The sequence below is a fragment of the Balaenoptera musculus genome, chromosome 1, assembly GCF_009873245.2.
Source record: "Balaenoptera musculus isolate JJ_BM4_2016_0621 chromosome 1, mBalMus1.pri.v3, whole genome shotgun sequence".
Lineage (NCBI taxonomy): Eukaryota > Metazoa > Chordata > Mammalia > Artiodactyla > Balaenopteridae > Balaenoptera > Balaenoptera musculus.
Window position 1 is genome coordinate 54,818,682 of NC_045785.1, and position 288,358 is coordinate 55,107,039.

Consider the following 288,358-nt stretch of genomic DNA (forward strand, 5'->3'; position numbering starts at 1 on the left):
ATCATTTGGGTTTTCAGAGAATGTAAGAGGTGGCTGTTGGGCTCATTTTATCACGCAGCAGATCTTTTCAGAGCACAGCTATGTGGCAGACATCGTTCCAGGCCCCATGCGCTGTTGAACGAGACCAAGGCTCTCATGTGCTGACATTCTTGTGGGAAAGACAGACAAGAAATAGGTAGAAGAAATATTAAAAGATCATTTAAAAATAAAAAAGATCATATCAGTGAATGTGAAGGGACGTGAAAATATAACAGGGTGATGGAGGGAACTGAAGAGAACACTTCTCTGAGGAAAGGACAACTTTGAAGGGAGGCCTGGCTGGCAAGGCAAGTGCCATCTGAAGATCGGAGTGATCCAGGCGAAGGGAATGTGATCCAGGATCTCTCCGGAAGTGACTGAAGGTGATCCTCTGGGCTCTGTCCTAGGGCTTTATTTCACATACTATCTTTGGAGATGCTAGGACTTTCTGGTAAATTTAATGATGTTTATTGTTCGCTTGTTTGATAAGGGCTCTTGGCTGTATTCTCATCATCCTTTCCATGATGAGTGGTGATCTCCCCCAACTAAATTCATAGCTTTGATGAAATTTCTGCCTGGGAGGGGGCCTTAGCTATTTTGCGTGTGAAATTTTTTTTAAAGACACAACCCACATATCTACCCACCCCTGTTATATAAGCTTCAAGCTCCACAAAACCTAGATCTGTCCCTGGCAACATGGAGTACAAAGGTGCTGAAGTAGGGAGGAACTCGTTAGGACCTAAAGGAAAAAAGAAAATTGGTGTGGAGAGCTAGAACCAAGGTGGAGTGTGGTACTAGATTCATTCATTCAACATTAATTCATTGGGTAACAGACACTGACAACCAAAAAAGAAAAAAGAAAAAGAAAAAGAAATTGAGTCCCTGTCTTAATGGAGTTTCCATTCTAGTGGAAAGGAACAGAAAATAAAGAAATACATATAAAATGTGCCAGTGGTGAAAAATAGCCAGCCAAGGGGGAAACAGAGTGTGTGTGCGGGGGTGAGGGGAGGTTGGAGGGTTTGCTGTTTTATCAGGGGTAAGGAAGGAAGGCCTCTCTCACAGTTCCCATTTGAACTGAGATCTAGAGGAAGTAAGAGAGTGGGCCATATGGGGGAAGAATATTCTAGGTAGTGGAACAGCAAATACAAAGACCCCAAAGTAGGAACATGCTTGGTCTTTTTGGGGAAGGTCCTAGAGATAGAGGAGAGCAGGGCTAGGTAATGGAGGCCCTTGGTAAGGAATCTGGATTTCATTCTAAGAGCAGTGGGCAGCCTTTGGACGGCCAGTGCTTCAGGAGTCTAGGGAAGGAGAGAACATTGGGTATCAGAGGTCTCAGAGCTGACTTCAAAGTGGGCCTGTAAGGATCCAATAGGATAGGCAGAGCTTAGCATAAAGAGAAGACCTAGCAGGAGCCCCAGCAGGAGCCCAGGCGAGGAGCTGTAAAAGGAGCCCTTTTTGTGGGCCAGGTGACAGGTGAGCACTGATTGGAGCTGGAGTTCTACTCTGGGAGAGTGCTAGGGACGAGGTAGGACAGGCAAGATTTGCCTGAATCATGGAGAGCCTTGCAACCAGGCCAAGGAATTTGATGTTCATAATGTGGATTCCTGGATGCCACAAGTAGTACAGTGATGACTCCAAAGTTTCTGTCTAGGAATGTTTTGGGGATGGCTCCCTGGTCAGAGATAGGAGTGATGGAGAGGGGCTGAGGGTGTGTCTTAGAGCTAGCAAGCAAAAGTTTTTACCTAGATTGCATGTTTACTTGAGGGTGACTTTGGGGTAGGGCTGGTGGTAAAGATTTGTGGTCTTGCCCTAAAGCTACATCGTGTAGCAACCACACTGTTCTTACTTGGATGACTTTCTATTTGGGGCTCTTAAGGGGTGGGGGACAATGAAAAGTAGGGGGCTTAACCCTTGTCTCTGTCTTAGGAGAATGAAAATTACATGATGAAAGCTGTGACTTAGGAAGTTTGACAAGAGTGAGTGTGGAGAGGCATTCATTCATCCATCCATTCGACAGTTATTTATTGATTGCTCTAATGGGCCAAGTGGCAGAATGGAACTTGGATATCCCTGAATTCAAATCCTATTTCTAACACTTACTAGCTGTGTGACCTTGGACAGCTTTTATTTAATCTCCTAGAACCTCAGTTTCCTTATCATTAAAATAACAATAACAATATCTACCTTAGCAGTTGTTGTGATTAGAGATAATGTGTATCCACTGCCCACCCCAGAGCCTGGCACCTAGTATTATGTGTTCAACAAATGGTAACTCCTACTGGTTTGCAGTAGATGGGGGACACTGGAGGCAGGAAGCAGTTACTATGGCAGCAGAGATTTGCCACAAGGGCCTTCATTAGGGTGAGGGTGGGGACTGTAGAGCAGAGGATAGTTTTGAGAGGCTTTGAAGACCACCTTAAATAGAACTTGTGACCGGAAGGACAGGGTGCATTCAAAGATAACGTGAAGGTTTTCAGCACCCCCAACAGACACACACACACATGGGAAGAAAGTGGACTGGGTAAGAAGTCACAGTTTAGGTTGAATCTGTGGTAGTAGCCAAGTAGAGATAGTCTCTAAATTTGGGGAGTTACAGTGGATTTCAGGAGTGAGACCTGAGCTAAGCAAATGCATTTAGTATAATCATTGCTGTGACAAAGTACTAGTCAGGATATAAATTGGGTTGCTATAACAGAGACCCCAAGGAACAGTGGCTTGTGTAAGAGAGAAGTCAGAGCAGAAGTCATTCGGGGCTTTCCAGTCTCTTATCTTGTTACTCCATCTTTACTAATGTGTAGTCTTCATTCTTATGGTGCAAGATGGCTTATCTGCATGCCTGCATTCCATCCAGAAGGACGGAGAAATGAGGGTAAAAGTGGGCATACCCACTTCTCACATTTCATTGGCCAAACTTTGTCATAGAGTCACACCTAGCTGCAAAGGAGTCTGGGAGATGCAGCCTTCTTCTGGGAAACCAGATTCCTAGCTACCATTCTATTATTTTGGAAGAGGTGTTCAGGGTGGCTAGCGATCTCTGCCAAAGCAGTATTAAATAAAGACCTGAGGATGGGTGAGATCATGGAGAAAAAGGGTGAGAGGGGAGTTAGGAGTTGGACTTCAGGAAGACTCTCTGTTATGGCAATGGGAGGGCTTAAGAAGTTAACAAAAAACCGTAGAGGTTAGACCAGCAGGCAAAGGTGACTGGTGTCAGTTGAGGGATGGGACAATGGACAGCTGTGTCAGATCCTGCAGGGTCCAAGGGAATCGGATTGGTGATTAGTAACTCAGTAGGGAAGGTTCTCAGTGGTGAGGGGTGAGGGCAAGTAGACGCCAGCCTCCACAGGGGTAAGGCTTGGACGAGTGGGGGCAGTGGGTGTGCGTCCCCCTGGAGAGGTTTGGCAGGCAGCTAGAAGGACCTCGGAAGAAGGTGGAACCCCAGGGGCCAGCCAGGTTAAGTGAAATGAAGTTCGCATGTCTGAAAGAGTTTACAGATATCCTTTTACTTTTTTTTTTTTTTGGAATTGAGAAGTGGCCTTTTAAAGAAAGAAAAAATTCTCTTAACTGAAAAGGACTGATCCTTTTAGGGAGTTTGCTAATGTAGGCATACATTTTTTTCTTTGGCAGTTCTTTTTTTTTTTTTCCTCGCATCTCCCTCAGATAATCTTATCTCAGTTTTGAGTCAGAAATCTTATTTATAGCTTTTCTAAAGAGAGTTATTTCAACGAGGGCAGATTCTTTACCCTTTGGACTTATTTTCTTTTTAAAAACAGATAAGTTATCCCTCCTTTTTCTCGAGAGAGACAGTTAAATTATTAATTGAGAAACAATGATTGTGAGCTAAAAGGGGGCGTAAATCAAAGGAGGAGGAATAAATTCAGCTGACTTCCTGTTTTTGTGTTTCTTTTTCTTTTTTTGGAGGGAAACTAAAAATGCCAAAATTCCATCTTTCCCTCAGGACTAGAAGAGAGCTTCACACAGCTTACATCCTTAACAGACCTGGAATAAACTGGGGAATGGTGTGGTCTTCTCATGCTCCTTCCTCCACCTCTACCTCCCTTCCCTCTGCCGTATCTGATTTAGAGGAACAGCTTGGCGTTCAAGAAGACTCTGAGATAAGCTGGTCGTACATACTTCTAATAGCTATAGTAATTGTAGTTCCTCTTGCCTGCATGCTACTATGTGCATTACAGTGTGCTGTGGGCTTACATACTTTCTCACGGCAGCCTCACTTCTTGCTGTTATCTCAAGTTCAACAATAAGGAAACTGTGGCTCAGAGGCTCTCTCAGCTAGAAAGGCAGCTGAGCCTGGTCTTGAAGCCCATCTGAGTCCTAGGCCTGTGTGCTTTGGTCATTGAGTACTTGTGCTGTAAAAGAAGGCATAGGGGCAGCTCCAGCGGTCCCAGTATTCTTGTGAAATGCTCTGCTGTCCTGGCCCCATGGGCACCGTGGCTCCTGATGATGGTTTTAGGACTGGTGATGCCAGCCATCCTGGGGCATGTGTGGTGTAGAGCTTGGATGAGATGATATCTGAAGCCTCTTTGAGCTTTAGCATACTCTGGACCTTAGGAAGAGGAGCTGTCACCGATATTCTGAAGGCATGAAGAGGGTATCTAGACCAAGGCGCAGAATGAGTCCCTGTCTCTGGGTAAGTTCTTTCTGCATCACTCTGGCGGGATGGCTGGTCCTCCAGTTTGATCACTGCCAGCATCACAAAGGCAAAGTTCATTCCTAAAGCGGCCAGGGGATCACTGATCAACAGAGCATAACTCTCAGGAAGCCGAAGAGGAAAGTGGATGTAAACAGGGGCCCCAAGAACAAAGAGTCCCAGATTTTTACCCAGAGTCCCTGAATCTAATTCACAGGGTTGTTGAAGAGTAGATGAATCAATACAGGTGAAGTGCTTAACGTGGTGCTTAACACATTAGTAAGGATTCAGTAACATTGGCTGCTATTTATGATTAGATGGGCCCAAGGCAATGGCCCAAATTCCACCCCAGTTCCCTTAACTCCCACCAATTCAGTGTATCTGAGGGGTCCTGTATCATTATCAAGTATTTACTGTATGAATCGCTCATCAACATCCTGACACTTTGTGGAAAAAGCTGTGGAACCCACTCCACTGAGAAATACTTTTAAAACTAATTTCAAACATTTAAAAATTAATAGAAGGCTGTAGTGAAAGAATTCAAACCTGACTGAAAAGTATAAAGCTAAGAAGTAAGGCTTCCTCCCACTCTCCCCCAAATTCCCAGTCCCGTTTCTTAAAGGTCAAAATGGTTACCATTTTCTTGGCTCTCCTTCCAGAACTTTAAAAAATGCATATGCAAATGTAATGCAGTTGAAAACACCGCCTCTGAGATGTGCTAGAAAATGTAATGTCTTTTTTATTAATTAGCTAGTCTTGCTCCGCCTTGCCTCCTTCCTGGAGGGGGAAATAGACTTGGATTCAAGCCCTGGCTTCTTCACATTCTCTGCTTTGGGTTTGGCTGGGCCAGTTGTGGGCTGGTGTTTATTGACGAAGTCTGTGGCTGGTGAACTTGTAGGCAGTTCTCTTGGTGGAACCGTGGTCCAGATTATAAATCACGACACACGTCTACTGTCGCCTGTCTACTGTCACGACTGCTTCTTGCAACATCTTCCTGAGTGTCAAGGACAGCTTGGAGTGCCCTCCTGCAGCTCAGGTGTGCCAGTGTTACTGTGCTGTCGCAATTTCAGGTCACGACAGAGCCTCTGGGTGTGGTCGTCCCCCTGCCCTCCAAGAGTTCCTGGCGGGAAGTGTAGTGCCTGCTCTGAGCGGCTTTTGCTTTCCCCCTAAAGGGCAGAGCTCTGTCGTCCTTCACCTTGGTGGAATTTCAGTCCAGTGTGGAGGATGAGAACCCATGATGCCAACAAGCATCTTCTTTCTCCTTCTCATACTTCCCCAAAGGCAGCAGGGTGGGTGGGGCTCCTCTTACTTCCTCTTCTCCTCGTGCCCTACTCTTCCCATCACCTGAGGTCAGAGTAGTGGAATGGCTGCTGGGAAGGAAATGGAAAGCATATTCTCAGAACATTGTATCCACGGCATAAGTCAGTTTGTCTGTCAGTCATTCTGGCCACTCATTCATTCATTTAACTTTACGAAGTGTTTTGCAACTTGCTTTTTCACTGATCAATAGCCCTTGATAATCTTTCCATTGCAGAACTTACAAGAGTATCTACCTCATCCCTTCTAATTCTGTTGTATGGCTCTATCAAGATTTCTTTACTCATTTTCTTATTGATTGAATAGATTATTTACGATTGCGTAACTATGTCTGAAAAACACTTCACGCTCTCTGCTCACATTTTCTTTCCTCTTCCTTTGCAAATTCCTTTACTTGTCACCTAGTACATAAGCAACATTCTGCCGGTCAAGAGCTTCTCTTTCCTTGTGAGTCCTTCCTCCAGCTGCTAGCTGCTGCCCATTCTTCCTTTATAGTACTTGTTATCCTTTGCTTGACTATTTTGACAACAGAAACATGGGATTGTGGTTTCAGGGGAAGGAGCGGCAGCAATGTCATATGGGTGTCCAAATCCCCAGGTGCATATTTTTTCAGTTAATGCATATTCTGTGTCCCAAGTAAGAGAAGCACATTTTCAGAAAGGATAAACATTTCTTCTTCTTTGCCCAGAGAAAAGGGAGGAGAGTAGAATTATGTGGCTGATCAGTTAGGATAAACCTGAGTATAGTAGCTTTTACAATTTGAAGTGTTATTCTCTTATATAGAAAAGGTCTGAAAGTAGGTGGTGATCCAAGGCTCATATGGTGGCTCCATGAAGTTATCAGGACTTTCTGCTCCATCTATGTATGTTACACCCACAGCATGTAGTTTCTATCCTCAGGTTCACAAGATGGCTGCTGGAGCTTCCTGCATCACATCATGTTCCAGGCAGGGAAAAGTAGAAGGTAAAGGACAAATGAGGCATGTGTCAGTTGTCTACCTTTGTAGGAGCTTCCTTTACATCCCACATAACACTTATATTTATATCTCATTGGCCAAAATTTGTCATATGGCTATACCTAGCCGCACTGGGGTTCTGTTAGTAAGGAACAAGGAAAGAGTTGATACTGGATAGGCAGCTTGCTGTCTCTGTCTCATGTGGTTTGATCCATGGCTTGGATTTCTCATTTCACCAAGTGCTGACACATGGAATAGTAGTTGCTGCTCACAGCAGAGATGTGAAGTAGCTTAAGTTTATTTCTTTGCTCTTTCCTGTCATCTGAGTTTCTGCCTTGTTCCTCCTAAGGATCTCATCATAAACTGTTCCTTCCTGAATGAGCAGGGAACTCTGGTGAAGCATATCACACGTTCAAAATTTCTTTTCCCCAACCTTCCCTTCAAAACTTACATGTTCTGTGTCTCCTCTTTGCTGGGCACAATTAGGCAGCGGGTTTACTAACTGAAACAATATGAGCTAAGGAGCTAGGAATCAGTAGTTGAACATTCCAATTCCAGTTCCCAATGCCCTCCTTACATTTCCAAATTCTTACCCTCCGATGGTGCTGAATCCCCTTCCTTGTATCCTTTAATGAGTCCGGACATTTGCACAACAGCCTCTTCTGCCTGAAGTGTCCTCCTCATCCCTGTATCCCTTCTCCAGCCCCGTCCCTAGCATATACTGCTCATTTTAAACGACCCAATTCAAACATCACTCCTGCAAGAAGCCTTTTCTAATTCCTTGGCGTCAATATCCTCCTGTCTGAGCTCACAGAGTCCCTCAAGTGCCCCGCTGTCAGAGTTTATCACACTGAGTCATCAGTGTTAATGTATGGGGTGCCTCCCCCCACCAAATGCTGAGCTCCTTGAGGGCAGGGCAGTGAATTTACCACTCACCTCTTATGTCTAGAAGGATCCTTTTTACTGTTTGTCGAATGAATGAATGACAACGTTCAGTGCTTTGATCCAGAGAGAGAGTAAGTATGAATTTCCTTGATGGAGAGATCTTTTGTTGATGGGAGATCGTCACACAACCATATCATGATGGTGGCATTTTCCTGCTTCATCAAAGCACAAAGCATGCCTGGAATTGCTGCAATATTAAACTTCTTAATGGTGTCTCTGTGGTCAAGATTGTCAGGGGAGAAGGTCTTAGTTTGTGCAGCTGAAAGGATTCGTGAAACTCCATCAGCCACTTGAATAAAATGCTGGGCTTTCTATAATGGTTTATTTTTGAATAGGAATAGGTCTGTAGCACTAATCCTGTTTGAATCCTGGGGCTCTGTTTAGCAGAAAGATGAGCTGGAGACCTCAAGTTACATTTGTTGTTAAAGTTTGACCAGACACTTGGTGTAAGTGTTTGTCGTGCTTGACTTTGCTTAAGTAATTAACATTCCTGTCAAGGCTCCTTAAAGGGGCTTGTGTTAGAGAGCCCCTCAAAAGACTGGTTTAAACCTTTGAACTTCTAGCCTTTCCGTTTATTGCCAATTACTGATATGCTTACGTTTCATTTTTCTAAAAAATACAAAAAAGGATTAGATCTTCTAGGAGAAATGTTTATTATTAGGAGAATCAAGCTTGGAAAGTGGGGCAATTTCAAAATGAAGGGGCTAGCCTAAAAGTGGTATTAGAGAATGTGTTTGGGGAAAAAAGTCTAAAAATACTTTTTTAAGTTAGGAAAAGAGAAGAATGAATGTGAATGTGACAACAGCTTTCAAATATTTTAGTGACTGTCTGGAGGCAAAGCCATTTGATGCACCAGAGGGCCGAGTTAGCATTTAATTACCTCCCTCTTTTCTTTCTTCCCTTTCATCTTTCTTCCTCTCTCCTTTTCCTTTCTTCCTTTACTTTCCTTCCTCCCTCCCTCCTTCCTTCAATCCTTCCCTCCTTTTCTTCATTCCTTTCTTTCCTTTTAAAAAATTGACGTTACAGTCTGAATTCAATTCCTATTAGGTGCCTTTAAGATTCTAAGGTCTGTGAGAGTAGGAGATGGATCTCACTTGTTAATAGAGGTCCTCTTGAATGAATGAAGGAAGGAATGGCTGCTCAAGTGTGCCAAGCACTGGGAATACTCAAATGAAAGACATAAAGGAGAAGGGAAAGGTAACACAGTTCACTTCAACGTAGAGACATAAGCACGGGGAGATGTGCACACAGGGGCTGCTAAGGGAGCAGGAGAGCGCGGCATCCACTCCTAGCTGTGGAAGGAGGAAGGAGATGGGGGCAGAAAAGCCTCCTAGAGTTGGTGATGACCTAACTGTGTCTTGAATCATGGTCAAGTGACATTCAGATACGTGCGTGGAGAGAGTGCCTTAGGTAGGACCAAGCAGGAGGAAAGACGTGGAGGTGAGAGTATCGTGACATAGGCTGTGATCCCAAACTATCTCTGTGCTGTCTGTGGGCAGGTCCAGGGCAGGGGTGGTGGGTCATGGTGCTTGGAGAGGTCAGTGGGGCCACACGATATATGGCAAGTGAAAGAATGCAGGTTCTGTCTGGATGTGATGGGACACGTGACGGATTTAAAGCAGGAAGCTCAAGGGTGTCTTTGAGGAGAAAAAGAAAATTCAGAGGTTGTTCATTAGACCAGAATAAGATGGTTCAATAAAACCAGGTGAAGACCCAAACTTGGATATGGTAGAGGATGGAGGGAGGGGATGGATTTGAGAAATCTTGGGACTTGTTGCCTAATCACATTGGTTGACTGGTTAGATAATAGTGCCTTGCATACTAGACAGTGAGTTTCTTAATAATAGGTGCCACGTATTATCTTTATACCCTTAATACCTAGATCAGTATCTGGTTACCTAGTAAAGTTTAAATTTCAATAATGTTTGTGTAATGAATGCTTTAATTAATTAATTATCTAATTATAGTAACCTACATACTGTATGTGTCAAAGAGTGCTAATTGCCTCCCAGTATCTTTTCCTCTTTTAGAAAAAGAACTCTGATTTGTAACTGCATACGTTGCCTCCCAGATAAAAAAATCTACATTTCCCAGTTGCCTTTACAGCTAGGTGTGGTCATGTGACTAATTTCTAGCCAATGAGATCCAAGTGTAAGTGCTACTTGGAACTTAAAGGAAGACTTCTAAGAGGAGGAAGCACCCTTGATTCCTTCCCTTCCACTATCTGCTTTTTCCGTCCAGTTATCTAGAATGCAGATTCAGTGCCTGGAGTACCAGTATCCATCCTTCTAAGGATGGTAGAGCAATAAGATGGATGGAATCTGGGTCCCTTCTGTAAAAACTGACATTACAGTCTGAATTCAGTTTTTCATTTCACCCATTCTTTATCAAATATTTGAGTTTTATTAGATGTTCAGTGCTATGCCAGGAGCACGGGGAATAAAATAATTAAATCACACTTCTTGTCCCATAAGGAACTTACAGTTGATCTTTGAGGGTTCTGAAGGAAACATTTCCTTCCTTTCCTAATTTCTGAGGTGAAGTAAATCAACTTGTGGATTTCATCAGTTTGTGTGAAATTAGTTGTGCTAATTCACAGAAAGCTTGGACCCTCAGCAGTGGGGCACTTTTGATTGTTCACCCATGCAGTGTCAGTAACACATGGTGGTCTGATTTCGGTTGTGATTCCTGGTTTCTGGATGTGTGGTCGTGCACTTCACCTCCTGAGTCTGAGCACCTGGATGTATGGGCTAGAGGCATGACCTGAAGCTCTTTTTAAAACAGGGTGAGTTTCTCAGCTGGGCATGAAGAGGCTTACAGTTGAAAACCTAGGGAACGGGTTTATTAAGGGTTCCCTTAGGGGTTAACTTTGTGTTCAAATTTCCCTATGGTCTTTCTGCCCCCATAGGTACCAGGAAATCGAAAGTTATCTGGTATTAATTGCTACCATTTATTGAGCACTTTTTAGTATGCATGCACTTTATGTACCATCAGTTATCTCATTCTAACAACTCCATGAAGAAGAATCCTTCTCTATATTTTACAGGTAAAGAAGCTGAGGTTTGGAGAAGTTAAGAAAGCCTGGGTCTATATGTGTCCAGAGCTCCCCACTGCCCTCTCCCGCCTCCCTTGGTGACTTTAGATGTGTACACTTACACTCTTTCCTTCGTGAAGCTGGACAGAAAGGCTTAGACCACCTGGTTTCTCAGCACTTGCTCATGGAAAGAGTGGCTCTACTGGCTGCTGATTAGCATAAATAGTGTTGTCATTGGAAACTTCAATAACAGTGTTTCTCCACATAACATTTTCCCAGACATTTCATTTGTTCAGGAAAACACCCAATGTGTTAAACCTATCTGAGCAAACTGACCACAGCTTGTAATATTTTCTTTAAAAGAAGAAAAACTGAACCCTGAGCTTCCAAAAACCCATCAGGGCAATGCGAGGACTCTTTCCCCAGGGGCTTGCACAATTGTAAGTCACAGCTGCTGAGAATCACAAGTGTTTCGAGAGATTATTCTATACTAATGTGCTGTTGTTGCCTCATTCAGTATAATCCCAGTGTTAGTCTGTTCAGGTGGCTATAACAAAATACCATAACCTGGGTGTCTGGGGACTGAAAGTCCAAGATCAAGGCACTGACAGGTTCGGGAGGGCCTCCTTTCTGATTCACAGGTGACCGTCTTTTCGCTGTAACTTCTCATTGCAGAAGGGGCTAGCTAGCTCCCTGGGGTCTCCTTTATAAGGGCACTGATTCCAATCATGAGGACTCCACCTTCATGACCTAATCGCCCCCAAAGACCCCCCCCCCCAATACCATCACATTGGACATTAGGTTTTACCATAGGAATTTGGTGGGGGACACAAATATCCAGTCCACAGCACAGAGAGTTCTAAGCTCTTATTATATCATTTGCATATTAAGAGGATAGGTCCTTTTTGGAGACTTGGGTTTCAAATTAGTTGACAAAATACTAAATTAAGCTTGAGGTGCTCCTAAACGAAGCATGGGAGGCAGTGGTCGCCCCAGTGAATACCACAGACAGACCTGGACTCTAATTCCATCTTCCTTATTAACCAGCTCTGTGACCTTGGGCAAGTCGCTAAACTTCTCAGCCTCAGTTTATTCCTCTTTAAAGTGGGGACATGACCATTACTGACAGTAACCCCCCACAGGATTGCTAGGGGGGACTAGATCCTCTATTGTCAGTAAAGCTTGAGTGCAGTGCCTGACACAGGATAAACGCTGGATACCTGCCACCCACAACCAGTTACCATTCTGATCCTCATGCTCTGTCACGTAATGTCTCAGATGTGGTAAAAGCCAGTTAGCTTCTTTGGAAGTTGCCAAACAAGTAAATAACCATAAAGCACACTGGAGACGCTGCTCTGTTGGGTCAGTTACTCAGAACTGTCAACGTGCCAGCTGGAATCCCCTTCAATGAACGTCAGCTGTGCATGTCAAGATATGCTTCCTGGGTCTCATGCGTGTAGCTTCCTCATGGATTGCAGGACACACCCGAGCACAGCGTGTTGACAGAGTCACTTGGCTGTTCATGAGAACAGTCCGTTCTAGCCTGAAGTCTTTGAGTTTTGCACAGGGACAAACAGATGCCTAGGCTTGTAAAATTTCTTGCTGGGTAACCTCGTATGGAGGTGTGATCTATCTGAAGACTTCAAAAACTTACCTAGTCTGAGGTGAGCTAAGGAAAGGCTGAACGAGTCTCTGTTGGTGTCCTGCCCAAGCCCCATACCCTCTCACCTTGCACTCTTCCCTGTAAGTGACACTTCCTGCCCATCTCAACCAAGCAGTCTTGATTAAGAGCCTCTTTTTTTCTTTTTTGTAATTAGTTACTTTTTCTAATTACTTTCCTGCCTCTGAAAACCTCTCAGTAATTGAGAACTTAGTATTGTTTCAGGTTAGTCAAATTTTAGTTTCCACTTTGACTGAGGGAACTGGCATTACATGTTGTGAGGCTAATCTCCTTAACTGGAGCATGAACAAGCATTGAACCAGTTGGTCTAAAAGCTTCTTACTTCAGATCAATTCCTGGGCCAGTTGATAGCAACCTTCCAGGAGGCCTTCACACCTTGTTTTTCAGTGACCTTGTTTTCCCACTTACCTGCTTACATTCCACTTTGATTTGGTGCTGCCTTATCAGAAGGGATTCTCTAAGCTCTGTGGGATTTAATGTATTTGGCCTCATCAGGTTTGGGATTTTCTCAAATGAGTTCTTAAGGGGACTTGCTATGATTTAGTAGAGGCTCAGCCTAAACGAATTACAGCTGACCCTTGAACAAGGGTTTGAGCTGTGTGGGTCCACTTTGACGCTGACCTTTGTCAGTATTAAATAGTACAGTACTACATGATCCATGGTTGGTTGAATCCGAGGATGTGGAACCTTAGATACAGAGAAACTGTGAACATAGAGGGCTTGGCTGACTATAAATTATAAGTGGATTTTCGACTGTTTGGAATGTCGGTGCCCCTAACACCCACATAGTTCAACAGTCAACTGTATTATAAGTGAAGGGCTTAGAATAGTGCTTGGCACATAGTAACTATTCAATAAACAAAGCAATTGTGGAGGTGGTTGTTATTAGTCTAATATTTTATAAAACCTGGTGGATATAATTATTTATGTCCTGTCTCCAATTTTTGGAATAAGTGTAAGTTTCGATTCCTTCTTAAGAAATAACATCATTAGAACCCAAGTTGAGAAAAACAATTCCTGCATAAAATGGAAGATAACGTAGTAAAGATACTACCCTACAGGGGAAAATAAACACAGTTCCCTTTAATAACTCCTCCCGTTAGTTCTCCTCTTTCTATCTTCTACCATCTTTATCGACCCTGCTGTAGTCACCTCTGTATTTCCACACTTAGTACAGTACCTGGCATGTGCAAGAAGTTCAGTAAGCATTGAAGTGACCTAAAGCCACCTGCCCTCATGCTAATTCTGTCATTTACTATTTTATTTGTGTGACTTTATTACTGAAGTGGATGATGAAATCAGCCTTTCTCTCTGGTCCTCAGCTTCCTCACTCACACAATGCGAGAGGGAGTTTAGTTCTGGTCCCTCCTGACCCTAACACGTCATGATACTCTGTGGCATTTGGGTTCCTGTGGCTGGTGGTGTGCTGTGACACGTTATGAGTGAACATTCATGTGAAGGTGAGGTCGTTTTACACGTTTTTTAACACAAGTTTTTTTTTTTTGTTTTTTTTTTTTAATCCTGGAAAATGAATTAGGCCAAAGTCTGTTTAGGAAGCTCCTCTTACAACTGACGCATAATTCCTTATTACATTTTGTACTCTTTAGGCCTTTAGAAATTGGTAAGGGTATATGTGTGTATGACTGCATGAGTATATGTCTATGTATAATATACTTCTGCATCTGTTAATAATTTACAGGTAGATGGTAAGAAGTTTTTCTGTCAAAGAAGGTTATATGATAATTACATTGTATTTGACCTAGTAATTCATTTTTAGGAATCTGTTCTAGAGAAATGGCCTAGAATGTAGATAATTTATGGACAAAGTTATTAATAACAAACTTACAGTACTGAAAAGGCAAATACAAAATAAATGCTTAGCAATAAGAGAATAATTTTATAAATTTGGTATATACATAAAATAGAATATTATATTAAGAAGAAATGTACATAGATATTTTATTCAATCTCGGCTATTTAAAACAGTGTATAGAAAAGGAGTGGAAATAACCCCTAATGACAATAATGATTATTTCTGGATAGTAGGATTATGAAATATTTTTATTCTCTCATTAACATTTCTCTTTCTGGTTTTTTTTTTTTTTTAGCAATGCCTATTATTTTTCTTATGAGAAATCTAAAATATAGAAACCTATCCAAATGTCTAAATATCTAGATACTTATATATTTATTTAGGTATTGAAATATTTACATATTTAGATAAACCTTATTTAAATGTTTATATATTTAGATAAACTTCTAAATATAGAACCTTATCTAAAATATGCATATTTCTGTAATGAACACTAAAAATATCAGTGCCAGTTTCTTTGCTGTGTGGGAAATACCATAACAGAAAAGAGTGAGATGAACCAAACTATCCCACCCTCAAGTTTATTGTACACATCCACTAGTTCTCTAAAAGGTCCTGACTGTAGCATCCGGTGAACTGCCTGGCTGGGATCAATGTCCATTGCACAGGCAGAAAGAGAAGGTCCCCTGTAAACCGTTCTGCCAGTGACCATGACAGCATAGCCATCAAGTCTGCAGGAATTCACTCACAAAGTTCAGTGTTTACAGAAGGTGGTGCAGACCCAGGAAATAATAAAATGAATGAATAATTTCCCATTAAGTGTTTTGTGACAAGGAGTATTAAACAAGAGCGTCCTTGGAATCCTAGAATTATAGAGCTATCGGGGAATCTTCCATATCACTTTTCTCTTTACTCCAGATTCTGGACTCTCTCAGCACACAGTGGGAGAAATCCTGTTTGGAGTCATCCCAACTACTGTGGCTCTCTGGTTGTGTGAACTTAGACAATCTACTCATTCATTCAAGAAATATTTACTGAGCTGTTGCTTTGCGCCAGGCTCCGTGCCTGGTGCCGGGAATAAAATACTGAACAAGATGGAGAACCTGCCCTTATGAAGTTTAATGCCCTCAGGGGTGGAGGAAGATACAGACAAGCTATTTCACTTCTTTGGCAACTCCTGCTTTCTTTACGTTTCCATTAAATTCTGCTGCTTCTCATGGTTTGGTACCAGGTTTGGTCTTCTCTCACATTCCATGGTCTCACTTGAGAGTTTCATCCTCTCCCACCATTCTAGACAATACCTGTTGAGTGATGGCTTCCCATCTGTATTTCCAGTCTGGGTTGCTCTTCTGAGCTACAGACTCAGAGCCGATTGTTAGCTCCCATGGGGAGTCTAAGAGCCATCTAAAACTCAGCTTATCCAAGACTGAGTTTGGTGTCATCTTCTCCCCCCATCCCCACCCAGCCAGCTTCTCTCCTGTGTTTCCTCTCTCTCCATGAAGAGTCCTCTTGCCCACCCAGTATCCGAGCCAGAAATCTCTCTTCCTCCATTTCCTTTCCTGCTCTTCAGTCCACAGCTATTGAACCACCCAATTCTGTTGGTTACCCCTCCTATGGAAACATTGTTCATTTCGGTCCCTTTCTCTTTACCCTAATCCCTGCTACTTTTCCTCAGGTTTTCCAGCCCCCAGTCACTTCTTCACATTCCAGACAATTAATCTTTCTTTGTGTAACTCTGATTACATCATTCAGATGTAATCATCATTCAGGTGCATGGCACCTCCTTCGTGGCTCCCCCCTGCCCTTAGCATACATAATGAAATCTAGTCTCTTTGCCATGGCCCTGCTGACTTCTCCAGTCTCATTGCCTGCCCCCTTTTTCCTTAAATCTTAAAGCGTCAGCCACCCCTTCCCTCACTTGTCTGGACCACTCCATTTTATTCCTTAGATCTTGTGTCAGATATTACTTCCTCCAGGAAATCTTCCCCAAATTCCCAAGTGTGGGTTGGGCACTCCTGCTGCCTGTTCCCATAGCCCCCCATCCATTGCTCCCCTTCATGGCTGTTAGGACATTGCCTGGTTCCTCTCTTACCAGAAGACTATGGGCTCTGTGAGGGCAGGGACCCTTACCTTTTGTGTTTCTAGAATCTAGTGCAATAATAGGTAATGGTAGGTACTTAATAAATTGATTAAAAATAAGTAATTTTTTATTTCTTCAGATCACATTAATATGGGCGTAAAGAGAAGATCAGAATAATAATGATAACAGAACGATTGTTTTGTTCTCTTGGTCCTTCCTTGGCTCAAACCCTGGTTGTTAACTCTTTCTTCCCTTAAGAGGTACTCCAATCTCTTTGGCAAACTGACCCCGGCTGGTCCACTCCATGAGCTCATAGGCCCTGCCTGGGGGTGACTAAACTCTAAGCTCAGCCACACTTAAAACTGGAATAAAACTAGCCATATATGGAGCTGCTTTGTTAGATTCTGATCAGAAAGAGGGGAATGCCGAAATAAGAACAATAGCTAACCTTGGTTGAGAGCGTCTTATATGCCGGACACCATTCTAACTGCTTTTATGAATTATTTTGATCTTCTCAACAACTCTATGAGGTAAATACGATTATTTCCATTGAACAGATGAGAAAACTGAGGTCTAGAGAAGTTAAGTAACCTGCCTCAGGGCACAGAGCAGAGAGTGATGGAACCAGCTCGACCAATATGATTCCAGGGCCCTCACTCTTAGCCACTGCACTTACTGCTTCCCTAGCTGAGGTCTAAAGGACTTTAGTTCTGACCTTCTGTGTCTGTGGGCAATAAGGCATTCACTATTAGGGGTCTTCTTCTCTCTCAAGCACTATCCGTTGTTGCCCTTGGATGCAGACAATCCAGATGGAGTCAGTCCTTCTCTCAAAGCCCTCTGTGACTCCTTCCTTGCTTCCTGCATAGATGTTCATATTCTTCATGAGAGGCAGAGTAGCATACTGGTAAAGGAGTATACTCTGGGCCCAAACCACAGCTCTGTCATCTATTAGGTACATGACCTTGGACAAATTATTTAACCCTTCTATGCCTTACTTTCCTCATCTATAAAATGAGGATAATTATAATCTTGCATAACCTATAGGCTGTTGTAAAGATTAAGGGAGTTAATATATGTAATGCACTTAGAAAAGGGCTTGGCACATAATAAGCAATACATTTGCATTAGCATTTTCATAATTGAAATAATCTTGTTAATATTTACTCCAACAGGTAGTAAGATGCTTTGATTATTAAGTACCAGGGTAGTTCTACTACCATTCAAGATGTAGAAACCTACCAGTTCTTTCAACTCATTTTGGGCTTTAAAAATATATATCACCCAGCAAGATAAAAATAAATCATCTGCAAAGCCTCACATGAAAGGTTTTCATAAATCTTGTAAAAGTTGGGCCAAGTTTAAAGTTCACTGCTTAGATTGATTTAAAGCCCTTCATTGTGAACATTTTAATGGCAGTGCTTATAAAAGGAGGATCTGGAACGGCCTGACTAGCGGTGCATGTGTGCGTGTGTGTGTGCATGTGTGCATGTGTGTGTACATGTGTGTGTGGGGGGGTCACTGGAATCATGACCTTTTATCTACCTGATGGGTGTGAGTAAGAGGAGTTAACTCAGACGCAAGGAGAGTCTGCAGATGATAAAACCTTATTCTCAGTCATGCTCACGCCCACAATTGGTGGGTAGTAGACTGTGTGACATCGGGTTCGCGGTCCTTTGCATGGCATGCGTGGGCTACCCTCAATGTCCTGATCAAACCCACCTTTCTACTCTGTACCCTTCCACTCTTACCCTTTTTTCTGCCTAAAATTTTCTCACTCATCTCTCAGTAAGACCTGATCCTGTGTGTATCTCAAGGCCCAGATTAAAACTCATTTCCTTCCTGGAGCTTTTTCTGAGCCCCTCAACCTACTGTATACGTTTCCTTCTTTGCCCTATGCTTCCCTCTCTGTTGCATACTTTCACCTTCTAACTTTGGTGTACTTACAGGGAATTTCCCTTTAGCCTGGGCTCTCAAATACATTCTTTCATTTAACCCTTCAAACAACCTTGTGAGGTCTAATATCCTTACTTTCCTGATGAGGAACCCAAGGCTCAGAGAGGTTAAGTGATTTGCCCAAAGACACAAGCCAAGTCAGACCAACTCTGGTGCTCTTTTTTCTGCCCCAGACTCCCTCTTTGAAGTCCTGTGCATGTCTTGCTCACTTTGTATCATCCCCTGAGATGCCTAGCACAGCTTTAGGCTCAATAAATTTCTTCATTCATCAACTCATGTTTATTGAACCTATGAGGTATTAGTTAGGTCTTGGGCCCTGGCATTTTACAAACATAGAGGTTTGGGAAAGGAAAGAAGATAATGTGGTAGTGACATCTGTATTTCACTCAGTAAAGTGGGTTTCATGTGGTTTACCAACTCCAGTGCCAACAGGGCAGGTAGGTGATTGGGTGAAGAAGGTTGGATATAATCCATTGAAGAATGACGTGGACATCACAACTGGATATCAGTACTTTGTCTAATGGAAATGGTCACTATGTAACTCTAGCCAATTGTTGACACGTTGGATTATGGACCTAGTGTTATGAGATTTTCCATTTTTTCAGAAAAACCAGAAATCCAGACTTGTACAATTTCCTTTTATTCAATGTTGGCAGCTAATTAATTTTTTTTAAAGACTGAAGATCTAAACAACACATAGCTGGTTGTTACCACTTTCTGCCTTGAAATGCTGAGTATTGAGCTAACCGTGCAGCCGACAGTGCCCGCATTCGTGGTCAGGGAGCCCGTGCTGAGGATGGGCGGGGTCTCTCCTCTTCTCCTGGTCTCACTCACCTGCTGGCCCACCTGGCTTTGCCGCAATCACTCCACCTCCTTGCCCCCTGCCCTCTTGGCCTGTCCCAGGGTGACGGCGGTCCTGTCTCCTCTGCAGAGATCCCCAGCACTGGATCTTGCTCTCTAATTTAGCTCCTTGTCTTTATTGTGATGAATGAGGCTGAGCAGATGACAAGCAGAGATCACTGGGCAGAAGATCAAACGCTCCCCCTGGGCTGCTCGGGGCATATTTATGACTTCACTGCTTTGGGATATTCCACCCATGAAAATGTGAGGCCTGAAGAGAGTGAACTTCTACCCCCCCAGATACCTCTACTCTGTCCCAGTGGGAAAAGAGAGATTCGCACAGGGGCTGCCAAAGGAGGACCTCTGAAAACAAAGCTGATGACAACCTGTTTGGGATTTTTTGTGGCTGGAGCACTTCATAGAAATAGGGTCCAAATTAAGGCACCTGTGGAGTCACTTCAGCTTTGTGATCTGGTGACTCCAAAATAATATCAAGGCTTGTTTAAAATGTCTATGGAGGTCGTTATGCTAAGGGACTCCTGCTTCGGTAAATGGTATAGTCCCCAGTATCGTGGCACGGAGTTTCTAGAAATATGACTTAAGCATCAGCAGCAGACGTTCTGGATGTTTGTTTATAAAGTCAGTTCCTGGCCTTCATCTCAGATCCAGAAACAGGGTCTGAGAATATGCATTTTAAAAGGTATCTCTGGGGACTTCCCTGGTGACGCAGTGGTTAAGAATCCGCCTGCCAATGCAGGGGACATGGGTTCGATCCCTGGTCGGGGAAGATCCCACGTGCCGCAGAGCAACTAAGCCCGTGCGCCACAACTACTGAGCTTGCGCTCTAGAGCCCGCGAGCCACAACTACTGAAGCCCACGTGCCTAGAGCCCGTGCTCCACAACAAGAGAAGCCACCGCAATGAGAAGCCCACACACTGCAATGAAGAGTAGCCCCCGCTCGCCGCAACTAGAGAAAGCCTGCGAAGACCCAAAATGCAGCCAAAAATAAATTAAAATTTAAAAAATTAGAAACTTAAAAAAAAGAAAGTATCTCCGGAGATTCTCATGGGAGCGAGGGTTAGGAAGCTTTGACTAATGATGATGACATAAAAATGGCCACAGAGCCCTAAGTGTTCTAAGTGCTATATAGTTATTCCTTACAACATGCCTATGAGGTCCCTGTTTCTCAAAGTGCGAAGTAGTTGGCAGTTTACAGTTGAAATTTCAGATGCCATAAAGATGAATTTTTAAAAATAATTTTTTAAGTTTTATGTTTAACTTATGTATATAACTCATGTATTTAACCCACTAAACTCATGATATCATGGGTACTACATCTTAAGTGAAGGCTAAATTTATTTGAGTAAAAACAGTGTATCAACTAAGGAAATACTAAGTCAGCAATAGTTCTGGTAACAAAATACTGGGAAAGTGGAATATGAATATTTGAAGTTTGTGAAGCACTGAAATGAGTGAAAAAGCTCTGTACTGAGCCAGGAAACTTGGATTTAAATCTAGAATTAAATCCTTACTAGCCGTGTGCCCTTGAGCAAATCCCTTTGCCTCTCTCTCTGAGAATGAGCCTTAGCTTCTTTCTCAGCAAAATGGAAATATTAAAATCAACTTTACTGGGCTATGCTGAAGAGTAAATGAGAAAACGTAAAATAAAAGAGCACATAATAGACGGTCAAGAAATACTGAATATCAGTATTACTTGAATTTTCCTGAAATACTAATTGAATATGTCTTTCGTGTGGACATTACTTGAATCTTCCTAAGAATGTGTTAGATACAGAAACTCTTATTTTCTCATGTCTTTTTCTGAGCCTTTACCACACTTACTAAAACGTTTAAGGGGAAAGCACTGAACTGAGAGTCTAAAGATTTGGGTTCTTGTTTCAGCTCTGCCTCTGGCTACCAGTGTGACCTCCAACAAAGCATTTTGCCTCATTGTACCTCAGTTTTATAATCTATAAAGTGTGTTTGCAGTAGAAGGCTTCCAAAGTTTCTCCCAGCACCAACATTCTATTTGCATCAGAGCTGTTTCTTTATTATCTGCAACAAAAGGAGAACAGTCAAAGCACAGATTAACTGTCATTTTAGCCCAGTAGGTGATTGGCCAGAACTGCTCTCCAGCGGCCTGACTTCCTGGTTTTTTTCTCACATTCCTTTGGAGGGGCTAATGAACATTAAAACCAAATGGCTGGCAGAGGAAGAGGAAAAAAGATGATACTGGAGCAAGGACTCTGGATTCCCCACAAGCTAGAAATATCTCCCAAATGAATAAAAATTGATTATAAGTTTACAGTACTGTATTTTGACAATATTGTACAGCTTGTTAATGAATCATGCTAGCATTTGACTAGTGAGTGACCCATCACTAAATTGTGTCTGTCTGTTTCTTCCTGCCTTAGAAATAGCAATAATGTGGATTTCTAAAGTGGAAGATTAGTCTTTAAAAAGTGAATCAATAATTAGCTGTGATGGCATAATTAGCTGCCTGGGTGAGTTCTCTGAAATGAACTTTTTTTGGGTCAGCTATCTACCAGTTAAGCAGTTACACAGAATTCTTTCTATTTCATGCCTGGAAGTATGAAACAGAAAAATCATGGGATGCTGAAACTGCTGAACACACACGAAGCGGTGCCACAGTGCCCCCACTCTGTGCCAAAGCACATTTCTGAGCATTATGTAATTTCTCCCTGGCTTTGAGATCCCACAGTCCTGTCTGAGGTTGGTGCTGCGTAATCTGCTGAGACAGTATTCCATCAGGCATTTCCTTGGTGGGTGATATCTCGTCTGTCTTACGGACCTGTGAATGGGATTGGGAAAGAGGCTTCCATCATTTCAGCCACATGCAGCATCTTGCCATCTTCCAAAATTCATGCTGAGGATTGCTAAAAAGGATAGCATTTAATTGGCTGAAGCATAAATCACGACTTGCAAGGGTGCATTCATTCATTTGGAAACTATTTTTGATCATCCACTGGGCTAATAGTGCTGTGGAATTTGAAAAAAATATATTTTATATGGTTTCAAGAACAAAGTGTATGGTAGAGGTTTTGCCCTCAAGGAATTAACAGTCCTTTGGAGAGCCAAGACATGCATTCGTAACTTAAACAGCAACACTGTAGGAAAACTAGATACCCCTGCAATGCACTCCTGGTAGAGTTGACAAAAGGTAATGTCATGGAGTGTGAATACTGGTTGGGTGACCTTGTCTAATCCTTTTATGTTCCTGATAAGGAAACTGAAGTGCAGAGAAGTAAAAAATATAGCCCTTAGGAAACAGCCAGGAAAGGATTGAATTGGGGCTTGAATGCAGATCTTCTAATGCCCTCTGACTCTGTTTTCTGCTCTTCTAAGACTGTTTAAGCATGAAATTAGGGATTTCAGAAAGTTGTAGATGCTCAGAGGGGGAGAAGTGGCCCACTTTAAAAATCAAACTTCCAGTATTACTTTAGGAAGTAACAGAGACATACAATTTGATTTTTTTTTTTTTAATTTTATTTGTTTATTTATTTATTTATTTATTTATGGCTGTGTTGTGTCTTCGTTTCTGTGTGAGGGCTTTCTCGAGTTGTGGCAAGCGGGGACCATTCTTCATCGCGGTGCGCTGGCCTCTCACTATTGCGGCCTCTCCTGCTTCGGAGCACAGGCTCCAGACACGCAAGCTCAGCAACTGTGGCTCACGGGCCCAGCCGCTCCGCGGCATGCGGGATCCTCCCAGACCAGGGCTCGAACCCGTGTCCCCTGCATTGGCAGGCAGACTCTCAACCACTGCGCCACCAGGGAAGCCCTACAATTTGATTTAATACAATACACATGTCTCTCTAGTCCAGTGGCAACACCATGCCATTAACTAGGTACACACTACTGTCAAACTGTGGTACTGTAACACCATCATTGACTTTTCACCATTTAGGAGAGAGTTCCAGCCTGAGGAGAATCTAGATCCCTGTTTTCTCAATGTCTTGTTTTTTTTTCCCTTCTTCCTTCCATCAGCTATTTGGCTTTATTCACTAGCACCTTCAAAGGTATGTAAGAAAATGAACCTAGTAAGTTGGCTGTCATTCTGAAGCTCTGGAAGATTGCCTGTCTTCACTGAATTTCCTCAACAGTAAAGGAGACGGTAACAGCATTGACCTCGTAGAATTGTTCTAAGAATCAAATGAGTTCATACGACTCAGAACAGTGTCCAGAACATGGCAGAGGCACTCTCCACTATATTATCATCTCCACCATCATCCCTATGTGACTCTACCTTGCTTGTCCTTGCCTCTGACACATGCTCCCCACAAGCTATACCGTTGTGGTATGCACACTGTACCAAAATGTTCACCTCTTTTGTAGAAGGAAAATATTCATATCTTCTCTTCCCCATCTAAGATCTTAGCAAGAGTGCTTAAGTTCAACCTCCTAAGAAACTGACATTTTTATTGCTGATAATTTCCCTGAACAGATTTTCATACCACTTTGTGTTGGAGTGTGTTAGGAATCATCAACCATTGCCCTCTCATTTACAGATGTTGTAGAAGTTATGTCCATCTGTGGTGGATGTACACCAGGGGTTGTGATCAGCCCAGTAAGATTAGAATTGGGGGATCTTGACTTTAATCCCAAACCACCTCTTTTATTTCTGCATTCAGGGAGGGGAAGAGGAAATACAAGACATGCTTTATAGAGATAGTTGATGTTGGCTTCCTGAAAGAACCACCCTAATGACCTGTTGAAAGCCCAAAGCTGCAGTTATTATTGTGATAAGGGAGAACACTACCTTGAAAGAGGAGAAAGGGAAAAGCTGTGATATTTATGATGTTTGGGGATTTGGGTTAAGATAGTTCTTTGAATGCAGGGACTTAGTCGGATTGTGTAAGGATCAAGATATAATTGTTTAGAATTAGTGAACACAGCTATCAGTGAGAATGTTGGAGAATAAACAGTCGTTTTATGCTATCTATGGAAAAGTTGATCAATTTGATGTTTATTAAATGGGGTTTTCAGGAAGTTGTTTGTAACCTTTATCTTCCTGGCCAAGAATTTCCTGGAATAGTAAAATCAAGTTGATGAAGATTAATGGAACAATAAAGTCATATGGACAAAAAGCTGTGGTGTAGATAATTTTGGTCTCAATGATAATTACACATTTCTTAGGTACCAACAGTGTGCCAGATCATTTATATACTTTTTTGCTGAAAGTTCAGTATGGGCAAGGATGATTTTGTAGATTATTCTGTTGCTAGTTCCCACACATTGTGTCTGGCACATGGTAAACATTCTCTAAATAATTGTAAAATGTTTCAATTTTGTTATAGCATTATGGTTTATAACACCATACAGTTGATATCATTCTATGACCCCGAAATTTTACCTCTGGGTATATAAACCAAAGAAATTCTCATACACTTCTGTAAGGGAACATGTAAAGAGTCTTCATCACAGCACTGTTGGTGGTAGCTGGGAATTGGAGACAATTTGGGTGCACATCTTTATTAGTCAGTGTTCTCCAGAGAAACAGAACCAATTAGACATATATCAATATATATATGAGGAATTAAGAAATTGACTCATGGGATTCTGGAGGCTGACCAGTCTCAGATCTGCAGAATGGGCTGGCAGGCTGGAGACCAGGGAAGAGCTGACGCTGCAATTCAAGGTAGAAGAGGTCAGCCTCAGGGGCACAGGGCTTGGGGAAAATGACCAAACAGCCCAGAAAGGACCAAGGACAAAAGACCAGCATAAATAGGATGCAGCGGTTAGAAGTAGATATGCTGATAATGACATGGATGAATCTGAAAGTACAATGCTGGGTAAAAATGATAAGAAACAGAAAGAGATCTAAAACTCAATTCCAGCTACAAAAATTAAAAATACATACACACAAAATGACAATGCACATTTGCAAGAATGTTTGGGAACAAAAGCATACACATGAAGTCTGTGGGGTGTCTACATATGGTAGGGGAGAGGAATGTGGATTAAAGGGAATAAACAGAAAAATAAATAAAAGAGGGATTTTTCCTGGACCAGTGATGATAATGAACCATGAATGAGGAAAGGGATTAATTAACTCAACCCTTTGCATCAAAAGTCCAAATTTTTTACAAAAAGAAAAAATCTCGTTGGTATTAGTTTCTCTGATATAAGAATGAGGCAGCTAAGGCCTGCGGATTTTGATGAAACAACCCGAGGTTGTGAAGGTGGTGGGAGATCCCTCCAGGAAACGAGAGGCCAGGAACATCCTTGATGCAGACCCTTCTCTTAAGTTACACTGCCATAACCCTACCTTCGTGAGACATTTAATCCATGTAATGCAGTGATTGACCTGTGTGAACTCCTATCGCTGCTGTTCCTTTTTTGGGCTCCTGCCTGGCAACCAGCAAAGAATACTAATACTTCTCCAAATACTAAGCTCCCACTTTCAGAGTTTGAGAACTTACTTTAGAAAAGTACCACCATTGGCCTTATACCTATCATTAACCAAATCTTCTGTAAATGGCATCATTTTCGCCGCAAGGTAATTGTCAGGTTGGGCCTGGGCAGACACAGACCTCAGCTGTTATCTACAAGGTCGCTTTCAATCTCTTGCCCTTTTCCATCTGTCAACAGGCGTCTCACTTGGTTTATGTTAAGCTTAGAAAATGGGGTTTGGGTTTAGCCAGAAGGCATAGATGGCCTCAGCCACCTGGCTCTGGGAGGGAAGGACGTGGGGATGGTCTTAGCCACCCTGGGGCTCTGTGTAAGGGGGCCAACCAGCACTTGCCCCTCAAAGGATGCTTGTTGCAGGGGCCAGGGTGCTATCTGCCCACAAACAAAATCCTCTCCACTGGAGAGCTCCCCAGGCTGGGTTTTCAGGAAAGGGCAATCATGGGCATGGCCCCAGGAAGCTGCAGTGATCACATTAGCAGATTGTGAGAGGAGGACAGACAGGCTTTGGATTCTGGGAGTTATTAGAAGAAAAAATACACACTTGTCTGGATCACTCATGTTGCCAGATCAGAGAAACCTGCATCACTTCGGTGTAATTAATAACAATAACAGCGGAGACAGTAATTATAAAATCAACCACCATCATTTATTTTTTCATCTACTCTATAGGAGGCACGGTGCTCAGGGCTGACATCCATGGTCACGTTTCATTCTCGTGACAATCGTTTTTTACTGACAGGGAGACTGAAGTCAATCAGGTCAAGTAGCCTCCTGAGCCCAGAATGGAGCCAGAAGAGGATTCAGTTCCCACAGGCTCCTCTGTCTCTGCTCCTTCCTCACAGAGGTTCAGCTCCAACCTCAGTAGTCTAGTCTGTCCTGGGATAGGATGGGGTGGGCTAGGGCTGGAAGCCCAGAGAAGGTTAAAGCTTCCCACGTGGGGCTAAGTGAGACCTCCCAGAGGCTAGGATTGACGCTTGCCTTCAAGGCAGGGTTTGATTCTTGGGGTTGTTTTTCCTCTCCCCACCTAGAGAGTGTTCCTTTTTACCTTCTGAAAGGACCACTCTGATAAGAAGGGAGTTCATCCAATGCCACAATCAGGATATAGAACCTGCCAGACAGGGCTGATGCATGGCCGCCTCATGGTGTCTTGAGAGCCTGGGGTCCTGGGATCCTCTGGCTGGGCTGGAAGGCTCAACCTGGTCCCGGCCACTGGGAAAATGGATGGAAGGCAGGGGAGGGTGGGCCTGGCCCAGGGCTTCAGGTTTGCTCTGAGCAAGCAAAGGTCCCTGGCACCAAAGTGAGGGCTCCTGGGCTGTTCCTGGGCTGTCAAAGTGAGCTCATGTTCATTTCCCTTCCTCTGGTCCTCTTCATGGATCACGCGACTGAAGTCACATGCTCCCTTCCTTGGCAACCAGTGCCTGAAAGGGGATAAAAGCCCACTTTGCCCAATTCGTTTTCAGGACTTTGTTCTCGCTGCCTCCTTTTTGGTTTTCTCTTTTTAATGATGTTTTGTCTAGTAACAAATAATACTAAAAATAAAGAATTAAATAATTAATAATAATGATAATAGAATAAGTGGTGACAGGCACTGTTCTAATTGTTTTACACTGACGACCTCATTTGATCCTCTGCATAACCTTGTAAATTATTCTGCCCAATTGGCAGATGAAGAAACTGAAGCTTGGAAAGGTTAGGAAACTAGTTCAAGGTCACACAGCTAGAATATTGAGGAGCAAGGAACAGAATCCTATTCTGTTTTCCTTCAAAGCCCAGGATACTTTCTGCTTGACCACATTGACTACAAAATGGGGCTGGTTATAATAGTAGCCCTGCTTGCTTTGCAAGCCTGCGGTGAGGATCAAATGAGAGAGTAATTGGGAAAGCACTTTGAAAATTGCAAAGCACTGTATAAATATATGGTATTATTCTAATATATCACTGGCCTACAAAAACACTGCTCCAACATTTCATTTAGGAGAAGACACATCAGACCATTATTCAATAAGATAACACCACATGTGATCCTTTTATCATTCTAAGAATGTTTATGAAGTCTACAAAACCAAAGCCATTAAGAAGGTTTTGTTTTCTGGGTAGACTCAGTAAACTTGGAACAAGCTCAAGACATCTTTAAATAGCCAGGAAGTTAGACTGAAGAGACTGCATTAAGTGTCAGAGAATTGAATGTCCTTTCAGACTCTGGGAGTTTAAGATATATGCTATTGATAAATTGGAGTATTCCTAGGAGCTGCTTTCAAGGAGTTAGATGAGAATTCCTTTGGAACTAAAGGGAGCTATGATAATTATACAAAATAATAGCAAAAGTAGTTACAACAAGTGGAGTAGTGGGACATCCAACCAGACTCCCTAGTTAACTTGATATATAACCTGGGCAAATTAATCTGTGCCTTAGTGTTCTTACTGGTAAAATGGGAATAAAAGTAGTACCTACCTTTTAACATTATTGTGATGATTAAATAAGTAATTGAAACAGTGCCTGGCCCATAGTAGGCACTCAGTAAATGTTGTCTCATGCTATTATTGTGATTTATTAAGCTCACAAAATATTTATGAACAACACAAGAAGAGAATGTTAAAGATACTGAATTCAGCTGACTAATGATTAAGAGCCTCCAGTGTGCCAGGCATTATGCTCTATACTTTATATACATTACCTCTTTGATTGTTATAACAACCACAGAAAGAAATTTTACCACCCTCCCCCATCTTACAGATATGGAAACTGAGGTCCAGGGGATACTGTGTGATAGTCTGAATTGCTCTCTAAAATTTCTTTATTCTTTACTACTTCCCAGACTACCAAAGCCTGGTAGCTGGTAGCAAGTCCTCTGCTTGATATTGATGATATTGGTTGATACTGAAACTGGGGAGAAAGACTGGCCAGTGTCCTAATCTCTCTGCCCACACTGCTGAGAAATGGGCAACAAGGGGAAGGAAGACCACTCTACAAGTGATGGCTAAGAAAGTTGAAGTTGGCCTTTCCACACCTTTTCAGGGTTCTGGAGCTATGATTACATTCCCCAGTTAGGACTGTTCTTGAAGCTTCTTTGAACCAGATTTTAAGGTTTTAGAAATATTCAGTAAGGCAGGCATATGGGGCTGGTACCTTGTAGTCCCTCAGGATTTCCAATTGGGCTGATTTAGGATATTATCACATCAGACCACAGGTTTATAACTTCCTTTAGCTCCCCATTGTTGAAAGAGCAAATGTCCTGATTCTTTAATAAAAATGGTAGAGTGGAGTAAGTTAGGCCTTCAAGGTCCAACAGACCCAAGTCTGAATCCTGGCTCTAGCTAGAGACATCAACTAGCTGCATGATTTTGAACTGAGATTAATTTCTCAGAGCCACAGTTTCTTCATTTACTACATAATGCTTCCTTGCCAGGTTATTGTAAAGATCAAATAAGAAACAAAGGGATACAAAGTACCCCACCCCATGTGGCTCACTGTAGGTGATTACTAAATAATAGTTCCCACTCTTTCTTTTAGCAAGGGACACATAAGCCTTTCTAAACAGACCTCAGTCTATGTATTAATATACTCTCTCTCTATGTGCCCTATAGTTCATGAAGACAAAGTTGAAACATGTCATTTTCACATTTGTCACATAAATGAGATCATTTATGTGGAATTGCCTAGCTTAATGCCTGGGCAAGGTGGGTTCTAAATAAGGTGGAATGAATGAGGGTGGCCAAATAGGAGGAAATAGGGGTATTGGGAATGTTTTCTTTCAAGGGGTCCCCAGACTGAACCTCAAACTCAGGGAAGTCTCTAAGGGGGAGAGGGGAATGGGGGGAAGGGAAATGGTCAATGAAAGACAGAGCTGTGGGACCTGTATACTGCTGCCCACTACCCCGCCCACCACAGTATTTGCCCCCCTCTCTCTCCGCGAAGCCAGACCACAGCCCATCACATTTAAAGTCTGCTATTTGTCCATCCTTGAAAGGGTGCTGCATGGCATAGGATTAAATTCAGTGCATAGTGATTGCTTTGTGCAGAGAATTGTCCCCGGCTAATTCTGCATTCGTTACTAGTCCTGTAAATGTCATTAGGGTGTTCAAGTTAGCTGCTCCTGTTGACTTCATGTTGACTTTCTTTGTATCAAATGTAAGCTCCGGAAAGAGTTTCTGTGCAGAGGGCCATTTAAGGCCATGCAGTTGGTTTGGGATTGCCTGGGAATACAGCCTCTCCTGGAATTGCATTTAGGATCCTAACTTAAAGTGTATTTTCATGCTGTTGTTTCTCTTGGTCCATTTCCATGTGTCGGGTAGCTGGAAATGGACAGATACACGATATGAAGTCTCTTTGGTTTCTATAGGAGCACATTTTATATCTGGCATTGTCAGCTCATTAGCTGTTCTAACTAAGTGAATTTTCCAGCTAATCAAAGCATTCCCCATTGAATGCCAAATGCTTTGCTGTTTAGTGGAAATCTTCCTTAATGGATTACCCATACACCTCTGTCTTCGTAAAAAGGGGTACCTTTTCACAATAATGCACGGTCACCATTGTGAGCTATTGGACGGGACAGTGCCACCGTATAGTACAGACCCAGGGTCTGTTGGAGTTTAGACTGATTGCCCAAAGCTGTCCTTGGGTCCCCTCTCTTTCTTCTCAGAGTGCTTTCTAGTTTATCTGTCTCCATCTCCTTTCTTGCTGTCCATTCATTGTGTCCAGTCAACTCTGGACTGGGAAATCTGATAACTAAGCTTGTGAAAAGTGTGTATAAACAGCTTCTGAGGGAAGACCTTTAGAGCTTTCTAAGGAGGAAGAGCTTCAGTGCATAAATCTAGGTTGGCTCTCGAAAACAGAAAGAGTCCTTACTTGGACCATATTTTGTCAGATGTTTGTTTAACCGATCTGCGAAACTTGAATCACAGGGACCCAATCCAAATGTTGCCTGAGACTTCCACGTCACTACCAGCTAAAGTAGTTCCTTTAAGTGGGATTTATAAGAACTTCAAAAAGATTCACTCAGTCATTTCTTGTTTACTGCTAGGCACTGAGTTAAGCACTGGCTATCTAGAAAAACATAGTCCTTGCCTTTGGGATGCTGAGAGTCTAGATGGGGAAAAAGCATAGCAATAGATAAGCTTGGAGAACAGTGTAAAGGAGTGTATGACTAGGTCCTGTATAGCTTAGAGGAGGGAATGGCTTGGAAGGATGAAAGACAAGAGACACTTTGCTCCCTCTCTACCTCCCTCCTTTATTTATGTCTTTCTTTATCTCCCTCACTCTTACATTCAATAAACATTTACTTAGCACCAACTCTATTCCTTGCACTGAGATTACAGTAGTAAATAAGAAAGATATGATCCCTGTTCTAATTTGAATATCGAAGAATGAACTGGGGGAGGGCAGAGAGATGGAAATGAGCATCCCAGTAAAGAGAATCAGGGCATGAAAGGGTGAAGTGTCTTTGGAATGGTGAGCTATAGTTTAGCATGGCTGGAATAATGGGAGGCTAGATTATAAAGGACTTTGCATGCTCTGCTGAGAGCTTTAGACTTCATCTCATGTGAAATAGATGCCCAGTGAAGGTTCTAACCAGGGGGTTCTTAGAAAAGTATGGCCATATGGTGTGTGGATTATGGCATGGAAGATGGACAGTAGCAGAGGAGAACCAAACCCATACCATCTAATAAATTATATATAATTTTGAACTTCACCTTTAGGCCTTAAATTCCGGGTTTTCTGCCTCAATTACCTAGAATCCATCAATGACTTTTCTGTTGTTCCTGCCTTCGCTCTTTTTACCCCTTGAATGCTGTTACACAGACCCAAGTAATCAGAACCTGTCAGAGGTCCGAGAGCCTGCCTGCCTCTGGAAATGGGCTAATAGATGTGTCCACCATGGGTTTGCTGTGGAATGATTTCAGCGGAATTTATTATATAAATAAATGTTATTCTGGTTTTTAACCTACATCGTGAGGACTAAATGAGACAATGAGTGTGAAATTCTCATGTCTGACCCATAAACAGTAACTAAACAGCAGTTGTTTTTAACCATGCTTATTTCACTTTGTCATGCTGGCTGCCAATTTAACACACTTTCAGCTTTTCCCCACTATTCTATTAGCTCTTCAACCATGGGGACTGGGAATGTTAATCTTTGTGTCATACTGACTTTTCATTTATATTTAACCTGTCATACCCTGATTCAGTAATGCAGAGACATACGCCTGCTTTCAGAGAGCAGCAGAAATTCAGTTTTAACTTATCATGGCATTTAAACTGGAAGAAAACCTGAGGGTAGTATTCCTGGAGGTTTTAATGAGAACAACATTCTCTTTGCATTATCAATGTTCCTCAGTCCCCACTTGGCTGGAGCCACTACCTCTGGCTTCAGTTAGCTCTTTACATTCCTCTATTTTTATATAAATTGTGCTATATTAGCATATACTTCACACTGTGACCTAGTGTTTCCCAGATCCTTTAAGCCAGGCTATTTGTACAGTACTCAACGGCAACGGAAGTAAAATCGAAAACTGAGTGCACACTATAGCCCTGCTACATCGCCCACTCTGTCATGCTGAAATGGATCCCTTGTTCTAAGAAGATTTGCAGTGAAATACAGTCTATTTACATTAAGGAGACCCTTGTATATTTAAGGCGTAATTGTTTCAGGGCCTTCATTAATTCTTGAACTGCAAGACCTAGGTTTTCTTTTCTTGTATCTTTTCTACAACAATGGAAGTCAGGGGTTTCCAAAAAAAATAACAAACTGGTCCTCATTAAAATGGAGCTGGAAATGGTTTGCTGGTAATATGCTTTACGAAAATGAGAGAATCTGATTGTAAACCAACTCTAGGACCCAGCTGTCTCAGGGTCCAGGCTGGGAAGCTCCAGGATAAAAAGTAGTCTGTCTTTTGGGGGAAAAATAAAACAGTTTTTTACTTCTGTCATTGATGAAGTGCTTATCTTGTCAGAGAATTTTAGAGTTGGAAGGAATCTCAGAGTTCTCTTAACCCAGCCCCTTCCTGGAATAATAATCCCTTCCTCAGCATCTCTGACATATGAACATCTTGTCTCCACTAGAACACTTCTAGCCATGAACATCTCACTCTTTTTAAAAAATATTGTGGTTAAATATACATAACACAAAATTAGCCATTTTAACCATCCTTAGGTGTACAGTTCAGTGGCGTTAAATGCACTTGTTTGGTGACCATCACCACCCTCCATCTGCAGAACTTTTTCATCTTTCCAAACTCTGTACCCATTAAACAAGAATGCTCCATTCCTTCCACCCCTCAGCCTCTGGCAACCACCATTCTACTTTCTGTCTCCATGAATTTGACTGCTCTAGGTACTTCATGTAATTGGAATCATATAGTATTTGTCCTTTGTGTCTGGTTTGTTTTACTTAGCATAATGACTTCAGAGTTCACCCATGTTGTAGTATGTGTCAGAATTTCCTTCCTTTTTAAGGTTTAATAATATTCCATTGTATATATGTACCACATTTTATTTATCCATTCATCGGAAGATGGGCACTTGAGTTGCATCCACCTTTTAGCTATTGTGAATAATGCTGCTATGAACATGTGTGTACAAATACATGTTTCAGTTCTTTCCTTTTTTCTTTTTTTTATTGTGGTAAAATACACATAAAATTAATCACTAAGTGTACAATTCAGTGACATTAAGTACATTCATAATGTTGTGCAACCATTACCACAATCTATTTCCAGAATATATGTTTAAGTTCTTGCTTTCAATTCTTTTGGGTATATACCCAGAAATAGAATTTCTGGGTCATATGGTAATTCTATGTTCAATTTTTTGAGGAACTGCCGTACCATTTTCCACAACAACTGGACCATTTTACATTCCCACTAACAATGCACAAGGGTTCCAATTTCTCTACATTCTCACCAACAGTTGTTATTTTCTGATTTTTTAACTCCTTTTTAAACAATATAATATAATTGTAAGAGCTTGGACTCTGGCTTTGAAACCTGCCTCAGCCACATACTTGTTGTGTGAGTTTGGACAAATTATTTAATCTCTCTTATTTATTTTTTTATTCAGTCTATTTTTTTGTGAAATATGAATAGTAATGGAGATGTTGATGATAATAATAACCTTATAAAATTATGAGGAGAAAATGAGACAATTCATTTAAAACTTTTTTCAGTGTCTGAAAATAGTAGACTATCAGTGAATGTTTGCTTTTGGGTTTTTGTTGGCAGTTGATTAGTTCATTCTATTTTGGGGCCACTCTGATTGTTAGATTATCTTCTTTATTTTCAGTTAAAACCTGCTTTGGTGTAACTTCTGTAACTTTTATAATGGTTGCCTTCAATCCATTGGTCCTGATTCTGCTCTTTATAGCCTCACAGAATAAATCATATCTTCCTTTATGTATCACTTCTCTGATATTTGAAAACAGCCATCAGTCGTTCACTAGTCTGCTTTGGCCAAGCATTCTGGGTTTCTTCTACTGTTTCTTAAGTGATGTGGTTTCTACATCTCTCATCGAGTGTCTCAACCAATTCTGGACCACAGTTTATCTGGTAGACTAGAGTGACCAGAAATTTCATCACCCCCCATTCTTTTGAGTTTATTCCATAACAGTGATGTCCGTATGGAAGAATGGATCTGTGGATATTGGCGAATCAGTTCAATAGGTTAAGCTACCCCTCATTCCTTCCCAGCGTTTCTTCTTCATTGCTCAGAATGCCTGAGGTCTGTAGCACTTGCTTTTATTCAGTTTAGGATCAGTCTTGCATCGTTTCACATATTACCCATTTGTTTTTCCTCTCCTGGCTGTCAGCTCCTTAAGAGGGAGCAGGTAGTCCCTGCTTCCATATACCTTCTTCATGGTCACACCGGCACACAGAAAGTACTCGGGCTGTACTTTTGAAATAAAATTTAGTTATATTCTTAGATATGGAGCTGTGTCTTCTGACACAGTCACAGGATCCATTGAGGGCATTAACTGAAGTATAGGCCTTTTCCGTTATTAAGCTGAAAACCCAAAGACTTGCTCAGGAAGAGAAGTCTGGGGTGGGAGGATATTTTGGCTGAAACTCCAAGAAGCACTTTGAGCTTGGGTCTTCAAACATGAAAGTCTAGGGAGGGCTTGCTTACCCCACCCCACCGTGTTCTGTAATGCACTGACTCTCCAATGCCAAGCTAAATTGCCGGTTTCCAAATTTGCCCTTGGGAGGATGAATGGAGTGCCTTGGAAATACTGGCGCTGTTTTTGAAAGTTCCCAAGTAGTCGGATATATCCTGCATATTTCTGATTTACAGGCCTAACTCATCTAAATATCTTTTCATATGAGCTCTTTGCCATACAAGAAGACTTTTCAGTTTTATTTCAAACGTTTGTACACTTACAGACAAAATTCTAAACCCCTTTTCAAGAGAAGGGAAATTGTATTTTTACAGAGGATAAAACAGTTGAATGGCATTCTCTCTCAGAAACTCAGCTGTGTGTTTGAAAACCTAATTCCTCATGTATCATCCTCCCAAGCACATGTCATATGTTTATATTTTAAAAAGTTAAAAGCCAGAGTCTCTTCCTTTCTATAAAAACAAAAACAGTGAAGGGGAAGGGAGAACAACTCACTTTCTTGGCATTTTAATAGAGTACCCAGAATATTCCCAACATAAGGCACTATTCTAGTTGAAAGGCATGTAAAAACTATGTGTAAACTAAAAACCCTGGCTTTAGTATAGGACTAGTAGATTCACTTACAATGGACATACATGAGCTTTATGGCATAGGTTTTATAAATTCTACTTTAACCACTCAGAACATTAAAAAAATATTTATCTATAGTTATGGCCATTTTTCAAATATTTGGGGTTGCCAGATTGCTGACATGCAGCTAAATAAGGTCTTACTTTGCAAAGTCAAATCCATGTGGTCACTTCTTAGTTAGCCTGTTTGCCATATATGCACTTGGAATGATGTCATCCATGCCTGGTGATGAGCACCCCAGGACAGGCATTCCACACCTGGCAGTGTATCCGCCAGTCACCAGTGAAGAGCAGGGAGAAATGGCTCTTCTTCATCCTTTTGGTCACCATTTTTTCCCACGTCTAATTTGGGCTGTGTATCCGGTGCAGCAGATTTTACTTACGTTGCTTTGTTTGTGATTTAGTTGCTATATCCATTGAAATCTGCTACCTGAAGAAGTTGGCAGACATCACGAATTAATGCTTTTGAGTTTCTTTAAGGTAAAGAAAGGAAGGCTTAGAAGTGTCTTTACGCATAAAAGGAACATCCTATTGGTAGCTGTTAACATCTAAGCATATTAGGGAAGTCAGTCCACCATCATCAACACGGTTGTCATGAAATGTGATGACCCTTCTCTCCTCTGGATCCCTTTTCTCGCTTGACTAACTCTGCCTCTCACAGTTCCCATTCCAGTGTGGAGAACACGGTATGACAATAGGAAAGGAGAATGTAAAAGATGATGGCCGCTCAGTGTGATCCAATTTCCCTGACCTTGTATTCTAACATTGTAACTTTTATATATATTACATATATCCACAAATATAAAAACACAAGCATTTTTTTCTTTGTATACAAATGATATTTTTCTATATACACAATCAGTACCTTGCTTTTTTAATATAACTTAAGGATATATTTTGGTGATTTCTTTCCAAATCAGTACATACAGAGCTTCTTTATTCTTTTCAACAGGTGCATTATGTTCCATTGCAAATTTTGGATAGGCCATAATTTATTTTACCAGTAACCCGGTAGCTGGACAAGTAGGTTGTTTCCAATCTTTTTCTGTTGTAAACAATACTACATTGAGAATCTTGTGTAAGTAACATTTCATACGTGTTTGAGGACATCTGTAAGATAAATTCCTAAAAGTGGAATTGCTATTGACAGGGTATTTGTATTTAAACTTTTCATAGATGTTGCCATGTTGTACCAATTTACACTCCTACCTCTCAATATAAGGGTCCCTGTTTCTTCATATCCCTCTCAATATAGAGAGATATCAAGCTCTTTTTAAATTCCTAATCTGATTGGAGGGAAATGACATCACATTGACATTTTAATTTGCATATTTTATATTATCAGTGAGCTTAGTATGGTCTCATGTGTTTAAGAACCATGTTTCCTTATTTATAAATTGTCTATTTATTCCCTTTGCCCACTTATCTATTGCATTCTTGTTTTTCTTCCTTGCTTATTTGTAGGAGGTTTTGCTTACTATATTATGGCAGTTAGCCTTTGCCTTTTGAGTTGCAGTAATTTTTTCTTCCCAGTTTCTGCTTTTTTTCCTTGTAGAATTTTTAATGCAATCAAATGTATCATCTTTCTTTTTATGGCTTTTAGATTTTGTGTCAAATTTTGAAAAGCCTTTTTTTACTCCAAGATTGCTAAATAAAATAATCCTGTGTGCTGAGGCTACACTTGCTTGATGGGGACCTTGAGGCAGCAGGTGAGGAAAAACAAGGGCAACAGGAAGGGCTTATGGGGAAGGCCTACAGAAGAGGGAGGCCTTCTGGTGGCTGATGTCACAGCCATGGAACCTCAACTGTGACCTCAAGGGGGAGGCAGTGAAACAGGACCCGTCAGCTTACTTCCTTCTCCCAAGCTGTTCCACCAGCTGCAACAAATTCTCCCAAATACCTTGGTCATCCCTGACTGAAAATGGATGCCCACATTCCATACAGGGGAAGTATACACCTTTTCTGAGCAAAGCAGCTGTTAAGAACATTCTCTTATCAGCCGGAGATCAAGGAGCCCATCGTGGTAGGTGACACACATGAGCGAACAGGCCACCCCATCCATCATGTGCACAGTAGCACTGGTCGTTCCTGTTCATTGCCGGTGATTAGAAAGGCCTCCTGAAATGCTGCTGCTTGTCGGCTCTGGGAGAAGGAAGAACCCTCCCTTTTCACCTAAGAGAGGCTCTTTGGCAAATCCAAAGCATGCTCTTGCATTGTTGTGAAAAGTTCCCATGCCTGCAGCCACAAATACCCAGGCTGTTTAAAGGCTGCAGGTAGAGCTACATTTCAGATGCAGATGTCGACACCTGGGAACCAACTCAAACAGTTTCCATCAGATTTGAAAACCGAAACAGACATGGCAGATCGATGGTGGAAGAGAATAGTCACAAAATTAACTATGTGCAAAATTACTTTTCTTTCTGATAAGAGGATGAAGAAAAAGTATATTGCAAGAGGGAATGACCAAATCACCAACTTTGAATAGCAATCGCTGTAAGTTGAGTCTGTGTTTATGGATGCGTGAATATCATTCCTTCCAGATCATTGTGTAAAAGGATCCTGTACTTTTGCATCTCTTTAATCTGATCAAATGAACTGCGCACACGGGACCCTGTCTGACAGAGGTAGCTCACTCTGGTGGGTGGTTCTCCATCCTGCTTCACAGGAAGGAAAGGAAGCTCCTCCCCCATTTGTCTCTTGCCTTTAGTTTCTCAAACTTATTTCTGAATGCCCAAGCATATTTCAGATTTGGTCAGTTTATTTAGTGGAAAGACTGTGGGCTTTGGAAACGGAAAGACTGGATTCAAATCCTGTCTTTTTCACTCTATGGCATTAGGCTACTTCCTAACCTCATTGAGCCTTAGTGTTCTCATCTGTAAATGGGTATCTGTTACCCACAAATAATGCACATAACACACCACCCCAAAATTTGGTGACCAGAAACAATAAACATTTATTTACCTCATGAGTCAGTGTGTTGTCTGGGTGGTTCTTTGGTCTGGACCAGGCCAAGCTGGTCTCAGCACATTCTGTTAGCCAAAGCAAGTCACAAAGGCCAGACCAGATTCAAGTTGGGGAAGTAGACTGCATCTCTTCATGGGAAAAGCTGCAAAAAGTTGTGGGTACAGGGAGGAATGAATTGTGGCATTTTGCAATCTACCCCACTACCTTATACAAATAAATGTGGTAAAATATGGAGAGTGCAGCTATTATATCACCTATACATTCAGACAACATTTGTTGAGTGCCTACTATGTGTACAATTCAACAGCTGCTGCTGTGTGTAATGTAGAGATAAGTCAGACCTCATCTCCAGCCTTGAGAAGTGTGCAATTTTAGTCAAGGACACTGAAGCAATTGTAGGTCACCTTACAGTTGTAAAGTGTTGTAAGAGAGGAATTGATAAAACACTATGGGATCTCAGAAGAGGGAGAGATTAAACTAAGAGGCTCTGGGAAGGGATTCTGGCCCCAGCTTATGCTCTGCTTAATGTTTCCCTCTATTTAATTTTAATTATTGATCTCCCAGGCTATCAATAATGACATGGTGCAGGAAACTCAGTCCAGACGGGCAAAGCATTTTAAACTGGAGCAATTTGAGGCAAATTAAGTATTTGAAAATTGCCAGCCATCTGGATCCTACACGCCTAGGCTAATATGGCTGGAGCAAAACCATCTTACTATCTTGCAGGATAATAGTAATCCTCCTAAATTTACCTCTCTGATTAAGATAATTTCCACTAACCCAGGCATCCCTCAATCTCATTAACTTAAACACTTGGTTTCCAGGGACAGGCAGAAAATACAAATTATACTTTCAATAGATTTTTTTCTGAAAATAGTTAAAAAAAATGTTTACTCCGCACTCTTTGGAACTTTGAAACGATTGAATTAACAGTGTGCTAGAGGGGATTAGAAAAAAAACAAACCTTAATACTGGAAAAGAGATTTCACCAGCAGTGTAACAGAGAGCCTGTGTGGAGCCAGGTTTGGGTGAGGGAAGACGGTGCTTACGTTCCCCTGGCACTTCATGACACGCCAGGGGACTTTAGGCAAGTCCTCTGGCCGAATCTGGGTTTCTTCAATTCCAAACCAGGGTATGATTATCTCAGGCCTTGATCCTTCACATGTGGAGTCATGAGTTAGTGTCTGTTCTGTGTACAGGCTTTCTTGAAAGGAAAAGTGCTACCTAAATACAAGGTACTTGTATTGCTGTGAGGTGCTTGGAATCTTAATAGCTTTTTCAACTGCATCCAAAGTGGCCTTCTCTTTGTAAATGCTTTAAGTGGCTGAGACTCAAAGCTGAAAAGGGTTTTGTTTCTCCCTCCTTGCAGGGAGTCCTGCCCAGAGTAGGAGGACTACATGTTTTTAGAGGGTGCCCAATTTGCCCATTGGGTGGAGAGTTCCACAAACATAAAATTCCCAGCCATTGAGATCCTATGTAATGGAGATACTGGTGGAGACAAAACTGCCCTGCCCTTTACAGGATGATAGTTTTCCTCCTAAGAGTCTAATTGACTAAATTGTTGGTCAACCAATTAAGAGGACCTTCTAGTTAAACATAAATACTTCGCTTTGAAAGATATTCCAGTGGTATCAATTTTGCCCTTGGTTAATGTTCACTGGGCTGTCTCAATATTGAGATTGCTGACTACTTGGGGATTTTATGACAAAAACAAGAGTTAAGTTTTAGTCTGCCAACTCCCTCTCCCCTAGATTCTTAAATTACATTAAACTTCTCAGTTCATTTAAACCTTTTCGTGTTGTTTGGGTTTTTGGCAGGCATATCATTATATGAGTTTCCCTAAACTAGTGGGTTGTAGAGAACCAGTACTAGGCTAGTTATATAAGACCCACCTCGAGAGATTTGGTAATTTAGGGATAGGGGCTCCAAGAATCTGTATTTGTCCAACATACTCCCCAGCTGGGTTTGGGAATCACTGCATTAAATACCCCTGAAGTTGTATCTATAGTAAGTAAAAAAGTCTTTACCAATGAGTTATAGCTGCTACTTTGCCGGGCACGATACTCATCTTCAAATATTTTTCTAGTAATCCTCATTGCAGTCCTGCAAGCTCATTACTATTGTTCCCATTTTATGGATGAGGAACTGAGGTTTAGAGGTATGAAGTAATTTGTCCGAGGTCATAAGCTAGTATGTGACAGACCCAGGATGTGAACATGTCTGATTCTAAAGTCAGTTTGACCCTTTCATCCCTCTGCTATGCTGCTTCTCATCTAGCTTGTTCCAGGATCGTGTAGGAACCAAGTAGGACACAAAGGAAGCACAAGACATGATCCTTTCCCTCAAGAAGTTTACTATGCAAGCAGAGTGAAAGGAAGAACCCTTACTCACTGATGGCCGAAGAATATGTGGACCATAGCATTGAGTGCAAACTGTAAAGTAGAAAATTAGAGTAATTCTAGTCTTTCTGTCTTTTCAGTAGAAAACGGAATATCACTGAGTTAGCAGATTTATTATATTTTCCTATTGAACTGCAGTTGTTTTGCTGTGATTTAAACATAGCTTGAAGTAGGAAACAGAGGTATCCTATTTGAGGTTCGAACACGAGAAAAATTTTATTGATGTCAGTATTACACTATTTCAAGGAGATGAAATTTGTGCAACAAATATTCTGTTTCATATATTCCATTTTTTCACTGATCTGGCTAGAGCAGAAGTCATTTAGCTCATGCGTAGTATCGTGTTGAATGGACAGTTATTTTCTCTCATTCCAGAGCCAAGTGTAAATTAGAAAGGTAAAAGGAACTTAGAAACTCTTAGACAGGTTACACTAACCCTCCATTCCCAGCAGATATATATGTTGCTAAGGAGATAAAGGCACAAAAGACCCAGTCCTGGTCGAAGAATCGATTTAGGAAGTGTACAGGGCTGGAGCTAAATCACTCAAGCTGGGAGAGACATTTCCTGTTTCTAGTAGAAGACTCATTTTAGTAGCCAAGCTCTGCAGGTAAGGGCAGTTATGTGATTACGGCGAGCGAAGACATACCCACTGTAGAGGTCTCAGTCTTTGTTCACTTTTTGCAGAAATAAATTCTGTTCTATTCAAAAAAAAGAAAATTAGATTATTTGGGCTCCTCATGTCTATCTAAGCATGTGGCTTCCATAAACCACATGAATTTCATCACCAAAATCTTTGGCCAGGACAGGATCTTCCGAGACTGTGCTAAGTCCCTTTACCTCCCCACCTCCCCAGCCTCCACCCCATACACAGCATTTATCATACTGTACTTTAATTCTTTGTTTACTTCTCTGTGTCCCTACCACACAGTGAGTTCCATGAAGTAAGGAATGGTCTTTTGTTCACCAGTATATCCCAGCACCTAGCTAGCACTTAGCTAGTCTGGAACAGAGTAAGTACTTAATAAATATTTGTTGAATGAATGAATGGATGGATGGATGGATGGATGGATGAATTAATGAACAAACAAGTGAATATGATCACATTAAAATCCAGGTGAAAGTAAGGAGTTTTTAAAGAAATCCTTTTCGGCCATCTAGTTTTCCAAACTGTATACTAATACACTATGGCTTTAGGAAGCACCCAGCACACCTTAACTTCCTTCCCACTGTATATAGGACTTAACCAAGACTTCATTTGTTTTACAAGACTCAAGAATAAACTCTCAGCTGTCATGGAACTGCAGCGAGGAAAGCATCTTTTTTGGATCTCGTGTTTCTTTTGAGACTTTGAATTGGTGACTTTGAATTGACCAGGGGCAATTACAGAGTAATAGACCTTTATTGCAAAATGGATTATAGAATATGAAATGAAAGTGTGCATGGGCCAGACAAAGGGGGAAACTAAATGGCAAACCCCAGAACACAAAGACAAATGACGCAGCAGGATGAGTAAGAAGGAAAAATTGCCAGGAGGCACTTTTGAGGGGAAAATCATATAAGAAAGATCAGTCAAGTGGAAACCAGAAGAAAAGAGGGAAGTTTGTTGATGTCATTGGAAATCTGAAGTGTCTGCAACACCCGAAAGGAAATGAAATAAAACCTCTGTAGGGAGCTAAGACCAATTTCTGGTCTTAGCTAAGCATTTAAGCATTTTTCAGCATTTTTCAGCAGGCTTTCTCCTTTTTTTACTCTGTCTTTGCCAACTTATTCTGAAGCCAGAAATAAACTAGTTGTTTTGTTGCACTAAACATCCATGGAGTCTAGTGGCACCATGGGTGAATGAGGGAGCTAGCTTTGGGTCCATTCATTTGAACTTCTCCTTGGGGAAGATCAAGGTTAGAGTCATCTGGAAATTTCTCTTAGGACTTTGCACTGACCCTAAGAAGATCCTGCCTCCCCAGTAATTAGCTGAGGTGTTTCCTTTTCTCTTTAAGGGGGAAAAAAACCCAAAAAAACCAGAAGCCCCTGGATTTTGAAATTACTATTAGTTTCCCTCTTGGAAAAAGCTGCTCCTGTATAGTTGAGTATGACCATTATTGATTTATGTGCACTTCCCTTAGTGTACTGTAGTATTTCTAATACACAGGCCTCCTCTCAGATTGGAGCAGTCTTTCCCACCCTCTGATCCTTTGGGGTTCCCCTCTCCAAACTGGATGTTGTACTCTTCCTCAGTGCTGCCTTGGAACCTTCTGTTTACTTCTGTTGTACCTCTTATCACAGATTTATGTTTAGAGTCAAGGCTTATTTAACATATTTTCTAACTTGTTTGGTTATTGTTGCTTCTTTGCATTATTGCCCCTTCCTTCTAGATCCAGCTTCCTCTTACTGAAATAAAGAATTTATTTAGCACAAAAGGCTATGAGTACGTTTAAAACAGTTTTATTTTTAATACACAGAAAATGGAAACAACCAAATGTCTGAGGTGAATGGTTTCAGTGATAGTACATCTATACTATGGAATACTACTCAGCAGTAAAAAAGAACACGCCATTGATACACACAACAAATTGGGTGGATCTCAAGGGCATTGTATGAGTCCAATTATATCACATTCTTGAAACAACAAAATTATAGAGATGGAGAACAGATTAGTGGTTGCCAGGGATTAGGAACGGTTTGGAGGAGAGGGATGGGTGTGAGTCTAAAGGGGTAGTATGAGGGATATCTTTGTGGTGATGACATAGTTCTTCATCTTGATTGCAGTGATGGTTATGCGAATCTACACCTGTAATGAAATGAGAGAGAACTGTACACATACATTATAACAATGTTGAATTCCAGGTTTTGATACCATAATTACATAAGCTTAATTGGAGAGAAACTGGGTGAAGGGTACGTGCTACCTCTCTGGTCTTTACATACCCTTTTGATTTCTTGTGGGGACCTTTCCCCCACCCTCCCCATGTCCTGGGTGGACTCAAGGGTTCTAGCAGCTTCTCTGGCCTTTGGGGGAAGTATTTCCAGCCCCTTCCCACAGATGGGGGAGCTCTCCCAGGCTCTCGTAAAGGCTTTAGGCAAGAACCCAGATCTCCCTCTGGCCACATGTTGGTTTTCCAGTGAGCATTGCTACTGCAGCCCCCAGCCTGGAGGACCTGTATGTACAGGTATCTTCCACATCAGTTTCTACTTACTGTTCTCTTCCTTTTTGACACCTGAGAATGTCCTTTTCTTTCAGTCTCAGCTATGCATTATATTCTTTTCTTGTGGTATTTTATTCAGTACTCTTGGTGTTTGTAGCCTGATTGGGGCGAGATGGGAGGAATGACTTGTGGGAAGGGGAGACCATTTCTGTCCATTTCTATAGTTGCCCTGGGACACTGTTTATAATTGTGTTCCTGTACTCCTCTCCCACTAGACTGTAAGTTCTCAAAAAATGTTAGCGACCAGGTCAAGCTTTTTCATCTCAGTTTTTATGCATAGAAAGTGCTAATATACATGTGTATTGAATGAATGAATGGGTAAATGAGTGAGTGAATCTCCAGAGTTCCATGGAAAAGAGCCCAACTATGGTGGCTTTTAAGTAAGATAGTTTTCAAGAATATTTCTATTCATTTTAAAGAAGATATGTGTCATTATGGTGCTTTGTGTAGCATAATGCCTTTAAATACAAGAACTGTATATGATCCATAATATTAATTCAACAGATTTAAAGAAGGAAATAATATTTCCAAAGGAAAAAACACATTTAAGTGTGTTTCAAGAAGTTATTTCCTCTCCTCCCTTTGTGTCTCTCACCATCTTTGGGGGGTTTTAGAATTAGGGAACCAAGCATTGATGGGAGAGGAGTGTGGCCTCTGGTACTTGTTCTCGAACAATGTTTTGCTGAACTTAGGGTTCACTGGGGTCCTCTGGGGCTGAAGGGGGCTTAAGCTGGAGAGCAAGTGGGTACGTCTTTTGGCATTGCCTCCCTCCCACCCCCATTTTGGCACAATAGGAGACGCTGGCTCTGCTGTCAGACCTCCTGAGTTTGACCATAATTCCCATCCCCACCCTAACAAGCTCAGTAAGCAAGTGCCTTAATATCTCTGCCTCAGGCTGTCCAATCTTAGAATGGAGTTAATAATGGTACCTACCTTATGGAATTGTTGAGAAGATCTCTGAGTGTTATCCTCTCAGACATTGAGAAAACTTGTACAACTTTTGTGGTTTTTTTTTTTTTTTTTTTGCAATTCTCTCTCTATAAAAATATGAATAATACCACAAATTTTGGTATATTTTAAATTTCTCTTCAACAAATTAGTGGCTTTGTCACATGAACAGTAATTGTGCTACTTACAAAGTCATTATAGGTTTTATAAAAAGATATCATTTCATAGTGCGGTGTAGGTGGTGTGATTGGGTATTTGAACAGTTTAGGGTTGCAGGACTGTGCCGTCTTCTTTCTTGGTGATTGTACTGAAAACTTATTTTGAAGATTATATCAGACATCCAAATCTGAGGTCACTGAGGATTAGGTCGTCGTAGACACTGAGCTTAGTAATTCTCCACTCCTGATTATCCCACAGGGGGTAAGGGAGGCTCTAACTTCCCTCTCCTCAGTAAATAAACTGAGTCCCCAGAGTGGAGGGGCCCCCTCATTCAGGACCCTAGATGTGGGGTGATTGTGAACCCAGGGCCAGAGCAATGCCCAGGCTGACTAACCCCCTGGCGCTGTTGGGGAATGTGGCCTGCCTGCCCTTCTAAGGAGAGAAGGCTCTGACTTTCCCAAACAGGTGCCTTTGGGAAGGTGACGTACCTGGCTATGGGCTTCTCCTCCACTGAGGTGCTGGGGAGAGGAAGGAACCAAGGCTGAGATCCTTGTGTCTAAAGTAACGCTGCCTACCAGAGGACTTGAAGCCATTGCCTCCTCGCCTCCTTCCCACCCTCTTTCCCCAGATGATCACGAGCAGAAACCTTCTTTTACCACAGAAGAAAGTGTGCCCCTTTTGTGTGACTGACGCCAGCTGTTTGGATATTCCCTGTGCGTCTCTCTGAACTCAGCTTCTAAGGAGACATATCATCTCTTACGGGCACAGACAGAGGAAGATTAAGGGCAATGAGAAGGCAGCATGCATTTATTTCTTTTCTTTTAAATTTATTTTATTGAAGCATGCATTTATTTCTAAGCCATCTCTAAGGTCTGGCTCTGTCTTAGGACTGTGATTTTGGCCAAGTTACTTGACTGCTGTGGGCCTCACTTTCTTCATCTGTCAGATGAGGAGACTGTACCAGATAAGAGGCTTAAAATTTTTTTGTTTAAAGCGTCGGTGCATTTTTCCACAACACCTGAATATGGAACACAGAGAAATGTAGAGTTGTTCTTGTTGAAGGAGGAGCTATAGCCTGGGCCCCTTGTTCTCTGTACCCCCAGATCCTCCAAGGTCCCCTATAAGGACACCTCCAGAAATCCTTAGGCTTGAGTCATGAGCTACCTGAACTTGTAAGAAATTAAAATACTGCATATAACATCACATGACACTTCTACTTTATATCTAAGGAGAGAAGGATCCACATACGATTGCCACATTAAAACATGCACCCCTTTTTAAAAAGTTATAAATTTGTTAACTCTGGGGGGAAAACACCCCACAGTGGTTATTAAAGTTTGACTCACAAGCAGCAAAAAAACCCACTAACAAACAACATAGTTCGCTAAATAAGTCCTGGGCCTCTAAGGCCCACTCAGATATAACACTGCAGGACTCAGTGTCACTGGTCATGAAGGGCATTGGGACAGCCACTTGTCCCTCACACTTGGCCTTTGTGACCACTGGGCTGGCCACCAGTCTCGTGAGAATGCTGGTTTGTGCCTGTGTAACCTCAGCTTGTTACTGGATCAGAATACAGGATGTGGCATGGCCGGGGGCTTCTTGGAAGAGCTTCTGCATCCTGTGAACATGGGGTTGTTCCCTGCCAACTGCTGAGATAAACCAGTGATCCTCGTGGAGAGCACAGGCTTTTATCAATGAGGAGGATTCAAGACTTATTTTTTTTCCCCCCTCCCTCCAAGTAACACTCCTACTGTTCAGGCTTAAATACCAAAACCTTATGTTTGCAGAATCAGTGCCAAAAAGTCACTCATCAGTGAAACTGCAAAGATAATAGCTCCTATTGATCAACTTGGGAGAAGAATGTCTTGCCCTCCTGCAGAGGTCAGGAAAGATAAGGGCTGGAGTTTTCTCAAACACGCTGGATTTGCTTAAATTGGATAAAACCACATAAAAACACTGATGTTCTAAGAGAACTGGTGACCAATTCAGGAAAACCTCACAAAATGAAAAGATTGGCTTGGATTAGTAAGGCATGCAAAACAGGGTCTTTCTAAAAGCACAGCAAATGCGTCATTTCAAACCTAGACAGTGACATAGCTGCTAACTGGAGTACGTCCACACGGCCCATCTGCCTTGCTAGACAGAAGGGGAGGCATGAAAGATCTTGAGTATCCACTCTATGCTGGGCACCCTTTTGGTGCAGGACCCTTTTGGTCCATAATGTGATTTAGTCCTTACCACATTCCTGTGAGATGGCTTTTATTGTCCCCATTTTACAGATGAGAAAATAGTGGTCAAAAGATGTTAAGTAACTTGGTCCTGATCACAAAATTAGTAAGTGGCAGAAATTAGTATCTTAATGGAGGTGTGTATTTCCATTAAATATTCTACTGTCTCCCAATTGGCACATACAAATTTGCCATTACCACAGTAAATTTTACACACAGAGAGGCTGCTAGTCTGGTATTAAATATCTCATCCTTTTGCCGCGGTGAAGAAAATAAGGGAGGAGCTGAATCCATTAGTGGAGATCCTGTAGGGTCAAGACTGGCGGTCGCATCTCTCTAAAGCTGCTGCTGACCCTAGAATCAAGGGCGCTCAAATTGAGATGTGCTCAATTTTTCTTGCTTAAAATTCAGCCTGCTTTTCGGGAGGTGAGGGGGGAACCTTATTAAACATCATTTTTGTGAGGGACTACATTCAACTACTAACATTAAACTTTTCACATTAAATAATCAGCCTTTCTTTAAAAAAAATGTGGCCTCAGAAGACAATATTTTTCAGGGAGATTATTCATATTTTAAAATATTTTATCTGTTTTTATTATCATTTTATCTGAAAAGCTGAACATGTGGTTATCTCGAGGAATAGATCTGGAGTCTGAGAACAAAATTCCTCAGAATCATCACAATCACTTAATGAGCTTGTGAATTGAAATTATCTTCGCTGTAGCCTAAGAACCCAGTGGTAATTAGTGTCCAGGGACACATGGGGAACAATTTCAACTGTTAGCAGTGCCAAGAATCCATTCATTTGTCATCAGTCTCAAATTATATTCAATCAGCAATTCAAATTCAGGCTAGAAAAACCAAGTGACATTTAGCTAACTTTCTATAAAATTAACACTGTAAAGTGAAACCTATGTTTCTGGCAATTTAACCGTGAGCAGCAGTAAGATGAAGCTATGAAAATATTGAATGTAAATGCTGTCAAAATCTGTCTTAATCCCACCACTTCCCCACTCTTTGCTTCCTTGCCTGAACTGCTGCCGTGGCTGCCATGCTTCTATTCCCAAGCTCCCCGAAGTCTGAGTGCTGGAGTGCTTGATGAGCCTTTTTATAAGGGGAACCACAGCAGTCCAAAATACTGCCGACAAGGGGCCTTTATTCAAAGAGCCAAAGTGGGTGGCAGCAGGATGGGGGTCAGCGTGGAGTTGCAGTTGGAATCACACATGGAGGGCTCCAAAATGTAGACAATTAGCACTTCCTGGTGAAATCACCTGCATGAAATACCCATTCCTAGGACAAGTGGTTGATAACAGAAGTGCTGTCTTCCACTGTGGTTTTGTGCTAACCGTTTTTCTTACCTGGGCAGATTTTCCTTTTTGGCTTCATATTTTGGAATTCTCTGTGCTGTAAGATCCCTGCCATACTGCCCATCTGACTTCAGTTCCCCTTGAAAGAATCTATGCTGTTGTTGGCTCAGGATGTAGCAGGTGACTGGGGCTGTTTGGGGTGGGAAGGGTATGTGTGGTTTGTGTACTTTCTTTCTCACCTGCTTTCTTTTCCCACCTGAACAGGGGAAGGGACAAGCCAAGGAGGCCTGCACAAACCAAACAACCTTTTGTCTCTGCTGTACGTGGCAGTTTGATTGGAGACCCAGTAGACAAGCTAGAAGTGGCCTCTGCAAGTTCTTAGTGGGTAAACATCCCGTCCTTGGCAAAGCTCACCGATGACGGGTTGTGGCTTCTATGGCCATGCGGCAGACGGTCCCCATCAGTAAATAAGGAAATGTAGAGAGTGTGCTTATCTAGGTGAAAAGGTGAAGCCAGAGAGAGGTAAGGTGAAAAACAAGTCAGGTTTCACAGACTTGAGGACTGGGCAGCATGGGCTGCCAGGAGGTATGTGCGTGGTGGAGTCAAGCAGACCTGGATGTGAATCCAGTTCTTCCACTTACTAAAGTTTATCTTGCATTCTGACACAGGTCCATTTTCAGTGACTACCTAGAGTACTGTGTTGAAAAGGCTGTAAGGCAGACCCCAGGTTTAATAAGCAAAAAGGGCCATAATTGACTAATGATGTCTGAAGGAAGGGGAAGTGACAGCATGGGTGCCACGGATCTAACAACCCAGGCTCTGGGCTCGCTGAGATCCTGCCTAGCACTATAGTTCTGTAATGCAGTGAGTGTGTATGTGTGCGTGCGTGTGTGTATGTGTGTAACCTAACAATTGGTTAGTGCAATCCTATTAGAATGTGCTAGTAGGATGGTGTCATGGGTTAAATTTTCAAAAACAAAAACATCATTTGTATATTACAGTATATCACTGAAGAGTTTTAAAATTTTAATAGTGTATCATGTCCCTTAGACTACTGATTTGCACGTTTGCTTTAATTTATAGTGGTTTTGAAAATTATCTTTGAATTTGGGTTACCACGAATGACTCTCCATATTCAAACACTTAGCTTTCATTTGTCTTGACTTAAGGTTTCAATACAGAGAAATCGATTTCTCTATTAATAGAAATGCTATCAATTCACAAACACAAATGAAGCCAGCAGCAGGAACAATGCTGTTCTCATGTTTCATGGGAAGACTATTGACTATATTAATCTAAGACTTGTCTTCTAACAAGAAAAGGAAGAGTTTGTGTTTGATGGTATTTGGTCATTTATGTAGGTTTGGTTTTTCATCAATGAAATATTTGTATTTTAATTTTCAAGCCTGTGCTTTAAAGAAAAAAAACTTTGAATCTGGTGTCCAGTGTGTTTGTCTGGATAGCCTCTATAATGCAGGCACCTCTGCCTGGTAAGGAGAGCAGTCATTCAAGTTTAATAAGCTATGGGACTGCGTAGTTTGTCTTGGAAGGCAGGGCCTTTGGAAATCTCCTTTAATGCTTCTAACAGCCCGTAAGTTACTATATTTAATATTGCCCTTGTCTTTTTCCCCTCCCTTCTTTGTCTTTTCAGAAACAGAGTTGTCAGTCACTGCTGACTTAGTGCCTACCTCATCATGGAACATTTCAAGTGAGCTCGACAGAGGTACACAGTGGGGACATGGAGGGGTGGAGGTGGAGGAGGGGAGGCATGGAATGCCAGGTTTACTCCTGGCATGGCTCTCTTTGAAATCAACTGCTTTTTAGATCACTAGAAGGAGGCGGGGGCCAAAATAAATTCCCTGCTTACTGTGATCATTTAACATTTAATTACTTGGAATTCTATTATTTCTGGAAAGGTTTGTTGTTTTTTTTTTTTTTTTCCTCTTTCTCTCTCTCTTTCCTTTCCCTTCTTCCCCTAAAATGTTCCACATGGTAAAAATGCTTCAAGATGTGAAAAAGGGTAGTTTCTGACCTTCCTGACACTGCATCTAGTGGATCTTATTTAGAGGATTTGATTCTGCCTGAGCCAGGACTGATCAGAGCTGTTTGCTGGGTGACCTTTTACAGTGAGTATTTGATGTGCTTGCAGGGTTCAGGGCAGAGTATTTGGAATGTTTGTAATTGCCTGTGTGTACAGATGGCAGCTTCCTGTGTGCACGTGGAGAACAGGTTCCTGCTCTGAGGCTGTTGTAGTATTAATTAAGTCCTGCTGTATGCTAAGCACTGGCTACTCTATAGAGATCCTGTGTCCTGGAAGATAAATCAGGACACATTCAGAATCCCTGAAATTGGCTCATCCTACCCTTCAGGCTTATTTCTCTTTAGTCCCCTTTATGCCCTTTTATGCATCTCCAGCCCGATTTCTATTTCATCTTATATGTCCTGTGCTTTTTTGCTTCTCTACTTTTGTCTAAGCTGTTCTTTCCATCTGAATTGCCCTTCCTTCCTTGCCAGTCCCCATTCTCTCCCCTCTACAGGGCAACAAATTACTTCTCCTTTAAGTCTGAGCATATAGTCTATATTAGCCACAGTCTTATCTAATCCCTCCGCAGGAATTGGCCTTTCTGTATTTGGAACCCCCATAGTCTTTTTCTCTGTTATTCTCTTAGCATTTTCTATGTTATATCATGGTGATTTACATACTTGTCTATCTCGCCCTTAAACCTGGAAGTTCCTTGTAGGTAGAATATCTATTTTGTTCTTTTTTCTTTTTTTTTCCTGTCTCTATTAAAAAATCTAGTAGAGACTCTCATTCATAGGAAATCCTCAATAAATATGTGTGGAATGACAGATGAGTCACACTGTAGTCATATAGATGGATGGGCCACATCCACATATATGTATACAGATACATTCAACAATCTTACTGAGTTTCTACTTTAGTTCAGGCATGATTTTAGGTTCTGGGATTATAGTGATAAAAGGAGCTCAAAAATCATTGTCAAAAATTGCCTTTTATGATCAGCTGTCTTTTGTCTGCTCATGTATTCACTGGGAGTTAGAGTTCCTCTCTGAGGAACGAGAATGTTACTTTACAAAACAGTAATGGGCAAATTTACTTTGCTGGTTAGGCTCTTTAGGCATTTTAGGGTGGCAGGATGAGGTGAGATGTCTTTTCACCTTAAATCAAAGGACATTTAGGATCATTTTTTATTGTCAAATTTGAGCTGGACATTCTTTTTCTAATTAAGGATTAAAACAGGGACTGCATGTTATGCCTCTCCATCTCCAGCACCAAGCACAATGCTTAGGAGGCAGTAGTTTTTCAACAAATATTTGTGGATTTTTTTTTTAATGGAAAAGCAGAAATAAAGCATACTAAATGTTAACTCAGTGCCTACTCTGTGCCATGCAGTGTGCCAGGGGCTTTCAAGTAGGTGAACTTACTTGGCAAGCTCCTTATGGCACCAACAGAAAAAATTATATCATTGCACACTACCTTTTACTGATCAAGTTCCAGTTACAGCTCTAGAAGGACATCAGTATGTGCTAAAAAGGCAGCAGAGCCACCAGTCAACTACCTAGCATGCCAGACTTTGAATTTCTAGCAGACCAGCACTATAATTAGCAGCTGTTGCCCTTCAAGAAAGTAGTGTCAAGTAGTAGAACCTACTGGCCAAAGGGTGGAACTAAGGCAGTCCCCAAACTCCTTTGATTGTTTAGCATGGCCTTCCAGAGAGCATGGATGGCTTTCCAGGGGTTCTTGGTGTCTTCTTTCTCTAGAAGATAATTAGTATGTGGTCTTTACTTCCCATTTAGAATGAAAGTGAAAGCTGATTGATTCATTTATTCACTCATTTTGATCAATTCTTTATTGCTTCCGACTCTGATCTGGGCACAGTCTGAAGACTCAGGATCAAAAGATGAATTAGGGACTTCCCTGGTGGCGCAGTGGTTAAGAATCCACCTGCCAATGCAGGGGACACAGGTTCGAGCCCTGGTCCGGGAAGATCCCACATGCCGCTGAGCAACTAAGCCCATGAGCTACAACTACTGAGCCCACATGCCACAACTACTGAAGCCCACGCGCCTAGAGCCCATGTTCTGCAACAAGAGAAGCCACCGCAATGAGAAGCCCACGTACTGCAACCAAGAGTAGCCCCTGCTCGCCGCAACTAGAGAGAAAGCCCGCATGCAGCAACGAAGACCCAACGCAGCCAAAAAAACAAAACAAAACAAAACAAAAAAAGATGAGTCAGACCAAGGTCTCTGTCCTCCGTGAACTCAGAGCCAAGAGAGAAGGACTGGTATCTAAAGGCATAAGAAAAACTTTCTGGTCAGATTGAGTTGTCAAGGGACATTCCTCCCAATCACAGAGAGATGCTAGTGTAAATACACAAGGGAAAAAAAAAATCCATCACCAGCCTGGTATGCAGAAAGGAGAAATCTCCAGGTGCCCGAATTGAAGAGCATGCAGTGTTCAGTGGGAAGGAATGAAACAAAAGGTCCTCTGAAAACATGGGAAGTATGTATGGTTCTTAGGGGCTGGAGTTTCAGAATCCTATAGGGATGAGAGCTGAGGCCATAGGAAACAAACTCCTTTCCAAGGCTGTCAAGGAATGACAGACCTGGGCATGAAATAAGGAAAATTCTGCCAAGGATCTGGTATGGAAGTCTATCAACCACCCTGGGCCACTGGGATCACCCACAAGAAATCAAAACCCCAACCTGTGCTCTCCATGGGTATGGGGTTGGTATACTTCTCTTATAGTGCACAAGCCACAAACCAAGAAGATAATGTAAAAACTTGGTCTGGAATTGATTAAGCTATGAGATCCTGACAGGGGACAGCCTAAAGCCAAAAATCATTGTCAAAAAACGTCTCAACAGCCCAGTACGTATGGGTCTCCCACCAAAAACAAAATTTAAAAACTCAAAACCACAAAACAACAGAACTCCTGATGTTAAGTAATTTTAAATATTATAGTGTGTTCAAGAGAGCGAAAAAAAGCCACCATTAGTGAGAGTCAGACAAAACCCATGGAGAAGTTCATATCTTAGGAACTAAAAGCAATAGACCGATTTGAGAGAGTAGATATGTTTAAAATGTTTCCTGGTGAAAGAGGAAATAGAAACCATAGGCCAAGTACAGGATAATATGACCAAAAAGCAGACATTTTACAAGAACTAAATAGAAATTCTATAATTGAAAAATAGAGTTATAGAAATTAAAAATTCATCAAGTGGGTTAAACAGTGGCTGCACTCAGCTGAAGAGAGAAATGGCTAACTAGAAGACAGATTGAAGATAGTATGGTAGTTCAGAGAATGGACCCTGGAGCCAAGGTGACTAAGTTTGAATCCTGACTCTGCTACCTGCATGCTGTGTGACTTTGGGCAAGCCACTCCACCTCTCAGTGCTTTGGTCTTCTCATTTGTAAGATGAGATAATAACAGTACCTACCTCACATGGTGGTTGTGAAAATTGATCTGGCTAACAAATCTGATAAACTAATAGTTAAGAAGTAGCAGCTGCTTTTGGTTAATATGGTTATTACTTTGGGCTTGGTAGTTAAAAAAAAAAAATCATTGGTATTTTGGCAGGCTTGTAAAGAAAGTGTATATTAGGGTTGGAATGAATATTGCAGATCCTGTCAGCAGGATCAGCCCATGTCAGCAGCCCATGTCAGCAACCACCCACTCTGGCCTCCCACACATGGCTGTTCACCCACACCAGCACCATATTTAGTTTGGTAAACAAGGTTCTCTATGGTCTTACCCTTGCCAGGTCCTCTCACCTCACCCCTACACTCCGTACTTTGTACTCTTTGTTTCAACAGCCCGCCTCTCTAATTCCTTAAGTATATCCTTTTATTCTATACTTCCAGTCTCTCCGCCTTTGTTCATACAGTTTCTTCTGATTGTATTGTCCTTAACCTTATTCTTCACTTGGCTGACTCCTTTATTTAAGCATCACCTTAACCATTGCCTCACCCCCTTCTCCCCGCCGTGCTTCTAATGGGCATAGTGCTGAATAAGACCACCAGTGTCCCCGTTTTGGTGGACCTTGCGTTCTAGAGGGAGAGACAGATCATTACGAATCCTTTCATCAACCCCATTGACCATGCCATCAACAGTACCCTGAAACATTTAATATGTGGGGTACCATATGACCCCATGTCTGTCTTGCTCAGAATCCTTACCAGACTGTATTGACGTCATCGATTCTGTGCCCGTCTCTTTAAAGTCAGGTCTCTCTTATCCACTGGCAGCTCTTATTGCCCAACCAAGTGCCTGGTGTGTAGTGGAAAACGTGTTAAATGGTAGGGGTTCCAATGCCATCTGTGCCAACTAGTGTGAATTCCTACTAGGTGTGAGGCACTTGCTGAGCATGTGAAGGCATCATTTGCATTCACACCACCGTGGGCAGCAGAACAGATAGGCAGCTGGGGCTCATGAGGGTTAAAGGACTCAGCTGAAGGGCATAGCTGGTGAGTGGCGGTGCCAGGATTCCCACCAAGGCCTCCACACCAAGTCCAGGGATCCATGTCCAACATGGCAGTTGATTGCACTGTCTCCCCTGCATTCATATCCCTCCTCCAGTGGGACAGTTTCCCTCACGTGGAGAAGCAGTAAAATAAAAGTCCGTCACTTGGTATTCTTTAATGCCTTTCTCGTCACCGACCTGCTCTGTTCCACCCATCAATCCCATTCTGGCTCCCCAGCCTCACGCTGGTCCTGGTTTTCTGTTCAATGAGTCCAGTCAGGGGCATTAAACAGTTACCTGTTTATCCTTTCCAACAGGAAATGAAATTTAAAAGAGACAAGGCCACCCGGGAAGAGCCGTTGAAAGCTACTATTGACGGGGCATGGGGGTAATTTCTGAAACAAATGCTTCAGAAGCAAGTGCCTCCTAAAATAAATCGATCTACAGGGGCCCAACCTCAGCTTCCCTGTGGAGGTTTCGGGGTAGGGCATGATGAGGGCCTCTTTCCCCCTCTTCCATTTTCAGTCACATGAGGTCTCAGAGGTTCTCTGTAGAAAGCCAAATGTTTCTTTTGGAGAAAGCACTGGAAATTGCACCCGTAGGTAGCAGAAAGGGAGGGAGCCTACAACTTAAAAAAATACTGAGGCCTCATTCCAACTGCAAACAGTTCTCTGTGCTGACAGACTAGATTTGGGGGTATTTTCGTCCTGCTCTGCTTTTTTAAGAGCTGGATTTCTCTACCAGCTCAGAGCTTTACACATGGTAGGGAAGCGTATAGCAAGGTTCTTAGGAGCATGAACTCTGGAGTTACTATGACTCTAAGCTTCCTTTTGCTCACCTGTGGAGCAGAGGCCTTCATCTCTATCACCTAAGATTGTTTTCCCGGCCAACAAACACATCTGTGGGTTGCATTGGTGCTGTGCCCTAGGACAGCTGCTTGCATGGTCGCAATAGACAGATACGTGCTGGCCTCAACCCCTTAGCTCACCGTCAAGGGTTGTGACCAGGTTTTCTAGTTCAGGAGTGGTTGCTTCCCCTTGTCCCCCCTCTCTGTTACTTGATTTGTCTTTGGTACATAAAGAGTCTATTTAAATAACATTGACTGGTCTATACCTTGGAGCTTGGTTCACAGCTCGTCCTCATGGGACAGCTGAGTCCTTTCTTTGTGCTCCTAATAGTATGTATCAGGAGCAGGGGCAGTGGGTGAAGGGGCAAGAGAGGGATGGTCTAGATCAGGAGACTCGGTACTTGGCAAGCTAAAGAGTAGTCCTCTTGGGACTGGGAGCTGGTTGGAGGCATTTCTGGGGAAATTGCTGGGGGTAGCTTTGTGGTGTTTAAAACAGCCCAAGTTCAGCAGCCTTTGGCCTTATGCAATGTCTTCTTAATATTGATAGCATCGTTTTCTTTAAAGGACTGATATCATACTGCCACTATTAATCGCAAAAGCACTTGGAGCCTCTGTAACCTTATATGGAAAATGGGAGAAGTAGTATCACTCCAAAGCATAAAATAGAGTCTAAAGTCCCACCACAGTCTCTAGAACAGATAGTTGCTCATTTCAGGTAATTCTCTTACCCTCACCCCTTCTTATTCCCAAGGGGAGGGTAGTATGATCCAGTGAATGAGCACTTGACAAAGAACCTAGATTCCAGTCCCAGCTCAAGTCCACAACCAGGTCAGTGACCTGTCATTTAAGCTCTGGGCCTCAGTGTTCTCATCTGTAAAAAGGGAGTTATCAATTCTTGTTCCGTGAGGCTTCAGTGCTGCAGGTCCATTATGGTAGCCACTAGCCACCTGTAGCTGTTGAGTACTTAAAATGTGGCCAGTCCAAAATGAGATTAGTGTGACTGTAAAACCCAAACCAGATTTCAATGGCTTATTCCATTGAAAAAGGACTTAAAATATCTTATTAATAATTTTTATATTGATTATGTGTTAAAAGATAATTTTTCATATATTGAATTAAGTGAAATATATTATTAAAATTCATTTTACTTGACCCTTTTAATGTGGCTACTAAACAATTAAAAATTACACATGTCACTTGCATTATAATTCTATTCAAAGGTACTTCTCTAATGAAACAACAGCTAGAACTTCAGGTAAATCTAACCTGTGTTTCCTACTTGCAACATGAGGACATGTTCTCATATCTATGCGAGGTTTAACATTCTAGGAACTGCTTTTTATTAAAAGAAATTTTTTGAAAACTGATTTCTTGTGTGTGTATGATGCTTAAAAATATATCAAGTACTTTATGTGTAAGGGATAAGCATTATTGATTCTAAGCTGATCATTAACTCTCAGAGAAAGGCAATATTTCAAGTAATCTCCCTCCTGTGGAGAAAAACTTTGTAGGTTAGAAGTCCAAAGCACAGAAGGTTTATACTTTGATAATGGTTACATAAATGACAGCAATGGGACCCTAGAACAAGTCAGGAAACCCCAGCTTCGGGGCAGTAGTTGGGTATATTCAAACAGGGCCCTGATGATCCAGTGTTGCCTCTATCTCTCAGACTTCACCTTGCACTATTCTTTCTTGCTGGCCATGCTCCACCAGCCACACTGGCTTCCTTTATGTTCCTCTAGCAAGCCAAGTGCTTTCCTGACCAAGGGCACTACCCAGAATCCCCTTTCTCTTGCTTTTCCCCTCCTTCAGATCTTGACGTAATTGTCATCTCCTCAGATAAGCTTTTCCTGATCATCCAAAGTTAGTTTCCTTTTCCTTTATAGTGATTTTAAAAAGAAAGAAAAAAATCTGGTCTAGGCCTGGAAGCAGTGAGAAAAATCCCTTCTTGATAAGAAAGCAGGGGAGCTTCTTGCCAGCTCTGCTGTGTCTACTTTATCCCTCAGTAACTCACAACAAGCTTTCAGTCCCTTTACCTGGAACCCAGCATGGAAGCACATGACACGGAAATCATTTCCTCTTCAACCAAGCTGCTCTCTCTAGGACTCTTGTTAATCCTCTTTACTTGACAAGTCCATTCACTTTAGGGAAGGGAACCGCCAAGATGAGAACTATGCAATTTTGTCATAAAGTGGAGGGGAAACGAACCTTTATGGTCAATTTTGATCCTTCAAAGCCTGCTCCAAGGGGAGGAGCTGGCCACTGGGCACCACCCCTGGGGCAGAGAGGGTCAGCCTCCCCACTCAGTACCCCATCCAGCCCATCATTCCAGCTCTAGCGCCAGCTCTTGGTACCAATCCCTCCCAGCAGCCCTCCCTCCCCTCCCCTGTGTGCTGCTGTCAGTGGGGCCTTCAGCGTAGAGGCCTGGGGCCCAAGGCTGTTCTGCAAATGGCCAAGCTTAGCTGAGCGAGGATCACAGAGCTCCCCCTTCCCGGCAAGCTCCACCCGGTTGAGACAGAGGAGCAATCGAAGAAGCTTGGAAATGTTTACGCTCCTGTTTTTACCATTTAGAATCAGGATAGAGATTTATCTACCTCCCATCATGGGTCTCAGATTCCTTACTCCCTTGGTACCATCTTCAGTAATTCCTGGCAAAGACAAGGCACAATCTTGGACTCATAAATAATCAGGAAGCAGCAGAAAGGGCGTTTCTCAATGCTCCCAGGCAAGCTTTGTCCTTGCCTGGTATCTTAGTTTGGATTTAAACCTGCCTGCCGAGAGGACCTCCCTGAGTACCCACTTCAGAAATGGCTTTGGAGTTTGGCCTCAATGTGCTTCTAGAAACTTGTGGACTAAAGTCCTGCTCACAGGGATTATAGGAGGCCTTTGTAGTCCTGGGCCTATGGCTCTGGTCAACCCTTGCTCAAAGACTCCCAGGGACTTTTGGACTTAGAGGCCTCTTGACAAGGGAGGGAGAAGAGATTACACCAAGCGCCCTCTGGCTCCTGCCTCAGCGTCCACCTCTCCGCCCCCTCCACTCTTGCTTGCTGTGCTCGAGAACCAAGTGCTCATTGTTCCCCATCCTATCTCAGGCTGCTGTGCAAACTCTGCTGCTTGCTATGATGAGAGTACCCTCCCACCCTTTTGTCATCCTTAAAGACCCTGTACAGATTCATCACTTGGAAGAAACCTTTCCTGACCCCACCTGCCCCTATAGGAAATCACATCTTACTCTGTGGAGGAAGTGGTTCTGCCTCACCACGCTGCTGGGGGATGCTGCTTTCCGGGTATATTTTCTTTCTCTCTCCCGTTCTTCTCTCTTGCAAGAAATATGCATTAAGCATCTTCTTCATGTCCAGCAAAGCCCTCACGGCTCACCCATTCTAGCAGGAGGGTCAACCTGGAAGGGCACTGTGGAGAGTGCTTTGAGAGCCACGAGAACAGCTTGCCAGGCTGTGAACGTCTTGAGATCAGGAATTAGGTCTTTTTTCTGCATCCCTGTAGCTCTAACTCTAGTACAGGTACTTGAATAAATAAATAGATGAGTGAGTGGTAAAAATCAGAACATCAGAGTTGAAAGGTACTTTAGAGTCGAAGTCCTCTAACACTGCTGGTCTCAGAATCACCTGAAGAGACCCAGGCTCATTGGAGCAGGCTAGACTCTAAGCCTCTGTGTTTTTACTGACTTCCCAGGTGATTCTGATTCTCACCAAAGTTTGAGGACCACTGAAAGAGCAGTAGGTCTTAACCTCAGCTGTGATCGGAATCACCTGTGGAGTTTTAAAAATTACTAATACCTGGGTCTATTCCCCATTCTGCCCTCCCCCCACCAACCACCATTCTCATTTCACTGTTCTTCTATACAATCTGGGGTTTGAGGGATTTAAAAGCTCTCCAGGTGATTCTAATGTGCAGCAAAGTTTGAGAGCCACTGTTACAGAGTTCTAGGCTCATCTACCCTGTAGTCTTACCATGGTGTTCTAACAAGTGATTTATCCAGGTACCGATGGTTGGAACTTTCTCCATTTCTGTCCTTAATTTTCTGAGGTAATATAGAAAAAAGAATGGGGATTGGAGTGAGAAGTCCTTGATTTATATTTGAGTGCTGTGGCTAACTCAGGTTCTCAAAAATTGAGCTTTACTTTTTTGGGGGGCTTTTTGTTTTTCGTTCATCTGCCAGGGTTGTCGTGAATACGAATGTAATGACATAGGTGAGAGGGCTGAGCTAGGTCCCAGCCCTGATTAAATAAATATAGAGATAGATAGATTGATACTGATACTGATTTGACATACTTCTGAAAATGTCTGAATGAGTTAGTGTAACTCCATCACTTTTTTTATACGGCCATGAGGAGTAATACTTTCCTGCCTTATGAAGTAATATCAGCTCTTACCAGTTGCCAAATATTGAGAGCTTTTTAATGTGCCATGAACACATAAAGTGATTTACATGTGTTGTTGTATTTAATCCTCATAACAATTCTAAGAGATAGTACATCAATTTTATGGATGAAAAAACTGAGCCTTAGACAAATGTAATGGGCTGTCGTGTCCTCATCCCCAGATCCTGTGAACTTTATCTTATTTAGAGAAAGGCTGTTTGCAGGTGTAATTAAATGACGGTAAGGATCTTGAGATGAGATCACCCTACATATCCGGGGGGACCCTAACTGTCTACAGGTATCCTTAGAAGATAGTGGCAGAGGGAGATTTCATACAGACCCACAGAGGAGCCAGTGATGTGAAGATGGAGACAGAGACTGGAGTGATGGAGCCACAAGCCCAGCAATGCCAGGGCAGCCCCCAGAGAGTGGAAGAGGCAAGGAACGGATTCTCGCCTAGAGTCCCCAGAGGGAGCAGGGTTCTGCCTGATTTTGGACTGTAGCCTCCAGAATTGGGTCAAAATAAATTTCTGTTGTTTTAAGCCACCGAGTTTGTAGTAATTCGCTACAGCAACACCAGGAAACTAATAAAAGCAGTTGCAACAATTTGCCCAAAGTCACGAAGCTGTGAAACCAGAATTCAAACACATGTCCTTACCCAATATAGTCTATTGCCTCCAAACTGAATTGAAATTTGTAATAAAATATCTTAGATTCATTTACTCAACAAATGTATATGGCATCCTACCGTGGACAAGTCCTCTTCTAGGGTCTGAAGATGTAATAGTGAACAAAACAGAAACAGTCCTGCCTTCAGATACCCTAAATTCAGTGGAAGAGAGAGACTTTAACAATTAATTTTACACATGCACATATACTAAAAATCATTTAATTGCAGCAGTGATAGGTGCTTTAAAGGAGAAGTATGAAAACATAGCTGTATAAAAACAGACAGTTACCCTGGAACCACAGGTTCTCACACCCTCCCTCACTAGGCCCAGCTAATAGACACCTGAGGTAGGGGTCAGCACTGCATTTTTTCTGGCCAGTTTCTTGGGAGGTTACATGTCTACAACTCCATTTTAGCCCTCCTGCACTTTAGGAGAAGTCAGTCTAGAAACAGGGCAAGTCCGTTGCTTGGATTAAGGACCCACAATAGGAGGAAGGCAATAAGGCCTTCAGCAGGCAGTGGGCTCTGCAACCCATTACGAACATCATTCTGAGGCAGTGGAGTGTGGGGAAACTGCTCTTAGACAAGGTTGAAAATTTGTGCATTCCTGTGCCAGGCAAGATTTCCTGTAGGGCCCTGAGAAGCTCACTAATCATCTCCTTAGTTCCAAGTGATATTACTTCAGGGCAGTTCCTGTCAAGGCCCCATGCTTAAATATCTCTTTGCTTGGGTTTATTCCATCAAATGCTTCATTGGCTTTGAAAAAATGCTCTGAGCCTTAGCTGGGTCCAGCAGCTTAGGAAGTTCAACTCACCACATGCCTCAGAGGGCTCCTAGCTTTGACCCCAGTTGCTGCAACTAAAACTAACTTATCTTCTGCAAATGATTTCATTTTTGGGGCCCTAAGTCAGTCCTGATCCACTCCAGTCTTTGGAATATGGTTGTGTAGAATTCCAGCTGACTTGCAAGAATTCTCTCTATCCGTGGCCTTTACTTGTCTTCTGAACTCAGAAAGCTGTGTTTTTCTGGAGATCCTTCCCAGGTCTCTAATCCTTTTCCCATCACTTATACACTTATTCATTCAACAGGTTCTTATAGAGTACCAACTGTGCACCAGGCACTGTGCTAAAGACAGAGCGGTGAAAACACAAAGTTCCTCTCTCACGAACCTCACTTCCTGGTGGTATTAGCAAACCCCTGTGTGGGAAGTACTATTCCAGCTAATCCTTCCTGAATGCCTGTTCTGTTCTAGGCATTGTACGAGACATTTTACTCACAATGCCATCCCATTTAATGTGCCATCAAAACCCTGTGAGGTAGGTACTATTATGCCCATTTTCTAGCCAGGAAAACAAGCTTAGAGACGTAAAGTGACTCAGCTAGTAAATGGCAGAACTAGGATTCACATCCAGATTTTTCTGACTACAAAGTCCATATTCACTGCCTGCTGAAGGCCTTATTGCCTAGTTCTAAACTAATAATCCATGTTTATCGGGAGGAAAGAAAACATTGGATTATAAGTTTATAGAATATCCTTTCTGGAGGAGGATATTTTTAATTACCCTTAGGCGATTTTTCTTATTTGTGTTTTTCCTTTAACTTCCACATTTTCTTCAATAAATATCCTGTACTCTTGTAGTTAGATATAAGTAAAATATGTAAGAAAATAAGGAAACTCCTGTATACCCCCCCAAAGAATTGAAAACAGGTACTCGAACAAATATTTACATGTACTTGCATGTTCTTAGTAGCACTATTTATGATAGCCAGAAGGTGGAAACAGCCCAAATGTCCATTAGTGGATGACTACACTGACAAATTGTGGTGCACACCTACAGTGGAATATTAGTCAGCCATAAGGAGGAATGGAATACTGATACATGCGACAAAGTGGATGAACCTCGAAAATGTTATACTAAGTGAAAGAAGTCAGATACAAAAAGTTCCATATTCCATTCATGTAAAAAAATCCAGGATAGTTCAATGCCTAGAGATAGAAAGTGAATAGGTGATTGCCAGGGGCTGGGGTGAGGGGGAATAAGGAGCAACTGCTTAGTGAGTCTGGGGTTTCTTTTTGGGATGGGGTGCGTATCTTGGAACTAGATAGAAGTGGCGGTTGGGTAACATTGTGAATGTACTAAATGACACTGAATTTTGCAATTCACTTTAAAATGGTTCATTTCACATTATGTGAATTTTACCTAAATAAAAGTAAGAAAACTCAAAATAAATAAAATAGACACATTGATAAGCTTTTATCCTGTTACTCTTCTTTACTGCTAGTGATGTGAGGGCTATAAAAATGGATTTGACACCTCCATGCCAGGACTATTTTTACTTAGTGCCTCAGCCCCTAACCCAAGTAAGAGCCCTGGCCTGCCCACTAACTAAAATAACCTTGGGCCGGTCACTTAACGTCTTAGAACTTCAGTGCTCTCAGCTGTCACACAGAATTAATAATGTCCACTGAGGTCATTATCAGATCCTAATATGATAATGTGGTGCTCTGTAAACTGTCAAGTGACTTGAATATATTTTTCCAGTCTTTATTTTTATATCAAGAACCACTAAGTAATCAGAAATCATCTCCAACTGCTTACCAAGTGTGTGTGTTAAAAGAACCATGAAAGTAAGTGGTGAAATCTTGGTAATGTGTGTATTCAAAGACCATGCTTTTTGTTGTTGCTGACATTGTTGTTTTTTTTATTTGTGGGTGGTTTGTTTTTGCCTTTATAACAAAGTCTATTCTGGTAACAAAGAATGTTTGGGCTGGGGATGGGGAGGAGGATAGGTTGGGATAATGAGATACATGCACCCCAATGTTCATAGCAGCACTATTTACAATAACCAAGACATGGAAGCAACCTAAACGTCCACCAACAGAGGATGTGGTACATATATACCATGGAATATTACTCAGCCATAAAAAAGAATGAAATAATGCCATTCAAAAAAAATGATACAAATGAACTTATATACAAAGCAGAAACAGACTCACAGACATAGAAAACAAATTTATGGTTACCAAAGGGGAAAGGGGTGGGGGAGGGATAAATTAGGAGTTTGGGATTAACATATACACACTGCTATGTATAAAATAGATAATGAACAAGGACCTACTGTATAGCACAAGGAACTATACTCAGTACTTTGTAATAGCCTATAAGGGAAAAGAATCTGAAAAAGAATGTGTGTGTGTGTGTGTGTGTGTGTGTGTGTGTAGCTGAATCACTTTGCTGTACACCTGAAACTAACTCAATATTGTAAATCAACTATACTTCAATTTAAAGAAATCTATCTGCATATTTACAGTCCCTAGCAACAGTGTAGGAGAATGCACCATTCTGCTTATTTCACTAGTACTAAGTATTATCATTTTCTTAGTCATTGTCAATTTTAAAAGCAAAAATGGTATGCCATTTTTATTTTAACTTTCATTTCTTTGATAACTAAGTAAGGCTGAATTTTTTTCTATGTTCAGTGGCCATTTTTTTCTCTGATGAATATTCATTCCTTATTCTCATTCTATTAGTGTATATATCTTTTTTTACTGCTTTGAAATCTGCATTTTTAAAACTAGCTTTGCTTTTAATTTTGCTTATGGAATGTGTATCTTTTCATATAGATAACTTTTAATTTTATGAAATCAATTCTATCAATCCTTTTCCTTTTTGATTTTTTACTTTGGTGTCATGGTTAGGAAAGCCTTCCCTTCCCCAGGATGATAGAAGCACTTATATTTTCTTGAAGATATTATAAGTAAAGACTTCCTTTTCAAAATCTGGATCAAGTTGAGCAGTATTTCCAGCCCTAGAGAGGGCAGCAAATTAATCTAGTGCCAGAGTCAACTATATCTCCACAACCTATATGCAGAGAATCTCCCAGATGAATGACCCTTAGAAGGTAATATAATCCAAACTTCTAGCTGATTCGTGACTCTCTCCTTCTAAAAGCCTCATATGTCATTCTACACTAACCTTCTATATGAACGGTTTCTGTCTGATTAGAAAGCTTTTACATGAACACTTTCTTTAGTGACATTATAGAAGTCTACCCTACTCTTCCTTTTGAGAATCCTAAGGTTAGGATGGTCTTTCTTATGCTGAGCCAATTGGTCTTTGTTTTCACTCTTTCTGCCATGTCTACTCCTTCTCAGAAAGTGGATGAAAGCTGTTCTTGGGACTTTGTAGTATATTGGCCTGTTTCCTGCCCTGGTGTTCAGTAGCTGTATGGTCTTCAGTAAATTACTTAACCTCTTTGAGTCCCAGTTTCATCATCTATAAAATGAGGATTCAAAAATTCCTATTATTACACATTCTAACTTTGAGACAGACAGAGTTAAATGCTGGAGCACTTAACAAGCTTAGCAGCTGTGTGCCGTCATTTCAGACTTGATTATGACTCAAGGTTTTCTTTAGTTCTAAGCTTCTAAGATGTGTATGCAGTGTTTGAAGCAGTGTTTTATAGCCTATGATTAATAAAGAAAGCCAAAATACATCTCCAGATAAATTTGTAAGTACATTGAAAAGAGGCAAGAGTCAGAATCAATGTCATAATATATTAATGCCAATAATCTGTTATGAAACTTATTGTTACATAGATGTCTTCATTAGTTTCAGTATTGCTTTGAACTTTGGAATAAAATGACAGATAGCCTCTGGGAGTCTTTTCTGTTCTTAGATAGAGGACCTGGCATATGGACACCTAGACCTCATGAGGTGATCTTAAGGATTAGGGGAGTTCATACATGACCTGTGGTAGTGCATTATCATTATCATATTATTGACCACAGAATCTTCCCTTTCTTGGGATAAACAGTTACCATTCTTTTCATTATTTTTCCTCCTAACTTGTTTTCTAGATTCTTCCCCCATAAGAGGTAGCCTCCTGGAGTGAGCACACAATACTCCAGGTAGACCTGGACCACATAAGGTGCAGCAGGACCATCTCCTCCTTCTTTTGCATTTTTATTCTTGCAACCAAAATTCTAAGTCTCTGGGTAGCATCATCTTGTTGTTGACTTTTGAAAAACTTGCAGTTAGCTAAATCTCCTGTGAGTTTCTCATAATTTTTGCCATTTACCTGCATCTCTCCTTTCTCATACTTGTATGGTCAGTATTTTACATCCCAGTACTCGCTATAAGCTATTCCTATTATATTTCAACATGTTTAATTTATCATATTATTTGATGCTATCATTTAGCATGCTTTAAACCTTCCAACTTTGTATCTTATTAATTTGGTCCTCATCTAAGACATTGATATGACTGTTGGCAGGGAAAGGATATAGACAGAGCTCCCGTTATGATTATATCTTGTCTTGTTGCCAGTATGGAGAACTGTCTCTCTTACAAATGTATATAATTCAGATCTTGTTTTTGAGAGTCTACAGACCTATTTTAGCATCTTTCTGTTTCTCTGAACTTTTTAAAGTCAGCATTCCTATTTTGTCCCATTAATGCCTTTGAAAAGCATTTGTTGAACTATGTACCAGACACTGTGGCAAGTAGTATGTGCCTGTCTTCAAGATGCTCACAGTCTCATGGGAGAAACAGACTAAAGGGAGAGGGTGTATAATAGAAGAAATGGGGGAGTTGTAGATAAAGATTTATGGAGGTGGTGACATTTGAGCTGGGTATTACACAATATATAGAAGTTTGCATAGCAGAAAGTAGATCAAGGACAACATCTGGCCATGCCCCAAATCCCCTTTCCTTAGACCACATGAATGCCAAAATTGCATGTTCATTTTCTCTCATGGTTCCTGCTGTTCTTCTGCAAACAGTATTTCCTTGTTCAGAATTAGATTTCTATTACTGGCATTCTAGGAGATGCAACTGCTATCCAGGATTGCTAAGAATAGAGAAGATGTACCATCTTTTAGCTAGTGGATACTTTTAAGAAGTATTCAGATCATTGAACATCCTATATCTCTCTAATGTCTTACCTCAGTACCAGTGTTATGATCAGCAATTACTACAATAATATAATAATAATTGCTAACATTTATAAAGTACCTGCCATATGCCAGGCATGTTCAGTGGTACTTACATATATTATCTCTTTCTACCTTTAACAAAGAAGAGTTTTAAGCTCAGAGAGGTTGAGTAACTAGCCTAAGGTCACACAGCTAATAAAGCAGCAAAACTGAGACTGGAACATTGGTTTCTCTGTCTCCAAAGCCTGACCATTTACATTTCCTCATTCTGGTCATTTGGTCAATATACCCATCCACTCTCCCCTTAGGTCTTTACTCATTGATTTTTCTCCTCAGTAGTTGCCCTTTGTATGTCTACTATAGGGCTGCTATAACAAATTCCATAGACTGTGTGGCTTGAACAAAAGAAAGTTATTTCCTCACAGTTCTAGAGGCTGGAAAGTCTAAGAGCAAAGGCCTGGGAGGGATCAGTTCCTGGTGACAGTGCTCCTCTTGGCTTGCAGATGGTAGCCTTCTCACCCTGCCATCAAATGTCAGAGAGAGGGAAAGAGAATGAGAGAGAGGGAGAGGGAGAAGGAGGGAGACAGAGGACAGAGATTCCTCTTCTTATAAGTTCGCCAGTCCTTTTTGATGAAGGCCCCATCCTTAAGACTTCATTTAACCTTAATTACTTCCTAAAAGCCCTATCTCTAAATACAGTCACATTGGGAGTTAAAGCTTCAACGTATGAATTTTAGGAGGACCCAAGTCATTCCATAGCACCCTTCTTTAAACATTTTATACATTTTTAATTCTCCATGCTTTTGTTTATGCTATTCCCCAGCATAAGCTTTCTGCCTTTCAGAATCCTTCTAGTTTTTGAGTATCCAACTCAAATATCACTTGCCATGAAGGCTTCTCTGGTTTTCCCATTAAATTTAGTTGCTTCTTCTTCTACACAATAATAATAATACATTGATTTAGCCCCTGTTTTACCCAGATTATATTATATATTCAGGCTCCTTAAAAGCAGGGACCCTGCCTTAATATGCTCCCAATTGACCTGACATGCTCCCAATTGACCTGCCCCTAATTCTAGTGGTACTCCCTAAAGGTATGACTTAAGTTATTCATCAGTTCTAAGGAATGGCAGAGACAATCAGGTAGGTTTAGGCTGGAGAAGAGAAGACTGCAGGAAGCCTCATGACTGTCTTCAGATGTTGGAGTGATGTCTTACAGTGGAGAGAGGAAATGGTTTTATGTTCCCTGAGAGGTTTGAATTGAGGCTACCGGGTGAAAGTTACAAAGAAGCAGATTTCAGCCTAATACATGGAAGACCTTTTTAGTAATAAATGGAAAGGGGAAGAAAGCTAACATTAACTGATAACCAAGAGCTAAACTGTTGCTCTACACCCATTATTCCTCCTCCCCCACAGCCTTATAAAATAGTTCCCTTCTTTTATACATGATAAAACCAAAGTTCCAATAGGCTAAAGTCCTAGTGTAATTTCATGTAGTTAGTCTATCTCCTTCACCGATTCTTCATGAAGAATCGGTCTCCCTCCCCCTAAAGGTATTGAAGCAGACTGTATGACCATTTTTTTCAGGAATGTTGTATCAGAAATGCTCTGGGGGAATTGATATAATTAATATTTCAGTTTTCTTCCATCTCTGAAATCCTATGACTCAGGAATTCTCAGTCTCTGACATTGGTTTAATGGGAATAGACCCATAAAACCTATCTTGTGTCATACTTTTTTGGAAAAGATACATTATAAAACTCTTACTAAGATTATTACAAATTATCATTTCAGTATTGAATGTGTCATTGGTCCCATTAGTTTATATTTATGAAGCTGTTTGGAGGACACAGCTTTGGAAATATCCATACTAATAAAATTGACTTGATCCAAGCCATTAGTGGCTACAGTTTCAGACAAGGTCTATTCCATCTGAGGAAAAGAGTGATACTATACATAAGTTGTCACCTGACTCTAGAAGTCAGATGGGTGAGGTATTTAGTTTTGCTCTCCTGATTACATTCCATGCTGAAGGTGGGTTCCTGTAGACTGAACCCCTCCATAGTCAGCTTCTGGGGCAGGCAGCCAATGTTCTGAAGCAGCTGCCAGTTTTGCGGGGTGATTCATGTGTGAAAGTGTCTCCTCCATAAGAATTTGGGTCATCTTGTTCTTCTTCCCAGAACCAGGCTCTTATCAGACCAGAAGTGTCTCCTCATACAAACGCATCCAAGTTGGGAAGTTTACAAATGATAAGGATAGTCGTTCACCCCCAATATGTAGCTCTTCTGGTCTATGACATCTTATATTTGGCTACACTGTTTCTGTACTCAACAATATTAGGCCTTAGAATCCTGGCGATGGTGTACATTTTGGTGTAACGTTAGAGATAATTTTTAAATGATCATATATCTCTATCTTCTCAATTCAGATGGTTTAACTCAGTGTTTCTCTTTCCTGTATGAAGTCATCGTCTTGAATTTGAGCAAAGGCTTTTTTCCTGTGTGTTTGTGTGTGTGTGTGTGAGTGTGTGTGTATGTGTATGTATGCATTTTAAATAATATTTTGCATGTGCTATGAAAATCCTCTCTACTCTGTTTTTTTTTTTCCCAACCCCTCCACCTCACCCTGGTCAGAGGAGCAATGCCAACACTGAATGAACTGCCAGGAACATCTAAAAGCAGTTCAATTTTTTGTTGTTTTTTTTTTTTAGTTTTTCTTTGCCCCTGCTTTATTTTCCCAGGAAAAATATCACAGGTATCCTCCTCTTCTTCCACTTTTATTATACAAAATATGGTGTTCCTTGATGGAGGTGGAGAGGGAGAATGATATTTTGTAGTAACTGGCAAGGCAAGAATGTCATCAAAACATTTGAATACGAGGTTGACACTACTTTGGAATCATTTAACCCAGTCAGCCTCAAGTTTAACAGACATGACTCAGAGAGGAGTATGATTCAATCAATATCAAACAGTACTTTTGTGGTGGAAGTGGGACCAGACCCCATTCCCTGGTCCTCATTGCATAGCCTTAAAATATCATAGCTTCCAAGAAGTCTTCCAAAATTGCAATTGAGACCAGACTGAGTCACCAGCCCCATCAGGCTTGAAGGATGCTATCAGGGCAGCGTGTCTTTGTTCCTAAATCACAGTTGGGTTGCAAATCTCAAGGATTTGGAACCCACAAAATGAAATCCTCAATTAACTGCCATTGTTTTCTGCACCCAACATTTAAAGACAAAGATGGAAAAGGTAAGAAAATAGATAAGGGATTTATTGAAAAGGCAATATCCTGTTATGTCTCCACTTATATGAGGGACCTTGAGTAGTCAAACTGATGGCAACAGAAAGTAGAATGGGCGTTGCCAGGGACTGGGAGGAAGGGAGAATGGGGAACTGTTGTATAATGGGTACGAACTCTTAGTTGGGGAATATGAAAAAAGTTCTGTGGGTGGATGGGAGTGATGGTTGCACATACTATGAATGTACTTAATGTCACTGAACTGTACACTTAAAATGGTCAAAATGGTCAATTTTATGTTACATATATTTTAACCACAATTAAAACAACAGCAACAACAACATCCTTGGTACAATCTGGAATCTTTTTTATTATTATTATTTATTTATTTTTATTTATTTTTGACTGTGTTGGGTCTTCGTTTCTGTGCGAGGGCTTTCTGAAGTTGCGGTGAGCGGGGGCCACTCTTCATCGCGGTACGCGGGCCTCTCACTATCACGGCCTCTCTTGTTGCGGAGCACAGGCTCCAGACGCGCAGGCTCAGTAGTTGTGGCTCACGGACCTAGTTGCTCCGTGGCATGTGGGATCTTCCCAGACCAGGGCTTGAACCCGTGTCCCCTGCATTGGCAGGCAGATTCTCAACCACTGCGCCACCAGGGAAGCCCCAATCTAGAATCTTTATACGGTGTGTGTATGCATCCCCAGAAACAGGCTATGATGTCTTAAAGAACAGTAATAACAAATTTATACTATCTTTATTTGCCTTGCATTTTTTGTTTTCAAAGTAATTTTACTTACATAATTAAATTTTATAGTCACCAAAACTATCATGGGAAAAGCATGACAGGTATCCTCATCCTTATTTACAGATGAGTAAACTGAGGCCCAAAGTTGCACAGCTGACAGACATAAGAGTTGGTATTAGAATCCAGGGCTTCTGATGTGTGTTCCTGGACTCATGCAAGATCCAGTGTAAAAAGTTTTAAATTGATACTTTACCTATTATACTTACTAACCCTGGAAAGTAGCTTAATATATTTTAAAAGGATTTTCAACAACTTGGAACACTGAAGTGGTTTGGAGGAGGGTTTTAAGATGAGAATAAATTAACTTCGTCACCCCATTGCCTAAACATTCTGATTAACTGAGGTTTTACTGTATACTAATAATATTGACACTTATATAGACTTTACTATGTACCAGGTACTATTCTAAGTGCTTTAACTATACAAATGCATGGAACAAAGTGTATTATTTATAATTTATAACAGAACTTATTGAGACTAACTTGTGCTGAACACCCTCCCAAGTGCTTTATATACTTTATATTATTTAATCCACAGAGCAATCTGAGGCAGCAGGTATTACTAGAGCCTGGAGGTGTTAAATAATTTGCCCGAGGGCACTTGATAGCAAGTGACACAGGCAGGACTCAAACCCAGGTCTGCCTGCGTCTTTACTGGTACTCAAACCCATGGTGTGGTGTGCATCTTTCCAATTACTGTCATCTCCAAATATTAATTATGTCACTCAGGCATGCTGGGGCAGTGTCTGAGTGGGGATGCTGGTTGGCTCATCGTTTGCTTCTTGAGGGACTTCTCAGTTTCACCCTGAGATTCTGGCTGGAAATTTGATTCAGTTGCTGAAAGTGGAAGAAATACAGCTTTCATGTTCATGCACAATTTGCTTTTTCATTTTCCATTATTATCCTGAGACTTATTGTAAATCACACTTTCCCATCAGTCCTGGAGGTTCTGATTATATTCATGGGTTCCAGCTAAGAGCAAGGGCAGTAAATTACTGCCACTTTGTTTGAAAATTTTTTTAGCCACAGTACATTAGCTGCTTTTGTTTGCTTTTCCACTGGTGGTGTGCACGTTTTTATTTCAGAATTGGTGTCTCTTGAATGTCTCAATTGTGAATAATGTAGCTTGCAAAATGGAAGGATTGGAGAAAAACTATGCAAGAGGGCGTCCTGTTGGCATCTGTAAGATTTTAAAGCATTTATAGCTAAAATGTGTTATCGAGTTCTCTTTTTCTCTCTTTCACACACACACACACACACACATGCGCGCGCGCACGCATACATACACTCATAGACACTCATTCTCTGCCTTCTCCTGTTCTCTCCATTCTACATTTCACCCAAAGCAATTGCGAGGTTATGACCAATACAGTGACTAATATCAGGTAACTACCAAGAAATGCCTTCTTCCAGGCTTCTCTAAATGTTTTTGTTTATATAAGAGATCGATAGATCAGAGGGCCAGGAGACATGTTTTATTGTAAGTTTCTGTTCTAAATTTCCTGATATTTTCAGTAAGGAAAAAAAAAAGAAAGAAAAAAGAGAAGAAAACCTTTTAAAGGCAAAAATGGGGCTAATAAGAACCAGACCTGAAAGTGATTGTCAAAATGTCAAAAATAACTGCTTTTCCTTTTTTCAATAGCATTAATCTTCAGGCACCTACCTTTCCATAGACTCTCTCTAATGGTTTGACTTAATTCTCTTGCTGGGCCATCCACAAATAGAGTGGCTTCTAAAGTGATACTCTAGGTATATTTTAATTTCTTCTTTGATTTCTTGGTTATTTAGCAGCACACTGTTCAGCCTCCATGTATTTGTGTTTTTTATGGTTTTTTTCCTGTAACTGATCTCTAATCTCATAGCATTGTGGTCGGAAAAGATGCTTGATACGATTTCAATTTTCTTAAATTTTCCAAGGCTTGATTTGTAACCCAAGATGTGATCTATTCTGGAGAATGTTCCATGTGCACTTGAGAAGAAAGTGTATTCTTCACTTTCGGGTGGAATGTCCTAAAAATATCAATTAAGTCTATCTGGTTTATTGTTTCATTTAAAGCTTGTGTTTCCTTATTTATTTTCTGTCTAGATGATCTGTCTATTGGTATAAGTGGGGTGTTTCAGTCCCCCACTGTTATTGTATTACTGTCGATTTCTCCTTTTATGGCTGTTAGCATTTGCCTTATGTATTGAGGTGCTCCTATGTTGGGTGCATAAATATTTATAATTGCTATGTTTTCTTCTTTGATTGATCCCTTGATCATTCTGTAGTGTCCTTCCTTATCTCTTGTAATGTTCTTTATTTTAAAGTGTATTTTATCTGATACGAGTATTGCTACTCCAGCTTTTTTGTGATTTCCATTTGCATGGAATATCTTTTTCCATCCCCTCACTTTCAGTCTGTATGTGTCCCTAGGTCTAAAGTGGGTTTCTTGCAGACAGCATATATAAGGGTCTTGTTTTGGTATCCATTCAGCCAGTCTGTGTCTTTTGGTTGTAGCATTTAATCCATTTACATTCAAGGTGATTATCAATATATATGTTCCTATTACCATTTTCTTAATTTGGGTTTGTTTTCGTGTGTCTTTCTCTTCTCTTGTGTTTCCTGCTTAGAGAAGTTCCTTTAGCATTTGTTGTAAAGCTGGTTTGGTGGTGCTGAATTCTCATAGCTTTTGCTTGTCTGTAAAGCTTTTGATTCCTCTGGGAATCTGAATGAGATCCTTGCTGGGTAGAGTAATCTTGGTTGTAGGTTTTTCCCTTTCATCACTTTAAATATATCCCGCCACTCCCTTCTGGCCTGTAGAGTTTCTGCTGAGAAATCAGCTGATAACCTTATGGGGATTCCCTTGCATGTTATTTTTTGCTTTTCCCTTGCTGCTTTTAATATTTTTTCTTTGTATTTAATTTTTGATAGTTTGATTAAAGTGTGTCTTGCTGTGTTTCTCCTTGGATTTATCCTGTATGGGACTCTGTGCTTCCTGGACTTGTTTGACTATTTCCTTCCCCATGTTAGGGACGTTTTCAACTATAATCTCTTCAAATATTTTCTCAGACCTTTTCTCTTTCTCTTCTTCTTCTGGGGCCCCTATAAGTTGAATGTTGGTGCATTTAATGTTGTCCCAGAGGTCTCTGAGACTGTCCTCAATTCTTTTCATTCTTTTTTCTTTATTCTGCTCTGCGGTAGTTATTTCCACTATTTTATCTTTCAGGTCACTTATCCGTCCTTCTGCCTCGGTTATTCTGCTATTGATTCCTTCTAGAGAATTTTTAATTTCATTTATTGTGCTGTTCATCATTGTTTGTGTGCTCTTTAGTTCTTCTAGGTCCTTGTTAAACGTTTCTTGTATTTTCTCCATTCTATTTCCAAGATTTTGGATCATCTTTACTATCATTACTCTGAATTCTTTTTCAGGTAGGTTGCCTGTTTCATCTTCATTTATTTGGTCTTATAGGTTTTTACCTTGCTCCTTCATCTGTAACATATTTTTTTGTCATTTCATTTTTTTTTTTTGATGGTTGGGGCGGTATTTGTATTCTTGTCTTACTGGTTGTTTGGCCTGAGGCCACTGGAATTTTCACATGGTTGGGTGGGGCTGGGTCTTGGTGCCGAGATGGGGACCTCCAGGAGGCCTCACTGGGGGGGTCTGAGGTTCTCTGTTAGTCCAGCAGTTTGGTCTCGGCACCCCCACCACAGGAGCTCAGTCCTGACCTCCAGCCTGGGAACCAAGATCCTGCAAGCTGTGCAGTGTGGTAAAAACAAGAAAAAAAGGAGCAGTACAATAACAAAGAATAAAAAATAAAATAAAGTAAAATTAGAAAGATAAAAAATATATTAGGAAAAATAAAAATATAATTGAAACAATTGCAACAAGGTAAAACAAAACCACAAAAGAAAAAAGAAAAAAGAAAAAAAGGGGTGGGAACAAGTCAAAAGGAGCAGAACAATAACAAAGTATAAAGAATAAAATGAAATTAGAAAAATAAAAGATTTATTAGAAAAAATAAAAATATAAATAAATCAACAACAACAAGGTAAAATGGAACCCCAACCTAAAAGAAGAAAAAACAAGGCCAGAAAAGGCCTTGGCTATGGGAGGGCAGAGCTTGTGGGGGGGGGGGGGGTGGAACTTAGGCAGGGGCAGGGTTTAGTGTGGGGCGAGGTCTAGGGGTGACGTTTAAGTATGGGGCGGGACCTAGGTGCAGGACCCAGGCAGCTGGAAAAGTCCTTGGAGGTGGGGTCTAGGCAGGGTGAAGTTCAAGTGTGGGGCAGAGCCTGGGCTTAGGACCTGCAAGGGGAGAGGCAGTACGTCCAGAGGGGGGCCTCTGAGGGTGCAGAGTTCCAGGAGTTTGGAGGTAGGGCCCTGGGTGAGGGTGTGTGGGTGGGGTTTAGGCCCATCGCGGTTGCAGGGGGTCTCAGAGGGGGTCTCCGAGTGTAGAGGTGGGGCCCTGGGTGGGGGTGTAGGGGCGGGGCTTGAGCTCTGCACAGCAGGAGGGAGGCTCTGAGGGCAGAGTTTTAGGCCCGGGAGCCCAGCAGGTTCCCTGGTGCCCAAGTGGGCAGGGAAAGTGCTGGCTGCATTCCCTTCTGTTCCTCTGCAGCTCCCCCCCCACCCCAGGGGTCTCCCTCCGTTGCCGCTGGACCCCTAACCGTGGGTGGGTCCCGCTGGGTGTAGGAACTCCTCCCCTCCCCCAGCCGCCCCTCAGGGGTGCCGGTCCCATAAGTCCGGCCTTTACTTTTGCTCCCCCTTCCCTCCCTCCCACCCCCTCAGGACCCATGCAGCTAGAGGGGGCCTCGGTGGGCAGAGGATCAGGCCCGGGATCTCAGCAGGCTCCTGGGGGCCCAAGTGGGCAGGAGAAACCTGGCCATGCTCCCTTTTGATCCTCCGCCCACCCAGTGGTCCCCCCTTTCCCCCTCGGGGCGCAGGATCCCTTCCCCTCCCCCAGCCGCCCCTCAGGGGCGCCAGTCCTGTCCTGCCTCCACTTCTCCTCCCCGCTCACTCCCCCCACACCCATGTCCTACCAGTCACTGGGGGTTCCTCCCATCCCCTTAGGTGTCCGTGGTTCCCCACTGGTGCCTGGTAGGTGCCCTCGTTCCGTGTCCTCCTAGTCTGCCGTCTTGACTCCACCCCTAAAGTGATACTCAGGTCCTCAGTAGCTTGCAGTAATTGGCGTGGAAGTTCAGAGGAGATATTTGGTTATGTTTTTCCAATCACATCTTTTGATAAAGTGGTGAGAAAGGAGGCCCTGGCAACCCCGAGTCTGAAGGTCTCATGAGCTGGCATTGCCATAATGTTCACAGGATCATCCTAAAGGCGCTAGAAAATAATGATAATTATGCAGGGTCTAGGTGAGGGTGAAAAGTAACTGTTTTTTCATGAAATTCGTCAGAGTTTCTGAAGTGCATTTGGAAAGGATTTGAGTGCACATGAAGAGGGAGCTTAAGTTAAAGAATTTTCACCCTTATTGATAATCTATACAATGGTTCTTTCATTTTTTTGGACTTTGTAATAGACACCTCTGAAGGAGGCTGCCTGCTTTACAATAACTCCCCCATTGTGTGAAAACAGCCCCCTGGACCCACCGTGATGGGCCTTTGGCAGACATGTTTATATTATGTAACCCACCTCTCTGGGGAGAGTTGATTGGATCAGGGAGAAGACACTTGACCCGGGTTAGGCCAACAGAGTCTCTTTCCAGAGAGTTTGGAATTGGGATTCAGAGACAACCAATCAGTGTTTGTGAGGTAGTAGGGCCATGAGATTAACTTGGGGGCCGTGAAATGACCTTCTGCTCTGTGTGTAGAGAAGTCAAGAAAGCTGATTTGCAAAAGAGAGGAGATTTAAGCAGATTCATAGAGAAAACCAGAGACTGGTGGTGGGAGGGAGAGTGTTGACCTGGTTCCCAGCAGCTTTCCAGTCTTGGTTCCTGTTCCTCTGGACTCCTGTCATAATTCCACGAAAAACCCTTGCATCCTATGTTAAATTCCCTATCCACCTCACCAGTCCCTCCTCACCCTCTTAAACTAGCTTGAGCTAGCTTCTGCTACATGCAGAGTCTTGACAAAGATAGTTTGACTCTCTCAAGCATGTGTTTGTTTGATTACAGAGATGGCCAAGTGAACAAATAGGTGAATGTTCATACTTTCTCTTTCATGACCTTGAAGGTTTGAATTGGAAATGAATCTCAGAGATCTCTCAGTCCTATCCTCTCATTAGACAGATGGGGAAACTGAAGACTATAGATGTGAAGTGATTTACCCAGGATCACACAGCCAAGACTGGAGCCTGGACCTCCAGTTCTCAGATAAGCCAGTGCTCTTTCTAGGCTGGTCCCCTGTTGCCATCCGTCTATCCATCCAACAAATACATAATGCACAAGCTCCTACTATATGGCAGGTCATGGGATCATGCTTTCTGTGTTCAACGAACTGACTGTGTGGTAGGATCAAAGTTCTATACACTTATTTTCACTTCAGTCCATGGGGTTTCCTATCTGAAGGGCACCTGGCTACCTTTGCTAGCCTATCATCAGAGCAAATTCATCCAGGACTCTCTCAGAGTATACTCCTGTCACGTATTCTCTGCCTCTCTTATAGCTCTCTTTTTAAATATCTGTAATAATCTGTGTTCATCTCCTATCTCCCTTGGAAGCCCCTTGAAAGCAGGACCTGTGTATGAATCATTACCTTCACTTCCTAGCCCAGACTCTGTCACAAGGCGTGTCTACAATAGACATCTGCTATCCTGGAGAATTTATTTCACTCCTTAGAATCTCAAGTGGGAACTGTGTATCAGTTATCTATTGCTGGGTAAAAAACCAATCTAAAATTAATGCCTTCCAACAGCCATCACTTATTTTTAATATCTCTCATGGTTCTGGGAGTTGACTGGGCTCTGTAGCTGGTTCTTGTTCAGGGTCTCTCTAGTGGTCGCAGTCAGATGGTACCTGGGGCTGGGGTTACCTTGAAGGCTTTGTCATTCTCATGTCTGGTGTCTGGACTGAGAGGATTTAAACAGCTGGTGGTTGGAACAGCTGGGGCTCCAAGGGGCTCTTTCTCTCTCTCCATAGACTCTCCACAGGGTGGCCTCAGAGTAACTGGACTTCTTACATGGCAGCTGAAGGCTCCCAGAGGAACTACCCCAAGAGAGACTAGCAGAAACTATGTAGCCTTTTCTAACCTGGCCTCAGAAGTCACTCACATTGAATACATAGAATACAACATTCTATTCATCAAAACGGTCACAGAGGCCCCACCAGGGACAAGGAATGGAGACACAGACTCTACCTTTTGCTGAGAGGAGTGTCAGTGGATTTGCAGACGTTTCTGCATCTCTGCCTTCTACTTCTTCACATATTGGAGATGTGAAAGGATGCTTTATCCCTGGCCTCAAGGAGCTTGCATTTGGGTCGGGAGCCATGGTTTTCTGGCAACTGCTAGTTTCTGACCCCACTGACAGCTACATCCTTTCCAACTATTTTCCCACTCCTAGCCACAGTCACTCACAACGTTTGCTAATCATGGACTGGTGACCTAGGAGTTAGTCTAAGCCAGCAGGTAGGGTCAGGGTGTCATTTTATCATGAAATTTTTATGTGCTGGGTCATATGTTAGGCACTCTGGAAGAATAGACAAAAGGCTCACATTTGGGCCCTGCCAAGAAAGAGTGTACATTTATAGAAGTGTAACTTATGGAAATAATACAAAGGGGGAAAAGATTTAAACATAAAGGTGTACACTGAAGCTTTATTTTTTAAAAGCAAAGAAATAGAAGAGGGAGCTAAATACTCATCTTTTGGGGTAATCCTTTCATTGTGATTTCTACAGCTGGATGTGCTCACCTTCCTCCGGAGCAGACCACAGCATTTTTTCTGGCATCTTCCCTTGTTCCAATTATTTTTATCAGTCTCTTTGCCATCAATACTCTGTGAAGTCCAGGAAAGATGGGACGGGTACCTCCCTAGTACCTACACAGGTGTTTAATAAGTATTTGCTTATTTTTCTTCTGTTTTCCCCTTCTCTGGACTCTTTCCCTCCCCCAAATGCTTGCAGATTCCCAGCAAGAGGACAGGAAATCTCGGGTTTCTCTCCCCATCCACTCTGCTCTGACTCTTGCCCATTCTGCCTGACAAAATGCAGGGGACCATCGTGCCCCTCTGCCACAGTCACACAGTTCCCACAGCCAGCCCATTTTAATCTCACCTCCCCTCTCTCCCGAACGCCTTCAACACCACTGTCTTGACCACACACTCAGCTTTTACGCTCACTCTGACTTGTACTTTCAAATTAGATCCCTCTTCCTTCCTTCGGGATCTTAAGGGGCTCCTGAAGGACAGGGACCATATCTCTTCCTTTTAAAAATTCTTACCTGGGCTTCCCTGGTGGCGCAGTGGTTGAGAATCTGCCTGCCAATGCAGGGGACACGAGTTCGAACCCTGGTCTGGGAAGATCTCACATGCCGCGGAGCAACTGGGCCCGTGAGCCACAATTACTGAGCCTGCGCGTCTGGAGCCTGTGCTCCGCAACAAGAGAGGCCGCAAGAGTGAGAGGCCCGCGCACCGCGATGAAGAGTGGCCCCCGCTTGCCACAACTAGAGAAAGCCCTCGCACAGAAACGAAGACCCAACACAGCCATAAATAAATAAATAAATAAAATTTAAAATCTTACCTATTACTAAGCATCACCTCCTTTGGAAACCCTTCTCTGACACCTCTGTCCCAGAAAGCAGGTTAAGTTTCCCTCTTTTGTGGTCCTCTGTCACGCTAAACGTACTCAGATCACACTAGATCATGATTGTTCTTTCACTGTTTGATTCTATAGCCAGGTGGAGACATCTTTGAGCGTAGGCACTTAAATCCATTGGTTCATTTAGTCATCACACATTTTCTACATCTATCCAGAGCAAACCTGTGCTTGATTTAAGGTGCTTCTAACAATGAAAAAGCCTCATCTGATCCCCAGTGTTCAGTCTTGTGTGTTTGATTGTTGCCACTTGCTACTAAGAAAATATTACCCACTTCAGTTTTCATTCCAGATGGCTTAGTACTTTTCTGGTTTCTCGAAAAAGCGGTAGAGCCAATAATCTCTAATGTTTGAGGAATTTGGCTCCAAATTTGAGGGCAAAACCACTCCATTCAGAACAGAGGACATTCGGGTGACAAGAACTTCTCTGATGCACTGCCCTGCTAACAGGAGATCTGAGATGTGGTTAGGTCAGCAGATGCTTTCAGGATTTGAAACATAAATCCTGGGCAGTGAACGGAGATGGGAGGAAAGAGGGGTTTGTGTGCCCTTTCATGTTCCCGGAAGTTTATTTTCTGGGGAAACCTGAGACTGGGGTATTGGCCTTTGTGGAATGGAGTTGGAAGGCTGACTGGCACACAAAGGGACTCGGGTCCTGTTCAGTCAAGATGTGACTTGAGGAAACTGAGAGGGTATAGCTGTGTGGTCCCTATAGGAAGAGAAATTCCTTGGCCAGAATGGCAACCTTTTTTTGGAAAACCACTCAGGCTCTACTTAGAGCCATTGAATGCTTGAGAATTTGTTCTGACTGGCCAAGCTGCTCTTCGCAGCACGACAGTGAACATACACAGTGACTCGGTCTCGGAAGGCCCTGAATGTGGCTTCGTTCTTCCCACACAGGGCTCCCTAGCAGGGCTGAAAGTGCATCCGTTGCCTTTGCAACGGGCCCGAGCCTAAGAGTCAAAAGTTTTCCTTTTTGTTGTTGTTGTTGTTGTTTTTAAAGCAGAATCTGAATCAGTTGGTTTGGGACTGGGCCTGAGATTCTGCATTTTTTTTAACCTTTATTTATTTATTTATTTATTTATGGCTGTGTTGGGTCTTCGTTTCTGTGTGAGGGCTTTCTCTAGTTGTGGCAAGTGGGGGCCACTCTTTTTTTTTTTTTTTTCACACACACACTGTATTTTATTTTTACAAGAGATAAATAGACTGACACCAAGCATTGTACATGGATGACCACAACAAAAGCAACAATGATTGCAATTACCAAACATGAAACACACTCATACTATGTCATAATATTGACATTCAGTCCAGTAATCCTCTACTGTAACAGCTCCTTTACTTTGCAGTGAAAATTGATTTGTATATTCTTTGCCTCTGAGTCCTTGTGGGATTTTTTCTTTTTTTAAATTCAAACAGAAAGTCACAAAAATTATACTCATCCTCATCAGTTCACTCAGTCCCATGTAATTAATTTTTTTTTTTCATCTTGATCTTTTGTTAGCACTTTTATGAGCTCATCAGTTTTTCATTAGAGTTCTGAAAATGCTTATTCATTCAGTTCAGCAGTACCGTCAGTTACCAGAAACCTGTACTTGTCAGAGTCTTTTCCATGAATTTCCTGAAGATGAAACCCTTTTATAGGAACATATTTACAAAAGCATCAGAGTACACCCAGAACTCTCTGTAAATGACAAAAGACTTAAAAATGACCACGGTTAAAGATTTGATGAAAGATCATAATAATGCAGTTGACAAGAAAATTAGTTATTTCTGAGATATACATTTTAAAGTAATAACTAGGATTATGACTTATAACATTATACCAGAACATATACGATTTTTAGAAATTTCATGTAATGTCTGAAACACTTATATTAACATATTTCCATACAAATAACCCAATGAAAGTTTAGTATTAGTTGTTTTGTTTGTTTGTTTGTTTATACTGCAGGTTCTTATTAGTCATCAATTTTATACACATCAGTGTATACATGTCAATCCCAATCGCCCAATTCAGCACACCACCATCCCCACCCCACCGCAGTTTTCCCCCCTTGGTGTCCATATGTCTGTTCTCTACATCTGTGTCTCAACTTCTGCCCTGCAAACCGGCTCATCTGTACCATTTTCTAGGTTCCACATACATGCGTTAATATACGATATTTGTTTTTCTCTTTCTGACTTACTTCACTCTGTATGACAGTCTCTAGATCCATCCACGTCTCAACAAATGACTCAATTTCGTTCCTTTTAATGGCTGAGTAATATTCCATTGTATATATGTACCACATCTTCTTTATCCATTCGTCTGTTGATGGACATTTAGGTTGCTTCCATGACCTGGCTATTGTAAATAGTGCTGCAATGAACATTCGGGCGCATGTGTCTTTTTGAATTACGGTTTTCTCTGGGTGTATGCCCAGTAGTGGGATTGCTGGGTCATATGGTAATTCTATTTTTAGTTTTTTAAGGAACCTCCATATTGTTCTCCATAGTGGCTGTATCAATTTATTGCGGTGTGCAGGCCTCTCATTATCGCGGCCTCTCTTGTTGCAGAGCACAGGCTCAGTAATTGTGGCTCACGGGCCTAGTTGCTCCGCGGCATGTGGGATCCTCCCAGACCAGGGCTCGAACCCGTGACCCCTGCATTGGCAGGCAGATTCTCAACCACTGCGCCACCAGGGAAGCCCCCTTTTTGTTGTTTTTAAGTTAGAGCCTTACTAAGTTATAGTGAAATGAGGTAATAGCTGGTGGTTTTGCTGGTATTATTTGGTTTGGTTTTGGAGGGCTGGGAGAAGCTGCTAGTGATGCCTTGGGCTGTAGATCTACCCTGTACCTGAAGAATTCTTAGGCCTGTGAATTTACCTACCATCCTAGCATTCAGCTGAAAATGGGTGGCGGGGGAGGAGGGACAGGAGAGGCGGGTTAGTTAAAAAAAAAATGGCCATGTTACAGTTGGAATGGATGAAGACCTAGGGAGTCAGAAACAAGATTGGGACTGTTTCTCTAAGATGCAGGGACCAGTTCTCAAGCCAGAAACCTTGTATCCTTGTGAATTTCAGTTAGAAGAGGTTAATCATATCAAAATCAAGTCATTGTTCTTATGGTTAAGTGTGTTTCTGCTCATCATTTCTAAGTATTCTTATTATTTCCAAATTTAAATGAAATATGCGCACAGGATCAACATGAAGTAATAAAATGATACCCCCAAATAATAAAAATGGTTCAAACATTGCGGTCAAATAGAATGGATACTCAAATGAACCACCAAAGTCCACAAAAGTTTATAACCAAAAAAAAAAAAAGTCACTAGACTAACTTCGTTGGCAGTTACCAATGATTCCATTAGATAACCTGCTCCAGGAGTAAAAATAAGGGAAGGTAATGATCACAGCATCTTTGCATGACAAAGAGGTATCATCCAGATGGATTCAGGTGAGTTGATAGTGGAAGAAGTTCTTAATGATACTAGGGTGTAAAACAGTAAATTGAGATGGGACAAGTTGGGAGTGGGACCAGAAGGAGGATGTTGGGGAGAACGGGGTCCAATCCCAGCCCTGACCTGGTTATGTTGAAACCTCTATAAGCCTTGGTGTCTTCCTTACGTGAGGCTAGAAAAACCTACAGACATGACAGGGTTTTGGAAAGGATAAAATACGGTAATATATGTAAAGTGCCTGATAGAATCAGTGTTCAGCACATGTTTATTCCCCTCTCCTCCTACCTTCATTAATTATAGCTGGGACACAAAGTAATCTAAAGCCTGGAGGCCAGCCACTCTCATTCTTTGTAAATCTTAACTACTTAAGAGGAAAATGTAGTTTCCCTGAGCTTTTAAGAGTCTATTTACATACAATTGGCCTCCTTGTAAAAATGACCTATTCTTTAAAACAAGCCTCTAAGTAGTAGCAAAGTTTTCTTAAACTTTTTTGAATTGCTAGGTGTAGTTTCTGTGCTTCCTAGGGAAGAACCTATAAAGGTGGCTCTCTTTTCCATGAGTCCAGATTTACAGGTTTGCTCTAAGTGCACATTTGCAGAACCATTTCTGATGTATGTGAGTTTCCTCCCCCAAAAGGAGCTGCTTCGTTGACCATTTGTTGTCTTTGGTGCTATGGACATGCTTTTTGTTTGTTTGTTTGTCATAAGCTTTATTTATTCCACTTAGAGTCCTCTTCTTTATTCTGAGATAATGCCCCCACCTACTGCTTTTGCTTTTTAAAGGTACCTGGTTCACTGTAGCTATGGACACTCTTTAAACCTACCCTTGTTACTCAGAGGTCACAAGGCTGAGCTCAGCTTGATGCATTAGTACTTGAACTTTTAAGAAAATGTGAGTGTTGGGTTTGCTGGGTGTTTTTGTTTGTTTGTTTTGTTTTTTTGACTTTTAACCATCATGTCCCCTGGTCTACAGCAGCTTTGTTCAGCCAGAAAATGTTTATCTTCATCGAGCCATCTCTTTCCCTGACTGAAGATGTAGGCTTGAAGACTGGCCAGTTCAAGGCGAAAGTCTTGGTTGGAGATGTGGTTTCACTCTTGATCAGTAATGTGACCTTAGGCAACATTAATGTCTCAGCGCTGGTTTCTTCTTCTGGACAGTGAGGAATGTAGTGGAGAGTCTTCCTGGAGATTCTGAGCAGTAAAAACAGGGCTTAGCAGGAAGCCAGGTAAGAATCAGTGGTCAGAAAATGGTACCAATAATTACTCTAGCCAAGTGTTCTACATTTACATTGCCTGCTGAGGAGAATCATTCGGGGAATATCTAAAAAAATGCTTATACCTGAACTCCACCCAGGATCAATTAAATGTGAATTTCTAGGGGTCAGACCCAGGTGTCAGTGGAGTTTTTTTTTTATTATTATTCCTTAGGTGATAGTGATGTTCCATGAAGGTTGAGAATCTCTGGCTCTAGCTCCCTGTAGTGAATGTTTTGGATGTTTCAGAGGAGGATGATCTCATTTAACGCCCACAGCAACACTTTAGGGTAACTAGAGTTATTAGCCCCATTTTACAGTTGAGGAAACTGAGGCTTAGGAGGTTAAAAAAACAGCAAGTGAGAGGTGGTACTCAGACATGGGGCCAAGCAGTCCAACTCCAGAGCCATGTTCTTAATTACCATGCCGCATTTCATTGTCACGAATAGCGCCTCTAGTGAAGCTCATCAGTGGAAACTAAGATCCACCATGTGGGGTCATCCGGTGGTCTCTGGCTCTCTCCATACCTTCAGCTTACCGACCTCCTGCTCTCCGTGTGTTCGGAACTTCCCAGCAGCCTCATGTCAGATAACGAACTGCGGTTATTCAGAAGTCCCCTGCTATTTCCACTGATTTTTATTAAATGCAGCTTGTGGCTCTGACTCAAGAATGTGCAAGCCGATTTAGATTATGTTTTGCATTGAGTTTATTAAGATAAAAAAATATTTCCTGAGATAGTGAGTCAGAAATATTTATGGTGAAGTGTGCTGAAAGTGAATGCAGGTTGATAGCATGAACAGAATGTTCTCTCAAAGTCAAATGCGATGACCTAACCATGTTTGGCAGCCTTCCTTTATGTTTAGCTAAGCATTTTATTTCATGTCGGGGAACCTCCTCCCTCTTCTGAATAGGATTGGTCCTGAAGGGGACTAGGATTTGGCATGTGCCTCTTTGATACTGAGATGCAGGCCGGGAGCCTAACTGTGACTGGCTCCCTGGCTGGGTTGCCATGGCAAAGGACTGTTAAACTTTTTATATCTGGGTTTCTCTCACCTGTCAGAATGGCAGTATAACTCTTGGCCCCGCCTCCCTCCCTGGGGGGAAGAGGAGGGCACTTTGAAAATTAAGTAATAAATGTTGGGAGGGATTTGTGAATGTGACGTCTTGTCAAATGGGTTAAGTAATAAATGAGGTGTCTCCAAAGCTCATTTGCCTGAAATACACTTGAGCCTTCCATTTACTTAATCAACCAGCATTTATTAAATGCCTGCGAAGTTCACCATATAACACATGGAGTGCTGGGGGGACTACGAAAAGGAGGAAATAGAGTCTCAATTCCCAGAGAGCTCATAAACTAACTTCTTTTTTCTCGCAGTTCACTTTTTAAGTTGATTAAGCGTCAGGATGAACAATGCCTGTGGTGTATTTAAAAAGCTCCTTCTCCATGATGACTTCCCCTTACATCATAAGAAACTGGTAGTGATTAGTTGTTCTCAGTATCAGTGGGTATTGCTGGATGGACTCATAAAAAGGGCAAGAATATTCCATAGTCCTGGTCAGGGGTAATAGGAAACAATGAAAGGCTACAGTGTGGGTTTACTGGGAAATGGTGCATTGGCTAATATTACGGTCTCTGGTGTACAAAGGTCTGGGTTTGGGTCCTGGCTCTGCCACTTTCTAACTGCATGACTTTGGTCAATTACTAAACCTCTCTGTGTCTCATTTCCTTATCTCTGAAAAAAAGGGTAAGAATAGTGTCTACCTCAGGATTGTTTTCAAGATTAAATAAGTTAATGTGTACAAGGTACTTAGAATGGTGCCTGGAACCTTGTAAATGCTCAGAAAAATGTTAGCTATGATCATCACTTTCTGTGGGTAATGGAGGAAATGGTGGTACTGAAAGAATCCTGGCATTTTCTTCTCATACATTTTAAAAAGCATAAATATCTTTTTTTTTTTATTCAGAGTCCCAAACTTTTGCCCAGATCTACCAAAATCACTTAGGATTGCCCCCAAATCCCAAGTTGCTTATTCAGAAATAGAAAACAGACCATGCAAGCCTAGCTTATGGTATTCAGGGCTTGAGCTAAATCACTTTGTTCTGAGAACCTCACACTGGTCCAAGACCCATAGGGGTGGCAGCACGCAGCTGTGGAGTGTGATGGAAAGAGCATTGAGCTTGGAGTCCAAATCCTGGCTTTAGCTTTTATTAGTTGGGACAGGTCTAGGATAGGTCTTTAAGTTCTCTGAACTGCAGTTTACCCATCCTGATTGTGTAAAAGCAATGGTAGGTAAAAATTCTGGGGCCTTAGCATGAGTCAAAACAGTGGTAACAAACTGTACTAAACTGTACTAGAAGTTACTGTATTCTCCACCACCATACACTTATAGTTTAGAAAAAAAAAAAAAGCCAAAATTGTGAATCACTATATTGTACACCTGTAACTTATATAATGTTGTACGTCAACTATACTTCAATTTAAAAAAAAAGAAAAGCCAGTTGCACTTAAGATTATCTTTGATGAAGCAGCAAAAATTATTAACTAAATCTTGACCCATGAGGCACATGTCTTTTTTAATATTTTGTATGGCAAAATGGGAAGTATACATAAGCACTCGTGCTGACTGGTGAAACGCTATGGTTGTCACAAAGAAAAGCATTTTATTACTTGAAAGAATGATTGACAATCAAACTATGGTTAGTTATTCTTGAAAATAAACAAAACGAGCCTGACACTTGAAGGAAACAGGAGATAATATTAGTTGCCAATAATAAAATTTGAGCTTTCCAGCAAAAATTTAAAATTTGGAAAAATTTTAGCCACCACTATGAGCTTGACAGTTTCCCAATCTTTACTAATGAGATAGATGCTGATATTAATGAATGTGATTTTTCTATATTACATGATTAAATGTGTTCATATCTGGAAGATCTGTGTAACTCAGTGAACCAATGTTTTCTAAATGAACAGGGCATGGTGTTAAAAAATCATACGTGGATAAAAGATCTATTCAACGTGCAAGATAAATCAATCCATTTTAGTATAACAGATTATGAAAAATTCACTGGTATGGTTTCAGATTTCACATCAAAACTATTCTTTAAGAAACTACCATTTGTCTGCTGGAGAGGGTGTGGAGAAAAGGGAACCCTCCTGCACCGTTGATGGGAATGTATTGGTGCAGCCGCTATGGAAAACAGTGTGGAGGTTCCTTAAAAAACAAAAAGTAGAGTTACCATATGATCCAGCAATCCCACTCCTGGGCTTATATCTGGAAAAGATACATGCACCCCAATGTTCATAGCAGCACTGTTTACAATAGCCAAGACATGGAAGCAACCTAAATATCCACTGACAGATGATGGATAAAGATGTGGAATATACGTACAATGGAATATTACTCAGCCATAAAAAAGAACGAAATAATGCCATCTGCAGCAACATGGATGAACCTAGAGATTATCATACTAAGTGAAGTAAGCCAGACAGAGAAAGATAAATATCATATGATGTCACTTATATGTGGAATCTAAAAAAATGATACAAATGAACTTATTTACAAAACAGGAATAGACTCACAAACATAGAAAACAAACTTATGGTTTGGGATTAACATATACACACTACTGTATATAAAATAAACAACAAGGACTTACTGTATAACACAGCATACTATATTCAATATTTTATAATAACCTATAATGGAAAAAACTGAAAAAGAATATATATATAACTGAATCACTTTGCTGTACACCTGCAACATTGTAAATCAACTATACTTCAATTTAAAAATGTCAAAAAAAAAAAAAGAAACTACCGTTTGTCAAATTTTGGTTTAGTATCAAAGAATACTATCCTAAATTATCTGAGAAGGCTATAAAAATAACCCTCTCTTTTCCAACTGTATGAAGCCAGATTTTCTTTGTATACTTCAACCAAAACAACATATCTCAAAAGATTGAATGCAGAAAGAGAGTCCAGCTGTCTGCTCTTAAGCCAAATGATAGATCAATAACAATAGAAAACAATGCCACTCTTCTCACTATTCGCATGTGTATCAGGGGGTGCAGGGGGGAATATAGTTATTTTTCATGACAATATTTGTTAACAAGTAATGAGATGATCTTTATTTTCAAATAAATTAGTAAACAAATATTTTAAAATTTTCTTTTGGGGTTCCTCAATATTTTAAAGGGTGTATAGGGGGTTCTGAAACCAAGGGGTTTGAGAACTTCTGTCCTGGAACAAGGACTCTGGAGCCAAAATAATTTTTTAAAGATTTTTTTTTTTTAGGGCTTCCCTGGTGGCGCAGTGGTTGAGAATCTGCCTGCCAATGCAGGGCACACGGGTTCGAGCCCTGGTCTGGGAAGATCCCACATGCCGCGGAGCAGCTAAGCCCGTGTGCCACAACTACTGAGCTTGCGCGTCTGGAGCCTGTGCTCTGCAACAAGAGAGGCCGTGACAGTGAGAGGCCCGCGCACCGCGATGAAGAGTGGCCCCCGCTTGCAGCAACTAGAGAAAGCCCTCGCACAGAAACGAAGACCCAACACAGCCAAAAATAAATAAATAAATAAATAAATAAATTTAAAAAAAAAAGATTTTTTTTAAAGAATTACTGTTTTTTGGTTTTTTAATTAATTAATTAATTAATTAATTAAAATTTATTTTTGGCTGCATTAGGTTTTCATTGCTGCCCGTGGGCTTTCTTTTAGCTGAGTCGAGAGGGGGCTACTCTTCGTTGCGGTGCACGGGCTTCTCATTGCGGTGGCTTCTCTTGTTGTGTAGCACGGGGTCTAGGCGTGTGGGCTTCAGTAGTTGTGGCATGTGGACTCAGTAGTTGTAGCACGCGGGCTCTAGAGTGCAGGCTCAGTAGTTGTGGCGCACGGCCTTAGTTGCTCCGCGGCATGTGGGATCTTCCTGGACCAGGGCTCGAAACCGTGTCCCCTGCATTGGCAGATGGATCCTTAACCACTGCGCCACCACGGAAGCCCTAAAGATTTTTTTTAGGGAAGTTTTAGGTTCACAGCAAAATTGAAGGGAAGATACAGAGTTTTTTTTGTGTACACCCTGCCCCTTCACATGCATAATCTCTCCCGTTATCAACATTCCCCACCAGAGTCATACATCTGTTAAAACTGGTGAAATTACGTTGACACATCATAATCACCCAAAGTTCATAGTTTACATTATAGCTCACTCTTGTGTTGTACATTCCATGGATTTAGATAAATGTATAATGACATGTATCCACCATTATAGTATCAGAGAGAGTATTTTCACTGCCCTAAAAATCCTCTGTGCTCTGCCCATTCATTCCCCCCCCCCACCCCCCAGTCTCTGGTAACCACTGATATTTCTACTGTCTAAAGTTTTACCTTTTCCAGAATGTCCTATAATTGGAATCATGCCATATGTAGCCTTTTAAGATTGGCTTCTTTCACTTAATAATATGTATTTATGGTTCCTTTATGGTTTTCATGGCTTGATAGCTCATTTCCATAGTCTAGATGCACTACAGTTTATCCATTTACCTACTGAAGGACAGCTTGTTTGCTTCCAGCTTTTGGCAATTGTGAATAAAGCTGCAAACGTCCATGTGCAGGGTTTTGTGTGGACATAAGTTTTCAACTACTTTGGGTAAATACCAAGGAGTGAGATTGCTGGATCATATGGTAAGAGTATTTTTATTTTTGTAAGAGACTGCCAAACTATCTTCCAAAGTAGCTGTAACATTTTGCATTCTCACCAGCAATAGAGAGAGAGTTCCTGTTGCTCCATGTCTTCATCAGCATTTGGTAGTGTCAATGTTCTGGATTTTGATCAGTCTTATGGGTGTCTAGTGTAACTCATTGTTTTAATTTGCATTTCCCTGATGACATATGATGTGGAACATCTTTTCATATGCCTATTTGCCATTTTTCTTCTTTGGTGAGGTATCTCTTAAAGTATTGGCCCATTTTTTATTGGGGTTGCTTTCTTATGGTTGAGTTTTAAGAGTTCTTTGTATATTTTGGTACTTTATCAGATGTGTCTTTTGCAAATGTTTTCTCCCAGTCTGTGGCTTGTCTTCTTATTCTGTTGATATTGTCTTTTGCAGAACAGACATTTTTAATTTTAATAAAGTCCAGTTTATCAATTATTTATTTCATAGATCATGTCTTTGTTGTCATATCTAAAAAGTCATTTCCATACTCAAGATCATCTGGGTTTTCTCCTATGTTATCTTCCAGGAATTTTGTAATTTTGCATCTTATGTTTAGGTCCATGACCCATTTTGAGTTAATTTTTGTGAAGGGTGTAAGGGCTGTGTCTAGATTCATTTTTGCATGTGGATGTACAGTTGTTTCAGCACTATTTGTTGAAAAGACCATCTTTGCTCCTTTGTGGTGACCTTACTTCTTTGTCAAAGATCAGTTGATTATATATAGGTAGTCAACTGGACTCTATTTCTGGGCTCTCTATTCTCTTTCATGGGTCTATTTGTCTATTCTTTCACCAGTATCACACTGTCTTGATTACTGTAGCTTTATAGCAAGTTTTGAAGTTGGGTAGTGTCAGGCCTCCAGCTTTGTTCTTCTCCTTCAGTATTATGTTGGCTATTCTGGGTCTTTTGCCTCTCATATAAACTTTAGAATCAGTTTGTCAATATCCACAAAATAACTTGCTGAGATTTAGATTGAAATCTAAATCAATCTAAATCTGAATCAATAATTGTTTTGTCTCACTTCTACTTACTATGTGATCTTGGATGGCTTTTTTACCATCCCTGTGCCTTAGATATCTCATGTATAAAATGAGGACAATAATAATGGTTTGTAACAACACCTGCCATGGTAATAAGTACCCTTTAGTACCCTTTTGGGGGTCCTCAATATTTTAAAGGGTGTATAGGGGGTTCTGAAACCAAGGGGTTTGAGAACTTCTGTCCTGGAACAAGGACTCTGGAGCCAAAATAATTTTTTAAAGATTTTTTTTTTTTAAAGAATTACTGTTTTTTGGTTTTTTAATTAATTATCCTTTAGATGTTAGCTATTATCATCATTATATTGTATCGTCATCATTGTCATTGTCACCATCATCATTATTACTAGTACCACCACTGGGAGACATAGTTCATTCAGAGACACAGAGCTAGAGGTGGAGTCAGCAGAATTGGAATTTTTTCTCTCTCCAGCCAGATTATATCCCACCTCCCACTCACCAGTCTGCCATCTCAACATTTGTGGTCCACAAAAGCAGGGAAAGAAGGATGAGAAAGCTTCCACAGCTCAAGCACACATTGTCAGAGGTATTGAATCAAGCCACTGAAAAAAATATTGTTAAAAAACAAAATTCAAGTGAACAAATTTTTTAAATCTTATTGGTTTTATTCAACAATTCATGAATCAGGCAGCATCCCATCTAGCAGATAGAAAGGAGTTCTGAAGAGCTGTACAAAATGAAAGACTTTTATAGGCAGAAAGGGGCAGAACAGGGTTGTTCCTAGCAAAGAGTAGATTGTTTGTGGCAGGGTCACTTTCTTTTAGGGCACAGCAGGGGTCTATCAGGCAGATCACCTCACTAGTGCTGACTAGGTAATTCCAGATTGATTGGTTTAAGGGTCCATTCCTGGGAGAGGTTGAAAGTGTAATTAAGTTAGGTATTAAGTCTCGGTTTGGTGATGTGGACTTAGCACAAGTGACTCCACTTTGGGCCTTTTTTAACAGTATGAATAGCCAGGTTTAAATGTACAGGCCAGGGGCTTCCCTGGTGGCACAGTTGTTGGGAGTCTGCCTGCCGATGCAGGGGACACGGGTTCGAGCCCTTGTTCGGGAGGATCCCTCATGCCGCGGAGCAGCTAGGCCTGTGCGCCACAACTGCTGAGCCTGTGCTCTAGAGCCCGTGAGCCACAACTACTGAGCCCAAGTGCCACAACTACTGAAGCCCGCGCCTGGAGCCTGTGCTCTGCCACAAGAGAAGCCACCGCAATGAGAAGCCCACTCACCGCGACGGGGGGTGGCCCCCGCTTGCCGCAACTAGAGAAAAGCCCATGCGCAGCAACGAAGACCCAACGCAGCCAAAAATAAAATAAATTTATATATAAATGTACAAGCCAAAATGCTTTTTCTGGCATTCAGATTTGGTCAGTACCTACTGTCTGCTGTCAACTGAAAAAACTGCACAACCTAATAGCTGACAATTGTTTTATTTGGCAGACTTACTGAAGACTTAAGCCCGGGATACAGCCTCTTAGGTAGCTCTCAGGGACAGTTTCAAAGAGGTATGGGAGGAGCCAGGATATATAGGAGCTTTACCAAAAAAAAAAAAAAAGAAAAGCCCCAAAAAACCAAATGAACAACAACAACAAAACCAGGTAGTCTCAACATCAAAAGATGACTGCTAATTAAAGAAAAACCAGATATCTCAAGTTAATGAATTTAGTGCTTTTCTGTATGGGAAGACGCAAGAGCCTGGACTGAATGAAATTATTCCTTTGCTATGCAGCTTAACTATCTAGGGCCAGTAGTCTCTTTTTTTTCTCCATCCTGAATCCCTTCAGGGTGTACCATTGGGGTGGGGGGGTAGAGGGAATGCGGCTATAGTGGCTGATGGCTCAATGGCCGCAACATCTTGTTTACTGATGTGGCAGGCGACATTCTTAGTCCACACTGCCATCCAGTGCTTCTGTAGCTGAGGCCCATATGGAAACTTACACTATTTCAGGAGGTGCAGACCGCACAGGCCCATGATCATGACTCCAAAGCCCAGGGAGGCGAGGTGACTGCCTGACACTTGCAGCTAGGTAGTGGCAAACTGGTATCAGGTCCAGTTTACAGATTTCCTCTGCCCTGGGCTGCTTCGCTGGGATGCTCAGGTGTTCTCTGAAAGAAATGACTAGTCCATAACCTGCAATGGTCACGCCAAGTGCTGGGTGTAGAACAGAGAGTGGGTCCCCTCGTGTGGCCCATGAGGCTGCTCCAGGAGGATCCAGATAGTTCTGGGAAGAGAATGGATCACGGCCAGAGGCTTGTTAACAACAAGGCTGATAGCAATGATTCAGACATGCGTTTTTATTTTATTTTATTCCAGTCACAAAATGCTTTCATGTTGTTTAGGCCAAATGTGTTTCTGATGCTTCCAGTCTTTGCCAAACTGAGGACCAGATCATTCGCTTGTTTTACTTATTAAGTGAGCAGCTACAGATGGCAAATAAATTGAACATTATACTTTATCACTAAAAAGTTAGAACCAAGTTCCCTGTGTTTATGGCAAGGTTCCTTTGTTCAGTAGACACAAAGATTTGTTTACATTTCCTTAGTTCTCCCTGGAAACATACTGCTTGAGCCAGCTATTACACTGATTTCAAGATGCCCTGTAACCCTTGTTTTTGTTTTAGGTAGGTATGATATAGAACTTCACGGACAAATTAACCACTCTCGCCTGCAGTGTATTAGTTATGTGATCTTGGGCAGGTGGCCTCATCCCTCAGATCTGTTCTGTAAAGTTAGGACTGGACATGGCCAGGAAACCAATCAGTTCGATGGATAATCATTCCCCATTTTTAGGCATAAGTTATTTGTGAGAAAAAGAAAAGAAAAAAATAACTAATATAATAGCAGAAACTTTCACATTCTGTTTGCTCTGTGCCAGACCCTATTCAAAGTACTTTCCATGTATTAATTAATATAATCCTCACAGTAGCCCTATGAGGAAGATATAATTCTTTTACTAATTTCACAGGTAACAAAAGTTGAGACACAGAGAGGTTAAATAACTTGCCCAAGGTCACACAGCTGATAAGTATCAGAACCAGGATGTGAATTCAGACAGTCTAGCTTCAGAGTTTGTGAGGGTTGATTTCATCTGGTGGATCAAGCCGTACTAATTTGTTTTCAATAAATTTGAGCACACCTTCAGAGAATAGTTGAAATACTCCACGCAGTTACAGAACTCTCTGTCTCTTGGCTAATTTATGTTCCTAGAAGAAAAAATTTGAAGAACTGTGTGTCTGTGATTGTGGTATCATGCCAAGTAACTGGGGTTTGGAGGCAAAAGAAACAGCTTAAAGTTCCAGCTCGCCCTTTTATATTTTATGCTATGAGGGCTTGGCCAAAAAGGTTGCTGGGATTTCAGTAGCAACTTCCTATGGAGGAAGAACCAAAGAAATAAAGTAGAATTGACTTTTGTTTTCTTGACTAAAACTCAACAGTCATGTTAACCCCTGAGATGCACATCTAGACACTGTCGTCCTGGCCTCTGGGGAGTGTGGTTGATGTTGGCTGGCTCTGATATTTAAAGAAGGTAGAAATCTGGGAGAAGGAGCCAGGCTGTGGGAGTACCTGAGTGATGGCACCTCTTGCCGCTGTGGAGACCCCTCTGAAACCATGCAACTCAGATTGGGACTCGAACCCACACACCAGGACTCGAACCCGGCCAAACCCAGGTTGGGACTTGAAACCCACAGTCTTTTAATGGAGATCACACAGCTGGTCCCAGGACTTAATGAAGCTCAGGTTCTTGATGTCTTGTCGCAGAAAGACTTCAGTTGAGAGACAAAGTGATAGGTGAGAAGTGGATTTATTTAGAGAGAAACACACTTCACAGACAGAGGATGGGCCATCTCAGAAGGTGAGAGGCCCTGATACATGGGGTGGTTAGTTTTTATGGGCTGGGTAATTTCATATGCTAATGAGTGGGAGGATTATTCCAACTATTTTCGGGGAAGGGGCAGGGATTTCCAGGAATTGGGCCACTGCCCATTTTTTGGCCTTTTATGGTTAGCCTCAGAACTGTCATGGTGCTGGTGGGTGTGTCATTTAGATGCTAATATATTACAATGAGCGTATAATGAGGCTCACGGTCCACTGGAAGTCGAATCTTCTGCCATCTTGGACCTAGTTGTTTCTAACCAGTTTTTGTCATGTCCTATGGCTATGTCATTCTTTTAAAGGTTGTGCCCTGCCCCCTTCCCTCCTGTTTCACCTCCAACTCAAAGCTGGACCCATGCTACAGAAAGGACAGGAAACAGGATGTAGCCTCAAGGAGAAGGGCCTATCAGAGGATATCAGGTCAGTGAGGTACCTGGCGTCTGGAGGGAAACCATAACACCAGCCAGAACACATAGCTAAAGGTTAGACCCATTAACCAGACAATCCTGGCTGGAGTTACGGGAAGATCACAGCCCTGTGGGTGTGTGGATATTTGTAAACCCCAGCTCTTCTTTAAGGAAGAAGTTTGAATTCTATCCCCACTCCTCAGTGTGACTCAGGCTACCAAAGCAATCTGATGGGGTGGAAAGAGCTAGGTTTTGGAGCCAGAGAGAGCTGAACCAGACCTTGGCTGAGCTGTGTGGCCTTGGGCAAGTCACTTAACCTCTCTGATCCTAGGTCTCCTCATTGTTGAGCAGCGATAACAATTCCTCCTCCCTTGTGGGGTTATTGGGCAGGTAAATACTAAAGTAAAGCCCCTGGCATATGGCAGGACTTAGAGTCTATCTGTTCTTACTACTGTACTAACCAGCTTGGCTCAGTTGGACTTTGTTTAGGTGCTTGGCTGAGCCTGAGGACCCAAAGTCGTTAGTGCTAGAAGCTTTGGGCACAATGTACAACTTACTGTGTGACCACAGGGCAAGCCAGCTAATCTCTGAGACATCTCCTCTGCAGCTGGGCATCATGATAATTCCTGTGCCTTTCCTACCTCATGGGGTTATTAGAGGATAACAGGAGACAGAGTAAAAGGCATTACACAGAAGTTGTGATTATTATAAAAATAATAGAACATTGATTAATATTTTTGAGTGCTTACTTTTCGCCATATACTAGTTTAAATGCTTCCTATGCCTTGCCTGATTTAATTTTAATCCTCTCACAGTTTTGCCAGGTAGAGGGGGTGGAGCAGGGATTCACTACTAAGGATCTTGGCGGTACTTTCTGGGATACTGATATGTTCTGTTGTTCTATATCTTGATAGGGGCATTGGTTACATGGGTACATGCATTTGTCAAGACTCGTGGGGCTGTGTAATTAAGACTGATACATTTCATAGAATATAAATTATATCTCAATTAAAAATTGAATGCATAGAATAATATATTGTAATGTGTTGTGGTAGACATGAGTAACATTATGGAAATAATTTCATTTCCTCACCACTTTGTCTGCCAGCAACCTGGCCTTCATAACCCTTATTATATCATCACTGACAGGAAGATTTTCAGTATCCTTCCCAATCTTGGGCCATGTGGATATAAATATATTGCTCCTACTTTTCCAGTTTTTCATACTTTCTCTCTTATCAAAAGTGGACAAGCTGGTAGGATCTTTGCCAGAAGGTTAAGAGGGATGTCATTTTGGGGTGAGGTAAATTTTACTTCTTTTTCTTTTTCACTGTATTGTTTGAGTTTGTAACAAGGAGCATGTTTTTTTTTTTTACACTCAAACACAAAAGCTCATCTTGTTTTGGCCGAGAAAGTACATTTATCCATGGGTACCACATAGTCATTTGAAAACTTTGGGTTTTATACCATGGTTAGTAACAAATTTCCTTCCATCAGCAGACTCTGTGGGTGATTGTTCAGTAGTCACAGGGTCTCGGTAAAGGGATGATTTCAACCATCCCTTGTCTGTCTCCACCATGCCGCTCCTGTTCAGTCTCTCTGTGGTCTGGGGCACACAGAGTGAGTTTGGGTTGCTTGGAGGTGCTCTCCAGCAGTCTGCCCCTCTCACCTGCCTGCTTCTCCCTGTGCACAGAGTCTTACCTGACCCTCGATGAACCGATGAATAACATCACCACGTCCCTGGGGCAGACGGCAGAACTGCACTGCAAAGTCTCTGGGAATCCGCCTCCCACTATCCGCTGGTTCAAAAATGATGCACCTGTGGTCCAGGAGCCCCGGAGGATCTCCTTTCGGGCAACCAACTATGGCTCTCGGCTACGGATTAGAAACCTTGACACCACAGACACGGGCTACTTCCAGTGCGTGGCGACGAACGGCAAGAAGGTGGTTTCTACCACTGGAGTCTTGTTTGTCAAGTTCGGTAAGCAGCTTCCTACTGGGGATGGCCTTTGGCCCTCAGCCCCCACGGGGGTGAGGAGGTACTGGGTGTGCCCAGCAACGCAGAAGCTGGTCCTCTTGTACCCATTTTAGAAGTAAGTAAACCAAGGCCCAGCAGTTAAGTACTGTGCTCAGGGTCACCCAGCCAGTAAACTGCAGAGCAGGAGCAGAGTCCAGAGAGGTCTGACCTCAGCCCCAGTTCTAAGTCACCACATCCGTGAATTCTTCTCAGCAAGAATGTTCCTTGTCCAGAGAAGTTGGGAAGGTTTCCAGCACGCAGGCCCCTTTTCTGTCCAGCTGCCATCGAAGACCCCCGCCTGCTGTTGCCGTCCATGTCCTCGTGCCCATTCAGCCTCCCACTGAAACTCGCTGCATCTCGTGAGGATGCCTGCTCTGACTCATTGTTTAGCCCTCGTCTTAGCATTTTTCAGGCTCTGAACCGCGGGATATAGACACAGTCTCACTGGTATGTTTTTTCATAGAGGTGGTTGGGAGAGCTGGAGCAAAATAATAAATTCCAGAAAAATAAATATCACCTCGGGGTGGCTGGGAACTTCAGTCTGTAATGGTTTGGCTGTCCTGATGTTCACCCTCCAATAACCCAGACTGACTGTTTCTTTTGTTTTTCTTTTCATTTCTTCAGGCCCCCCTCCCACTGCAAGTCCAGGGTCCTCGTAAGTACTTGTATCTTCTTTCTTGTCTTTTTTAAGCGCTTCTCCAGAGTTGCTAGGGCAAACGCCATGTTGTCCTCTGCTTGGGTCAAAACACTGTGTTTCCAGATTTCATTCCATCTTGCCCTGCCCTCATTCCATTTTGCTTTTTCTTTGATATGAAGATTCATAGGAGACCAGCACTGGCAGTAATCTCAAGCATGGTAATGTTGATTCTGAGCAATCAAAGCAAAAAATCTACTTACATGTACTATTTTAAAATTAAGCTAACATTTAGTCACAATGGATTTGGTAAAATCAAACAAAAAAAAATGAAACAGTGCTGGCTTAGGAACCTATAACTCTAGTCTTTGCTTAAAAGGATCTGTTCTCCGTTTCTGCAAATATTTCTGATGCTTTAGTTATTGAACAGGTCATCTGTTGGGTGATCACTTTATTTTTATTCCCTTTAAAAAACTCAGAGGCAGAAGTTCTGACTCACCTAGGAGAAGAAAGCCCGGGGTCTGGATGAGAGTTACATGGAAGTTTGATTCATTTTGAGTCCCTTTTTAATAGAGTCTCAAGATCCAGTTTCTTTAACTGACACTATTGTTGATACATTTTTCCTTTTCCGGCTAAGGGAATCTCTTCTTTCATTGTAGGAACATTCACTTGGCATATTTTTCTTTATGTATAATTTTTATTTGGGGGGGGAGACCCATTTATTAAAACGCTTGCTCTGCAAGAAAATATATTCCATATTTTGTAGATTTCTGAAGTAAAACTTGCCGGGTTCTGCCATGAGAGCATCAAAATGCCTGGCCTTGACTAAACCAATGGCAAATACAACAGCTGCTTAATTTGCTCTAATCCTCTCTGTGCCTCTTAATTACAGTGTGGGATATTTTAATATATTTGTGTGTCCCTGGAGGCCCAGTGGCCCACAATCCCATTAATAAAACAGGTAATGGGTAAAAATAAACATTGGCTTTCAGCCACACTGTTCTGCTATTTCATCAGCCAATTAAAGGCAACTGTTAAAAGAGTCTTTAAAATCACCCAAGTGCTAACTGCATTCTACTTGCTCAGGTAGAAAATGCTGATTCATCTTAAAACAGATCAGAAGTGTGGTCACTGTGCCTTGCATTTCTTTCTCTTTTTTTTATAATAAATATTTATTTATTTATTTTTGGCTGCGTTGGGTCTTCGTTGCTGTGCGCGGGGTTTCTTTTTAGTCGCGGCGAGCGGGGGCTACTCTTCGTTGCGGTGCACAGTCCTCTCATTACGGTGGCTTCTCTTGTTGCGGAGCACAGGCTCTAGGTTCGCGGGCTTCAGTAGTTGTGGCACGTGGGCTCAGTAGTTGTGGCTCACGGGCTATAGAGCGCAAGCTCAGTAGTCGTGGCACAAGGGCCCAGTTGCTCCGCGGCATGTGGGATCTTCCCGGGCCAGGGCTCGCACCCGTGTCCCCTGCATTGGCAGGCAGATTCTCAACCACTGCGCCACCAGGGAAGCCCTGCCTTGCATTTCTTGAAGTTAACCTTTTTTTTCTTTTTTTTTTTTTTTTTTGATGAACTCACTTATTGGTTGATATGTGGAATCCCTTTGAAGTCTTATGTAAGCAAAGATGAAAACTTTTGTTACGGGCTGTAAAAATGCTTCCCACGCTGGTACCTTATTTGTTCCTGTTAATCTGAGTTTCAAATGTTGTAATCTGTATCCTAGGTTGATTAATGTGGTTCACTAGTCTGCCTTTGCTATTAAGCACTGGGCTGTTAACTTTCTACCTGTTGTATTTGCATCAGAGTTCCTTTTTTTAGTATCAAAATTATTTTTAAACCCTTTTATGTCCTGACTTGAAGTTTTCATTCTTTCCTGCTACCTTTCTGAGGAACCCAGTCTATCTTTCATGGTTTTTAATTTCATACAAAGATAGTATTCTGCTTTTGTGAGCTGCTATCTATGGAAAGCGTATTGAAGTTCCTTAAGGATGCTCAACCGTAGCTACAAGTATCCTTTGATGTCAGGCACTCTGTTTTTTGTTAGCTGTCCATTTATCCATCATGTTAATCGGCAATAGCATGAAATGTACAGTTGCCATGTTTGCTTGGAGGGAGCTGCAAAAAAAATACAATCAAAGTTGGAAATCCCACAGGGCCTTCTGCAGCTCAATCTTTATCCTCAGTTTGGCATTTTGATACCCTTTTCTCGCATTCCCTTAGAAACTGGCGATGTATCCTGCTTTTTTCTCCTTTCTCAGCTGCCACCACTTACCCTATCTCTAAGAGTTCCTTTCTTCCTAAGACTTACTCCCAAATGGAATGCTAGTTCCCTTCTCTATCCTCATAGCCCTCAACAAGCAGCCAAACCTCCCTACAAGGGGACAGGCAGGACGTAACAAAATAATAGCCATATATCACCGCATTGAGGAGTGCTCTGAAAGCCTTTTGTCAAACTGCACAGTCCTTTCCCAACGCAGGAGTAAAGTGCAGTTATAAGATGGCTCTGTTTGCTTGAAGGTGGCACTGCAAGAGTTACTGCAAGGAAACCAAATGCAAGTTCATGACGCACCTGACATTTGGAACAGTGAAATATATTAGGTGTATGAAACCTGGTGAGAGCTGAGTGCCCACTGAGGCCACAGGGCTATATACCCCTGGTCTGGGATGGGCTTGTAGGGCCCTGGGGACTATGGCCCAGGAAGGCAAAGCATGTGAGGCACTCGCCACTCCCTCTAGGGACTGCATCAGGTCCTCACATGAAGCTTCCAGGATGGCATTTTAGTTTGTAGTAGGAGCAAGTTAGAGCTGTTGGTTTGTCTTCTGTTCATAGCTGCAGGCTAGCTTTCTTCTGTCATTGCTGGGTCCTGCCCACCTCTAACAATTATCGGACCTGGGGCATGAGCACAAGTGGAGGCCCACATACCACACATCTACATATTTAAATGTTGTAAATCAGGCTAGCAAACTGTTCAGTGAAATATGTTCTGTCCTCCCACATTGACATATATACCTTCATAATGACAAAAGTTAAAAATACATGCAAAATTATGGTTTGTATATGCCTGGAAGCCAGGTACTATCAAAAATGGCTACTTTAATCATTCTTCTTCATGTCTGGATATTCTGTAAATGGGGCCAGAGATATTACATGTAATTCATAGATTGTTACATATTCGTTCCATTAAAACTTTTTTTATTGCCTTCATTTCAGCAGAATGAATACCTATGTTGTTCTAAACAAGATTTTCACATAGTGTGTATTCTTTGGACATTCTTTGGCTTGTAGGTGCATCACCCCATTTTCTGCTTTGATACTCGCATGGCATTCTCCCTGTGTGTGTCTCCAAATTTCCTCTTTCCATAAGGACACCAGTCATATTGTATTTGGACCCATCCCAATGACCCCTTTTAAGCATGATTACAGGGGTAACAGATTACCTCTGTAATCAAGTTACCCTGTTTCCAAATAAGATCACATTCTGAGCTGTTGGGGATTATGACTTCAACATGTGAATTTAAGGGCACACAATTTGACTCATAACATGTAATATTACAAAATTTTTCTCAGCCATGTGAAACTGTTGTAAATGTACTCTGATTTGTGAGAACTTTCAGAAGCACTGATTGGAATACAAAGCAAAACAGGAAAATGGATGCTCGGTTATACTGGGAATGATAGTTTGTGGTACAAGAATCTATTGCATTCAGACTGGGAAGAAGAATTTGACAAGTTGATTAATTTATCTTTTACTGAAGTGCTTTTTTTTTTTTCTCTTGTTTAAGCTACTATTTTTTTTTAAACATCTTTATTGAAGTATAATTGCTTTACAATGGTGTGCTAGTTTCTGCTTTATAACAAAGTGAATCAGTTATACATATACATATGTTCCCATATCTCTTCCCTTTTGTGTCTCCCTCCCTCCCACCCTCCCTATCCCATCCCTCTAGGTGGTCACAAAGCACCGAGCTGATCTCCCTGTGCTATGCAGCTGCTTCCCACTAGCTATCTATTTTACGTTTGGTAGTGTATATATGTCCATGCCACTCTCTCACTTCGTCCCAGCTTACCCTTCCCCCTTCCCCTTCCCCCCTCCCCATATCTTCAAGTCCATTCTTTAGTAGGTCTGTGTCTTTATTCCCGTCTTGCCCGTAGTTTCTTCATGACCTTTTTTTTTTTTTCTTAGATTCCATGTATATGTGTTAGCATATGGTATTTGTTTTTCTCTTTCTGACTTACTTCACTCTGTATGACAGACTCTAGGTCCATCCACCTCACTACAAATAACTCAATTTTGTTTCTTTTTATGGCTGAGTAATATTCCATCGTATATATGTGCCACATCTTCTTTATCCATTCACCTGTTGATGGACACTTAGGTTGCTTCCATGTCCTGGCTATTGTAAATAGAGCTGCAATGAACATTTTGGTACATGACTCTTTTTGAACTATGGTTTTCTCAGGGTATATGCCCAGCAGTGGGATTGCTGCGTTGTATGGTAGTTCTATTTTTAGTTTTTTAAGGAACCTCCATACTGTTCTCCATAGTGGCTGTATCAATTTACATTCCCACCAACAGTGCAAGAGGGTTCCCTTTTCTCCACACCCTCTCCAGCATTTATTGTTTGTATATTTTTTGATGATGGCCATTCTGACCGGTGTGAGATGATATCTCATTGTAGTTTTGATTTGCATTGCTCTAATGATTAATGATGTTGAGCATTCTTTCATGTGTTTTTTGGCAATCTGTATATCTTCTTTGGAGAAATGTCCGTTTAGGTCTTCTGCCCATTTTTGGATTGGGTTGTTTGTTTTTTTGATATTGAGCTGCATGAGCTGCTTGTAAATTTTGGAGATTAATCCTTTGTCAGTTGCTTCATTTGCAAATATTTTCTCCCATTCTGAGGATTGTCTTTTCATCTTATTTATGGTTTCCTTTGGTGTTCAAAAGCTTTTAAGTTTCATTAGGTCCCATTTGTTTATTTTTGTTTTTATTTCCATTTCGCTAGGAGGTGGCTCAAAAAGGATCTTGCTGTGATGTATGTCATAGAGTGTTCTGCCTATGTTTTCCTCTAAGAGTTTGATAGTGTCTGGTCTTACATTTAGGTCTCTAATCCATTTTGAGTTTATTTTTGTGTATGGTGTTAGGGAGTGTTCTAATTTCATACTTTTACATGTACCTGTCCAGTTTTCCCAGCACCACTTATTGAAGAGGCTGTCTTTTCTCCACTGTATATTCTTGCCTCCTTTATCAAAGATAAGGTGACCTGAACTGCTTTTGCCACTGCAATCCTTCCTGCTCTCCAAGCAGTGTCCATCGCTTCTGCTGGCAGTGGTACAACTCACAAACCTTCACGGTATACAATCATGGTTGTCTTCTGTTTCAAGGACATAGGGTAAGAGATGTTAGAGAAGTGATCCCTAGGACCAGGACAGTGTTAGTCGGTCACGGGAATGGATGTTTAAGGCTTGGATCACTGTGCCAGCACTAAGTGCCAGATCCCAAGAGGCAGAGATGTACTGCCTCTACGTACTCTATGTGTACTCTACGCTTACTCAGTTTATTTTCTATGTACTTTTTGTATGTGGGCCCGGGACAGGGGCCTTCTTCTTTTTCTTTTTTTTTTAATAACAATTTTACTGAGATACAGTTCACATGACATAAAATTCACGATTTTAAAGTGTAAAATTCAGTGTTTCTAATATATTCACGGTGTGGTGTAACCTTCACTACTATCTTATTTTAGAATATTTTCACCATCTCATAAAGAATCTCCTCCCAGTCCCTGATAACCTCTAGTCTGCTTTCTGTCTCTATGAATTTGCCTGGTCTATATATTTCATATAAGTAGAATCATACAATATTTGTCCTTTTGTGTCTGGCTTCTTTTATCTAGCATACTGGTTTCAGGGTTCATCCACATTATAGCATGTGTCGGTACTTCATCCTTTTTTATGGCTGAATAATGTTCCATTGTATTCCATGTTTTGTTTATCCGTTCATCTATTGGTGGACTTTTGGGTTACTGCCACTTTTTGCCTATTCTGAATAATGCTGCAATGTTCATGTACAAGTTTTTGTGGGGTGTGTGTTTTCTGTTCTCTTGAATGTATACCTAGGAATGCAATTCCAGGGGCATATGGTATTTCTACGTTTAACTTTTTGAGGAACTGCAAAACTCTTTTCCAAAGGGCTGTACCATTTTATGTGCCATTTTATACTCCTACAAAGAATGTATGAAGGTTCCAATTTCTCCAATTTTCCTTCTATTTATTTTTAATTATTATAACCATCCTAGTGGATGTGCAGTTGTGATTTTTTTTCATTGTGATTTTGATTTGCATTTTTCTAATGCCTAATGATGTTGGACATCTTTTCATGTGCTCATTAGCCATTTGTATGTCTTCTTTGGAGAAAGGGCTGTTCAAATTCTTTGCCCATTTTTAAATTGGGTTTTTTGCCTTTTTATTCTTGAGTTGTAAGAGTTCTTCACATATTTTGGATACTGTACCCTTATCAGATATATGACTTGCCGGTATTTTCTCCCACTCTGTGGGTGTCTTTTCATTTGCTTACTAGTGTTCTTTGAAACAAAAAAGTTTTAAATTTTGATGAAGTTCAATTTATTATTATTTTTATTTTCGTTCTTACATTTAGGTTTTTGGTTCATTTTGAGTTAAATTTTGTCTATGGTATGAGGTAGGAATCCAGATTCATTCTTTTGCACATGGAAATCCAGTCTTCTCAACACCATTTGTGGAAAAGACTATTCTTTACCTATTGAATTGTCTTGGCACCCTGTTAAGAACCAATTGACCATAAATGTATGTGTTTATTTCTGGACTCTCAATTCTACTCCATTGATTGATGTCAGTATTCTTTATGCCAGTTCCACACAGTCTTGATTACTACAGTTTTGTAGTAAGTTTTGAAATCAGGAAATGTGAGTCCTCTCTTTCAGTCAGTGTTCTACTGGAAAAACAGAGCCAGAGATTTATTGCAAGGAGTTGGCTTATGTGATTGTGTGGGCTAGCTAGCCAAGTCTGAAATCCGTAGGGTAGGGTGTCAGGAGGAGCAGGCTAGACTCTCCTCGCCAGGTACTCATGCTGCAGTCCATAGCTATAATTTCCTCTTCATCAAGGAAGCCTTACTTCTGTGCTAAAGGCCTTTCACCTGATTGGCTCGAGCTCACTCATTTATGGACGATGATTTCCTACAGTTAGTCAGCTGACTGTAGATGTTAATCACATCTACAAAGTACCTTCACAGCAACACCTAGACTAGTGTTTGAATAACTGGGAACTATACCTTGCCAAGTTGACACATAAAACTGACCATCACATCCTCCAAAATTGTTCTTCTTTTTGAAGATTTTTTTCCCCTATTCTAAGTTCCCTTGCATTTCCATATGAATTTTAGGGACAGCTTGTTAGTTTCTGCCTAGTGGCCAGCTGGGTTTTTGATACGGATAGCATTGACTCTATAGATCAATTCAGAGAGTATTGTCATCTAAACAATATTGAATCTTCCAGTGCATGAACATGAGGTGTCTTTCTATTTAATTTCTTTCAATAATGTTTTGTAGATTTCAGTGTACAAGTTTTACTCTTTTATGTTAAATTTATTCCTAAATATTTTATTATTTTTCTTGCTATTGTATATGGAATTGTTTTCTTAATTTAGTTTTCAGATTATTCATTGCTACTCTGTAAAGATACAACTGATTTTTGTAAGTCGATTTTATATCTTATACCCTTACTAAACTCACTTATTAGCTCTGTGTGTGTGTGTGTGTGTGTGTGTGTGTGTGTGTGTAGCTTCCTTAGTATTTTCTATCATACGATCATGTCATCTGCAAATAGAAACTGTTTTAGTTCTTTCTTTTCAATCTAGATGCCTTTTATTTCTTTTTCTTGTCTAATTGCTGCGACTAGAGCCTCCTGTACAATGTTAAATAGAATTCGTGAGAACAAACATTGTCTTTTCCCTGATCTTAAGGGAAAATCTTTCATGATGCTAGCAGTGGGTTTTTTGTAGATACCTTTTATCAGGCTGAGGAAGTTCTGTCCTTTTCCTATTTTGTTGAGTATTTTTTATTATGAAAGGGTGTTGGATTTTGTCAAATGCTTTTTCTGTGTCTATTGAGATGATCACAATTTTTTGGTCCTTTATTATATATTAGTGTGGTATACTACATTGATTAATTTTTAATGTTAAACCAAGCTTACATTCCTGGAATAATTTCCAGTTAGTCATGATGTATAATTCCTTTTTATATGTTGCTGGATTCAGTTTGCTAGTAATTTTTTTGAGAATTTTTGCATCTATGTTTATAAAAGGTATTGGTCTGTAGTTTCCTTTTTGTATGATGTCTTTGTCTAATTCTGATGTCAGGATAATACTGACCTCTTAGAATGAGAAGTATTCTCTTCTATTTTTGAGGAAGAGTTTGTGAAAATTCTTCCTTAAATGTTTGGTTAAAATTCACCAGTAAAGCCATTTGGGCCTGAACTTTTCTTTGTGGTAAGTTTCAAAATTACTGATTCGACTTCTTGTTATAGGTCTATTCAGGTTTTCTGTTTCTTTATGAGTCAATTTTAGTGGTGTGTGTCTTTCTAGGAATTTGTCCATTTCATCTAGATTATCTAAGTTGTTGGTATATAGTTGTTTATAGTTTCTCTTATGTTTTTTAGAATTTCTGTAATATCAGTTGTGATTTAGCTCCTTTCATACCTAATTTTAGTAACTTGTATTTTTTTTTTCTTGGTGAAACTAGCTAGTCTAGCTAAAGGTTTGTTAATTTTATCAATCTTTTCAAAGAACTACCTTTTGTTGAAAACTGGGCATTTAAATAATGTAATGTGGCAACTCTAGAAATCAGATCACTTCCCTTCTAATGTTGCTGTGTGTTGTTGTTGTTCCTGTTTGTTTAGTGACTTTCCTGGAATAATTCTGAATAGTCTATATTCCCCCAACATGTGTGGCTACTGAAGTCTCTGCTCAGTTAGCTCAGTGATCAGCTAACAATTGGACAGAGATTTCTTTAAACCAATGTCTCCCATCCTTTGCCGAGGGGCTCCATGTGTGTTTTGGGGGATTACCTTTAGCACTCCAGCAGTTTATAATTCTGCCTTTGCTTTCATTTCCTGCTTGAGCATGGCCTCAAAGTTAGCCAGGGCTTTCTCAGGTCTTTCCTGGGCATGCACACAACCCCTCACATGAGTGCATCCTTTTACATCCCCAGGAGTATGTCAGAGGTTTTCAAAGCCTGCCTATAAACATCTCATTCCTTAGATCCTCCCTTTGAGCTTTTGAGCCTTTTGGCCAGGCTCTTCTTTTCCCCAACTGGTATTGTTACCCCAGACAACTATGAGTTTTTTTCAACAAATGTCCTGGAGCTAGGGCTTTTCCCACCGAGAAGCCCTGAGTCCAGTCAAAAGAAATAATCAAGCCCTGTGAATGGAGCTTTTCCAGAATGCTGCTGGACGGGGCAAGTCATGCCGGTTCTCTGGAGATGTGGCTTTTGAGGCGCTCCAACCCGTCTGCCTCCTCCAGTGACTGCTAGGCTGCTGGCCTTCACAGCTGCTGTTGGGGGTAAGCTGCTGCTTTTCAAGGCTACTGCAGAACTCAGAAGAGGGAGATGAGAATAGGGCAAGTTAAAATTCCATAGGACTCTGACCTTACCAAATTTAAGTGTTTTTTCTTGAATAAATGCTCCTCAGAGTATTACAAGCCTTTGGCTAATTTCCAGAGTTATGAAAATGTTGATTTTCACAATTTTTTTGGCCACTATTGATGCTTTTATGGAGGAACAGATTTTTGGAGGTCCTTACTCTGTCATTCCATATTTCCTGCCTTCACCTGGGCATCTTATTGATGTCACGGACAATACAGGGTGGGTGCTGTCTTAGGAGGCCAGTGAGGCCCCAGGGTATTGTTCCATATGATGACAGCTTCCCTTTGTTGAACTTCTTCCCCCAATAAGGCAATGGATGGGATTTTTTTACATACATCACCTCTCTGCTCCAAAACAGCTCTCCAGGGAAGATGTTTTGATCCCCATATTATTGAAAAGGCTCACACAAGTTAAATGGCTTTAATTGGACCTAGTTCATATTCGACTTCTTCAGTTTTAATCTTTTGGGATCATTAAATTTATTAGTTGACCCCAGTGAGGCCTGGGGAGCACCAATACTATATCACTCATGTTTGCCTGAGGTCTCCTGGTATATATCTTGAGCTTTCTAACAGGCAAACAGATCCAGTACAGCAAACACTAAGCATCAGTTCAGTCCAACAAATAGTTATCAGTCACCTACAAAATGCCAGGCTCTTGTCCACGCTCTGTGGAAACTACAAAGACCAAGCTTTTCCCTCCAACTGCTTACCCAGTGTGCTGGGGCCTTCCGCTGCCTCAGCAAGCACTTCTGACCCCTCCACCCCCTCTTCTCCATCTCCCCTGCCACGCTCCTCTTGGCCACTCTCATATCCCGTTTGAAATTCGTACTAAGGCCACTTAACCTTCTTCCACCCTTGTCTCCTACAGGCGATTTCTCATCACAGAAACCAGAGTGAGCTTTTAAAAATAACTTCTGCCCTGTTAGGCCTCTCACCCCCCAGGACTTCCCATTTGGATCGATTCCCAACTTCTTGCCCTGATGTGTAAGGCTCCCTGCCATCCTCTGTGGCCTCCCACCTCTGACATTCAACTCCAGCCACGCTGGCCGTGGTTCTTTCTGTTCCTTGGACTCTCCAGGCTTGTTCTGCAGGCCCTAGGATTTCTGTGTTACCCCTTCTCTCTGCCTGGAAGGCTTTGTTCCAAGATCTTGGCATGACTCACTCCTTCTTGTCATTCAGTGCTCATCTAAAATGTCACCTCCTCAGAAATGACTCCTGAATCTAAAGTAGCCCCAGGCACTTTCTATCATATAACCCTGCTTCATTTATATCAGAGTTTTTATCACTACCTAACATTTTCTTTTTTTATTTATTTGTTTGTCTGCAAACTAAGCTTCATGAAGTCAGGGCACTGACTGCTTCATATACCAGTCTATCCCAGTCCTAGAACATAGCCAGCATTCAGTAAATAGTCACTAAAAAAAAAAAAAGGAGGTGGGGGGAGAAAAACAACATGTAAGCATCCTTTTCTACAAGATGGCGATAACAGTACCTATCCTATAGGATTGTCATTGGCAGTAATGAGACTATGACTATGGAGTACTTAGCACCTAGTAGAACTCAATAAGTATTCCTCCAATGAGTGAGATAATATTTGTTGACGACTACACTGTTCCACTATCTTCTGACACATGAAAAATCCCAGCATGGGGCCTGGTAGATAATTAAAGTGCAATGAATTTAAGTTGTATTTCTTTTCTTTAATCCTGTCAGGTCTCCTGCAGAATCAGTCTGTAGAAAGATCATGGTTTTAAAAAAAGTATCTCATAGGGTTGTTGTAAAGGTTAAATAATAAGGCGATGCATGTAAAGTAGGTAGCACTGTACCTAGCGCATATTAGAAGCTTCATAATATTGGCTGATGTCACCATCATCATCACTGCTATTTTAACAAAGAGGCTATGCCTTCTTTCCAGCTAGAGTCCTTCTGGACGGTATATCCTGCTGTGAACACCAGCCAGGGACCTTGAAGCCTTTATTCCCTTTCCTCTCATTGGCCTTTGGCTTAAGTCCCTTTCTGCAGAAAGACAGAGTGACCAGCTTTGGATGAATTTTTTCCTTCTCTTATCTCAGCCACAGTGAAGAAGTGTAGCTGGGTGCCGGCCCAGCCCAGGAATTGATAATGTAATTTTCAATTCAAGATAAACTTAAGGCCAACTTTCAACACAGCTACTCAGGCAGTTCAAGGGTGGAGATGCCCTGCAGAGGGGAAACAGGGAAGTCCGTCAGCAGCTGGCCCAGGACACAGGGGGCCACGGCTCCAAGGGAAGTAGCTAACCTCCATCTCTTCATCAAACCGCTTGAGACTCAGTCCTCTGCAGAGAAGGGGCAGAGGGAGGGAATGTGGAGAGATTAGATAAGAAGGATTTCCCAATCCCACTGGGGGATGGATTCAAAAGTACAGAAGGTTGAGAAGCCAAGTTCTTATATCCCAATCCACCCCCATCACTCAACAATTCCTGCTGTATGACTAAGGTGTGGAAAGCTTCCAATTAGAACGATACTTGTGAATATTGGCAAAGTGTATGTGTGTGTGCAGGGCACATTTAAAGGGAGAAGAGGGAAGATAAGTCCTTGCTTTCTAGGTGCACATGCTCTGAAATGAGCTTCTCAGTCTATGTGTTAGTCATAAATGTATCCCCACACCTAACACAGCACCTAGCACATAGTAGGTGCTCAACAAATGTGTATTAAATTGAATATCTAAGAGTCTCTGTCCTGAAATATTTTCTCCACATATGACAAGGTTTTATTAATTTGCTTGACACATTTTTATCTCGTTCCTTCTATGTTCCAGTCTTCTGATTCTTAGAAGCTGTTTTTAAGTCATACAAGTGGATGCCAGGTAACAAAACCAATCTAGAAGTCCTCATTCAACATGATTTATACTTTCCTTTCCTGTATTTATGAGCTCTAATATCAGCTTCTGCTATAAGTTACAGAGCCAGTACTTTTCTCAAGAAATATTAAACATCTCTACCCCAGTTCTGGCTGTGGGTGAACAGGAAGCCCCAGAGGAATCAGAGTGTGGTTTCGAGCACTGCTTCTTAAATTAATGTGATGTACATGTAAGTCACCTGGGGTCTTGTTAAAATGCAGATTCCGAAGGTGTAGGTCTGGGGTGGGGCCTGAGGTTCTGCATCGCTAGCAGGCTCCTAGCAGGTACAGGTTCTCGTGCCTCTGGTCCACAAACTTTGAGAAGCAAGGGCCTAGAGAAAAGGCAGCTGTCTGGATTCTGGTCCTTTCTGTGTCATTCACTAACCAGTGAACCTAGACAGAATGCTTACCTCCTTTGGGCCTCAGTTTCTTTATTGGCAAACTGAAGAACCTGAGTTCAATGTGATCCAAGAGTTCTTCTAACTCTTACTTTTATGGCTCATTGACTCAATTTTCTGTTTCCTTTATTATAGTAAGATCTCTTCGAGTTCTGAATTTCATGCAGTTTGCTCTTGCGTTCTCTTTCTCTGCTTTGAGGTGTTAATTGTCCTCTTTTTATCTGTCATGTACATCCATCCTGCCCATTCCAAGCATGATGGTGTATAGTTAGATCAATCAGTGAGAATGATTTTGCAGAGAACTTCCACGTAGGAACCCTCACCATCACCACCACCAGATTCTGCAATGGTGTGATACTGTGCCCTTCTGGGTGAAGAGGAAATAACTATTCGTTCTGCTGGTCAGTAGCAGGCTCTGCTCGCCTCGGTTACATAGAGCAGCATTTTCCTGCCATATTTCTTCACTAGGCTCCTGCCTTGAGGGCTGAGTTCCTCTGCTTAAAGTTAAGCAAGGGGATCACAGCAGGAAACAGTGTGATGTAGTATTGGAGACAGCCCTCTGGTGTCTTCACGTGGGCATTCTTAAAGCACTGATCAGATGACCTTGTTGCCTGACTGGCAGGCCCTGAAGGCTCATAGGAAAATAAGGACACTGGTTTGCATGTGTGACTTGTGAATACAGGGTCATTACTGATTCATATACTCATAGAGCGCTACAAGAGAAACAACCGAATCTTACAACAAACACAATAAATGAAATGTGATGAATAATCTTGACTCTGCTAAAGGTTGATGATGCTACTCAAAGATCAGCAACAGATAGAAGCTGCAGCCATGCCTAGACTGGCAGGACAAAGGGTTGAGGCAGTTTTACCAGAGCCCGGGAATAGGGTCATCTGTGAAGGTCGGGATATTGGCAAGCCTGTCTCGTGGGCACTGGGGTTCCCCCTGATCTCCCAGGGCAGAAAGAAGGGGGAAGGCAACTTGGCTTCTCCCTTCCTCCCCACTTCCAAATGCCAGCCAGTGCCTCCCATTAGGGGAACTCTACAAGAAGCCAGCTGACACAAGAAGCCTGAGAATTGCAGCCTGCAGAGGTCGCCTCCCTTGTGCATGCTGAGCTGAGCAGGGGAAGGGGGAGGAATGAATCTGAGGGCACATAGCACCAACATTAATACCCCAGATTGATTTCCGTGCCACTAGAAAGCTGGTGTGGAGGCAGGCTAGGAGGCAACCGTGAGTCAAAGATAACATATTCAAAGTTGCTGTCCCTGCCTGATCTACGGGTGGAACCATCCAGTGGACAGTTTGGGTTGTGGAACTGGGACCTGGGATAGAAATCAGGACTGAAGGGGTAGGCATGGTAGTCATTTTGCCTAAGTTGATGGGCAAAGCTTTGCAAGGGGTGAAATTCCCAAGAGAGATTGTAAAAAGGAACAAGAATAAGAAGACCCCTTACGTTTGTATGACTGTAATTTTCAGAACCTTTTTTCCTATGTCTTTTGACCTTACAGCCATCCAATAGCTTTGACAGCATAGCCTAGTGCTCTACTTTCCTGCCTAGAAATAGAGACAAATTGATAAATGATCATGTCTGTGCTTTTTCTTATCATAGTAAGTTCTTTTAAATTGTGTAGAGAGGTGCTCAGAGTCTAGACCGCAATGTTTATGAACTCTTGGAGGCTAAAAACAAAGACAGAAAACTTCTAGAAATTTGCTTCTTGGGACTCTACAGGCAGAATTTGCTAATAACTGGGGTAAACACGTACTGAGTGCTATTCTGTTGAAGAAACTATTGCTCTGACTGAACTTTCTCTGAACTTACAACATCCTTCTCATGATTTACTGACTTCTGAACATTGACTCTTCGGTCTCTGAAGAGGGTATAAAGAATTTTTTTCAGTTAAGCAAAAACAAAACAAAACAAAAACAACAACAGCAAAAAAAAAGAGCGCTATTCTGTGCCAGGCATCTTTCTAAAACCTTGCGTGAGGATGCGCTCATCAAATCCTTTGATGTAGGCATTATTAGTTCCCCATTATACAGATTAAGTAACTCACTGTGTCTTAGTCAGTCCAGGCTGATGTAACAAAGTACCATAGACTGGGTGGTCTTTAAGCAACAGAAATCTATTTCTTACAGCTCTGGAGGCTGGAAGTCCGAGATCTATTGATAGTTGCTAACATGGTCGGGTTCCGGTGAGAGCTCTTTTGCAGGTTGAAGACTGCCGTCTTCTCGTTGTATCCTCCTATGGTGGAAAGAGAGCAAGATAGCTCTCTGGGGTCCCTTTTGTAAGGGCACTAATTCTATTCATGAGGGCTTCACTCTCATGGCTTAATTACCTCCCCAAAGCCTTACCTTCTAATAACATCCCTTTGGAGGTTAGATTCCAACACATGAATTTTGCCAGGACGCAAACATTTAGGCAATGCGCTCACTCAAGGAGACACAGCTAGCAAAGGATGAAGCCTCACTCTGAGCCCAGGCAAGTGGACCCCAGGGCTCAGGCTTTAGCCAGTCAGCTATATGCCTCCTCTGTGGGGAGACAATCAGTTGATGAACTCGTACATGAATCACACATTAGCTATTTGATGTGTCTGACTGCTAAAAGGACTCCCGGCACTCAATTTACCCTCATGAAACAGTCTTATTACAGACAAGGGGTACAGCACAGCAACAGCAGGACGTGGATATGCAATGCAGGGGGTCCAGAGATCTCAGGTGTAAGTTTTGTCTTACAACTGGTTGCACAGGACACCCTTTGTCTCAAGGTCTCAAACCTCTACTGGCCTGCATGTGAAGCATCTGGGTACCAAGAAGCCCAAAGTCAGCTCATTGTGGAGGTCCTTTCTTAGTGAGCTGGTCACATAGGCACATTCCACCCACGTGACACAACTCAACTGATGAAACCCCAAGACCCCACTGAAACCAGGTGCAAATCATAAATCCAATTATTTTTACTAAATGATGCTGACAGGCCAATATACCCTGCCCTAAGTTGAACTCATGGTTACAGACCATCATTTATCTTTAGTAAATACATTCCATAGTGATTGCCAGTGGTTGCTAGAATTAGAAGATTAGCCAGGATCAATTCAGACCAGCTGAGATTAACCCACGCTCTTCAACCCTCTTGGCTTTGCTTAGTGCATAAGTCAGGAACCTACTCCTACAACTTGGACAATGGTGAAGTAACCTAAATGTGAATGCTTGCCATTGGGATGGAAATTAGTCTATAGAGAATGGAAAAGCCATCATTGGTCAGTTCTTACAAACATCTGTTACTTCAGCAGATGGCCTAGTATTTCTGTAGCCAACTTCTAATGTCCCTACCCTTTGCTAAGTATTCCAAGACGGTACCAGGTAGCCGTTCTATGTGCTTGCATGAAGCCCTAGCTTTGTCTCAAGGCCATTAGAATATAATATGATGAGTGCTGTGATATTTATCTGTGTCTCTAGAGCAATGCTGCCCATCAGAAACATAATGCAAGTTATGTATGTAATTTTAAACTTACTAGTAGCCACATTTTAAAAAAAACGTTTAAAAGAAACAAATGAAATTAAATTTAATAAATAACTTCTTCATCCAACATGTCCAAAATATTGTAATTTCAACGTGAAATCAGTATAAAAATCATTAATGAAACATTTTGCATTCTTTTTTCTAAATTTTCAAAATCTAGTGTGTAACTTATATTTGCAACCCATCTTAATTTGGATACTAAATTTTCATCAGAAATACTTGATCTGGGGAATTCCCTGCCGTCCAGTGGTTAGGACTCCGCGCTTTCACTGCCAAGGGCACGGGTTCAATCCCTGGTTGAGGAACTAAGATCCTGCAAGCCGCACAGTGCTGACAAAAAAATAAATAAGTAAAACAAAACAAAGAAATACTTGATCTGTATTTATGCTTTATAAAATTAACAATTAAAATCATAGATTCACATTCCCAAGTTGTTCCAAATATGCTCAGTTTTCCAATAACCAAATTTAATAACCAATAACCAAATCGAATCCAATAACCAAAAAAATCATTTTTTCTTAATATTCACATCCACATTACAAAACTGGTTTATCATTTTCAGAAGAAATGATTTGACTTTGAACCATAAGGATATCAGTTTCTAAACTATGTCTATCCACATTAAGTAAATTCACTAAATCTTATATCAGCTCAGTATAAATAATATTGAATTCAAAGGTGTAGTTATGCAACTCTAAATTTATCAATACCAACAAAGCATTCTTCAAATTTTTCTTGTAGTTTTTGCAGTAAATTTATAAAATTCTGTCAATTACAATTAAAATCTTCAGCATATCAATTCATGTTAAATATATAAAAATCATGATTGTTGATTTGTATTATGAAAAGTCTTGTTTACAGCATGCATTCTCATACTTGACTACTTAGGTTACAATGAGCTTTTCCTTTCCTTGGAGATGCAAGTTTAGCTTGTTCACATCCATTGTGGCATCGGCAAAAAATGTAAATCATTCTGCCATTTTCTTGTCTTTGATTATTGAGTATTTGGCAAGCATCCCTTAAATTTCAAGAAAGTCTTGAATTGGAGTTAACAGCAAAGTAAATCTTTGTAAAATTCTTCCAAAATTCAATCAACAAGCACTGGCAATGAACACAAGATCATTACATTGATTGCCTTTAATTTCTTTCACCATTTCTGTAAACTGGCAATGATTCCACTTGCATGTATATATGAAACAATTTTAACAACTGTATGATGATGCTTTTCATAGAGTCTGCTTAATAAAACTGAGCACAGATATTTTCAATATGTTTCATACAGAACTAAGCAATAAGGAAACCATCAGTCATTTTAAGATTCCACTAAGTCTAAATTTTTGACCTAACAGCTGGAATACCATCCATCGTGGGAGAAACTAATTTTTTCATACATAGCTAAAATTCTTTGACAAATGTAAAAGATTAAAAACTACCTACTCCAGGAGTTCCATTTTATGGGCTACAAATTGACATTTCTTTGTGAATATGGAAGTCATTTAAAGTAAAATGCACCCGAAGTATTAATTGGCCAGTTTTATAACTTTCGACTCATCTAAAGCAAAAGAAAAGTTCCTACAATTTTTCAAGTTATGAATCAATTTGTCTTTGACTTTGTTAGAAAAGTTTTACATTCTACAGCCTACCCGTAACTAAAACAAAGTGGTTTTATACTCTCTCCATCTCAAAGTGGTTTCATAATTTGGCCAAAGTCACAACTCAGATTCTGTTAAAACTGTGTAAAAAAACTTTTGTACAACATTTAATTCCGACTTCAGGTGACCAGTTTCATTGATTCTTTTTTGACTGTTGAGAAGAACCTATTTTAAAATCAAAATCACTGTGTAATTGCTGAAACTGCCTCATTAATATTGCCTACTTTATTATCTTTAATTTTTTAACACAATAAACAACTTTTTTGTTTGGCTCTGCACAGCTGGCATTCATCACGAAATTTGTGACATACCTTATTCCAGTCTCTTTTCCCCATTACTGTTCTGTCTTAGTCCTATCTTCCAAATCACTACTCAATTCTGCATCAGTAGTATGCCTTCATTTTAAACTTCAAAATTTGTCCATAGTTATTTTTTAACTAGAAAAATAAATTAACTATATTATAATGAAAATAATAGTATTTGAATTTAGTTACCAACTATGATTTACATAGGTTTCACCATAATTCATGCTCTCTGCATAAAATACTCAAAACAAGCAAATTACATTGTTACATAGTATACAGAAAAAAATCATCTGAAATTAGTCTGTTTTTACCTTATAGATTGATGATGTGTTAATATGTAATGTTGGAAGCAATGTACTTGCTTGACACATGAAACATAGTAAAAGAATAAAATCTTAGGTGATACAGCAGTTAAAGTAAAATGTAGTCCTACCAGAACAAATAAAGTTGTGTTTAACAGAAAAATATTTTACACTGCTTCAGTTTTTAATTAAAATTAATTAAAATTGAATACGATTAAAATTCCATTTTCTCAACTGCATTAGCCATATTTTAACTGTTCAACGGCCACATGTCTTTTGTGGCCACCATATTGGACAGTGCAGCTCTAGAGTCTACACAGATCATCAACTCTGGCAGCAGCGAACTTGTTCACCTTGTTCACTCTTTATTCCCAGTGCACAGTAGGAGTTGAGTAATAACTTGTTCCATTAAAATGAAATAATGGGTTTAGCACAGTGACTGGCACTTAGTAGGCATTTGTTGAAGTGCTGATTGAGTGAATGATGTGCCATTTACTCATTCACTTACCAGTGACCTGGACCCAGGCAGCCTCTCTTAAGCCTACTCTGCCCAGGTGACCCAAAAAGGCAGTGAACAATCACACCGTGGCCTCATTCCAAACAGTCCTGAAAACACCATCTTACTAGTGTTGTCTAGCCTATTTCATTGAATTCAGGGGAAAAATCAAGATGTCAGCATTTCTAACCCTGATAAAGCACTCTGATGGTTAGAGCATGGGGAGATTTGACATTTGGGAGCAAAATGAGAAGCATTCTGTTAAGTTTGGGGACTGGATAATGTTCCAGCTTTGGGGTCAGAAAGATGTTTGCGGCATCTTCCAGCACAGAGCGCCACCCCAGTCCCCACTGCATCCCCTCTCAGTTCTGTTTGAGAGAGACTTTCCTTGGTAAAAACACTACAGAACTCACCACTTCTCCAGAATAATATTTGTTTGAATCAGTTTTCTGTTTAGGGCTAAAAATAGAAACTCAAATATTGAGAGCGGCAGTCGGACAGGATTTCACATCAGCATTCGGCAGGCTACATTGTCTCTTGGATTAAAAACAAGTTATATATATAGATGATTGTTTGGATGATCATCCTGATTAAAGAGAAAGGGTAAATTACAAAGAGAAACACTATGAAGTTGCAAAGTAAAATGTTATTCTTTTAGATTAGGGTTAATTGTGAAACAGTCCACCTCGCTGGCAGGCAGATCCTGCAGAAGGTCAGGACAATGACATCTGCAGCCAGCACCACGGAGGGACCGAGGGGACCACGGCTTGGAGTGGGTTCCTGGCTCAACTTCCAAATGGCTGTGGGTACCTGGCTCTCCTGGGGAATCTTCCTTGCTTTTATTATTGTTATTATTATTACAAAATATATATAACACTAAACTTACCATTTTAACCATTTTTAAGTGTACAGTTCAGTGGCACTTAGTATATTCACAGTGTTGCGCAATCATCGCTGCTATCTAATTGCAGAACATTTTCATCACCCCAAAGGGAAACTCTGTACCCATTAAGCAGTCACTCCCCGTCTCCCCCTGCCCTCAGCCTCTGACAACCACTAGTCTGCTTTCTGTCTCCCTGGGTTTGCCTCTTCTGGACATTTTATATAAATGGAATCATGCACGATGAAGCCTTTTCTGTCTGTCTTCTTTCATTTAAGCATGTTTTCAAGGTTCATCCATGGTGTAGCCTGCATCTTGTATTTTAATGGCCTTGAGAGACTACCTGGCATAGTTACAAGAGGCCTGGCATAGTTACAAGAGGCCTGGCATAGGTTTGAATCCCAGGCCTGCCCTGAGCTTCGGTTTCTTGAGCTACAGAATAAGAATGTCCTGAGATGTCCACCTCGGGAGTCCTTGGGAGGGTTCGTTTGCTAACATTGCTAATTCAGCAAATATTAGTGGAGCAACTACTGTGTGCCAGGCCAAGGCTTTGGGAACACATTGGCAAGCAGTACCAGGCAAGTTCTTTGTCCTTATGGAACTTGGTTCTAGTAGGAGGCTGACAACAAACACAGAAACAAATAAGTTAAATAGGAAGAATATTGAGTGATGTGCAATACCCCCTTCTGGGGGTAGGAAAGGGGCTGCTTTCACAGCTTGGTGAGCAAAAGTTTTCCCCCAAGGAGTTGGCATTTGAGCTGACATCTAAAGAATGGGATGAGCCAGCCTTGAGAAGAGTTGGGGAAAGAGAGACTATCCTAAGCAAAAGCACAGCAAGAGCAAAGGCCCTGGAGTGGGAAAGGATTTGGCACAATCGTGGAACGGAAAGAAGGTCAATGTGGCTGAAATTGGGTGAGTAGGGGTGGAAGGAGTGACGTGAGGTTGGAAAGGTAAGCAGGAACTGGGTCTTGCAGTGTGACGTGGACATTTAAATCCAAGAGTGATTGAAGCCATGGGAGGCTTTAGCGGAAGGAGTGGCATGTTCTAACTTATAATCAGAGGAGTACCCTGGCAGCTGTGTGGAGGCTGAGGCAGGTACGAGCAGGAGCCAGAAGGCTAGTAAGGAGGCTGCTGTATTAGTCCCTATGGGAAAAATAGGTGGTTTGGTGACTGGGTCTAGGATGGAAGTAGGTCAGTTGGAAAGAGCTAAAAAGATCTGAGATGGCCTAGAGAAGAGGGAAGTGTAAAAGATTAAGTTCAATAAATAAAAGTAAACTGAATGAGATCAAATGAGAAAATGCATGCAAAATGCCAAACAGTGCCTAGGACAGAGCTGGTATTTAACTCATGCCCCCTTCCCCACCCCACCTTCACACCCCCCACGCACATACTCATAAACCTTGGTGGCTCTTTTTATTTATTTATTTATTTATTTTTGGCTGCATTGAGTCTTCGATGCTGCGTGCGGGCTTTCTCTAGTTGTGGCGAGCGGGGGCTACTCTTCGTTGCGGTGTACGGGCTTCTCATTGCGGTGGCTTCTCTTGTTGCGGAGCACAGGCTCTAAGTGCACGGGCTTCAGTAGTTGTGGCTTGCGGGCTCTAGAGCACAGGCTCAGTAGTTGTGGCACATGGGCTTAGTTGCTCCATGGCACGTGGGATCTTCCCAGACCAGGGCTCGAACCTGTGTCCCCTGCACTGGCAGGCAGATTCTTTTTTCTTTATATATATAAATTTATTTATTTATTTATTTTTGGCTGAGTTGGGTCTTTGTTGCTGTGCGCGGGCTTTCTCTAGCTGCGGCGAACGGGGGCTACTCTTCGTTGCGGTGCGCGGGCTTCAGTAGTTGTGGCGTGCGGGCTTCAGTAGTTTTGGCTCGCGGTCTCTAGAGCACAGGCTCAGTAGTTGTGGCGCACGGGCTTAGTTGCTCCGCGGCATGTGGGATCTTCCCGGACCAGGGCTCGAACCCATGTCGCCTGCATTGGCAGGAGGATTCTTAACCACTGAGCCACCAGCAAAAGCCAACCTTGGTGGCTCTTTGATGAAGCATATTATGGGCCTCATCCTCACCTGGATTTTTCCATCATCAGGGATGAGTGGAGGCTGCAGGGAGAGCGACATGGCTATGTCTCTGACTTTCATGGGAAAATCATCTTCGTGTCCTCTACCACTGGCACAGAGAGGGCATTTGATGAATATCTAAGCAATCAATTGGGGAGTCACGGACACTCCGACACTGCCTAGCTCAGAGCAGAGAAACTTCTGGGGATGCAGAATAACCTGTGAGGTTTTCTCTTCTGTAAAAATGGGGATCGTAATAGCATCTACTCAAAGGATTTTGCGGATTAAGTGTGATAATGTGTGTGATTCATTGCACACAGTGCCTGGCACATAACAAGCCCTCAGTGGAAGTTTGCTATTATCCCAGTTATTAAGGGTCTGCTTTCTGTGGCTTCTTCATTAGGGTTGTTGAATGTAAATGGCCCATGGAGACTCTCTTTGGGGCCCTGGATTAAGTGGGGAATATGCACCAGTCTCTAGGAAAGCAGGGCTCTGGTGCAGGAGCCTGACCGTGCTCTCCTATTCACACTGGCCCCGGGAGGCGTGAAAGTGGAATTAATAAAGTGCCGTAGGTTTACCACCAGTTCCTTTACAGCCTGATTTCCTGCGTGTTGTCTACCAGATGAGACATAAGGGATTGCAAATGCAAATGGAAAGTGGGATATTTTTAACTGGGGCCAATATAAATATATTTGTGGGGGAGGGTAGAACAAAGGCCTGAGGGCCTGATGTTGACAGAAACCATGTTATTGTTAATATATGACTTCATCCTAGTAAAAATGATAGCTCCCCCAGGCCTACCAGGGAATGGGAGAGCTGGGTTATCTGTACCTACACATGCCAGGAACCTTGGTGGGGGGGTGGGGGGCGAGTGTGGGCAACCTGCATGTGACCCTGACCCATCCTCCCAGCAACCCTCTTGGCATGTCTGGGGCAGGGTCTCAGCAAATGGTACTCACCTTGGAATCAGAAGTCTGGATCCCAGCTCTACCAGGGCACCAGCTACAGCCAAGGCTTCAGCTGGGAGCCTCCGTTCTCCCTGATAGAAATTCAGAAAACGGTTGAACCCTCACAGAGTAGTTGTGAGGAATAAACAAGAGAAATAAGGTCCACAAAGTTTAAGAGAAATGCTGAATTAAAGAGAGCCTCTGGTATTTGCATTAACCTCACCGGCCCCGTGTGCCCGTCTCCCGCCACCACAGGAAGCGTCTCAATTCCAGGCTCTGTCTCCAGCCTTCCCCTCCCCACCCTTCCCCCACTCTGGTTAGCTTATCTCCTCTCCATAAATCTGTTTTATTTCATTAGACCCGTTGCAAGATGTGTAAATGTTGCCGGGTTAAGAAAGCAGAAGGCCAGGGAAACCTCTAAGAAAAGATTGGCCGCTTGGGGTCCTTATTCTTGCCCAGCCAGTGGGAAGATGCCAGCTACTGCTCTGCCTGCCCCTTTATTCTACCCATTTCCTCCATCATAAGTGGAAGCGTGAGGCTTTGATGCCACAAGGGGAACCTCCATGAGTGGAAATTCTTAGGCTGTCAGTTGAGGAATCTCTTCAATTTTAGGAACACTAGGGCCCAAGAAGTGGACTTGAAGCTCCCCACTTGGCCACTCCGTACCTTCCATTTTCTTCCCCTGAAAGTTTCCACTGGACCTTCCCCAGCTCTGGTTTGAGTGCTTGGCTCTGTAATCTTGGAGACATTCAGCATACACCCCGCAATTAAGACTTTGCAACTCCATGCAGCGTTTCTTAAGAGAAAGTTAGAGTCAATTAGATCATTTGAAGATGGATTAGCCTGCCGTCTGCACAATATTAAGAAAAATCACGTTGGCAAGTGACGGAGCCTCTTTGAAGAGCTCTAAAGGAAAGCCACTAATGAGCTCTACACAGGGTTTCCCCTCTGTCCCCGAAGGGTTAACACAATTTGTGGGAAAGGAAAAAAATCCCCTGTGGTATTAAAATGCTGTGTCAGAGATTTGTTAAGCTCTCCTTTGTAGCTCTGCCCCTAGGCCTGGCTCACTTCAGTTGAGATCAGGTTAATAAGACCTCTGTCGCTGCCTGACAGTTCCAAATGGGGTTAGAGTCTGGTGCCTGACCAGAGAAGAACAGTTATTATTATTGGTATTAAAGTGCTGAGGAATTTGATTCAATAAGGTAAGGGACATCTGCTGTTCTTCCCTGCCCAGTATCCGTTCATCCTTTTTGACAAGAGCAGCTTGCTTTTCCTTTGGGGAAGACTGTCTCATGTCCACTATCAGTCTGGATGGAGCTGGCCCAATCTCCAAGTGGGGTAACCACATGCCCAAGCCAGATCCATTGGTATACTGGAGAATCCAACCATGCACCAAGCCATGGGACTTGTCAGTTACATGAACCTATAAACACCTCTTCCCTCTACCCTCACTTTTTTTGTTTTTAGCTTCTGCCAGGTGGAGTTAAGTTTTCTGTTATTTGCAACTAAGAGTCCTGAGTAATACAAATACTAGAGGAACTTGTACTATACTAGGCACTCTGAAGGGACAGAAAAAGAAACATATATAAAATTGTCTTACTCTTAGGAACCACCAACTTCAAAGAGTCAAGTCTTAGATACATTAACTATTTAAAGGATTGAACAGTGTGGAATATAATTAAATGACCAAAAAATATGTCCTGTGGGAAGTCAAGAGAGGGAGAAATTGACGTGGGCATGTGGGCTTCCTGGCAGAGGCTGAATTTGAACTGGGTCCTAAAGGATGGAGAGGATTAGATGAGACCAAGAGAATGCAGTGCTCCGCAGGAGGTGCTGGGAGAACTCAGAAGGAAGTTCCTTTGCGGATAAGAAATGGAAATGGATTTTGACACCTAGCCAGGGCAGATACCAGAGGACTTGGAATCCCTGGATATTTCTCCATTGTGGGCTTATGTACAAGTAGGGGAAATCCACACTGGTTTGGGCTTCCGGTTTAGACAAGTATATGGCGCCATATATGTTTCACCTGTGCTGGAGAGAAGCTGGTACAGGGGAGGGGGGGCACCACTGGGCTTGGCTCTACCACTTAGTAACTGAGGAACAATGGGTGAGTTCCTTAACCTTTCTGAATCTCAGTTTCCTCATCTGCAAAATGGAGATAATAATAACTAAACACTCAGGGTGTTTGTGAGGAGCACTTAGGACAGTACCTGGCACATGATAATAATAGCAGATAATATCTGTTGAGTGTTTACTATTGTCCCCCCGACACTGTGCTAAGCACCTGCCCTGCCTTATTTCATGTACTCCTCTCTGTAGCCAGGGCTCAAAGAATGTCTGCTGGATCTGATTTGGGGTAACATTTTCATTTCTGTGCTTCATCAAACAATAAGCCTTATCAGAGTTCAAATTCACTGTCCAATGGGAAATGAGTATATTATTTGAACATTCTCAGAAGTTATGAGTTCTAATTTAATACACATTTTTAAATGTTTTAAATTTAATATAATCACACTACAGAACATTTGGAAAATAGGTTAAAAGAAAAAAATGTACACATAGCTCCCGTACCTACAATAAAACCGTAATTTCCTAATAGAGAGAGGTTAAGAGTATCTGCTTCCAACAATCAACCGCAGTGCGATCTCAGGCGAGTTACTTTAACTTCTCTCAGCCTGTTTTCTCATCCTATCAAGAAGCATCTTGATAGAAGCTTCCTCATAGAATTTTTTGGTGAGGATGAAATGAGATTATTCATGCTTTATTGGGCACCTGGCACGTAATGCACACTCAATAAATGTTATCAGTACCTTTGGGTCATTTTCCCCATACATCTTTCATATGATTGCAATAGCCATGTAGGTACAATTGCTTCCATCTTTTTTTTCCCCACTTAACATTGTACCTTAGATATTTTCCATGTAGTGACTTGATCTCCCTATCTCTCATCACTAATGTGTATGTTCTCCTGACTAAAATAACTGCCATTTGTCAACTTGTTCCCCCTTTTTTAAACATTTATAAATAATGCTGCACCTCACGTCTTTACACAAGTGGCTCTCTGTAAAGGTTTAAGTCTCAATCCACTGTTTCTTTGAGCTCAGACCATGAGTCTGTCCATACCTTTTCAGAAAGTGGTAAGAGTCACACCCATGTTAGCAAAGACCTTTGACAAATTGTGGATTATGCTGGTTTGATGGACCGCCACCAGAAAATAGGATTGTCATTATTTTTCCATCAGTGAATTCCCTGCAGTGTGATAGTCTGTGCCTCATCTTTAAGGAGGTTTTATTGTGGGTCTGAGTGTCAGCTCAGTCTCTCTACCTTTCTTGCTGACAGAGCAAGAGGAATCCCAACATCTTTTAGCTGGAAGTTATTACCCTGGTCTCTCTGAATCTTGTTTCTTGGAGGAGAATGGACTCTGCAAAACAATTCAAAGCTGTCTTTCTGTTGCAAATCAAAGCCTCAACCCCTTATTTGGGTCCTGGAGTAAGAATTTCCTAAGGACTTTGAAATCGGACCCTCCTGCTTACACCTGGAGTCACCAGTAAGCCTGGCCCCCAGATCCCCTAGCTGATGGACACACAAAGTTAAGGGCAAAGGTGAGCTTTTCATTTCTTCCCCAGGTCCTAAAATTCCTTTGAAATCTTTATGATCTGTACCTTCAGGGATCATGCAAACAGCTTGAGGAAATCCTAAAATTGTGTTTTCTCCAGATAAGCATTCAGGTCAAAGGAAAGACCTTTGCATGCCTTCCCGTTGGACAGAATCTTGCCTAAGTTTAGAAAAGGCCACCAAGAACAAAAATGACATTCAGCATTTATGCAGTACATTGAGAAATCGTTTTCAAAGGGCAAGCAGCAGAGAATAATACCCTAGAGCAGTGACACCATCCTAGAAGTCTCAGACCCCACAGACACTTGGAGTGAGTAGTAAAAGTCCAAGAACTATTTGTGAAATTTCAAAAGTCCCACTGTTGTATATTATTATTATTACTTTTTTAAACAGCACAGGATAACTAGAGCCAGAAGTTTATTCGTCTCAAATTAGATCAATTAAATGAAAAACCATTTGCATTCTCATGCTAATTAGAGGCTTTTAATTGGAAGTAGTATTTTTATATACTTACTGTATTTATATGTTGTATTTTAATACATTTTGGTTAATTATTTTTGTATTTTACAAAGATACTTATTTTAGTAACAGTAAGGGAAACAGTTACTTTTTTACTTAATTAGCTGTTAGTTAATTGAGATCATTTAAAAAACTGTGTGTCCTTAGACGAACTGACTACAAATAAGATCTTTTATAAGGTGTGTGGCCCTGAACAAGTTACTTAAACTACCTGAGCCTCAGTTTCCTCACTTATAAAATAGAAATAATAGACTCTCCCCATAGGGTTATTATAAGGAATAACAGACAATATGCACATAGTACAGAGGCAAAGTACCTGGCACACAGTAAGTGTTCAAAATATAAATATTTTCCCCATAAAAACTGCAAATTTGTATATTCGACAAAAATATTTAAAGCATATGTCTTTGGGGGCAGGCGGATGTAAAATTTAAAAAGGAGTCTTATGGTGGTGAAAAAGTTAGAGGACAGCTCTTTGGCTTTGACTAGTGTTGGATACTTAAAACAACTAGCCACACCATGACCAGAATGAAACGTCCACTAAAATTCATCTCCACTTGGTAGCTACCAAGCAACATTCCTTCAAGCGCTTTCACACCTGGCATAAACATACCTTTTCTCCCTGTACTTGGTGGCTGCCATTACCCCAGTTCCTGAAGGCAGAGGTGGAACCGAGTGCTGTGTCTGGAAGAGAGAAGCTGACAAGCAAGTCCTCTGATCGTTGCCCAAGAGCCCGCTTTGAGCGGTGGCAGCAATGCCACTTTTTTTTTTTTTAACATCTTTATTGGAGTATAATCGTTTTACAATGTCGTGTTAGTTTCTGCTGTATAACAAAGTGAATCAGCTATACATATACATATATCCCCATATCACCTCCCTCTTGCGCCTCCCTCCCACCCTCCCTATCCCACCCCTCTAGGTGGTCACAAAGCACCGAGCTGATCCCCCTGTGCTATGCGGCTGCTTCCCACTAGCTATCTATTTTACATTTGGTAGTGTGTATATGTCCATGCTACTCTCTCACTTTGTCCCAGCAGTGCCACTTTTGTTCTGCCTTCAGTGTTTGGCCCACAGCTGAACCTGTAGAGACTGGCTGTTAGGGCAACCCTGACTCTCCAAGGGCAGACAGCGCCAGCCAGGACCAAGAGTTCATTCGGCCCCCAAGATCCAGCACGGTTGTTCCCCCCACTAGGGAATCAGTCTCAGGGAACGCTAACTCGCTCTTTGGCATTCAAATCCATTTCCAAACTTCATGGACGTAAATTGGAGTTTTGAAATGTGATATCACCGCTGAAAAGGTCAGAACCATGAGCCCAGAACCGGTGTACCCTTGCTAATTATAAGACATGATAATTGCCTTGTACTCATGCAAGTGAATTGTCATTCACTCATTCATCAGATATTGAGTTCCTACCAGGTACTAAGCATTATGCTCAGTGTTAGGTACATATAGATGAAAAAATGGTGTCCCTGCCCTTAGATTTGCGGACTGGTGGAGAATTTGTCACCCGCTTAGACAAATACAACGTAATGTCCTGGAGAAGATAAGGGATACCTAGAGAAAAGGACGGAGACTGCCTAAGAGGCTAATAATAATAGCTGCAATTTATCAAGCATTTATCCTGTGCCAGTCACTGCACCAAGCACTTGGTATATATTATTTTAATTCTTTTTTTTAAATTTATTTATTTTTGGCTGCATTGGGTCTTCGTTGCTGTGCACGGGCTTTCTCTAGTTGCGGCGAGCGAGGTCTACTCTTCGTTGCGGTGCGCGAGCTTCTCATTACGGTGGCTTCTCTTGTTGCTGAGCACGGGCTCTAGGCACACGGGCTTCAGTAGTTGTGGCACACGGGCTCAGTAGTTGTGCCTTGTGGGCTCTAGAGCACAGGCTCAGTATTTGTGGCACACAGGCTTAGTTTCTCCGCGGCATGTGGGATCTTCCCGGACCAGGGCTCGAACCCGTGTCCCCTGCATTGGCAGGCGGATTCTTAACCACTGCACCACCAGGGAAGCTCTATTTTATTTAATTCTTAAAACACACCTATAAAACTGACTATGTGGTGGTCTGATTATCTTTCTACCTCTCTAGGGAAGTCCATGCAAAGGAGATGGCATCTGAGGGTCTTAAAAAAAAATGAGTTTGCTAACTGGACAAGGGAGATATCATTCCAGGCGCAGAAAACAAAATGGTTTTCAGATCCCTTGGTATGTGTGGAGCAAAGGGAGTATTCTGATATGAGGATGCTAATTGTAGTGAAGTAGGAAATAAATGAGATAAGGCTTCAGATATGGAGGACCCTTAGCAGAGCCAAGATGATGTAGAAGAAAGTGGCTCCGTACTGCGGTGCTCTAGTTACAGGGAGGAATGGCCATGTCTGCTGGTTGGTTTTGAAAGGGAAAGCCTACACATATAGGTAGGCTGTGAGAAGGGGAGAATGAGAGGGAAAAACTAAAAACAGAATAGGAAGAATGATTGGCGGAGACAGATCTTTATCCTCAGATTGGAGGAGAAATAAGAAGAGACCTAAAGACATAGGTAAGTTGGTAAGAATAAGTCTGGGAGGGAGGACCCAGGTAGGAGGCAGAAGGAAAGGATATATGATCTTGAGAGTTGTATCTATACGATGCCTGTTCTGTCTGTGAGACCAAAGACAAGTCTTCTGAGGGGAATGAGAGGTAAAGGAGTATGTTAGGGCCTTGATGACACGAGTGAGAGTTTAGCATCATTGTTGACTGCAATTATGAGGTGCTGGTGAGACCCCTTTGGATCCTGAGGAAGGAATCAGTGGTCAGAGGAGGAAGAAGAGAGTGACTGGTGGTGAGACAGGTGATGATGGCATGTGAAAAACAGTTGAACGTACTGGGAGTGGTTGACTGGAGTGGAGAAGAGATGTTGAAGAAAAGACCTAATAGGTGACTTCAGGGTCTACTTTCAGACATCTAAATGAGGGAGTGGACTTATTCCAACAAATGGTCATTTCTCGGAGGCAGATTGTAACCCCCAACATGAAAACTGGTAAGTAAGTAGTGCTGTCCAATGATGGAATAACCTACCTTGTGAAAGGTTTCAATCATTTGTCAAGGATCTTGTGCAGGAAATTTGGTGAGCTTAATTAAATAGCTTCTTAGATCCTTTCAATACTAAGATTTTATGGTTATGTAGCAAGTAAAGTATTAAAATAGAGGGAAGCCAGTCTAGCATCCTTGCAGGTTGTCTCACTTTCTGAGCGTGAGAATTTTGATTGTGATGTTCAATAGGGTTTATGCAGTTCAATAATTATAGAAACAATCTTGGAATTTTTGTTAATTCCAGGAGGATTTTTGTTAAGATTGGCAGAAGCCATGCTCTGGAGAAGACCCTTAGCTGGGGTGACTAAAGGAGGACCTTCTGTTCTTATCTGATTTGAAGTCCTCTGCTCAAAAGATGTTTTGTACATCTTCCATGTCAAATAACTTTCTTTTTATTTGCCCCCCACATTGGGATTGGCTGCTTTCTTTTTTGAAAACCATTAGTTTATTTCAGTGATTCTCAACAGGGGTGATTTTGACCCTGAGAAGACATTGACATTGTCCGGAGACAGTTCTGATTGTCATGACTGGAGAGGGGTGCTAGTGGCATCTGGTGCGTAGAGTGCAGGAATGCTGCTAAACCACTACAATGCACAGGACAGCCCCACAATAAAGAATTGTCCAGCTCAAAATGTCAGTAGTGCGGAGGCTGAGAAACCCTGGTCTATTTTTAAATTTTCTTCTGAATCACTTGCTATCATCACATTCTGTAAAACCCTAGATGCCTCCTTTTATTTTCTAATTTAAGAATTGTTGCATGGCTGAATGCTCTGTCTCTGTGAACTGCACACCCCACCCATTCCTTTCTTCATGTTTTAGCAAAAAGAGAGGCATTTTTAACTCTCTTTGGCTGGAAAAGTCACTTCTTGGTTAGGGTCCAAACAAGAAACAGATCTCTCCCTGGATAAAGGCAGGGATGCCATGACTTTCGGGGTAAGAGCATCAGATATCTCCTAACTGCAGCAGCTCTGGGCCAAGGGTACGGATGGAGGAGAAGCTACAGATACAGCTGCATGGCACCATTTGTTTAACTTTAAGTAAGAGCTCATATCCTTTTTAAAAGACTGGGTATTAGAGCTCAGTCATTAAGGACCCCTGCAGCCTTTCCAAGCCCGGACAAGACCAAGACAGTAAGACTGATGCAAATGTAACTACAGCACAAATACACCCTGAGAAAATAGTAGGTTACTCCTAATCTTCTGATTCTCATGCTACCTGTACCTACACATCTGAATCCCAAATCACGCTGAAGTTTTAAGGGAATTAGATTGTAAGTTATCCCTTTGTAGCTCCCAGGCCTTCTACCCCCTAAAGAATCCTAGGACAGCATCCCTTCATGACCCTGCAGGGGTAGCCTGACCCAATACAAATAACTAAGGGCTGAGATTTCCCTTTTCATCCCTTACCTTTTACAGGCTGGATGGCCTTGGGGAAATTATTCAAATTCCTAGAACCTAGGTTTTCTCACCACTGAAATGAAGATATATACTTTCCCATTTCTGGAAATCCATTCTGAGGAAATACTCTTTAATTTGGATGAAACTTTACGTACAGAGTGATTTATTGCTTTATTGTTTAACATTAGACATCATTATAAAATAGATTAATTGTGACACATCTACAGAATGAAATGTGCCAATGAAAAAATAATGTGCATGAAGAGTTTTATTGACTAAGAAAATGCTTGTGCTCTAATGTCAAGAATCAGAAACAAGATACAACATACACATACACACATATAATATGATCTCAACTATGTAAAATATGTGTAGAAAAAAGTCTGGAAGGAAACCAAACTATTACCAAAAGTTTATACTTAGTTTTATGTTAGCACATATATCACATGTTTAATGAAATAATTTAATGCTAGGGTATACAATAATTGTTTTCCTTTTGAAAGCAGAGCATATAACATTCGAGTCTGAGAAACATTGATTTAGAGTTCTGGACAGAACTGGGCCTGGAGATAAAAAATTTTGGAGTCATGGGTATTTCCGTAGAGGTTGATTAATGGATAAAGTCATCGAGGATGAACGTGTTGTGTGATAGGAGACAAGCGTTAAGGACTGAATCCTGGGAAACCACAGCATTTAGGGAGGGAGTGAGAAAGGTGAGCCAGGGAGAACAATGAGACGTTTAATCAATATGCAATATGCAGTCTTTACAGAATAGTGGCACTGAGAAGAAAGATGGAATGATAATGCTGAGAAGCATTTTAGAAGAATTTCAGAGTTCCAAATTGGATATAGGCAATAAGGGTATTGGAAAAACCAAAGATCACTTGAAGTTATCTGGTTTGGAAGATGGAAGAATGCTGATACCAAAGGCAGAGATGGGATCATTTGAAAGCATATAAGGTGGGAGAGGAGGAAGGAAAAGCTTAGTTTTGCATGGATTGTGTTTGAGATTTCCTTTTGAGAGAGAGCCTGCTGTAAGAAATGCAGAGCCTGCTGTAAGAATTGCAGTTCGATGACAGCCTCCAGCTCTAGCGCCTTGGGCATCTGCCGTAGCACGCAAGCAAGGTCACACTCTCCCCAGGCAGCTCACAATCAAACAGGGACTAAGCTCCGAAGGGGTGATAGAGCTGAGCCTTTCTGTCCCACGTTGGCCTCCTCTGATAGGCAGTCAGTGCTCTGGGGCTCTCCACTGGGCTGGCCCAGACTCAGAGCTGCACCTTGGTCTGATGCTCTTCCTTCCTAATCCTCCTTCCCTCCCCCTCTCTTTTCTAAGATGTCAGGACCGCATCACAGTCTGAAGCCTCTCTCTGTGTGTTTTACTCTTTTCCCCTTTTTCATCCACAAACAGCACCCCCAATAAATCTCTTGTACTTTTAACTCCATCTTAGCTTCTGCTTCCTGAGGACTGGAACTGGCCCAGGTGATGGTTTGTACATCCAAATGCAATTATGCTGGAGGGAAAATAGGATGGGTCTTGAAGACAGTCAGATTGAGAGATAACTGAATTCCAAGGGCCTTCCCAACAACATGACCAGAGGAGGAATGGAAGAGCAAGGTTTGAGCGTTAAGTGACACTCATCATTGGGAGTGGGTATAGGAGATCAGTATGGGAGGGGAAAAGTTATTAGAGATTTAGAAGAAAAACCAGGAAAGTACAAAATCATAGAAAACATGGAGGAGAGAGAGAGCTTTTGGAGAGTAGGGGATAAACAGAGTATTTCAAAGGAAAATGAGTGGGGACTAAGATTGTGCATTTAGAAACCGAAATTGTGGTTGGCCATTGAGAGATCGCTTCAGAGAAAGAATGGTGCCTTATGTACAGTAATCAAGAAGAAACACCGGGAGTTCCCTGGTGGTCTAGTGGTTAGGACTCAGCACTTTCACTGTCGTGGCCCGGGTTCAATCCCCGATGGGGAGCTGAGATCCTGCAAACTGTGCGATGTGGCCAAAATTTAAAAAAAAAAGAAAAAGAAAGAAAGAAACACAGTGAGAAGTTACTGGAGGTAATGACAGTAGACCTCACATTTAAAATGTTTGTGAGTGAAAGGAGGAAAATTGGGCTCAGGAGAAGTAAGACTGTGTGTGTCTTTAGGAAGATCTGACCATTTCTGGAAGAGGTCTTTGAAGACACTGAGGAACAAAAACAACCATTGTGGGGTTAAAATCCTGGAGGTAATGGGAAGAGAAAAGCTACCCAGGACAGGTAGAGGGGTTAGATGTCAACAGGGAGAGAGAAACTTCTTCTCTGGAACTTGGAGAGAGGAAAGAGAACATGGCTGGAATGACAGAGAGCTGGATGAGAATAATGGGTAAGAATGAGGAACGTCATACTCACTATGTCTTCCAATAACTGAAATGACCAGGAAAGCCTCTGAAATTAAGGGAATGGGTTGGGGAAACTATTTCAAGGCGGAAAAGTCAGGAACAGCTAATGTGCACACTCACTAAGTTATCCCTCGAGAAATGTGATGGGGTGAAGAAAATTCTTGTTTTTTGGCCACCCCACACAGCTTGTAGAATCTTAACTCCCTGACCAGGGATCAAACCTGTGCCCTTGGCAGTGAAAGCACAGAGTCCTAACCCCTGGACCGCCAGGGAATTCCCAAGGGAAATTCTTGCCTTAGATGCATGAAGTTCGGTCTCTGTAAAAGTACTGGACCAAAGGACTGTGGCTCTAATTGGCAAGAAAGGACAAAGAAGTACTGACATTTCTCTTAGAGTTTGAGTGTTCCCAGCTCAGATGTAACTTGAGTGTTCAGGGAAAGAGACTCACACTATGAGATCTACTATTGTAATTATCGACATGCGTAGAAAAAGAACTAGTCCGTAGATACCCATCTGCTTTGTTTGGGTGGCATTGTACTTTATTCTTCATAACAATGGATGATAAAGATGATGAGAATGACTGAGAATCACCATGCTCTATGTGAGACCCAGTATGATCAAAGAAGAAATGTTGGTCTCCTGAGCAAAAGCTCTATATCATCAGTCTGGATTTGCATGGTGTTTAGGCTTTATAGCTTTATCCTGGTCCCTCAACTCCTTGGGCTATAAAGGAAACCTTTATTATGGACATTCCTACAAGGAAAAAAAATCACTGTTGTTAAGTGTGAAAGCGCCTAACTCCCAAGTATTTTTTTCTATTGAAATAATTGTTTCAGTAACATAATATCTGCAAACCTGTGATATCTTAGGAACATGGCGATACATTTAGAGCAGAGCAGAGCCCAGAACAGTAGCCTGAAATCATCTGAGTGGCAGCATCCACAGCAACTCTCATTAGTATGAGCCAGATGTGGCTCCAAGAGCCAGTTCATGGAGAGGCCTTTACACTGTTCTTATGAAGAGAAAAGCAATGCAAAACAAAGCAATGAACCAGGCATGTCAGTTTCTCCAAAGCCGCCAACTGGTATGTCTGCAAGGATGACTTATGCTTGCTAATTACCCCCAAAGCCCTGCAACAAGACAAAGCTCTTTATTCGTCTGACTTTGAAGCCAAAGTTGGAGACACCTTGAGAAGGTCAAATGATAGGCCAGCGTTTGCCTTGTAGTGGGCTGTGCAGGTGCTGCCTGTTGGCTTCCAAGCCTGTTTTAGTCCCAGCCTGGCAAAGTTTGCAGGAATGTCATGTGAAGAGATTTATAATACTTTCTGATTCCACCCAGCTCCAAATCACTATATGAATAATCTTTCTCAGAGCATACGAGTAATTCTGTGAACAGTCTTAGCTAAAATCTACGGAATGAGCAAGCTTAAGGAAATACTTTCTTTTTCCTTTTAAAGAAATTGTTTTGCTGAAGTTTTACAAACCTCATAAAAATTAAGGGTTCGTTTGAATTTCGGGAAAAGACTCACTTTATCTAGGTTCATTTGGCAAAAATATTTAAATGAGCACATGCTGGATATAAAATCGCCAAAGAAGTAGTATCAGTTATGCATTCTCTACCTTCTAGACTCTCCAGAGCCCTTAAAGCGCAGCGTTTTCCTACAGGTGTTAATGGGATCCTGCAAAAAGGAAGGCGATTTCAGGTAGGGTTGTGACACAGACGCTCATGCGGTGGGTGCTCTGGAACCCACTGAGGGCTCCTGACCGAGGTCCCATTCAAAGCTGACAATGGCACCCGTTGTTACAAGCAAGTGTCAGTCACAAAAGAGCTGCCATTACGGAGTGGAGCCCAGGTTTCCATATTCCCAACATGGCCAGAGGTTTCATTCCTCGAGAATGTGTTTATTCAGCCTAGTAAAAACATTAAAAAGGAGAATAAATCTCTGCTGACCCCAGAATGCTTTTCACCACAGCTGTAAACCATAAAACATTTAGAAAGGTAAGCAGGACCAAAGATAATATAGTTCCCCCAAGCAGCATGGACGTGAAGGTGGCCCTTGCAAAGACAGCTGCAGTGCACAGGGCTTCCCTGCAAAATCATTGAGAGAGGGACAGGTTCTATAAGGTGTTAAATTATTAGTAGTCGTTTTTTTTCTTTTTAAGGTGGGGAGGGCAGTAATAAAAACCACGTGCCCAGCAGCCTGCTTAGCCATATAAAATAGAGAGGCTGTGACTTTAAGTGTTGTTGTAAAAGGGGTTAATTGTCGATTTCTGAATGTGCCAAGTTTATTGATCTTGTTAACAGCAACGAAGCATGTGCTGTTGGTTACCACGGAGGGAAAGAAAAACAGTCTTCCATCCTGTTATTCTGTGGACACCCTTACTGGTTTTGGAGCCCGAGTTAAGGGACATAGGGGTAAATGCAGCATTAAAATTGCTTTCTTTCTCCTTATCCGAATTTGTGCCCCATCCTTAAGGTTCCAGTTCCTCCTTACAACTGCATTTTTACTGCCATTTGTCAAGTGCCCGCTGTGGATCAGTGCCTTTCACAGAAAATGTGTTATTTATTTGTATGACAAACCCACGTAGTGGGTGGGGATTAGATAGCCATTTTACAGATAAGGCAACTGAGGTTCAGACAGGTTAAGGAAGTTCTCCAGTAATACAGAGCTATTGAGCAGGGATCCCAACCAGGTCTTCGTATTCCAAGTCCAGAGCGTTCCCACTAATTGTTTAAACAATTCATTCATCTATTCACTAGATAGATATTTATTGACCACCCACTAAGAGCCAGGCACTGGTCTAGGTGCTATGGATAGAACAATGGACAAAACTGACGGCATCTGTGCCATTGCAGTGTCTATGTTTTGGAAGCCATTATCCCAGCTTTCAAGTCTCACCCTCTGTTCTAAACTACTTTCATATGCACAGTCAGCATCTGTAATTTTATATTTTTTGCTGTTGAGTATTGTTCTGTTGTCATTTCATGTGTGTGTATTCCCTTTGGCTCCCTCCCCAGCTAGACAATAAACCCTCTGAGGGCAGGGCTATTATCTAATGCTTCTCTTTTTCACACTCCATCCTGTACAGAGCATTAGATAAAGGGCATGTGGCTTGTTCTCTGCTGCAGAAAATGCTTATTACTCTGATCTTAATATCATTTAGGGCTTTATTTAGGGCTTAACTATTGCCACTTCGGTGATTGAGCACTTTGCTAAATGTCACACTTACACTGTCATATTAATGCAGGGATGATCCAACTATAAGTACCATTTTCAACTGAGGAAATCGTGGCTTATGAAGGCTAAGAAACTTGCTCAAGATTTCACTATCAATAAGAAGCAGAGCTGGGATCCCTGGTGGCTCCAGCTGGGTTCTGTTTCATAGCAGTTGGCTCATGCCGTGGCTTTGTCCCATCGTCTTTTCTCCGAATGGATGCCAACTGCTAATGTACTATGGTGGTTCAGACCCCAATCGTTGTGCTAATACTACGGGGATCCTGGACACTACGTGAAGGCTGACCTTTTCTTTTCAGTTTTGATGGCATAGTTTCCACCTGAAGTAATGTGGGCTTAATGTTCATTTACATTCTCTGATCTACACAGAAATGTATTTGTTATTGTTTTGTGATAAGCAGTAATGATGTAAAGCAGGGCTCCCTGAAACTGCCTGCAGTTTCCAGGATCTGGACGTAAAGACACAAAAATGTAGTGAGGAGAGCCCTGCTGCATGACAGAGTTTATTAAAATAAAAACAAAACAAAACAACCTGAAAGAAATGAATGCTAATCCTTTTGGAACTTTTATCAATCAGTCTGTCAACAAGTAACTGATAATTGCTGAATGTGAAGATTTGGATAACAAATGAGTTACATGTGTAACTAGGTTTTGTTTGGTTTCTGCATGTGGATAATGATTCCATTGGTGAGGACAGTCAGAGATCCGAAGGCTAGGAGACTGGGTCTCCTGTGAATGCTGTGTTTATTTAATGAAAGGCTACTGTTTTCACTGGGGCTTGCTGGAAGAGTGATACCTTGCCAAGCTGCATTTTTGCTAGTTGTGGTTTTGAGATAGTGATTTAAAATTGTGCGCCCAACTTAAAATCCACAGTCTTTTTCATGTAGACACAATTCAATTCAGTCTCCTTAAAAGAACATGACGGTAATTATTGCTTCTCAATATTATTGAGCATAAGATAATACAAGGAATGATCCAAAAAGGAGTGATCTATTAGTATTATACCCTCGCATGAAAGGATCATGGGCATGTATTGTTTTGTATGTCCAAAATAGCTCCTCTTAATTTGGAGGAAATATGTCCCTTCTCACTAACTATAGGAGTCTTATGGGCATGCCCGCCAGAGTGCTTCACACTCAGACCACAGAGGCTGGTCCAAGGATGGGCAGATGACACAAGCCAGGCCAATCCTCATGCTTCCACAAAATTTTTCTAATATGGAGCGGACAAAAAAGCTCTCTTGTGTTTCTAGATGTGATACTGCAGTATAAATCTGGCTTTGCCTGTGGCTATAAAACCAGAAAGTTGAGATGAGAGACAGATAGGAGTATCTGATACCTTGGATCCAGTCTTTCCTGAGCCAGCTCCACCCCTGCTCTTCCTAGACATTGGCCAGTGAGCCAGTAAATATTCTTTTATTGCTTAAAGTAGATCAGGGTGGGATTCTGTCATTTTCAACCAAGAGTCCTGAGAGATACAAATGACGAGAAAGATCAGCCCCAGAGAAATATGATCTTTAGTAACCTGATAATTGGGAAAAGCATTCAGGCAAGCCTTACGTTAAATGAAATAAGGAGAATGCATATGCAAAAGACAGTACACTTTAAGACATTAAGGGCTAGTTTGAAACCTTTGAGGAGAAATACAGGCTGCAGAATATATATCTTGTCAACAGAACCAATCTCTACAATGTTTTCTGTAGAACTGAGAGAACAGAGCTTAAAAATGACAGATCTCATTTGTTCTGGATACAGGTTTTCAAGAACATTTTTTACTATGTTTTAAAATATATTTCCATTGTGACTAAATACTGTTATTGGTATTTTTCAGGAGGATTACTCCAAAAGTGAAAAGAAATTATTGTACTCAAAATTATGATACATTTCACCTTTGGTACACGGTTTTATTTCCCAAGTTAGTGCTTACCATTTTAGCTGGCCTTGATAATAATAACTAAATAATCAAACCAGTAGGTTAAGAAGTATGAGTATGGACAGGCTCTGTTGAGGGATATTAACCAGAGAATAAGCAGGCTTGAATGTACACATCAAACTCATTTTTCTTCTTTGAAAATGTTAACAATGAGTGGGGTACATTTCTATGTCTATAGCTATACTTTTCATAAATGAGAAAAAAATATGTGAAAATCTGGCCACAATTTATAGTTTTTGGAGGCAGGAAAATATTTGATATTCACAGTGGAATAAGGGAAATGTAACAACTCTTCTGCACATTGAAGAGAAAGTGCCCGTTGTATTCTCCACATCCAGATCAATTGCATTTATCCCACGTTTAGGTATGTCTCATGGCTCATTCAAGGAACACCCATGGTGGGTCACGTTACAGGCCTTTGGGGAGAAACAGAACCATGTTCATAAGTATCTATTCAAAAGAGCAGAGGATCTCAGAAGTCACATTTGGATAAACTTTAGTCGATTCATTGAAACATTAATTATGTCAAATATCTCATGCACCCTAAGCTGCCTTAGTAAAGACTCTCTGATGCTCTGTTTAGTCAGTACATAAGTACCTCCAATGGTTGTTGAATGTACATAGAGCAATAATTAAAGATGAATAAATAAACAAGTTGGGATATGATGTCATCAGAGTGCAAGGAAATGACCCAAAAGCTCGATGTTCTAGAATTGTTTTCCAAGAGGAAATCAGTTCCTACCCCATATGGCGATTGTTACAGACTAGAATCTGGAGTTTGTTTGCACTTGACTACACAGAGGAGGAAGGAAAAAGTATGTTGTCCTGGTGAGAAGCAAACAGTTGGGTGGTTTTCCTCAGTGAAAATCAACGTGAAATCTTACTCCCAGGCCTAGAAAAAGGTGAGAGAGTGGGAGAAGTCATGCTATTTAGCTCACCAATATCATTAAAGTTCCCTTTTTTCCCTGCTGAACATCCTTTTTCTGATTGCATAGCTTAGTTCTATCCAGGGGCTCTAACATGAATTTCTCACACTTATATGGGCCTGTTGTAATAATGGCCATTTTATGTATTAATTCAAGTAATTTTCAAAGCAACCCTATTAGTTTGCTACATTTGTTCTCATCCCCACTGGGACATAGAAAAGTTAAATACTTGTCCAGAGATCCTGTAGATGGTTAAAGGCAGCTAGGATTTGAATACCAGTCTGTCTGAGTCTGAAGCCCATGTCTTAACACTAAACCTATTGAAACATGCAGTTCACTCCCATGTATGCAGGGTTGCTTCTGACTCATGAATGCTTCAAAAGTTATCAAGGATGAGCTGGGGGGTGCTTCCTCCACACCCCAGACAGGCACACATTAGCATAGTGGTATAAGTTTGTGAAAGGTCTGACTAGAGTATGAAATACAGATTGGGCCCTGCCACCAAACAAACCCGGAAGCATGTTTCTTTCACATTTTGCATTAGCACACCTAGACAGCTGACCAGAGACCATAATACCAGCATTATAGACTGTGAGGAGATCAATAAACTCCTTTTAATGTATTAAATTTCAGCATATTTGTAATCGCATTTTATAGATGAGGTCGCTAGGAGGAAAAGAAAATGACAAACTTGGATCCCTTTGTGTCCTGGGATCCAGAAGAGCGTCCTCTCAGCCTGCTGGTTGCCAGTCTGATCTTTGGTAGTCCAGGGCACACGTCCCATTCTGGGCCTGTGGGACCCTGGAAATACTCTCTTTTAAGCTCCATCCTTGCACATGTAATGCCTACCTGGGAGTCTTCCTTCTCATCCCCAACCACTGACCACCATAATATTCTTGCCTCTCCTCTTCTCTCTTCCCCTGCCGCTCTCTCCCTTCCTCTCCGTCTCTTTCTTTTCCCCATCCTATTCCCATCATAAGATTTAGCATCAAGCCATGCCTTTTCTCCTCAAAACTGAGTTTCTTGAAGTCTGGGGTCATTCACTCCCCATATCCCAGCCACAAGTGATATCTCTGTAAAGAGTCTATGAGTTGGATGGATGAGACAATGGCGGGATGGGGCCTTGGACCATTTAGTTCCTTCAAGGGTCATTGAAGTCATTGAATTTAGTAAGCAAAGAATCATTTTGATATCATATTTTCTCCCCTTGCAAATTACTTATCCATAGTTTTGATTGGGACTCTAGGAAGGGTGGGGTAGTTGCCCGTGCTTTTAATGTTGAAATTTAATTCTCTCTTCCCTCCCTCCTTTCCTCTCTCCCTTCTTTCCTGCCAAGTATCCTTTAGGCAAGCGAAGAAAAAAAACATCATTGAGAATTTAAACAGTTTGTATCTGACTGTGTGACTCCTACGACGTGAACTGCAGATGGTTTCAGACACCTTGTTAGAATGACTCCATGTTATATAATGGCAAGAACACTGGGCTGGATATCAAGAGGCCTGGATTTAGCCCTGGTCTTCCCTTTCATCATGCCCTGAATTCTGAGCAAGTCACTTGTCCTCTCTGTGCCTAGTTTTGTCATCTATAAATAGGGAAGGTAGGACTAGTGAGTGATTTTCAAACTGTTCCCGGGAGCCCTCAGGTATTCACGGAGGTGCCTTGGGATCTGACTCAAGAGGGATACTGGCATAGAGAAGCAGAAGGTTGTATAGAACAGGCAGGCTTATCCCTCCCTACCCCTCATCTCTACTTCCATCAGAATAAACGTTCTTGTTAAACTGTTTTCAACTCCATCACATTTTTGAGCTTCTGCTAGAAAATCTATTCCAAAAGAGTTTGAAAACTACTGCCGTAGATTAATATCTGATTTCAATATATAAATTATCTGCTCATGGTCTTCATTTACAGAAAGAATGGAGACTTTTCCTCCTGTGATTGTTGCTCTAAGAATGAATTTCTTATCACAAGAATAATCTCCTTTTCATCCTGCTTCTTACCTGGCTCAATACAGCACAAAATGCACAAGCTCGATCCATTATCCCCTGTGGAATACCTTCTATGTAGACACGTCTGTCAATGGTGGGTTTGTGAAAGACATGTGTGTTTTCACAGTTGCCACACGGGGCCAACTGTTTAGGTAAGAATGACCACGTAGGACGGCTTTGCACTCTTGAGCTGTCCTCTGTTAGCTGGGAAGTCACAAGCCATCATCAAAGCAGAGCCCAGGTTGTTCATCCGCTTTGGAAGGGACATCTTTATGGTCCTGCTGACATTTCCTTTACTATATTAATAATGCGTTTTGAGAGTGGGTGTTTGGTTTGTTTTCTGGACAAGTTGGATGAGTCTCTCTCTATTTCAGCCATGGCTCTTTGTAGGGTTTGTTTTTCCTGCTGTCCCAAGACAGACACCTTAATGGGTTGCTGAAAATGTCCAGGCTGCTTCTGGCTCTGGAGGTAGCTGGGCTCCAACCATGGAAGGCATTTAGCAGAGCCTCTATGTTTTCGAACAGGAAGGACTCCAGAGGGCATGTCATCTGGTGTTTTTCAAGATGCTTTTAAATTTTTTAAGCAGCTCACTTTTCCCCCCCTAAACAAATCTGATGCAAAACCTCAATTTATAAAACAGATAAAAGAAGGGGATGGAAGTAGGGGAGTTCTACCAAACTGCACTTCCCTTGCTATTTGCCCTCTCCCACACTCAGCAACACCTAAGCACTTATGGGGAGCCCTCCGACTTCTAGAAGCAGTTATAACTTCACTGATACAGCCCTGTCCTAAACCCCTTTTTCATTTGTCAAGAAAATGAGACCCAGTGAGTTGTAGTGACTTGTCTAAGACTCCACAGCTATAGATGCCAGGGTCAGATTACAAGGCTTCTGATTCTAGTTCAATCTCCCCACCCGAATTCCTACCACTGCCTCGACTTTACTATATGCCACCTCCCCTTTAACACTGGAAAAGAGTAGGGGAAAAGATTTATGGACCAGGCAGCATGTTTGATACTTATACATCTGTCTTTAATTCTCAGAGTAACTTTATGAGGTGGGCATTATTATTATTCCCATTTTACCGATGGGGGACGTGGACAAAGAGAGGTTAAGTAACTTATCCAATGAAACTCAGCCAGAAGTGGTGAACTTGGATTGAAGCTAGTCCTATCTGATTTCAAAAGCTGCTCTTTCTCCTACACCACAGGATAAAGAATGCAGACTAGGGCTTGGCCGGAATAAAGCCCTTTCTTAATATGGCAAATTTAGGTAATAAAGCCCGACTCAATTTCATGAGCTACTTTGTAGCTCTTCTTTTTTTTTTTTTTTTTTTTTTGATGTGGACCATTTTTAAAGTTTTTATTGAATTTGTTACAATAGTGCTTCTGTTTTTTGTTTTGGCTTTTTGCCCTCGAGGTATGTGGGACCTTAGCTCCCCGACCAGGGATCCAACCCACAACCCCTGCATTGGAAGGCGAAGGTCCCAACCACTGGGCCTCCAGGGAAGTCCCCGTAGCTCTTCTTAAATAACTACTGTCGTCTGCCCCTCTCCAAAGTTCGTGTGTCTATTGTAAGCACCTTGGAGGCTGTTTTCCCAAACCTTAGCCAACAATACCCCTTCTCTAGGAACCATTCCCTGTCATTCCTCGAACCCACACCATCCAGAAATTGGGGCTTCCAGAAGCCATAATTTTAACGTTTGATTCAAGTCAGGTCTTGAGTGGGCCAAGCTAGGAACGAGGACCAAGAGAGAGTCAGCATGGAAAATCAAGAGGCTTACTTGCCATGTGTATTGAACGTTGGAAGGAAAACTAGAGAGAGAAATGGAAAGACATCCTGTGGTGGCTTATATCTTGGTTCTATTTCTGTCCTTCAGTTCAGTGAGACACCCTTCTCACCATGTAATGCAGTCTGTCATTCCTTTCTGAAGCTGTGGTTTCTATTACACAAAACAAAACAGTCCTATTGACTATATCAAATCCAGGGGTCTGAAAATTCTTCAGGTGGGTTCAGACTACCTTCCTATTGCAGTCATGCTTATCATACATCCAGTACTGGCATTATTAGAGGCCTCAGCCATCAGCTGTTTCATTCCTCTTTGTCTACAGAGAAACAAGTGAGTCTGTAAAATCCCTTTTCAGACAGATAAGGTGCAATATCCAGAGAAAGTTGATCTTGCTCTGGCCCTATTGACTTTGTCTCTTAGAGGTCTCTCTGCTAGACAGAATATGGAAAATATGTACGTTCAAAATAAATTAAAAGTAGAACAAAATGCTTTCTATTTTACAAACAGATTAACTTGAGAAGCAAAATCTAAGTTATTAGAGTGTCCAAATGGAAATAGCCCAAATTTCCATGAACAATAGAATAGATAAATAAATTATGGTATGATATAGTCATAGCATATTGGATAGCAGCAAAAAGAAAATTACTGCATAGCAGCAAGAAATAATGAGTTATAGCTACAGGCAACAACATGGATGAATCCCACAGACATGTTGAAAGAAAGTCGAGTGCAAAGAAGTAGAAATTATAGAATTAAGTTGCTCTAAAGTTCAAAAAGATGAAAAACTAACATAAGGTGATAGAAGTCAGAACAATGGTTACTTTTGTGGGAAATGACCAAGAGAGCCGTAGGGGAAATTTCTGGGTTCTGTAAAGTTCTACATCTTACTTAGATGGTAGTTATGTGGGTGTATTCACCTTGTGAAATTTCACTAGGCTCTATATTTATGATTTGTGTAGATTTCTGTATGTATATTGTACTTCAATTTTAAAAGCTTATTCCCCCCAAAGTCTGAATTATTAGAATTCAGGCACAAAACTTACTTCTATTAGGTCTTGGTCTCACATTATATAAAATAGAAATTAGACTCAGCATTTTTAAACCTGGAAGAGATATAAGAAAGAGTATCTAGTTCACTCATCAAGTATTTTACCAGAAGAGAGACCAGGGCCAAAGAAGTGAAGTGATATGCTATAAATTTTACAGCTTATAATTCTCGGAGCTAAATTTAAGGCTTAGATCTTTTAGCTATGTTAACAAAGATATTCCAGATAAGCTTCTTAAAGAATAATATGCTAAAATCAATTCACTCTGAAGTGTACTTTTGTATTGGCAACAAAGGGTTTGTAAAATAAATAAATAATGTGAAAAATGCTATCAGTGTTTGCATAGAAACAATATGATAGCATTCCTAAAGATAAAATCCTTCTGCAACCGCCTCATGAGATAGCCATCTGGTTTCGTTTCTGAGAATTTTACCAAAATTATATATTGCTAGAAATCTCGTTCCCAGGCTCATACTTGAAATAAAGCCTTGATGATGATAATGATGATGATGTCAATGTCAACAATGATCCACTTTCTAATTTGCTCACTTACTTTCCTAATTGCTGCTATGACAAATGACCACAAACTTGCTGGCTTAAAACAACACAAATGTATTACCTTGCAGTTCTGGAGGTCAGAAGTCTGAAGTAAGTCTCATTGGGCTAAAATCAAGTTTCCTTCTAGAGGCTCTAAAGGAGAATGCATTTCTTTGCCTTTTCCAGCTTTTAGAGGCTGCCTGCCTTCCTTGGCTCCTGGTCCCTTGTATCTCCAAACACAACAATAGGCAGTAGAATCTTTCTTACCCTGCATTACCCTAACACTGACTTTTCTGCCTCCTTCTTACACATTTAAAGGATGCTTCTGATTACATTGGACCCACCCAGATAATCCAGGATAATCTCTTTAAGGTCAGTTGATTACTGATCTTAATTCCATCTGCAACCTTAGTTTCCCCTTGCCATGTAACGTAATGTAGTCAAAAGTTCTGGGGATTAGGATATGAATATTTGGCAAGGCGGGACTCGGGGAGAGGAGGGCATTATTCTGTCTACCACAGGTAGGATTGTATTTGTGCATTTTCCAAACACTTTTACATCTTTTTTCTTTTTTAAGCCTCAAAACAATGCCTTGCCTACAACAAAGTTATTCTGCTCTGGGTACGATTATTCTCTTTTTCTTCCCCTTTATTTTTGGCAGCGTTGGGTCTTCGTTGCTACGCGGGGGCTTTTTTTTTTTCTCTCTAGTTGTGGTGAGCGGGGGCTACTCTTCGTTGCGGTGCGCAGGCTTCTCACTGAGGTGGCTTCTCTTGTTGTGGAGCACAGGCTCTAGGTGCACAGGCTTCAGTAGTTGTGGCACGCAGGCTCAGTAGTTGTGGCGTGCGGACTTAGTTGCTCCGCGGCATGTGGGATCTTCCCGGACCAGGGATTGAACCCGTGTCCCCTGCATTGGCAGGCGGATTCTTAACCACTGCACCACCAGGGAAGTCCCCGATTATTCTGATTTTACCAAGAAAAAAAAGAGAGAGAGAGAGAGAGAGAATCAAAGTGAATTACCTACGTTTCTGCAGCTGGTTAAGGCAGAATCAGTACTAGAAGAAGCCAGATTCCCAAACTCATTACCTGTGTCCTTATTCAGTGACAAGTGGTACTCTGAATCCATCTCTTGGCTCCTTCAAGCTCCAGAACCTCTTGAGCCATGGTGGACAGTTTGAAGCATTTGAGGTGTGAAGGCTGCATAGTAATTGCTACTTGATGGACACATTTTTGGAAAGAGAGGGCATTCTCATTCAATCTATACACAATTGCTACTCATCTACAAGGCTTAACATCTGCCTCACTGTTTCTTGTATTTAACTCTCAGCCCAAGTCACGTGCTGATCACAGAGCAATATTTCTCTGGCTCTAGGAAAACTTCAGCCCTTGCAGATTTGTTCCAGGCAGTGTTGAAATTGAGTGAAAGCTGCCAATTGACTGGACCCAAAGGCGTGCACGGTGGGTGAGAAGTCCACACAGTGTGGTCAGGGAGAAAGACTCTTACCACAAGCATTTAGGTTTTTAGATGTGCTGTGCTTCCATGCAGAGGCGGCCACCCCGCAAGCTCATTCCCCAAACCCCCTCTGAAATGGTGGGAGAAGGGGTCAGGTTGTGCAATTCAAGCAGCTCAACGTCTTCACTCTCTCAGGGGTAAATAGAAAAGTGCTGTTCCTGACCCTTCTCTTAGCTCGAGGTCTCTCACAGCGATGCCGCTGGCTCACCTCTACCATTCCTCCTCAGGCCAGTATTCTCAGGTGTGCTGAGCGTGGGACAAACTGGGACTCCAGGCGAAACAAAAACAGCGCAGCTGGAAGTGAAAACACTTTATTAGTGCAGGCCTGGCTTTATCATCACTCTCTGTAACTTGTTCAGGTTTCTTCCCAGCGATCGCCCCTCCGTGTTTTTGACGATGCGATCTCAGGTTCCATGATTCTTCAGCACCCCTCCTTCAGGGTCCCACCAGAGGGGATCTCTGCTCACAAATGTGCTATGTGCCTGATTCTTTCATCCCAGCTGTATGTGGGGCAGAATTAGTTTTGTAAGGTTGTTACAGAGCTAAAGCAGACCCCGTTTGACTTCAGGATTTCATCAGCCTAGAATAGTTTTCTCTTAGTCGTAAGTAAATCATTTCCTCGAGAACCATGAGAAATAAATATTAGGGCTCTGGGTGAAATAAGTTGCGGAAGGGAATTAACGTTATAAATAATAATAATGGAATCTTGCCTGTTTTACCGTTCCTAAAGCACTTTCACATATTATTATCCACTTACTCAAGAAATGTTTATGGGTGGGGCCCCAGTGCTATGGATACATTAGGAAGTGAGGCATAGTTTATGCTCACAGGAGACTTATACACTTCTGGAATTATGCGATGAGTTTGCTGAGGAATGGACCTATGATCCTGAATATCAGAGTATACCTCCAGCACTAAGCTGTAACTCCATGAGGCAGGCAGAGTCTTTTACATCCATCACAAGGATGAAGAAACTAAATCTCAGTGTGGTTAAGAGTCTTGCCAAAGCCCCACACATTTGTGTGTTAGATCTGCCTTAAACCCCAGTGGTCCTTCCAGGGCATTGGTTTGCTGTGACGCACAGTACTTGGCCCTTAGGAAGCTCTCTGTAAATGTTCATGGCTACTAAGTGCTCAATGCCAGTTGCCATTATAATTGTTATTGTAGCATGAGAAGGATGGGGAAACTTATTTGAGCATCTGAACTCATCAGAGGCCACTAAAGGAACATTCTGCTCCGGAGCATTCGCATTCTAACCGGAAACTGTCAAAGCAGAAATAAAGTGTTTATATTTTCTAGTGGATCGTAAATCGAGAAATAATGATAAAAACAAATTAGTTGCCTGACCCAATGTTTTAAAGTTTGCATATAGGCTAATATTTTTTCCCTGAATTAAATAATTAAGATAATTAGAATTTCAAGCAACACAGGCTCATTTTTGCTAAAAGAAGTTTGTGGGTTTATTGTTGCAAACAAATTAGGTGTTTACTGAACCGAATATTTTAAAAGTTGGAAAAAGATTTCTGAAAAAAGTTTTAAAATGTTACCACAGTAGATACTTAATAACTGTATCTTGAACTAAATTGAATTCAATTGAATCTTTTGATTTTTAAAAATAATTAAAAGTGGTTTTTTTAAAATGTCTATCAGTAATGTCCCAAAATACTAACATCGATACCTTGATTTAGAGATAGCTGCTTTCCGGTGATTTCATATCAGCATCACTTAATTTTAATAAATAAATACTCCAAACATCCATTCTGTTTTTAAGTCCAGTTGTAAAATAAAGCTGGACAAATATCAAAACCCCTGCTGGTGCATGCCCTCCAGTGATCAAGGCTACACATATCCGAGTCAAAACAAATCTGTTTTAAGGGTATCATGAACACCAGTGATCCACCCTCCACAAGAAAACATCTAATTCTGTGGAGTCCAGAGTTAGCCCAGAGTCAAAATCCAGACACCCTGGGGCCTGTAATTCAACCTAGGTAGGTGCCCTCTCTGTGCCTGGACCGTGGAATAGATCGCTTCGTAAGATTGCCACATCTCAAGAGACAAGTCTTTTCAGGGGCGCTCAGTGATTAGGCCAAGTTATTTGGGAAAACCAGTCACTGTATTTATTTTTACAAGCCAGATGCCTGCACATAGTGCATTCTTTTACAGAAATAAAAGGGGGTTGAAAAAAAGAAAGGTTTGGGGTCACAGATGAAACCATGAGAGTGTTTTACAGTTTTATGGGTAGAAAGTCTCCTTTATTTTTACCTTCTATGGTGGGTCTGAGAAAAACAGTTCAGCTGAACTTTATGAAAAGTAAAGTAGGAAAGAGTTTTAAGTTATGCCCAGAGTATGATAAAGACCTTAAAACCAGGACTTCAAGGGACTCTGTGCCTGAGGGTGTGGAGAGGGTGTCAGTGCCATGGCGGGTGGGGAGGGACAGGGGATAGGGAGTCCCTGCTCACCATGAGCCTGTCTCCTTCCTAAGGAGTCTTCAGGAGCCCTTGGTTAAGCTGTTTTGATAAACACTAAATAATAACCAGCTGGAATGTGTGGAATTGATTTAGAGATGAGGGTTTAACTAATGCACTAAATAACCCTTCACATGCTGGTGGAGTGGGGGAAAGGTGGAAGTGGTCATGGTACAAGTTCCTGACCAAGACTGGCCAGGAGACTTTCCCATACTCCACAGATATTCACTGAGCAGCTGTATGAGCCAGCGACTGCTCTAAGAACTAAGGATGAAACAGCGGAAGAAATAGGCAGAGATTCTGCTCTTTCTCTTATGGAGCTTGCTCACATTCTTGACGGGGGAGCCAACGATGCGAGGAAGGGATGACTGCTTAAGAAGAAATAGAACGCAGAGTAGAGGAAATCAAGTGACGTGGTCAAGGGCTGCTACCTTACTTAGGTTGGCTAGCGAAGGCCTTTCTAATAAGGTGACATTTGGGCAAATGCCTGAATGAAGGAGTGAGCCACTAGCCTATCTGAGAGAAGAGTATTCCAGACAAAGGGGACAGCCAGTGTAAAGGCTTCTTGACCAGAAGTGTGCTTGGCCTAATCAAGAAGTAGCAAAGAATCTTAGAAGTTGATTGAATACAACTTGAAGATCAGCTGTCATCTTTTTATCAACCTGTGGGAAACTTCTATATGCTGCATAGTTATCGGTCAGACATGGAAAGCTGGAGCCCATCAATAACTGTAGCACCTCCGATGTTCAGGCAATGAGGAGAAGAAGACAGTGCCCTCGAGAAGCGCAGAGTGGGGCTGGGGAGAGGTTGGGGAGAACGGGAGGCTGAGGCATAAATGGCTAACGAGACGTCAAGTAGCCGAGCCCTGACTCCCACATTCCTCCTGTTTGTTTTAACAACTCTACTTAGCAGCACCGCACAAAGGAGTGTGGAAAGTGTGGAATCAGATCTGTTTGTTCAGTTTGTACATTTCAGACGATTAAGTGAAATGTTAAATGAAACCAAATCTATATTCCTGTCAGTGTGAGGCAGAGAAGGAAAATAAATTCCAACTCCTGGTGTAGACAAGGGAAGAGTGACACAAGCAAACCCAGCTCCTTCACAGCCTCTGCCCCTTCATGTTACCAAGAGCAGCCCCTCAGAGGCTCTCAGAGCTTACATTAGATGTGTCCAGAGGGGACGTCAGGTGAACTCTGAGAGCCCCAAGAACTCAAGGACCCATTGTTGGATCCCATAGCTGTGCATTTATGCAGCCGTCTTTTATTACATGTCCACGATCAGCTAGCATTGCGCTAAGTGCTCTGATGGGGGATGTACGCAGGCCCATGGTGTCCAGAGAGCGGCTTCCAAATATCAGATTAGAAAAGGCTCCCTGAAGAAGGCAACATGTATCTCAAAGCCAGACAATCAGGATTTGATTGACTTTGTTTCTTTTTTTTTTTTACCAGTTTATTCATTGTTCATCTGCTAAAATCATCTCAGAGCTGTGGTATAGAGTGGGATTTCTCAGCCTCGACACTACTGGCATTTGGGGCTGCATAGTTCTTTGTTGTGGGTGGCTGCCCTGGACATTGTAGGATGTTTAGCAGTGACTCTGGCCTCTGTCCACTAGATGCCAGCAGCCCCTTAGCCCCCAGTTGCAACGAAAACCAAAAATATCTCCAGACATTGCCAGATGTCCCCCGGGGTGCAAACTTGGCCCCTGTTGAGAAACACTGGTCCGGAAGTGGAAGTCCCAGGCCAGGCCTGAAGTTACTTAGAATCTCCAGGTGTAAAGGAATGAATCTCTTCTGATAAACAGCTGGTCCCATGTTCCACTGAAGCTTGAACAATGGAAAACAGGCTAAAGAGGCAGCAGGAAGATGTTAGGTTAGCTATGCAAAAGAATTCCCTGCTTTAAAAGTCAGTAAGAACTTAGAAAACCTCAATGTAATAGTTATAAAATATCCTTGACTTTAGGTATGTGAGTGAAACAAAACCTCATTAACCTGCTTATTAAAAGGGAAGATTAATCTGCATTAGAGGACAGTCAGAAAACAAGTTGTTTTAAAAAATATTCCCATTTCAGTTAAGTATAGTTATCAGTTTAAATTTGCTTGAAAATTGTTGGCAGTAGATGTGGGTTTTTTGGATAAATGTTTAAGAATTTTTTGTATTTAATACAGAAATTGAATGTAAATGGCTTTCCCATGAGTGTTTATAAACAGTATGTTTTCATGAGTGAATTCAGTGTCCTCTGGATTATTATGGACACTGCTAACTTTTTTCACGTTACTGAAACTATGGGCTTCAGTTCTGCCATTATTTAAATGAACACAGATTCCAAATTAGTTGGGTCTCATCTCACCAAAAAAATATGAGGCTTTATCCAAAAGGAGGGAAAGAATTAACATTTATTGAGCACCTATTATATGCCAGGCACTGGACTAGGCCGGTGGTTCTCAACCAGGGGCAATTTTTGCTCTCCCAGGGGACATTTGTCAATGTCTAGAGATATTTTTGGTTATCACACCTGGAGGGGTACTGCAGGCATCCAGTGGGCAGAGGCCAGGGAGGCCACTTAACATCTTACAATGCACAGGGCAGCCCCCGACAGCAAAGAATTATCCAGCCCAGAATATCAATAGCACTGACATTGAGAAATCCTGGACTAGTTATCTATGTTATCTCATATAATCCTTCTAACATTCCTTACGACATCCTTTGAATTATTAACCTAGATGAAGAAACGGAGGCTCAGAGGGGTGATATAACTTGCTCAAGATCCTAAAACTAGTAAATGCAGGAGTCAGGGTTCATCTCCACCTGGATCCTGTGGTCAGTCATCTCTACTATAGCCGGCTGCCCTCCTGAAGGTAGGTTTTAATTTATTATGGTTATTATTTTCACTTAAAGCCATGTGTGTTGGGACTTTGCAAGGAGGATGCTGATAAGTCAGAAAAGAAAAATCACAGATCTTGTGCCCAGTGCTGTACTAGGCAGCATAGCTCCATATGTCTTATTCCCTCACAGATAATCAGTTCTTGGTGCACAGTTGTGGTCCTTTGTTCCACTCTGTTTTCTTCTGTTTCCTAAATGCGCCGTTTTTGTTCTGCCTCTCGCCTTTGTGCGTGTGCCAAAAGTCTGGAAGGCTTTGCCCTCCATCAGTCCATCTTCCCAGAGCCTCCCCCGTGCCACGGAGGTGGAGCAGGCAGGTGACAAATCATGCTGCCTAATGAACTTCAGTTTTCTCATTTGAAACAGGGACAATGACACTTTTCTCATGCGGTCATTGAAATGATGTGAGAATAATAATAGAGGAGCCATTTATTACATGCATGTATGTACTAGATATTATATTAAGTGCTTTACATGTATTATCTCATTTAATTTTTAGAATAACCTTTACAAGTAGAGCTGAAGCACAGAGAGGTTCTGTAGTTTCCTCGAGCACACACCGTGAGTCAGTAGCACAGCCAGCATTTGAACTTGGGATGTCTAGTTGTAAGGCCCAGGCTCTCTTAACCACAAAGCCCTCTGTCAAGGATTACACAGATGTGAGAATCATTAGGGGTAATGATAACTAGTTTAGGTGATTAGAAAGCCGTTGTGGGTGCCAGAGCCTCTCCACGGAGCAATCATAACCAATTCCTCTTCTAGTTTTATCACTGAGATGATCTTTGCAAGGTGCCTATTATATTTCACTTTTGTGTTTTCCCAACTTTAAATAGGGAAACTAGGGGCCTTTTTAAAACAAAATCTGGCTTTGTTAATACATTTTCAAAACACATTTTAAAGTGCCAGCAAATTAAATGCTGTTCTTGATTTGTACACATTTTTCTTCATCAATTCGCTTTTTAGATTTCTATTTTAAGCCCTCCACTTAGAGCTGATTACAGTAACCCTTATTTATAAATGTAATTGTACTGGGCCTCACCTCTGACGTATTTTCAAATTTGGTCTCACTCACTATATTACTAAGTAAAATAATCATTCATCAAGTGGAGGTAGGGTAGAGAAAGAGCATATTTCTGTAGCCCCCTCTGTGTCCTGAGGGAGCCAGCCATAAATATTCAGCATCAGTGGCCAAAGTTTGGCCCTGTGCTAAATCATAATCATTTTAATGGCAAATAAATGACATGTTTCATTGTATTATACAGTTGTATAAATTGGGGGTTTGATTTGAGCATCACATTTTTGCCATCTGTTTTTCTTTTTTAACCACTTTTTAGTTCTAAGTCATAAAACATGAAGTCACTGCAGGCTAGCAAAATCTCAAATAACCAGAACTTTCAAATAACCCCATGTTTGCAGCTCTCTGCTTCTAAGATAAAGAGGTAAGCGACGTGGGCAGAAGCTGGCAATGGGAATTGCTATGGGGCTCCTGTACCCTGGGCAAGTTATGTTGTGTGAGCCTCCACTGTACCCACCACACACACACACACACACACACACACACACACACCCCAATATAACATTTTAAAATAAAAAAGTGAATATTAGTGATATTAGTGATACTGATCACTAATGACAGTTTTGAAGGAAAGAATCAGAGAGAAGAAGTCTCCTAGGGATGTCCTGTGTCCCAGGGTTTATGCACAGAGAAGGATGGGAGGAAGTTGTTTGGCAGCTAGTTTCAATAAGCTTCTGTTATACGGGTCACCATTACAGAATCATGAGTATCCCTTGGGGGAACTGTTAAAAATAATGTTTAGGAGTCGTACTAAATCCAAATCTCTAGAAGAACTAGGGGAAATGAATTTTTTAAAGGACCTCAGGAATCTGGGACCCACTCCAGACCTATTAAATCAGACTCTAAGGCTGAGGCCAGGGTACAGGACTGTGGATGAAACTCCACGGATAGTTCTGAGATAAACCCCTGCTTTAGAGGAACCTCAGGGTCCCTCTCTTCCTTAACTCTGTTTGGGAGGGTGGCACCTCCCTCCCTAATGTTTCTCAAGGTCTGGTGGGCAGTCCACATGCAGTTTGTTAAAAGTGTACATTCCTGGATCCCTTTTGAATCAGACCTCTGGGGGTGGCTTCTGGCAATCTGTATCTTTAGCATACCCTCTTAGGTGAATCTTATGGACACCCCGGTTTTAGTAGCACTGCACCAAGGACTGTTCTGACTTTTATCAGAACAGGGGCAGCCTAAACTCCTACACTTTGTAGGTCGGCTCCAATAAACAACATTGATGTGAAAACAGCCTTTATTACAGTCTACACAGCACTTGCACATTTCCTATTTCTTTCGGTACTCAGAGTCCGAACAGGCTGCTGTACCTGGAATTATATATGAAGAAAATGAGGTTCAGAGAAGATAAGTGACTTCTCCAGGCTCATCATCACACACTCTGAGCAGCGGCGCTATACATCTTTTTGACTCAAGTCCTAAGCTCCATTCCCTACATTAATGATTTTGTACACAGTGCTTATAACTGTACTTTCACACACAAGACCTCCTTTGAGCTATAGAAGACCCCTGTAAGATAGGCAAAGCAGACATTATCTCCACTTAAAATAGTAAAGCGCTATCACTAAGAGGTTAAGTTCTTTATTCAGGGTTATATGGTGCACCATTGATAAACCTGATATTGGCACTGACATCTGGTTCTTACTTCCCATGCAGAAACACAATCATAGGTTGTATAAGATCCACAGCTAGCAAAGATGATTCTGTTATATTCAATGACCCTATTACCAAAGCAAGAAGAAAAGCCCATTGATAGAGCAACAAATTTCATTCTTCACTTTATGCCACGCATTGTACTACAGCCCAGTGGGAAGAAGAGGTTCGGGAAGGGTCCCAACATTGATGAAAAGACATTATTTCCTGTCCTCAAGGAGGTCACAGTCAAGTAGAAAGTAGACTTAAACATTTTAGAAAAAATTCAACCTAAAGGGTTCAATATAACTTTCACTTCCTACTAGAAAATATAATAAGCTAGAATATTCCATTCAGTTGACAACCAATAGTTGCCAAGCACTGTAGTAGACCCCAGGCATACAAAGGTCACTAGAACTTCACTACACCCAAGAAGAGACCAACTGTTTAAGCTTTGGGGATGTGTGGTACCGAATGAAAGTAATTTCTAAAGAGGGAAACTTCTTCCCATCCAGAATCTCTGAAGCTGGTCCTAGATTTCCCAATAGACAAAGTACTTCCTTAGGGAAATAGCAGTACAGGAGCATTAAAGATAATCATTGGGAAAGAATGTGATATTTTTAAAACATTGCAGTGATCATCATGGGAGAAAGTAGACCTTTGTGGAACTTGCTGGCATTTCCCCCTCCCTCCCTCCCTCCCTCCCTCCCTCCCTCCCTTCCTTCCTTTATTCCTCCTTCCCTTTCATTCACTCATTCATTCATTCATTCTATAGTGGGGTGGAATGGGCAAGGAATACGTTGTCTTTTTTGGGCTTCTGACATCCAAGGGTCTTGCTCTGGCCTTTGAGCAGATGTAACTCAGACCAGAGATAACCCAACAGATCTCTCACATGTACATACTTGAAACATGTTTCCATCTGCTACCACTAAATAATATCTCTGAATGGCATTTAGAATATGGGCTGCAGTTAGCAAATCATTAGTGCCCTTGAGCTGGGCAGGGCCAAAGGCTCAGAAGGATTTGTTCAATTTTAAACACTGAAAGTAATTATTGTAAGCACTTACTTATCACTTGTAGGTCTGAGCCATACTGTACTAAGACACCTATTTCCCTCACGTTATTGGATCATAAGATTGAATCATAATCATTACAGACCTGCATTCTATGGGTTGCCCTTGGGTTAAGAGGAGAGACCAAGCCAGTTTCCATGAGCTCTAGACCTTAAAGTGACTCTCAGCTGCAAAATGATCGTATTTAAAATCTTCCTGTGTTTTTCTCTTGCCCTCAGGATGAAGTACAGACTCCTTTCCTTGATTTAGAAAGCCATTCCTAATCTGTTCTGTCCTTCTCCGCCACTCTAGCCTCTTCTGCCCTAATCCCCAACCCTAATCTCTCTCTACACTAATCCTGAACTACTCTAGTTCTTTCCTGCTGAACAGTGTTTGCATATGCTGTTCTTTCCATGTGGAACTTTCTCACTCCTGCTCTTTCCCTGCAGCTCTGTTTACACATCACGTCCTCTGGGGAGCCTTCCCTACAGCCCCCAGTCCAAGGTCACATGCCCTCCTCTGTACTCCCCAGGTTCCCTGTCTTTATGCCCTCCATATGGGACTGTCTGACTGTCTTCTGAGGCTAAGTATTCTCCATATATACAACAGGCACCCACAAACACTTAACTAAGTATTTGTGGAATGAATGAATGACTGAGTAAGTGGAATTAGAATCAGTGGGTAAATCCTTCTAATGTCCAAAATCATGAAGGCAGCTCACTTTCCTCCTATGCCTGTTCTAAAAGCCAACCATCCTTCTCTTATCCATATTGTCAGATTTTGTGTGCATAAATACATGGTAATGTGGGAAGAGAGACTACTAGAGGCAAGTACTACTTCCTGCATTTGACACTGAGGAAACTGAAGGTCAGAGACAGCAAGTGACTTTCCCAAGGTCACACAGCCTATCAGGTATAGAGCTGGGATTTGAATCCAAATTTGTCTCATTTCAAACCACCCCAAGGACAGACAGCTAGTATCACAGCTGGGATTAGAACTCAGGTCTTCTGAATCCCATTCTCTTTATTCTACTTGATTCCTGCATGAAAAAAATAATAACTAATGAGGGTTGTTTTTGTTTTAATTATTTCTAGGTTAGTACTCAATATAGTTCAAGGATATCTTAATGGAAACTCATATGGTACTCATTGGCTACATATTCCTTCATCTCCTTGCAAGGGTTAAGCTCTGGTCTCCCTTATTTTACCAGATGAGAAATGAAGGCAAGGAAGTTTAACACTCTCACAAGCTCCTCAGAAGGCTTATATATCTTGAAAGCAGAATACAGGGTAGCACTGGAGGGGCCAAGAGTAGATAAGGATTAAGGGAATATGTTAGGAGAAGTGGGATAAAGACCTTTAACTTGACACCATTAAAAATATATATACTTTCACACCATATGTTTATAAGCCCAGGTAGTATCTGAGTCTCTGATCCAAATCCTTTTCCACAAAATGAGTGTTAGGAAACTCGAGGTGGGGACTCGAGGGGAGCGGGGAGAAAGAAAAGAAAGGACAATGATGCCATTCAGAAACTTGTTCCAAATCCTTGTCTCTTTCTTCTATCAGAAATCCTCTGTTGTTAGTCCCTGGCCTTCCCAGGAGATTTCCTTCACAGCGGCATTCTTGTGTTCTTACTAAACTCCTCCTATAAGAGAATGTTTTGCTTTTAAGAGCCAGACTTAAGAAAGCAAATCGGTGTAAAAATACATTTGGTTGTAATTTTTGTCAGTGCTGCTATCTGATAGGATTTGAGGATGCTTCCATCTCCGCCGGGATGGATAATAGCTTCGTTATCTGCTGAGATCTGCAAGAGCTCTACAGCACGGGAAATCTGTGTCTTGGCCCCCTGCTCCAAATTTAGCTCATGCATTACCCTAAAATTGGGTTTACACAAGGAAAATTACTTTAGTGCTAATCCAGTTGACTTGTAAGTAAATTTAGCTTCCCCAGATTCCTATTTCCACAATCTAAACTGATTGCAAAGGCAGCTTTAGTAGTCTTCCCACATTTCTCAAGAACACACAGGAGCACAGGTCCCCAACATGCTGGTCACTGTCTCCTGGTCCACTGCAAAAACTTGGGGAGATGTTCTTTAAGCTGGTGACACTCACAGCCGTGGCACACATCCATGACCCCACAGTTACACACTGCAGGGTGGGCCTGGGAACGGTCTGAGAGAAGATAGCTTTCGGCTAGTCATTTCACATTTCTGTGAAACACTGGTGACAGATGAGGTGCCACATAGAAGGGAAAAAGCAGATCACATTCTTTGAACCCATTAACAGGAAACCTGTGGAATAAAAACCTATGATTAAAAGTAACAAAATATTCCTATTTTTTTTTCCTTGTTACCACGTGTTAGATCTGGGTTCACTTTCCATAACTTACAAACCAGTCAAATGTGATGGTTTTTCAGACTTGTTTACAGTGGTTTACCCAAAGCTAATCAATAGAAAGTCCTCACGTTTCCAAACCCTGGTCAGCTTGACAGCAACAGTCCCAGAAAACGGCATAGTTCACATAACGTGCCTTCCCAAGAATTCCACCCCAGAGCCTTGAGTTCCATCACAAAGCAGTGGATGTCCTGCATGAGTGGGGGCCTACCAGGGGGATGGAGAGGTTGATCTGATCTGTGGCCTCTCAATTCAGAAGCCATGAGCTTTTGAGAAGTGGGCCTTTCTAGGTAGATTGGCCTGTGTATAATAGCGAACACCCACTGATTGCTTACCGTGTGGCAAGAATTGTTCTAAACGCTATTGTGTTTATTGAGTCCTCATAATAATCACAGGAATTGAGGAAAGGTGTTGGCCCCAACCCAGGCACAGAAAGAAAGATTAAGTTGTCCAAATCACACAGCTAATAAGTGGCAGAGCTGGGATTCAAATCCAGGCACTCCATCGTGGTTACTAGTGGCCAGGAATCAGATGATTACAGTAACTTGTCCTGGACGTGGGAGACCTGTGTGCTGACCCAGGAGCACCAAAAATCTCCTAATTGAAAAGTCCAGCAGTTCCGTCTCAGTTGCCGATGTACATCATCTTCGTGGAACGGTCTGCGGCTGCGGCTGCGGCTGATTACATTTTCTTCTCTAGTATTTTTTCACCCTTCTCTCCACTCTCTGAGACTATCTTTTCAGTTGGCTCTGCTAATTCCTCTTTTCCTTTCAACCCCATATCTGTGGACCATCACCCAAGTTTCTATCCCTGCCCTTCCTCCTTCCTCCACCATCTGATCTCACCTGGATACCTGGATGAGCTCATCAGTTCCTATAGCTTCAGTTGCCAGCTCTAGAAGGATGACTGAAGTTTGTCAATCAACCCCGACTCTGCTGAACTGAAGACCTGCATTTCCAACTTCCCACTGGACGTTTCCCCATAGACAGCCTGCCAGCATTTCTCATTCAGCCTGTCTACGTTGCCCCAGTAACTTACACGGTAACCAGCACATGATAAGCATGTGCTAAATGTTTAGTGGATGAATAAATGCATAAGTTAATGAGACGAGTTTCATAGATTTTATCTTCCAGATTGCCCTTGATATGCTGGCTTCTTCCATTTTCCTAAAGCCCCCTCGAGTATCCGTCTCTCAGGCCCCTAGCATCTTATGTTTCTCTTTGTTCTGGTGCCTATTTTTTTCCCCTACATTCTGTTATAGTTATTCATGTAAACATCTTTTCTTTTCAATAATGTACATACTTTAAGGGCAGAAATCATATTTTATTCATTTGTATCCAACAAATAGCCTGACAATGTGCTTTTCACAAAGAAGCACTTAATATTTATCGAAAGAATGAATCAGTTAGTAAAAGTGGATCTAGCACTTTGCAGTTGACAGAGGGCTTTCGCATACACCTTTTTGAAAATTCCACAGTATGTTAAGAAGGTAGGTGGTTGAGTCACAAGCCCCATTTTACAGATGAAGAAGCTAAAGGTCAATGTAGTATTACTGGTCCAGGATCTCACTGGTCAGAAGGCACCAAGGTGGTCTAAATTGGAAGACGGATTAACCCCTCATCATGACTTTCTCCCCCATGTAATCAGGAAAAATGAGGGACAAGGAAAAGAGAAGTTTGGGGGGAAAACTTGTACTGCGGACAAGTTTGGACTTACACATTTGTCCAACTTGGTACCTGAGATGTCACAACCACTTACCCAAGTTCCATATGTCTTTCAAGAACCCCCATTTAAAGTTCCTAAGAGTAGCTCACTTCAGAGGAGACCCAAGTACAAGTTATTCTGGGGAGTTCCAGGATTTAGTCTCTGATAAGAAAAGCATGAAGTTAAAAATATCCAAGGATTTTTCTTTTGAAATCAGACAGATCTGGATTGGAGATCCAGCTTGAACATTTAACAACTTTCTCTTCATCCTTACCCTCCCCCACCCATCTATAAAATGAAGATAATAACACTCTGGCTCATGGGGACATGTGCAGATTCAAAGGGGGAAGTTTTAAAGTGCTTGGCATGGCTCCTGGCATGGGGAACCCAACCCATCCTCTTCTTCATCCCCTGAATTAGGCCTCTGTGCCTTTAATTCTTTCTACATGTGCGACCCTAACCAGTGAACTTGGGCCCAAGATGAGTCTCACCTACTGGGAGGAAAGAGAAGAAAAGAACAAACTAAGGACTGAAGCATAAGATGGAACTGGGAAATGTCAGCTGCTTCTTGCTCGCTCATTTGTCACAGTGTTTTAGCAGCTCGAGACCATCTGCAACTTGCAAGTGACTGACACACAGCTGAGTCAGACCAGCAGAATTCCTCAGCCTAGTAGGCCACTTGTTAAGACAGTTAGCACCCATTGGATACTGCCTACGAAACGCTGAGAAGCAAAAGGGGAGGGAGTGGTTTCCAGAGGAGTGACTGAAGTGGGGAGGGGCCCGGCCATTGAGAGAGCAAAGGTGCCTGTGGCAGGTGTGAACACAAAGCTGGCTTCCTTGGGAGGTTAGTACTGAAAGAAAGCCTGGCCTCATGGCCTTGCAGCTCCTTTAAAGAAAGGGTGGGAAAGACAAGCTTGGATAGTCTTTTCTGCTGTACAACAAGGGCCCAGGGTATCAACGGTGTTGACAGATCAACTGAGAAGTGGATTAAGGTGGCATTAACAAGACTGGCACATTGCCTTTTCTGATTGACAAGATTCAAAAAGGCATCAACTGCCTTTCAGTCCCATTGAGAAGTGGTGAGCAATGAGGGGATCAGAGAACCATCCCAGGGAATTCCTGGCAGGGACCATGAACCATCTTTATTTAGATCCATCTCTTCTCTGCACGAGTGAGACATCATTAGATAAGTGATAAACTCTCCATTCACAGGAACATTTCAGCAAAAAGCTAAACGAATTTTTAAAAATAACTGTTTGCCTTTTATTTTGTTATGGTCCAGCTTTTGTTAAGTAGGGGTAAACTAGGCAAAAATAAGATGGTTGGGATTTTTTTTTTTCTTGAGAAAAGTAATTTTAAGTAATGTACAGTTTCATGTCTGGGGATTTTGTGCCACTACTTACTAACTAGGTGACCTTGGATAAGTTTCTTAAATTCTTGAATCTGTCTCATTTTACTCATCTGTATGAGGGGGTAAATAGAACTGACCTCTTAGAGTTGTAATGATAATTAGACGAGATAGAGCCTGGTCACTTACAAAGTATACATACTTGATAAATATTAGCTAGTTTTAATAATACTGCTTTTGTTCTCTGCTTTTGCTATCTCTCTATTCCCACCTGATACACACATCAAGGTTGAGTGGCTTTGTAAACAGAGGCTGGTATCATGTGCTTAGGTATCATGTGGGCCTGGCTATGAACTTGGCCAAACTGCTTCATTTCTCTAAGCCTCAGTCTCCTGTCTATTAAATGAGAGTAGTAATATCTGCCTCTCATGATTGTTATGTGGTGCGAATAAGGTCATCTTTCTAAAGTGCTGAGCCGACCACATGCCTGCAAATGGTCGATGTTACGATGTTTTTAACAAGGACTCTCAAAGCGCTATAAAGTACAAAACCATCAAAGAAAGCATCTCTGCATCCATTCACCATTTATTTCTTACGTACTTACTCTGTGCCAAACACAGAGTTTGGCACTGGGGACACAGATTTACAATGTGTTGGAACAAGTAGGGAGTTTCTCGTGAACTCTCGGTCACCAAGGAAACAAGGCCATCCCATTCCCCTCGCACTTTCAAGTTAATCCACGCTCTTCTGCAGAATCCTTACATTCCAGCTACGGGATGGCTGGGTTTCATATCTCCTCAGATCAAAAAGTATTTCTATGAACAGTGATGTCTAATATTAAACTGGCTACATCAAACTTGATAGTGCAACCATTTTGTGTTTTGTGTCACAATTTTTTAAATGCCGTGCCTGGTGGATCTGCGCATGGTAGATATAAAGGAGGTTTCAAAGAGGGCAGCTTTACTACTTGGGCTTTTACATTGCCAGGCTGCATTTTTGGGAAAGCCACAAGAAAGAATGCCTTTTTTTTTTTTTTTTTTTTTAATGAGTATTACCTCAGAAGGTATAGCTCTTTCACGAAAGCAGTATGCCATTCTGAGCACTGCCCTCAATTGATTTTACTGATATTGTGATGGTCATTTTGACTAACATATGAATCAACATCTTAGACCACAAACATTCACAAATAGACTATCTGCTTGCCACAGCTTATGTCCCCCAACCATGTAACACATGAGTGTGTTTGCATATGTGTGTGTGTTTAAAGTCAAAGGGCATTTTTAATGTAAGATCTAAAAAAAAAGTAAGATCTACTCTTCCCTTTGGTGCCAATCTTCATAGTAAGAAGAATACTTGTCTGAGACTCAGGATCTGGCCTCCATTCTGCCATGACTACGAGAGGAAGCTCAAGTTCTACCTACTCCAGGAAGTCTTCCCTGACCACCCAGCTTCCAGGGGCATTTTCCTGCACTGAAACTATTACACTTAGATTCTGTACTATAAGATTTAATACACTTTCTCCTTAGTTGTTTCAACATTTGATATCTTATCTGTCTAGAAACATTACATGCTCCCTGGGGGTAGAGGCCACGTCTTTTGAACTCTGAGATAAAGGACAGTGCTGGAAAGTAAATATTCTCTTCAACTAACACCTGATTAACCAAGACCAGTGATTGATCAGTGAGGTTAAATTCTATTCTGCTAAACATTTTTTGGCAGGGAATAGAGGGAGACAGTAGAATGGAGGTTGGGCTCAGAGGATACTGAATGAAGAAGAAAGGACATTCGATTCAACATCAAGACCTGGTATCAAGTCCCCATCTTTGCCAGTTAATAACCAAGGATCAAACAGAAGCTACTCGATCTCTTCAATCTCATATTCCTCATCTTTAAAATATCCACCACAATGCATGTGAAAATGCTACAAAACCCTACATGAATGTACCAGACTAATCAATGGATGCATTTTCACATGCATTGTCATACAAAAATCCTGTGATCCAGGCCATTCAGAGGTAAGTCTTCCCATTTAATAAGCAAAGTGAGACTCCAGGAGCCTTACAAAATTCCCCCACGTCACCGGAGGAGTCTTGAAGGCTTGCCTTCCTCCCAGTTCTGCCCTCTTCCCACGATACCACCTCGGCTCTGTGGTGCACATATCCTACCCAAGGCCTTTTCAAACACCAGCATGGTTACGATGTGCATCCTAGCCAGGGAGATTGGTTCCCTAGCATTTGTCTCCATAAAAATAATTAAGGGACCTCTCCACTGGTAAAGAATCCACCTTCCAATGCAGGGGACACAGGTTCCATCCCTGGTCGGGGGAGCTGGGATCCCACATGCCGCGGGGCAGCTAAGCCCGTGTGCCACAACTAGAGAGAAGCCCAAGCGCCGCAACGAAGAGCCCACACCACGATGAAAGATCCCACACGCCTCAACGAAGATCCCGCGTGCCGCAACTAAGACCCGACGCAGCCAAAAAAATAAATAATTAAAAAATAAAACAAAATAATTAAGACATTCAAGCTAAAATTCCATCCAATTTATAAGTCTTTGATATTGCGTAATGATTGTAAACATCGTGCTCCTGGCCTTTCTGTATTGGTAGCAGCATGGCAGCCTTGTTAAGAATTAGCTGGGGCTTCCCTGGTGGCGCAGTGGTTAAGAATCTGCCTGCTAATGCAGGGGACACGGGTTCGAGCCCTGGTCTGGGAAGATCCCACATGCCGCGGAGCAACTAAGCCCGTGAGCCACAACTACTGAGCCTGCGTGTCTGGAGCCTGTGCTCCGCAACAAGAGAGGCCACGATAGTGAGAGGCCCGCGCACCGCAATGAAGAGTGGCCCCCGCTTGCCGTAACTAGAGAAAGCCCTCGCACAGAAACGAAGACCCAACACAGCCGAAAATAAATAAATAAATTAAAAAAAAAAAAAAAAGGAAAAAACTCAACTATATGCTAAAAAAAAAAAAAGAATTAGCTGGAGCTGATTCTAGCCCTCGTTCTGATACTCGCCAGATCAGGGGGACATTGAGAAGCCTCTCTGGACCTCAGTGAACTCGGGTTAACAATACCCAACTCCCAGCATTGCGGTGAGAATGCACATAAAGCCCTTACTCCCCTGTGTGACTCAGGGAGGAAAGCTGCTGGGATTTCAACTGCTCCCAGCTCTGTGAAGTAAGGTCAGGTTTATGTCTGAGCAACACGTGAAAGGCGCAGCATTTGAACCCGTAAATGCTGTCATGCTTTGACAGTGTTAATGAAACACTTCATCGTGCGTCAGGCAGCATCACCTTGACAGGCCACCTCTGGCTGATGTAACCCGAGGGCCAGTGTGAAAAGGACATTTCACCAAGGACACACCAGGTTGCTTTGTTTTTCTTCCTTCTTTAAGAACTATTTCAATTAATTTTTTTCATGCATAGGCCTGACCCCTTAGCCTCCAGGTAGAACTCTGTATGTGCATGATGGGAATTTTGACGTATATTGTGTGCACTCAATGGGAACGTGGTTCTCCTTTTACTGCCTTTCCCAGCCCTCTCCCCACTGGCAGAATTTTTCCGTGAGGCAATGAAGCAAAGGTGATTCATACCCCTGTAGTCATGTTTTTTTTACCCTTCTTCCTAATTCTGAACAGCTTCTTAAAAGGGATGGCAGGGGGCCTGGGGTCTATCATCCAGGAGTTGGCCTGCATCCATGGCACGTGTGTTATAGGTGGAACCATGGTGTGAGGTGTGGGTAATGGTATCCTGGCTTCAGAGATGAAGAAATGGATGCGTGAAATGGCTCAATAATTATTCAAAGGTCGCACGGCTAGGGAAGGGCAGAGCTAGGATGTGAGCCGGTTTATCTGACTCCAAAGCCCTTGCTCTTGGATATTACAGCTTTAGAGTTTTTCAAATGCCACTTTCTTTAACAAGGGCCTTCTAGAAACAAACACTTTGAACTTCAAGGCCAGCCTTTCAGGGGGGAAGTTTGCGTACTGTGGCAGTCCAGTTGGGAAAAGGTGTGTTCTTTTGAAAGGCAAAAGAAAGCCTTTTGGGCCTTCTCGACTGCTCTCCAAAGAGGACGCTGGGTACTCTGCCCACGTGTAGGGGAATCCGTTCCTGGGTCTTTAAAGGAGCCCACTGAATAATCACGATAATTCTTGATAAATCCTAACACCCAGAGAGCAGGACTCTCCCCCATGAACAGGACCCTGGAAAGCTGGGCCTGGGGGGCCTGGGGAAGCCATGACACGGTGGAGTCAGCAGGCTCAGGGGCGAACTGGGTGGGAGGACTCTGAGGGGTAAGTGGTAGGCGGTAAAGCAGCAGCAGCCAGTAGAAATGTCATGTGAGCCACGACTACGAACCACATATGTAATTTAAAATTTTCTAGGAGCCACATATGAAAAAGTAAGAACAGTGAGATTAATTTCAACTGTTTACATTTTAGTGTATTATATTGTAATGATATGTTTTATTTAACCCAGTAGATCTAAAATATTATCATTTTGACATGTAATCAATATGCAAATATTAATGAGCTATTTTACATGTATTTTTTTGGTTTAAGTCTTTGAAACCCAGAGTGTATTTTACACGTCTCAGCTGTCCACATTCAAGTGCTCAAAACAAGCACGTGTGGCTAGTGACAGTTGTCTTGGAGCATGGGGGTCTACCAGCAACACTGACGTTGCAGCCTCCCTCCCCTGCCAGCCCTCACTCTCCCCCACCCCTGCTTTATTCTTCTGCATACCAGTTATCACTGGACAAACTATGCATTTCCTTTCTTTGTCTATAGTCTATCTCTTGGTATTCATTAGGATACAGTCTAGGCTGGTGTAATAAATGAGTAGATAGATAGATAGATAGATAGATAGATAGATAGATAGATAGATAGATAGATAGATAGATAGATAGATAGATGAAGATACAGTGGCTTAGACAAGATAGAAATTGATTTCTCCTCAGTGCTGAGGAGGCTACTCAGAGCTGGAAAGGTAGCTCCGTTCCCCACGCTCACCCTGAGACCCAAGCTCAGTCTGTATTACTCTTCTGCCAGCCCCAGCCTGTGTCATCTGCCTTGTTCTAGATGGTTTCTTCAGCATCTTCACGGCCACACTCCAGGCAGGAGCACATTCTTTCTTTTTTTTCATCTGAAGAAACAACAATATTTTTTTTAACTTTTTATTTTATATTGGAGTATAGCCAATTAACAATGTTGTGATAGTTTCAGGTGCGCAGCAAAGCAACTCAGCCATACATATTCATGTATCCACTCTCCCCCAGACTCCCCTCCCATCCAAGCTGCCGCATAACATTGAGCAGAGTTCCCTGTGCTATACGGTAGGTCCTTGTTGGTTATTCTTTTTAAATATAGCAAGCACATAATATCTTTTCTTTTTTAAGAACACAGCCCTCTCTTCTTCCTTTCTTCATCCCTCCCTTCCTGCCTTCCTTCTTTCCTTCTGCCCTCTCTCCCTCCCCCTCTGTCCCTTTCTTTCTCTCTGCAGGGCCTGACCCAGAGGTAGTACACTTCACTTCTGCTCACATCTCTTTAGCCAGAACATAGCCACATGCCGCCTCCAGCTGAGGTCTCCTGCTAATTGAGCTGGTGGCCAGCTGATATGGGCGGCTCTATTACTAAAGGAGAGAGGAGCCATCACCCTCCCCCACTGGCATGTCAGCTCCATGAGGGCAGTGACTGGGGGATGTTTTGTTCACGATCGTAGCCCCAGCAATGGTGTACGAAGGGCAGGGCTGTGGGAGCATCTCCCTGGTGGATAGGAGTATTTCATAGGACGTTGTTTGAATCGCAGACACAATATGGTAATAACAGCAGACTAACAGAGAGTTGGTTTCATGATTGTTTTCAAATTCTCCGCAGACCCTAAACCCTGTATTGGCCGCACCGAGTAGACTGCTCCCCTGCCCTGCCCGTGGTTCACCCCTGAGCCCTGGCACCTAGAATAGTGGCGGGCATGCAGCGGACACGCGGTATCTGCAGAATGAATGAATAGAAGTACTGCTGCCTCCGTTCCTGCCATTTCCTCCTCACCAGGTAGTAGCCCTTATGACATGTCGCCACAGTTTCTTTAAACTGTGAGCTCCTCGAGCACCAGGACCTGCACCCACTGCCACACCCTGGCTGGCGCTCAACTGGTGCTGGTTGGTTGAAGGAACCGATAACGTTCATTGAAGGCTGCCTCCCTGGGCTGCCTCTAGCCTGCACTGAGCCAACCCCAGGCAGGAGTTTTCTATCCGATTCTCTTCCTTTTGTCAGAACAACAGAGCATAAGACTGGAAAGAGAGACAGGCTCCCATTTGTGAGCCAACTTATGCATCCGGTTATGGAATTTGCACTTTATCCTAAAAGCAATAGGGAACCATCAACATGGTTTAACCGGGTGGGGCTTTAATTAGAGATGTGATTTAGTGATGTGAGTATGGAGGAGAGGGAACTAGTTGGGCTTTACTCCTCAGACCTCTGACTTCAGCTTTGTAGTCACTGGCGTTTCCTAGTTATCTTCAGCCACTTCAGAGGTCATCACTCATTTACCGTCTCAGTCCAAATGTCCCTCCTCTGCTCTCCATTGTGATGAGTACGATCTCTGACGCAGTCACCTGTGCATCCGCTCATCCTCAGCAGCCACGTCCTGGGTACCTTGAGAAGGTATGCTCCTTTAAGGCAGGGGCTCTGTCCACTGCTGGATCCCCAAGGGTGGGACAGTGCCTGGCACCTGTCAATAAATATGTTTTCTGACTGAGCACCATGTGCCAGGACACTGGAGATGAGGCGATGAAGAGGGAAGCTGAAGAGCACACGTGTCCAGTGAAGGATGCAGAGTGTCCTTGAAGCAGTTGAAGACTGTTCTTGTGTGCCCTCAAGTCTTCTCCTCTCCAGGCTCCCCTCTCTAGCTCCTTCAGCCATTGCTCTCGTGACATGATTTTAGTTCTCTTCACCAATCTAGTATCTTTGCTTCCCATGAATGCTTCCCTTTTGAACTCTGGTGCCCAGAGTAAAGCCTGATGCTCCAGGTGAAGTTGGACCAGGAGCTCAGCTGATGCTGGTTGGTTGAAGGAACTGATAACGTTCATTGAAGGCTGTCCCCCTGGGCTGCCCTAGCCTGCACTCAGCCACTTGCACCTCCCTCCCTGATTTCAGAGAGCATGCTCCTAGTCACAAGTGCCCCTACCATCAACCAGCTTTTTTGGTAGCTACCTTCCCTCCCGCTCTGACCAGGGGAATAGACCATCAACCAATACACCATCCCCATATACACCACACACACCAATACACTGTCACCTTCCTCAGCATCTCTCCTCACATCTCTGCCTACAGGTTTACTTGAAGTCTACCAATCTGGAGGGAAGAGCTCATTCAAATAAAACACATTATAAACATGGTTCTTAGGCTATTGCTATTTCTCTGCAAATATTCGAAGCACAGAACTCGGTGACTGTAATTAAAGACCAAACAGATATTCGATACTCCTCATGAGGGGCTCTGCACCTTGTTGTACTATTGTGGATTTTCTTGATTTTATTTATTGTGGTTTCAGTGGATTTTGTTTTGCTGTGTTGGACTTAGGATATTATTATCCTTGGGATTTATAAAAGAATACCGTGCCTAGCATGACATGAAGCCAACTAAAAAACCAAATTTGCCACTTAACTATGTGATCTTGAACAAGTTGTTTGGTCTCTCAAAATCTCAATCTCTTCATCTAATAAGAATACTAATACCAACAGTAGAATGGACAGAGAACATGCATAAAATATGCAAATGGTTTACATTACTAGTACAAATGTTTTACAAACATGTGAGCATATGAAAAACATGTTTAACTTCACTATGGATAAAAATGAGATATGATCTTAAAAAGTGATAATACCTAGTAGGTACCTTAGCAGGTATTTGTTAGCAGCAAGTGCAGAGAAATAGACACCATTCTGTACTGATGGTAGAAATATTAATTAGAACAATTTTCTTAGAAGACTATTTGGAATTATACGTTAAAAGCCTTAAAGAGTTGCACACCTTTGACTTAGAAAATAATTCCACTCGTTGTTTGTAGCCTAGAGAAATATCATAGATGTATATAAAGATTCATACACAAGGATATTCATCTCAACATTTTATGAATAACAAAAAGTTGGATACAACCTAAATGTTTCACAACCACTAAAAACCATGTTTTAGAAGAATAATGATGGGGAAAATACATATTCCATTCAAAAGAAGAAATTATGTCTAGTATAATTCCAAGTTGTAAAAAGAATTCATTTGTGTGTTTATATGCATGCATGCAAATATTCGTTAAGAGTGATTATCTGTAGGTCCTGGATGAATGGTGATTTTAATTTTCTTCTTTGTGCTTCTGTTTTTCAAAATTTCCACAACAACCATTGCTTTTTCAATGGTAGATTAAGAATGCCCTTACATATCTTACAAGAATGTGATAAGACTCTAAACTTAAGTTATAATATGTGTGTTGAAAGGTCATATGAATTTATTTCATCATCATGAGATGTTGTATTAATCCCCTATTTTTCATTTCTTTCACACTTCTTTTTTGTCCTCCCTCCGTCTCTCTGCCAAACCCTTTACTTTCCTTCCCTTTCACTCTCTCCCTTCTCTCTAGTCTCTGCCTTACTCACTTTCCTGTCTCGTGGGCATTGCTCCACTGCCTCTGGGAGCAAGGGTCAAACACTTGCTGACCCTGATCTGAAGCTCAGTTGATCCAAACTGAGCAAGAAGTGAACAAGTTTCTTGCATTTCCTTTCAGAACTCTAGTAGCCCTGACACACATCCTGGACTAATTGAGACTGTGTGAAACGGATGTCTCTCAGTTCAGAGTTGAGCTCTTGTCATCTAGGACTGAATTACCAACTTCTCAAACACTGCTGGGAAGGTTGGGGGCAGGGTTGCTCTTTTCTTCTCCATCCCAAATGTTGGATGCCCCTGCCTTCCAACACGACTTGAAAATAGCTTTGTCAAGCAAAGCATGAATACTAGGAGTTTCCTGACATTTTCATAACTACGAGCATATGATTGGCAGTTCATATTGAATAACGATGTAAGAAATCTGCCAAGAAATCTCCCAATACTATTTCCAGTGCTGGTTCATAACCAGTTCCAGCTGCCTCACCACAGAATAGGAGCACAGTAGACTACCAGGTTCCATGGTTCGCCCGCTTGCAAAGTTTGTGTTGAGTTACTGGGAGTCATGCTAACGGGGGGAGTCACTCTCCCGGAAAGCATTTAAGATGAATAAAGCTGAGGGTTTAATGTACTAATGAAAAAATTTGTCAATATTTAAATCAAACGTGTGAACACTAAGTGTTTTTACATATGTTTGCCGCAGAGGTTTCAAGGCAGTCTTTGGCCTTCCTTCCAGACACGAATAAAGTAGATAGATGCACTGTTAGACTTTTGAACAATGACAAAGAAAAACAGGGAGTAATTGCTTCACTCGAAGCCTGCCAGGAAATTAATTGCCTAAGAGATGTATTTTATGCAGTGTCCAGAAAACTGCAAAGTCTACGGGAGTGGCTTGCTTTCACTAGGAGAAAACGTATGTCACCTCTCACCAAAGATGTTTATGTCTTCTCACAAACCTGTCTTTTTTCAGCCTAAAGACATTCCAACTGGAAATGACTACAAAGCCAGGAGTTGATAGGTTAGGGGTGTTTAGCAATGCTTAAGATAATACCGTCATGGCAGCAGATACGATTCTGTCCTGCGAGCCCTGTGGAATAGCAACTCGGATGCCTTGCACCTGGACGTCTTTTTGTTTCTGCTTAGAGAAATTGGTGGGAGGGGGTGGGGAGTGGTGAGCCTGCCTTTGACTGCCAACTCTGAAACTCACAGATCTGGGCAAGGCTCTGGGGGAGCTAGCTAAGTGCACTTAAGAAATAGGGATGGAACCTGCCTTGGTCCACCTTTGGGATTGTATTCCAAGGAGTGCTTGTGGACGGCTGCCGGTTGAAGGCTGAAGGAAGTCTGTGCAATTCCGTAAACGTTTCTTGGGCACCTTCTGCAAACCAGGTTAAATGGACTGGACTCTGCTGGGAGTGAGATTGGGGACCTCACTCAGAGACTGCAAAGAAAATAAGAACAGCTGCTGCACTTCAAGAACCTTCTGCCTGGTAGAGGGACAGACATCTCAATAAAGAATCCTAGACTAATGAAGTCAGTGCAGGAGGGTGGAGAGAGCAAACCTTCTCGTGGACTAATCTGGAGGGTTTCAGGAAAGCATCTTAAGAGAGCTAAGACTGAACTAGAATGGGAAGGATAAAGGACAATGAACCAGGTGGAGAAAGGTAAGAATGGATTTCTTGGAGGGAAATAGCCAAGGCATAAATGTCAGTAATAGTGTGGTGTGTTCAGAAGCTACCAGCTGTTCTTTATTACTAGGGCCTGGAGTTCGAGAAGGGCCATGGTAGGAGATGGAGCTGAAGAGATGTATGGGGCTGGACATTCAGGGGCCTTGTGACCTCTGTTAATGTGCTAGGACTGTCACCAGGGGACTTTATGCAGTGGAGAGTGACTGCAGTTGTAAGAAAGAGATGATCTGATCTAGCTCTTGGGTAACTCATTCTGCAGCAGTGTGAAATATCAATTTACAGCGTCAAGAATGGAGGTCAAGAGACCAGTTAGGAGAATACTGCAATCGTCTTGGTGGGACAGGATGAGAGCTAAGACTAGAACAACCATAAAAGGTTAGAATTGGAAAGAACGTATCAGATAGTTCAACTTCTATATTATACAAATGGAATAACTGAGGACAAAAGAGGGTAAGTGACCTCTCCAAGTTACATAGAAATAAGCTTGTTGGCAGCCAAATCAGCACCAAGGACCCTGGTCCTCTGATTTCCAGCCCAGTGACTTTTCCAGTCAGCAGTGCCAAGATCAGTCCCAGCATCCTGCTTGTTAGGTAATGCCCTAGAGAAATTTGAAACTTACTTGGCCAGCATTTTTCCTGTCAATTTCTAGGAAGTGGGAACGGTCCTTGCTGAAGAGAGAGAACCTGTATCAAGCCAGACCACCTGGGAGGGATCTTTTCTGTTCATCTTCCTCCTCTCTGGCTTTAGACATCTCCTTAATATTTGCCTCCTTCCTCTCCTCCTCCAGAAAACCAAATACTGCTTATGAAATTCTCTCCCCTCTGCTAAGTCTAAGAAGTATACACACAATTGAGCACCTTTTCTCGAGCTTGTTTTCTCAGTGTTACTCTAACTACTATATCACTGCTAAGCACTGGGACAATTTAGAGGACACATGGTTCAATAAAATCAAGACTGACTATTTCCATCTAAACTCCTTCCTTGTCTATGTACATATAACCATTTTACATAGCAGCGTCATTTTACATAACCCTAACCCCACATAGCAGCGTCATATGTGCAAATACTCTTTGGTGTTTCTTTTTCATTAAATCATGTGTGTACGTATTTTCATATATTTATATTAGCTTTATGGTATTTCTTATAGTGGAAACAGCAGGAAATTTGGAGTGAGGCCCAAGGATTTGGGCAAGAGACTTAGTCTCTGAACCTCAGTTTCTTCAACTAGAAAATGCAGGTAATACTACTACTACCTTGACTGTTCCTGGCACATAGTCAGTGTACAGAAAACATCCATCCTCCCTTCCTGCCTTTTTGGGGGTTGTTTCTGGGGCAATATACTATTTTCATAAACATCTCGGGATGGTTACAAATGATACCCATAGCTAAAAGTCAAAGGTCATGCTTCTTTTTTAAATCTACCTCAATGCTGAGAATCTTGTTGAGGAAAGAGTACAATCTTGATAACTTGTGAAGGTAAGTGGAAGAAATGAGGAAGAGAAGAGGAAACCACTTGAACTTGAAAATTAAATTAATGAAAGTTTGTGGCCTTCTCATCTTATAAACATTGAAGTAACCAGTATTTATTGTGTACGTGACAATGGCAGCGCAGTTTATGGAATGCGCCAGCCACAGGGAAGACACAGATTTCCATCTTAGATGGCCCTTTGGCAGCTTCATGAAGGGTGGGTTTGGAAGAAAAGAAGACTGGAGGCTGGTCTCCCAGTTAGGGGAGTCGTCAGCTGAGGGGGGTGATGGGCTGAGCCTGGAGGGAGGAGAGGGGTCAAATTCAAGCAGTGCTTTGGAAGCCAATTTAGTTTTCAAGTTAAACTGTTGCTCTTAAAGGTCGCTCCTTCTCCTCTCCTTCCCATCTTCATTTCTTCCATTCAGCGGAACTAAGTGCATGGGGAGCTTGAGTGGCTGGGCTGGGCAAGGGGAGAAATTGTAAATTTCAGGCTGTGAGATGAACTCAGGTTCCCTCTTTGCTGGCACCACACAGAAGTTAAAGTAAAAAGTGGGAGAGATTTAATTCACTCATTAAACATGTATGTATGTATGTACTAAGTGTCAACAGCTTGATACTCACTAGGCACTGTTCTAGGCAATGGGGACACAGCTGTGACCAAACCAAAGTTCCTGTCCCCATGAAGTTTGTATATAAACAATAAACAATTAAATGTATCAATACAGAGTATATCTGATGATACTAAATGGAATAGGTAATAATCAGTTAGATAAGGGCAAGGAACAGTGGTAGGCATGAGGTCAGAGAGGTGGTTGGAGCGGCAGAAGACTATGTAAGGACATTGTAAGGACTCCAGTGTTTCCTTAACACGAGAAGGGAAGTCTTTGGAGGAGTTTGAGCAGGGGAGGGACATAAACCGATTGAGGTCCTACAAGGATTCCTCCAGCTGCTGCGCTGAGAATAGACTGGGAAAGGTGGCCAAGAGTGGGAGTGGGAAGACCAGTTGTGAGGCTACTGGAAAAAAAATCATGCAGAGATAATGGTGGCCTGAACCAGAGGGTAGCAGTAAAGGTAGGTTTAGGATCGGTTTTGAAGGAGGAGGTGGAAGCATGGGCTGCTGGTTTGCATATGGTTGTGAGAGAAAGTGTAAAATCAAGGAGAACACAAAAGTTTTCGTTGTGAGCGGATGGAGGAAGGAACTGGTGGTTACTGGGATGGTGGAAGAGTTCCAGAATGGTCTTGGAGGGAAATAAAGATTTCCATTTTAGACATGTTGAGTTTGAATTCCTTTTACCTACCCAAGTGGAGATATGAAGGCTGCAGTTCAGAGAGTTGTCTCAGCTGGAGATAAGAGTGTGGGAGTCTTCAGTACAGAAATGGTCATTTAAAGCTTAGGAGGCAGGAAGATCAGGTAGGGAGAGAGAGTGCAAGGAACGGGTCTGAGGACTGAGACTTAGGGCTCTCAGTGACTAAAATTCTGAACTAGCGCAGGAGACTAAAAAAGCACAGCCAAAGAAGGAGAAGGAGAACCAAGAGAGAAACACTGTCCTGGAAGCTGAGTGAAAAAAGGTATTTCAAGAGCTGTGTCAGATGCTGCTGCCAGGTCAATAACGATGAAGACTGGACATTCACTGTTGGGTTCAGGAATGGAGACCACTGACCTTAACAAGAGCTCTTTCAGTGGAATGGCAAGGCAAAGGCCTGATTGGGGCAGGTCCAAGAGCCAATGGGGGAACTGGAGAAAGCAGGTACAGACATCCTTGAGAGGAGCATTCCTATAAAAGGGAGCACAGAAACGTGGAGGTAGCTGAATGGGGACACAGTCTGAAGAGAATTTACGGTGGGAGGTATTATAGTACATTGATGTATTGATGGGGATGATCCAGTAGAGATGGGGGGAAATGGCAATATAGAAGAGAAAAGGGACAATTGCCAGAGCAATATCCATGGATAGGTGAGAGGGGGTGGGGTCCATGCACTCAAGTTGATGGTTGTTGGGCCTTCAAGTGGAGCACAGAGCGTCTACCCACAGTCATGGGAAAGCAGGCAGAGTCTATGGAGCAGACCAAGGAGGGGTGGTTTAATCAAACTTCTCTTCTTAAAGGCTAAGCCCTAAGTCTTGGCCTTTCTGATTCATAAGCGATACCCACTTCTGTCCCCAACATGTTAAGAGTTCACACACATGCATGATTTTATGTATGACTTATCTTTGGTCCAATGAGAAGGAGCTGCAAGATGCAAATTATAAAAAAGGGAGTGAGGGGCTTCCCTGGTGGCGCAGTGGTTGAGAATCTGCCTGCCAATGCAGGGGACATGGGTTCGAGCCCTGGTCTGGGAAGATCCCACGTGCCGTGGAGCAACTAGGCCCGTGAGCCACAACTACTGAGCCTGCGCATCTGGAGCCTGTGCTCCGCAACAAGAGAGGCCGCGATAGTGAGAGGCCCGCGCACCGCGATGAAGAGTGACCCCCACTTGCTGCAACTAAAAGAAAGCCCTCGCACAGAAACGAAGACCCAACACAGCCATAAATAATAAAAATATAATAAATTTTTAAAAAGCTGATCCAAAATCTTAAAAAAATAATAATAAAGGAGTGAGAGAAAGAGCTTCCAGCTAGAAATCTAAGCTAATGTCAGCACTACAAGGGTGGGGATTTTTGTCTGCTTTCTTCTCTCCAGTGCCTACAGTAGTACCTGGTAAATCGGTACACCTATTTCTAGAATAAATAAAGCAAAAAAGGAACTTATACTTCCTAAACAACTACCATGATTGAATAGTTTGTATACACGATCTTATTTAACACACCAGTTTTACAGATGAGGAGATTACACACCTAGCCCAAGGCCACGCACAGCTGGAAGGCAGCTGTCAGGACTGCACCCAGTTCTGTGGGTCTCCGAAGCCCAGGTCTTGCCCGGACACTGCACTTTGACCATCCAACTATTTGGTGAACTTGGTCAAGTCATATAGCCACTCACTGTTGGTTCTTTCGGCCTTAGAAGGGGTTGGACCAGAGGTCGGAAAAGTCCCGTTCCAATGGAATGACTCCGTTAGACAATAAACAGACCCAGGGGACAGCCACGAGGCTTGGTGCCTGCCCTGAGTTCACAGTCCTGTTACACACACACCATTTCTGCCAGCGGGCCCCTTACCATTTTCTGCCAGCTCTGACATAGACTCAGCTCTCTCCATGAAACAGCTGGATGTTCTGTACTCTGTGTCTTGTGTGTATTGCCCTTGTGCCAGGTTGTAGACAAGTTGAACCTGCCATCTTGGGCCCTAATCCCCAGCCCTAGCTCTCCAGCCATTTGCCAGGCTGTCACTCATCACATCACTTTCTGGTGTCCCCTTGTCTTCACTATAAAATCCCTTCCCTCCCTATTTTTTCTTACTCTTTTAATTTTGAGGTAGCAGATTGAAATAAGACTACGTTAAAAAGACTTTAAAGGAACATGAAAGCAGGGTTTGAGTCCACAGAGAAGTCCCCTTGGGCCTGTCCTGCCCCACTCCCCCCCATTACTCCATGAACCCTCACGCTGTCTTCGACTCCACTTATCTTGGTAGCATACCATTTAATCCATGATCTGTTGAATTATTCCTTTTTGAAGCTATCACCTCCTCCAGAAGCCTTCCCAGCCTCTGTTGGATGTGCTTTCTTTTATTCTCAGCACAAGGCTTCAGCAAACTTGGTTGAAAAGAAAGAGGAATGGGGAGAAGGAGAGAAGGAGGGAAAGGGTTACAGAGGTGATGTTTATCACACTCACGTTTCTCCCCCATAGAATGTAAAGTCCTAGTGAACAGGGATCATATCGTTGGTATCCCAATGCCGACAACATAAGGCCTCCCCTTTCTCTGCTCTGCACTTTCCCATTCTAGTTAAAGCAGCCCCACAAATCCACCCTCATTCCTCATTTCTCCTTAAAGAGTCCACTGGGTTTCACAGCTCTGTCCCAGAGACCCCCTTGTCTAACAGATACCACTTGTCCAGTTACAATATTCCCATTTGGTGCCTCACAAATCAAACCTTATTTTAGTGGGACTTTCTGCCTCTTTACATTTTTTTTTTAATGTGTACATTTTTTTTAATGTTTGACGTGGGCACCTCTGTGTTGCCTTATTTGGGGCTGGGCGTTGGGGGAGGCATTATACTCACCACTGCTTTTTATGGAGGCTAGTAGTCTTTCCCAACTGCCCTCAGCAGAAGGAATGGGAAACAAAGCTGAGATGAAACAGAAAAGCAAAATGGGGGATTGGGTTTCACCCCACTTCTGAGTAGTAAGATGAAATCAAAACCCTCCTAAGAAGTCCCTAAGTTCCCTTTTCCACTGTTTCCACAAACCCCCTCTTTATTCAATCCATGGCCATAGGCATAAAAGGAAAGTGAAAAAACTATCAAAGCAATCCTAGTAACACTTGTGGTACAAAATCTGACCAGATTGGTAGGCAAAAGTCACTCATTCTTTTTATTAGTGACCTTCCATATTCTTACAGATACTGTCGTTGTACAGTCCTATCATTCCAAATGCATGTCTAAATAGGAATAAAATCTATCACACACATAATTTCCCCTTAAATTACATTTGTGAGATCCAAGCCCGGGTAATTCTCCTTTTCCAAAGTGAAATGAAGCCCTTGTGTTCCTAAACATCGCTATGAAGCAAAGCCAATACCTTCCCATTTCTAAGTTAGACACAAGTAACTATTACGTGCTGCTCTGGAAACTATGACAGAACGTTATTCATCTGTTTGTTTTAATGGTTCACAGCCAAGAGGGGAAAAAAAAACTTTAAAATTTTAATTTAATTTTTCAAAGCAAAAAAATGGTGTGAGACAGCGAAGGTCTCTTTTGCTGAGGAAATAAATGTTAACAATTGTCAGGGTCCAGGTGTGGGAAACAGCACGTGATACTTGACACGGTTGCCTCACAATTGCTCGTGCTCACAAAGGCATTCCAGGAAGAGAAGGGCTATTAGGATGGGCTGATTTCGCAGCCTTGTAGATTGAAGTCTTCTCTGTCAGTCGTCATCCCTCTGGGCTGATGTGCCTTGATTGTGTCACTTTGAAAGCTGATCTTAAAGGTCAAGTGTGTTTACACGTTACCCTCTTTGATGCCCACTTTCAGGTTGGTCTTTAAAAACAGAGTTTGGACGATAACGTTGGGATCCCATATTTAACCTGTAATCTCTCCACCGCAGGCAGCCTGAGGCAAAGTATACTTTCAGTGCCCCCGACAGCTCTCCTTCCAAGATGCCCGTCTTCTCTCTTTCACTCCAGCCAGCTCTTTCCATGTCTCCACCTATGTTTATCCTGATACCTCTTCTCCAAGGGCCTTTTCTTCCAAGCTGGTATGACTTAAACTATTTTCCCTCCTCCTGGTTGGCAGTTAACCAAGGATGCTTCAAGGCTCAAAGCTGTTTCAGGAAAAGGAAGGAGGTGGTTTTGGAGAGGTGGTAACTGTTTTAGACCACACCAGATTATATTCTGTTCTTAAAGTTTCTGTGTCTCTGAGCGTTTATCCATATTGGGTAATTCTGCATCCTTTATGCGGATTCTTAATTTTATCATGTATCCCCCTTTTGAATGAAAAGACAGAGCTGATTTTCACCTTTAAGAGATCTGACTGCACCTCCCAAGGGAGAATCTGCCTCTGAGGTGGGAAGCTTTGCACCCAGCCCCAAGCTTACTAGTGCCAGCCCTGGGAAGCACCGTGGGTGTGGATCTGCCATGGCTGTGCTCTAACCAGATCAGGGTAATATGTGACCTGATTTACAAATTTAAAAAGGGTTACCTTCCATCATTTATGTCCATGATGGTCTTTGGGGAAGTAAATGTAACTTACCAGTTATATTTGCATTGGTAAAGTGAAATTACTTCCCACATGAGAGAAAATAACCCGAACTTTGCTAAATTGCTAACTGGAGCACGCCTAGGGATACTACATCTCTTTGAACTGCATGATGGATTTCCTTCAAACCAAGATTCAGGGCTCTGGGGACAGGCATCTTGATGGGATTTCATCTCGATGGCTCAAAATGGGGCTCTTAAGAGGCACCGAGTGGGGTAAATTCAGAAGTGTTGGAACATGCCACTCAAGGCGGTCAGTCCCCCATGAGGCTGCCAAGCTGTGGGCTTGCGGAGCACTGTCTCTGGCATTCCAGTTGAAGAACCATGAGAATCAGAACAAAAAAACCTGCTGGGACTGTGTAAATTGCCAGCGCTTTTGGCCAATGAGTGTGCTTGGAAACAACGCCCAAAATCTCTCCCCAGCTCTGAGGCTTAAAATTCCCACTTATTGCTCCTCTCTATTGCTCCCTCTACCTTGTCCCTTGTGTATAAATGAGATTTTTCATAAAAATTGAGGTGAAATTCACATAACTTAAAATTAACTATTTAAAAGTGAGCGATTCCATAGCAGTAAATACATTTACAATGCTGTGCAACCACCATCTCTCTCTAGTTCCAAAACATTTTTATCATAACAAAATAAAACTCTATACCCACTGACTAGTTATTCCCTATTGCTCCCTTCCTCCAGCTCCTGGTTACCACCAGTCTGCTTCCTGTCTTTATGGATTTACTCATTCATGTCAATGGAATCATATACTATGTGGCCTTGCTCATCAGGTTTATTTCATTTACCATAATGGTTTGGAGATTCTTCCACAGTGTAGCATGTTTCAGCACTTCGTCCCTTTTTCATGGCTGAATAATATTCCACCGTATGGATCTACCACAATTTGTCTATCCATTCATCTGTTGATGAGCCTTTGGGGTTGTTTCTACTATTGTGAACAGTGCTGCTACGAACATTTGTGTACAAGTATTTGTTTGAGTCTCTGAGATTCTTTTGTTTGAGTGAGATTTTATAGTTAGCAAAGTCCCTTTATGTCCATTCTCTTCCTAGTAAGGAGGAGCGTGCATGTTAACCAGTCATATTACCCCAAAGGGCAACATGTTAGGGCCTCACTCCTTAGTAAGAATCACTTCAGCTTGACTAAGGCTTTTAGGCCCCAGTGTAAAATCTGGTGCAGAAGAAAGTGGTTTCCAGTTTGGAGGGTCCTTCTGATATGGAGAGGGTCCACGTCTGTGAGCTAACTTAGGTCATCTCCATGTCTGTTATGTCTATTACAGTTCTGTTGGTCAGTCTGTGCACAGTGGGGTGAGGGTAGAAACAGCTCTCAGCAGCACCCTCTCCCTCATTCAGCTCTTGTTTACTGAGCTGTGCACTGTGCCGGGCCCTGGAGTTACGAAGCCAAATCAAACCTGGTCCTTGCCTTAGAGTAGTGGTAAAGTGGGCAGAAAACAGACAAACATAATATGAAGTCAGAAATGCGTAGGAGTGGTGTGATAAAGGTGCTGGACGGTGGGGGAGTGGAGTGGGCAGTGACTAACTTTCCTGGGGGAGTTGGAACATCGGGGTCTTAAAGACATAAAGGCAACCACAAGGTGAGAAAGAGGATGGAGGGAGCGCTGGGTCTCAGGAAGAGAACAGGCGAGGCCAGGAGAACAGCAAAGTGCATTCCTTGTTTGGAGACTAGCGAGGTCAATAGCATGGCTAGTATCATTAAGTTCACAGGTTCATCAGGCCAGGAACCAGGCTGGAAAAATGGGCAGGAACTAGGGAAAGGCCTTGTGTACTACAGTCAAGAAACTGTGGTGAGTCAGAAACTAGGATGAATTTTAGGCAGGAAATGACCTGATCAAGTCTGTGTTTTGAAAAGATCCCTTTGTAACAAGTGACTGATGAACCAGCCTCCCACACCCTCCCTCCCGGTCTGCCTTCTCTGTCATCTCACCGGCCGTAGGCTGGCCCTGGACTGAAGTGCAAGGCCAGGAAGATGCCTTCTTCTTCACACACGGACCTCTCGTCAATTGCCCCACCCTCCTTGTATACAACTTTCAGCAAAGATGAAAGTGCCAACAGCAGTTAATAAAAATTCCATCTATACTGAGCTCTTCCTGACCAAGTATGTCATCTCTCCTGGAAGTATTTGAATTTAGAAGTAGGCCAAGCTCAAACAAATAAGTGAACTGTTCATGATGGGAATTCAGCCACCCAGGGATAGGCGCAGATGGATTCTGATAAAGTTGTTCTGAAGATTAAATGAGGTCATTTGAGGGCCTTCCTGATACCCTCACACCATAGCCCCTCCTGCTCATCTGTATACAGTAAGCTTCCCACCACCCCACCCCCCACCATCCCGTAACACTTTCCTTTTTTTTCTTTTGTTTTTTTACTTTTTATTTTGAAATATTTATATTTAAGAAAAGTGGCACAAGTAGTACAGAGTTTCTGTATGCTCTTATCCCATTACCCCTAATGTTAACATCTTGTGTCAACATAGTACTGTTATCAAAAGTAAGAAATTAACACTGGTACAACACTACTAACTAATCTACAGACTTCGTTCCGTTTTCACCAGTTTTTCTACGAATATTAAGGGTTTCTTTGGAAATCATGTGTCTAAGGCAACAGTTGAGTTTGCTCTCTTGTCTGCCTTAAATTGAGGCACGCTTCAGAAACCCTGCTCTCCCTGGAAACGCTAAAGAGAGCGCCAGCAGGCCTCTTATGATCCAAACGTGGCACGTCTCCATTTCGGCATCCATTTGGGGTATTCTGCGTCCTTTCACTCCCCATACCCCACCTACCCGCCCATCCTTTCTCCTCCTTTCCTGCTCCCCACTCTCAAAAAACTACATCGTGGGCTTCCCAGACCCCACACTGCACAGTGCGTTGTTTTCATTTTCGGAGAGCTCTCGAGAGCCTTATTCCAGACCCGAGAGGTTTGCCAAGGAACATGTAGCTATTGACTCCCACTGTCACTGTCAAACTCCCGTGGGCAGTGTTTCCCCATTCTCGATCCATGGTGCTTCCTGAGTGGATACTCCTACTGCTGCCACGTTGGTCATCCTTGCTCTCAGCTAGCGTGACCATCCCTCATAAGCTCCTTGCTCTGGGGAAGGGGGAGACCCCAGAGGTGGAGGGCAAACTGTGTTTGCTTTTCCCTATCATATGACAGTGACTTCGGAAGGTTGAGGGGCTGGTAACACAGTAATTAAATTACCTTTATGAGAAACAGGAGTGCCCATCACAAAGCGCCCGGGCATCCTGACATCACGATGAGGTAGCTGGCACATGTTTGTGCCAGCTGCTGTGATGAATGGCCAGAATTCTGTTTGCCCTCTCCTAGTGCACTTTTCTTCTCCCTAGAACGCAGCCTCGGGCACGCTCGCAGCAAGTGCCCTTGCACTCTTGCTGCCTTGCTGCTTCATGTTTTTAATTTGCTGAGCATGGAGGGCATCAACAATGAAAGAAGTGTGAGCTGGAGAAAAGCATAAAGCTGATTAATGTTGGAGGAGCGTTTGTTCCCCTCCAGCCACAGCCAGCAGGGAAAATGGAAAGGATGAAAGGCGATTGCGACTTGATGTTTAAAAGAAAATCTTCTTGCCACCCAGCAGATACCAAAACATCTTCACAGTAGAAGGCCCCTGTAAGCAATGCAAAAATTTCTATAACCAACCATTTGGAAGGAAGCTGTATACCATGGTTACAAGTGCTAGTCTGGGGCAAATCTATTTCTTCTGCTTGCTGTGTCACATTAGACAAGTTCTTTGCTCTTTCTGACCCTATAGTTTTCTCATCTGTAAAATGGGAATAATTACACCTTCACCTTCTGTATAAGACTGTTGTCAGGATTAAATGACTTAATATTGATTTTATACATAAATGAAATTTAACAGTGCCTGGCACAGAGTAAAGGCTCATTACAAAGCCTCTTATTTATTATTAGGCTGATTTAATTTAAAGTAGTATTGAAAAGTAGAACATCATTACAGATCCAACAGCCTGGTATTCAAGCTTCAGTTTGAATTTTGAGTTTAAATCCTAGCTCCACAACTTACTGGCTTTGTGAATCTGAGCCAGTTACTTAACTTCTCTGAACTTGAGTTTCTCCCTCTGATAAATAAGGATAGTAACACTGCACAAGGGGCTACTTTGACGAAAGCACTTAGCATAGTACTCAGCACAAAGAGTGGCAGACACTTAATACATGTTTATTTTTCTAGTGCTGTGGTTCTCCACCGCATTCAAATCACCTGAGAGCTTTTTAAAACGCATGAATACCTAAGCTGCATCCCCAGAGACTGACTTAGTAGGTCCGAGGTGGGGTTTGGGCACTGGTATTTTCGAAAGCTTCCTAAGGAGATTGTATAAGCAAACAGGACTGAGAACTACTCCTTAGCAGGTGACGTTACATACTGTTTTTTTTTATTTTGTTTGTTTTGTTTTTTAATATCTGTCCCCAAGAGACTAGCCAGTATATCAAGAATTCTGGGCACAGTCAAAAATTTAATACACCTGCAGCTCTAAGCCCTTGATAAGAAATATGCAGCCAAGGAATTGCATTCCATTTTATTCCGAGAAACAGTATTCAAAGGGTCTTTTTACAATCTTGAACTGGAAAGGTGGTAAGAAGTTTAGCCTAAGCCTCACACATAAAATATGGAAACTCCCAGTAGGTCAGGGATTTATATCTGGGGGTAATTCCAGGGTTTCATCCTCCCAAGAGATATAAATTGAGGCCTTGAGAGTTTAATGCGGGGGAGGAAGAAGTGTTCTCATAATGACACCTTAAAAATCCAGAGCTCTGCTAATGCCTAGGGATAGAAAAGCATCGTCTGTAATAGTGGGGGTGGGAGTAGGGGGGGTGCATTCTGGTCTCCGGACTTCAGTCTCCGAGATCCAAGGCTGGGTCATCGAGAAACTTCTTTCTCCCCATAGGTTTATGGTATTAGCTACCCAATAAAAGTGGGGTTAATTTTACAACCCAAGTAAAATTTAAGCCAAAAAGCCTTCAACATTACTCTAGGATTTATGAAAGTAAACATTTAGAGTGCTTGCAGGATTTTGCAACATTAAAATTTCAGTGTCTTTATGTCAGGTATATGATATATTCATTTGTACGTGTACTTAAAGGTTACGTTTTTAAGAGCTTTGCACTGCAAACTATTTGGAGGACTACACTGAAGTTACTGCTCCCATCTCCACCTTCAAAATGACTGTTTTAGTGAATAGGGAGTAGAAAGCAACTGAAAACCAGTGTCTTTTAAGGATCAGCTCTATCAGATTTTTTCACCTGGTTTCCTATTCTAGTGGGCTTTCTAGACTCCCTCACTGAACCCTCAGGTGTGGAAGTCCAGGGTCACAGCACTGACCACAGTCGATTTTACAATGTAGAAGCTTAGTAAATAATTCTCCTTTAAACAAATGTCTTCTTTGGTAACTGTAAGTACTTTAATAATAATTGTGTGTTACCTCAGTGTAGCACTTTTTAAAAGCTCTTACACAATTTGATAGGATCCTCATGACTGTGACTTACAGGGTCGAGAGGTCAATTATTAGCTTCATCTTATAGATAAGAAAACCATAGCTCAGAGGACTTGGGAGGTTGCGTAAGGATATGCAAATGTTAAATGTAGAAGGAGAATTTTGTTCTCCTGATTTTTGCTCTAAAGTACTTTAACTTAGAAGAAACCAAAGAGGAAAAATGATGCTTTGTTCAGATGATGTGTCGATTCCAGCCAGGTTAACGGAGAAGGAGCATCCAGGAGACAAGTCCGCCCATAAGCCTGGCAGGTAGCCTTCTGCTTGGCTGTGGTCTGCCTTTCAGAAGCAGATTGAGATTCTGTACTCTGGTGTCTTGAGCTTATCATAGGCCCTTGTGGGAGGTTTTGGCCTCTGTCCTTTCAAGCTGAACCTGCCATCTTGGGTCCTAATCTCCAGCCTTAGATCTCCAGCCGTTTGCCAGACTGTCACTAATCACATCACTTTCTGGTATCCCCTTGTCTTCAGAATAAAATCTCTGCCCTCCCTTTTATTATTGTCATTTGAGGCAGCAAACATTTTTTAAAGATTATTTTTTTAAGTTTTAGGGGATTATGAAAGCAAGTATCCATTGGCATTTGCTCTGGATTTCCTGGGATTTAGTGACTCATTTGAAATTGTCCAGTCCATGGTTTGCCATGGACCTCTCTCTGCAGGGTGGAGAGAATAGGTCTCAAGCAGGAGCCACGTAACTGGACTGCCCTCTGGTTTCTTTCCAGCTGCCCCCAGCTTCTCACCCCATGGAATCTCCTAACTGACATATCAGTCCGAGTGTATCTTGGGGATAACGCGCCCACGCCTTTGTAGCAAATGAAGAGGAAATAATCTGTGCTTAAAAAACAAAAAACTGTAGAACATGTGCCCAGATTTCCAACTCATTCCCTCTTTACTCTTACAACTACATCATCTTCCAGCCCACCACCAGCTGCGAAAATAAAAGTGTTTTCTCCCAGATTTAAGGATGATTTTGTGCTTCAGGATGATTTTTCTGGGGGTGAAGGAAACTTGACCGACGTGACCAACAGATGTTTTAAACGATGGATGGAACTGAGGAAAAAGCCCAGTCTTTAGGATACTGTGCCCCACTGCGCCCCCTAGTGACTGTCTGGGGCATCGCGCAGTCAGAGCCAACTGCAAGTGTGTACTGCACGCTCTAATGTCTGTGCTCTGTTTTTAGAGATGAGTATGAAGAAGATGGATTCTGTCAGCCGTACAGAGGGATTGCGTGTGCAAGATTTATTGGCAACCGCACTGTCTATATGGAGTCTCTGCATATGCAAGGGGAAATAGAAAATCAAATCACAGGTAGGTAGCAATGAAATTATATTTATACCTTGCATAACAATTTTTCTCGCCAGAAGTTTTATTGAGCTCTTCTCTTGACAAAGGATTAGGCTAAGCATAGGGGTTAGGAGCAGGGCCATAAAGAAACAGGAGATGCAATCTCTGCTCGGAAATTTACATTAGAATAATTTATTGAAGTTTGCCCTTAGAGGAAAAGGAGGCTTTGAGAAGTCTCACATTCATTCAAACACTCCATAAATATTATTGGGTGCCTTTGGCATACCAGGACCTGGGCTGGGCACTGGGGATGTGATGCTGTGGGGAGTAAGCCAGCTACGTTTCTGCCCTCACAGAGCTTACTGTTTGGAAGCAACATTGTGTCAACTGAAAGCGGATGAATTTAGAGTCCAGAATTCTGGATGCTAATCCCAATATTGCCATTACTGTGACTTTGGGGAAAGTCTCTTACTCTGCATGAAAATCTCTTTCTTTACCTGTGAAGTGAGTGAGGAGGCAAGATGATCATAGGTCTCTTCCTGCTCTAGCTTTCTCTATTTTACCATTCACTTTTCTGAATTGAAAGTATCTTTTTAATGGAAATCTAATAGTGAAGCACTACCTAGCACACGTGAGGTACGTCGTGTCGGCCACCTTGCACGATTTCGTACACCTAGTTCTGGTGGTTGCAGCCGCCTGTGCCTCTCCCATTAGTGTAGTTATTATGCCTCTGTGCCCTGTACCCTTGCAACACATTAAAATGGCCTTTCTGAAATTCTAATAAGGTTGCCAGCTTCAGCACTGAAAAATACAAGACACCCAGTTACATTTGATAATTTTTTAGTATGAGTATGTCCCAAATGTTTATCTAAAATTCACATGTAACTGGGTCCTTTGTAGTTTATCTGGCAACTCTAGGATTTAAGAGAGGCAAGAACAAACCCAAGGCAGGCACGCAGAACAGCCAACAGTCCAGAAACTATGTCCCGTGAGGACTTCGAAGGAGCTAAGAGAGGGCCAGGGAAGCTATTTAACCCGAAGAAGCAACTGTAGGAAGATGTATTTGCCAATTGCGAAAGCCCTCAGGCTTTCAAGAGGAAAGACTCTGTGAAATTCCAGAGCAGAAGCAGGACTGATGGGGAGAAGCTATTGAAGAAACATTTCAACCTAGTAAAAGAACATTTGAACATACTTTTTACTAAGTATTCACAAAAATAAATGGGAGTTCTGATATAAATTTTTGGTCATCCAATTATATTAATCCTCTCTTGGACATTTTCAATGGACATCAGCTTACTGGAAAGTATTAACATTTTTTTTTAAATCCATTTAACTTTTTTAACACAGCATTTCCCAAACTTGTTTGGTTATGGAACCCCAACTTCTCAAACACTTTTAACATTCTACAGAATTAATGTTCTGAGGAACATACTTTGGGAAACAGTGTACTAACAACCTCTTAGGCTGCCTTGTGAGTATAAACTCCTTGTCAGTAGAGGTGTGCAAAGGCTAGTGCTCTTTTTGTACAGGGATAAGAGGTTAGGCTAAGTGACCACTAATATTCTATAATACACACTGGAACAACTGAGTTGTACTCTTCGAGAACTTCCAAATGAGTTGCCTCATTTTCAGAAGATGGAATAGAAAGTATTCAAGCCACAAAGAAATTAAGCAAGTCACCCAAAGTCATCCAGCAGCTCAGAGGCAAGACACAGAACTAAATCCTGTGATCGGGCTCAGTCACTGCATAAAGCAAGCTCTGCCCTGCAGCTGTCAAATGTTTTAGAAGCCTCACAAAACTAATAAAAAGTACCGGATGAAACACAAAGTTCTGTTGCTTTGTAGTAAAAATGAAAAATATATTGTACTTTAACCTAATTAATTCTTTTTATTAGGAAACGGTACATATGTAACTTAATCCTGTTTTTTTAACTTTGTAGTCAAAATTATTTTTTTCAAGCCAGTGAAAGTAAGCTGCTTAGACATCTGAAATGAATCTCCTTCTCTTGGCCTTGTCTGTTTGAGCACAGCAGATTCTTTCCAATGTGTGTTTACATCTGATATCTGTTGACTAGATAACCGGGGGAGATAAACCCTGCCCCTGGGAGTTAATAATTCTGTTTGTTTTCCAGCTGCCTTCACCATGATCGGCACCTCCAGTCACTTGTCTGATAAGTGTTCTCAGTTCGCCATTCCTTCCCTGTGCCACTACGCCTTCCCATACTGTGATGAAACCTCATCTGTCCCAAAGCCCCGGGACTTGTGTCGCGATGAATGTGAAATCCTGGAAAATGTCCTGTGTCAAACAGAATACATTTTTGCGAGATCAAATCCCATGATTCTGATGAGGCTGAAACTGCCAAACTGTGAAGATCTCCCCCAGCCAGAGAGCCCCGAAGCTGCAAATTGTATCCGGATTGGAATTCCCATGGCGGATCCTATAAATAAAAGTAAGTGGTAGCCCCTGACCTTCTGTGCTGCCTCGGGGGCCAGCAGCCCCATGAAAACTGGATCTTGATCCCTAGTAATGATTCGTGTTGATAGTCAGATTACCTTCCAATGGGCCAAATACTGTGTGGGGCTGAGCATTCAGCGGTGGCTTAGATGCAGTGCCTATCTTCAAGAAGTTGCATGACGATGATAATTTTAAAATATGGTTTCTGGTTCCTTAATAACTTAAAAATAGAATTGCCATATGTCCCAGTAATGCCACAACTGGGTATATACCCAAAAGAACTGAAAACAGGTGTTCAAACAAAAACTTGTACAGAAAGGTTCATAACAGCTCTATTCACCACAGCTAAAAGGTGGAAACAGCCCAAATGTCCATCAGTAGGTGAGTAGATAAGTACATTGTGGTATATCCACATAATGAAATATTATTCATCCATGAAAAGGAGTAAAATCCTGTTACATGCTATAACATGGCATGAACCTGGAAAATACTGTCATAGAAGGAAGCCAGACACCATTGTATGAGTCCATTTATATGAAATATCCAGAGTAGACAACTCCATAAAGACAGAAAGCAGATTAATGGTTGCCAGGGGCAGGGGGAAGGGGAGAGTGGGCAGTGACTGCTTAAGGAGCATAGAGTTTCTTTGGGGGATAATATAAGTGTTCTAGGATGAGATAGAGGTGAAGGTTGCACAGTATTTTGAATGTTCTAAATGCACTAATGGTAAATTGTATGATCTGGGGGCTTCCCTGGTGGCGCAGCGGTTGAGAATCTGCCTGCCAATGCAGGGGACACGGGTTCGAGCCCTGGTCTGGGAAGATCCCACATGCCGCGGAGCAACTAGGCCCGTGAGCCACAATTACTGAGCCTGCGCATCTGGAGCCTGTGCTCCGCAACAAGAGAGGCCGCGACAGTGAGAGGCCCGCGCACCGCGATGAAGAGTGGCCCCCACTTGCCGCAACTAGAGAAAGCCCTTGCACAGAAACGAAGACCCCACACAGCCATAAATAAATAAATAAAAATTAAAAAAAAAAAAAAAAGTAAATGAAACTATAAAAAAAAAAAATTGTATGATCTGTGTATTGTGCCATAATTTAGAAAATATGTATACGGAGGCTTACCTCCATCCTCCTTCCTCTCACCCCCATGAAACAAAAGACTGTTTTTCTGTGCATTTCCCATGTGCATTGGCATGGCAATGGCCCTAACCCCTGTCAGAAACCCACAGTGCCCTGCTGCTGACTAACATTTTCTGAGAACTAGATTCTTTATTACAGGACTCATGTGCAGAAATGGAAAAAACAGTCCCTGCACCATTCACTAGGAAATGACTCCTGTGCCCCCAGGTCGCGCCCCAGTTCTGATTCTTTTCTGTGTTCAATATCAAAAATACTTGTGGAGGACTGGTTTTCTTCCTGAAGCATAAGCTGTAAATCCTCCCAGGAATGTCACTGCAAGGCCCGCTCTGTGTCCCATCAGGGAAGCCTCGGCTGTGAGGGTAATCGCACGTCCTCCCTCCAGAAACTGCTGGCCGGGAGCTCCAGCACCTCCTCTGCTTCTCTCTCACAGTTTGGGCTCTTCTTCTGTGTATTTCAGATCACAAGTGCTATAACAGCACAGGCGTGGACTACCGGGGAACCGTCAGTGTGACCAAATCAGGGCGCCAGTGCCAGCCGTGGAACTCCCAGTACCCACACACACACACCTTCACCGCCCTCCGCTTCCCAGAGCTGAATGGAGGGCACTCCTACTGCCGCAACCCAGGGAATCAGAAGGAAGCTCCCTGGTGCTTCACCTTGGATGAAAACTATAAGTCTGACCTGTGCGACATCCCAGCATGTGGTAAATACCGTCCTTGCCTTTAAAGGATTCAGTCGCTTTAAAAGATCCCCACTCCATGCCCCTTCCCTTAGGAGAATCGTGTAAGGGGGCAAAGGAGATTGATAGTGTTTGTTTGATCTCACACTGTTTCTAGGATAGATAAACCTTGCTGCTTTGACATAAAACACGTTTTAGGGTACCAAAGCACACTCTCAAGGAGGAAACTGCTTTTATCCCTGCAGCTATTGTGTTAGTGAGTATAACAGGCACCGTCTCTCCAGAAGTACAGCTTATCACCATCATTCATGTAGTGAAAGGTGTTACCCACGATGGTCCGGGTCCAAGTGTACCTTTTTTAGCACAACAGGTGTATTGGAAGCAGAAAGAGAACACCCACAAGGGAGGATGAATCTATAGCCATTACTCAGTGATCCAAGGCAACCTGTGGATAAACTGTGTCCTTTGTCTCATCCTTTTATGCTGCAGAAGTATAGAAAGAAAATGAAATTTCTGAATCAGTTTGTTCCTTTTTCTAGAAATTGTTTGGAAGGTAGGAGAAAGAGAATGCAAATGCTGCTGATACCTGGAGTTCCAGTCTATTTTGGAACTGATTCATCTTCCTGATCCTAGTTCTATTGATAATGTCACCTGAGTTTCCCAGGCATAGTGGGAGAGTCAGGATGTAACAGGAAAGCCACACCGGTAAAATGGAGCTAATAATGATATACATCCAGGGTTTATTGAGAGAATAAAATGAGTTGATAACTGGAAAACTCTACGATATCTGGAAGTTAATAAATGTTTAATAAATATTTTCTAGTGTAATTATTATATAGTCATTATATAAAGAGGAATTTATTATAATTAGTATGTAGTCTTCACATATAGAGGAATGCTTGCTGTCAGTTTAGGAAATACTGTTTGAGCCCACCATGGAGTAGGGAGGGTGAAAAAGGAAGAAAATATGATTCATGTTACAATCGCAATGCAGTCTGTGTGATACGGTAGAAGTTAGCACAAATGCTGTGGAGTAAAGAAGAGGAAGCTAAAACATACTACAGAGGTCATTAGGAAAAAGTAATAAAAATATTAAAAGAACCCTTAGTGATAAAAATTTAGGAAACTATTATACTACAGTTTCATTCTTACATGTTACCTGTTACCACGGTATCTTTTCCTGCAAAATGGTTTTATAGATGGTTAAACATACTCAGTTTGAGAAAGAGGTAAGCAGACCCTTTTTGTGTTGCTGGGCTTTAAAATGCCTTCATATGCAGCATAAAGAACAAATTATGAAGTTAACTCTTCCAGAGCCACCATTGGAAACATCAAAGCAAATTATCCTGTATTTTTTAAATGGTTTGCACTTAAAATTTATGACTTTTCCCACATGCTATATTCAACGTTAATAGGAAAGGAATAAAATAAAATGTAGATTTATAATCATTTACTTAGTTGCCCCATCCCTTCTCCTACACCAGGTAGGTGTGAAGATTTGCAAGAGAGCCAGGGATAAAAGCAATACTTACTGAGTATTTCCCATGTGGCAGGCATCATTCTTAGAGTTTCAGAGGCTTTATTTATAATAAGGGGGTTAAGAGGGTTAAGAATACCCTCACGTTGTGACAGGTATTCTTAACCCTGTGCTGCCAAGGAAGAAACAGAGGCTCAGAGAGCAACAGAGTCACCCCGCTAGTCTGTCGGACTCCAAACTCATCTTCCTGCTACTCCACTGTGCTGTCTCAGGAGACTGATGTGTGTCCTTAAGGAACCCAAATGAATTATTTTAAGGAAGAAACACATTGTTTACTCAACTCTGGGTGAACACCGTTGTCCTTTAGGTGACTTCTGACCCTTAATTTCCAACTATAATCCTCATCAGAAGTAGGGAGATAATCAGACATAGAGAACAGACTTGTGGTTGCCGGGGGGAGGGGGATAGGGGAGGGAAGAATTGGGAGTTTGGGATTAGCAGATGCAAACTAGTATACATAGGGTTGGATAAACAACAAGGTCCTACTCTGTAGCACAGGGAACTATATTCAATACCCTATGAGAAAGAATGTATACCAATATATGTATATCTGAGTCACTTTGCTATAGAGCAGAAATTAACACAACATTGTAAATCAACTATGCTTGAATACAATTTTTAAAAATAAAATAAAAATAAAGAAGTAGGGAGAAAATTTGCTCATAAACTGGAAGATTTGTTGATAATCGGATTCAAGCTTTATTACAATTAGTTTAAGTCAAGATTCGAAATGATACCTAAAAAACGTATTGCTTTCCATTTCAACGGTGTTCCTAAAGCAGTCAGACCAAACACACTCTCCAAAAGATGAAAGAAACCCTTGAACAGTCTTTCAGACTGTGGACACAGAAAGAATGACTACCTATATTACCTACCATGTGCCTGCATGGTGCTTTGTGCTTTACATCTTCATCTCCATTTAAAACTCATCACCACGCTATGGGATAGATGTTATTAACATATCCCACCAAGGTTCAGAAGGGTTAAAGGACTAGTCTAAATGAGATTAGACTCATGGGATTGGACCTTGAACCCTCGTCTATTTGCACATAGCTCTGACCAAACTCAAAGCTTGCACTCTTTCCCCAGACACTCTGCTGTTTCCCATTTAAAGATTTTTCAGAAATAAATAAAAGAGTGACAATAGGCTCAACCTCTGGATCTCAGTATACTGAGTCCCATAACATGATATGACATCTAAACATGTTCCCTTGCTGATGAAGAATTCCATCATAGTATTGCTCAGTATATTATTATAGTATTAATCAGTACAGTGATGTTGGAAACCCTAAGATATTTCTTTTTGAATATCAATCTGCATAATTCTGAGGACTGGTTAATTCTAGTCATATGAGAGATAAATTTAGATGAAAGTTAAATCTGCAGATAACAAGCCAGTTTTCACCACTTACAATAAAACTTTTTAAAAAAGACATTTTCATTTCATTTGGAAAGAAAACAGTTCCTTTTGAATTCTTCAGGCCAAGCCACAAATACATCCATTAAAGGAACAGGGAATCCTTGACATGTGATGAATAAGAAGCTGGCTGAGAGGCCAGCGGCTCCCCAGGGTATGAAATAAAGCAGAGAGCAGGTCGGCATCAGCTGTTGCTCCAAGGCAAGGCTTCTTGTAACTGCCCCTTGACAGCCCACCTCTAACAAAATAATCATACTAGAATCCTACTTTTATAACATTTCGTTAGAGCATTTGATTTTTTTTTCTCATTTCATCCTTACAAAAATCATAAAAGATAAAGCAGGAATTTCCTGCCCTACTTTAACATATGGGACAACCAAGGCCTAGGGAAGCGGTAGGACTGACCCAAGAACACAAATTAGTTAACAGAAACCAGGTTTCTGGTTCAGACCCAGGTTCCCTAGGGCCACTCACTGCTGTTTGTTCTGTACCAGTTGTTCTCAAACCGGGACAGTTTTGCCTTCCAGGGTGCATTTGGCAATATCTAGAGATACTTTGGTCATCGCAGCTGGGTGGGGTTGGGGGAGGCTACTGACATCTATTGTGTAGAGGCCAGGGATGCTGGTAAACATCCCAGAGTGCACGGAACAGCCCTCACGAAGAATTATCCAGCCCAGAACGCCGGTAGTGCCAGGTTTGGGGAACCCTGAGACTGAAAAAGAATTATACAATTTAGACCATAGAATATAGCATATTGCATATACTGTATAAATTATACAGTTTAGGCTATAGAATAACAATATTAAACAACAGTTAACATTTACTGAGTGCTTACAAAAAGCCACTATGCAAAGAGTTTTTTATGCATTGTCTCATATATAATAGTTCTATAACTGTATGAGTTGAGTTTTATTCTACCCAAGAAGAGAAAAATGAGACTTAGGTTAAATAACTTGTCCAAGGCCACATGGTTAATAAGAAGTAGACCCAGGACTCAGAGCTATAGCCAGTCTTGTAAATTCTATGATTTATATATGTGTGTGAGTATTTGTGTGTTTATGTATACAAATAGGTAGGTAGGTAGGTAGGTAGATGGATGGATAGATAGATGATAAATAGATAGATGATAAATAGATTGATAGAGATACTGAGAATAAGTCTGCATCTTATAATGAGGTGTAAGCTGTGGGGCATATCTGAAATGAGTTCTTTTCCTCCTTCCTCTCAAATGGGATGGAGTCTCATGGGAATGTTCCTGCATTCTTTGTTAAGTCAAAGTTAAGGAGGTTTCAAAATCTCCACGGGGTTTCTCATTTTCCTACTGATATCTTTTGTTTTCATTTCAACTAAGTAAGGCTAAAAGAAGTATAGACCTAATTAAATGCAGAATGTGAGCATTTGTTGTACTTTCTAGAATAAAGGCACTTGAGAACAGTCTGCCCCAGATTGTTTTATCTGTGAACTTTTACTCTAAGACAGAACATAAAATTAAACACAACCAAATATGTCTGCTGTGAATTCTGGGAATTGGCTCAGCTAGGGCTGTATGCGTGTGCCCAGGCAGTGCCTGGGAAAAGCGAAAGAACGAAAGATAGTTTGAGCCAGACATGACCTCTCACCTTCCCTGTCTTTTCTTTCCTATCCCAGGCATCCAGCAATTAGAATGGTTATTATTCATTCATTCACTTACTGAAACCAATATGTGTTGAACTTCTACTGCACTTTAGATTTTGCTAACAAGCCACGCCCTCGTGTAGCTTACAATCTAGTGGAAGAATCGGATGAAAAAAATGCAAATCACATTAAGCACTGTCTTACAGTTCCCAGCGTTAATGTGTGCTGTTATGTGCTTTTCTGTTTGTGCCGTGACGTCTGCTGTTGGTTGAACACTGTGCTAAGTTCTTTACAGCGGCATCTGGCCTATGACTTAGCTGACGCTCAATAAAATGTGCTGAGTTAACCCTCATAATAACCACAGGTTAAAGGTATCTCCTCCATTTCACTGATGGAGAAGCTGAGACGATGTTATTTTTACTAAAGCCAAGATCAGATCCACAGGACTCAAGGTCCAGCCTCTGTCCACCATGCTACAGCTACTTAAAGGACACATTCTAGCTTATTCAGAGGAATAAACATTCCTTTATAATTTTCCTCTTCCCTTTGATCCTTATGAGCTCTCTAGGTCTTTGATTTTCTTATCTGAAGCTGTACAGATGCAGGAATGGAGCCCCCAGACACAAGACATCTTCTCTGAGACCCCAGGGTGCTCTACTTAGCCTCAGCCTGATCGGGACTAGGTCCCCCGGCAGCTCCACCCGCGCCTCACAGCATTTGTCCTTTTCCCGTTAAGTCCTAGATCTCCTCCCTTCCTGGCAGCCCCAGGTCCCCAGTCCTTTGGCCATCTTCTGTGAGATCCTGCCTGCAAACCTTCATTCACTATGCTCTCACCTCTAGTCACCGTGGCCACCTTCCAAGCCAAATACTGTGGGCTGGGTGGAAACAAAGTCGAAAAAGAAACATTTGCCTATGTTCCTTCCAGCTGGCACCTAGGCACACCTCCCAGCTTCACAGCTTCACTGTAGCCCTTATCATTGCTTTTCTGCACAGCCCTGAGTGGAGAACTGTGGAAAATGTCTGTTTCTTTGGGAGCTCCTTTTGCAATGACCTAACCATTTGCCCTTGTCCGTATTCTACCACATAACTTATATTCTGTCTGTCTCCCCAACTAATTGAGATCCCCTATTTGTTTCTTTCTTGAATTGTGTGGGGAGGCGGAACCTTGATTACGTTCATGTTTTCATATTCAAACCTTGGCCCTTTATTTCACTCTAGATAAGTCCTGAGCCACAGTTCTTCCACTAGCCAGGCCAGCATGTCTGATTCACCTCTAATTAAAGGTTTCTCCATCTACCAAACAACCAGAACTTCCAAACAGCAGTAGAGTAAGTCCCTTACATACGAACCTTCAGGTTGCGAACTTTCAAAGATGCAAACTCGCGTTCCATCAGCGTCAGGCGTGAGTGAAATTGCAGCTTGCCCTTCATCTCCTATTGCTGACGATCCTTCAGCTCTACCATCTCCCACCTCCTCTCCCTCCTCCAGTCAGTAACTCTTCTTGCCTGTTCACTCGATGCCAGCCCCTGGATGCCAGCTGTTGAACTGTACTACTGTACTTTTCAAGGTACTGTAAGATTAAAAATGTTTTCTTTATTTTCTGTGTTTGTTTTTAATATGTTATTTGTGTGAAAAGTATTATAAACCTATTACAATACAGTACTATATAGCCGATTGTGTTAGTTGGGTACCTAAGCTAACTTTGTTGGACTTATGTACAAATTGGACTTACGAACGTGCTCTCAGAACGGAACACGTTCGTATGTAGGGGACTTACTGTGTTGTTTTTACACCTAAACCAGCTTCACTGAAGAGTACCCATTGATAAGAAAGTAGTGAACCATTTGGCTCAATTTGGAGTTTTCGTACCTGGCCTGTTGCTTTTGTATTTCCTTTTAAGTCCTTGTCTTGCAACGGTTTGCCAAAGGGCACGTTGCCCAGTTCTGTGCCTGAATAGCCCTGACTTGTCCCATAACCTTACAAACACCCGCCCTGGGTTCTGCTTTGTCACAAACCATTTTCTCCAACGTGGTGGTTTACAGTTTGGGGCAAGGCAGATGTTTTCCAGATTGCGAACATTGCAGTTTTTAACTCACTCTGTCAGCAGCCTTCTCCCATATTTCACAGAAGACCTGTTGTAAAGCAATTTGTCTTTCAGCCATTTCTTCAAACCAAAATTGAACATTACAGTGAATTGGATGGTGGGGAGGGGGGAAGGAGGTAGGAGGAAGGAATAGAGTACTGCTTTGTATAGTCTGAAGTTTTCCGGAAGAGTTATTTTTGTGCTACAGAGATTTTCAAGATGTACTTTGGTCTCCAGTCTTTATATATTTTCGACAAAGTAAAGAACAATAGTTACCGAAAACTTATAACTGAGTCATGTTCCATAAACATTTTACACCATGAAATAATTTTCTCTCAAAAGTTTTTTTATTGTCCCCCGTATGCATTGAGTCATTTACCCAGTGTGTCAGCTACTCTAGCAATAAGCTTTTGGAAGCCCTTAACTCTTTGGGCCCACTACCATGCCAATAGGAAGTGCTCCTCGTCATCTTGGACTTTTGGTGACAGAATTCTGCTATAACACCACAATGATTGTTGTTATTGGCTTTGCATCAGTCAAGATTCTGGCAGGAAACAAAAGGCACAGGCAAATAGACTAAGAATTTTATAAAGAGATTGTTTTTAAAGGTGTTGGCAGAGTTGGGGTAAACCAATGAGGTACAGGACCTGGGGCTAGCAGGAGTGGGAAGCATTACCATTCTAGGTCTGGAGAGTCAAGGGAATGATCGGTTACCCCTCCCCATAGAGTACAGCTGAGGCTGAAGAGAGGGCTGTCCAGTGTGTGCTGTGGCCTTTGGTGGAGGGATGCAGAACACACCAGCCCTACTCTCTCTTCTTGCCCTGGGGTTCTTCTTATCATACCAATGCCTCCTATCAGCTGGGCCTAACTGGAAGCCAGAGTCCATTACTCCTGTACATAGAGGTCAGCCTCAGCACAGAGCTGGATAAAAAAGGACTAAGACTGGATCTGGTGAGCTGAGGACACTCAGGGAAAATATTCATCACTGGCTTTAAATCAATTGCTTCGTAAGAGAGTCCGAAGTTCAGTAGGGGTCTGAATAAGGTATGTCAGTCAACTCAGTTTATAAAATCAGAGAATCTTGAGAGGAACGTAGAAGTCAACCAGCCTCTGCTTGAACATGCCAGAGACCTCCAGAGACAGGGATATCTCTCTACACCAAAGTGATTATGGGGTGGCTCCCCCCACTCAAAATCTGCCTTTGTATGCCAGAAACTAAAACTTGTATGTGAAATCTCCTGAATTTTTTTTTTAAATTTGAGCCACGAATTCAAACTGTGGGCAGGGGGGAAAGCCCAGTAAGGAACAAGTGTATTTACTAGATCTGGTTTTTAACCTCTTGTGTCATTTCTCATCCAAATTTGAAGACATCTATTGCATCCTTCATTCGATTTTTTTCTTTGGTCTAAAGAGCATGTAGCTCTTCCCACCTTTCCTTACCCATCCTCCTCCTCCTCCTCCTCTGGATGTTTCTTGCTCCTTCAAAGTCCTTCTTAAAAACATGACTCTTAGAGTAGAAAACTTTTGATGTCTTTTAACCAGAACCGACCAGAAGAGGACCATGATGTTCTCGACCATGACTCAGTCCTGCCAATGAAGGGTATTTCGTTGCTATAATGCCATCTATGAAAATTTTTTGAGCAATTTCATCATGCTGTTGTTGGGTCCAACTGAGCCTTCAAGTCTTCACTAAAACTTACTAGTCTTCTTTTGTCTGTTCGTTTGTCTTTAATTTGGTTACCTCAAAAATTATTTAGTAGATTTGCTGAATCATCGACTTCTCTAAGCAAGGTCTTTAACCTAACTCCAAGCTATCATATTTATTTGTAAAATTTCAACTGTTGGTTTAAGGGTCATTATTTTAGCCTGTTGTGTATGAATCTCTAAAATTTTATTTCTATAGTCAATTAAGTATCTTTCCTAGATTCAGGCCATTTTCAAGTTTGATAAGCACATCACCATCAAGTAGTTGATGACAGTGTTGAACAGGCAGGTTCTCTCAAGGATAGCCTTCTATAATTTGATGTTGTTTTGCTGATTAACACTGTTAGGGTACAGCCATGTGGTGAAGTACAAAACCATCTATTGATATTATTATCTAGCCCTCCATCTTTTGTCCATAAGGATATCATGCATCACCTGATCAAATGCTTTGCTAAAGTTTAACTGTGCTTGGTCTACCACTCCAAAATAATCCTATCAGAGATGAAAGACATTTAATTTTATAAAACCTATTGGATTTTGGAACTTAAAAAATTAGCTCAAATAAAAAGTGGGCAAAGGACTTAAATAGACATTCCTCCAAAGATGATATACAAATGGACAAGCATATAAGCATATGCTCAACATCACTTATAAAGATTAAAGTAATTAAAGAAATGCAAATCAGAGCTACAATAAGATCTCACCTCATACCCATGAAGATGGCCACTATCAAAAAATAGAATATAGCAAATGTTAGCAAAGATGTGGAGAAATTAGAACCATTTTGCACTTTAGGTAGGAAGGCAAAATGTTGTAGCTACTATAGAAAACAGTATGGATATTTCTCAACAAGTAAAAAATAGAATTACCGTATGATCCAGCAATCCCACTTCTGGGTATACATCTAAAAGAATTGAAAGCAGGATCTCAAAAAGATATTTGCACACCCACGTTCATTGCAGCATTATTCACAATAGCCGAGAGTAGGAAGCAAGCCAAATGCCCACCAGTGGACGAATGGATTAAAAAAATGTGGTGTACACATACAATGGAGCATTATTCAGCCTTAAAAAAGAAGGAAGTCTTGTCACATGCAACAACATGGATGAACCTTGAGGAGATTATACTGAGTGAAACAAGCCAACAAAAAGACGAATACTATATGATTCCACTTATATGAGGTATCTAAAGTAGTCCAATTCCTAGAAACAAAAAGTAGAATGGTGGTTGCGAGGGTCTTGGGGGAGGGGGAAATGGAGAGTTGTTGTTCAATGAGTATGGAGTTTCAGTTTTGCAAAATGAAAAAGTTCTGGAGATCTTCTGTACAACAGTGTGACTATACTTCACACTACTGAAATGTACACTTAAAAATGGTTAGAATGGTAAATTTTATGTGTTTTTTACCATAATTAAAATTTTTTTTGATTAAAAAGAAAAGTTTAGCCCAACTCTTTCCTTTTATAGAGGAGAAAACTGAGGCCCTGAGATTTAAAGAAACTTTTAGTGAACTCATGTGGATTCTAGTTGCTAAGGTTTTTTCTCAAGTGCTCACAAATGAGTTACTGCCCCTAACTTAATGTGGTTAAAACATTTCCCAAAGAGAAAAATCTTAATCACTGTATATGGGCTATTCAGAGTCTTTTAAAGAATTCGTTTGAGAATACATAAGGCAATAGATCATCTACTTAGTATTTCCATCATTAAGTCAAGAGAGCGAATGGCTGGGCCCAGCATGCCAGCTGAAGGCCTAATTACCACCTTTTCTCCTTCGGCTTCCAGGTATACGCTTAAATATCACCAATGCAGGCCCCTATCTGCCACAGACCTGCTTATTTTGTAGTTTTCAGATAATAAATGGTGGCTATTCCTGTTTGTTTTCTATGGTTTTAACATTTTTTTCAGACAAGATCATAATTCAACTTGTTTAATTTCATTTGAATTCTAAGGTTTTGTAAGACTCCTTCCCACCTTTGCCAGATTTAAGATCTGAGCACTTTCGTGTTTTAACTCAAAGTAATATCCCAGATATGTTTCACTTCATAAAAGTACCTCTTGAATGAGAAATTGTGTTTACCTTGCTTTAAGCCCCAGGAGAAGAAAGAAGTATTTTTTCTCCATTATATTTAATTACTAATCAAAGTATTGAATATCATTGTAAAAATAAAATAGGAATGTCAGATGTGAACTGTGATACCAAATTGTTGATTTTTAAAAGGAAATTAATCATGTGGTCTGAACTAAATTGTTGGTTTCAAAAATCCCAAGTATTTAACTTGATGTAACTAAATATGTGCATTTAACTTTTAAACAGTTATTCCAAAGTATTAAAAATCTTCCCCATTCTAATTTTCAGCCAATTTTCTTTGCAGTGCCTCGGAAGTGTCCATTACCCTTTAAAGTGAATAGTAAGAATAATGTCCATTGTTCTTATGTGATTCTTTTTAATAGTATAGTTCCCACTAGATATTAGTCCTTACTGAGAAGGAATCTTGGAATCTTAAGGAGAATGATGAAAAACAATTCCATATAGTATTTTAATTTTTATTAGCCGTATAATTTAAAAAGCACAGAGGCATCGAAGACACACTCGCATTCCAACCCTGACTCCACCACTTCCTAGCTTTGGCAAATTTATGCTTTCTCAGCCTCAGTTTCTCTGTTTGTGAAATCAAGATAACCCAAAGTGCTGGGTTAAAATGAAGAATAAAAATGCTAGGATATTAAAAAGGAGTTGGTCAAATGTTAGTTTTCTAATTTTCCATGAGTAAGGTTAGTTGTTCTGTGGAATGTTTTGTTTTTTGGGGTTTTTTAATATTTTTTTAAATTAATTAATTAATTTATTTTTGGATGCGTTGGGTCTTTGTTGCTGCGCGCAGGCTTTCTTTAGTTGCAGTGAGCAGGGGCTACTCTTCATTGCAGTGCGCGGGCTGCTCATTGCAGTGGCCTCTCGCTGCAGAGCATGGGCTCTAGGCATGCGGGCTTCAGTAGCTGTGGCACGTGGGCTCAGTAGTTGTGGCTCACGGGCTCTAGAGCTCAGGCTCAGTAGTTGTGGCACACGGGCTTAGTTGCTCCGCAGCATGTGGGATCTTCCCGGACCAGGGCTCGAACCTGTGTCCCCTGCATTGGCAGGTGGATTCTTAACCACAGCACCACCAGGGAAGCCCCTATGCAATGTTTTTATATGAAGTTTTTTGAGCCAGACACCGACTCCCCTTCTGGCCAAATGCAGAGAGCTGTGTGGGAAAGGAAGCCTGTCATCAGTAAGACTTACAATAGGCCTGAATTTGTTTTCTGTCACTTCCAACATGGCCACATAGTGTTCTGCTTGATTATTTCACTTGGCAAGAAGACATTGTGCTAGTTTTGCATATCCTCGCTGTAATCAGAAGGAGCCAAGGTTGACGATGTTTAAAGGATTTAGCTTCTTGAAGTTTGTTCTCCTGCAGACCTACAGGGGGATTTGTCCCAGGCCTCCCGTTTACAGTCAAAGGCGTTCTGTGAATAATCTGATACGGACTAAGTACAGAATAGACTCCTTTGTTTGCCAGACAGGTGAGAGCCCTACTTTCTCTTGTTGCTAAAAATGTCGGCCAGAAAAGTGACTAGCATTACATTCGTACTAAATTAGCCTCGTTCCTTTTGTAATCTTACCCTCATAATGATTTCACTGAAAATCCAAGAATAACAAGAAGAACTTACCCCCCTAGGGTCCTGAGAAATCTGAAAGTATTTTATAATGTTAACACTTAGCATAACCTCCAACAACTATGCAGCAGTTTTAGATTTTCCGAGGTTCTTTTGTGAATATCCTCTCTCACGTGAACTAAACAAGATTGGCAGAGCAGGTACCATTATCCTCCTTGAATAACTGAGGAGATGGAGGTCAGTGAGGTCGTTCTTGCTTAAGGTTATTTAGAATTTCCTGCCCCAAACTTTTATTTCCTGAATCTTTTCCTACTCTAAGGGTGGGGGGTAAACATTGGGTGATTGAGTTGTAACAGGTACTAGAATAGATAGTTTCTATGTTACTTCACTTATGGTTTGCAACAGTTCTATGAAATAATCCCATTTTACAGATGAGTTTGCTCAGAGTGGCCAAGTGCGTACTCAAGGTTACATAGATAATGACAAAGGCAGTCTTCAGAGGTTTCTCCCTCTAAAACATAATCTTCCTTTATTCTGCTACATTGTCTATATAGAGATATAGCAATCTCTCTCTCTCTCTATCTGTCCACCCACCCACAGACATGCAGACACAGTTGTTACTAAAACACCCGAGACCCAGTTCCTAATGACTAGAATGATTAGAATAGCCTCCAGAGATGCCTGGGTTATATGTCTACCTGCCACAGCGTACAAAGCGGGGAGTTCAAAAGCAGTGCACCTGGCAAAGCTTTTGTGTTATTCCCCACCTTTCAGACCTCCTTCATTCTTCCTACCTGTGTGAAACAAGAAAAATCCTACCATGAGAAAATAGGTGCAAAACAACAGCCGCTATCAAAGTACTGGCGGTCTAGTGTAGTAGCTGGAACAGGAGGTGTGAAGCAAGACCCACAGGAGAGGAATCCAAGCTGTTGAATTACTAGCTGCAGGTCCTTGGGCAAGTAAATTAACCACTCTGCCCCTCAGCTTCCTCACCTGTAAAAATGGGGATGAGGATGGCGCCTACCTCATGGGGTTGCTTGTAAGGATAAAATGAATGAGTTTTGAAAAGTGCTTAGAATAATACTTAGCCCATATTAATAATAATAGCTAACATGATTTTCTGCTGGTAGAAAACACTCAAGAAATATTAAAACTATCATTTTTATTATACTCAGTAAGCAGACTTTACCCTTCCCCAGCCCCTCTGAGGGTTAACCCACAGATCACAATCCCAACACCCAGGTTTTGGTGCCCCTTCCTAATTTCTTGGGTTGAGTCTGTTTCTGTGGGGAGTGTGATTAATTACTGCCATATCTCACTGAACAGGTTCCCAAAGAAGGTGTGTGCAAGTAAAGACTATGTACAAGTATATTCTCACTTACCAAGCTTTGCCGGGTACGCAGCTTTTGAACTCCCCACTTTGTATGCTGTGTCAGGGAAGCTCACTGTTTAGAGGGACTTCTGGGCTCTCTTCACCACTCTATCCATACTTCCCTTGTAGTATTTCCAATAGCATATTGTAATTATCTTTTCTCTGTTTTTCTTAGCAGATCACGAGGTCCTTAAGGGCAAAGGACATGTCTTATTTCATTTTATATTCCCAGTACCTAGTGGAGTGCTTGGCAGTAGTAGCTTTTTGTTTATTGACTGACTGAAACAAATGGGGGGATGAGGGAATGGATGCATGGTTAATTCTTTTAAGTAAATAATCATCTCTGAATTTTGTGTCAATCTGAATTTTGTGTCAATCTGAATTTTCACACTTTGGATTTTCTTAAAGCTAGATAGCTGATGAGGGTACTGGTGATCAGGACATGTCATTATGCAACCCTTCTAATTACTGTCCCATAATGCTTGCATTGTTTTACCAGTCAAATAATTCATTAATTTTAGTATATGCCCAGGGTATTTAGTTTAATGGTCAGACTCAAACCAAAAAAAGAAAAGTATGTGTCCTTGTGTCCTTCTATACATGTTATATTCTTTTCCAAGCAGTGGTAACAGTGGATGTATAAGATTTCAAAAATATACTTCAAAGGGTTAGCACTCATAATTATTGAGTTCATATGAAACCATTTAGAAGAATTCTTGGGTTTCAAAAAAGTGTCAAGTTATAGAGTGATGCTGTGCAAGAGGGAATTGTAGACACCGTCCAAAACAGATACTTCACTTTTGTGGATGAGAAAAAGTGAGACCCAAAGAGGTGAATGATTTGTTCAAAGTCACACAGCTCATCAGAGACTGAGCTGGCCCTGACTTCAGGTCCCCATATTCTCAGGCCAGTGGCTTTGTGGACCCTGGGGCCAGGATCCTTTGGTGATATTGCTTCTGGAAGATGCAGGACTGGCCCTATATGTCCAAGCCAGCCAAGACAAGGGCATGATTTCTGGAACACCATGTTGCGGTGGTTGATTTGGGCTGGCAGCCAGTGGAAGAAGACCCCTGGGGTCCACATCAATGCTCTTAGATGTACACAGTCCATCCATGTGGCGTTTAACTTTTAAGGTGTTGGAGAAATGCAGGTCTGCTGCTGAAGAGAGGCAACATCAGAGGGGGGACCCACACACACGCGAAGTCTTCGCAGTGTCCCTCTGCAATTTTTAAACGTTTGAACTTTAAACTTTTCAACTTTGATAAACTACACTGAAGGTCTGATGGAAACAAATTGTAATAAGCAAGGGTTCTTTTTTCTCACAGTAGATTTGTGTGTATAGAAGAATAGGAGGACATTTTAAGCTCTGCCATGTAATATTATTCCATGTTATTCGAACTAGTATAACTTTTGCTCTTTTCCATTTTCTACACCCAGATTCAAAGGATTCCAAGGAGAAGAACAAAATGGAAATCCTGTACATACTGGTGCCTAGTGTTGCCATCCCTCTGGCCATTGCTTTGCTCTTCTTCTTCATTTGTGTCTGTCGCAATAACCAGAAGTCATCGTCACCGCCTGTCCAGAGGCAGCCAAAACACGTCAGAGGTCAAAATGTGGAGATGTCAATGTTGAATGCATATAAACCCAAGGTAAAACTAGCAGTCCTGAGCTGCGCTTATTCTATAGACTTCAAGTTAAAGCAACACTTATAACCCACCCAAGCTTAGAAATCAAATGATATAGAATCAGAAATTTCATCAGTGCTAGTTCATTTTCAGCATAGCCATGCATTTCTAACTTTGTCCAAGGCAGTTTGAGTATACTTTCATCAGTGTGACCAATTCGGTGCTGGGCCCGTCCTAGCACTACCTTACGTAGAGTTTGGGCTGGAAGGAATTCTTATGAGATCATCTCTTCCAGCCCCTGGGGACTCAGAATGTGGACTATTTTTCCACATTTTAAAGAAGGAAATTCCATACTCTTCCAATCAAACTGAAAGAGATGAACAGAGAGAGAGAAATCAGACATTGTTTACTAACTTCACTTTCAAAAAATTCTTTTGCTTGTACAACAATGTTCAGGTATTAATACTACTGTACTGTACACTTAAAATGGTCGATTTTATGTTATGTGTTTTTTACCACAATTTAAAAAATCCTTTTCATGTCTAACCTAAATCCCTTTCTCTTTGGTTTAAACATATTTTAAGAGAAGTGTTGTCCTTCCCACAGTCTTTGAATGCTGTTTTATAATAGCCCACCTTAGCCTTCTCCTCTCTTTGCTAAATCAATCCACTTCCTTTTAGTTTTTCCTCAACATCTTTCAACATTTGGGTTGCTCAGGGTCCTGGCAAGGAACCCAGGGTCACTGGCCCTTTCTTTAAATGGAGCACACACCACATCTTGAGGCTGAAATACAACAGAGGCTTTCTCTCCAGAAAGCCAGCACCCCAATCCCAGGCCTCTCGGGAAAGAGATTTCATTTAAATAATTTAGGATTCTTGCATCCACAGAAGCCTGCCTTTTCTTTGTGTTCCAACTCCACAGGAACATTCATTCAACAAATATTTATCTTCTCTGTGGCTTAGTGACCATATTATTCTTTTGACCCTCATAAAGAGGAGATGCATCCCTTTTTATACAATTTTAGGAAAAAAATTGCCTGCACACTCAAATCAATCCTTTTACCCAATAAGTAAAGTAGCATAATTGGGCCTGACACATAGTCCTCATTTGATTTTATTTTGCTTTGCTGTTGAATTTTTTTTTAATTTAAAAAGTCTTAAAATATTTTTCTATTGCAAAGTCATACTTGTTGGTAAGGTTTTGGGGTTTCTTAAATGCTAAAAGAAATCATTTTTTTAAGTATTCTGTTCCAAGCAAAACCACTGTTCTCTCTTTTTTTTTTTTAATTTATTTATTTTATTTATTTATTTTTGGCTGTGTTGGGTCTTCGTTGCTGGGCGCGGGCTTTCTCTAATTGTGGCGAGCAGGGGCTACTCTTCGTTGCGGTGCGCGGGCTTCTCATTGCGGTGGCTTCTCTTGTTGCGGAGCATGGGCTCTAGGCACACAGGCTTCAGTAGTTGTGGCTTGCGGGCTCTAGAGCGCAGGCTCAGTAGTTGTGATGCATGGGCTTCGTTGCTCCGCGGCATGTGGGATCTTCCCGGACCAGGGCTCGAACCCCTGTCCCCTGCATTGGCAGGAGGATTCTTAACCACTGAGTTCACTCGGTGGCTTGGGGAATGGGCGGCGGTGGAGGTTTAACTCGTGATATCCTCGCTGCTAGCTAGCCTACTTACGTACATTACAGCACGGTTAATCCTTACAAATGTAATAGGAGAAAATAGAAGGGTTAACATTATTGCACATTCATGTAGTCACACCTAGTTAACCGTTTACATATCCCATGACTTCAAACTTCTAGTGCAATAGTCTTTGTTCTGTGAGACTCTTTCCCTGTCATTTCTGTTACTAAATTCTGAGAAGCCTTACAAATGCTAGAGCTCTGGGCGGGAGAGAGGGCCAGATCAGTTTGTTTCTAGTAGTCACTATGCAGCAACCACCATCCTGAGGAGGTGGGCTCCTCGTTGCTGTGGCAGGAATTATAGGAAGAATCACTTCCATTTGGAAAAATTACCTGTGTTGTAGGTCAGCCTCAATCTGCAATTCAATTCCATTCTAAGTGGAGGTTTATTTTGCAACACGTGATGTCCAACAGGTACAGTGTTTTGGATTTACGTTGTCTTTCAAATAAAGATCTCAGAGGGCTCTGTGGCACAACTAGAGAAAACTAATACATACTGAATGATACACATTATCAGGAACTATTCCAGGAGCTTTTACATTCATTGTCTCATTTAATCCTCGCACCTATTATATAAGGTAGGTATTATTATCACTCTCATACAACCAGGGTAACTGAGACTCCAAACCAGTTAAGTAACTTGCCTAAGGTCACAGAGCTAGTAACTGGAAGAGATAAAATGTGAATAGAGATTTTTCAGCTCTAGGGAAAGCCCTTGAACTTGCCCATGCCATGATAACTTTTTCACAGGACAAATCATGCTGGGAAGGGGGTATGGGGGCAGGCAAATAATTAAATATGACACTCCATTTGTCAGTCTGGCCTGAACACTAACCACAGGATTCACCTGGCTCTGACAGACCTCCTGAAGAGGTCTGGATAACAGTTGTAAGCTTGAGTTACATAGCCCCAGTCCTGCCAGGGACATGTGAAATTTGGCCAGAGCAGCAATAGTCCTCCATCCTCCATGGTCATGGAGACAAATGTAAAATATACGGGGATAAATTTTTCCTAAGACTTGGTGAAGCAAAACATTGTTTTCATCATTTCTGGACCGTTTCCGAAATGTGCCTTGCGAAATCTCCCAGTGTCAAGACTTCTCCAACACAAAGCTTAGAGTTTAGCCTTAAACAGCTCACAAGCAATTCTGAATCAGACTCGAAGTAGGAATGGCTCAAGAATATGTTACTGGGTTGAGGAGGGGAAAGGAAACAACAAAAACAAATGCTAATTTTTTTTCTTACTCTCCTAAGAAATTTGGCTCCAATCAAATTTGACTTATTCAGCTGTTTGTTTTGGTTCTTACTGAGTGCCTTTCCTGGAAAAAGCACAAAGAACTTTGTAGACCTTAAAGAAAATTCCCAAATGTAAACAGTCAATCTCTAAAACTGCTTTGAGAGGTCACTGACACATAAATATTACACGTACCTATAAAATCTAAAAGGAAGGGACACACATAAGAAAGCGAAAAAAAACAAAACAAAAAAAGTCTTGGAAAAAAAACAAAACAAAAAAATTCTTGGAAACAAAACACCCTACCAGAGTAAAATCAAAAGGATATTTGGAGGTTGGGATGAAAAAGGAATGAAGGGTAGAAGCTGGTCTGCCCTGGCCTCATTCTTATTTATCCAAATGAATGTGCCCTTCAGGGTTTAAACTATCTCTGTCCATCTCTCTCCACTTGCTGAGCTGATTTTACCCACCGTCCCCACCCCCCCCACCCCCGCTGCCCCACCAACCCCAAGTGTTTGTATTAAGAAGAGGCTCCTCTGGGAGATTAGAAATCCATACCCTTCAGAGGTGACAATAGGCAGCTGCAGACAGACTGGCTGACGGGATCTGGCTTGAGTCCCCAGAGAGGTGAACGGTACAGTTGGAAGTTAAAACTTCTGAGGAGGCATGAGTCTCCTTCTGATCTGTGGGGAAAGGAAGCCCGTGGACCAGACAGGCATCTTACGTCTGAGCCTTGAACAGTCAGGAAATGGAGGTGCCCCCCTGGCTCCACCTCTAACTGCCCTGTGACCCTGAGTAGCCACTTAGCCTCTCTGTGTCTCAGTTTTCTCGGCTGTTCAGAGAAAGAGGTCGACTGTGTTCATGCAAAGGACGGTTTGCTTATTTTTCTTTTATTTTGCTCAGCAAAAGATCTCAAGCCATTCAGTTGGATTAGTTAATCTCCTATCTTTTCCATCTTTAAAATCTTCTGACAGTACTCTGGTGATGCAGGAACTAAGTAGGGTTTTCCTATCTTGCATTACAAATTTTACAATCTGAGTAGGGGTTTTTTTTTAAAGTACTGTGGAAAATGAACCTTCTCCAAGAAGCCTGGAAACTCTAACTTGCCATCTCTCCGATTCTTTCCCTCTGCCTCCCCCCTCCTCTCCCCACCCCCAAGCTGTCACATCGGAAACACTGAGCAGTCTCGCTGAGGGAGGTAAGCTGTGGAGCTTGCCTCCTGGGGACTTAGAAGGGGAGCAGAGCCTCTCCCTCAAGCACAGGGTGAGCCAGTTCTGTCCTTCCCTATGTGACCCACCTATGTGGGATTTAGACCCTCAAAGAGGTTAAGGGTGGAAGAATTTGAGAATGAGGGGCAGGAAGCCTAACTAAGCCTTCGGGTAAAACTCCTGCAGCTCCTGGCTGATGGAAGGAAGATTGGGGGGAAAGCAAAATTGGCCTGTAGCTTTCTGAAACTGGTGGCTGTATTTTATTTCTCAACTAACCCTCATCTCTTGCCTGCTTCTCTGTTTCTCCACTTCCAGGCTATTCCTCTCTCCTTTTCCTTTCCAGCCAAGGTATTCAGCCGTTGCTGAATGTACTGACACTTAATTATGTTCCCTGGGCCTGTCCCTTTTGCTAGCAACATGCTTCCATCTAAAAATCCCTGCTGTGGTCGAGCCAGCCCTTTGAAATCCCTGTTCTTATCCACTGTCCCTACACTTAGTGCTAAAAGGTCCTCAATAACTTTTCCACTCACTCCTTAAAGCCATTGTCTCCAAGGCTTCTGAGCTCATCATTCTATTCACATGGCCTCTGGGGAACCACCAGTGATGTAATTTAATCCGATGGCCTTTCCCAAGCTTTCATCCTCTTTAATTTCTCTGGAGCATTCGATATTCTTAACCACCATCTTGAAACACTTCTTCTCTTGGCTCTCCTACTATCTCCTCGTCTTTTCTTCACTAGTTCTTCTTCTTTTTAACTCCCCAAATGGGAGCCTCCTCTGATGTCTGTCAGTTGTCTTTCCTCTTTCTCTCTCTCATGCTGATTTCATCCTCTGGCATTGCTCTAGCTCCCACTTGACATAATGATTCCCCAATCTGGAAGGACCAAATCTCAAGTTATAAAATTCTTCCTCCCAGTACATAGGAGTCCAAAGTCTCTGGGCCTAAGTTACCTTTCCAGCCATATTTGTTCTTAGTTTATTTCTAAGAGGTAGTATAATATACTTCAACGATCAAGGATTTAGAGGCAGAGAGATATGATTACAAATCTCGCCTCCATTGTTTACTGGCCATGAGATCTTTGTTTTCTCATTTATAAAACAAGGATACAAATAGTACTTAAAAGAGATGTTTAAATGTATTTTTATTGCAGTATAATTCACACACATTATATTAGTTTCAGGTGTATAACATAATGATTCAATATTTTGATATAGTGCAAAATGATCACCACAGTAAGCCTAGCTAACATCTGCCATCATACATCGTTACAAAATTTTTTTTCTTGTGATGGAAGTTTTAAGATTTATTCTCTTAACAACTTTCAAATATACAAGCAGTATTACGAACTATATTGGCCATGCTGCACATCCCCATAACTTACTTATTTTATAACTGGAAGTTCGTACCTTTTGACTCCTTTACCTGTTTTGCCCACCCCTTCCCTCCCCACTCTCCGCCACTAGCAGCCACCAATCTATTCTAAACGAGCTGTTTCTGACACTTCAAGATAGCGTGTCTGGCACGTCACAGGTCCTCAACAGCTAGAAGTTACTATTATTTTTTTGTTACAGTGATGATATGAACAATCACAAACCTTTTAAATCAACCACTAAATGCTGTGTACAGGATACTGTGGGCTGGGGAGGAAGCTATAGGATTCGGCAGCCCACAGCATTAACTGGGGTGAGGACAAGGCAATTAGAGCAAAGATTATAGAGGTAGCTCTTTAGATAGCTCTGGTATTCCTGTGCCCATCCAGTGAGCATAAATCCTCTGCCCCACACCCTGTTCACACCCTGGATAAAATCCCTCAGGGCAGAGGGTCTGATAGTGAGGACTGGGGGACTGTCCAGTACAGAGATCAGCTTAAAACTATGTCTTTAGAAGTTTTACTTCTAGGGAGAATGAGTATTATGAATGGATATTATGAATAAGCTGAAGTACTTCACATGCATTATCTCAATACAGTCTTTACAGTAACCCTCTGAAGTTGGTACTAATTTGAGCCTGATTTTGGGCAGTGAGAAAACTGAAGCTTGAGATTCAGAGTCTGCCCAAAGTCACACAGTTAGTGAGTGGGAGAGCCAAAACTCAAACCCAGGTCTGTCCAGGTCCAGAGCCCAAGTGTTCCCTATTTCAGCAGTCCCCAACCTTCTTGGCGCCAGGGACTGGTTTCGTGGAAGACAGTTTTTCCACGAACGGGGAGCGCGGGATGGTTCAGACGTTAATGTGAGCGATGGGGAGCGGCAGATGAAGCTTCACTCACTTGCTTGCTGCTCACCTCCTGCTGTGCGGCCCCATTCCTAACAGGCCACGGACCAGTACCCGTCCGCAGCCCGGTGGTTGGGGACCCCTGCCCTATTTCACTCTACTGCCTTAATTTTCAGGCTGAGTGAAACACACAAGCCCAAGTTATGAGCACATGGTAGCTCACGCTGACATTAAAATTACTGGCATCTGTTCTGCCTGTTTCCAGGCAGAATAGAACATCTCCTGTTGACATTATAAAGCAACTCCACCACAGAATCAATCCTGGTCACCACCAAACATCCAAACTAACTATCAGAAAGTTAACATTATAGAGAAAAGAACTGTTTCTGAAGTTAAATCACTTCCAGAGAAGTGCAGCTGAACTCTGAACAAATGTGGCAAACTATTGGTTGGAACTCCCTCTAGAATTTGATTGCATAAACCAGAAGGCACTTAGTTCAGCTGTAGTCTTTGAAAATGTCCATAATCTCCGAAAATCAAATGGCTGTGGCCTTTAAGCTTTTAGAATGTAATCATTTCCATTTATGAGTGGAGTCAGTTGTTTCACAATTCTAACACTGTTTACCTAAGAACCAGTAAAATGCACAGGAAAGGAAAATAGGCTTTAGAGTCAAGCAGATTCCTGTCAACAGCCAAGGCCAGATACTAAAAAAAATCTCAGTTTCACATAGTCTCCAGGGCTCTTGTGCCCAACTCAGGTAAAGCCTGCTGTTGAATGGTTTTGTTCACTTATCCCTGTCAACTAATGGGAGCAACAAAGGATCAACCAGAGTAAGGTCTAGGTCATCAGAGACCGGAGAGTAATTACACCTTGACATTCCACTTTTATACCAGTGGGCCTCATGCTTTTAAAATTGTGGCGCCCTCTGAGGATCAAATGAAAACTACCTCTTCTTCCCAGAAAAGTGCTTCATCTTTGGAGCCAGACACAGCTGGAGCTGAATCTTGACATCACTACCTAACAGTTGTGCTTCCATAGGCAAGCTACTTAACCATTGAAGGCCTTAATTTCTTGATCCATAAAGTGGGGAAATCATGGTATGAATCTCACGGATTTGTGACGAGGGTTAAATGAGCTCATGCATTGAACACGGAGAGACCCCACAAGGGAGTGTAGCGTAGTCATGAGGAAGACAGACCCTGGAGTCTGAATTTACAACCTACTAGTTGTGGGATCACTTAACCGCTGTTCCTCAGGTTCTCCATCTGTAAAATGGAGATAATAGTCATAGTGACCAATGTCATAGCGTTATTGTGAGGATGAAAAGAATTAATACGTATAAAGCACTTATAGCCTAACACATAAACAGCCCCCCATCCCCAAATCGTAGCCATTATTATGATCTCAGTGTCTGGTACATGGCAAGTATTCAGTACATGGTAGTTATTACTAAGCTCAGATTACAAACATCTAGGATAGGAGTTGTGTCCTCTCTCCTCATGGTTCTTAAATGGTTTCTCATATACCATTCTGTGTGTATACTCTTTGGTACATAGTATATATAGTATCAGTTGACTGACTGAGGTAACCAGCTATGAAAATATATCCCACACAATTGGCTGCACATGAAAATATAATAAACCGATGACATGGCCCAAGCTGTAGCGTGATTTCTATTTGAAAACCTTGAATCTCTCTGAAAGCAGCCATGCAGAATATAACCCAGTGAAATACCAGTCGATGGCTCTTACATTTTTCTCTAGCTGGCATTTCCAAAGCATCTTCCAAAGCAGAGTGTTATAGTCTCTGTCTCGTGTAAGTCAGAATCATTCAGTCAGGATCTACAGGCACACTGTGGTCATTCATCATGCCGGGAGCAGGGACCAGACACTCAGTAACTGTCTGATCCAGAAAGTTGTATTCTTTTCTCTTTTCTCTTTTTTTTTGAAAGTCATATTCATTTATTCCAGTCCCAGAGCATTCTCATCACCTGGCAACTTGTCAGGACTGCAGAATCTGACTTACAGAATTAGAAACTCTAGGAGTGAGGCCTAGCAATCTGTGTTTTAACAGGCCCTCTGGGGCATTCCAGTGCCTGCTCTGGTGTAGACTCTGCTGATCAACTTGAGATTCAGAGAGTAAGTCCACAAGCAATACAGTTCTCAGAGAAAACTGTGCTTTCAAAGAGACACAGACCTGGTCATGTCCTCCTATTACCCCAAATTACCCCCTAACTTCAGTAGGGCCAGGATCTGCTTCATTATTCCTCTAACAGGGTGAGGACAAATGTCACTGTGTGGGACCCGCTCTTCTCCTGCAGATACTTGTATCCAGCTAGAATCGGCAAACGTGTAGAGCAAAAGAGATTTGTAAAAGGGCAGCAGTCTTGGGGCGTGAGGGATGGGAAAGGAACAAGTATAGGGGCTGCAAGGACTGTAGGAGGAGGTTTGGGTCCATTGTAGGAACATGAACTTCAGTCCTTTTCCAGCACCTTCTGCCGGAGCCACCTTCCTGTCCCAGAGCACCGCCCTGAGCTCCGGTTCCCTCCACCCTCATGTGGCTCTGCTTTTCATCTGTGTGTCTACTTCAAATTGGACTCAAAAGTAGAGCCATCAGTCATGCCCTGTTCAGGTTAGAGGTGAAAAGTCACAGAGCGGGATCCGTGCTGCATGCCAATGTTGATGGCCATCGCAGAATACTCATCTCATTTCCTGTGGCAATCACTTAGGAAAAGTGAGCAGGAAATGGCAGCTTAGTCGCAAGCAGTGTCCTCCAGAGGAGTCATTTCAAGTGTATTATCACCTAAGGTGTAACTTCCCAAAGGTTGAAAGAGATAAAGTCACTGAGTCTGTCCACCTTATCCATCTGCCATCTACATAATTACGATTTTTAAAAACTACCCATGGTTCATTGCTTTCATACCTAAAGTTAATGGATCTAAAAGGGGCACACGTCCCCACTTAGCATTCATCACTCAGGTGAGAGAAGCCACGCAACATCCGCCTGGCCTCTCTAGCAGCTGTTTCGACAGGACTGCAATACTCACGTCGACTCACATCGACTCACATCTAAGGACTCACATCTAAAATGTTCTCCCTTCATTTTCCTCCCATGAAGAGCTCATTTAAACCTGAACACAGTTGTTCTTCAAAAATTTCTAGGGGAAGAAGCACAGTTGGATTTTAGAATAATGTATCAACTTCTACATCAACTTTGATTTTTCTCCCCCCAAAAAAATTATATAATTTTTTAAACCGCACTGAGGCAGATGTGTGTTTACTTTGAGAAGTAAAAATGTTAACATTTAAACTGAAAGCCTGTTTCAGTTTTAAGGTACTTAATTGCCTTACAGCATATAATAAACGGAGCCCATCTTGTCATTCAACTAATGGAGGGAGTGATAAAGAGATAGGAGCCCAGGACCCTATTCATTCCAGTTTTCCTTTGTACTTGGTTTACTTTGGCATCGTGCCTCATGTGTATTTTACACTTCTTTACATTTTGTACATCCCTGTATGACAAATACTTGTCAAACAAAAACTAAACAGATTTATAACCCCTTAACTTGAAATGAGCCAAAATTGAACTGCCAAAACTTTATGACTTCATTTTCTTTCATAGTTTTCCACTACATTGGTTCAAGCAGACAAACCCCACTTGAGGTCAAGCAGAGGTCATTTCACTTTCATTACCAAAATATAATTTACAATATGCCAGACCTAAACAAGTTTAGCCTAAAGGGTCTGTATAATGTAAACCATCTGTTCCTCAACAATACAGCTAATTTCCTGCCGTCACCGTACAGTCTACTGACTGCTTCTTTAAGGGTTTTTATGATTTTTTAACTAGGTCAGGATTTATGTAAAATTTGAAAATGAGTCTATAGTTAAGACTCATTTGTACCAAATAACTTGAGCATTTAAAAAATGCAAATCACTGTGTAAATTGTTCCCCTGAAACCAAGCTCTGAGCAGTTTTTTTCTGGGTATTTCTATGCTGGCTGCTGCACAGGTGTTCCAAGGAAAGGCTTTGTGAAATTGGTCATTTTGGTTACTTTCCGTGCTTTTTTTCCAAAGCAAATCCCCAAATTTGGTTCTGACTAGCTCTGGTGAACTATTCCTTCCTTCTGTCAGCTGGAGAAGATTTGGGACCCTATGCCATCTGGCCCACCAGGTATTGGTGAGCTATGACAAGACACACTTTGGGTCAAAACATACTTTTTCATGTGTCTGAACGGAGAGAAAGAAGAACAATTATCATTCCACAGAGTGACCACACACCGAAGGCTGACCTCACAGCCCTGCAAGGTGTCAGGCCCCAGGCCGAGCCTCCAGAGACATGCTGTGTCCAACTGGGGTTGCCAGCCAACCAGCTTCTCTGGTTTCAAACAGAAGGCCTTGTACACACAAGGGCAGCAATTTTGGCTCTCCTAAAAATTTCTGATGCTTTTCTAAGCCTCTTTCTCCATCTGTAAAATGGCAAGAGTAAGAGTTCTTCTTCCAAAGGTGAATACCAGAGAACTAATTTTCTTACCTCAGTGTATGGGAATGCAGCCGGCTTTCTTAGCTTGGGACACAAGCCCCAGGGGCCATGTGTCAGGCCAGCGCCAAGGTCCCGTCCACCTCCTCTTCTCTTCCAGTCCCCACCAGTTTGGCCTGCTTGTTTCCTTTCCCATCTGCCACCATCCACTCTTCCACGTGGGTCTTTGCTCCCTCCACCTCCATCCACATCTTCCAGAATCCTCAGAGGGGTAGACCACAGACCACTCAAATTCTTACCCACCCTCAGGTTCCAAAACAGAGTCTCTGTCATTTTTAAAGAATTTTTTTTTAAAAACCAGCAACTACAGGAGAACAGAGAAAGATTAACAAGAAGAAATTTAAACATTCGTTTTTTTAAACATAGAATTATAGATGACTATCTAGAGCTATTTAAGGCTGTAAATGGATCTAAATCATTTGCATTGACTCCACTTTCTGGATTACTTCCCTAAGAAGGATAATAAAATTGATTTAAAGAGCACTTATTAGGTGGAAATTACTTTCATACATTGTTGCATTTAATCCCTACTGTAATTATGGAAGCTAGATATTATATTATTTTATAGATATGGAAATAGAGGTTCAGAAAAGTTAAGAAACTCACCCAAGGTCAGCCACCTAATATATAGGACTTATCCCACGGGGTTGTTATAGTAAATGAGTTAATATTTGTCAAGTGCTCAGAACAGTGTCTGGCGCATAGTAAGTGCTATATAAATATTAACTATTAATAATAGAAAGCGGCAGGTCCAAGATGCAAATTCAGATTTGTATGAGCCCAAAGGTTACATGGTTTGAATTACCCCACACTGCCTATGGGTTAGCTTCAGCAGGGGAAGGGGGAAGAGTCCTAACGCCTCATTAGATCAGTCTAATATTCCTTGGGTTTAGTTCCTCATTCCCACTTACCCTCAAAAGTAGTTTATTCCTCAGTCCCTTACCCTTCTCTATCACCAAAAGCATGGGGGATCCTGTTTAGGTCAAAAAATAAGTAATACCTATCGTGCCATTCAAGGGACTTTCACATAAATTGGATTCGTTTACATCATTAGGTAAAGTTCTGATGGAAATCCCTGTCTTAACGTCATGTGGGAAAAATTCACTTTGGATTACCCTGGCCACGAAAGCACAATCAATCTGAGGGCTGCAAGAGTTAAAAAGTAGGCTTGGTTACTCTTCCCATCACCTACATTCTGTTCTCCCAAAGGAACTCCATAGCAACCACAGAATCCTGACCCTAGAAGCAAAAGGAAAAATAGTGAAGGACTTGTGATTGCAGAATAAATTTCCTGGATTCAATCAGATAGAAAGATGGGTCATATGTTTTTAAATTATTCACTTTTTTGAATTGATAATATATTCACCTGGTTCATAAGTTCAAAAGTATAAAAAAGCATAAAGTGAAAAATCTCCCACCTCTGCCCCCCTCCTCCTAGTTCCCACCTCCATATCCTCCTAATAACCACTGCTGTTTCTTGAGTATCCTTTCAGTGTTTCTTTATGCCTATGGGAAGAAATATGAATATATTTATTCTTTTTCTCCTCTTTCACGCAAAAGCAGCATACAGCATTAACTGTTCTTTTGCTTTTTATTTTTAACTTAGTAGTAGGATTTTGGATATCAGTACATAGAAAGTATCCTCATTTGTTCTTACAACTGTGTAATATTCTTACAAATGTATAATATTCTTTTTACTAGCTCCACCACAATTAATTTAATCAGTTTCCACTAAGTAGACATTTAGGTTATTTCTAATCTATTACAAACAATACTATAATTAATAGGACTGTATTAATAAGCTTTAATTTCCTAAATGTTTAAAGCAAGAAGTTGCCATTACTTTCAGCAGAAGTAACTTTACTCTAAGACATTTATAGATACAAACCCCATAAAATCTGCTTTAACAAATTAGTGAGACCTATAGATGATAAGAAATATTATTTGCATGGAGGAATTAATGTTTCAAAATTCTCAGTTCTATTTTGTCCTCTTAAGTGGGTATTTTGCTGCAAGTTTATTTACACTTATAATTAAGTTAATGGGCATTTTGTCCTGCAAAAATTAGCCTAGAGCAGAGCTAATCATCATGAATTCTAGATTAGTAGAGTTTGGGTTAGAGAAAATTTTTAGTTAATTTTCTAAACTATTGATTTAAACTGTGTACAGAGAGCTCTGAATTCCATACGTACTTGCAAAATTATCAGCTTCAATTGGGATACTCACAGCAGTACTTTTTCTAAAAAATAAGGATTTAAAGTGCATTTAAAGGGATTATTTAAAAAATCAGTTTAGGTACAAATGCATTACTTTTATGACTTTTTCCCTAACAAATTACATTAAATGTCAGGATAGATCGGAGGTGAATTTCAAAAATAGTAAAAACACATGACATAATAGACGTTTACTGTCAAGATCAAATGTCACAATTTAATATTTATTTTCATTGTGAGCTAGATGCTTTCTCCTGTCTGTTTTCAGGTCAATCAGTAAATAACCCGCTTGCAAAGCCATAGAGATAATCAGTTGGTTCGAAAGGCAATAGCTCCCTTCAAAAAACTGAAATCTGGGGGACTTCCTGGAGGTCCAGTGGTTAAGACTTCGTGCTCCCAATGCAGGGGGCATGGGTTCAATCCCTGGTCGGGGAACTAAGATACCGCATGCCACACGGTGCGGCCAAAAAACAAAAAACTTGAAATATGATTGAGAGGACAAAATATATTCATAAAAAGAGCAGCAATAGCAAAGGTAATAATAGCTAAAAGTTAAATAGCCCTTACCATGTGCCAGACATCATGCTGAACACTTGACAGACGTTAACTTACTAAAAGTTCACAAGAACCCTACGAGATGAGTACGATTATCATCCCATTTTATAGATGAGGGAATTGAAGCACAGAGTGGTTAAATATTGTACCCAGGGTCACACAGCTGGTAAGTGGAGAGGGCAGGATTCCAGTCTGAACTGTGGCTGCGGAGGTCAGCGTGTAGCCAGTCACCTCACTGCATCCTGCACGTAGTGGCGTTCAGACGGTAAAGCCAGAGGGATTCCAGAGGAGGCAAAGACCAGAGTGGTCAGGGAGAGTTTCACAGCAAGGATTCGATAAGTAGAGAGAAGCACATTCCAAACCTCCCCACCTCTACTATGAGGACCTCAGAACAGTCTTTTGTTTTGGTTTCTCTGGCTTTTAGCTCCATATCTACCTTAGAAATAGAGCATTGGAAGAACAAAGGTATTAGGCAAGAACATGCATGACATTTGCATGTGGACAACGAGGAGACCTATTCAACTAAAGCGATGCCATCATGTAGAGGTGTAGCAAGGGTAAGACCAGACCCCAAGTACTCTTAAGTGCCAGGCTAAGGATTAAGGCTCTATCCTCAGCAGCAGTGCTTCTCACACTCTAACATTCACCAAAATCACCTGGGGTCTTGTTAAATGCACATCCCGATTCCGTAGGTCCGAGGTGGGTCCGAGAGTCTGCATTTGTAGTGAGCTTCAAGTGATGCTGATGTTGCTTTCCCAAGACCACTCTTTGAGTAGCAAGAGTCTAGGTAACAGCAGGAAACCACTGCTGGAGCAGGGGGTGTGGATGGAGGGATAGGGGAGTGATGGACAAAAATCTGCCTATGCCTAAGTTGCAGCCAACAATTCTAAAGACTTCTAGATGTACAATGTTGTAATTAATTTGATGTATAGAACCTTTCTCAATATGCCTCACCCCTCCTTTCAGATGCCAGATGTCTTCCCTTAGGAAATGTTTTAAAACCACACCTTTCCTTTCTTTCATACAGAGCAAGGCTAAAGAGCTGCCTCTTTCTGCTGTACGTTTTATGGAAGAATTGGGTGAATGTGCCTTTGGAAAGATCTATAAGGGCCATCTCTATCTCCCAGGCATGGACCATGCTCAGTTAGTTGCTATAAAGACCTTGAAAGACTATAACAACCCCCAGCAATGGACAGAATTTCAACAGGAAGCCTCCCTGATGGCCGAACTACACCACCCCAATATTGTCTGCCTTCTAGGGGCTGTCACTCAGGAACAACCTGTGTGTATGCTTTTTGAGTATATGAATCAGGGGGATCTCCACGAGTTCCTCATCATGCGGTCCCCACATTCAGATGTTGGCTGTAGCAGTGATGAAGATGGGACTGTAAAATCCAGCCTGGATCATGGAGATTTTCTACACATTGCAATTCAGATTGCAGCCGGCATGGAATACCTGTCTAGTCACTTCTTTGTCCATAAGGACCTTGCAGCTCGCAATATTTTAATCGGAGAGCAACTTCACGTAAAGATTTCAGACCTTGGGCTTTCCAGAGAAATATACTCCGCTGATTACTACAGGGTGCAGAGTAAGTCTTTGCTGCCCATTCGCTGGATGCCCCCTGAAGCCATCATGTATGGCAAATTCTCTTCTGATTCAGATATCTGGTCTTTTGGGGTTGTCTTGTGGGAGATTTTCAGTTTTGGACTCCAGCCATATTATGGATTTAGTAACCAGGAAGTGATCGAAATGGTGAGAAAACGACAGCTGTTACCATGCTCCGAAGACTGCCCCCCCAGAATGTACAGCCTCATGACAGAGTGTTGGAATGAAATTCCTTCCAGGAGACCAAGATTTAAAGACATTCACGTCCGGCTTCGGTCCTGGGAGGGACTCTCAAGTCATACCAGCTCTACTACTCCTTCCGGCGGAAATGCCACCACGCAGACAACCTCCCTTAGTGCCAGCCCAGTGAGTAATCTCAGTAACCCCAGATATCCCAATTACATGTTCCCGAGCCAGGGTATTACACCACAGGGCCAGATTGCTGGTTTCATCAGCCCACCAATACCTCAGAACCAGCGATTCATCCCCATCAACGGATACCCAATACCTCCTGGATATGCAGCGTTTCCAGCTGCCCACTATCAGCCAACAGGTCCTCCCAGAGTGATTCAGCACTGCCCACCTCCCAAGAGTCGGTCCCCGAGCAGTGCCAGTGGGTCGACTAGTACTGGTCATGTGACCAGCCTGCCTTCATCAGGATCAAATCAGGAGGCAAATATTCCCTTACTACCACACATGTCGATTCCGAATCATCCCGGTGGAATGGGTATCACTGTTTTTGGCAACAAATCTCAAAAACCCTACAAAATAGACTCAAAGCAACCATCTTTGCTAGGAGACTCCAACATTCATGGACACACCGAATCTATGATCTCTGCAGAACTGTAAAATGCACAACTTTTGTAAATGTGGTATACAGGAAAAACTAGAAAGTCGTAGAAAAGATTTATATTCAAATGTTTTTATTAAAGTAAGGTTCTCATGTAGCAGACATTGCAACAAGTATCTTCTGTGAAGTTTAACTGTGTCTTACCAACCAGGGCAAACACCAGCCAGAAGAAAAACACTGTGGGATTAACACTCCATCAGGGTGTAGGCCATGCCACTGGGATTGGTACATCTGGTTTCAAGTACTGAAAACTGCAAACCAGTGAAGAGGAAACGAACCTTATGACTTAAGTATCAAACCAAAAAGGAAAGCCAAACGGTGCTTTGTGTATTCACCTTTGGCTGCCATGACTGTTCTCTCCCCAAAATGTATATACCATAGCATTTGTCTACCTGCTGTCTTTTCTTCAGGACAGATGTTCAGGAATTCCGTTGATTCAATTTAGACTCTATGCATGTTTGTATGGAAGTGATGTTCAGAATCAGTGAGGAAACTTTAGGCCAGATTTAAAATCCCAGATGGAAACGAGCCATAAGTGTAAGTTTCCCTGAAGCCTTCTACACAGTGGGGCTTCTTTGGGAACGTGAAAAGTGTGCCTCTTTGTGAGTCTCCTCTGTTGATCATGAAGGCTTTTTCCACAGTGTGTTTATACAAGCCCTTGAAATAACATAGGACATCAGATCCTAACAAGGCTAGATGTGGATGCTGAAATTGACCGCTGGTTGATAGTTCACTGTGTTGCATTAGAAACGAGGCACCAAAGGCAGCACAGTCAGGAAAATGGCCCCTTGGCCTAGATCAGCATCCATGGGAAATGAACAAGGGTTCCCATGGGGACAGCCTCACAGGAGCTTCCCTGGACCAATAACATTGAAGAATAGAGGTGTGGCTACAGACCAGCCCATCCATGCTTGCATCCTCCTGCTTATGAGCTGTCTAAGGTATGGGGGTGCATATCATCAGTGGACTCTGGGGAAGGAGGAAACTCTCTGACACCAATATCTAGTTAATTTAAAGTTTCTCTCACTTTTTTTTTTTTTTTTCTGATCTGGAAATGTTCACAGATTTTATTCTAGCACCAAGAGTTATGACAATGTATTCATAGTGTTAGTTGGAATCCAAAGACTATGAATTCTATTTGCAAAATATTACAGTATTTTTAAAAAACAAGTACTGAGTTCTCACTTCAAAGATTACCATGAACTGAAATTTTTAAGCTGGTAACTAGAAGCAACATGATCATTTTTGCCTTAGTGAGAGGAAGGAAGGTATCAAATGTGCATCTCATGCCTTACCTGCTAGCCATCTTCTGCCAAGTTTAGAATTCAAGTTCTATATAGAAAGGAATGTTATGATTGATTTTTCTCTTGTTAAAAGAATAACTCATTTATTCTAAGAGCAATGTCTCAAAGTCTCATTTTTTTTATTTTACAGCTGAAGAGACTTATAAAGAGACTTACAGGATATAAAGTAATTCCTGGAAATGATATTTGATGAGGAGAATGTAAGAGACTTAGAAGCACGTTGACATTTCAATTTTGTAAAACAAAAAATTCAATTAGGATAAGAAATCAAAGAAATATGTTTACTAAAATGTGTTGCAATTTTCCCAAACACTGAATCTTCAGACAACAAATGTGGACTTATAGGTACTGTGAACACAAAGAATTGGCTATATTCAGATTTATTCAGAAATAAATTAAGACACATTTTTATGGCATAAATAAGCTGATTCAGAAGTTACATTTCTTAACTTTAGGTAGAGGAGAATATTTGTATCCTTTTGTTGCTATGCAACTGTTTAATGATGAAGATTCAAACCACAGTTTTGTATATCATAGGACAATCAATTGTTTTCCAAGAATATTTATTATTTTAAGTAAACACAATTTCAGCGAACCTGAGTTTTTCTAGGAGTCCCTTAAAGGGAAAGTAGCATTCCATGAGCCAGTAAGATATCTACTCTGGAAAAACATTACTATGGGTAAAAAATAAATTCAAATTAGTTTTTTATAAAGAACTATAACATTTATTTTAAACATTTTATAATTACTGAAGTCATTAAGGTGAGCAAACTAAATTTCAAAACCACTTGTAATAATGTATTTTATAATAGCACTGTGATACTACATAACACAGCCCCTTTTGTATTAAAATAGTATTTTTTTCACAGACTGAAAAATATCTTTTGCTTTGTGGACAATGTTTTGTAAGATGACTTTATTTTCAGATCTTTTCTCTTTTTTGCACAAAACTATGTTTATGGTTTGTATCACAGAAGTGAAATATATCTCTGCATTTTTATATCTGGTCTGTTTCCTTGTTTCCTTTGTTTGTTTTTAACTCGATATAGATTTTCTTCAAATATATAATGGCAGTATTCAGATATCTCGCCCTATCATATCTTTCCTTATCTTCACTGCATGCATTTAATCACTGTATTACTTAATGTTTGATTTGTTATTATGGGCATTTCAAATAGACAAGCATGGAATTGTAATGACAAGAAGCTTATTTTATATTGAGGATATATGCATTTGTATTTCACACACCAGAGATGATATTAAACACTGATTATTTTATGCTGCTGTTTATTAAAAATGTTTACCATAAAATATTATTTCCTGAATATTGCTATCATGGAGGTATTTGGGAACTTTAATATTATCTCTCCTAATGTTTGACATTTCATAGAAAGAGGAATCATAATTCCTATTTACTGCTATTTCATTGAAATGATTATTTTTAAGTAAGCTTTTAAAATAGACTTGGACATTCTTTTGCTAGTGACCATAGGTGGAAGGCAGAATCCCAATGACTTTATGACCATATATCACCCACCTATATATGGCAAGATTCTAATTTTTAAAATCAAAATAATATATTGAATAATTACTTGACAATCAAATGTAATGTGAAAATTGGTTTTTAAAGTTGCATCTTTTTCTGCCTTGATGTTTCCATGTGAACTTAGACATCAAAAATCATCTTAGAATTCTGAAGAAGAAAAAGCTGTGTACATCTTATGTTCAACTTAGACTCCAACCATATTGATAAAATAAAAGAAATGTGGCCATTTAATTGTCACAGCTTATCTTTATGACCTTATTTGCCCAAAAGAAAGTGCTCCCCATCTGGCGATTAATACACACTGTCAAGGAAAATGAGTATCATTATGAAAGTTCAAAGAACTTGTCCATTTCTGCTATTTAATACAGAAGGGGATACAATAAAACCTTCAGGGCCTTATCCATCTGTTTTAGGTACAGCTCTTGTCACCGCCTCAGCGATCAAACTCAATAAAGCAATCACTTCACATGGCAGTGAGATCGGTGTCAGGCTGGGTTTCTCCCTCTCACTTGAATTCCTCAATCTGCCCTTCACTCCCATTTCCTTCTTATGTCTCCAGGCTCTTCCCCTCCCACCATCCCCAATTCCTTCAACTCTGTGATTGGGGACTTACCCTTAATTCCTTAATCACCAACATCTGCAGGCTCACAGCACCACCTCGGATAATACCGCCTACAAACCACTCAGTACTGATTAAAGACGGGCTCTATTATCTACACACCTTCAAAGATGGTTACCTATCTCAGGGGTTCTCAAAGTGTGGTCCTCAGACCAGCAGATTTGGAACTTGTTAGACATGCAGATTCTCAGGCCTCACTTCAAAGTACTGAATCAGAAATTCTGGGGTGGGATCCAGCAATAAGTGAGAATTACAGGCCAGCCTAAAGGCCTGGGGTTGGAAGGTGGGAGGATGGTCATCTACATCCTCAGCAATGTGTATATAAACATTTAAGAACATTTCAGCCACTTTAGTCCCCTTAAAGGTAGTCAAGTTTTACTTCATCAAAAATTCAACACTTAAAAAAAAAAAAAAAAAAAAAACTTCAACGCTAAAAATTTTGCATTAACCATTTGGCAATTGGTTATATTTTCTGTAGTTGTTCACTTGGATAGAAAAGTAACAGCACCTAGATTTGCCAAGAATATACTCCTTGTCTAGTTCACTCAAGACCACATTCTTGGAAGGTAACCAAAAGCTTTTTCTTTCATATGGACAAGCTCAAAAGAGTTGGTCTCTTTGTGTACCTTTTTTCTTGACTCCTTGCATTGCTGATTAACACAACTAAAGGAACTCTCCTCTGCTTTGCAACTTGAGGTCAAGGATAGGCTAGTCTTTCTTGGGAGGGGGGAAGGCCCAGCTCCCAGTAAGCATCAAGCAGAAGCAGCTGCAGAGGCTGCCCACCTCCCCTGAGCTTCCTGTGACAACCTGACCCAGTTGGCTGCATGCAGTCACCTGTGGCCGGTCCCACTGTGTTCCTTTGCCAGCTGCAGTCTGTCAGTCCCCACTGGCTGGCCTTGAGTGCTCCTCTGCTCCGCTGTGCTCCCCACTGCCTCTGGAGGGCGGAAAACTCTGGGGGAGGTACGAGAGGAAGCTCAGACTCTTAATTTATAGAGCATTTTTTTCAACCAAGAGTTCAAACGCTAAGGAGGAAATGCTATGTTAGAGGAGCAGAAGGAGAGAGGGAGCACGCACATAAGAGGAAAAGTTTTGCAGCTAAAAGATGACTGCGCCTGACGTTTGTTACCATAAATGCCAAGAGTATTAGGAAGCTGGTAACTCAGAGGAAGGAGAGCCTTACAAACCATCAAAGCACCCAAGGTCAGCATAATCCTCTGGGAAATTAGGCTGGGAAGGCTTCAAAACATAGAGACGTACAGGGAGAAGGTCTGCTGACATATTTATGACCACTTGAATCCTAAGCACCTATGAATTGCTTATTCACACGAGGACTATGACATTTGCTGACCAGGCCCGACATGACACTGATCCTCACCCAAGTGACCAGGTTAGTAGCTATTCTTATCCAAAAATGGTTAAATTAGGAGAACGACTCCTAAGATCAGATAGGGCATTACTGTACTTACATGTACTTACACTTGTTAAAAGGTCAATATCTCAAGAGGTCAACATGCTGAAATAAAGTTAAGGGGATATTCAATTTGCAGGAAAGTGGTTCTAAAGGTCAATCTTCATGGACCTATGTTCTTGAATGTAAATTCAAAGACACACACGAAACTACAGAACTGGCTGCACAGAGACATAGATTAATGCTCAAGCTCTCCATGGCCGTAGAGGCACATGTAATTTGCATCAGAAATAGGTGGAGATCAGGCTCCATTCTATGACAGGTGCTCCTCAGCCATTGCAGCCCTTGGGCATTAGGAATGTAACTCCAGTTATCATTGGGGTCCATCCTAACACAGTTCCCTGAAAGGTTTCTTTTGAGTCTGGGCCCCTTAGAATCACTTGAAAGGAGCTGAAACTCCCCAATGGCATGATCTAGGTAGTTTACTAAGAGTCAACCTGATAAGACTAAAACTAATATTAAGGCTAAATGACAGTTTAGGACTGAATTGTACTTCCAGAGTTCACTCTGGAAATGGAGTGTATTAGTCGTATTGGTCAGCCTGGCTGCAGTAATAATTGCAAGATCTCAGCAGCTTGCCTTGCAGGAGCCAATGTTCATTTCTCACTCATGTCAGTCAGCAGAGGTGGGTCAGCTGCTGTAGCTGCTCCCGGGTCCCTGCAGGACACACTGTTCTCATGGCACAGGGAAAGGAGCAAGAGGCAGAACTGAAACAGTCACTCATAAAACTTGCGCTCAGACATGCTGTATACCACGTCCACCTCTCACGTTCTCTTGGTCAACGTAAATTCTGAGGCCAAAGCTGACCGTAGGACATGGATGAATCTTGACTTACTGAGAGACACTGCAAGCCACACCGTCACAATCAGGGGCAAGGAGGTAGAACCTTCTTCCAGGGAAGGGGGTGAATAGTTGGGAACAATAACACAATCCCCAGCCCAGCTGAAGCCCTGAGTACATAGAGCCAGTATAGCAAACCCAGGGCACGAGCGCCCTTCTCTCTTGTGTTTGTGGCTAATCACTAACATGCTCTTCCCAGCTGAGCTCAGATTTCGCCTTAACAGTTTCAACATACTGCTCTAGATAACCTACTGATCAGTCAAGAATAGCACCAGGAATGAAACTTATTAGCCAGCCCTACAATAGGGCAATAGTTGCCAAACCCGGTCATTATCACAATTGTCTGGGGAGATGTTAAAAATTCTAAGTTCTCAAGACCACCCCAGAATGTGCCATAAAAGTGACCATAAAATCTATAAATTCCTCAGACATAGCATCCGACACTATGTGTCCACCGCCCGCCCCCCGCTTCATGGACCCTGGATGAGGAGAATGGCGCAGGCACATGTACTTTTCAATGGCTCCTGCACGTGATCCAAATGACCTCGAGTAAGTAAAGCAATCTCTACTTCCTTATCTGTAAAATGGTATAAATGTAGCATAGAGGTTGAGAGTAAAGGTTCTAATGTCAGACTGCCTGGGTTTAAATCTCCTCTTCACCTTTTGGTAACCATGTGAATTTACACAAGTTACTGAACTGCTGTTTCTTCATCTGAAAATGTATCCACTTCATAGAATTGAAGCTAAGTAATGTAAATGAGTTGCAGAGAAGAGCGCCTGACACAAAAGTTCTCAAAAACACAGTATATACAATTTTATCAGTTTTCTCTAATACCTGTCTTTCAGAGTTGATATAAACATTTAATGAGAACATATACAAATATATGAGAAGTATCTGGCACATAGGAGGTGCTCAAAAAGTGACAATGTTGCTATCATTATTCCATGTGTTTTAAACAGTTTTTATAAAGCGATACATTATTTTCTAATGTGGTAAAATATTGAGAGCACAAATATCCTACTTAATTATTCATGCACATGCCATAACGTAGAACACTCCATACTGGTGCCAGTGAAGTGGGAGTGGGCTTAACCCATGAATGTTTCATCATCTCCCTTCAAACCACCCCTAATAAACACACACTAAGTAAAAACAGCTTCAAGACACATCGCTAAGCTATCCCTAAACCATATGTCATCCCTTACACCCCCTCCAAGCTGATTGCCACCTCAAAGCTTCTCCCATGTTGAAATTCTGGAACTCCCCGGGGGGCAACTGAGAGCACTATGCAAAGGTATATTAAAAGCTTGGTCCCCCTTTGTAGAGATATACGTGAAAGAAGCCTAGAATAATTGTATCCTTTAACCAGTCCCCCTGCCCCCAACACACACACACACACTTGTCACAGTCGTACTTAGATATTATGAAATGCAGTATCTCTCAGTGATTGGTTCCCATGTTGGGAACAAAGTGAAAGGAGACATGATTCTCCTAAAACACTTCAGCGCAAGTAAAGTACCCAAGCAGGCACTGCATTCCTTCATCACAGGCATCGCTAAAATCCTCTCCTGATGTAATTCTGGGCATGATGTTTCAGAACTATGATTACGAGGTCTGGGCACCAGCCTGCCATGAAAAACAAACAGACACAAACCTTTAAACACCAACTCCAAAAACAAACAGCTGTTACCAAGTTGTCTATACAACTCCCACCCTGAAAAGGTTCTTGAAGCCCAAGCTAGGGTAGCCAGTGGTGCCAGTTTACCAGGGATTATGCCAGTTTTAGCCCTGAAAGTCCTTTTTCCTATGAATTCCCCCAGTCCCAGGCAAACCTGGACTCTGGGTCGCCCTAGCTAAAGCAAAGAAGGTGAAATAAAAGCCAGCATGTATTGATTTTGAGTCCCCCTCTGTTAGGCAGACACAAATATAGATATAAATAGTGATCAAGGGGCCCCTGCATCTCAGGTGCCTGACAGGGAGAGACCAAATTATGTTACAGCTAACACAATTCTGAAATTTGGGGGAGCCTGCAACTTCAACTTTACAAAGGGGAACCAAGCGTTTCTTTGAGCCTAGACTTTTATAAGCTAAAATAAAATTTTTAAATGAGAAATTTCAGGAATTCAAGTCACTGAACTATGCTGCCTACCTCTTTCTTCCTGTTTGATCTTTGAAGATTAGCATTCAGTATTTTTCATGACATTTATATTGAGGAAGGAATATAAGATTATTAAAAGCAGAGAAACTCAATATTGGGAACACACATCAAAAGGTCTTCAAGACAAAGAAGGGATCATATGATTTGAAACCAGAGTTACTAGAAGCATGTGTGCTGCACTTCATTTTCTGGTTAACAGTGTAACATACGTCAAAATATGATTTAAAACGCTTCTCACAGCTGAGCTGACATTTGGCGATCCTCAGCCCCCTTTTGCTCTTGAGGATGGGGGTTCAGATCCAAATGAGGTTAACACTTTGTACTGGTACATATTCCTGGTGGATGAGAAAAACAGTCTTTTAGTTTAAGTAAAAACGAAAACATCTGTTCCACTCCTGAGGGAAAGAATTGTTTTTAAAAAGAGGGGGAGGGGATTCTTGGTTGTTAAAGCTGGAGATGGCCTCAGTAACTTTGCAAATGTTTAATAAAATAGACTGTCAGGTGCCTTGCTCACCGAGGATGATGAAAACTTGTGCATGAGCCTTGGTTCACTTCATTTTTCAGGATGCCATACCCATGTTATCCCCTAACCCTGTCTAAAGCCATATGTTAATGTCTATCAACTGGTCCCAAGTTCTTTCCACACTAAATCAGGTAAATCCAGCTCAGTAAGTGACTGACCTTGTGCCACAAAGCTTGTCTTGGTCAGTAGCTGTGCACTCTGGGTAAGAAGTAGTATAAGTTAGCTATTGCTACATAACAAAATACCACAGACTTAATATCTTAAAACAATACCATTTATTAGCCCACAGTTCTCTCGGTCAGATCTCGGTATGGCACGACTGAATTGTCTGCTCAGGGTCTCACAAGTATTGGCCAGGTCATGTTCTAATTTGAAGTTCAGGTCCTCTTCCAAGCTCATGTGTTTGTCCCACAGTTCAGTTGCTATGGTTGTAGGACTGGGGCCCTGATTCTCTTGGGGGCTGTTAGCCAGCAGCCACTCTCAGCTCCTAGAGGCTGCCCAAATTCCTTGCCTCCTGGCCCCTTCCAGTTTCAAAAGTGTCAACAGAGGATCTCCCTCACGTGGAATCCCTCTCATGCTTTCAATTACTCGCCTTAGGAAGAGCCCAGTCCCACTGAAGGGCTCACCAGATTAGGTCAGGCTCACCCAGGATAATCTCCCTTTCTTAAAGTCAACTATGCCACATAAGTCAACTTAATCACAGGAGAAAAATCTATCATATTCACAGTCCTGAGGATTATGCAGGGGGTGGAGCTCTTGGAGGTCATCTTAGAATTCTGCCTACCATAAAAAATATAATGCAACATTTCTCTTTTCAATCCTTTGTACTGTAGTGCATAGTTTCTTAAGCTTTTTACATCACAGGCTATTATTAAAATTAATGAATTCCATGGCCCCTGTTCTACCCAAAAAGAAAAGTCTATGTGCACACACATACACATAGATATACAGACAGACACATACAAAGTTGTCCACAATTTCAGCCACCCTACCCACACCCTGAGAAGTCAATCCACATTTAAAACTCTGTAGATGGAGGCAGAATAAGCTGGAGAGATGAAGGGGATTCCTTGAAGTATTTTAAGCAGAGAATTACATGATCACATGTTTAGTTTAAATAATTACTGTCAAGTTATATGACAGGCAAGTGTGGAGACAGGGAATATAGTATAAAGATGTTCTGTGTTCTAGCAAGAGATCGCAAGGCTGTGCTCTTGGGCACTGGTGGTAAAGTGTGAGAAGAAGCTAGAAAAGCATCAGGTCTTGGTAAGTGATTAAATGTAAGTCATGAGGAAGATGAGGAGTCAGAGCAAATTTCAAGTTTCCAGCTTGAGAAACTGGGTAAAACAAACAGGATAGAAGGCTGCTTGAGAGGATGGAAGGTAATGAGTTTATTTTTGCATATTTTGAGTTTGAAATGTCCTTGAGACAGCCTGGTGAGAACCAGGCAGCTGGGTATACTAGCCTGAAGTCCCAAGGAGAGGGCAAAGCTAGCAATAGATTTGAGGGGTCGTAGGAGAATATACCAGCTTGATTTTCACTGCACTAAAGTACCATATATATACCAATTTCTAAAACTTCAGAACAAAGAATGCTTTAATTTTATCTTTCTCTCTTACTTTAACTTAATTTCTCCTAGAGTAAAATTTTACACAAAAAACAAAGGAGTCTGCATTTTTTATCACAGTGTTCCCCTATCAGAGTAGAAGGAAGGACCACAGGGCCACCACAGTATCATCAAGAAACCTAGCTAATATCCCCAAATTGGGTCCATTACTTTCTCACAGAAGCAGCCCTTTCTTCTCTTTCACCATACATTGCCAGTCCTACATAAATCCAAGTGAAAATCTGATGGCATCTGAAGGAGAGCCCCCCAAAATTCAATCTCAGGTCCTAGTTGACATTTTAATATCAACTAGAAAAAAATCCTTTGTATTCAGTTCTATGAAACACAGAATCAAATCATTTTATTGTGCCAAATGTTAGTAAAGTTAAGATGCTGTTGGGAATTTCTAAGCTACCCTACCTGGACATGAAATTGACGAAGGGAGCCTTCTAAATGGTCTCCTGCACAATCCATTCTCCACAAGGCAGCCAGAGTAACTTTGTAAATGTAAAGCAGAGCATGACACTCTCATGCTTAAAGCCATTCAATGATTCCCATTTCTATTCAAATAAAACCCAAACTTCGCACCGTGTAGGGCTCCATCCTAATCACATCTCCGCCATGTTCTCTCAGGCCCTCCCTGGTTCCCTTTTGAAGCCTAGCTTTTTCCCGACTGCGAACTATTGTGTTTTCCTCTTCCCGGAACTCTTTGCCCTCAGCATTTCTTATAGCTGGCTCCTTCTCATCTTATCTTTTATGTATCACCTCAAAGTCCACTCCTGACCAAGGCCTTCCCTGACCACCATTTCTAACCCTTAACTACCTACTCTCTATCACATTACTGTTTTATTGTCTATATACACTTGTGACCTGAAATTATGATTTTGTTTCGTACACTTGTTTTGGTTTTGTATATTTACTTACTGAATACTGGAGCCAAAAGGGCAGTCACTTCATCTTTATCGTTCCATAGCACGTGAGAGGTGCTAAATAAATATTTGTGGAATGAATGAACTCATTGAACTGATGTCCTGTTTCCATAAAATTAGTAAATAAATAGCAAGAAAAAAAAAAGCACTCTGAGCAAGGATGCCAGTTTCTGTAGTTGACACCGTCAGGTTAAAGCCTTTAAGTAGCTCACAGTGGGCTGGAGAATGCAATGGGCAATTGTGATACAGCCTGATAAATACTAACAGGGTCCTCTAGCATCACAAGAAAGGAGCCTAATCTTGTCTTAGGGGATTCCATAAGGAATCATAGGCAAAGGTAAATCTGAACGATGAGTGAAGGAAAAATGTGGGGAGGAAGGATGGAAGGAACGTGGTAAATGTCTAGACAGAAGGGACAGCAGGTGCAAAACTCTCCGGCAAGAGATGGGAATCTGAGAAATTTTAAGTAGTTCCCTGTTGTGGAGCATTCTCCCAGAGTAACTGTAGGATTCGATGACATAATAAGGTACGCGATCATATCGTGAACGCTAACGTGCCATATAAGTTATTATAAATAAGCGCAGACCTGTACTACTGGTCACTTATTACCTGATGGTTTCTGATATTCAAAGAAAAAGAAAAGATTATTTCGGAGAAGGACTTCGAGTGAAGGCTTCTCTGACTTACGGACTTAATGCTAGATCCTCTGACTTCACCCCTCCTCCCCCCCACCCCAGCTGGGTAGAGTCCAAAGTTGGTGGACCTCGCTGGCGCACGGGGCGCGGGGGTGGAGGGGGGCCTCAACAACGGCTCTCATTGGCCTTTCAAACTGAACCGGTTGGACGATTGGCTGCGGAGGTTTCCAGAGGCCGCCCCATGTCGCTGATTGGATGAGGAGCGGCGAAGCGCCCACCTCCTTCACTCTAGTCCCCCTCGGTCCAGTTGCTTGGCAACCGATTGGCATCCTCCGGCCGAGCCGGCACCCAGTGAGTTACACCTGTGAAGCGGAGACAACAACCGTCTACGACCGCCCTACGCTTACGCCTCTCACGCCCACTTCACGCACAAGCAACACGGGTGGTCCCAGTAGCTCGTCCAAGTTTGCCTTCAGGTGGGCTGTGGGCTGGTCCTGCAGTGACGCACCGCAGTCGAGAAAGTGCTCAAGTCTTCCTTCTGAAGTCCTTCAGAAGAGTCAGAGGAGAAAAAAAGTCACCGTTATATGTCCAACTTAGAGCCACTTACCTTGGGAGCACACAGCGTTCTGAGGCTCGGTCGAGAAAGCAAGTAATTTATGTCAGTTAACTAGGTGCGGGAAGGTGACCCATAACCTCAGACACCTGCCTCAGAGCGAACCCTAGGAGTGCGGGGACAAGTGCCAGACTCTTTGCTGCCTTATCATGTACAGCAGAGCTTACATCTTGCTGCAAAGAGAATTCCAAGAGTTGAAGAAGAACAATTATGAGGTGAGTACTGGAGACCTGGAGGGTGTGTTTCATTGGAGTACCAATTTTTAAAAGCAGTTTAATCTGTGTTTATTCTATAAGGCATAATTTAGTTAAACATAAGTTGCCACTACAGACTTGTTTAATGAACCTATTTCAGTATAATAATCTACTTCATAATAATAACAACTATTTGTACTTCATAATAATAGTTAACAATATTGAGCACACTATGCTGAGTAATTTATGGGCATTTAAGCCCTGAATATCAGGGTCTATCAGGTAGTAAGTGACTAGTAGGTCCAGGGTTGCACTCATTAATTACAATACTATAAAATAAGTTCGTAATGTTTTGTTTTACCTACCAGAAACCTAAGCCTCAGAAAGGTTCAGTAAATATTTGGCCACAGGATTCCATCACAGGGTTTTCTACTACTTCCTGTCTAGTGCACTTTTTGCCAACTTCTGTTACATATAACACAGAAGCGCCTTTCCCTTATAATTTTAACACAGAGGAAGGCTTTGCCCCGAGTGCCACCAATGAGGTTTCAGTGTTCATAGGCTGTTCAGTGGTTGCCATAGGCTGTTTCATCACATACAATATGGAGAATTTAAAAATGGAAGGGGCTAGGGTGTACTTAGAAAGAATAGAAAGCTGTGCATAGAAAGAGGGTGTAACATGCTTACCAACAGCTGCATAAGGTGTAGTTCAATGGCATTGCTCTGTTTCCACTCCTGCCATAGAAGTATTGCCTTAACAGGAGATGTCGGGAACGATTATTGAGTTCAACAACAAACATCCGAGAGGTATGAAAGTAACATTTGATGTTCTTTCTGCTCCACCTGAATTTTGTGGCTTTCTGTTGAAAGAAAATCTGTTGAAGGGAGAAGTGTTAGGTAAATATAGATAATGTAGATAATAGAGATGTAATGTTTATCCAGACTAGCACTTAACATACCTAATAACTATGTGGTTGCTCAGAAGTATTTATTGACTATATTTAAGTGTATTCCTCAGCATAACCAATAACCTTATTCTATGAAATACATTCTTGTCCCTCCTTTGGAATAATACCTCAAGTGTAGGAATATTTTATTTTTATATATGAGCGTAATTTTAGAGTTGTGTTTTTCTTAATGAAAATTTTTTTAGTTCATGCCTTATATAGCATCCATATGGTTTTTAAAATCTTTGAAGAAATGCATGCTTTCCAACTATTTCTTTCATTTTGAATTTGAGTCTTACATTGTCTATTGTCTTACATAAGCCACACATTCTAGTCTTGACCTTACCGTCCCACTTGTGATTTGCACACTACGGATTTATTTAAAATTTGCTATTGCACGTGTTTTCTGGAATCTATCTTAACTTCTGTGTAATAAGGCAATATATAACACCTTCCCAAAATAAAAAATATTTATCAGAAAAAGAAAACGTAGAGCTTTTGGAATTCATTGTAATCTAATATCTGATTTTCCAAGCTGCAATAAATATTTAATCTTTTTTCTGCTTTAATTTTTCTTAATTAAAGGGTATTACTGGCTTTCCTGTAAGTGAAGATATGATGCAATGGGAAGTTGATATTGAAGGTCTACAGAATACAGTTTGGCATGGTTTGTGCTTTCAAAACCAATTTACTTTTTTAAAAGTCTGTATTATTAGCCTATTTTCTTTAAGGTTGCATTGTATAAATTTTCTAGAATTCCTAAAGTATTTACATGTAATTTTTTCATTATATGGCTTAATTTTTTGCCATTTGTCAACATGGATGGAAATTTCAGGTCTGAATTTTTCTTTATGCCCAATCTTAATGTTACCATGTTTTTAAGAAGCACACACAGGAAAGCATATCAATTGAGAATATCATCTAACAGTCTTCCATGAAATCAGAGAATAGCTAACAGAATGCCTATTGGCAGAAAAATCCCACAATTATGTCTCATGTTTTTCCTCTATGATTTTCCCACAAATTTCCATAAATCAAATTCTCAAGCAGACTAGGCCACTATAAACTTTAATGACCACACACTCTTACAGTTGCGGATTAACAAGATATATTTGTTTAGTGAGGTAGGGGAGAAAAACATGTAAGTGGATAATTACAATAAAATATAACATGTTCTATTATGGATTTTGAATGGAATACCGAGGAGGCAGTGATTAGTTAATTTTGCCTTGGAGAGTCAGGAACAGCTTCCCAAGGAAGTGACACTTGAGTTGGGTCCTAAAGAATGTGTGAGAATTCACCAGGTTTAGAATCAGAAGGAAATCCAGGCAGAGTAAACAGCCTTACATGAGGTGGCAAGAGAGGGTTCTGGAGCAGTGAGTTCAGTAAAGATGAGATACACAGTGAAGGGGCCGGGTGTTAGGGGGACAGAGTCAGTGGGTAGAAAGGACTGGTGGGAATGTGGCTGAAAACATGGAATTAGATTGTGAGGAGTCTATTACACCATCTAGAGGAGTCTAGGCATCCTATAATCCAATTTACTTATTAATACAATAAAACTCTAGGGACCTTGGGGAGGCTCAACTGTAGGAATAAACTTCAGTGTTAGGTTACAGTTAATCAGTTCAACATGACACTTCAGTGAAAATGTTTCTTTTTGTATCACAGGATCATTCTTCCAACTGAGAATAAATTTTACATCGGAGTATAATTTTGTCCCTCCGGTTGTGAAATTTAGAACAATTCCTTTTCATCCAAATGGTAAGGAACAAATGAAATTTTTATCATCACGGGTTCTGTCCCCATTAACCTTGTTCTTTGTTAGTGTTTAATAATGTTTCTTTTTAATTACTTTGTTACGATTATAAAAGTAAGCATGCTTATAGGGGAAAATATTAAAAGGCAGAAAAAAATTATCACCTGAATCCTAATTCAGAGAGATACTCTTCTCTATATTTAACCAAATTTATTTCCTTCTTCTATGTATGCATTTTATCTACATAGTTGAGTTATTACACAAAGTTTTATATATTTTTACTTAAAATGACATAATACATTTATTTCTGCAATATTAAACATTCTTCAAAATATAATTTTTAATGACTGAATGATAAACTTAATTCCTGTATTGTTCAATATTTTAGTTGGATCTAATATTTTACTATAAAAATAATGCACAGACAAATTAACATTTTAGAAAGAAATAAGTTAGATTGCTACTTCAAGTCATATGCGAAGTAAATTCTTGATCGATTACAAATGCAAAAAATTTTAATGCTAAAAAGAAAATCTAATAGAACTTTTATGGGTGTGGTGAGGAAGGCTTTTCTAAAAACAACAAATCCTAGAAACCATGAGAAAAGCATGACACATTAAACTACATAAACTTTTTAAGACTTCTCTATAGCTAACAACATTATAACCAGAGATAAAAATACACTGACTTTTGCAAACAGAGGGAAAATATTTGCAATGCATAAAATAGAATATTTATAATATGTAAAGACCACTTGTGGATCAGTAAGAAAAAACAGAAAGCAACAGAAGAATGGACAAAGGTTATAAACAAGCACTTTTGTTTTCTTAGTGTGGTTTTTTTTGTATTTAAGTATAGTTGATTTACAATTTTGTGTTAGTTTCAGGTGTACAGTAAAGTGTTTCTGTTATATATGTAGTCTTTTTCAGATTCTTTTCCCTTATATGTTATTACAAAATATCGAATATAGTTCTCTGCACTATATGGTAGGTCCTTGTTGGTTATCTGTTTTATATACAGTAGTGTGTATATGTTAATCCCAAATGCCTAATTTGTCCCTCCCCCTGCTTTCCCTTTTGGTAACTATAAGTTTGTTTTCTATGTCTATGGGTCTATTTCTGTTTTGAATATAAGTTCATTTGTACCATTTTTTTTTAAGATTCCACATATAAGTGATATCATATGATATTTGTCTTTCTCTGTCTTGCTTACTTCACGTAGTATGATGATCTCTAGGTCCATCCATGTTGCTGCAAATGGCATTATTTCATTCTTTTTTAATGGCTGAGTAGTATTCTATTGTATATGTATGCCACATCTTCTTTATCCATTCATCTCTCTTTTTTTTTTTTTTTTCTTATCCATTCATCTCTTGATGGACATTTAGGTTACTTCAATGTCTTGGCTATTGTAAATAGTGCTGCAGTGAACATTGGGGTGCATGTATCTTTTTGAATTATAGTTTTCTCTGGGTATATGCCCAGGAGTGGGATTACAGGGTCATATGGTAGCTCTATTTTTAGTTTTTTAAGGAAGCAGCATACATTTCTCCATAGTTGCTGTATCAATGTACATTCCCAACAACAGTGTAGGAGGGCTCCGTTTTCTCCACACCTTCTCCAGCATTTATTGTTTGTACACTTTTTCATGGTGGTCATTCTGACTGGTGTGAGGTGATACCTCAACGTAGCTTTGATTTGCATATCTCTAATAATTAGCAATGTGGAGCAGTTTTCATGTGCGTGTTGGCCATATATAAGTCTTCTTTGGAGAACTGTCTATTTAGATCTCATGCCCATTTTTTGATTGGGTTGTTTGTTTTTTTGATGTTGAACTGTAGAGCTGTTTGTATACTTTTATGATTAATCCCTTTTTGCTCACATCATTTGCAAAATTTTCTCCCATTCTGTAGGTTCTCTTTTTGTTTTGCTTATGGTTTCCTTTGCTGTGCAAAAGCCTTTAAGTTTAATTAGGTCCCATTTGTTTATTTTTGTTTTTATTTCCATTACTCTAGAAGACAGATCCAAAAAGATATTGCTGAGATTTATGTCAAAGAGTATTCTGCCTATGTTTTCCTCTAGGAGTTTTAGAGTATCCAGTTTTACATTAGGTCTTTAATCCATTTTGACTTTATTTTTGTGTATGGTGTTAGAGAGTGTTCTAATTTGATTCTTTTACATGTAGCTGTCCAGTTTTCCAAGCACCACTTATTGAAGAGACTATCTTTTCTCCATTGTATATTCTTGACTCCTTTGTCATAGATTAATTGACCATATGTGTGTGGGTTTATTTCTGGGCTTTCTATCCTGTTCCACTGATCTGTATTTCTGTTTTTGTGCCAGTCTGATACTGTTTTGATGATTGTAGCTTTGTAGTATAGTCTGAAGTCAGGGAGCCTGATTCCTCCACCTCTGTTTTTCTTTCTCAAGATTGCTTTGGCTATTTGGGGTCTCTTGTGTTTCCATACAAATTTAAAAATTTTTTGTTCTAGTTCTGCGAAAAATGCCATTAGTAATTTGATAGGGATTGCATTAAATCTGTAGACTGCCTTGGGTAGTATAGTCATTTTGACAGTATTGATTCTTCCAGTCCAAGAACACATCTGTTTGTGTCATCTTCAATTTCTTTCATCAGCGTCTTATAGTTTTCAGAGTACAGGTCTTTTGCCTCCTTAGGTAGGTTTATTCCTAGGTATTTTATCCTTTTTGATGTGATGGTAAATGGGATTATTTCATTAGCTTCTGTCTGATATTTCATTGTTAGTGAATAGAAATGCAACAGATTTTGGTGTATACATTTTGTATCCTGCAACTTTACTGAATTCATTGATGAGCTCTAGTAGTTTTCTGGTAGTGTCTTCAGGATTTTTTATGTATAGCATCATGTCATCTGCAAACACTGACAGTTTTACTTCTTCTTTTCCAATTTGTATTCCTTTTATTTCTTTTTCTTCTCTGATTGTCGTGGCTAGAACTTCCAAAACTATGTTGACTAAAAGTGGCGAGAGTGGACATCCTTGTCTTGTTCCTGATCTTAGAGGAAATGCTTTCAGCTTTTCATGGCTGAGTATGATGTTAGCTGTGGGTTTGTTATATATGGCCATTATTATGTTGAGGTAGGTTCCCTCTATGCCCACTTTATGGAGAGTTTTTATCATAATTCGATGTTGAATTTTATCAAAAGCTTTTTCTGCATCTATTGATATGATTATATGGTTTTTATTCTTCAATTTGTTGATGTGGTGTATCACACTGAATGATTTGTGGGTATTGAAAAATCCTTGCATCCCTGGGATAAATCCCACTTGATCCAGTGTGTATAATTTTTATAATGTATTGTTGGATTCAATTTGCCAGTATTTTGTTAAGGATTTTTGCATCTAGGTTCATCAGTGATATTGGCCTGTAATTTTCTTTTTTTGTGAAATCTTTGCCTGGTTTTGGTGTCACAGTGATGGTGGCCTCATAGAATGAGTTTGGAAGTGTTCCTTCCTCTGCAACTTTTGGAATAGTTTCAAAAGGAAAGGTGTTAACTCTTCTGTAAGTGTTTAATAGACTTCGCCTGTGAAGCCATCTGGTCCTGGACTTTTGTTTGTTGGGAGTTTTTAAGTCACAGTTTCAATTTCAGTACTTGTAATTGGTCTATTCATATTTTCTATTTCTTCCTGGTTCAGTCTTGGGAGATCATACCTTTCTAAGATTTGTATGTTTCTTCTAGGTTGTCCATTTTATTGGCGTATAGTTGCTTGTAGTAGTCTCTTATGGTGCTTTGTATTGCTGTGGTGTCGGTTGTAACTTCTCCTTTTTCTTTTCTGATTTTATTGATTTGGGCCCTCTCCCTTTTTTCCTTATGAGTCTGACTAAAGGTTTATCCATTTTATTTATCTTTTCAAAGAACCAGATTTTAGTTTCATTGATCTTTTCTACTGTTTTCTTAGTTACTATTCCATTTATTTCTGCTCTGATCTTTATGATTTCTTTCCTTCTGCTAATTTCGGGTTTTGTTTGTTCTTCTTTCTTTAGCTGCTTTAGGTGTAAGGTTAGGTTGTTTATTTGAGATTTTTCTTGTTTCCTGAGCTCAGGTTGTATCACTGTAAATTTCCCTCTTAGAACTGTTTTTGCTACATTCCATAGGTTTTGGATCATTGTGTTTTTGTTTTCATTTATCTCTAGGTACTTTTTTGATTTCCTCTTTGTTTTCTTCAGTGATCCATTGGTTGTTTAGTAGAATATTGTTTAGCCTCCACATGTTTATGTTTTTTTGAAGTTATTTTCTTGTAGTTGATTTCTAATCTCATAGTCTTCTGGTCGAAAAAGATGCTTGATATGATTTCAGTTTTCTTAAATTTACCAAGACTTGCTTTGTGCCCCAGCAAGTGATCTATCCTGGAGATGGTTCCATGTGTACTTGAAAAGACTGTGTATTCTGCTGCTTTCAGATGGAATGCTCTATAAATATCAATTAAGTCCATCGGCCTAATGTGTCATTTAAGGCCTGTGTTTCCTTATTGATTTTCTATCTGGATGATCTGTCCATTTATGTAAGTGGGGTGTTAAGCTCTCCCACTATTATTATGTTACTGTCAAGTTCTCCTTTTATGTCTGTTAACATTTGCCTTATATATTGAGGTGCTCCTGTGTTGGATGCATATATATATATACAATTGTTATATCTTCTTCTTGGATTGTTCCTTTGGTCATTATGTACTGTCCTTCTTTGTCTCTTATAACAGTCTTTATCTTAAAGTCTATTTTGTCTGATATAAGTGTTGCAACTCCAACTTTCTTTTGATTTCCATTTGCATGGAATACCTTTTTTCATCCCCTCATTTTCAGTCTGTATGAGTCCCTAGATCTGAAGTGAGTGTCTTATAGACAGCATATATTTGAGTCTTGTTTTTGTACCCATTCAGCCAGTCTGTGTCTTTTGGCTGGAGCATTTAATCCATTTACATTTAAGGTAATTGTCAGTATGTATGTTCTTATTGTCATTTTGTTAATTGTTTTGCATTTGTTTTTATAGGTCTTCTTTCTTCCTTTACTCTTTTTTTAAAATATTTTATTGAAGTATAGTTGATTTAAATGTTGTGTTAATTTCTGCTGTACAGCAAAATTATTCAGTTATGCATTTATATATTCTTTTGCTTACTGTTTTCTATTATGGTTTATCACAAGATATTGAATATAGTTCCCAGTGCTATACAATAGGACCGTGTTCTTTATTTTCTTTCTTCTTTTGTTCTCTTCCCTTGTGATTTGATTATCTTTAGTGTTATGTTTGGTTATCTTATTTTTTGTATATATATATATTATAGATTTTTGGTTTGTGGTTCCATGAGGTTTTGATATAGCATTCTATACATATACATGATTATTTTAAGTTGCTGATCTCCTAATTTCAAATGCATTTCAAATATCTTGCATTTGTACTCTTCTTCTCTCATGATTACTAGTTTAGAGATCATATTTGTGTGTGGATGATTTCCTATCTTTACTGTATGTTTGCTTTTATGGGTGAGCTTTCCCATTTTGTAATTTTCTTGTTTCTAGTTGTGGTCTTTTCTTTTCCACCTAGAGAAGTTTCTTTAGGATTTGTTTTAAACCTGGTTTGGTGGTACTGAATTCTTTTAGCTTTTGCTTGTCTGTAAAGCTTTTGATTTCTCAGTCAAATCTGAACAAGAGCCTTGCTGGGTAGAGTATTCTTGGTTGTAGGTTTTCCCCTTTCAACACTTTAAATATATTGTGCCACTCCCTTCTGGCCTGCAGAGTTTCTGCTGAACAGTCAGCTCAACCTTATGGGGATTCCCTTGTTGCTTTTAATATTTTCTCTTTATCTTTAATTTTGGTCAGTTTGATTACTATGTGTCTTGGTGTATTTCTCCTTGAGTTAATCCTGTATGGGCCTCTGCGCTTCCTGGACTTGGGTGCTGTTTCCTTTCCTTGTTGCTTTTAATATTTTCTCTTTATCTTTAATTTTGGTCAGTTTGATTACTATGTGTCTTGGTGTATTTCTCCTTGAGTTAATCCTATATGGGCCTCTGCGCTTCCTGGACTTGGGTGCTGTTTCCTTTCCCATATTAGGGAAGTTTTTCAGTTGCTATCTCTTCAAATATTTTCTCAGTCCCTTATTCTCTCTCTTCTTCTAGGACCCCTATAATGTGAATGTTGGTGCGTTTGACATTGTTCTAGAGGTCTCTTAAACTGTCCTCATTTCTTTTCATTCTTTTTTCTTTATTCTGTTCTGTGGCAGTGATTTCCACCACTCTGTCTTCCAGCTCACTTATCTGTTCTTCTGCCTCATTTATTCTGCTATTGATTCCTTCTAGTGTATTTTCCATTTCAGTTATTGTATTCTTCAATACAATATTGTATTCTTCTTGGTTGTTCTTTATATTTTCTAATTCTTTGTTAAAACCTTCCTGTAACTTCTCACTCTGTGCATCCATTCTTTTCCTGAGCTCTTGGATCGTGTTTGTGATCATTACTCTGAACTCTTCCTTGCGTAGATTGCCTATCTCCATGTCACTTAATTCTTCTTCTGGGGTTTTATCTTTTGCTTTCATCTGGAACCTCTTCCTCTGCTGTCTCATTTTGTCTAAATTTCTATTTCTATTTTTATGTATGTGGAAGGTTGGTTATGTTTCTCGACCTTGGAAAAGTGGCCCTCTGTAAGGGATGTCCTTTGTATCCCAGAAGTACACTCCCCTCTTGTTTTCCAAGGGCCAGGGACCAGCTGGTCCCAGGGTAGTTTCTGACTTGCATTTGTGGACTCAGTTCCGCAGGCTGCTGCATCATTGTTTTCTTGTTTCTGGTGTCCACGCCCTGGTGGGTGAGGCTGTTGATGGACACTTGGATTGCTTCTGTATCTTGGCTATTGTAAATAGTGCTGCTGTGAATATTGGAGTGCGTGTATCTTTTTGAATTAGTGTTTTCATTTTTTCTGGATATATACCCAGGAGTAGAATTGCTGGATCATATGGTAGGTCTGTTTTTAGTTTTGTGAGGAAACTTCGTACTGTTTTCCATAGTGGCTGTACCAATTTACATTCCCACCAACAGTGTATAAAGGTTCTCTTTTCTCCACATCCTTGCCAACATTTGTGATTTGTAGACTTGATGATAGCCATTCTGACAGATGTGAGGTGATATCTTGTTGTTTTGATTTGCATTTCTCTAATAATTAGTGATTTGAACATCTTTTCATGTGCCTGTTAACCATTTGTATGTCTTCTTTGAAAAGATGTCTGTTCAGGTCTTCTGCCCATTTTTTGATTGCTTTGTTTGTTTTTGATATTGAATCGTGTGAACTGTTTGTATATTGTAGGTATCAACCCCTTGTTGGTAACATCATTTGCAAATATTTTCTCTGATTCCGTAGGTTGTCTTTTCATTTTGTCAGTGTTTCCTTTGCTATGCAAAAGCTTTTAAGTTTAATTAGGTCCCATTTGTTTATTTTTGCTCTTATTTCTTTTGCCTTAGGAGACCGATCCAAGAAAATATTACTATAATTTATTTCAAAGAGTATTCCACCTATGTTCTAGGAGTTTTACAGTTTCTGGTCTTACATTTAGCTCTTTAAACCATCTTGAATTTAATTTGTATATGGTGTGAGGGAATGTTCTAATCTCATTGTTTTGCATGTGGCTACCCAGTTTTCCCAGCACCACTTGTTGAAGAAACTGCCTTTTCTTCATTGTATATTCTTGTCTCCTTTGTTGTAGATGAATTGACCATAGTGCATGGATTTATTTTTGGGCTCTCTGTTCTGTTCCATTGATTTATGTGTCTGTTTTTGTGTCAATACCATGATGTTTTGATTACTGTAGCTTTCTAGTATAGCCTAAAGTCTGGGAGGGTTATACTTCCAGCTTTGTTCTTTTTTCTCAAGATTGCTTTGTGGCTCCATATGAATTTTAGGATTATTTGTTCTAGTTCTGTGAAAAATGTCCAGGGTATTTTGATAGGGATTGCATTAAATCTGTAGATTGCTTTGGGTAGTATGGCCATTTTAACAATATTAATTCTTGCAATCCAAGGGCATGGGATATTGTTCCATTTCTTTGAATCATCTTCATTTTCCTTCGTCAGTGTTTCATAGTTTTCAGGGTATTGGTCCTTTACCTCTTTGGTTAAATTTATTTCTAGGGGTTTTTCTTGCTGCTATTTTAAATGGGATTTTTTTTCTTTTTTACTTTCTCTTTCTGATATTTACATCATCAGTGTATAGAAATGCAATAGATTTCTGTATATTAATCTTTTATCCTGCAACCTTGCCGAATTCATTTACTAGTTCTAATAGTTTTGGGGTGGAGACTTTAGGGATCTATATAAAGAATATGCTTAATATTCTTATTAATATTTAATTAATAAAGATTTTGTTTCCAGCAACAATGTTAGAAATAGGGAAAAGAGAAATAACTCCAATGTCCATTAATATAGGAATTTTTAAGTAAAATATCTTACAGCTATATACATTGCTTTTAAACATAGCAAGGAAGATATATGAAGACTTTACTCTTTGGTCATTCTTGTGCCCTAGAATCTTCACTACCTGGCATATTGTTAGTGCTCAAATATTTTTTGAATAAACATGTCCAGAAATACATTGACAATTTACTATTAAATGAAAAAATACTTTGAAGAATAAAATGTAAAATATAATTCTATTTAATAAAAAACCCCAAAAACTACACACACACACACACACACACACACGTGTGTGTGTGTGTGTGTGAGTGTATTTTTTTCCAAATACTGACTTAGTTAATTAACTGTGTTAGGGCATAGGCCAACCTTTCATATATCTTTCCAATTTATATATTGATGTAATGGAACAAAGCTGGCAGGGAGGTTTTGCCATCCTCAATGTGTGGGTTCCATTTCTGGACCTAAGACATTTACTCTGTCACTATTTCCAGCCAGTGGTAAAGGGAGAGAAAAAAAGAAGAGGGCAGAACAGCTTCCTTAAGAAAATATGATCCAGAAGGTGCACACTTTACTTCTGCCGATGTCTCATGATTAAGACGTAGTCACACAGCCACATCTTGTTAGAGGAAAGGCTGGGAAAATGTGGGCAACTATGTATTCTTCTAAAACCACATGGGGGAATGGGGATGGGGCAGGCATCAAGTTTCTTATTATAGAGAGAAGAAATGGAGGAAAGGAAGAGCAAATACTGGAGGACCATGAATAGTGTGCACAAAACTTTTTATACCATCATCTTTTCTTTCACTACTGAGTCATAATTTCACTTGTAACTTACAACAGTTTTAATACCAACTAGGATTTGTTTCTAAATTCTTTTATCGCATTGTTCACTCAAATCTTGTGTCCATTGTGCTGTTACTATTATTGTAGTTTTACAATACAATGTACCAAATCAAACACCCCTCTTTTCACCTTTTCAAAATTTTCTTCCCAGGTCTTACCTTTTTATTGCAAGATTTTTCTATTGGAATATAAATGTTTTTCTTATTCATTTACAAAAATTATTTATACATTAATAAAAGTATTATTAATAATGATAGCTGTCATTTTTTGAGGATCCGCTATGTGCCAGGTACTCTATTAAGGGCTTTATTTTTTAAATTCTTTTCAGTGAAAGTAGGTACTTCAGTCATATCCCCATTTCATATACTAAGCAAGTGAGACCTAGAGAGGTAAAGTTAATTGCTCAACGTCACACAGCTGATAAGTGGAGGGGTCAACTGTCAAATCTGTGTGTCTGACACCAAAGTCCATGCTCTAACAGCTGCTCTGTATTAAGTGTCTGTCACATTCAATGCAAATAATTTTCCTGCTTTGTCATTTGCTTTCTAACTTTGCTATGACATGTTGATGTTCATAAGTTTTAAATAATAATTTTATGTATTAATATTAATGTATTATTTTAATACAGTAGACCCACATACTGGCCGTCCCTGTATAGATTTTTTGGACAACACTCATAAGTGGAATAGAACCTATACATTGAGCAGCATCTTACTTACCCTCCAGGTAAGAACAGATTAATATAATGCTGTCTTTAATACTTTTAATTACCCCAATTACTCAAAGTATAATGAATAAAATGTACAATGCATAGTTAAATGTTTAAAGGATTTGAGTAAGCTTATATAAATCAATAACATTTCTATATCAAGACTGTAAAATGGAACTTGAATTATAAAAACTATTATTTTTAAAGTGAAATCGATAGATTAGGCCCTTTCCAACCAAAGAATATGTATTTTATAAAAGAAGAAAAGAACTGTTTGGATGGTTTCAACTCTGGAAATACAGTCTTGGGTTTGCTTTTGGCTCCTAACTTCACTTTATAATGTTGAACAGGCCTTTTGGATCTTTCTGCATTCATGAACCTTGCCTTCCTCCGAGAGGTGAATCGAGTGACTACAATGTAAAATGTTCAGCTTTATCCTTTGTTTCTGACAGTACGAGAGACCTGCTTTTATAAGCTTTCATATCAAACCCAGTGAACAATTAAACCAGGAATTTCCTCCTCTCCTCAGTAGATGCCTGTTTCTAGAATGCACCCTTCACCTCCTAGATCCATGGTCTTTAGAAGCATGCCTCAGTGTTGTGTTATTCCCGACCCACAAAGAGCCTCCCTTCTCATCCTGAAATGCTAAGATAAATGATTTGAGTGGCACTTGCTTTGACCACTTATATCTGGCTCAGCGAGATTCTATCCACTAGATTCTGTCCACGATATTCTATCTATTTATCATTGATAATATGTGGAGATAAACTATTAAATTTTGATCATCTGAAATACCTGGAGAATAAAGTATTCTGGCTTAATTGAATTTTCTCTGTAACATAGAATTATAACACAAATTTCATCTCTCCCATTTCTTGTTTTTGAAAATAAAACTAATCATTAACTTTCTGTCTAGTCATCTTAGTATGCTGAGTAAAATTTAATATTTTTAAAAATTCAATGTTCAATTTATTTATTTATTTATTCATTCTACAAATATGTGTTGAGCATATATAGCAGTGCCAGGCCATGTTGGGAGAGTGATTGGAGCAAGAACTTTGAGGAAGTAAGTGAGCATGTTGTGCAGAGATTTGTGGTTGATCTTTTGGATTCCTTCAAACTGAGTCATCCTATCTCTTCCACCCAAATAGGATTGGCCTTAAAAATAGTAAAAATGAATGTTCTCAGGAATGTAATGAGTGAGGGCAAACCAGAATGAAATGGTGAAAATTTTGAATAGCAGAATAATTTAATAAAAGGTACATTGGGGGCTGTAAGTTTAGATAGCTTGGCTTCACATCTTGGTTCTGCCACTTAATACCTTTGCAATGTTGGACAAGTTTCTTTACTTCTCATTGCCTCAGTTTCTTCATCAGTAAAATGGGGCTGTTAGTAGCTACCTCATATAACTTGTGAGGACTAAATGAATAAATACATGTAAAGTACTTAGAACCATGAGTTGTCCAAGAAAAGAATTCAATAAAATCTAGTTAATATTTTGATTGTTCTTAGTTTTAACCTGTAATACAAAATGACAACAAAGTGTTGCCAAATATATCATGGAAAGCCAGTAGATTACACAGTTGTTTTTATTTTTCAAATAGATTTATAAAACAAATATGCCCACATTAGAGAAGATTTTTAAGATAGTGGAAAGGAAAAGAAAATCACTGGTAATCATAAAGAAAATTCCTTACCCTATTGTTATTAGCATTTTCTTCTAATTTTGTCTCCTGTGTTTCGGTTTTAAATCTTCAGTTCCACATTTCCTGCAGGGTCAAGCCCAAATTCTGTTGCCTGACAAATGATGATCTACTTCTCACACCTCGGCTTTAACTCTCCCAAACACACTGTGGGATCCTGCTCCTATTCATATCTTCTTTTTTTTTCACTCACAGTGCTTGGTTCAATTCAGGTTAAAAAGCATTTATAGAGTTCTAAACTCTAAAGTTACAAACCCAAGTCAGTCTTGCACCTTAAAAAGTGCTCAGTCCAGTTCCCCATCTGACTAGCAACCCATTTTATTCCCTCTTTCTCAGTCTGTTCAGCAAGCGGCTGCTCATATTGTAAGAGTCGGGTCAAAAGAGCCCTCCTCTGCAATGCCTTTCCTGATTTCCTTTCCTAGGTGAAATTGATGGCTTTGGTTTTGGGGGGAAGGAGGTTTTCTTTGCAAAGTGGTACCCTAAGCAAATCTCTATGAGAGCACTATAATGCTCTAATGCGTATACTGTTTCCTTATCTGTCTTCCCCTATTGGACTATAAGCTCCCTGAGGTCAGGAAACAAGTCTAATTTGTGTGATAGGTACTAAGTAACATGATTGAAGCAACAAATCTGAATTTTTACATCATTGCAATGATGGTATATGTGTTCAAATTATATAGCCTATTTCTTTTTCACTTAACATTTTATCTCAAGTAATTTCCAGATTGCTACAATTAATATTTTAATGGCTATTTAATAGTACTTGGAAGGTCAGTGCTACCCAATAGAACTTTCCGTGCTTACGGAAACGTTCAGTATCTGTGCTGTCCGACATAGTAGCCTCTAGTCTCATGTTCTACTGAGCACTTGAAATGTGGCTACTGTAACTGAGGAACTGAGTTTTTCATTTTATTTAAGTAATTTAAATTTAGATTGCTTTCTGACTACTACCTTTTGAGTAACAGGTGAGACACATTTATAATTATCACATTGTTATACAAGGGGGTGGTACTTGAAATGGTGTTTAAAATATTTTAAAGTCTAAATATGCTAATCATCTCCTCCTAAAATTTTTATAATCTTGATTTCTTTGAAAACTTGTACTTCCATATACAACGCAAAAGTAAGTACCAACACTCATCCACAGAAGAAATTCCAATTTCATGGGCTATAACTAATTGGATATTACAAAATGTACCCACTGGTACAGTTGTTTATTGATGCTTCAGATTTTTGTATTTATCCTCCAGATGGCTTTTTATATTATTTCATACTATCACATGGTGACTTTAAAAGTTGGACTGTTATTTTATTTTTTTACTATTTTAGCAGAATGTCTGATTTGTATATTTTAATTATTCCTTACATTCTAGTTCTTAAAAAATCATTAAATATACTTAATAGCTTGTGTATATATTATATGAAAAGGTCTTAGGCACAGTGGTCAATGCAAAGACTATTGAATAAACTTTACCAGATGTGCCTCTCTGAGTAAGATTATCTCTCCAGCCAAAGAGCAAAAGCTTGCTCGTGAAGAAAAGTTTCATCTGCTTCCCACCCACTTCGAAAGATATACTGCAATCCTTATTTAAGCAATTATAATATTCTGGAAAATATATCCCAATGTGTTTTCCAAATAGGAAAAAAAAAAAAAAAAACAGCAGAAAATTCTTGTTGGTTTTGAAATATCAGATGTCAGATTATTGCTTTTATTAGTGAAAGATTGCCATCATTTCCATGACTCTTAAGCCACAGTAATCCACTCTGACCTGTATCTACACTTAAGACATTCTGGTCGTTATTCTTTTGGCTGTATTTTATTACCTTATTTGTATGTTATAATGTAAGATTCAATATACTGAATTATTGAATAAATTTTTCAAATTTGGGCTAATATTAATTTTGAGATGCCAGATAAACAAGATCATGGTCTAGCAGAACTATTAAGTTTTGGTTACTACTGGTCACCTATTTCGTCCAGATGTGCAAATACTATTGTAGGCAGAATTTTGAAGATGTCCCCCAAGACTCCCATTCTCTGGTTACTCAATCAAACACTAATCTAGGTGTGAAGGAACTTTGCAGATGGAACTATGGTTACTAATCAGCTCACCTTAAAATAGAAAGGTTATTCCTGAAATATGCAGGGGGGCCCAAAGTAATCACATGAGCCCTTAACAACAGAAACGGAAGACAGAAGAGTCACTCAGAGAAATGCAGTAAAGACAGAGAAAATATATGACAGGAGGGGAGCAAACACAAGAAAGATTTTTCACACCTTTGCCTCTGACACGTAGGGGTCCAAGTGTAAGGACTGGCGAGAGACATCTCAGGGTTGAGGGTAGCCCCCGGTTAATCACCAGGAAAGAAACAGGAAACTCAGTTCTACAAATACTGAATTCAGGAACTGAATTCAGCTAACAGACAGCCTGAATGAGTTGGGAGGCATGTTCTTCCTAGAGCCTCTGGTAAGAGCCCAGCCAACCGACAACTTGATTTCAGTCTTGTTCAGTCTGGAAAAGAAAAACCAGCCCAATCAACCCCGACTTCCTACTTGTAGAAATGTGAGATAATAAATTTGTGTTGATTTAGTTGCTAAATTTGTGGTAATTTGTTATAGCAGCAATAGAAAACTACTACAGATACCAAGTTAAGCATTCAGTGATCTGGAGGGATATTGAATTGCATGCAACTTTTTAATACATGTGTTTGTTTATTCATGATCTAAACATGATCTCATGTTAAAATGTAATGTATTTTGTAATAGAAATGTTTCAACGTTTTCTAATGTTTACTTCCCTTTACACAAAAAATCAATTTAAATTTATGTGATAGGAAGAAATAAGTTACAGGAAGGACCTTGTAACTTGCTTTGATCCTAATGTTTGGCTCATGAATGTACAGTATAAAACCAAGATAGATCAAGTGTTTCTTGAGAGTAGGGACCATGTCTCTTTTGTCTTTGTCTCTATCTCCAGGTGGATACATTGTAGGCATTTAATGAATGCTTCTTGAATGTTGTATGTATTGGTTTGTCTTTTTGCTCTAAGAAAAAAGTTACTTTAAAAACTCTATGTTCTATATGTTTTCCTATAGGTTATGCTTTCTAATCCAGTGCTAGAAAATCCAGTGAATTTGGAAGCAGCCCATATACTGATTAAAGATGAAACTCTGTACAGGCAAATAATTCTAAGACTTTTCCACCAGCCATTACAATGTAAGAAGTGCCTACATATTGTTATTTGCCAGTTATTAATTATTTATAGCAAGTAAATGATCTAGCAAGTAACTTGTATACGGCAATATTTTCTGTATCCATTTTCAGTAATGAAATCATACTAAGATCTCTCCTACTGTACCTCTTTTTCAAATCCATCAGTGTGATCCCTTTTTTTTTTCCTAATTGAAAAATAGTTGATTTACAATGTTGTGTTAGTTTCAGGTGTACAGCAAAGTGATTCAGTTATACATACTTATATATCTATTTTATCAGATCCTTTTCCCTTATAGGTTATTACAAAATATTGAGTAGAGTTCCCTGTGCTATACAGTAGGTCCTTGTTGTCTATTTTATATATAGTAGTGTGTACATGTTAATCCCAAACTCCTAATTTACCCCTGCCCGCCCCCTTTCCCCTTTGGTAACCATAAGTTTGTTCTCTATGTCTGTGGGTCTACTTCTGTTTTGTATGTAAGTTCATTTCTATCATTTTTTTTAGATTCAACATATAAGCAATATCATAAGATATTTGTCTTTCTCTGGCTGGTTTAGTGTGGTCCTTTTTAAAAGATTACCAGAAATCATAGGCTTAGTATCTTTAAAAGTAATGGTCATATGGGTGAATGGTGCTGATCAAAACTAGTCTACCCATCATAAAGATATGACATCAGTTTTAACTCTCTGGTCTGTAATGGATATTTCTCAGACTTCACCTTTAGCACCCCCCAGATCTTACTGATCTGGGACTCCTTTCCCCTTGATTAGGAAAGCTTTCAGCATTTTTCTTTCTGGAGAGTTCTTCCTCCAGGTATTCCTTCAAAGAATCCATGTGGAAATGACATCTGAGGCTTTTCAGTCTTTCTGTTCTATTGACCAATGCTTTTCTGATACCCTCAGTCTGCTCACTCTCATCCTGCCAGCAACCTTTTCTTGACTCTTAATTCCATCGCCTCTATTGCTCCTGTGCTCTCTCTGCAGTTAGCAGAGCAATGCTGTTGGCTCCTTATGCCCAGAGGGGTTTGCCACAAGTGAAGGTTGGGATCCTAGTGACGTAGCTCTTTCCTTTACATTCTGCCCCTCCCTTCTGCAGTGCACAGCAGCCTCACACAGTAACCGGCATTATTAGCTCCCCAATTAGCAGGCCTTGCTGTTCAGACTCACTCTGCCAAACTGATGTCTCTTGTGCTTTTTCTCTCCATTAGATGTCCACGATCTCTTCTTCCATCCCCTTCTAGGACCTGCCAGCCCATTAGTCAGGTCTGTACAATTTGTGGCCAAGTTCAAGTCCTCCTCCACAGGGCATCTGGGTCAGATGCAATATTGATCAGGCATCTTTTCCAGTATCTTCAAATATGTCATGATTGTCGCAGAGTTCCTCAAAATTCCCTGACAGTTTTGAGGCTGGTTTGTCCACAGAGGAACGGTACCACTTCACTCTGATCATATTTCTGACCAACCAGAATACTGTAGCATCCCCCCCTGTATCCTCTGCACTCAGGAAGTGTTTGTGGAATGAGCAAATGAATGATACGTATCCCTTAACCTTTTGTCATGCACTACAATACTGTCATTACACAGAAATATTCTGTACAAAGCTATGTCCATATTCTGGTGAATGGACATTTAAAAACTGGTTTTAAAGAATTTTCTATGGTAAATGACTTTGGTTTTGCCCGGCAGAGAGAAGGATGAGAAGAAACCGGAAGACAAGTTGGCCCTTTCTTTTCCTCTTTTCTTCTTTTCTCTCAGGCTGACATCACCCTTCACTCCTTTCAGTCCTCCTGCTTTGCCAACAAACCAGACAGGAAAGCTGTCCAAGTTGCCAAATCACCCAACAAATGAGTGACAAAGCAAATAGTGCTTTGGTAGGTTTTCACTATATGCTTTATTTGTGTTGGTGAAATATGTGGGAATCCAAGACAGTAAATAGTTTTCAGTTTGCCTGCCATCACAGCAGGACTGTGGTGGTACCTATAGTGCCAGGAAGAAAATGATTTTCTGCAGCTTCATAGGGAAAGAGTGCCGTGATACAGCAGAGGCAACTGCTATGGTGGGAAATGAAGTGCAGAAAAATGCGTTCACTCTAAATTAGATGGTAGTATAGTACCATGGGGTTTTCTGTGAAAAACTGCATCCAATGAGAATTAATTTCCTGTAACAACTTGAAAAAAAAAGGTCTCCACTACAGTGCTGCAAGAATCAGCTTTCATATACGTTTAATATATTAATAAAGAGGTCTGGAAAATGCAAAGGAGAAATTATCCCATTTTAGGATAACACAAAAGTGGAACAGATAGTTACTTGTATACATGAGAAACTCAAGAGGCAGGTAATTGTATCATATCCGTAGGCATTAATTTTAGGCTACAGCAATATCCTCAGTGCCCAGGTAGCAGTCTCTGGCTATAAGTATTGAATAAAAATTTGTAGATTGAATGAATGAAAAAATATATATAAACTTAGATCCTGATTTTACTTCATAGTTTACAAAATGCTTTCACATACATTTATTCATCTGATCCTTAGCCTCTTCCCCTGAGGCAGCTGGGGATCAGCGATGAAGGGATTAGCCCAAGGCCACACAGAGCAAGCTACAGGGCCAGAGATCCACCGTGATCATTCCCCCTGCCACCCTGCCTCCAATTTAATGAGGTGAACATAAAGTCATTCATTTGGGATCAAAGAATTAAAATTTCCAAGTACAGAAGAGAAGAGACCTGACTTCATAGCAGACCTTTAGTCTATGAAAAATTCTTGGGAAGCTATTTGAACACAAGCTTAATGTGAAAAGCAAGTGCCCTTCTACCAAGCATGTGCAAAATGGTAACTACCTGACTCTGGTTTGGTGGGCCCTTCTCTGGAATACCAGCCTTTTCCTTGGCCTGTTGACAAGAATGCACAAGCTCTGAGTTCAAACCCGATTGGTGGGGACTTCCCTGGTGGCGCAGTGGTTAAGAATCCGCCAGCCAATGCAGGGGACATGGGTTCAATCCCTGGTCCGGGAAGATCCCACATGCGGCGGAGTAACTAAGCCCATGTGCCACAATTACTGAGCCTGCACTCTAGAGCCCACGAGCCACAACTACTGAGCCCACGTGCCACAACTACTGAAGCCCACACTCCTAGAGCCCATGCTCCACAACAAGAGAAGCCACCGCAATGAGAAGCCCATGCACCGCAATGAAGAATAAGCCCCTGCTCACCACAACTAGAGGAACCCCGTGTGCAGCAGTGAAGACCCGACACAGCAAAAAAAAAAAAAAAAAAACACACAATTGGTGGAGGTCCTGATGACCTTCCCATGTCTTGCAAGCCTCTTCTCCTGTGGCCTGGACCCTGACTCCCTTACTTATAGTTTGGGTGCTCACACATACCAGACTGCCTGGGACAGGCCTGGTATAATTATTTCCCTTTCATTCTGTGTTCCAGTTTGGACAATAAATTATATAATAGTCAGTTGGGGTAACTGATCTTTTCTAGAAGCAAATGCCACTGTAGTTGCAGCATCACTAATGGTAAAGTCCTTCGAGGTCCCAGCTGACCAAACATGAGAAAGGATTTTCCAACAATTCAAGTCACTTAAGAATGGGCAAGGCCACATTGGCAGGTGGTAAACACCCTATCACTAAAGGTGTGCTTTCATAACTAGTGTTCATTTGGCAGAGCTTAATGACTTGTTCAGGGATGTTGTCAAAGAACTTTTTGCCCAGTGTTAGGAGTTGGACAAGGGGCTCTTTCAAGTGCCTCCAAGTTATACTTCAATCTGTTTATGAAAACTTGGAGGTCTGGGAGGAGACAGTGCATAACAACTGTTTTGCCTCCTAGATTCTGAGTATTGCTACTTCCTAATTTGTTACAAAGGGATTTCATGTACCCTCTTAACTGCAATTTTACTTTCCGAGTTTTCAGTTACTTGTGATCAACCATGGTCTGAAAGCATTAATTGGAAAATTCCAGAAATAAACAATTCATGAGTTTTAAGTTGTGCACCATTCTGAGTAGTGTGGTAGAATCTCTTGCCATCCAGCTTCATCCTGCCTGGCACGTGAATCATCTCTTTGTCCATCATCCCCTGCTTGTTAGTCACTTAGTAGCCATCTGGATTATCAAATAAACTGTCCGATATCTGAAGTATTGCAGTGCTTGTGTTCAAGTGACCCTTATCTTACTTAATCATGACCCCAAAGCACAAAAGTGGTGCCACTGGCCATTCAGATATGCCAATGAGAAGCCACAAGTTCTTCCTTTAAGTGAAAAGGTGAAAGTTCTCAATAAGGAAAGAAAAAAATCATATCTGAGGTTGTAAGAACGAATCTTCTATCCATGAAACTGTGAAGAAAGAAAAAGAAATTTGTGCTAGATTTGCTTTTGTACCTCAGACTGCAAAAGATATGGCCACAATGCCTAAGAGCTTAGTTAAGATGGAAAAGGCATTGAATTTGTACAAGATATTTTGAGAAAGAAAGAGACCACATTCCCATAACTTTTATGACAGTATGTTGTTAAAATTGTTCTATTTTATTATTAGTTATTGTTGTTAATCTCTTAACTGTGCCTAAGTTACAAATTAAACTTCATCATAGGTATGTACGTATAGGAAAAAAAACATAGTATATATAGGGTTTGGTACTCTATGTGGTTTTAGGCACCCACTGGGAGGCTGGGGGAACTACTGTAAACTCATACATCTTTTCTTTTTTCTAGTTTGTCCTAGTGAATTTTTATTTCTATATGGTTATATGGTCAAATTATATTATTTTCTGTCTATCAGGTTTGTTTTGATATTTAAAACATAGGGTTCACATAATTTTAAAAACTTTGGTTGAAAGAAAATACAAGAATATAAAAATAATGAAACTGAATAATGGTAGCCAAGCCTAAGGTAATAATTTTTCTCTTAACCATGTGTATATTCCTATAGCTTTTGTTAAAGGAGAATCATTCTGCTAAGTTTCAGATTCTTATCTAAATAAAACCATAATATAATTCCTGACAGATATTATGACAGTCAAAATACAAGAATAGAGAAGAATTATAAAAATATTAGGGAGATTATGCAACTAATTCACATAAGGTACTTTAAAAAAAACCCTGATGATTGTGCAAATCCATCCCATTCTGTTTGCAATTAAGAAGATATTGTGATAAGCATTTGATTCTTCTTCAATTTAAGTTCTCAATTTGTTCACTTTTTTTGTTTTTTTTTAAGTTCTCTTAACAATAGAACAATTTTAGAGGAACTTGTTTCTACAGTTGAAGCAGGTGATGTCTCATAGGATTTCAGGTGTTGGGTTTTTTTCTCTTAAAGGGAGTACTGGTTGTTAGGTATAGGAATACCCTTTCCTTTGGAAAATATTCTTCCTTGATGTCAGGAGAAAGAGAAATTTAGCCCAGTAGCTTCTCATTAAAGAACATGAGCTTTAGCACCATCATTCAGAGCCAGTTTTGTTGTTGATGATTACAGTATTATTCCAGATATTCTGCTGTCTACAGATGTCAGGAGATGTGGAAAACCTGACTTTAACAGGATGGCCTGTGTGGATCTGTTTGCTGGAGTTACAGACCTCTTTTGTCCTTTTTTGTATTTCATTGCACCAGATGTTCCAGGAACTTTTCAGCAAAGTCTCTAAGTTGTTTTAACTAAAGATGTTAAGTATTTATTTTCTATCAAAGAAATATTTGTGCATAGCTTTAAAGGACAGATAACACCAATCGGTTTTTAAGGAAATATAGCAGACCTTGGAAGCCACACCTTCCATGGCTGAGAGCCATCCCCACCCCGACAAGGTACCAACAGCTTTCAACACGTTTATCTGTTTCTTTTGGAATTCACCACTGTATTTCTAAGTTTATTCTGTACTAAATTTCTGGGGTTTTCAGTTTAGATATTACTTATGGGCTTCTTCTGAAAGATAAAGATTTAGCTTTTATGTGCCATTTCCACTCACGTTTTCTCTCCCCCATTCTCCTAGTATTGTTTGTTTACATTGATATGACTTAGTAAATATTTGTCATAGGTGATCCACGAATGATTATTTTTCTTGTACAAATGGCCTGTTTTTTCATTCCCTTGTTTGTGTTTTTTGGATTTTTATTTGTTCTTTTAAAAAATATCTACCATTTATTTTTCCCCTAAACTTTCTGACAAAGCTGTAAAGACAAACAAACAAACAAACAAAACACACACACCAGGTATTGAGTGAGTTTCATTTTTTCCCCTGGAAGACGTCTTTGCTGAGGCACTCATGCTCCTCCTCCTTTTCTGAATTGGCAGTTCTCTCGTAGGGATCCTGGGGTGACCTTTTGGTCTGCCTCTTGGATTGGAGCTCTTGCTTGATCCCTCCTTTTCCTCTTGGTTGGTTTGCTCCTTCATTTTGTTGGAACACTTCCTCCAGGAGCTTCCAAGTACATGAGAGCTAAATCTTTTATTACTTCACATGCCTAAAAATGTATTTTTTCCACTCTCATATGTTCATAATTTGGTTAAACTTTAGTCTGAAAATTTTTTTCCTCCTCATTCATCATGTAGGGCATTTCATAGGCTGTTTAAATCTCAAACTCTAATTCTTTAGTTCTGGACTTTTTTCTTATATGATTTCTTTTATAATACCTGTCCCCTCCAGTTTCCCTGTTCTCTCTTCTAAATCTCCAAAGATTTAGATGTGGGATCCACTGATCTGTTACTCTGATTTTTTAAAATCTATTTTCTCTTATTATCCTTCTCTTTGTTTTTTTGTTCTGTATTCTGGAAAATGTCCAGAAAAGTATGCTCCTAGTCCCTGTTTTCTTCCTGCTTATTTGTTTTGGTTGTCATCATTCATGATAATGACTTTACTCAGATATCTACTGATCTTTTTTTTTTATAAATATTCCCTCTTCCTCACAGCTGCAGCAAAGCAGAGGTTCTTCTTCTTTTTTTTTTTTTTTTAATTTATTTATTTTTGGCTGTGTTGGGTCTTCGTTTCTGTGCGAGGGCTTTCTCTAGTTGTGGCAAGCGGGGGCCACTCTTCATCGCGGTGCGCAGGCCTCTCACTATCGCGGCCTCTCTTGTTGCGGAGCACAGGCTCCAGACGCGCAGGCTCAGTAGTCGTGGCTCACGGGCCTAGTTGCCCCGCGGCATGTGGGATCTTCCCAGACCAGGGCTCGAACCCGTGTCCCCTGCATTGGCAGGCAGATTCTCAACCACTGCGCCACCAGGGAAGCCCTATCTACTGATCTTTGACTATGCATCTGTATGATGGACACACGATGAATGAAAGTCATTCATTGAAAAGGTTGGAAATTTTGGATACAGATTGGACTTGTTGATGGTTTTGTTTCATTATAGGGTTATTCAGTGGAGACCTGACCTTGCCTTTAGCTAGGCTTGACTATTTTTTCTGAGATGAATTCTCCAGTCTTATGCCTGAAGAGAGAGATGTTAATGACTTACACTCTAGGAGCTGGACAAAGAGCGAGAATAAGGAATCTTTCTTACCCAATACGATTTATTTGATTTATTCCCTGCCTTCAGTCCCTTGCCATACTCTTGTTCTGCTATCTCCTGAGTCTCTCTGGTTCAGTTTCTCCAGAATTAGACATACTCCCTCCTGCCTGGGCGGTGGTGGTCTTCTGGTTGCATAGGATGAAGGCTATGTCTTTGGTGTCCATGCTATACCTGTCACTTTTCAGAGGTATCTGGTACCTCCAATTCCTGAGTGTTTCTCAAGTTCTGAAGTGTAAATCTGCTTGCTTTTTATTCGCCTCCCCTCATCAGGTCGTTAGGTTTCAAATTTCTATGGCCTGTTAAGATAGTTACCACTTGACATCTGCTTTCCATCTTGAAAATTTTTCTTGCCATCTTTCTTTTGCTCTCCTTGAGGTTTTATACCTTATTTTTATTCCTTTCTTACCATCTTATTGAGGCTTTGGAAAGAATGCACATACGGCCATATATTCAGTCTTCCGAGTAAACCAGAATCTTTTCATATTTTTCTTTACAGCAAAAGATGACAGTTCTGAGTCACCTAAAGAGCCAGATAAATTTAACAGGTAAGTTTTTCTTTATACAATTTTTTGCCAATTTATACACTAAAAGAACTATTGATTTAAACTGTGTTTTCTATCATAATTGTATTTTCATTTTTTTAACTTAGAAAAATTATTTTTCATTTAAATATATTTTCCCTTCCAATACCTTATAAAAATGATCTTTTCAGGAAGAATATGGAGAATCTTGAATTCTTTCTAGTCTATTGAATTAAAATTGATGTAACTATGTTAGTTGCCTATTCTTTTAGTTTTTAGTTTTTATTTCTGAAAAGGAAAAAAAATGTTGTCTACATTATAGATCCAACCATTATAGATCACAAAAATCCAAGCAATTTAGGAGAAGATAAAGTCCTGGAGGAAAATGGTGAGAGGGCTAAAGCCATTGTACACTTGGGAGACCACCTGACAATGTGACATCAATTCAGCCTTGAACACCTGGACAAGGTGTAGGTTCTGCAGCATTCAGCTTCTCTAGCATTTCCATCAGCCTTATTTTGATAGTTAATCAGATGCAGAAAACAGCCAGCTTACTAGTGTTGACATAATACTTGATCTATCTTGGTTTTATACTGTACATGCTCCAAAACAAGGATCCTCTTTGTGGATTAATAATAGTAAAATGTTCCCAAAGGACTGAAATCAAAAGGAACCCTCAGATCGGGGCTCTGTCCCAGAATGTGAGACAATGTTATGTCAAGGGGCTCTGTGCCTGGAAGTGTTAGAAGCTCAGAATTAGAAGACCCAGAAAAACCGACAGAATGATTAATTGGGACCTGACAGGAAGAGCGTTGACCTTGTCTGTCCCCTAGCCCTCAGATGAAGACCAGCCAGTAGCAGTGGTGGGGTCTGTCTCAGGCAGGAGCAGGAAGAAGGGTAAACCCCATTACAGGGAGAAAACTTTGGCCCTTTGCTTCTTTGTCTGGGGCAATGAGCCCCTCATCAGACAGGCAGCAAGGTAACCAGACAGCACCATAAGGATCCAGCACTGATCACAGGACTATAAAATCGGGGGTTTGGGAGAAAGACTTTAACTATAACTTTAGAAACAACTCGAGAGCCATGGTGAGATAAACTTGTAAATGGTGTTATCTTGAAAAATCAAGATTTGTGACAATGAAAGGAAAAAGAAGGGGGTGAAAAGTTAGGAGAGAGTGATGTCTTAACAGGTACAGTGAGATTCTGGGCAGAGGGAGTAACTAGGGTATTGATCCTAAATTGGATGTGAGAGTGGTGTGTTAGAGGCTCGGAAAGAAGGCCACTGCAGCTGGAACACAGCAAGGGGGAAAGAAGAGATGGATAGGGGATAGAGTAATAGATGTAGACAGGGCCAGATCACTTAGAGCTTTATAAACCAGGTAAGGAATTTGCATTTCATTAACCTTGCAGTGGGAATCAGGACACAGCTGGACAGCTTTTAAGAAGAGGAAAGACATAATCAGATTTACATTTTAAAAGGACTACTTTAACTGCCATGTGGGGAATCAGTTGTGAAGGATCTAAGGCGGAAGCAAGGAGAAGAATTATTGGGTTATTTTAGTAGACCAGGGGAGAGGTGGGGTGGTTTGAGCTAGGGCTGAGGGCATAGATATGGAGAGGGAGATAAGTGGATGAATTGGATGGATTCAAGACTTAGTTTGATTGATGTGGGGAATGAGAGAAAGTGGAACCAAGGGTTATTACTAGATTGTAGTTTGAACTGGATGGGTACTGCAGTGACTTACTGAGATGGGAGAGATTGGAAGATCACACCGCTGGCTGAAACTAACAATCCCAGTTATTGATGAGGCTGTGATGGCACTGTAGCTCTCCTACATTGCTGTGTACATTGTTGTACCATTTGACATGCCCACAGCCAGTCTGGAGCACAGTTTAGCAGTTTCTTATAATGTCAAACATTCGCCTGCCCTCTAACCCACGCCTAAAGTATTTATCTTAGAGAAATCAAAGTATATATTCACCAAAAGACTTGAGCACAAATGTTCATAGGAGCTTTATTCATAATATCCCAAACTGAAAACAACTAAAATGTCCATCAACAATCAACATTATATATTCAACAGTCGAATATATAAATGAATTGTGTTATAGTTACAAGTTGAATACTCTCAGCAATAGAACTGTTGATACATGCAACAACATGGAATAATAATGCAGACAGGGGCTTCCCTGGTGGCGCAGTGGTTGAGAGTCTGCCTGCCAATGCAGGGGACACGGGTTCGAGCCCTGGTCTGGGAAGATCCCGCATGCCGCGGAGTGACTGGGCCCGTGAGCCACAACTGCTGAGCCTGCACATCTGGAGCCTGTGCTCTGCAACGAGAGGGGCCGCGATGGTGAGAGGCCCGCGCACCGCGATGAAGAGTGGCCCCCACTTGCCGCGACTAGAGAAAGCCCTCGCACAGAAACGAAGACCCAACACAGCCAAAAATAAATAAATTAATAAATTAAAAAAAAATAATGCAGACATTATGTTGAGAAAAAAAACCCCAGAGTTATAAAAGAGTACGTGCTGTACAATTCAATGTATATGAAGTTCTAAGGCAGGCAAAACTAATCTATGGTGATAGAGATTGGATCAGGGATTACCTAAAGTGTCAAGGGAGACTGACTGGGAAGGGGCAGTAGGGAACTTTCAGGACTAATGAAAATATTCTATATCTTGTTTGGGCTTATGGTTATGCAGGGGTCTGCTTTTATTAAAACTCATCAATCTGTACTCAACCTATACATTTTATTGAATGTAAATTAAACTTTAACAAAGTTGATTTTTGAAGATATTCAACTAACTTTACAACTCTTTTAGAAATCTAAATTTATTTCAAATAAAGTCTTTTTTAAAAAGGCATTCAAACTCTTCCAGTAAATAGAGACAGTGAGTATGCTACCGAACTTCCAAACTCTGATTCTAAAATCAGAGATCATTACAAGAAAGGAAAATTATAGGTCAGTACCTCATAAATCTGAAATGTATAAATCCTAACCAAAATATTAGCAAATTGAACCCACTGATATATAAAAAGGGATAGTACATCATGACTAAGTGGGCTTTATTTCAGGAAAGCCAGGTTGGTTTAAAATTTGAAAATCAATCCTTGTAACTCACCTAGTTAACCAAATAAAGGGAAAAAAGCCATAGACTTATCTAGGTGAATCCAGGAGACACATTTAACACCCATTCATGATAAAAATTCTCAGCAAACTAAGAATAGAAGAGAATTTCCTTATTTCAGTAAAAGGAGTCTACAGAAATCCAACAGCTAACCTCACACTTAAATGTGAAATGTTGAGTGCTTTTCTCCTGAGTTTAGGAACAATACAAATATGCCCATTATCACCATTTCTATCCGACATTGTACTGGAGTCCTAGCCAGTGCAATGAGGGAAGGAAAAAAAACAAGTTAGAAAATGTGGAAAGGGTAAAGTAAACCATCTTTATTCACAGATAACACAACTATATACATAGTAAAATCCAAATGAATATACAAAGCTTGAAAGTTTGAAAATTAATAAGGAAATTTAGCAAGGATCCTGGATACAAGATGAATATTTAAAAATCAACTATATTTTTATATACTAGCAATCAACACATAGAAAATGATATTTAAAAAATACCATTACAACAGCATCAAAATGTAACAAAAGATGAATAAGGCATCCATACTGAAAAATCACAAAATATATCTGAGAGAAATTCTAAAAGACATAAAGAAATAGAGATATACAAAGTTTGTGGCTTGGGAAAGACTCAGTACTCTTACAGTGTCAACTCTTCCCAAATTATAGATTCAATTCAGTCTCAGTCAAAATCTCAGCAGCCTTATTTTTTTCTGAAAACTGACAAGGTGGTCTAAAATGTATCTAGAAATGCAAAGCGTTTAGAATAACAAGGCAATCTTGAAGAAGAACAAAGAGGATCAACACTCTCAGAGATCAAGATGTATTAGAAAGCTAGAATAAGTTTCACTCTGATTGGAGCTATTTAGGTCAGATTCCTGTCCCTAAACTAGTTATCACTCAACTGACTTAGAGCCAGGGGTGGGGTCAGTCCCATCAGACCACAGGGCATGTACAGAATGGGAGAAGAATGGAACAGCTATTGGGGAGGCAACCACAGTATCCACTGTGACAACCTTCATGTCTGTATTATTTTTATTGTACCTGAACCTTAATAAGTAAGACTTTGACAGGCACAGAGGGCAAAAGAGTCTCTAATAGAACTGCTTGCACAGACATGGAAATGTAATCTTGTGGTACACTCAGGATCACCAGGAAGTTCCATGTGATGGAGCCTCTGGATGTGGAGATGAATGACGGAAGAAAAGGTTGGAAATGGCCAGATGATGAAGAACCTCAAGTTCTATTTAAAAGTTGTTTATATGTCATCCTATAGAAGTATTTACCAACTGTGGCTTTCAAGCAGAGCCATGATAACCTGGAATAGGGAGAGACTGAGGTAGATGAACAATTAGGAAGCTGTTTAGAGTTTACAGGAGAAAAATGATGAGGTACTTATCCAAGGCAGTTGAGGAGACCAGCTGACACTGAGTGCTGAGGGATGCTAAACCCTTCCTTGGCTGTTTTTATGCATGTTCACAACCACCACCGGAGAAAGTTCTATCTCTGGAAACGTGGAGAGGTTAGGCTACTTGCCCGGAGTTACACAGCTAATAAGAAATGGTGCCAGGGGCTTCCCTGGTGGTGCAGTGGTTGAGAGTCCGCCTGCCAATGCAGGGGACACGGGTTCGAGCCCTGGTCTGGGAGGATCCCACATGCCGCGGAGCAACTGGGCCCGTGAGCCACAACTGCTGAGCCTGCGCGTCTGGAGCCTGTGCTCCGCAACAAGAGAGGCCGCGACAGTGAGAGGCCCGCGCACCGCGATGAAGAGTGGCCCCCGCTCGCTGCAACTGGAGAAAGCCCTCGCCCAGAAACGAAGACCCAACACAGCCATAAATAAATTATTAATTAATTAATTAATTTTTAAAAAAAAGAAAAAAGAAATGGTGCCAGAGTGTTTTAACCCAGGCCAGCTGATTCCAGAGCCTGTGCTCTTAGTCATGATACTGTTGAATACGTGACTAAATATCCAGAGATATTTAAGAATTTAGTCATTAGGCTTTGGCAATGGTTGGGATGTTGCTTCCATGAAATAGCGCTGCCATGTTTCTCTTCTTCCCTTAATGATCCTTTTGGTTTCTTTCACAAGCCCCCCTTAACTGTGAATTGGTTTCTGCTCACTCTTTTCTAAACACTTACTTACTCTTTTGGAGTTTGTTTTCCCTAATGGCGTCATCTATCAACCTCTGTGTTGATTTGACCTAAATTTCTTATTTCCAGTCCCAATTTCTCAGTCACACTCCTAAAGGTCATCACCTACAACCCATGTTTAAAATTAAACTCATATTTTACTTCGGTTTCTCTAGACGCTTTCTATTAATAGCAAAACTAAGTGGTCTTCTGGGCTTTAGGAGAATATTTGACCCTCAAATTCCTTCACTTTTCACACCCTATCAGGCAACTGGTTCAGTCAATTCTTTAGCATTCTCGTAGATTCATCTCCTCCCCTTCCTGATCTTTGCTCCCACCCTAGTATTAGCTCGCAGAATCTCTTGCCTGCGTTACTGAATTTATTTCCTAACTGGTCCCCCTACATTTAATCTCTCATATAATCCTCTCTGCCTGCTAATGCCAGAGAAAACTCTTACTCAATCACTGATTTCATAGTTTACTTGCCTTATTTGAGAACTTCTGATTACTGTCTATCACCTAATAAATCAAGGTTACTGAATCGACTCTAATCCATTCCCTGCCTAAATTTGAAGACCCAGCATTGCCTAGTTTCACCTATTTTTGTCAAATTCCAATTCCTCTGAAATTGGAACTCTCCACTCTAGTCAATTATCTTGTTACTCTCATCTCTTCCCCCAACATCCTCTGTATGTAGGCATGCACACACCATGCTCCTTGCCATCTCAGCTATTGCTAATACTGCTTCCCTGGCCTAAAATGCCTCCTTCCTTTGTCCCAGGTCCATATCCAAGTGACTCTTTCCCTAATGGCTCCAAAACAAAGTTATAGCTCCTTTCTCCAAATTTTTTTTGCTTATTGCCACTGCCAAAGAAGTATCTGTCATTGTAGTCTCCAAATGTCTATGTTAAATGATGTAACAGTTTATTATGTTAATATATAAAGCTATTCTATTTACTAGTTCAGATATATATCTTATTTTCCCAACAGGATAATAAAAAGCTGTGATGTTCAGTTTAAAATTATGTCTTCTACTTTTTCATATTCATAATGCCAACAATAATACTCAATAAATTCCTGTTATTGGTTGAAACTATAAACACATGTATTTTTTTTATGCTGTATACATCCCTTCGTAGTTTATCCGAATAATAGTAAATAGTTACTGTTCTCTTATTTTAAGAGGCTATTTCCTTTATAGAATTGAAAGTGCAGATATTCCCAAATGTTTGAGGCATTCTGTTTTGTATATTCAAACTATACTAAAGTTATACCTTTTAGGGTAATATTTTTAATTATTCTAGGGGAAAAAAAGAAAGCCCCTGAAGGCTAACAGCTTGAAATTGAACAGGACACTGTTGGGAAGGGAGAGGGTCATGGGTCGTCGTCAAACAGACAAAAAACAATGGAGACGATTGTGCCTGAAGATGGTGTATTTTTTTTTCACGAGACAGTATGTTGACAGTTTCCTTCCTCTTGGGTCATTGTTGTCTGCTAAATGATCTGTGACAGCAAATTGATCACAAGTTTTTTCATGCAGGAGATATAATGCAGCCTTTCATTTTGTTACCTCCGTTGCCAAATGCTGAAACATTTCACTGGCAAATTAATGTTAGTTTAGTATATCATTTAGTACTATAAAGCACACATGTAGCTCTGGAAGCAATAATAGTAGTGATTAATTTATCTTTACCAAGTTTCAGATTTCTACTTAAGTGTGATTACAAAAGCAATAACACACTTGAAAAATGTTAGTCTTAAAATTAGGTGTCCATAATTATCATTTAAATAAATGAATGCATTAATACACTTAGATATTGCCCCCATTAATTTCAAAATTGAGTCAAATATTAAGGCACCTATGATTTACCTATAAAAATTAATGCTAATAACCTGTTATAACTGAAAATTTGCTTCTTCCTCCAAAGAGCTAGGAACTTAAAATTAAAAGAGACATAAAGTCTTTTACATTTGATGTTTAAGTATCTGTTTAAGTCAGTTAATAGATGATTTCACATGTCTGAAAAATATCTGAAAGTAATGTTTTGTTTGTGGAGTGTTGAGAATCTCTGCACTCAAGAAGATTGTAAGAAAAAAATTGGAAGTGCAGTTATTTAAGAGTAAGAGACTGTTTCATAGGTCCCGTTTAATACTTTGTAACAGTCTTTGCTCTCCCATTAGGATTTGGTAATATTAGCACAGGGAAGGAAATGTGCTGGCAGTAATATTGGAAAAGAGTTGTTTATTTTCCCTCATTGAAAGTGGCCAGATTCTGTGTAAAAATTAAACTAATCTCAATTCTGGTGTTTCACTTCTCCTCATAATAAAAAGAAAATAAAGGTGATTTTACTAAAATTTGGCATAGAAATGTAAGAAAGTTGTTTATCATAGAAAGAGAAAATGTACAGCTATGATGTTTTATTTAAAGTTCTTTTCAATGTTAGTCACGAAAGGCACAGTTATCTTAAACCTATATTTTTCTTTTTATAATATACACATGGATGCACGTTTACACTTATTATAGAAAACTGGTTTGGATGGACCTTTTTTTGTGATTTGCATGTATTAGTGGAAAATTATGTTAGATTCATTTGTTAGAAATAACTATGTGAGAATTTGCAGATCAGCCTAATGAATTGTGACAAGGTATCTGAAAGAGTCCACTCTGGTAAAAATAATTTTAAAAAGCAAACTTTCATGCTACTCACTGTCTGATCTTATTTTGTATTTTCAGATCAATTAAATCAGTCTCATTTAATGATTACTACAAGACATGGTCTGGAATAGCCACATCAAAAGCCACAGAATATTACAGAACTCCATGTAAGGTGATCTAACCTTGTCTTATTTTTGCAGGAAGGGGGGTGGTATATTAATTTCAACATTCTCAGCTTGTCTTGCTTTCAAAGACTAATTGACACATATTTGGAATTTGAGGGTGATAAACTTCTTTGTTGGCTCTATATACTAATCATTCAACAACTGTTCATTTAGTCCCTCTTTTGTAAAGAGTCCTGGACTGAAGTCTGATTAGAAGCCCAAAGGAAAGATAGGCAATTGGAGGAATAAAAGACAAAGTTCTCGGTCTTTTGAGGTTTACCATACGCCCTTTACCCCAGAAGGAAACCTTCATAGCATGAGGAAACTTTTTGGTTCTAAACACAATTATCCCCAAAGCCAGAGATATTATTAAGTAGAAAGACGGCAAGAAAACCTGGGGATGCTCAATTATATCAGTCGAAGGAAAAGAAAAATCATCTGTTACCATCATACACTGAGAACTAGAAAGACGGAATAGGAGAGCTGGACAACTTTTTGGTCCCATTTAATCTAATCTTTAGAGTACTGTTTCATTATTTGTATCAAAGTAGGTTAGCCAGTCTGCACACATTTACTGAAATACGACTTTGCTTCAGCTATCCTGCAAAATGGCACATTCTGAAGTTATCAGTGACTTCCGAATTCCCAGATTCAGTGATTACATTTTTTTAGTCCTTATCTTACTTGAAATCCTATTGGCTATGCTCTCCTTGAGTTAGAAGACACCATGTATCCATGGTTTTCCTCTTACCTTCCTAAGCGCTCCTCTGCTTCTTTCCTTAGCAATACCTTCTTCATTCAGTATTCTCTGCTCAGCTCTCTTTGAGAGACCTCATCCATCGCTATGGTTTTCATTAGCCCACATGCCAGTAATTCCTAAAGCCTCATCTCTAGCCAGGCTCTCTTCTGCATTCTGAATGCATATTTACAACTGTGTAATAAGGCACCTCATACCCAAGATGTCCCAAAGTGAATTCATTATGTTGCTCCAAAACCTATTCTCCCTCCTTCATTACCTCTCTTGGTTAGTGGTAGATCACCATTCTTGCATTTACTTGCCAAGCCAGAATCATAGACATTTCCTAGTCCTCCTTATCTCCCTTATTAAGCCTTATTGATTTTATCTCCTGCAACATTACAAATGTTTCCCCTCTACTCCACCTCCATGACCACTGCCTTAATTTGTGGTCTCATCGTGTTTCATCTCATCATTGTGATAGTCTACTCATTGGTTTTAAGAGAACAAAATATCACCCAGAAAAAAAAGCATATCTAGTTTTAAGACACAAATTAGAGCAAAAAGGAGTACTAAGCTTAATAAATATAAAAATGTGAGGTCAATAATTTCTAAGAAATTACTTGTTCTTTCAGGATGTTGGTTATTAGTTATTTTGTGATTACACATTATCTTCCTCACTGACTCATAGATTAGTGATTAAGAAAAATAACTTGTTCAAGGTGCTTTAAGAAGTAGTCTTTAGCAGCACTATCAGTGTAAAAGAGTTTTATTGATTTTGATACCAGGTTACATGAATGTGTACTTCATTTAAAAGATTTTGATTGAGTGCTTCGTAGTCGATTCAGCAAACACATCTTGAGTACTTGCTATGTAAGAGGCTCTGAGGAGCTCAGATGGGTTCCAGGAGGTGATAACCCTTAACAGATGTGGTGTCAAGAGGCAGTTGGCATGCTCCAGGGAATGATTCAGCGTCCAACTCCTTCAACCAAAAAACAAACAGATTGTTATAGGATGGTGCTTTATGGAATAACGTGTAAATATATGAAGGCTCTTGGAAACTCCAAACTTCTAGGAAAAAAACAGAAGCACATGCCCAAACAAAGAAATTTAGAAATGACTGTCTTATAATAAAGAGTAATTTTAAAATGGAAGTAATAATGAAGTATCACTGGCTGCAATTTCTTCTTCAAAAGAGTTTGACACCAAAATATTTAAGTTGGTTCTTGTTTCTACATCTGTCACTAACCTAGTATGTAATTCATTTCTCTTTGTGAAGGCAATAGCTGGTAATGGTTACCTCTAGCCCAGAAGAATTCCTGAGACTTTGATTCTAGCCCTTGGTGCAAGATTTCACAATCACTCTGCCTCTCTTTCCTACAGAGATTTGTTATAAGAATGTTTCAGAAGCTTTCCTTCAATAATAACCAGCACTTAATTTAAAAAATTTAAATGTAAACCTTACATGTGCTGCTGGCCATTTTGTCTTTGGATAGTTCAGCTGGATGAGATCCAATACTATCTTTTTTAATGGCTTAATTTCCTGGCAATAAGAAAGATGAAGCTGTTAGATTATAGAATGCTTCTTTAACTACTCAGAAATAAAAGGGGAACTTCTAATAACTTCATTTTCTACAGTTATATTTTTATCACTGGAAAGATTATTAAACTCTTGTGCATATTTTTAAAAGCTTTTTATTTTATGAATAGTAATGAGTAAGGTTATATTATGATTTTGAGTATTAACTCTATTGCATATCTTTGTGCCACAAATCTATACATAGTCATGTATGCCATAATACTAGTAAGTTTATTCTTGTATAACACAGTTTACGGAGTATACTCCGTATTGTTTTTCTTGTTTATTTTTTAATTTTTTTAATTTTTATTTATTTATTTATGGCTGTGTTGGGTCTTCGTTTCTGTGTGAGGGCTTTCCCTAGTTATGGCAAGTGGGGGCCACTCTTCATCGCGGCGCGCGGGCCTCTCACTGTCGCGGCCTCTCTTGTTGCGGAGCACAGGCTCCAGATGCGCAGGCTCAGTAATTGTGGCTCACGGGCCTAGCTGCTCCGCGGCATGTGGGATCCTCCCAGACCAGGGCTCAAACCCGTGTCCTCTGCATTGGCAGGCAGACTCTCAACCACTGCACCACCAGGGAAGCCCTGTTTATTTTTAATTGAGTTATAGTTGATGTACAATATTATGTAAGTTTCAGGCATACAACATAGTGATTCACAATTCTTAAAGGTTATGGTCCATTTATAGTTATTATAAAATATTGGCTATATTCCCTGTGTTGTACAATATATCCTTGTAGCTTATTTATTTTGCGCATAGTAGTTTGTACCTCTTAATCTGTATTTTTTTTTCTAATTTTTTTATTCGATGAGCAAGTAGAAGGGATTCTTAAATTTATTTATTTTTATTTATTTATGGCTGTGTTGGGTCTTCGTTTCTGTGCGAGGGCTTTCTCTAGTTGTGGCAAGCGGGGGCCACTCTTCATCGCGGTGCGGGGACCGCTCTTCATCGCGGTGCGCGGGCCTCTCACTATCGCGGCCTCTCTTGTTGCGGAGCACAGGCTCCAGACGCGCAGGCTCAGTAGTTGTGGTTCACGGGCACAGTTGCTCCGTGGCATGTGGGATCCTCCCAGACCAGGGCTCGAACCCGTGTCCCCTGCATCGGCAGGCAGACTCTCAACCACTGCACCACCAGGGAAGCCCTTAATCTGTATTTTTTTAATCATCCCAATCTTATTGTCCTTTTATTCACTTATCAACCAATATTTATTGAACATCTAGTATATGTCATGCAGAGTTGTATATAAACCCAATGAGCTCGGCATTATTATTACTCTGTTTTACACTTGAGAAAACCAAGACCAAGGGAAGCTAAGTAATTTACCTAAGGTCACACATGGAATATCATATATTGGTAAGAGTGTAAATTCTGGATGCATATTGCCAGGGTTTAATCCTGGCTCTTCAATTTACTAGCTGTGTGACCTTGGATAAGTTTCTTAACCTCTCTGTGTCCCAGTTCTCTCATCTGTAAAATGAGAATAATCACAGAACATACATCATAACGTTGAAGCACTATAATAGTGCCTAGTGCATAGTGAGTGCTCAGTAAGTGTGGCCAATATTTATTAGTACAAGTGGGCTGTGGCCCAAAGACTTGAACCAAATCCTCTGACTCCATATTTGTTCTTTCTTTTATATTATATTGCATCCATAATATGATATAAAATTGTAATTTCTGTATAACTTGAAATTTAAATTCAAACTCTGAAGTATGTGCAGTACATTTTCAATAATTACAATTATTTGCTCATAAGCATAGACAATCATATGGGAAAATGTACTGATGATCCACTCTTCTCTGTCCATCACTATAGAATGGGAAATTAAAAGTTTGGCAGAGAACAAACCAATACATCTGGCTGTGGGCAACAGCACCTTAATGACAGAATATGATCCCCATAAGGAAATGTTTATGTTATACGAAAAGAATTCCTTCAGACCAGTGTATCCTGTAATAGTGAGCGGAGGCTTCCTGATGTTTGTTTGCTGTCATCAGGACAGACCAAACAGCCTGAAGCATCATGGGAATGCTTGCTTTCACCTTAGGATACTTTCATTCCTTGAGTCTTTGAGCCAGCAGTGAGGGCAAATGTCTCCAAAAATGCATTTAGATTCAGGAAGCAGTATCAATCACTTCTGATGCAGTGGTCTCAGTCTTGACTGCTCCTTAGAACCACCAGAGGAGCTCGTGAAAATTCCCATGTAAAGGGTGCACCCCCAGACCAATTACAGTAGGATCTTTGGGAGCAGGACCAGGGGGTAGTAGTTTTTACAACTGCCCAGGTGGTTACAATGTGCAAGCCAATGGAAAAGCCCTAGTGGGAAGAACCTGATATCAGAAATTAGAGACTCCTAGCCTTATACTAGTTTTGCAGACACAGTTAAGTGAATTTAGGTTAGTCATTTAACCTAATTTAGGTTAGTCTTTGTACCTCATTTTTCATTTCTATTCATTGACAAAAATATTCTACTCTATTTTAAGTTCCTCTATGGTTAGCATAAGATAGTACGTGTGAAAATAAAACATGCCAAGGTAAATTAGTGCTTATATATTTCTTTGGACACAACAGTCCCAGAGTGGAAAAAAATTTTTCAGATCAGCCTATACAGATGTTGGACGATAGGTGTGTCATAGAAAAAGCAGAGTAGAAGCAATGTCCAGTAATCCTCAGAAGGAAAGGAAGGAAGAAATATACTATGGAGGCAGTAGAGGATGCTTTTCTACACAGATTACAAAACTGCCACAAGGGCAAGGTATGATAGTGATGGGGGGGATTTTAACTTCAAGAAGTTCTGACAAAATTTCACTGTTCCTCATTTCTTCATTATTTCCCTCCCATCAACATCATCCACTGAGCATCTTCTATGTCTATCAATGGGCTTTGTTGAAGACAAGAACATAAGTATTATGATAAGCTTTTTGAGGCATTTACAGTCAGATGGTAGGAGACAGATGAGTGAAAAAATTATGGGAATAAAATAGGAAGTGTTAAAAGTTTGTACAGATACTGTGGCATCTTTCATCTCTTGGATAATAGAGAAAGCGTTGGAGAAAAAGAGTCAATAATATAAAAGAAATGAGAATACAGTAAGTCCCCTACATACGAACAAGTTCCATTCCGAGAGCGTGTTCGTAAGTCCAATTTGTTCGTAAGTCCAACAAAGTTAGCCTAGGTACCCAACTAACACAGTCAGTCACATAATGCTGCTTTTATGCTTGCCTCCAGACATTCTGGGCTTGAAATAAAGATACTGTATTACTGTACTCTACGCCAAAAGTACACAAAAGCACAACCACTTGTAGAGTGTGCACACATGTGACAGTGTACACCAGACACATGAACTAACTTACGTGACTGGACATGTGAATGCATGTTCGCATCTTTGAAAGTTCCCAACTTGAAGGTTCGTATGTAGGGGACTTACTGTATTCAGGAAAGATAATCATGCCATTTGGGGTTTCATAATAAATAAGGAAGAGACTGCCATACATATTCAAATAGAAAATATAGGAAAGGCAATTCCAAAAACTTAAGGAAAGACATGGATTATCCTTGAATAGAAACATCGAGTAAATTTCAGGAGTTCCCTGGTGGCCTAGTGGTTAGGATTTGGCTCTTTCACTACTATGGCCTGGGTTCAATACCTGGTCAGGGAACTTAACATCAAATAAATTTTAAATTTTGTTTAGGTAGTAATGAATAGTACATGTGAGAAGACATTACTCGACCTTTCTGTGTCTGTGTGTTCATCTGTGAAGTGGGTATTATAATGGTAAGCACTGCATATCTACTTTACAAGTACCCCCATATATAGTAAGAGTTCTATTAATTATTATAATCATCTAAAGGAAATAATGAATCCTGCTAAGAACTCTGGGGAGTACAGATTTGCTTCCTTAAAGGAAGGAAGGAATATATTCCAAATAACAATAAAGAGTATTAATGAAGTCTATAAGAATATGTATGTATGTGTGTTTGTGTGTGTTTGAAGAAGATAAAGAATAGATTGGAACATCGCTGGTGAAAATCATGTAATATTAATAGAAGAAAAGGAGAATTATTCAGTTTAAATATTTTCTCTATCAATGACAAATTTCATCAAGCTGGAAGGGGTTAATTAATCATTGTTAAGAAGTTAAGCTCCAGATAAGGACAAGACAGGTGGGGAGCATCTGGTTGGTTAAATACATCAGGACTGTAAACCCAGGACAATTAGAAGAAGAAAGAAAGAAAGAGAGAGAGAAAGCCCACAAGCGAGCAGGGGGAGGGAGCGGGGAGAAAAGGAAGGATATATATGTGCGTGTGTGAATGATCTGGATTAATAGTATTTTGTGTAAAAACTACCAGTGCTTAAGCATAGTAGGTTTTCCTTAAATTTTATGTGAATTTGATTGAAGGCATAAGGCTTATAATTCACCACAAACATATGAGCCAGTGGTATAATGTGATTTCCAGAAAATACTAATGCATATCTGAGCCAAATTGAGAGAAGTCCAGCACACAGATCGAGGGAGGTAGCAATCCCACCTGCATCTTGCTATTGATAGGAAATCAAGTTTCTGAGCCGGTTCTGGATGAAAACTTTAATAGGAATATCAACAAAGTTCACCACCAGGATGAGGATGGTTAGGTCTCTAGAAAATCATGACTTAAGAAAAAGTTGAAGGAACTGAGGCTGCCCTGAGAGCTATCTTCAAATATTAGAGGGATCCTTTCCATAGGGGAGGGATAAATTTACTCAGAATTGCTGAGGAGGTCAGAAGGAGGAGCAGTGGAAACTCACAGCCCTCAGATTAAGGAAGGACATTGTGACCTCGGTAACTGTCAATGAAACGGGCAGTCTCCCAATAACAAAGAGACAAGGGATTCATTTAGAGGCTGGATGATCATCTGTTGCAGATTCTTGCTTTGTAGCAGATCAAGATCTGTAATGTCACTTTCAAACTCCACGATTTTATTTTTTCACTTGAAGGGCTGCATTAGAATTTTGTTAAGCTATGGTATCAGTTTCTGTATGAGTTATTTTAAAACTATCCTCGTTTCTATAAATGATATATAAACAAATATCATTATCATGATAAGTTACAAAGTCACAATCTGTTTGTTTCAAACAATATCCAGTATCACAAAGTCTAAATAAAAAGAAGAAATTTGGTGTCTGAGGATTGTAATGTGACTTGAACGATAATAGTACGTGTTATTGCCACATACTAACTTAAGGGGAAATAAATTATTGTAAACTTTAAACTATTATTAAAGAATGTATGCATAGCTCCTTTTTAAAATATTCTAATTTCAGTGCTTGAAGATCCAGATTTCACTGGAGAGTATTACAAATGGAAGAAAAATGAGCTAAGACGACCTAAAGAATGGGGTTTAAAGTAAGTAATTTTAACTGTCTAGAATATTATCCTATGAACTTGAAATATCTATTATTCACTTTCTACTAACTGAACTATCAGAAGAAACCCATTGGATTTCTTTTAAACATAAGAACAAAAATAAGAAGTATCATATTGTCCTTTCATATGAACCCAGGTGGGAAACAGCTTTGCTATCTACCGGCTGCCAAAGGTGGGGATAGAACATGAGCCACAGTGAAGGAATCTCACAATACCTTTCCTATTAATCTTCTTATTTCCATTCTTAACCTTATCAAAATAGAACTTAGAAACAGGAAAAAAGAAAAACCAACCTGTTTACATATCACCAGTTAGTATTTCATTTTTCTCATGGTTCCAAACACCTTTTCCTCTTTCACAGATGGATTTCTCACTCAGGAACCAAATATATTAAATCTAGTGAGGAAGTCTGTAATTAAATACAAAGATAAATTATTACAACATCTTTTGGAATGATTGACTCTTGGACCACATTCAGGAAGGGACCTTAATCTCATCTTCAGTCTCTTGCCTCCTAGCAGTGGTCATTTATTCTGGAGTGCTTATTGCACAGCATTCAGTGAATGTGCTACCACAAAGCTAGGGGAATTAAAGTTCCTATTTTTTGTATTTACATCATGTTTATTAGCTCCTTGTTAGCATTGTGACCTCTTTTCTAGATGAAAATAATAGGATTAATAAAAACAATGTGCTATATTTTGAATTCGTGTAGAAATCAAGGCTCTTAAAATAGACTTTCCTATCCTTTAATATCATAGTTCAGATTGGGTTTTTTGGTTAGATATTCTTTTTTCAGTTGATTTCTGCAGCAACTTTCCTTCAAGCCAAAGGGGAGGAAAGCTTTTGCATTAGATACTTTTCTGCTTTCAGAGTAAATTATAAGCAGTAGAAAAGTTTTTATGAAGCAGAAGTTGAAGAAGTGTCAGCATGGTTTTTTTCTTGAAGGCATGTTTCAAGTTTCATTTAAAGAAACCTACTTAGAATATAAGGTTAATTTTGCTGTGACATGACTTCCTTTTTGATTTCCTTTAACAGAACTGCTTTGTTTTATTTGTTTGATTATTGATTCATTATGTAAGGCCAGCATCCCACAGAACCCCAAAATGTAGAAAAAAGTAGGACCATGTCATTTTCAACTTATCCACCCACTTCTCCATATGGCTGAAATAATTGTGAACTGTTTGAATGCTAGAACATTTTCCTAAATACATTATTTTGAAGTTATAGGTCAAATTATCATGTGTGTGGTGACCCTGTCAGAATAAAACTCTCACACCTTATGCCATCTGGTGGTTGATGAGAATATATTTAGATCAGATGATAACAAAACATTGATTTAAACATTATTTAAATAAAGTGTCTAAAAGATATTACATTTATCTACATAATTTTATTACAGCATAAATATTTGAGCATGCAAAAATATAAAGTATGGTGGAATCAACTTCTTTTTAAATAATTTTTAAAAGTCTCATGTTCATCAAAATACATGAAGTATAACAAAGTGGTCAATTCAGACTTTCAAGTAGGAAATGTTTGGGAATCTATGCAAGTGAGTAATTGGCCTCTGTGTACATGCAATATGATACCTTTTGCATCTCTCTGTTTTTAATATTTGAAAACAGAGAAAACTTTCCTCGCGCTGAAATTCCCCTTTAAAAAAACCCAGAAAATGCAAATTGAGAGCCTTTCATCTGCAGAGCCTTCCGGAAAAAGAGAGACGTATCTCTCCTGCCTCATACCCCTCCTCCTACTGTCCTCCTACTGTCATCAATCAAGACCCGATTCTTAAGCTACCCTAATTTCTTTTTTTTTTCCCCCACTATTGTTTGGGAACATAAGATCTTCTCACCACTTTGAGCTTTCTGTCTGGGATATCTTTCCCAGCAGGGTCTCAAGTTAGGATTCAGTCTGAGTTAAAAGGTGGAACATGGGGTGCTTAAATGCAGGGACACTGCAGCCAGACTCTTTGCATCTGAATCCTGGCTCTGCCAATTACCAGCTCTGTGACCTCGGGCATGTTATCTGACTGCTTTGTCCCTCAGTTCCCTTATCTGTTAAATGGCAGTAGTAACTCTACCCACCTCCCAAGGAGATTGTGAGGATTAAATACACTAATACATACACGTAGATTGCTTCAAACAGTATCTGGTACATAGGAAGTACTCGAGGTTCGCTATTATTCATGCTTTTCCTACTGTGGCCCTAGTTCAGTTCTCACATGGAAAATCTTTCTTTGGAGGCAGCATGGGAAAGGGCATGGGCTGTAGTGTCAGATAGATCTTGGAGAAATTCTTACCCTCTCTGAGCTTGTCTCCTTATCTGTTAAAAGGAGATATTACCTACCTTGCAAACTTGTTTTGCATTTGATCTCTTGAGTGAGATCATATATATATATATAAACCACATAGTGTTGGCACATGGACATTCAATAAATATTAGTTCCCAAGGAGAGGGGTTGACAAAAGCCCATGTCCCCCAACGTTTTTAGAGAATAAAAATAGAAATGTAAAAATTGTGAAATTTTCTCAGTCTAGAAACCAGAAAACAACACCTATCATAACCACATTTATTTTAGCCCCATTATGCCCTTTGTTCTTTTCCCTTCTCCGTCCTGTCGTCTTTTCAGCCTGGCAAAGTGCTCCACAAGGATGGCATGAAGATCCAGCTCCACTGTGTTTTGTGGAATGGTCCATGATTCAGGCTCCCATGTCCCCCCATCCTCTCCTACTGTAGCAGTCTGTTCCTGTCTCTTTCAGCGCCTGTGGTGGGGAGATTCATCTGTTCATGCAGAGTGACCAGGGCAGGACTGTTCTTGAAGCTTTGTATTCTCTGAACTTAGCCTGGTACCTGGCACTCAATTAGTGTTTCTTGAATGATGCATACTTACCCTGTTTCCCCACTTAATAGGAGGATTAAATGTGAAGGCAGTTACTTTTAGGAAAAGTAAAATGAAGGTGCCCATTCTAATATAGAGATTATGGTTATATTTTGGGTATTCTAAGGGTATAGTCATAGAACAGTGATTGAAAACTGGAAATATAAATGACTGTCATGAATATTTTATGCAAATTCTTAAGTTTTACACATGTTTTTAGTTAGTATTAATAGGAACTCATTGGCATTATAAGCAACTCATAAATATTCATGAACTGATCATTTGGTTTGGCGTTCATTTCTAAGGCCTTTTTTTCTTTCCTATTGCCTTGCTGGTCTTTTGGCTATTCCTGCAAATGCTTTATTTCTACCAAGACATGGGAAAGAATATGAATCTAGAATCTAATTAATAGTTCATATTTATTTTCTCAGGAGAAAGTGAAAGATACAAAGTCAGAAAGCAGTGAAAGCTGTTCTTTTGACTATCCTTAAGCACATATAACACTACTTTTACATCATACTCTATACCCAGTGATTGCTAATGTGGTCATGGAAAGAACTATGCCAGTCGTCTAAGCTTTGTCAGGCAGCAAGTTATCGAAATAAAAGTTATCAATTCTGGAGAAGTTTTACATTCTACGTAGCTTCAGGAAAGAATATTGCCCTTGTCCCTACTTTGAAGTATCTATACAAAGGAAACCAGAACTAATATGGCGAAGCATCTACTGTGTGCCAGGCATTCTCCCTTCATTTCCTAATGTAATACTGGCCACACTGTGTAGTGGACAGTTATCCTCTAAGTGTAAGCACACACCTCTAAGTGTAACCCACGAGACTATCTATCAGCCTCCTTCAAAGACACAACAAATCAACCTACACTCCAAGTCAGACCACTTCCCTTATTATACAGACATAGCTTCAAGAGAAGGTTCCTAGCCTCCCTTTTCAACTGGATTGTCACCCCTAGGTTTCTGTACGGAAATTGTGGAAAACTAGAGGTAGCTCTATCTGCAGTTTACTAATGAGAGAAACATGAGGCACAGAGAGATTAACCAACTTGCCCAGTTATTGATAAACACATATTGTTTTTGAAAACTAAAACTTTATTTCCTATCTGCCATTAATATGTGCTTATTAAAAGCTTAAGTTTTTCAGGTAAATGTAAAAATATTGCCTACCCAGTTGCTAGCACAAATAAAGTCTGCTTTTGTGGAAAAGTTTTGCACTTTTTCAGTCAATCTTAAATTCTATTATTAAACAATGTTAGTTCCTTTTTCCTTCTATATAAAGTAATTAGCATGTATTATATCAAATACCAACATAAAACTTTCTTATATTTATAAAATAAACTCTTAGTTGTACTGTGTTTTAAATTAAGGAGTTAATATATATTATTTCTAAGTTCCTGTAGTGTCTGATTTTTGAGTATGTGTTTTAACTCACAAAAATATGTGATCTTCCTCTAGCATAACTATGTTTGATTCCAATTTCTCCAATTATATAGAAAATATTTATGCTGAGTACATTAACTTAATGCATGTTTATGCTATCCTTTCAGGGCTATTGAAGTTAAACATTGTTTTTGTAGGTTTATATAATTATATATTTAATGCATTTTTAAGGAGAAATCCTAGTTTTTTATTCCCCAAAGATTAAACCTTGAATGCCATCTAGTGGTTAAAGAGAGAATTGGCATTAGAATGAGTATGGGAAATGTCCCTTTTAAAATAAAGACATGCATACAGAGTGTAGTAAGTCAGAAAGAGAAAAACAAATACCGTATGCTAACACATATATATGGAATCTAAAAAAAAAAATGGTTCTGAAGAACCTAGAGGCAGGACAGGAATAAAGACGCAGACGTAGAGAGTGGAATTGAGGACACAGGGAGTGGGAAGGGTAAGCTGGGATGAAGTGAGAGTGGCATGGACATATATACACTACCAAATGTAAAATAGATAGCTAGTGGGAAGCAGCCGCATAGCACAGGGAGATCAGCTCGGTGCTTTGTGACCACCTAGAGGGGTGGGATAGGGAGGATGGGAGGGAGCCGCAAGAGGGAGGGGATATGGAGATATATGTTTATGTATAGCTGATTCACTTTGTTACAAAGCAGAAACTAACGCACCATTGTAAAGCAATTATACTCAAATAAAGGTGTTAAAAAAATAAAATAAAGACATGGAAAAAATTAGACAAAGAGGAAAATTCCTTTTAAAAAATAGTTTTGCTTAATCTCTGCTTAGATGTTTTTAGAGACAGGAAGCTCAGTACTTCAGGAACATTCAAATAGCTCTAATCGTCTTTATTTCTAGCTTAAATCTAGCACCTTGTGATATTCAACCATTCCAGATTTCTTTCATTCATTTAACAGACTTTCTTGAACACCTACCATGTGCTTTTACATTTGTCTGCAAAACCATCCAGAAAATGAGAAATTATCTCCATTTTATAAAGAATATTTTAACAGAAAAAATTAAAAAACAAACTCCCTAAGGTCACACACTCAGTAAGTGACAGAGCTGAAATTCAAATCCAGGCCTACCAGATGCTACAACAAATGCTTTGTTCGATTAGATCCAGAATCAGCTCAGACACTGAGGATCCAGGCTTGGCTTTGGATATGAGTAGAAGATATGATTCAAGGGATGCTGCTGTGGCAGAAAAGAAAGTACTGCCACTTGTCCTGGGAAACAACACAAATAAGGCTCTTCTGTTTTGTGGACTTGCCCTTTAAGTCTCAGAAAATAGCCATCATGTCTTTCTCCCACCTCCTCTTAAGTTTTCTATTTTTAGAATAAACACACCCAGTTCTCTCAACTATTTTTTTTTCTAAAGTCTTTATTGAATTTGTTACAATATTGCTTCTGTTTTTTTTTTAACATCTTTATTGAAGTATAATTGCTTTACAATGGTGTGTTAGTTTCTGCTTTATAACAAAGTGAATCAGTTATACATATACATATGTTCCCATATCTCTTCCCTCTTGCATCTCCCTCCCTCCCACCCTCCCTATCCCACCCCTCTAGGTGGTCACAAAGCACCGAGCTGATCTCCCTGTGCTATGCGGCTGCTTCCCACTAGCTATCTATTTTACATTTGGTAGTGTATATATGTCCATGACACTCTCTCACCCTGTCACATCTCACCCCTCCCCCTCCCCATATCCTCAAGTCCATTCTTTAGTAGGTCTGTGTCTTTATTCCCATCTTGCCACTAGGTTCTTCATGACCTTTTTTTGTTTTTTGTTTTTTCCTTAGATTCCATATATATGTGTTAGCATACTGTATTTGTTTTTCTCTTTCTGACTTACTTCACTCTGTATGACAGACTCTAACTCCATCCACCTCATTACAAATACCTCCATTTCATTTCTTTTTACGGCTGAGTAATATTCCATTGTATATATGTGCCACATCTTCTTTATCCATTCATCCGATGATGGACATTTAGGTTGCTTCCATGTCCTGGCTATTGTAAATAGAGCTGCAATGAACATTGTGGTACATGACTCTTTTTGAATTATGGTTTTCTCAGGGTATATGCCCAGTAGTGGGATTGCTGGATCATATGGTAGTTCTATTTTTAGTTTCTTAAGGAACCTCCATACTGTTCTCCGTAGTGGCTGTATCAATTTACATTCCCACCAACAGTGCAAGAGTGTTCCCTTTTCTCCACACCCACTCCAGCATTTATTGTTTGTAGATTTTTTGGTGATGGCCATTCTGACTGGTGTGAGGTGATACCTCACTGTAGTTTTCATTTGCATTTCTCTAATGATTAAGGATGCTGAGCATTCTTTCATGTGTCTGTTGGCCATCTGTATATCTTCTTTGGAGAAATGTCTATTTAGGTCTTCTGCCCATTTTTGGATTGGGTCGTTTGTATTTTTGTTATTGAGCTGCATGAGCTGCTTGTAAATCTTGGAGATTAATCCTTTGTCATTTGCTTCATTTGCAAATATTTTCTCCCATTCTGAGGGTTGTCTTTTCGTCTTGTTTATGGTTTCCTTTGCTGTGCAAAAGCTTTTAAGTTTCATTAGGTCCCATTTGTTTATTTGTGTTTTTATTTCCATTTCTCTAGGAGCTGGGTCAAAAAGGATCTTGCTGCGATTTATGTCACAGAGTGTTCTGCCTATGTTTTCCTCTAAGAGTTTGATAGTGTCTGGCTTTACACTTAGGTCTTTAATCCATTTTGAGTTTATTTTTGTGTATGGTGTCAGGGAGTGTTCTAATTTCATACTTTTACATGTACCTGTCCAATTTTCCCAGCACCACTTATTGAAGAGGCTGTCTTTTCTCCACTGTATATGCTTGCCTCCTTTATCAAAGATAAGGTGACCATATGTGCATGGGTTTATCTCTGGGCTTTCTATCCTGTTCCATTGATCTATATTTCTGTTTTTGTGCCAGTACCAAACTGTCTTGATTACTGTAGCTTTGTAATATAGCCTGAAGTCAGGGAGCCTGATTCCTCCAGCTCCATTTTTCGTTCTCAAGATTGCTTTGGCTATTTGGGGTCTTTTGTGTCTCCATACAAATTGTGAAATTTTTTGTTCTAGTTCTGTGAAAAATGCCTGTGGTAGTTTGATAGGGATTGCATTGAATCTGTAGATTGCTTTGGGTAGTATAGTCATTTTCACAATATTGATTCTTCCAATCCAAGAACATGGTATATCTCTCCATCTATTTGTATCATCTTTAATTTCTTTCATCAGTGTCCTATAATTTTCTGCATACAGGTCTTTTGTCTCCTTAGGTAGGTTTATTCGTAGATATTTTATTCTTTTTGTTGCAATGGTAAACGGGAGTGTTTTCTTAATTTCACTTTCAGATTTTTCATCATTAGTATATAGGAATGCAAGAGATTTCTGTGCATTAATTTTGTATCCTGCTACTTTACCAAATTCATTGATTAGCTCTAGTAGTTTTCTGGTGGCAGTTTTAGGATTCTCTAATGTATAGTATCATGTCATCTGCAAACAGTGACAGCTTTACTTCTTCTTTTCTGATTTGGATTCCTTTTATTTCTTTTTCTTCTCTGATTGCTGTGGCTAACACTTCCAAAACTATGTTGAATAATAGTGGTGAGAGTGGGCAACATTGTCTTGTTCCTGATCTTAGTGGAAATGGTTTCAGTTTTTCACCATTGAGGATGATGTTGGCTGTGGGTTTGTCATATATGGCCTTTATTATGTTGAGGAAAGTTCCCTCTATGCCTACTTTCTGCAGGGCTTTTATCATAAATGGGTGTTGAATTTTGTCGAAAGCTTTCTCTGCGTCTATTGAGATGATCATATGGTTTTTCTCCTTCAATTTGTTAATATGATGTATCACGTTGATTGATTTGCGTATATTGAAGAATCCTTGCATTCCTGGAATAAACCCCACTTGATCATGGTGTATAATCCTTTTAATGTGCTGTTGGATTCTGTTTGCTAGTATTTTGTTGAGGATTTTTGCATCTATGTTCATCAGTGATATTGGCCTGTAGTTTTCTTTCTTTGTGACATCTTTGTCTGGTTTTGGTATCAGGGTGATGGTGGCCTCGTAGAATGAGTTGGGGAGTGTTCCTGCCTCTGCAATATTTTGGAAGAGTTTGAGAAGGATAGGTGTTAGCTCTTCTCTAAATGTTTGATAGAATTCACCTGTGAAGCCATCTGGTCCTGGGCTTTTGTTTGTTGGAAGATTTTTAATCACAGTTTCAATTTCAATACTTGTGATTGGTCTGTTCATATTTTCTATTTCTTCCTGGTTCAGTCTCGGTAGGTTGTGCATTTCTAAGAATCTGTCTATTTCTTCCAAGTTGTCCATTTTATTGGCATAGAGTTGCTTGTAGTAATCTCTCATGATCGTTTGTATTTCTGCAGTGTCAGTGGTTACTTCTCCTTTTTCATTTCTAATTCTATTGATTTGAGTCTTCTCCCTTTTTCTCTTGATGAGTCTGGCTAATGGCTTATCAATTTTGTTTATCTTCTCGAAGAACCAGCCTTTAGTTTCATTGATTTTTGCTATTGTTTCCTTCATTTCTTTTTCATTTATTTCTGATCTGATCTTTATGATTTCTTTCCTTCTGCTAGCTTTGGGGTTTTTTTGCTCTTCTTTCTCTAATTGCTTTAGGTGCAAGGTTAGGTTGTTTATTCGAGATGTTTCCTGTTTCTTGATGCAGGCTTGTATTGCTATAAACTTCCCTCTTAGAACTGCTTTTGCTGCATCCCATAGGTTTTGGGTCGTCGTGTCTCCATTGTCATTTGTTTCTAGGTATTTTTTGATTTCCCCTTTGATTTCTTCAGTGATCACTTCGTTATTAAGTAGTGTATTGTGTAGCCTCCATGTGTTTGTATTTTTTACACATCTTTTCCTGTAATTGATATCTAGTCTCATAGCGTTGTGGTCGGAAAAGATACTTGATACGATTTCAATTTTCTTAAATTTACCAAGGCTTGATTTGTGACCCAGGATATGATCTATCCTGGAGAATATTCCATGAGCACTTGAGAAAAATGTGTATTCTGTTGTTTTTGGGTGGAATGTCCTATAAATATCAATTAAGTCCATCTTGTTTAATGTATCATTTAAAGCTTGTGTTTCCTTATTTATTTTCATTTTGGATGATCTGTCCATTGGTGAAAGTGGGGTGTTAAAGTCCCCTACTATGATTGTGTTACTGTCGATTTCCCCTTTTATGGCTGTTAGTATTTGCCTTATGTATTGAGGTGCTCCTATGTTGGGTGCATAAATATTTACAATTGTTATACCTTCCTCTTGGATCGATCCCTTGATCATTATATAGTGTCCTTCTTTGTCTCTTGTAATAGTATTTATTTTAAAGTCTATTTTGTCTGATATGAGAATTGCTACTCCAGCTTTCTTTTGATTTCCATTTGCATGGAATATCTTTTTCCAATCCCTCACTTTCAGTCTGTATGTGTCTCTAGGTCTGAAGTGGGTCTCTTGTAGACAGCATATATATGGGTCTTGTTTTTGTATCCATTCAGCCAGTCTGTGTCTTTTGGTGGGAGCATTTAATCCATTTACATTTAAGGTAATTATCGATATGTATGTTCCTATTCCCATTATTTTCTTAAATATTTTGGGTTTGTTATTGTAGGTGTTTTCCTTCTCTTGTGTTTCTTGCCTAGAGAAGTTCCTTTAGCATTTTCAACTATTTTTTTAATGAATTTAGTACTCTTTATTGTTTCCCTCTTATGGATATGATTCATTTAATCAATTTTTCTCTCAGAATGTTGCCCTCACATTTTACCATGGATTTCTGGTTGTAGCACAGAATCTGCTGGATCCTCCTTTATTATCAACAGCATGGCTTAAGGCTGGGTCCCCTTACATCTCTCTTCAGAATGAGGGGTTTTGAGTCAAAAACACATACTGGACTTCCCCCCACCAAGGGAATCGCTTCTTTGGCTCTGCTCCCACGTAGAATACTCTTTTGAGGGAGGGGTCTCTGTCTCTTGCTCTCTCTCCCTCTCCGCCTTGCCCACCCCTGCAACAACCTACCCCATTCCCCCCCCACCATTTCCCCTGACACCTCCCACTCCTCGTGGCCACAGAAATGTGATACATGGATTGGCTTAGGCCTTGGTCTGAGCAGGGGTGAGAGTGAGGAGAGCTAAGGTTCCCTATAGGCATATTAGATTATATTTTACCTGAAGGGAAGAATAAAAAGGAGGCCAAGAAGTTCCCTTAGAACATGTTACCAAAAGTCTGGTTACTAGATGCCATAAGTTTTATGATGCTTGTTATGTTCATAGAGTGACTTCTCAAGAACGTGTAGCAGTTTACAGAGCCACCAAAATGGTATGAGAATTTAATATGAACAAGCATTAGGGTTTTCTCTTTTACTTTTAACTTAATAATTATGGCACCTTCCCTTATAGTCATTTTAATTGCAATTTAAAAATTGTGACAATAAACAGTTTTGTTTATATAATTTATGTTTTCAGTTAGAAAAAGGCAAATGTTTGAATGAAAAAGGAAATTTCAATAGTATGTAGTTTTTTGAGGACAAAGAGTTATCACTGGAGAAAAGGTATAGATCAAGTTATGTTGTTTTCTAACTAGAGTCATGTTTGCCTTGAGGAAAATAAGATTCTAATGATTTTGTTTGGTTTGGAATTCACACAAGGCTCACAGAGGCTAGAAATAGTTTGCGTTCCTGCTAGTTAGAGAGGCAAGAACTCTTAATTCAAAGGGCATTGGATGGAGACTTCAGAAGGGTCATGCCTTAGGAGTAGGGCTGTATTTGTCTCCAAATAAAGGCTATTTTAGACCCATATGGAAGGCTAAACACAAATCTTGCAGTACTAAACTGATTTGTAGGATACTGAGCTTCATACCAGAATAATGGACAACTATATATAAAGGAGGATAACAAAATTCAGCACCCAGCGACATAAAATTTTTATTGTCCATCACCCCATCAAAAATGGCCAGTCATACAAAAAAGCAGGAAAATATAATCCATAACCAAAAGAAAATATATCAATATAAATAGATTTATAAATAATAGAGATGATAGAATTAGTAGATATGGACCTTAATGCAGCTTTTATACATCTTATAAAATATACTCAAGGATCTAAAGAAAGTCATGAATGTGATGAAAAGTAATGGAAGATATACAAAAGACCGATGGAACATCTAGGGATAAAATAAATAAAAAATGTTTTAAATACACACTGTATGGAAAGAACAGCAAGTTAGATACTGAAGAAGAAATGACTCATGAACTTGAAAATGTAGCAATATAAACTCTTGAAAATAAGCGTAGAGAGAAAAAGCTTCAGTGAGCTGTGGGACATAGTTTATGTGTGAGATACATGTAATTGGTGTCCCAAAGAAACTGACAGAAAAAAATATATGAAAAAATAATTATGGCTGAAAATTTTCCAAATTTGATAAAAAATATAAACTCAGAGACCAAGAAGCTCAATAAGTCCCAAGAAGCAGAAGTACAAAGAAACCATTCCAAGGCACATCGTAATTAAATTGCTGTAACTCAGTGATAAAGAGAAAAATCTCAAAAGCAATAAAGGATAAAAACACACACACATTGCATGTAGAGGAACAAAGATAAGAGCAACCAATAACTTCATGTCAGAAAACTTGGAAGCCAAAAGATAATGGATGGCAACTTTAAAGTGCTTAAAAGAAAGAACAATTGGGGAATCTGGGTGTAGGGCATATGGGAGTTGGTAGTATTCTTGCAACGTGCTTGTAAGTTTGAAATTATTTCTGAAGAAAATAAAGGCCATCATTCTTCCATGGTTAAATAAATAAGTAAAAGAAATGGTTAACCTAGAGTTTTATACCCTGTGAAAATCTCTCTAAAAGGAAGATAAAGACTTTTTCATACCAATAAATTCAACCACATAGATGAACAAATTTCTTGACATCTACCAATGCTCACTTAAAAAGAAACGGATAACCTAAATAATCCTATGTCTAATAAGGAAATTGAGTTGATAGCTAAAAGCCTTCACACAAAGACAAGTCCAAGGCCAGATGGCTTCACTGGAGAATTTTCCAGACATTTTAAGGAAAACATAATACCAGTGTACACAAGCTCTTTCAGAAAATGGAAGAGAAGGGAGTACTTCCTAATACATGTTATAAAGTCAGCATTACCTCAATAACAAAACCAAAGACACTATAAGAAAAGCAAAAACAAATGAAGAAAACTACAAATCAATACACCTTCTATACATAGATGAAAACAATTTAGCAAACTGAATGTAAACATATACATTTTAAACATGGTTTAAACATTTTAAATATTGATTTTTTAAAAATGTTAAATCAAGGTTACATTCCTGGTATAAGCCCACTTGGTCACAATTAATTATAATAAATAATTATGATGATTATACATGACCAAGTGAGGTTTATACTAGGAATATAACCTTGGTTTAATATTTTTAAAATTCAAACAATGTAAAATAGAATAAGAAAGAAGAACCATATGATCGTCTCAATAGGTGAAGAAAATTTCAACACCAAATCCTGATTAAAAAAACAAACAAACAAACTCTCAGTAAATTAAGAATAGGAAAGAACGTCCTCAACCTGCTAAAGCACATCTATGAAAATACTACAGCCAACATGCGTAATCATAAAAGACTGAATGTTTTGACCCTAATGTCAGGAGCAATGCAAGGATGTCTGCTTTCAGCACCTCCATACAGCATGTTATTGGAGGTTTTATTTTAATCATAGTACATATCACTACTGATGTATCTTGATTTTCACATTCGCTTATTTCTTTCTCTTCTCAATGGGGCCAGGGACCTTGTCTGTCTTGTTCTTCCTGTAGCATTAGCTCCTAGAACAGTGCCTGGCACAAGGTATGTGCTCAATGAATACTTTTCAAATGAATGAACTTTTCAGAAGTATTGTGTGAGTGAGGTACACCTGTGAGACAAAAGCATTTCTATTCCACTTAATTTCAATTACAATAAACAATATTTTCACCAAAAGTTTTCTTGTCATAATATATTAAAAAATTTAGTCATCCTCAAAAGAAATTTTTGTAAAAATTTTCATTTCCATATATGAACTCCTTCTCTAAGGAAATGCTATTGTAGCTTGACTTGGGCTCCTTGATATCTCCTACCAGGTGGTGGGTTTTTTCCAGGATATGTCATGAATTTTTCTGGTAGAATTTTTCCCTTGTGCAAGGGTTGCAGTGTTCCCCCAAAACTCGTGTCCACCCAGAGCCTCAGATTATGACCTTATTTTGAAATAGTATCTTTGAAGATATAATTAGTTAAGATGATCTATAGCAGATTAAGTTGGGCCCTAAGTCCAGTAACTGGTTTCCTTCTAAGAAGAGGAGGGCAGGGAGACACCAGGAAGAAGGCCATGTGGCAATGGAGGCCGAGATCGGAGTGACGAAGCTGTAAGCCAAGGGGCACCAAGGGTTGCTGGGAGCCAGTAGAAGCTAGGAAGAGCCAAAGAAGTGTTCTCCCCTAAAGCCTCCAGGGGAAGCATGGTCCTGCCAACACCGTGGGTCTAGACTTTAGCCTCCAAAACTGGGAGAGATTAAATTTCTGTTATTTTAAGTTGCCATGTTTGTGGTAATTTGTTCCGGCACTCCCAGGAAGCTAACATACCTTGCTCTACCAAATGATGTTTTTATTACTCTTAAAATATTAATCTAACACCATATTTGTTTACTTTTCTAAGTACTATTCTGTTGGAAAACACATATTGGAATAATTTCAGTTTACCATTGCATTAGTCAATACTGAGAATGGCACCATTGTCAAAGCCCATTTCTCTGCTTGTCTGTTTCGTTTGATTTGCCTTATTTTTCTCAAAAGTAATATACACTTCCCAAAATTCGTTCTTCTTCTTCCGCTTCTCCTTCTCCTCCTTCTTCTTCCTCTTCCTCTTGTTCTTCTTCCTCTTCCTCTTCCTCCTCTTCCTCCTCCTCCTCTTCCTCCTCCTCCTCTTCTTCTTCTTCTTCTTCTTCTTCTTCTTCTTCTTCTTCTTCTTCTTCTTCTTCTCCTTCTCCTTCTCCTTCTCCTTCTTCTTCTTCTTCTTCTTTTTTCTTCTTCTTCTAGTACGAATGTTTTTAATAGGTGTTTTCTACCTAACTTTCAAGAATGGGTTGTTCAAACCTTATACATACTCTTTGAGAAAACGGGGAAAAACTCACTAACTCATTCAACACATTGACATCAAAACTTAACAGTGATGTGATTTTTTATATTATTTTTCTAAAAATTATGTTTGGCCTTTCCATTTATATTCACAAGTGATAATTTCTTCTTTTTGTTATTCTAGGTATGCTGCTGCCATGGCTCGGATTGCTAGAGAAAATAAAAAGCCTCACAAAACCAGTTATCCAACTGAAAGAAGTTATCTCTGCACAACTCCAGGTAAACTGAGTTCAATCTATTTGTTTTACTTTGTTTTTAGAAGTGAAATACTAGTCATAATAATAAATTTAAATTTTTATTCAGTTCAAATAAGTTTTAGATATGTGAGGCCTAATCCTGTGTTCCCTTTTTAAAGCTGCTTTAACTCTTTCTGACAAAGTAAATTCAGTA

General features: G+C 40.8%; 2 protein-coding genes across 4 annotated transcripts in view; both read left to right on the forward strand.

Moving 5' to 3' along the window:
- The first annotated feature begins 13,994 nt into the window (after positions 1 to 13,994).
- Positions 13,995 to 221,863, forward strand: ROR1 (receptor tyrosine kinase like orphan receptor 1). 2 transcript variants are annotated; one of them, XM_036824114.1, is made up of 9 exons: positions 13,995 to 14,055; positions 50,307 to 50,378; positions 97,177 to 97,464; positions 98,125 to 98,155; positions 184,089 to 184,216; positions 186,325 to 186,642; positions 188,247 to 188,492; positions 203,278 to 203,489; positions 218,131 to 221,863. In XM_036824114.1, the coding sequence occupies exons 1-9, from the start codon at positions 14,034 to 14,036 to the stop codon at positions 219,556 to 219,558; spliced, it is 2,745 nt and encodes a 914-aa protein (XP_036680009.1). In that variant the 5' UTR covers positions 13,995 to 14,033; the 3' UTR covers positions 219,559 to 221,863. The 2 variants fall into 2 exon arrangements, with proteins under 2 accessions (XP_036680009.1, XP_036680015.1); XM_036824120.1 differs by lacking the exons at positions 13,995 to 14,055; positions 50,307 to 50,378; positions 97,177 to 97,464; positions 98,125 to 98,155 and adding an exon at positions 150,475 to 150,503.
- Positions 221,864 to 231,508: 9,645 nt separating this feature from the next.
- The window catches only part of UBE2U (ubiquitin conjugating enzyme E2 U), an 81,973-nt gene continuing 25,123 nt past the window's right edge, over positions 231,509 to 288,358 (forward strand). Inside the window, exons 1-9 of one of the 2 annotated variants that reach the window (XM_036872565.1) lie at positions 231,509 to 232,016; positions 233,528 to 233,609; positions 234,611 to 234,703; positions 244,596 to 244,693; positions 249,476 to 249,596; positions 257,582 to 257,630; positions 265,606 to 265,694; positions 273,309 to 273,390; positions 288,093 to 288,187. In XM_036872565.1, the coding sequence (XP_036728460.1) occupies positions 231,951 to 232,016; positions 233,528 to 233,609; positions 234,611 to 234,703; positions 244,596 to 244,693; positions 249,476 to 249,596; positions 257,582 to 257,630; positions 265,606 to 265,694; positions 273,309 to 273,390; positions 288,093 to 288,187 (775 nt within the window). In that variant the 5' untranslated portion in view covers positions 231,509 to 231,950. Of the gene's footprint in view, positions 232,017 to 233,527; positions 233,610 to 234,610; positions 234,704 to 244,595; positions 244,694 to 249,475; positions 249,597 to 257,581; positions 257,631 to 265,605; positions 265,695 to 273,308; positions 273,395 to 288,092; positions 288,188 to 288,358 lie in introns of those variants that run through there. The other variant, XM_036872570.1, reaches the window with a different exon arrangement.

What these genes read in the sequence shown, in the direction of transcription:
- ROR1 (XM_036824114.1), top strand. Translation starts at nt 14,034, where the DNA reads ATGAGTGAACATTCATGTGAAG. An exon ending in GAGTGAACATTCATGTGAAG is followed by an intron (nt 14,056 to 50,306) that starts GTGAGGTCGTTT and finishes TTGTCTTTTCAG; the next exon opens with AAACAGAGTTGTCAGTCACT. An exon ending in ACTGCAAGTCCAGGGTCCTC is followed by an intron (nt 98,156 to 184,088) that starts GTAAGTACTTGT and finishes CTCTGTTTTTAG; the next exon opens with AGATGAGTATGAAGAAGATG.